Source organism: Sceloporus occidentalis, unplaced genomic scaffold, assembly GCF_023333645.1.
Source record: "Sceloporus occidentalis isolate IW3139 unplaced genomic scaffold, rSceOcc1.0.p SCAF_180, whole genome shotgun sequence".
Lineage (NCBI taxonomy): Eukaryota > Metazoa > Chordata > Lepidosauria > Squamata > Phrynosomatidae > Sceloporus > Sceloporus occidentalis.
Genome location: NW_028317160.1, coordinates 1565328 through 1784698, shown reverse-complemented (window position 1 = coordinate 1784698; position 219371 = coordinate 1565328). Strand labels below are relative to the sequence as shown.

Below are 219371 nucleotides of genomic sequence, written 5' to 3'. Positions count from 1 at the left end.
ACATCAGATCACTACATGCATTACAACGCACTGCTTCTCCTGTGCTGGAGAACAACAAAGCTGACTGATCTAATATAGTACATGACAACACGGACATTCTTTTATTAATAGGGTGATTAGGGTAAAATTATAGCATTTATAGGAGAAATGCTAAAACGTTGTGACCTTGACAGAGAAACTTCCACCAGTTTATCCTTTTTCACTCTACTGAGACATTCCTTCAAATGTTTTTATTTGTGCCACTCACTTAAAGAAGCAGAAATATTAGTTATTGTGGATCCTTGTTCTTCCTGTGTGCAGTCTAGTGATTGTGTGAGAAAGATTTAGCACAATTTATAATCCATAGAACAGTAAAGTCTTTTGACCAGGGTTCTCTTAATCTAATGTTTTCACACCTGCAAATTTTAAACTCAACGTCTCCAAGAGTGTTAGCTTATTGCCCATGTCTCGTACACGCCCCATTTCTTATATCTCAATCATTGTTAAGATATCCACAACAGCCCAACTCTGTTTTGTCACACAAGGAGTCTACTAAAATACCAATTAATTCCATGTACAAGCAGTATTTTTGCAGCTCCATACTAACTGGCCTCCCCTTCTCCCACCACTCACTACTCCAACCCATTCTGAACATGTGTGGTAGACTAAATTTCTTATCCAATCTGTTGCCCCACTGGGCCAACTCCTGACCCTTGCCTACCCTTTTCAACAATATAGCCTCTATATCTCTACCCTTACTGTCAAATATCCTCTTATCATGTACACAATACTGATTAAAATAATAAGTGTAGCATAAGAAATCAGATTGTAAGATACCCAGATACATAGTCACCAAGGAAGAGGCACAACACGTGCCCATCGCCGTTCCTAGGACCTATATTTTGTTGGTGTACAAAAGAATAACGTTTTAAATTAAGTAAAGCAGCCTGAGAATGAATGGTGTATGATTCTTGAAACTGTCTCCTCTGCTTCTAGTCATTGGTCAAGCAGAGGGATTCCACATCCAGACTGCACAGAAACCTTCTCAAAGAAGCTTGACAAGTCGCCATTTTTTGCGGGGCTTGCCTTATTATTCTGAACATAGGATGCTAATTATTTTCCTTATTTGTGCCCTGCAATGCCCCCCAAAGCCACACATCAGATCTGCTTATAAATATTCCAGCTCTGAACCCAAAGGCTTCCAAAAACTTTTAACTGGTTAGTCCTAGGACACTCACATTATCTATTTAAGGTTTAGGTATAGAAAATCTTATTCCATTGCTATTAAAGCTTTGTCTGGTTTTAGTGTTTTTAATGGTTATATATTAAGACAATCTGAAATATTACCCTGCCGGCAGCAAGACTCTGCAGTAAGTGTAGTATGCAAGAAGTACTGAATAAAATATATGTTGGGATCTCTGTTGTTAAAGGTACTTACATGAGAAGCTGTATGTAGCAAAATAAAAAAATGATGGCATTGCAATCAAAGTATGAAGATTCTTACCTCTCTCAATGGATCATTGAGCTCATTCAGAATGTTGTCCTCATCAAATATCTTCCCTTGATATCGGTGCTCATAATAGTCATGTATCTTCTGTCTCATGTCAGAAGGCAATTTGTGAAATGACATGTATTGTTCTACTTGCTTGTACTGAAAAAAAAAGATATACATATACATTAGCGTTTTATCTTGAAAAATATAATCCTCTCTTTAGTTGCAATCATCCCGTTGAAAAGCAATATCAAATAGATGAACAAAGATTTTTGTTGATCAGGCTTATACTGATACAGTAGATGCTGGGAGGGAGGATCCCCCCCCCCAAAAAAAAAGCATAAAATAGCTAACCAGAACCAAATCATTTAAAGACTAGGCTTTGGTGAGATATGGGCAATTTTAGCAATAGAATCCAACACCATCTGCTGCAAATGCTAATGATTTTTTTTTCTGATAAAGGGGTTTTTAAAGTTTTAAAACACTGAACTATAGCTTCAGATCAGACTAATCTAATTTGATGTAACTTTGGTCTAGTCAAGTTCAACTGTACTGTTAATGAACATGTTAACATGTTGATACTTGCCACAAACTGTGACAACACATAAAGACTGTACTTTGGAAGAAAATGAGAAAAAATGAAGTTGTAAATGAGACCATTACGACATTAAACCCAGCTATAAGAAAATAGTATTACATAGGGAAGACATGAATGAGAAGGACATTTTAAAGAAAGATGAGGACTGATCTGTCCTGTTTTTTTCTGTTAATATGAGGGCTAATACATATATATAAAAATCGGGAGGGACCTTTTAGAAGTAAGGAATATGTTAATTTGGAACCAACAGCAAAAAAAAAAAAAAAAGAAGGGAGCAATCCATGCAGCTTTTTGTTGCTTGGATATGTCGTTTGGAAGGAGCTTGTAGACAACCCCATACTGTTTTGCTTACTTGGGGCCTGGCGGGAGACACAAGCAACAAAACAATGAAGCAGTCTGTAGGAGTGGCCCTTCTGAAAATGTAGAGACTCATCCACCTCTTGGAGATTGAGTTTGGGAGATAGTCTGACACAAATAATATAGGTAACAACATATATGGAACTCACATAGTAATCCTCTGAAATGAATGGCTTGTAACATTCAGTACAGGGGGCAGGTGCCGCCAAGTGGCCCAGTGTTAAAGCAGCCCATAAAACTTTTGGTCGTCAACAAACTCTATGTGACCCTAAAACACATTTTCAGGAGGACTCTATACTCCAAAAAGACCACACAGATGATCTAATCATCATGTAAATGCCACCTAACGTCCATGCAACTCTAGTGGCTATGTGTGGAACTGCAGGCCAAAATGTTTTAAATCAAAGCAGCCCTGGAAGAAAATTAATCCCCTACCTACATAAAGTGAAGTTAATTTATCATATTAGGAATGCAATGTCATACATGCACTCCAATGCACAAATGTTCTTGGTAATCTGTCAATTAACTTTGTAAATGTAAATAGATGGTAAAAAAGTATAGCTGAAAAGTTAAATTGAGCATAACTATTTATCAAAGTATATAAGACTATAGCAGACACAAGCTTGGCACATTCTGCATTGTGGGTTGCTATGAATTATGACTTGCTTTATCTCACTGCTTTTAATAAATAATGGGCTTGAATCTATTCTCCTTTTAACCTTGACTGGTGTTAATAGTGGTTAAAAATGCATGTTTTACAATTTACACTCTGATAGCGATTGTGCTTGCTAGCTGAAACTAACCATCTAAAACTAATAAAAGAAAAAAGAAATTGCCCGTACATTCCAGAACATCAAACCCGTCATATAGGATTCACAAGACTTTTCTAATGAACTTCTACTCACTGTAGAAAGATACAACAATCACCTTGGACATATTTAGTGAGTGATAAAAAGTATATCATTACCAATTTTAGCCATGCAGTGTCAACAATTGCACACCCTTACTGTCAATTAGCTGTAACTGTTTGGACACATTTCATGTGAATGCCAATGCAATATTTCTTGCAACTAACAACAACATATATCTACAGGATAGGTATCCACAAATCAGCAACAACACATAACCCACCCTCCATCGTTAAAACATCTGAAAATCACAAAAAGAATTATCACATATCCTATGAGATTATTGAGACAACAAAAGAAGTTATGGCTGAGGAGACATAGGACATATCGATCTCAAATCAATTCTGAAGGTAAGCAACATCACAAAGGCTGTTAAGCATAAGTAGCCATAGTAGACAGATAAAACAATAGTATTTAATACAATTTATTATAGGTAGTATTTGGGAAGTTGCCCAAGATGTGGCTGTGGGTGGGAGTCCACACTGGGATGCAGCTGCCGTACAACCTGGGTTATGGTTAACATATGCATATCTCCATCAGCCGTACAAGGCCACATGCTTACAGTAACAAGGCCATCGGTGGACTTCAGAAGTTATTATTTGTTGTCCATTTCAAAACATCTAGCTCCGCTAATGAATGCATGCTGGGAATATCTGGTTCCCTGTGCTCCAGGGCCATGCCTAAAGTAGTCACAGCTATGACAAAGAAACGCAAGATATATATATATATATTTTCCTTCCATCCAGCAGAAGCAGGCTATGGTCAAGCTGGCCCAACATGATCAGGTCATCAACAGCACATGTCAGGATTGCCCCTTGTTAGCATGAGGGCCATACATACATTAATTGGAAGAATGTACATCCCATTAATACCCAAGTGGCCTTTAAAGTTAACATGAATACATAATGTGTTTGCTGTCTTTCCTGGAAATACACATGAAGCTCCCATTTGGGTTTAATACTCTGTTCACAGAATGGAACCTCTCAGGGTAGTCGCCTGCTAGATTTTCTGGATAACGGATGTGCTTAGCATACAACATGCGCTAAACACAGACATATCTACCTTGCAACGTTGCTGTCCCTTTTCTATAGAGAATGCAGGTCATGTACATTACTCAACACAAAGTGTAAATAGCAGTGTGACAGATCTTGATAGCAACTAGACAGCTGTACCAGAACACGTTGCGAAGGAACAGTAACCCCAAAACAGTTGTTATATTTGGACAATCACATAAATAATGGAGATCACACAAGTTTATTGACATTGAGACGTGCGTGGCACATTTATTAGATCAACCAAAAAGAGTATCCTCAATCCCATCCGTCACACAGCCAAACATTTTAGAAAGTGTAGCTGGTTTTAAAATTAAATAGCTGGTGTTAATGATTGTGGAGGCAGTGCTTGCGAGATGCGCAAAAGTGTATATTTTATGAACAAATCACTCCACCTCTACCCACTGGCAAATGCTTCCCTGTCTCTTGCTATATGTCTATCCTCTCCTCCATTAGGCCTATCGGTTGTGTAGGTGTTGACATAGGTAACTTTGGGTGGTTGTTACGAGATAATGTAAATCTGAACATTTCCTTCTATCGAATTGGAAGTGTTGTGTTCTGCGCATAGAAGCAGCAAGCGCTGGGCTTTAATGACAAGATAAACACACTTTGCTCTCTTGTATTTTGCTATTTTTGTATTTTTTCCTTTGGAGTTACCTTGTGACTGCTTTTATTTTTATTTTTTTCATGTGCTCTGTTTTTTACAAATGGGCAACAATCCAGTAATTACACAGAGCATTATCTACATTACAGCTTCATTGACTTATCCTCAGCTGCATATAATTCCCTTTCACAAAAAAATCCACCTAGTAAATTAATATTATAAAATAAGTCCCTTCTTTTCTGCATTTTTTTAAAAAAAAATTGGCACACTGTTTCTGCTTTAAAGTCTGTATTATATGATAGATTTAATCTGAACACATCTTATTTTCTATGAATACAAAGTAAAAGAACAACAATAAAAAATACCAAAATGAATAGTGTGACTTATCGAAGTTGACACAAGGCAATTTACCTACAGCGGAGCAGCAGAGAACAAATGAACCGTACACAGTGAATGAAATTCATGTTTTCACCCCCAAAAATTGAGAGGCTGTCACTCATGCTGAGAAATGATTGAAACACCTATATTATCTCACATGGATAGCTGCATACTGCTATGTAATCACTGCTATAAAATTCTTCGATCCAGAATATACCAGGTTCTTAAACTACCAGGCAAAAACAAGGTTTGCAGAGACTAATGGTACGTCCCATTTTGATTAAAAAAAACAGTGTTTTGGAGGTCAGGATGTATTGGAAGCCCGAACCACTTGCATTGTGGGTAAAGAGGGGCAAAACAAGCACTGCCATCATGTGGTGTCCTCCCTATGAGTTATAATTAGATTAGGGATGCAGGAAAGGGGCCTTAATTTTGGACAGTGTCTAGGGTCTTTGGGAACTCTACTTTTTTGTGCCAACATGTATAAATGTGCCTTTTAGAACGGGTTGCATTTACCAAAATATTAAATCGTGTTACCTATAATTAATTATCCTTAATGCCTAGACTAGAAATAGACAACATTTGGCTCTATCTGTCCCGTTGATATCCCACTTGTAATACATATACGTTGAAATTCTCTTTTTTAGACACCTGGTAAGTAACATGAAAGCCTGGACTTTGAAATATTGGTCAAAATAAAATATTTAGAAATAAGATACAATGATACATTAAAGCCCAGGACATTCTATTGCTTTCATCTAATAATGTTGACATAAAATTTTGATGGTAGATCAGTTCTTGGTCTTGTCTTAGATTCAAGATAGCTTTATGCCTATCCCATGCATATTTAAATTCCCTCAATATATTAGATTCTTTTTGATGGAAGGTTGTTCCATTTATTTTTGAAATCAGCAGAAAGGAGCGCTGTGACGGCCATTAACATTTAGTGAGTGCAACCCTTGATGTCAGTGCTACAACACCAATAACCAATACATTTTTTATCTGTCAATTTAGAAGACTTTAGAATCAGAATAGAACATTATCTGGCATGTATAGATACCAAGAAATCCATATGTATTTCGAAGAAATAATAAACATACGTAGAATTCTAATCTAATTCTCTTCAAATGCTTGGTGGCTTATTTGATTATGTCACTCTTTTCAACATCTTTCTCCCTCCTCATTCAAATAAATAAAACAGATAACCTAAATAACAGAGGTGGATGCACTTGAATCACTTTGTCCATATTATCTGTACAATCAAGCACCTACAACCATATTGATCGTTGGCAAGAAGGACTTGGCTGTAGTTAAAGACTTTTTCTCTATTAACGTCGAGCACTTATTTTAAAATTCTCGATATGCGCTTGAAGAGGCAAGGCATGCACTTTGCACATTGTCTATAATAATTTATTACATTTCATTGGCTTTTGATAAAATTGGAAACCAGTCAGAAAGCTGAAAATATGTATATGCTAAAATCCATACCTTAAATCCATATATTAAAATATTACAACCGTTTATTGAAATCACTCTTGCAAGACTATGGTTCTCCTTCTCATTAATACTTGGAGATTTAGATTTATATTTATACCTCTCAGCCAAAGCAAATAACTCAATAAATAAGAAGCTCTTGAATGTACTCCCTATGATGGCAATTAAGGTAGGAGGAGGATTTCATGAATGAACTGGATTTTTCTTTGCAAAAAACAAACAAAGAAGAAGAACATAGCAGTTCATCCAGGGATTGTTCTCCCCTTGGGCAATGAAGAAATTTTAGTATGGATTAAAGAGATTTAAGGATTTATTTTTTTCTCCAGCCTATGTAACCGTATCCATGTGGTAATCGTCAATAACTTGGAATAAAGTCATACATAGGTTGTCTTGCCAATATGGATCATGCTTGGTAATGTCCCAAGCCTGGCCTGCACTCGAGCGCTCCCTCTTCATCTACATATAGGACGGGTATTATTATTATTATTTATTGTTTTATATAGCTCCATCAAATTCCGTAGCGCTGTACAATGGGTAGACAGGATATAACAAGTAGTATATAACATAACAACTTGACTTACAGAAACAACAGGTGAGGAGGCCCTGCTCAAATGAGCTTACAATCTATACTTTGGTTAGGGATGAAGGGCTAGCCATATTTCCAAAAGAGTTGAAGTTGGCTAGGAGAAGTAGGCTCTGGACAGTAAGTGGTGGCCCCAATGCTGCTACCTCATCTGCAGATCAAACACACTGACCTGTAGGCCCGGGATTCAGTTCTGATTTCCCGAGTCTCCATGGCAAAATTTCATTCCCAGGTATAGTAGTGACATTATATTATAGATACAAAACCCATACCAAATTCCTTGCAGATATAGGCTATGTTCATTTTAGTTTAATCGTATTAGAATAAAAATCCACAATTTTACATCCAGTTATTTTGTAGACATAATACAAGGCGTCTATTATAGTTTGATGAAGACACAGATTGTTCGTTTCTAAAGGCCTATACGAGCCAGTCCCTATCTTTGTTGTGCAGGTTTTCCTGCGTGGCTCCTTATTAACATGTACCGCTGGCTCATTGTCTGGCACGGCCTCTATTTTTTGCTTGCTTGTTTTCACTTGTTTTGTTCTCATTTTCCTGATCTCTTGCGCTGCTGAGCTTATCTAAAAAAAACTGTTTATGAGGCTCTGCTGCTGTGCTTCAAAGCGCCCGTAGCCACAATCATTTTCAGCTCTCGCAACTCAAATCAATGACTACTTCTTTATAAAACAAACGTGGGGGGCATTCGGAAAGCTGTGCTTAGAACAAGCAGTCTGGAATTGAAAATCTTTACATAAATTGAGGTTATTTTATTCTCATGAAATTGTTACAGAAATCTTATTTTTTCCATCTTTTGATATTTTTTTTTATATTCATATCTATTTCCAATTTCACAATAGGTACATTTTCGCAAATGACTCTTGTCACATAGCAACCAGTTGAATGCCCCTTCTGACTGGACCCGCTGATTATATTGGTTGCTCTGCTGATAAAATTACATGTAAAAGTTTAAAAGGCATTTGAAGTGGTGGAGAAATAATCAGCCTGGATATTATGAAAGGGGGCAGTTTAGAAATAAAGAGAGGTGATAAAAGGAGCATTGAATGGCGTGGGGGGTTAATGTATGCTTGGTAGGCATGTGCTCTGTGAAACAATGTGCTGGAACTTCCGTGAAGTTTTTAATGGATGTTCTTACATCCTGGTTCCCTCCGTTGAGAAATTCTTTCTTCACAGCTCTCCAGGTCGCATTTTGCAGGCTTTTCGGCAATATGTGGCTTCTGTATGGTATAGAAGGCGCAATTTTCAGCCTCTATATTTACACGATTGTGTTGCACGCTATGTTGCCGCCTCAGGGAGGCTTCAAGGTTGCGAGGTGAAGATTGAAGAATTTAAGAGTATAAATAATAGATGACACATGAAGGTAAATAAAATAAAGTAATTATAGGGGGTTTAAGATACAATGTTAGGAATGATTTACTTAGATAAGGTAATGCGATATTTAGAAAATGTTGGGCGGGGTGGTGGAAGTTCTGTTAAAATGAGGAAAAACAGAGTTGAATGTTGGTGGTAATGGGGAGGAATGAGGAGAACCAGGGCTGGTTCTATGGTTTGCAGGGATTATTATTTAAATTTACGCAAACATAACTGTTGCCACCGGCCATGTAAAAGAGTTTTCAGTCCACTGGGGAACAAGTGCAGTGCACTCAGGGAGCAGCTAAAGGATGGTGGGCATAGAAAACCCTTGCCATTGTGCCAGAAGAGGAAACAACAGGCCTACAAAAGCACTGGCGGGGGGTAAATGCAGCGAGTGAAGCACTGCTTGGTAGAAAAAAACATGGTTTGCTTCACCGATTCCTGAAAACATTCTGTGCATTACTGCCTCTTTAATCCACAGAAAAGACAACATTTACAATTGTTGTTAATACTTTCTGTTAAAACAGCATATGGTTCATCTACAGCTCGGGCAACAACCTAATATATTACGATGTTCGTCCTTTGCTATTTTGGATTATAACCATCAGGCAATAAAACCAGGCATCCCACCGGCCCAAACAGACTTGTTATTCATCTTTTCTGATGTTCTGGAGTCTTGCCATTTTACTCTAACCTTGAAAGAGTCCCATGTTATACAAAACACAGATGGTCAGAAAATTATACGCTTTATATATTTTATTAAAAAAAGAACAACTAGATTAAGGGCATTTGCCCACTAAATATTTCAAGAATGTTTTCATAGTCTCTAAAATGGTTTCTATCTGCTATGGACTCATGGTACCTATTATGAGCCAGTTTGAATAGTCTTCCTTATAGCGTGTCTGGAAACTACCCAGGTAATCTAGCCCAGATGTATCTCTCCCCATATGGGAGCTGGATGAAGCCGAACTGGACAGGGATTAAATACAAATATCACCCCCTCTATTTTGCCAACCGCCAACTACTTGAATGAAAAAGGCTAATGGTCGGGTCTTTATGTACTATTTATTCTATAAATTTATTCCAGAGCACTGGCTTCTCCACATCACGCTTGCTACAATAGTTGAAGCCAGGGCTGGCCTTAGGGGTGTTCGACCTGTGCGACCGCACAAAAAAAAACGATGCTTTAATCTAAGTCCCGGTCAGGGGCGCCGAGCGGTTACTATTCCGGCGCTCAACATGAAATGCCAGCACCGCGGCAGAGCGAGAAGACGGATGCCTCCCGCTCTCACCGCAGGACTCCGGCAACAAGGTAAGTGGGGGGGGTGTATTTTGAAGGGGCAGAAGGGGGGGGTGTAGTTTGAAGGGGCAGGGGGTTTAGTTTGAAGGGGCAGAGGGAGGGGGGTGTAGTTTGAAGGGGCAGAGGGGGGTGTAGTTTGAAGGGGCAGAGGGGGGTGTAGTTTGAAGGGGCAGAGGGAGGGGGGTGTAGTTTGAAGGGGCAGAGGGGGGTGTAGTTTGAAGGGGCAGAGGGGGGTGTAGTTTAAAGGGACAGAGGGGGGGTGTAGTTTGAAGGGGCAGAGGGGGGGTAGTTTGAATGGGCAGGGGGGGTAGTTTGAATGGGCAGAGGGGAGGGGTAGTTTGAAGGGGCAGAGGGGAGAGGTAGTTTGTAGGGGTAGAAGGGAGGGGTAGTTTGAGGGGCGGTAGTTTGAAGGGGCAGAGAGGGGGGGTAGTTTGAAGGGGCAGAGAGGGGGGTAGTTTGAAGGGGCACAACGCCTAAGGCCGGCTCTGGTTGAAGCCCAAACAGTCCCTCTGTTTCCATCTCATTCCCCCTCAACCTCCTAATAGATCATAAGCTCACAAGAGGATGGATCGCTTCTCCTGCTGGGCCCATAAGCGTGAACATGTGTTAACCTAATCGAAAAATTATACATTGTCAATTTTGATGTTATTGTTAATTTTCAATGTCCCTCTATTGTAATAGTGCTACTGTATCTGCTGTTTGATTGAATAAGTACCTGTGAGAGACTAAAAGCTGTAGTATGATTGCAGAGCTCTTTGGTTTATACTCACCACATGTTTATGTGTTTGTGCAGGGGCACCGAAGACTCTGTATTTTGATGGTGGGGGGGTTGAATCCTTGAATAATTCTATGTGTCTGCCTTTCGGGGGAGACCCTAGAAGATCTGACCCTCCAGTGACTTTGGTCTGGGAGGGAAGGAAGGAGCTGTAGCCCCAAAAGAAGAAGATTGAGGACATGGTTTCCCTCTAGCCTTAAACCCACTTGGAGCACTTGGCACCTTTTTCACATTGACGGTGGAAGCACAGTTTGCCCTGGACTTCAAAGAATTAAAATAAACAAAACAAAAATCGTCTACACTCTATTAATAAATATATAATCTTAAAGTACAGAGATCTTATAGATAAGGGACATGACATATGTGTACAGCTAATGAAAGACCCAGAAGAATTGAAATACTGACCGTGTATTATGAATTCATAGATTTGTCCTTGTTGTCTCCTTACCACATCAAAATGTAGATAGAATTTCATTCATGGTAATTCACTACAATGTTCAAAGTTAAAATAGGGTATGACAACCCCTTGTCCAAAAATATAAATAGTAGCAATTTTGTTTTGTCATTGTTTATTTATTGAAGCATGCAAGTATAATATATATTCGAGCTTTTTTTAGAAGGGTCTTGAAAGTCTACTTTTACCAAAGGCCCAAAACAAATTATATTTTAGCTCCCTACCAGGAGCAAGTAAATCTTCTGCTAGAATTATTAAACACTCGGTTGGAGATATCTAAATGAATCAGGCCCGCCATCTGTGTTTGTTGCTCATATGTGTATAATTTTAGAATCTTTTAAAAGCAGTGTTCCTGCATAGCTCCCAACATTTCGAGGGCAAAAGAGAGGCACTTTTGTTTCAGGGAATAGGTCTTTTTATGTGTTGTGACCTATTTATGTAGGGACCTTTAGAAGCCGTATAACACATTTTTTTGAAACAATTTGATTTAGAAAGAGATTTTTTGACATTTAGTAGAACACAATGGAGCACTGTGATACACAAATGCTCAGCAAAAAGTCTCTTCTCTGGCAGCCGGTGAACGCCTGCGCGATGCGTGCAGACAACCTCCGCTGCTACCAGACACTTCCACCGGGGCTTCTATGACGGAGCACTGGCGTCACATGACCTTCCGGTGCTCAGTTCATCGGCTGCCCCCACTCGACACCAGGGAGTCTGGAGCACGGGGGACAAGTCTGGAGATGCATCGGTAAGTTGGGGGGGTATAGGGGGTATAAGGCATATCAGGGGGGCAGAGTGGCATATAGGGAGGTATAAGGCAAATCTGAAGGGCAGAGTGGCATATAGGGGGTATAAGGCATATCTGAGCGGCAAAGTAGCCCCTCAGATTTTGGGGGGTCCTCTTATAATCGAGCACATACGGTATTTATTGGCTCACTTAATTGACTGCAAGCTTTTTAACACCACTTAGGTATCTTTATTAGGCATTATACAAACAAAAACTAAAAGAGCGCTGTACAAAGATGAAAGGTTAAAATACATATTCCTAATGTCTTTTATGCTTTCTTGCAAACAACCCTAAACATGAAGCCAGCAAGTGATCCCTATAGAGGGTGACAGCGAATGGCATTCCCCTCCCCCTTCTCCAAAAGAGTTGAGAAACTTGCACACATATACACCACTACACCAATACCACTACCATCAAATCAATGGTACCTTTATCTGAAAGTCATCCAATGTGGTGTGTCTTATCATGATATATATAATATCAATATATTCCTTGTATGTGCCAAAAGTGACGGATAGATTTCTGACACCAGGGCTGCTAATTGGGGCTCTGTTACTAATATGCCATGCTAAGACTATTTTTTCCATTTTGAATTTGGCAAACTAGAACAGTCTTTGTTTGCAGTTTCTGTGGCTATTTTGAGAATGCACCTGTAAAATAATATGCTGATAGTGGAGCTTTGGAAATAATATATAACACAGCATGTTTTGTATTAGATTTCACATTTACATTTTCTGATTGTGTCTACAGGCTATATATTATTACAGGAAATTTTTCAAATAAAAATGAAGTAATATTAGGTAAAGAAAAGCATTGATACTGTAGTAGCAGTGCAGTGTTTTATGGTTAAACAACATATTGTCTCTTCATTCATTCATTCATTCCTTCTGATTTATCCTTGCCCTTCATTTTGTCTTGTTTATAAATGGGTTTATAGCCAAGGTATAGCCAAGTTCTGATGTCCTGACTAATGTGAATTGTACATTGCTGCATGTTCATCCAGTCAATGAGATAAGCATTTCACCTGTACTAATCCACAGCAGCAGCCTACATACTATATCATGATCTTTCCAAACAATGCTTACACACACGTGTAAAGAAGATCTCCCCTATGACATCAGGGGCCAAAATTAGTCCCAAGCCATCAGAGTAAATCAGCGCTGTTACATTTAAAGAGAATTTGAATGTGCACCATTGCTGAGGAATCTGCTTCATGTGGCATGGACAGTCAAGGTTATGTCTCCTGCCATAAAGAGGAGAAATGAAAGAAGAATTGAGAAGAGATAAAAGAGTATTGGAGAGAGGAGTGAGAGGGATGAAAGAGGGATCAAAGAGGAGACAGAAAGAAGAAAAAGAGAAGGGGTAAAAGCGAGAGAGAAGAAAAAGAAGAAATGAACAGATATGAGGAAAAGGTGGAGAGAGAAAAAACAAACCTAGCTTTTTAACAAGTATAATTTTCATTTATCAATGCCATTTGTTTTGAAGTACACATCAGAGTTTCTTCTTGCTCCTAGGTGCACTTGCTATCCACTAGATGAATCCAGCTACCTTGATTTGCACTATATTGAACAGAACCTTGGATTTACCAGGTACAATTACCACATCTGTTTATTACACAACAAACTACAATTATGTCATCCATACGTTAGTCATCCTATACCATATAGGATTAGGTAAAAAACTAAGAGCATTAAATGAGCTGGAATGAATATTATTGGTATGGCTTCTTTTATGCAAGGTAAATCTATTCGTTCAATCTAGCCTGACTAAGGTACCATCCAGATTGTCACAAAGGATCACCCACAGACATCAAACCGTAGAGTTCAGAAAGATTGAATCCAGTCTTGCATATAGGATTAGGTAAAAAACTAAGAGCATTAAATGAGCTGGAATGAATATTATTGGTATGGCTTCTTTTATGCAAGGTAAATCTATTCGTTCAATCTAGCCTGACTAAGGTACCATCCAGATTGTCACAAAGGATCACCCACAGACATCAAACCGTAGAGTTCAGAAAGATTGAATCCAGTCTTGCATTAAACAATACTTTAATTTCCAACAAATGTTTAATGTCCGTTCTGTGGCTTTTTTATGAAGGTAGTGCATAATTTTGAAACCACTGACATTTTCTTTCAAATCTAATATATGTACCAGGATGAATTAATTAATGAGGGGCATGCCTTGAAGCATCATGAGATCACAAAAAAGGTTGAAAAAAGATGAAAGTCCACAAAGTTCACTCTTAAGACACATTCTGATTGAGAGCATTGTTAAGAGAAGTTAAAACAATGGTATAGTGTATAATAGTGTCATGTGTCAACTGTGTCCTTTAACATCAACCTTAAGAAATACAGAGCTCCAAATTTTAACTCATGGGTTAAACAAAAATAGGTAGATTGAGAGGTTAAGATAAAAAATAGGCATATGTTATCTGCTAATGAACAATTGATTATATCCCACACCCAATTTACCACAATAAAAAAAGAAACATTTTGTTAGCCTAGGGAAACACTTTAATCTTGAAAGTTGCTAGGTAGTCAGATTTATAATGTCTCATTGTAAAATGAGCATCGCAGGCTGGTGCAATGTGACTCACATGCTGTCACATGGTGAATCAAAAGCGCTCTCTTTGTGACTTGCAAGCTCTTGAATTGTGACTTGCAAGCTACAACCATGGTGATTGGTTAACAAGAGCAGCTGAGAGCAATTTGCAACCCCCAACTTTCAAGGTCTTGCATTAAGTTGGATGAAAGACTTTTTCTAATTGCAAGCACTGGTATTGACTTGGTGACATTGTTTCAGTGAATTTAAGAACTTCAAAACAACGCAATGCCAGTTGAGTTAACCCTCAATACATGAATAAAAGAGAAAAAAATGTAAACTCACCTTTTCTTGATATTGTCGACGTGAAGAATCTAAAGACTGGATTAAGGCTGTTGCATGACCAACGAACATGGCGTAGCATGTGGCACCCACGATCATACTCAACATTGTTATCCATAAATCGGACATGCTGACTGGCGCGCGAGCCCCGTAGCCAATGCAAAGCATATGGCTCATGGCTTTGAACAGTGCATATGAATACTGTTTTCCCCAGGAGTCATTCTGAAAAATAATTTAAAAGACAATTTATATTGTTATCAACATAAAAATGTCAGGAAAAGAATTATAAAATAATAAGAAAAATTAAAATAATGTACTTGTGCAAAATACGCATTTATGTACCACCTGTACTACAACCAATGCCTTGGAGACCCTGTCCAACTTTGCTTATCAAATTGAACTAAAAAGATTAGAAGTTTTTCCTGGCTCCGCTCATCCCTGTAAATCAATTGCATTTTGCTTTAGGGGTATGACATTCTTTTACGGTCTTAAAAATCAAAGCTAGACAATTGTGTTTTGTACCGGCTGATTAAGAACAGGTACAATGATTTTGACGTTTAATTTAAATGCCCAATGTACTTTTTGAATTGCATTTAACGTATAAAGACTGGTGTTATTACTCTTTTATTTGACCTTGAGTAAGTCGATCTTTCCTTTGCACATAAAGTAGAAGATTAGTATATGAAGGATTTGATTTTTATGGCAATATACCTGCACGTTCACTTCATATTTCTACATTACAAAACCGTAAAATGAATTCACAGACTAAGCCGGGTTTTGAAGTAACTTTTGATCTTTAGAGGGATATCGTTGACGCCAAGATTAATGTGGACATGTTCTTAGCTCAGCAGTGGAAACCACGGACAAGATTTAGGAAGGGAAAACCAGAGCACAATTTTGCATCATTACCATAGACAATAGAATCCATAGTAGTATGGGGCCCCAGTGCAAATTGAAAATTACACCGTAAGTGGGTGAAAAGTAAATTGGGAGGGGAAAGAAGATGAGTGAGAAGTAAATGAGGAGTTAATAAATACATATGGGAAAAGAGATGGGGAACAAATTTCAAGAGAATTGTAGGAGAATGTCTACAAGATACCTTGCACCAGGGCCCTTAGCTCACTAGTTCAACCACTGGTTATCTGCCATCAATTTCTATGTTTCTATGGCAACCCTAGATAGATAGCAATACATTAAGGCATTATGACTATACTAGCTGATGTGCCCATCATTAAAATGATTGTAGAGGTGTCCATTACACTCCCATATCCATGCTCGATCAAATCTTCATGGAAAGGTTCTGGCACAGACACAGAGCGATATATATATATGTATTTGTAATGACCTGATTTAGTATAAATAAAACCAGTAATAGCAATTATGTTGATAAGCTACCTGATTATAATAAATTACATTATTTCAACAAGCTCATTGCTGATGGCAGGAGGAATCTCAGTTAAATTATATTATAATTATAATTTATATTATGTTTATATATTTGTTGCCAACTTTATTAGGGTAAGAAGCGCAGACAGTTTTTTGTTTTTTGTATACATTGTACAGCCAATACACTGTTTTTGCAGCATGCTTACACCTGTTTGGTAGGCCTCGTATTATACATTTGTATTATTTGAGCCTGTGACTAGCTTAGTGCACCGACATTTTTTCTTTTCCCTGTTTGCACATATTTGAGGTTGTTGGCTCCTCATTAGTCTGGTTGCAGCTTGCTGTCCAGGGGTTAATAGGGAGGAGGTTTAATTGCACCTCCCCCAACACATTAATAAGGTTTTGGTAGCAGTATAAACTGCTTTGTGTGCCCACTATGTAGGAGGTGAAAGTAGGTTCTCACCCTATTGAGAGTGTGCCTTGACGTGGCGCGTGAGCTTAATTATGCTTTGGCCAATTCATATAACCAAAACCTCTCATTTATATTATGTTTATATATTTGTTGCCAACTTTATTAGGGTAAGAAGCGCAGACAGTTTTTTGTTTTTTGTATACATTGTACAGCCAATACACTGTTTTTGCAGCATGCTTACACCTGTTTGGTAGGCCTCGTATTATACATTTGTATTATTTGAGCCTGTGACTAGCTTAGCGCACCGACATTTTTTCTTTTCCCCGGAATCTCAGTTAATCAAGCTAATTTGGCATTTCCCTTCTTCCTCGAACCAAAGAACTCTATGCAACTGTTGTGATGCCACAGGTAACACAGTACATGTTTAGCTGATTTACTTCAGCGCTGCGAAATTGGAACATTACTCACTATTCCTAAGCGGAGAAACTTCAATAACAGTAGTTTTGCTTTTACAACTCAATCAATCGCGGCCAGGAAGAGGTTGGGCATTTTCCCTTACATAAGGGTTATGCACATTTATAACAAGGAGTATAATCCTATCCAAAATTAAGGATTTTAAATTAGTTCAGATATGCAACACAAATTATTCCAAGACTCTGGAGAATACATTGTCTTTTTGTAAAAGTACCCCCTCCATGCTATACTGCTTGTTCCTTCCAAGGTGTAACCTAATACAGGGCAAATACTGGTAAATTAAGGATGACATCAGAACACTGAACACCGTTCTGCCTACATGGTACAGACGATGGATCTCCCAGTCTAGCTCTGCCCTCTGGGACAGGGAGACCTTAAAAAGTATAAAATTTCCCTAAAATTCTAGTTTAAATGCAAATGCAGATCCCTTTAGAACAGTAAATACATAGTTTCTGGGGTGATGTACTTTTACCTCTTGTGTGCAAACAGTTCATGTGCCCTAAAAATAACTTACTCGCTTTGTATAAGAGGATTGAGCTGCGTTGAACACAGAACACGGTGAATTGGATGGGGTGGCCAAGTGCCCAGGGTGATAACTCGAAACCACAGGGCCCTGGTGTGAAAATTTCCCCAAAGGCAACATGTCTTACAGTGCTGCCTTTGGCCCTAGCAGCTTATCAGTGCCATCGTAAACAGCCTGTTTGTGCCAACTTCGCCCCCACCTTCTCAGTGCCCCTAAACAGCTTATCTGTGGCATCTTTGCCTCGAACAGCTGGTCAGTGCCATCATTGACCCCAAACAACTTGTCTGTGCCTTTGTTGCCACTTCCAACACACTGGCACACATATGTATTATTATTATTATTATTATCCTTTATTTATATAGCGCCAACAGTTTACGCAGCGCTTAATACAATACATAAATTCAAGGGATATGACAAGACAAGAATTGACAGACTAAGACAAACCGATACATTTGGTGCAGAGAGCCCTGCTCGCAAGCTTACAATCTAGAGGGAAATGGGGTGACAAACATAAGGCATAGAGAAAGGGTGAGAGGTATTGTGGGGGTTGTATCGATGACAAGGAAGTTCTAGCAGCTAAGATGGTATGCTTCTATGAAGAAGTGGGTTTTTAGATGTTTCTTGAAAGTTGGGAGGGAGGGACAATGCTGAAGGTTCCTTGGGAGTAGATTCCAGAGATATGGGGCAGCTCGAGTGAAATCTTGTAGACGGGAAAAGGAAGAGGTGATGAGTGAGGAGGAGAGCCTTAGCCCATGGGAGGAACGTAGGGATCGAGTAGGAGAGTATTTGCTAATGAGGTCAGAAATGTACGGAGGAGCAGTATTATGGATGGCCTTATATGTCAGTACCAGGATCTTAAATTTAATTCTAAAGGTAATTGGGAGCCAGTGGAGGGTTTCACAGAGGGGGGAAGCAGAAGAGGAGCGACGTGCAAGGAAGATGAGCCTAGCAGCGGCATTTAGGATAGACTGTAAAGGAGAGAGTCGAGACAGTGGAGTGCCAACCAGAAGAGTGTTGCAGTAGTCAAGACGGGAAATGATAAGGGAATGAACGAGTGTTTTTGTGGATTCTTGGGTGAGGAATGGGCGGATACGAGAGATGTTTTTTAGGTGCAAGCGGCAGGATTTGGCGAGGGACTGAATGTGAGGGATGAAGGAGAGGTTTGAGTCAAGGATGACCCCAAGGCATCGGGCCTGGTTAGTAGGAGAGATAGTCGTGTTGTTAATGGTGATAGAGAATTCAGGTAGTGGAGTGGAGATGGAGGGAGGGAAGATAATGAGTTCAGTTTTAGAAAGATTAAGTTTCAGGTAGTGTTGTGACATCCATGAAGAAATAGCAGACAAGCAATTGGTAATACGGGACAGGAGAGATGGAGAGAGATCAGGAGAAGACAGGTAGATTTGGGTATCATCTGCATATAGGTGATACTGGAGGCCAAATGAGTTGATTAGTGTGCCAAGAGAGGAAGTATAAAGAGAGAACAGCAGAGGGCCAAGGACTGAACCTTGGGGGACACCAACCGAAAGTGGAAGGGGTGATGATGTCTTGCCAGAGAAGTTGACAGAGAAGGAACGGTTAGACAGATATGAGGAGATCCAGGAGAGAGCTGTATCTCGAATGCCTATAGAAGTAAGTGAGTGCAGAAGAAGGTGGTGATCAACAGTATCGAAAGCAGCAGAGAGATCCAGTAGAATTAGAATAGAGAAGTGACCTTTTGCTTTGGCAGAGAGCAAGTCATTGGAGACTTTTGTTAGAGCTGTTTCAGTAGAGTGAAGGGGTTTGAAACCAGACTGTAGAGGGTCAAGGAGGGAATTAGAGGAGAGGAAGTTAATGAGGCGGTTGTACACAATCCGTTCAAGCAGCTTAGAGATAAAAGGAAGCAGAGAGATAGGGCGGTAGTTAGTCAAACAGACGGGATCTGAGGAAGGATTCTTTAGAATTGGTGTGATTAGCGCATGCTTGAAGGCAGATGGTACAGTTCCAGATAATAGAGAAAGATTAAATAGGTGGGTAAGTGATGTACCAAGGGATGGATATAGAGACTTTGTGAGGTGTGAAGGGATGGGGTCGAGGGGACAGGTTGTTGGGTGAGAGGAAGAAAGAAGAGTGGCTATCTCTTCTTCGGTTGTAGGGGAAAAGGCAGTTAGTATAGTAGGAGTGGAGAGAGTGGTGTTGAGTGGTGTAGGAGGGAGTTGTAAGGAAGAGAGGTCTTTTCTAATAGTCTCGATCTTCTCTTTGAAGTGGGTAGCAAGATCTTGGGCAGTGAGAGAGGTTTGTGGTGTGGGTGTGGAGGGACAGAGAAGGGAGTTGAAAGTAGAAAAAAGGCGTCGTGGGTTGGAAGAAAGAGAGGATATGAGAGTGGAGAAGTAGAGCTGTTTGGTGAGAGAGAGGGCAGAGTTGTAGACACACTTACACAAATTACACACACCTACTCATACTTGCTTATACACACACATACCCTTTTTTTTTTTTAACACACATTCCATCTGACCCCACTTACACATCCATGCTCACACACAAACATGTACACATCCATGCTCATACACACAATTACACATTCTTTGCACACACACATACACACACACAATTACACATCCATGCTCACATACATACATATATACAAACATACATAGCCCTCCTGCCCACTCTGCTTACCTCTCAAGCAGTGAGGAGCTTTGGTTTCACTGTGGGTCACGTGATGTAACGTGACACCAATACATTCCTGTCTCCCTGTCCGGTTCATAGTTAAGAAAGGGCCCTTCCGGCCTGGAATAGCGCTGCCCAGGTCGGGAAGACCCTTTCTAAACAATTTTGGACTGGTACAGGGAGACAGAAATATATCGGTGTCACGGCAGGAACAAGGCATTGAAGGCCCCCTATAGGCAAGGACACCTGGCAGTTGTGACTGCTGCCCTTAAGTTACTCCACTTCAAGTGCCTAGACTGCTTTATAGGAAATTCAGCATTTTCTCATTTTTTTCACTGGAACCTAAATGTAAAGTAGTGGTTTTTGCCTATTTAATACATAATAGGGATTTAATGTGGGAATGTTAGAATAAAAGGTCATGATCTGAAACTAGAGGGTCAGTGTGATATAATGTAAAGAAGTTACATAGATAAATGAACAGGCTCCCAGCAGAAGTGGTGGAGACTAATACAGCGAAGGAATGTAAACATGCATAGGATAAGCATATGGTTACCCTGAATCTAAAAAACCCAAGAAATCTTTATATCAGTAAAAAACAGCAAACTAAATGTCACAACTCAGGTAAGCAGGTCAGGTAGGAGCCCATTTGCACCCCACGATGCATAATATCAGACAGGAAAGTACAGACAGACTAACAGAAAACACACACAAGGCTTGGTATTTAGGAAACAGTCTATACACAGCAGAACAGGATACAGGCTGTAGGTAATATGCGGGTTATATAGTCTCTCAACAGGGCGCTGTGGCTAGGAACACAGCTGAAGTTTTATGAAGAACATTGTGGGTGCCTGCCACCTCGGACTTGCATAGGGAACAGGCACTTCAGACTGAGATAGAGGACAAGCACCTCAGACTCGGATCTGTAGCTGGACTGGCAGGAGGACTGGATACCCTCAGGAAGGGCACACAGCAGGAAGCCCACAGGCAGGGCACATGGACAGAGCTCCTTATACTGCAATGCAAAGGTCCAGACTGGAGTTGAGGAACAAGGGCGAACCCACAGGGCCACGGTGGAAAGATTGTCTGGGCCCCCCCAACTTCACCAAGCAACATATGCCACCTTTGCACCCAAACATTTTGTGTGTGCCACCTTTGTGCCCAAACATATTGGGAGGGCCACATTTTCCCCAAGCAGCTTATAAATGCCATCCTAACCCCCAAACAGCTTGTCTGTGCCATTATTGTCCCTCCCCCTCCAACATACACTCTGGTACATATATGTAAACACATTAATTCTAACACACACTCCCTCTCACACAACGCATGCTAACACACACTCCATCGCACCCCTTACACATACATGTTCACACCCAAACCCTTACACATACATGCTCACAAACACTTTTACACACACATTCATGCTCTCACACACCTATACATAGACATTCATGCTCACACACATTTATACATAGACATTCATGCTCACTGCACGAGCAGCGTCGTTTTTGTTGTAGTGTCACGTGATGTAACATATGTGACCCCACTGCTTTCCTGTTTCCCCATACTGGTTCAAAATTGGAGACAGGAACATGTGGTCGCAGTGGTCTGTAGTTACGCCACTGTATTTCTAAGCAAATCCTTTCTTTACAACTATCTCTGTGTGAACTTATCATGTGTATTATTCACAGAACATTTAACTATTCCAAACTGCAGTGCAATTCCATTTATTATAAATGTCTGTGATTATAAATGCAACACTAGAAATTAACATCCTGCTAGTCATATTCTAATTGCCTTAATTACACACACAGTGTATTTGCATATACCAAAGGGACTAAATACAAAAATAACACCTCAAAATGTGTCACTCATTCAATGATTCACTGATTCACCAATGCAAATGAGGAACTGGGAAATCACATTCATCAGTAATGTTACATACAGTTATGATCAACATTATTGGCACCCTTGAATATTTTTAAATCATGTACAATATTTTCAGAAATAATCATCATATTATTTTAATTGGATGTCCAAACGTATTCAACAAAAAAGATGCCCTTTTCCACAAACACAGTGGTTTCACAGAAGAAACCTTAAATATTAAAGGCACCCTTCCCAAGGTTTCGTTGCACAACCCATGGCGACAATGACAGCCTCTTGTAGCTGTCTATAAGCTTCTTGCTACTGTCTGCTGGGAGTTTCATCAATTGCAGTTTGCTTGAGCGCTTGTTTTGCAGGACTCCTTTACCCAATGGCAGATTTTAGCTCTAAAGGTTTTCAATCAGACTAAAATCAAGACTAAATGATGGTCCGTCAAAAATGGTCCATTTTTTAATTTTCAACCATGTGCTTTTGGATGTGTGCTTTTAATCACTGTCCTATTGGAGGACCAAACATGCAGCTACCGGCTAAATACCCATGGCCACATGTTATGCTTTAATACTCTTGGAGTGTGCCGCTATGTATATCCAGCCTGTGGCCGCATTCTGCAGGACCTGATCTGCGGCAGCATCAGTAAGCATTTTGTACTTACTGCCCCAGGCGTTTACCTGGTGTGCCAGATGGCCAGTTAGAGCTTGCTTCCCAACGCTAAAGAAATCGTAAGATTCCAATTATCATGTCTCCTTGCTACATTTTTACCATAACTATATAGAAGGTGGCCCTGTTTTAAAAAAAAAATATTGCTCTCTCTCTGTTTTATGCATGTAAGTCTTCATTAGTATCCATGTGGAACATAATCTTACCTTGGGAATGTAAGTACGAATTTCGCACTAGGATATTAGCTTGAATTTCCAAAAAAAGGCAGTTCATTTTAAAGGAGAAGAGAGTTTAAGGGGTAGAATCAAATCTTTTGCCCCCAGTTGTCTTATAAAATCAATTTAGAAACATATTTTTACTTATTTTTTTGTTTGTTTAGTTCTGTCTGATGTTCTAATTTCCTTAACATTTTAAGAAATATGAATGCCTTTCTGCCGTTGTCAATGCCCCATAATTTGTTCCCTTTATCTCACTTTCACTCCGTTTTCTTTCCAACTTTGACATAAACAGCCTTGATCCTCCATCAAACATCATCAAACAGAATTGTAAGAGTGCATAAACATCCTAGCTATGATCGCCAAGCAGAGTTAGTGTTTATTTTTAAAATGGTATCGTGCAGGTGGGGAATGCCAATTCTGATAAAATTAGAACTGATTGATTTTAAAATGGAAGTTCTGCAGACAAATATCAGCTTGTGGGAATTTCAGATAACTGCTCAATGTGCCATGGGAATAAAAAACTCTAATAGTCTAATGGACTTACAGATTCCAATGGCTGTCTGATAAATATGTAACTGAAAGTAAATCATTTTTGTAGGCAAAAGGCTGAACTAGGAAACAAAGTACATGTTGAGGATTAAAATAACTTGATCATATACATAGGATTTTTTATGGTATCCCAGAAAACAAAGACAGTAATCTATTTTAAGAAAATCTACCTTAATTTATATAAAACACATCACAATATTTGTAGCGCGGACAAAAAGCGACAGCGAACGAAAGATGAATTTGTGTTGATTATGAATATATACTGTGCACTGGATATTTTGTAGTCTGGAGGTGCAGAAGTGGCCACCAGTTTGTTCAAGGACAGCCCACAGTCTCATTCCTGGACTAAGTAAGGGATGCTCATCTGTATAATTTGAATTGTGTTTGTGAATTTATGTATTCATTTCTCTGTACATGCGTGTGTGTTTTTGTATGTGTGTGTTAGGGTACCCCCATGTTGGCCTGAAGAACATCACTGACAATCAATGGTCTATGGAGTGGGAATCCGCTCCCTTTTTTTCTCTACTAAACAATGGGTGGGATTCATGCAATGGTGAGGATAGTGAAGGGCAGTGGGCCAAATAGAGAGGTCAACTGGTGGAGCGAAGGGAGTGGTGGAAGCTAGATTACAGATACCCTAATTAAACATAAATTACCTCACATGCTGTTATAATAGTCTCCACCTAAACAGAGAGCTGGGCTGTGAGAATGACAGAATGATCAAGTCAAGAAACTGTAGCTGAAACCTGACCATGTCCATAGTGGCCAGGCCTGGACTGGCTATCTGGCACACAGGGAAAACGCTCATAGAAACTTGAAGTGTGGCTGTGCATATCCAGCCGCTCGTACGTTTGGCCGCTCTTACATCATTCCCAGTCCAGCCCTGATTTGTGAAATACAGTAGGCAATTATAAAAATAGCAAGATATGGGTAACCCATGGAGCTCCAGATGTTGTGAACTCCCTCAGATGTCCACTCACTTTGGGACTTGCCAACAGCTGTTCCCGGATCATGTAATTTTATGTAGTATAATTTCCCAATTAAGTAACAAATAAGCCAGTAAATAACCCCTAGTACTATTTAAATAACACTCTGAAGATTTTAGTACCAAATCCTTATCCAGATTACACCTTTTCTTTGCAGTGTTAATTAAAAAACATGATGTCTTATCCTTTTGCAATAGAATGACAGATGGTAAACAAGTAGTAATGTTATGAGTTTATAACACGATTGGTTATTTTAAAATGTATAATGACTCTTCCAATGCAGCAGTAAAAGGATTCACTCCTGCATTGGTCAATCTTCTTATTTACTATAATTTATAGATTTATTTCCCTTCTTGTTTTTAGTAGAATCACATCTCTATAAAAATCTTGCATTACGTTTCCTGAATATTACACCAAGACTGACTTGTTGATCAGCTTGACTGGACCTGTCACTGTTCCTGTACAAATGCTACTACTCTGAGTTTCAATTACAGGAACAATATTCCCAATGAACTCAAATATCAAAAGGCATCACTCAAATATTTTCCAAATGATTAGTCTTCAGTGTCACTTTATTATTCAGTTTTGGCTGAATGGGCTTGTACTTGATATGACTTACAGAGGAGAGCAGGTAACATTTGGCCCAAGTGGCCCCGTATTATGGTGGTGCCGAAAACAGTAGTCAATCAGAGGAGCAGCTCATGACATTGCAAATCTGTTTTTTTTTTCCACAACTGTTGTTACAGCACAGGGACATGTTCTTGAAGCCCCTTTATTTGTCAAAAGCTACCCTACATAATCTTTCTGATTCTGTGAGGCAGGAATCAACCTCACATTCTTGTAATGACAGCCCAAGTATAACCTAGTACTGTTAATGACCCAGTTTAAACAATCTTGGTATAGATTATTCTGTAATTGCAACATAAAAAATAGTTTTTTTTTGCAAACATGTCAGATGTCCAACGAGGGGCATCTCTTTTGGGGCGGCATGGTTAGTGGCGGTACCAAGGCAAGGACCACCCACCAGCCTTAACCATGCGATATATTGAAGCAGAATCCCGGGATATAATGCGATATTGTGGACCCCTGCTTTAATACTTTGTAAGGCGCTCACATAGACTTCAATCAATTTCACAGCCCACTGGGCTATCAGAGGAGATCATCTGATTTCCTTTACTGACCCATGACCCTACTTCCAGATATTAATCAATGTCATAGCCCATTGAACAGGTCAGGGGAGATCCTCTGATCTCCTATACTGGTCCATATCCCCACTGCCCATGAAAGGGGGGAAGCAGGGTAGTTCAGCAGGACAGTACCTGGAACCTTTGTGTTTTGAGCAGTCATTTAGATGATCAAAACTGTGCCTGTTAGTTCAAGGAGTTTATGTATATTGATTAATTTTTGGAAACAACTGTGGCAATCATAAATTGCCTCACATGCTCTTATAATAGTTGTAAGAAGTATTTCTCAACATTAACCTATACCATCTGTTCTTCAGACATCTTTGAAATCAGGCCATCTTTCCTTGACGTCATTTAGGCTACCAGGGGATGTAGCTTACTTTGAAGTTGTAATATTTTTTCTCTGTATATACATGGTATTAGATTAGAAGATTATTAATCAAAAACGCTTTAATAAATTAGTCTGGATTCTTTTTCATAGAATCTTGAACCTAATTACCAGTTTGATTTGATTTTCCTTGGCAGACAAAATCCTTTACTGACCTACAAAATGAATCACGTCTTTTAATGTCTAATAAAAATGATAGGAACATCACAAAACATCAACAACATAGGTAATATCAAATATGATTTGCTTATTCTTAAGATGTAACTTCATAAATCGGGCTATTTAAATTATTTTCTATACAAAACCAACGGTTAGGTAGCTTGTTCCAATATGATGTACATTGGCATCACTATTAAGGTTATGCTAAATGGTAACATGACTATTTATGCTTTTGTATTTAGTGATAAAAAATGCATGCGTATAAATTGAAACAGAATAATTTACATCAGTGTCTCTAAAATATTGGTGCTTGGACCACCGTGCTAAAAATTTGTTATTTTTTAAGCATGTGCACACACGATGTGGTAAAGGGGAGCATGATGGAATAATACTTCATCTAATATTTTACTAATTATAAAAGCGTTTGACCTACAGCGTTTGACCTAAATAATGGTAAAAAATAAACTACCAATATCGACAGATTTTATACGTTGTCCTCTTATTCACGTACTGAACAACGTTCTTATCTTGTAATGGTATGTTTATGTAACTAAAAATGCATAGGGATACTTGGAACGTCCTAAAATGAGTCATATTTGAGACATTGCTTATGATTTGACAATAAATGTTTTATTATCCATGACTTAAATGACTTGAAATGTGACACATACAGAAACAATAAAAATTCTAATTATCAAAAAAAATTATAACACAACATTTCAGAAAATAAAAAATATATTACTGCTGTCACGTACAAGTAGTTTGGAGACACCGTGGTCAGGTAGGACTCCAGGACAGAACAGTTCAGACAAGCCGAGGTAGGGATTCCGGAGAACAGGATAGCCGATGTAGCCGAGGTCAGGATTGAGGAGGTCAGGATAAATGATAACAAGCCGAGGTCAGGATACAGGATAACAACGTAGTCAGGCGAGCCGAGGTCAAACACAGGAATCAGGAAGGTAAACGCTATCTGGGTGCTAGCACAAGGCATAGAAGACCATCAGAAGGCAAGGTGTAACTGGTCTGAGGGGTTTAAATGGAGAACCGCGGAGGAAGTCTGAATCTCCCATCAGCCCCCTCATGACATCACTTCCGGTGTCCGGGAATCGCGGCCATCTTGATGGTGGCGTAATCTACCTTCATAAAGTCCCGCAGTAGGTGAGTTCGCCACTAGAGGATGCGCGAACACTGAAGCTGGACGCCGTGTACCAGGAGGTCTGACTCTCCAGCGCGGCACTTCGGAGGACGGCAGCGGAAGTGATCGTGCGGTGGAGGGGGGAATCCCTCTCCTTCGTGGTGGCTGCTGCGGAGGTGACCATGCGTTGGAGGGGGGTCTCCCTCTCCTGCCCGGCACTTCGGAGGACGGCAGCGGAAGTGATCGTGCGTTGGAGGGGGGTCTCCCTCTCCTTCGTGGCGGCTGCTGCGGAGGTGGCCGTGCGTTGGAGGGGGGTCTCCCTCTCCTTCGCGGCGGCTGCTGCTGCAATGTGGGACCCGGGGAAAGGTGGGTAACAACTGCTCACTGTTTTTGATAATTCAGATGACCTTTCATATCAGCATCTCATGGGTTACGGTGAGTACATGAATATACATGGTAGGTAGGAAGGTGGTCCTTAACGTTGTACAAATTTAAAAGCAGCTGTGGACAAAAAAAGACTGGGAACTTTTGATCAAGATGTCATTCCTAGTTACGTGATTTAATAAATTAAAAATTATTATTATTATTATTATTATTATTATCCCTAAGCACCTAAGACATTAGTGCCAAGTTGGGGAACTGAGAGAGAAAGAAATGAATCAACATCTGCATTAAACACAGAGTAGTCAAAAGGGAATTTTACCACTGACATTCAGCCTTGAATTAGATGCTTTATAATCACTTCTATATTACCGTATTTGCTGGATTATAAGACGACCCTGATTATAAGACAACCCCCCAAAATCAAAATATTAATTGAGGAAAAAAACAAAAAGCCTGACCAGTAAATATTAATTCATGTAAACTATTTTTTCATATTTAATAAAAGCTATGATTGAGAAAAATATATTTTTTTAAAGTTCCTTTTATTTGCCAACCTGCCCCCTGAGTTATGCACATCTGCCCCCAGGCTTGCCACTCTGCCCCCAGAAATGCCTTATACCCCCCTATTTGCCACTCTGCCCCATGATGTGCCTTTTAACCCTCTATATGCCACTCTGCCTCCAGAAATGTCTTATACCCTCCTATATGCCACTGTGCCCCATGATATGCCTTTTAACCCTCTATATGCCCCTCTGCCCCATGATTTGCCTTATACCCCTATATGCCACTCTGGCATATAGGGGGTTAAAAGGCATATCATGGGGCTGAGTGGCATATAGGGGGTTAAAATGCATTTCTGGAGATATATATATATATACATATTCATATATATATATACATATATATATATATAACTGCTAACAGCAATCACACTCCTATCAAGCCAAGGCAGCCAGTACATGCTGGAACCTGGGGACGATAGTAGTGTGATTACAGCCTCCCTATGCCATGCTACCACCCCCACCCCCCTTACACATCCATGCTATCACACACACACTCATTCACAAACATTTAAATACTCATTCATTCCATTAATCACACATACTTCCTCAAAAACCCTCCCCCACCCCCCTACCTGAACTGCAGATCTCTCACTCGCAGACTTCTGCAGGGGCCCGTCTGTGCGAGCAACTTCTCTGGCCCCGCCCCCAGAGGAAGGAGGGGGGAGGCAGAGTTATGTGACACTCTTCTAGCTTCCTGTTCTCCTGCTGCTCGCGACCAAAGCCCGGTAAGCAGCATGGCCCCAGCAGACATTTTTTTGAGGTCTAAGTAGAAGACGACCTCGATTATAAGACGAGGGGTATTTTTCAGAGCATTTGCTCTGGAAAAAACCTCGTCTTATAATCGAGCAAATACGGTATATAGTTAGAACTTTAAGGTCAATTTAGCCAAACTATTGATGTGTGTATGTGGCTGAGAGTGGTGTGTATGGCTCACAATGGCATGGGTACACTTGATATTTTTTACCCAAAAAGGCACTGAAACATTATTGTTTATATATCCATGTCTTTACAGAGGTGAATGGTTTATATGAATGGTATTCGTCATTCATGTATACACAAAAACTAGGGACGGTTAAGATAACGCTGATATCTATTCTTATGTATTTCATATAATGTAAATATGCTGTCCGCATTATGCCCGGTTCTTACATAACTTTCCTACAATCTGTAATTGAGTAATATTATACAATAATCCTCTGTGTTAAAGTACAGTGCTATTTAAAAATAATAAACTTTTAAAAAATTGAACATAACGTGTGGCAGGGTGCGATCTAAGTGGTGAATCTCATTGAGTTTGACATGTGAGGTTGAGTATGGGTTGTGTGGCTAAGAGTGGACTCTATGGCTCAGAATAGCGTGTGGTTGAGTGTCATTTGTGTGGATAAGAGTAGTATGTATGGCTTAGAGTTAAGTGATTTTGTCGTATAGTGTATTCAGTGGGGATTATACGTAAAAAATGGATTCTGGTGCAATAAAAAGTGGTCTTATTACATGAGTAATCAATGGGATGGTCCAATGGGCCAGAACATGCCATTGATTGCTATAGTGATAAGACCACTACATAAACATTTCACCAGAATACCAAATCTACAATATCCATTCTACGTTTCATTTCAACTAAGAGCCAAAAGAAAGAAAGGGCATCTATTATTATTTTTTTTTTTTATCACCACCATATCTGGAAACTTCCCAGGCTAAGCTACCTGGAATTCTCCCTCTTGTGTGAGAATGGATTCAGGAGGGGGCAGTGCTAGCCACTCACAACCCTGCCCTTCTCGGCAGCTATTGCAGTTTGGTCATGGCAAAAAACTCTTCCACTGCCCACTGAGAAGAAGGAGAGTGACCTGAGACCAGTTTAAACAGCTCTTCACTTGGAGACTCCAGGTCGAACGTAGATTGTTCTCATGAATGGTTACCATCTATCTCCAAACCATTTACAGAGTATCAAACAAGAAGTATTTCTCCTGAAAAAGTAATTTCATTGAAGGTTATGCACAAAAAAAGTAATCCTGGCAACATTTGGAAAGTAGTTTTATCATAAAAACTAGTGGAATTATCCAATAAGCAGGACCCTTTTTTTTATTTTTTATCATGGACGGCCTGGAACCTCTTTAGTAACATCCTAACCCAAACCACATTGGACGATATCCAATCCTAAAAACCAAACCAAAAACCTAGTTAAAAATCTAGTTAAATACTGGCAATATGGCTATATAATAAACACAACATAAAAAAAGCTTCTAGTAGAGTTCCAAACCTTTCATTTGAAGTAGTACGTGGGGAAATTGTCACTGCCTCCCTGCTTTACATTGGTTATTACAGGTAATTACCATCATTAAAGTAAAAAAAAAACTGTGAAAGACCACAGAGGATGCAGACATGATATGGTGAGCAACATACAATAGGAATCAATGGAAAGCTTGTAATACAGTTTATTTTACACCTTACATCTCTAAAGGAGTCCTATTTCTTTCTGAAGTCATATAATGATCCGCGTGAGCCGTTCGCTTTATCGGAAAGGTCAAAATATTGCTAACATCAATGAAAAAAAACCACTAATTAATTCACCTGGCTGAGCAGACTTCAAGGTGGTGAGTTTAAACACCTGGTGCTTGTATGATGGGGGAGTTTTATATTTTTATATAGATAGTGTGTAGATTAACCCCTTTCTATCCAAGGGTATTGGCCGTACTATCCAAAAAAAGACAATTATTTTATATATGTTTGTTAAACAATGAACCCCCTTTTTATTTATTAATGTGTCCAAATAAATTACATACTAGTTTTCTTCAGGACACAAAAGGGCTTTGTTTAGACGCCATTGAACACTTTGGGGATTTGCTCAGGTGCTGGAAATGATCTGCAAACTGGGAAATACTTTATGGGGCCCAACAATAGAGGTTTGTCAAGAGACCCATTATAATTAACTGTGGTCTGAAGACTATAGCTATGAGATAAAGAATACACAAATATGCTTTTATGTAGGATTTATTATATATATATATATATATATATATATATATATATATGTGTGTGTATATTCAATGTGTAGTATAAGCATAAGTAAAATAAAAAGTTTTGGTAAATCTCTGCCGCCTTGACATGCCTCAAGACATACCTCCAAGAACAAAAGTGTCTGGTCATTTGCCCAGTGTGCCAGATGGCTAGTCAGGTACTGACGGAAGTAAAACTTCAAGCCTATGAGTTAGCTAAAATGTGCTTGCAGCAAATGTAATTAAGACAACTCACATTAGCAATTGCATGCAGGAGAGGCTAATGTAAGCGTGGAAATAGTAAATTTACTAACCTGTGAATTGGAACAAAGTGTCTTGTGAGTCCACTCGCGTATATACAGGTAAATAACAATAAATTAAGACCGGTGACTACCCTTGTGGCACTGCCACCCTAAGCCTAGTTGCCCTACGATACGCCACTGTATTTTTTATTTTAAAGAATACACTATCTCTGCTTAGGCCAATGATAAAATATATTTGAGTGATCCGTTGTAGTATTTGTAAAGCATTTTCAATAAAAGAAATTTCTTGCTTCGAGCGGGCTGGTTTCCATTGTAAAATTATAAGGCAACTGTAGCAATTACATCATTCTCATACACACAGTGGAATTCATGTACCCTACTGTCACCTAATGTTTACTGCCTGTCTACAATCCTGTGTAAAATGCAGAAACATGTTTTTATAATTTAAATCATTCATGAATATAGGCATGGAATAATTCACAAATGAATTCCCCAGGATGAGTCCTAGGATGGATGGAATGTAGAAATGACGAGCTCTGAAAATGTTTACACTCTTGTGTCGTAGTGAATCAACATGTCCTGGGCTCAACTTGAGAAATGAATGAGTGGTTATGAAATCAATTATAATTTTTTATACATGCATCCATTAGTTCAAAGGACTCAAAAATGTTATCAAAAATGTTCTCTAAAAAATATTGTTCTTCAACCTAAAGACAAAACTGCAGAAAAATAAGTTTATACAGTGGATATAAACAAGTTGGTCCGTATAATTTGTCCACTTGCTATAAAATATTGGAATGTGTTGGAATTAAGAAATGGAATATTGTCCTACAGTGGTTCCATGGTCAATAAATGGACAATTTGATAGAAGATTAACACACATTAAGCCATACTGGCACAGAAGGAAAAGAGGGCCCTGGTTTTGCGAGCTTACGGTCTACTTAGTCGCAGTGCTTTCCAAAACCACTAGAAATCGACTGAAGATAAAGTGAAATTGAAGACCAAATATAGGAGATACATATTGGGAAGAGAACAAGCTGACTATTATTAATGGGACATGACGCTGACTGATTACTGGTACTTTAATAGCTTAACATGGCAGGTACCAATTAAGGCAATTGTGGGTTTTCAGTGATAACAAGCAAAACATGCTCTTATCAAAGGTGAAACAGTCCTAAAACTGTGGTCATAAAGAGATGGACATGGTCAGCAACAATATTCATGTTTAAAAGATTGTCAAGGGTATGTCGGGGTTGGAGCACAGTGCAGAGAGACACCGTCTGCAACGCAGTAATGAAAGGGTAAATCGTATTATCAAAGTCCAGTAAGCCAGCCAAGGGTCAAAATCTGTGAAATCCAATATAGTAAGGTACAGCAGCAAGGGTTAATCCAATAATCAAAGTTCAGAAAGCCAGCCAAGGGTCAAAATCTGTGTAATCCAAAATAGAAACGTTCAGCAGCAAGGGTATGGGATACAGCAAGGTACTTGAACAACCAAGTACTGAATGTACAGGGTTGCAGGTTGAAATAGCCCGCCAAGCTGCAACACCTCCCAAAACCCCTCCTTCCCCCTCCAGTACTGTCACTGTCTGTCACCCCCTAACTCCGCCACTCTGGCTGCCCACAGCGGTGTTGGACTGCAGGACACGCCCCCCGTCATTCCACTTGTCGCGGTGCTTGCCAAGTGCGAAGACCTCTGCGGACGACAGGGAGAGCAGGTAGGAACCTGACAACGATGCTCAATTGGTACTAAGGGGCCCAAAGTGTGCCAAGAAAATGTCCCCTACACCATTACACCACCACCAGCAGCCTGAACCGTTGATACATGGCAGGATGGATCCATGCTTTCATGTTGTTTACGTCAAAGTCTGGCCCTGGCAACGTTCTTCCAGTCTTCCATTATCCAATTTTGGTGAGCCTGTGCGAATTGTAGCCTCAGTTTCTTGTTCTTAGCTGAAAGGAGAGGCACCCGGTGTGGTCTTCTGCTGCTGTAGCCCATCTGCTTCAAGGTTCGACGTGTTGTGCATTCAGAGATGATATTCTGCATACTTTGGTTGTACCGTACCATTTGGCCTATCTAGTCATACCTGGGAACTCTATGGGTTTCGCTCAGAGTCTCCGGTTGAAGCTCTGCTTTTCTGGGTCTCCAGGTCACTTTCCTCTTTCTCTGAGCAGGGGAGTGGTATTTGGCCATGACCACTTTTTGCCACCTCCTACTCCCTGCCCCATGCATGACCAGCCTCATCGCTATCAGAGGAAGAAGAGCTCCCCAGGGAGCATACCCTAAGAACTTCCCAGGCATTATTATTATTATTAAAGTAAGGGAATATGTTTTGTATATGTAAAATTAAGTAATTTGGGAGATCTAAAACAGAATGGACTACTTTTTCTAAAGCATTTTCTAGCACAACTGTAGTGGATATAAGTGTAATTATGAATTGTTATGACATTCTATTAGATTATACAGTGAGGCTCTCTCTCATCTGGTTTCAAAGGGTTAATCATATTTTATTTGCTGAATGAGCACTTATTCATTTAAAAAAAAAAAACTTTATCATGTCCAGCAACGTGAAAGCTGAACTGCTTTTCCATTGAGAAAATCTGTTTTAATTAGCGGTGTTGAAGTGTACAAATGTCACTTAGTTACTTCGTGCTCATATTGTATTCAATCAGGAAATAAATGAATCAAATCTTTTGTATTATGTGATTTAGAAAAGTCACTCTTATTTTAGACATTTTATTTGGTCTTTCTAGAACATTTATCCTATAATAAACCCTTTGAGCTGATAGCAAATTAGTTTTCTATGTAGTGGAGAGACACATTTATTCAATTCCATTGTAACTTCACAATCTCCCCGGAAACCATAAAAGTACCTTATTTATTGTTCTAGGTTTTCTGAAACTAAATGAATGGTTAGTACAGAGTGTAAGAACAAGAAGCACATTTTTTACATGGTAATCAGTCTTTAGGGTCCTCCTCAAGCCTTGGCCTGCGGACATGGGAAAAAGAGTTATGGAAGTAGGGATGATATGATCAGATTTGCTCTATATTTTGACTAGGGGGGGCCTGGACTAGCCATCTGGCACACTGGGCAAATGCCCAGAGGGGTACTGTCCATCAACACCACATGGTCACCTGATCACCCAAGAGATGTTGCAGCTTGCGGTCAGTGGCTGGATATGGTCAGCCATAGTGTGCCGTTGCCCACACGTCATGGCGTCACACATCAGGTGGCCGCTGGCCTTCAAGTGCAAGGGCTGCCTTGTGATCACCAATCCAGCCCTGGACTATTAAATGCCTTTTATTGAATTTAATTGTATTTTCCATTTAGACTTTATAAAGATTCAGAAATGCGTCTGAGGACTAATTATTTACTGTATTATGTAGCGTATTTGGGGTACTGTTCCCTGAAACCGGGGAAATCTTTTGTGTCGTCATTTTAGCAATGTTGGAGAAGCTGCTTATCAATTATAAATAATAAAATAGCTGAAAGGTCTCTTTAAAGTTACATACTGTTCCCCTTGCAAACTGTAATTCTACAGAATCCTATTACATGAATTTCCTCACTACCCGGCTATTTGCCATTGCCGAGATTTGTATGGACAAGGTTTCCCAACTACCAGTCAGCTAAAGGGCTGGCTCGGCGAATGTTGCACCATTCCCCTAGACCCTTTCCACCTGTGAGGTGATGAGGTATCATTCAGACAAATGATTCCTTAATCCATGTACCTCTTGTCTCTCCTGGTGAAACGGCATAAGCACTCAATGAAAATAAGCAGGCCTGCACAGAGCTCTCCTCTGATGATGATATGAGGTGGGTTTAGATCACAAAACGGATTGAACTGATTTACACAGCACTGTCTGCATTCTCCCTTAGAAGAACACAATAACACCAAGGCACTATAACACTGCACCCACGTGTCTGCCAAAGTGCAGCTTTCAACATTGGAGGAGAATGATGCCTTTGTAATATCTCAGTGACTATTAAAATGCCACAAAATGGGCTCCTTTGTACTCCTCTTATTTCAATTGAAACTATAACGATGACAACATTCTTCATGACAAAACCTGATTCTGTGTAATTCTGGAAACCACTGGAATTGCGCTTCTCATAGTTCATATTTCCAACTTTTCCTCAAAATGGCTCCGAGTTACCTTGATAAACATTAGCACAATGGGTGATGTCTATTCAAATGTATGCGTTCTGTGATGGTCAGTTACCAGGTTATTGTTACCACAACCTCTGTCTGTTTGTGTTAGTTGGACGAAATGTCATTTTGAGGTGAAGGGTGCTCGAGATAAAAGCAATATTTTGCCAACACTATCACTTTCTAACTTTCAAAACACAAAAATTAACAAACAAGAAAAACAAACATTATTCCAAGAACTATAAGTTTACCTATTAAAATTTTTTATATTGGTATGCCAGTGGCACCTGTTGTTGTATGTTCTTACATCCAATGGATCCCAGAATTCACTGTGCTTTAAATCATTTTGAATTCTCATTACCATGATTTCTAGTCATACAAAAACAGACAATGGATTTTCTACAGCACTTCCTTAATCTTGATTGTGATGTTTATAAAACGCATTGCTTGTTTTGTTTTACTCTTCATTGATCATGACACATTCAGTTAAATCAAAAACGTCCTCAGTTGCCCCATAACACGTGTCCTTGAGAACTGCTAATAAGAACATGTAATATTTAACCTTAAGTTATTTAACATGCATTTTTTCTGAATCATGAATATAGGATTAGACAAATCCAATTGATATGATTTTGGTAAACATCGTTTTAGCTATTTACTTACATATACTTTTACTAATGCATAGTACGTTTTGAAAAGGGAGGATTTTACCCATAAATTATGCTAGCCAAATTAATACTAAACATTATAATCCAATCATAAGCACTAACATTATATTTGGATGGATTCAGCTTAGTGGACACACTAAACAAAACATGTACTTCGTCCTACAAACCTCAGAAGTTTGGTTTTTGGTGAGGACAGACAGCCATAAAGAAGATGCCAATGAGGGTGCTTTTGTTTAACGAGAAATGGCTGTGGTATGTTTAAGTCGTAAGCATAGACCTTAGAATTTACAGATTATACATTTTGACATTTCAGGTAAAAAAGAAACAATGCTGAAAATAAGAACATCAGCATTACCAAAGAGGGACTTGTCTCCCAAAACAGAGCTACATGGGTAGTTTTTGTAAAAATCTTATTAAAAAAAACAATCTCAACCACATTATATTTATTTTTAAAGTGTACCTTCCATAAGTTTTTTTCAAATGAAACGTGGAGACATTTTTAGGACAAAATAGTTGAGGTTTAATTTCTTAAGTGGTGGAGTCAACCCAATCCAGTTTTATGGCTAGTTGATTCCTACCTTTACTAATTCATCTTACTGTGTGATCCTTCCCACACAATTCAAGATACTTTATACAGTATTCCATTTCATAGTTAACTATTATAGCTCAAGCTTCCAGTGACAATGAAATGAACAGTCAACCCACAGAAATGTGACCTACCTATGTAGGGAACCATGAAGGGAAAGCTGGGCACATTACTGAACTGAATAAACTACATACATAGAATTGCTTGTCACTTTATATTCTGAGATATTTAGATGAAAGTTAAATGAAATCTCACATATCCTCACCTGAAACTCCCAATAAAAATAGTAAGAATTGAAGATTTTGTTAAATTAAATGAAAGGTATGTGTGAAGGGTCCCCATATTAACTACCCCTTCCATCAGAGGGAAAGGTGCAATAAAGTAAACCTCATCCCCTGCTTTGGGGCCATACTCCTAAGCAAGACGATACTGATAATTACCAATGTCAAGTCTGTGCATTCATTCAGTGAATGATAATAAACCTAATTCTCGTGCTTACAGGTGAAAATATAGGTGAAAAAAATAATATATAATAAACTTGCACAATACTTCCCAAATGACCGCAGCAGCCCAAAAAACACTCTTCCTCAGGGTGTAGATATATAGATAGACAAATTATTGGGGCGCAGGTACATGTAAGGGAAAAACTAATAATACAATATAGTGTAAAGTGTATAAACAATACACTTGTGTGCAATCACAACACGACCTACACCAATTATTGTTTATACACTTTACACTATATTGTATTATTATTTTTTCCCTTACATGTACCTGCGCCCCAATCATTTGTCCATTCATTCAGTGACAAGAGAGAAATCAACAACTTTTTTTACTTACAGTTTTAATAGGCACATAAAAATACAGGATTACCTAAGGTTAGTAAGCTTAAATACAAATAATAGTTATAACTGTAAGAACATCAAAAAGATGATATTGTTGTAGCCTGGTAAATGCGCAGTGCCAAAAAAATTAAGTACATCCACATACCATAAAACCGATCCAAGTATATGTTTAACAGAAAAAGGTTAATCTATCTTCAAAAACTAATCTTGGTAGCTAGCTATTCAACTGCGAGTAGTGGATAAAGTAAACGCTTAATATGCCAATTCAACCCAATATACTGTATATTTATTCGGAATGTACATGCCCCTTTACTCCTGAAATATTTTGGATCACAATGTGATTTAATCAGTAAAGCTCTCTGTCTGCTGTGTCAATTAATATCTTAATAGTCTGCTTCATACAGGAAGTGCCCGCTCTATCTCACCCTTTTAATCATCAACACTCTGTCTGCTACGACAATTAATATCTTATTACACATGCCCTCTTCGTATCGTTCTTAGATTATTGAAATAGATTTCAAAGTGTCTCCATTACTTGCTTGGATTTTCATTCATCAGATGCTTCAAGATGTTATCTCTCTATGATCTTCTCATACGTTGTATAGCTATAAAGTCTATTTTGGCTCAAGATCTTGGTCACAATGTTGGTCCTTGCAAATGTCTGTGGGGACTTTTGTCTTGGGTCCAACTTGGTTCATGTATATCTTATTACTTCTAATACGGTAAGGTTTTTGAAATGATAGCTGTGTGACCCATTTATTTTTTGTTTTGACCCCATGCAAAGGTTCAGAGAAATTCTACAGAATCCCCCAATTAATTTGCCTCCTTCACTATCCCAGCTCCCAGGCTAGCAAAATATGTGTTCTACTAAATACATCTCACGCTTGACAGAACTCATGCGTCTTATACTCACTGTCCATCAGCAACAGTGCTGGCACTCATGAGATGTCCAAGGTGTCTATCTTTCCTTCCACTAATTGGCTGCTTCAAACAGCCACAAGTGGTATGAAAACACGGCCATGGATTAGGACAGTGTTCTGTAGCTCTTAAAATGAAGCTTCTGCTTAAGATAAATTCTTAATTTTTCCACCTTCAGGTTTAAGAGCACATACACGTACTAATGTACTTACAATATATTTTAATATGCATCCATAAAATGTGTCGGCAGATAGAAGCCATTTGGCTCATATAGTCTGCTTAATCCCTGGCTTAATCTTATATCTAGGATAGCCTTATGCCTATTACATGCATGCTTAAACCTTTGTCCATCTAATTTAAGACTAAATCATCTTGTTGTGGTACATGAACCATTGTAGTAGCCCTTCTCTGAACTTTCTCCCGCATATCTATATCCTTCTGGAAATACGGTCCTCAGTACTGTACACAATGCTCCAAGTGAGGTCTCACCAGTGATCTGTACAACGGCATGAGCACTTTCCTCTTTCTACTGCTAATACCTCCTACCTATCTTTAAGTCCTCTAAAATAATTACCCTTTTTTCTCTCAAACGTTGAGGTTAGGACAGTATCAAATATTGTATACTCTGCAGTTGGGTTTTTGTGCCTCAGGTGCATTATCTTGCACTTAGTCACAGCTCTGGCCATTTTTCCAGTTTACCTAAATCATTTGCCATTTGACTTATCCCTCCAGAAACATCAACCCTGTTGCAAATCTTAGTGTCATCAGCAGAAACGCATACCTTACCATCAAGACCATATGCCATATCTCTAATAAAAATATTAACGATAATGGATCCATTCTTTATAGGTTGGTCTCTTAAATATCTTTAAAAGTCACATGGAATTGGAAAGCCAATTTCTGCTTAAGTTGTCTCTGCTCCACCTACAAAGCCTCAGGTTTTAGGTGGGCACTAGTAGTTTTTGTGCCTAAGAGCTCCAGGAATGTACATCCACCCTCTGACAATAGTGACATCAAGTACATATAACCATATATATTACTAAATATGGCCCAAAATAGAATAATCAATACACGATCAACCAGCAATTAACATTTCCATTTAAATATTAAATGTTGTTGTCAGGGAATTATCTCTGCATGTTTTCTATTTATTTGGCCCGATAATTTTTACCACTTACCAAAGTATCAACTTTGAAAACTAAGCAGCACGATATCAACATAATGGAAGGAAATTATCAACCAGAAAACAGTGTTAAGACATAAAAGACTGCGTGATGCTGACAGTGACCTACTTTCATATGTGAGCTATTATATTTTCAAAGGTTGCAACTCACTTTGGCTAAAAAGCTTAAAAGAAATATCTCGACTAGTTTACTTTGTAGTTTATTTCCCTTCTCTTATTTTTTTAACCGTGTGTGTGATAGTCAACAAGTTGCCAAAATACATTTATCTGCAGTTGTATACACATTTCTGTTTGTATCCATGGACTGCAGTGTTATTGGTATAATGCTTTCCAGATTTCATTTCATATACTGTAGTTTGGAGTAGCCGTATTAGTCCAGGGTATAAGAAATGCTTTTGATTTGATAAAGGGAGGACTCCCGAAAGCCTGTCTATTACTTTAAATACTGTTAGTCCAATAAAAAAGGTATTACAAGATTCTGCAACATTCTGGGTTTTTTTGCATTTCATATAGAAATCATTTGACTCTCAATAAACCTAACTACAGCATCACTTCAGTAAATTATAGATTGGACTAACACTGTCACTCCATGATCTACACTGTTTGTCAAATTCACTCTTCATAGAACTACTACAATTTTCACTTAGTTCTCCTAATTATGTCGCCGTTGACGTCAATGGGGAATAAATTCATGATCTGAATTTCACGAGCCTGATTTTGCTTGCAAGTTGGCTCCTGATTACTGCACTTACTGGGAAAAAAAAAAGACAAAGTGTGAAAAACATTACGCCAATATCTTGTGCATGTGGAAAAAGATCCACAGATGTTGTTACTATTCCATGGAGCCTGCAAAGCAATATGAGAATGTTCCTAAAATCATATTCCAAATAATGCTAACTAGCTACTCACCTAGAATAACTTTGTAACTATATCCCATACATTTTAAAACCCATTCAATTGATTTTCGCTCATGGTTTGTGTCAGGACCCAATTTTTCACTGCCTGAACCATGGCTTTTTTATACCTGTGGCGTTTACATCTGCGACCACTAGTGGCCACCCTCCGCCCTCTGGAGCACTCAGAACTCAGGTGTGCCTTGTTACCTGGGTTGAGCCCTAGTCCATACATCCAGCTGGGCCTTGTTACCTGGATTACCCTGCCTTTATGAACCTGCCCTGCCGTTCAGTCAGGGCCTTTGTATTGAAGGCTATGGACCTTCCTGCTGTGGCGCTGCACCTGTACTGTTCCTGGTTCCCTGCTTTGTGTCCTGATCAAGTGGACTCCCTGCCTTTGTGTCCTTCCAAGTGGACTCCCTGCCTTTGTGTCCTTCCAAGTGGACTCCCTGCTTTGTGTCCTTCCAAGTGGACTCCCTGCTTTGTGTCCTTCCAAGTGGACTCCCTGCTTTGTGTCCTTCCAAGTGGACTCCCTGCTTTGTGTCCTTCCAAGTGGACTCCCTGCTTTGTGTCCTTCCAAGTGGACTCCCTGCTTTGTGTCCTTCCAAGTGGACTCCCTGCTTTGTGTCCTTCCAAGTGGACTCCCTGCTTTGTGTCCTTCCAAGTGGACTCCCTGCTTTGTGGACTCCCTGCTTTGTGTCCTTCCAAGTGGACTCCCTGCTTTGTGTCCTTCCAAGCGGGCTGTGTGCCTTTTGTACCCTTCCAAGCGGGCTGTGTGCCTTTTGTACCCTTCCAAGCGGGCTGTGTGCCTTTTGTGCCCTTCCAAGCGGGCTGTGTGCCTTTTGTGCCCTTCCAAGCGGGCTGTGTGCCTTTTGTGCCCTTCCAAGCGGGCTGTGTGCCTTTTGTGCCCTTCCAAGCGGGCTGTGTGCCTTTCGTGCCCTTCCAAGCGGGCTGTGTGCCTTTCGTGCCCTTCCAAGCGGGCTCTCTGTCTGTCGTGCCCTTCCAAGCGGGCTCTCTGTCTGTCGCGCCCTTCCAAGCGGGCTCCCTGCCAAAAGACTTATTACCTGTATTTTATTTTGCCATACGTCCGGTTACTTGCTTAGACTATATTACCCTTATTTGCTGGTCCTGTTATATACATAAAATACACTGGATTTCTGTTTGTGGTGTCCTTTGTTTGCATAATCATGCACCGTGGGTTACATACTGAACCCCAAGTATCCCCTGCGCATGGGCTCCTACCTGACCTGATCACCCGAGTCCTGACAGAATACAAAGGCCATTACAAGGAGTCAGCGGGGTTACTTTCAGTCATCAAAGTGATAGGAGAATGCTTGCTTGAACTGTGCAAATCATTAATGCAAATCTGGGACTCCAACTCCAATCACTCTCATGAAGACCATTCACCTACACCTGCTACATCACCTGAGAAATCCAACAAGCCTGTTACCAGTATTAAAAAGGAATCTCCTAGGAAATCTAGGAAACGTGAACCCCTTACCACAACAGAATTACAACAAAGGCGTGATGAGGAATCTTGCTTTTACTGTGGCAAAAAGGGACACTGGATCACCCAATGTCCTCTGAAACCTCCTAAACCCTCTGTACCGATTAAGCAGTCTACGTCACAACCACAGAGCTCTGCTAAAAGGGGAAGTAGCTTTATTCCCCAGGATAGTGAACCCATGCAGTATATACCAACCCTGGTGATTCCTGGTGCTTCTCAAACTCCGATGGATGTCCAGCTGAAGCCTGATGATGATTGTTCTGTGATGGAATGCAGCTTCTGTGATTCTACAGTCTGTGGCAGTGTGGGTTCCTCCCATATGGATGAACTTCCTATTGCTTTCTGTTCAGCTGTGATTGCAACTCCTATCACTGCTACCTCAGCAAAGTATGATACACCAGAGACTACCATAGCCCCTAATATCTCCTCTGGACTGATAGCAAAGATACATGACCCTATTCCATCTCTGAGGAGGAAGGGGCCTTCCATCAGTGCTTCCCATACCAAGTCTGCTTCTCCCGTTTTGAACCAGTGCAGTTCTGGTACTACCCCTCTGCCCCCAGTAGTGCCCTGGGTACAGGGCAGCTATGTGACCCCTGGTACATGGAAAGAGAAAGCACTGAATCATACCTTCTCATCAACTTCTTCAGCATCCAGTCCTAATTTGACCTACGATTGCACCACAGATAACCTTTCCTTCGATTGTGTTATTGCCTCTAACGGCAATATAATCAGAAAGGAAGACCTGGAGATCTGTGAACAAGCTTTACCGAAAAAGAAGAAGAAGAAGAAATCCCGTTAAGTACACCCTTCTGCTCAGTTTATTAAAGGTGTACAGATTTTGTTCAGTCTGTTTGCGTTCAGTGACCGCTCCTTGGGGAGGGGGTACTGTCAGGACCCAATTTTTCACTGCCTGAACCATGGCTTTTTTATACCTGTGGCGTTTACATCTGCGACCACTAGTGGCCACCCTCCGCCCTCTGGAGCACTCAGAACTCAGGTGTGCCTTGTTACCTGGGTTGAGCCCTAGTCCATACATCCAGCTGGGCCTTGCTATCTGGATTACCCTGCCTTTATGAACCTGCCCTGCCCTTCAGTCAGGGCCTTTGTATTGAAGTCTATGGACCTTCCTGCGGTGGCTCTGCACCTGTACTGTTCCTGGTTCCCTGCTTTGTGTCCTTCCAAGTGGACTCCCTGCCTTTGTGTCCTTCCAAGTGGACTCCCCTGCCTTTGTGTCCTTCCAAGTGGACTCCCCTGCCTTTGTGTCCTTCCAAGTGGACTCCCTGCCTTTGTGTCCTTCCAAGTGGACTCCCTGCCTTTGTGTCCTTCCAAGTGGACTCTCCCTGCCTTTGTGTCCTTCCAAGTGGACTCCCTGCCTTTGTGTCCTTCCAAGTGGACTCCCTGCCTTTGTGTCCTTCCAAGTGGACTCCCTGCCTTTGTGTCCTTCCAAGTGGACTCCCTGCTTTGTGTCCTTCCAAGTGGACTCCCTGCTTTGTGTACCCTTCCAAGCGGGCTGTGTGCCTTTTGTGCCCTTCCAAGCGGGCTGTGTGCCTTTCGTGCCCTTCCAAGCGGGCTCTCTGTCTGTCGCGCCCTTCCAAGCGGGCTCCCTGCCAAAAGACTTATTACCTGTATTTTATTTTGCCATACGTCCGGTTACTTGCTTAGACTATATTACCCTTATTTGCTGGTCCTGTTATATACATAAAATACACTGCATTACCTGGATTTCTGTTTGTGGTGTCTTTGTTTGCATAATCATGCACCGTGGGTTACATACTGAACCCCAAGTATCCCCTGCGCATGGGCTCCTACCTGACCTGATCACCCGAGTCCTGACAGTTTGCCTCATATACCCAATGCATAACGCTGTTTTGTTTATTTTAGAATAAAAAGGGCACTTTGTTCTGTTCCTAACCGTGATGTTAGTAAAGATCTACATGGTCGACATGTAATTGATGGGTCTACTTCTTTCAACCTTACTGAGAAATTGGCTCTCCAAATTCTTCTACGCTCTAGCTATTTTCTAATCTATGTGTATGAAAAAATAACGATAACTGTTGAAATCAGCTGCAATATTGTCAGTATCGTTTTTAGATAAATTAAAGGTTCAGTTCGATAAACTGTACCCAATGAGTCCAGCAAAGCCATCTGCTTATGCTGTGTTGGAAACTGGGGTAATGTTGCCCCTATTTTGTTACTCCTGTGGTCAAGGTTGATATTATAAATACTCTGTGGTTACATTCAAGTTTACTTCTGCAGACACACAGATATGACAAATCAACGTGTTACACCTTACAGTTACAAACAGATCAATACCGTATTTGCTCGATTATAAGACAAGGTTTTTTCCAAAGCAAATGCTCTGAAAAATACCCCTCGTCTTATAATCGAGGTCGTCTTCTAATCAGACCTCATTCTGCTGGGGCCAGGCTGCTTACCGGGCTTTGGTTGCGAGCAGCGTTGCTCCTACTAGCTGCAGGAGAACAGGAAGCTAGCACAGTCCTCACATAACTCTGCCTCCCCCTCCTTCCTCTGGGGCCAGCGAAGTTGCTCGCACAACCGGGCCCCTGCAGAAGTCTGCGAGTGGGAGATCTGCAGTTCAGTTAAGGGGGTGGGGGAGGGTTTTTGTGATTAATGTGTGAAGTATGTGTGATTAATGGAATGAATGAGTATTTAAATGTTTGTGAATGAGTGTGTGTGTGATAGCATGGATGTGTAAGGGGGGTGGTGGTGATAGCATGGCATAGGGAGGCTGTAATCACACTACTATCATCCCCAGGTTCCAGCATGTACTGGCTACCTTGGCTTGATAGGAGTGTGATTGCTGTTAGCAGTGTATATATATATATATATATATACCTCCAGAAATGCATTTTAACCCCCTATATGCCACTCAGCCCCATGATATGCCTTTTAACCCCCTATATGCCAGAGTGGCATATAGGGGTATAAGGCATATCATGGGGCAGAGGGGCATATAGGGGGTTAAAAGGCATATCATGGGGCACAGTGGCATATAGGAGGGTAGAAGACATTTCTGGAGGCAGAGTGGCATATAGAGGGTTAAAAGGCAGATCAAGGGGCAGAATGGCAAATAGGGGGGTATAAGGCATTTCTGGGGGCAGAGTGGCAAGCCTGGGGGCAGATGTGCATAACTGCGGGGGGGCAGGTTGGCAAATAAAAGGAAATAAAAAATATTTTTTTTTTCAATCATAGCTTTTATTAAATATGAAAAAATAGTTTACATGAATTAATATTTACTAGTAAAATGTATTTCCTATAGGGTAGTTTTATATTCAGGCTTTTTGTTTTTTTCCTAAATTAATATTTTGATTTTTGGGGGTCGTCTTATAATCGAGCAAATACGGTATGTTTCTTAGAGGAATAAGTAGCTGTTATTTTCAGTGACCCCTGTGATATGTTTGTGACGTTATAAAAGCAATGCAAATCTTGTTCTATGACAGCATGAGCTACAGATAGGTAGTTTGTACCCAGCAGTGTCATTTTTATAGATAACCCTTGATAGAAGCCAGCTGGCTCCAAAAGGTCAAATCACTTAGTAATCTGAGAAGTGGATGGAAGTGGATGGAACTTCATGATTGTATGGTAATCAATGATCATCTACTTAGGAAAGAAAAAAACCCATAAAAAAACCTACTAGAAATCATGACTGGCACTGAACACAATACCAGAAAAAAAAAATCACATAAAGCAGAAATTCATTTTTACTACTACCTGCCAGTATTATTTGTGTCTTTAATTTAACTGTTTAATTCTTCATACACATATATGAATAATGTTTGGTGACCAGAAAAAACTCATACTGAAAGAAGGGTATATTCAGATCACCACATGCGTCAGTTAATTCTTCACATCTGTTTTTTGGGTTGTATGTGCGTTGGGTATTTGTAAGGAGAAATTGCTATAAAATAAAGTATTAAAAAACTAAAATCAGGAAGGTTATTTTCAATCATTAGCATTTCCAGAAAAAATCTATGTCTTGTTCCGTGGCAGAAAGGCTGCAACATCTAAAACGAAAATATACACAATACTAAAGATAGAAGATACTGAGTATATACTCTCTAGCAAGTATAATTAAATAGTTTAATATTAAATTAATGTATTCTAAATAGGGCAGTAATACAAATAAGATGAAGGTTAATCTTAGAATGTGGAAGGTCACTTGCCCAACCAAAGCCCAAGACACTTGAACCACAGTGTTTTGGATTATTAGGGATCCAAATTATAGTTTACCCAAGGACACCTTTCCTAGTCTTTTTAAAACTAGCTAACAGACAATCAATTTTCCATAAAATAACCTTTGACAAAAATCACTTAAACAGATTTCTTCCGAATTATGTGGATGCATTTTTTCCAGGACATGTATACATTTCACATATATCTGACTAGTACATGTTATTGTTTTTACATCTCATGTATTGTAATGGTCAAAAAAACTAATGAAAAATATGGGGAAAAACAGTGTTTTGTTTTTGCATTTTGTTAGATGTGAAATGACAAATTAATATAAATATATTATACTGATTCTTTTGCGTTCACGTTTATATTGTTATCAAGAAAAGAAAACTGTTATATAAAATGTTATAATGTGATTTTTCCCATTAAACTGATTCTCAGTGTGCATAATGTTGGCTATAAATACATGCGAGAATCCCTTACAGACACAGAAGTCCGGTTTATTAAGGTATTGGAGAGAAAAGATCACCAAATTGCATTGCATAAAGAGCTAAGAAGAATGTGGTGTTAAAAAGGCAGTATTTAAAATAAAATTGAATTATATACCTATTAAACAACAGAATCGATTTAATCCAGCAGTTTCGGATGTTGGCAATAGTCATTCATTGCGTTTTTTCCCCCCCAAATCACAAGAGGCGATGTAAATGGGATCTCAGCTGGATATTTTAATATAATTTCTTCCTGCTTCCACAAGCATGCAGAGCAGTGAGTCAGCGATCCACGCATTAACGTGAGAAAGTTACTGTATTACACATCTGATCAGATTGGAAATCCTGCTACTGTAATTACAGATACTGTTTATTTTGTGAAAGCACATGTAGAACAGATTTAACTATCATGTACACCAGGGCTCAGACTGAAAGTAAGGCACCTTTTGTCTTTGCACCAATTCATGGGTAGGAAATAAGACTTGCTTTATATTATATTGATTATTTTTCCCCCCAATAAATATTAAATTGTTGCCTGCAAGTTCATTACTTTGTATCTTGGCCACCTGGAGCTCTTCTGGGTAGAGTAGCTTTGTTTGCAGGTGAAGCTAGCTTCCCTTAAAGGATGTAACTAGATATGAGCATAGGTAACTAGGTATGAGCATACCTGGGAACTCTCCGGGTTTGACCTGGAGATCTCCTGGTGAAGCACCGCTTCTCGGGTTCTCCGGATCAACACCCGAATCCTCCAGGGCGTAGAAGCGGGGTCTTGACACGCCCTGCTCCCCTCCCATTTTCCCTTTAAATGGGGGTATTTCCTGCGTCATGGGAATGCCCACCAACGTCAGTAGGCAGTTCTGGCCATGTCCCGCAAGGGAAGACTCTGGGTAGCCAGAGTGAAGAAGTTACCAGGTATGTGTATGAGAGACAGCACTATCCACACAAGGACGAAGCCAGGACACCCCTGAATTAACTAGGAGTAAGCGGTGGAAGTAGGTTACTGGAGAAAGGGGAAGAATACCCGGAGATTCTAGGTCAAACCCAGAGAGTTCTCAGGTATGCTATTCACTTATATAAAGCAGTCCATATGTGTATAAGTATTTGTACAGAACCACCATCAGGAGTTTTGAGGCCCTGTACAACTTTACAACCCCTCCCCATGTTCCCTTTTCTTTCCCAGTCCTCTAATTCCATTTTCTTGTCACATCAGTGTCATAGCCTCTTCTCCTAGTGTCTATACCCCTCTGCTGTCCTCAACCCTGGTGTCTTTACCCCACTGCCTTCCTGCCTCACCAGTGTCTGTACACCTCTGTCTGCCCCAGTGTCCATACCCACTTGCCCCCTTTTTCCCCATGGTCCATCAATATTCGCCAGCTAGTGTCCATCCCTCTATGTTAAATCCACCCTGTGCACATCCTTCCTGTGGGACCATGCTGCAGCCTACTCTGGGAACAGCTCAACTTTAAGCTTACATGAAATGTGTGTGAATACATACAAAAATATTGTTATGGGCTCTTACAGTCTCTTTAAAGCCACTTCCAATGGGCAATTTTTTAAATGGGAAGTCTTGTATATTTTTGATTAGTATCAATGTGCTTTTTTTTAAAGGAATTCTAGTTTTTGCTCAGAATAATGTTTTAAGACTATGGAATGGCTTTTGTCTTAATCAGCCAGCTGGACACTCTGACTAATGATGTCACTGGAGGAAATGACTTCATTGCCGTTGCCATGAACTAAATCAGGTTTTTGATAATATTAACCTACATTACTGTATACAACACTGGAATTTATACTCGGAAAACAAGGGCACGGAACTTTCCCTTTAACTGGCTTCTCGTATTTGAAGAAACGTGGCTAAATCTGACAGTTTCGTTTTGTAACTATTGCAAAAAAAAACTATAGCAGAGATTACATGACTCAGCTGGGAGCAGATGTCACATCAAGACCCATTCCATGTTGATATTACTCTTGGACTGCTTGTGCATGCTTATATGAATAATATGCTTTACTTTTAACAATCTTCTACTGCTCATTTAACACTCTACATACTAAAGCAGTGCTTAGTAAAAAAAATAAGATTCTTCTCATATAGGTGAAAAATGGAGACCCTTTCAAATATTATTATTTCTGCCACCCCTTGTATATAGTACTGCGCAGATGTTGTATTCATGAATGTGCTTGTTTTTTTATTTTTACTTTTTTTGTAGCATGTATTTGGAAAGATACGTTGCTATTATTCTGAAAGCCGAAGCTGTGTTTCATACCATAAATGCATGCCATGAAATTACCATGAAAAAAAGTTGTGGTGAATAACTGAATTTAAAACAGGAGATTGACTTGTTATTACTGTCTCTGAAAAAAACCCAAAATGAATGAAAGAAAGTCAGTTTTCACATTATGCGGTGCTAATCCGATGCTAATCCAGGTTTAACCAAACCATTACAGATCACATTAAAATGTTACCAATCTATGATAAATTATTTATACCAACTCTAGTCAGTAGGTGTCAGCATGGCACAAATGAAATTAAGTAGGAATATCAAAATAATATATTGAAATGTACATTTTTGTGTTACCCAACCAGTACAAAACATGTTTTAGTAAATATATTGTCAAATTTGTATCAGGGTGATGCATCACTAAACTAATACATTATTACATTTCGGTTTTATTCTATGCTAGAGTTCTGCAAATGGACCAAAAGCAATTCGGACAAATATTTTGTTTAGTTTTTGGCTATTTTGTTTTTGGACAATTAATTTAGTTTCCTGCTGTTTCGGATCATATGGAAATTGGAGGGCTTTTTACATTTGGAAATTACATTTGTTGTCACTCAATCTCATTCACGTTCTCTTACATTCTCATTCACTCTCTCATGCTCTCTCTGAATGTCTTCCTGCCTTCTCCCTGACCGATTCCTTGTTCCTGTCTCCTTACCCTGCAGCTCTGCTTCTTCTTTTCCACCTATTTGTTTTTCTGTCTTCTTTCTTCACCCGCTCCTCTGTAGACATGGTCTCCCACTAAACTTCCACCAAAAGGTGGACCCTCCTGACACATCCTCTCACTGATTTGTGGAACTAGGTATAGGCTGTGCCCTTGGCTCCACCCTTCTGTGGAAATACACACAAAAGAGGGTGGGGCTTTTGGGTGCACCATCTCCCCATTCCTAAAATCAAGAGAGAGGGTGTGCCTGGATGCTTCGCCATTTTGAGGAAGTTCAGAGGCCAGAACAATGAAGACAGGTTTACTGAGAAAAAGAAGCGTTTCTGTACCTCTTTTTCTCCGTTAATCTGTCTGCATTATTATGGTCTCTCTGTGCACCCCCGAAGGTCATGTCCACAGAGCAGCGGACGAAGAAAAAAGTCAGAAGAACAAGAAAAGAAATGGAGCTGAAAGGCAAGGAGAAATTAATGAAACATTCATAGAGAGCATGAGAGAGTGGGTAAGAGTGTGAGGGAACGTGATGAGAGTGTGAGAGAGTGGGTGAGAATGAAAGAACCAATAAAACTAAAATGAAAATTCAGAGCTTTTTGCTTAATTTTCGTTTGTTTTGTTTGGTGTCCCTTCTCGTTTTCATTGATTCGTATGAATGGACATAATTGCCAAATTTCATTAAAATTGGAATTCAGATGAATTCGAATGCACAAGTCTATTCCCCATAATCTCGATGTTAGACTGTTTCTAACTTCAGTACTATTGAATCTATGTATCTGTACATTTTTTACCTTTACTTAAACTATTCTAATGTATAAGAATAACTTGCTTGGTACAATAAGGCTCAGTAGCTGCATTCATAATGTGGAAGGAGATACAGGAGACCCATGACCTTAACCCGGATCTCAATGTCATATGTTCCCTGGATATGAATATGACAAATAGTCCACAAATGGAGCAAGACATTGATGAACAGATCTTCTGGTACATACTCAACATTCACCCTCCTTTTAATAGTCCATTTAAACAACAGTGTTTACAGTGGCACTAAGCTGTTATTAGGTCTCATTAGACCTGCCAACAAACAGAATACAGAAACAGTAATTTAAGCTTAAATTGGGTCAATTAAAGTAACTGTAGTGTAATAGGCTTGTAAGGAAAACACAATAGTTTATCTTTATTGGCATACAACAATTTCTAAATATTAAAGATTTCTGTAATAAAGCATTTTCTTACCATGGCATTTAATGTAACATGTTTAGTAATCCCATTGCAACCCCATTACAAAAAAAGTAGGAATAATAGGAATAAGCAGTGTGGTCCTTGAATCTAGCAGAAAACCCAATATTAGCACCTAACCCCAATGACTATTCAATAAAGAACAACTCTTACAAACATTCGGTTTTGTTCCTTTTCCCTGTAACCGCTTTGCGTTTTACCTTTAATTAATTCTGAGTTTCGTTTGGTGTAAAGCACTGGCAATCAGGGACACCATCAGGGGGTATGCCTGTTACTATGTATGTTTGTTAGTACATGTGTGTAAGTATGATGCTGTGTGTGTTGGTATGTTACTGTGTGTGTGCATGTTAGTATGTTACTGTGTGTGTGTGAAAATATATGTTACTATTTATGTGTAGGTACATTACTGTATGTGTGTAAGCATGTTACTGTGTGTAAGTACATATGTTAGTGTGTGTGTAAGTATGTTAGTGTATGTATATAATAGAATTGCGCGAATGGATCAAAAACGATTCAGACTAATTTTGCTTTGCGTTAAAGATCAACCCTTACAAACATATGCTTTCTTCGATTTTGTTCCATTTTCCCTGTAACCCCTTTGGATGTTACCTTCAGTTAATTCTGAGTTTCCTTTGATGTAAAGCACTTGCTATCAGGGCCACCATCAGGGGGTATACCCGGGTACTGTGTATGTATGTTAGTATATGTGTGTGTAAGTATGTTACAGTGGGTGTACAAGTATGATACTGTGTGGGTTGGTATTTTACTGTGTGTGTGAAAACATATGTTACTATATGTGTGTGGGTATATCACTGTATGTGTGCGTAAGTATGTTAGTATGTTACCGTGTATTAGTGTGTGTAAGTATGTTAGTGTATGTATATAATATAATTGTGCAAACATTTTTCATTTAGTTTTTGGTCCATTCATTTTTGTACAACAAATTTAGTTTCCTACCCTTTTGGTTCGGACGAAATTCAGAGGGCCTTTTGCATTTGGAAACCAAATTTGTTGTCACTCATCCTCATTCACTCTCTCACGCTCTGTCATGCTCTCTCACACTCTCTATTATATAGTGTGTTGTTGGATAATGTGTGCATGTTGTATGTTACTGTATGACATTAGCCTGAGTGTGTATATCATCATGTTGTGTTAGAATGCGTGTATTGGTGCATGGTGTCAGCATCCCTGTGCATCAGTGTATGGTGTTAGTGTATGGTCTGTGCATGAGTCTGTGTGTATTTGATATTAGTATGTTGTGAGTGTCAGTGTTTGGTGTTATCAAGAATGTGTGAGCGTATGGTGTTGGGATGTTAGAGTAAGCCTAAATTTAGTGGCAACTGGGAGAGGGATAGAAGGAGCAGAAAAAGGATGTGTGCATGTGTATGTAAGTGTACAGTGTTAGAGTGAGTTTGCATGTTAGTATGTATGCATATTTGTTGAGGGGGCCCTGAAAAAATACTGCACCCAGACGCCACTTATTCTAGGCTCACCCCTGCTCTCATAAAGTGTGCTTATGGCAAGATCGTAAGGCAGAGTGATTGGTGGGACAATCTGATGAGAGGGGCATGGGGGCCCAGGCATCCCCACTGCTCACAAAAGCTATACATTAACATGTACATTGGCATAAAGGAATGCTATACAAAACATCTGGCTCTGCCCGTTTGGAATGAAATAATATAGACGTGTTTAAGTACACATAACACATGCTAATAATTATGCCAAGAGCCCGAAGAGAGCCCAAACCTTTATTATCTTTGTGGAAGAGCTTCTATGCATATTTTGCATTATTTAAAGTAATTATGCAATTGTTTTTCTAATTTCATATACAGCCATTTTCACTATTCATTCATCTTTCCCTATTCACATTAAACAAGTGCATCCTTACCATGACCAAAAACATTTTATAGATACTTACAACCATGTTGTTTAAGGATACCCAACAATCTTGGGGGAATTCCTGAAGGAGAGGGACCAGAAACTGAAGACAACCATCCCAGTGGCAGAGAAGCAGCATCATCCCAATGAGATTAAATATTCTGACAACAGCACTGGCCAGGTCATAGGTCATGTGAAAAATCTGTTAATGACAAAGCACAAGAAGAGCTCATTTACATTTAGAATGCCCCTTTTTAGTCGCAAAATAAATATTTTAACTGTAATAAACAGTTTTATGATAGAGTCCAGGAACCTTTTTTAATGTATTATTCACGTGTAAACATTGGAACCACATTCCTTCACCACTATTATTATTATTTATTGATTTTTATAGTGCCATCATATCCCTCAGAGCTGTTAAGTGGGTAAACGGGACATAACAGATCAGTGCATCACATAACGATTCAGACTTACAGTCTAAGCATTAACTTCTGTCACACCATAGCTTGCCAAATAATTAGGAGTTAAGCTTTAACGAGCCATCATCTCACAATAATACATAATAAAACAACGCAAGATTTATTTAGTGATGAAATATTTGGATAGTATTTGGAGATGGTCGAAGGAAAGTAGATAAGTGATTTTTTTTTGTATGGCATCACAAGCTATAGCAGATTAGATAAATAATGATTTTGTGTTGTATGAAACAATTATGTAGTAATTTGCTCCATACTATTAATTGTACTATACCACCCATCTTGACATAAGTTGTGCTTTGTATTGGAATATCTTACATTTTAATATGAATTATAAGGACAGAATTGTAAGGACAGTTCACAGAATTATAGAATTAGGGTGAATCCATATAAAGACTCAGTTTGCTGGTAGGGAGTTATTTTCTGTGACATATCACTTTGTTTATAATAAAAAGTTGATCTTGAGAGATCCTTAAGCATTGCATCTAAGGCTGCTTGTGTTGCCAGTGTTTATGAGAGGGTAAATAATTAAAAAAAAAATGTATGTCACATATGAGTTAAGTTCACAAGTACAATAGATTAATTAAGCAGACCAAGTAAGCAGGTTAACATGATTAATTAACCAGAAAAATGTTACAGGTTAACTGGATTAACTATCCAGAATGAGTGAGATCCCGTATTAAGTTGGAGAAGCCAGAAGCAGTCAGTCTTGTAGCCAGGGAAGCCAATCTACTAAGGCATGAAAAAAATCTCAGGGGAGTCAGAGCTGTTCATTTAATGCGGTTGGATGATAGACTTCATTGGTCAACTCCAAGGAAGGCAGCAGTAAGTGTTCCTTCACCAATGACAGTGACAGTTTATGTCCACTTTTTGTGGTTCGACTGTCTGAAGTCTCAATCTACTGATCACTGAACAGATAGCAGAGAATTATCAATTTCATAGAGAATCACATTCATCACTCAGATATCCAATAGGATTTCGGACTATATATTGCCTGAGGTGCAGCAGAAGTGGTAGAAATGTATAGTGTTTAATCATGTGTAGGAAAGGGATGAAGCTATCATTGACACAAAAGATATCAATGTGTGTGAATGGTGTTAGGATGAGTTTGTGTATAAGTATTTGGTGTCAGCATGTGTGTGTGTGTGTGAAGGTGCTAGTGTATGTTAGCGTTAATGTGTGTATGGTGCTAGAGTTTGCCTAGGGTTGAGCCTAGGGTCAGTGGTACAAGGGAGAGTAGATAGGTAGATGGTGTGTGTATATCTGTAAGTGTATGATGTTAGAGTGAGTTTTAGAGCGAGTTTGTGTGTTAGTATGTACATGCTTTCTAGTTATACGGGTGGGGGCTATAAAAATATTTTACCAAAGTCACCAAAAATACCACATGAATGAACGTCAGCCTCTGGGGTTTTTTCATACTAAACTACATTACTGTATATAGTATCGTAGTTACAGCCCAAAGAAAAATATTATTAATATGAATTTAAAATCACATTAAAATGGACAATGTCAATAAGCATGAACAAACATCTCTTCTACATGTATTTACAGTACGTGAAAGTTGTGACTATAAATGGACTACAAGTGAATAAATAAAACATGATGATTCATTTGTATGTTAACGATCGGTCTTAAATTTAAATCCTTTGATCTAAATTTTGCACTAGCTCTGGTTTGTTTTCCAAGCTATTGATTTACGCTTCTTATAGTGTAGTTCATATTGATTGATGTTGCCTTCATAAAAACTACCCAAAAATAAGCTTTAATGGAGGGACTATATAACTAGTAACGATCAACCAGCATCCTAAAAGAAACATGAGAAAAAAAAGAGTCTGAATGCCGGGCTATGACATCATGAGTTTTTCACGACATTTAGGTCATGTAGGAATGTGCTAGCTCAAACAGTCTGGTAAGCATGAGTGGGATGAGATGATGTGGGAAGATGCCTTGGGCAACGGTCATAACTGGGTCAGAAGAGCCATGTGGCATGCTTGACGCCCACTTTCCATTGCTCCCCATCCAGTTTCCTACCGCTAAAAGCTCCCTGGCACAGGATACTCACCAAGAGAGGGACAGCTCCAGGTAACCTTGGAAGTTCCCAGACAGAGCAATAGGAGGAGAGTAAAGACTAAGTAGGTAATTTTGTTATGTGAGGAAAATATATTGAGGAGCAGAGTCATGGAAGCGTGAGAATGTGAGAATGTTTTAACCAACTTGTGAAAGAAGTGAAAATAACTTAAAACAACCTGTAGCTTTCTTCCTTTAACTCAGTTTAATGGATTCGACCTGGCTGCCCGTAAAATATTTTAACAGTTTTATTGTTCGTATGCATTTAACCAGGTCACACACTGTATATCCACACTATAAAAACAGCCATGAACTATAAAAAATATAAACATAGAAGTGGAGCAGCAGATAAGGAACGATGACAGAGAAAGATTACTCTAGCTGTGGCGTTGTGGATGGATTGGACAGGTGAAAGAGGGGAGATGTGGAGACCTGTTAGTAATGAGTTGCAATAATCCAGACGGGAAATCACAAATGGATTAATATTTTGGTTTGGTTTGTTGTGAGAAGAATTGGCAAATTTGGAAGATGTTTTTCTGTTGAAGGCAGCAGGATTTTGGTGAGGGACTGAATGTGAGGGACGAAGGAGAGACAGGATGGTGAGATAACATAAGCTCAGTAATAACAGAAGTATCTGATATATTATTACACAGTTTGAAATAAAGCAAAGTATGGGAAGAAATAATGTCAGACCCACTGAGTGATTTGATCACAATAACTTGTTTTGACTTTAGCTACCAAAATGTTTCCTGTTTAAATTAATATTGCATTAATTAAATGAAACATAAATACATTTATATCATAGTCACCTGATTACTAATTTTGCGCATTAAATCATTAACTAAATTATTTGGGTTTAAATAATTTATGAGTTGAATTCTATTTAACTGTATGCATAATGGATTTTTAAATGAAGGTTAGCAATACATTCACATATTTACACAACATTATTTGACATCACTGTGTATGCACACCCTCAACCTGACCAGTCAGGCTCTCTCCACTTAATCTTATGTGGCCTTTAAGTATCTGCGCCAACTGCACCATGGTTTGCCCCAATGAAGGCACTGCTGAGATAAAGCACCTGTCTCGTGCACACATTTTCATTTATTGATTCTTTATTACCGTATTTGCCTGATTATAAGACGACCCCCCAAAATCTGAATATTAATTTAGAAAAAAAAAAGAAAAAGCCTGAATATAAGACGACCATGTCAGTGAGGAGAGTTTCCCGCCCCGGTGCAACAAATTCTCTCTTACAGTCGGGGAAGGTCTGTGCGATGGACACAGACAGCCCCCGCTGCTAACCGCACCTCCTCTCGGCTGCAGCGGAAGTTGTCTATGCGAATCGCGTAGACATCTACACGCTGCCCCGACTACACACCGTGGAATCAGAAGCACCGGTAAGTTTGGGGGGGGGGGCATAAGACAGGAGGATCCAGGTCCCCTGCAGCGCTGCGGGGGATCTGGATCTTAGTCTCATAGTCAGACCTATTTGAGGTCTGATTATAAGGCGAGGGGTCTTTTTCAGAGCATTTGTAGTGAAAAGGCAGTGAAAGGATACAGTCAAGGTGTAAATGCTGTCATAAGCTGACGTTACTCCAGACACCTTGCTGGTAGTTTTGGAAGTAAGGTGTTTTAATCAGGCACCGCGCATGCATTAAAGAAGCAGAGAGTTGTGAGAGTTGTGAGAGTTGTGAGAGGTGTGACCCCATGAATTCACAACTTGAAATATTATACCAACACTTGCAGATAAAGACATAAACAGCACTGACCTAGATCCAAAACGTAATCATCTTCGTATTTTATATTGTGAAATTATTTTTAGGATCCTCATATAGAGCTGCTTATTGATAAAACACTTTCTACCTTTTTCTACCTTAAAAATATTTTTGAGAGATGGCTTTTTTCCTGAACAGTTTGTACATTGTGACCTACTTTTGCTTCAACTTTAAAAAGAGGTCTTAATAATTTCATATAAGTTTACAGGTTTTTTTTGTTTGTTTTTTAAACAGATTACATTTTTTCCTAGTATTGCATTCATTACTTGTATTTCCTTCAAAAAACCTTTTCAAGCTAACTCATAAAAATATTAGGCTTAACCCCTTCAGCACCTGCCTGTTTTTTTAATTTTTGTACCCTTTGTAACCGAGGCAGTGTTTTGTGTTTAGCTGGAATTTTCCTTCTTCATTTAGTGTACAAATTATATATTTCAGGACAAGAAAGGCTTTCTTTAGATATTTTGATCATATCATCTAATTTACTATACAAAAAAAATATGGTGAAGTTTGGAAAATATACAACTTTTTCAAACTTTTATTTGAAAAATCTTTTTAAAAAGGCAAACGAAAAAATCTGCTAAATAGATTCTAATACCGTATTTGCTCGATTATAAGACGAGGTTTTTTCCAGAGCAAATGCTCTGAAAAATACCCCTCCTCTTATAATCGAGGTCGTCTTCTAATCAGACCTCATTCTGCTGGGGCCGTGCTTACCGGGCTTTGGTCGCGAGCAGCGTCTCTGCTATTAGCAGCAGGAGAACAGGAAGCTAGCACAGTCCTCACATAACTCTACCTCCCCCCACCTTCCTCTGGGGGCGGGGCCAGAGAAGTTGCTCGCACAGCCGGGCCCCTGCAGAAGTCTGCGAGTGGGAGATCTGCAGTTCAGGTAAGGGGGTGGGGGAGGGTTTGTGTGAAGTATGTGTGATTAATGGAATGAATGAGTATTTAAATGTTTGTGAATGAGTGTGTGTGTGATAGTATGGATGTGTAAGGGGGGTGGTGGTGGTAGCATGGCATAGGGAGGCTGTAATCACACTTCTATCATCCCCAGGTTCCAGCATGTACTGGCTGCCTTGGCTTGATAGGAGTGTGATTGCTGTTAGCAGTATATATATATATATATATGTATATATATATCTCCAGAAATGCATTTTAACCCCCTATATGCCACTCAGCCCCATGATATGCCTTTGAACCCCCTATATGCCAGAGTGGCATATAGGGGTATAAGGCATATCATGGGGCAGAGGGGCATATAGGGGGGTTAAAAGGCATATCATGGGGCACAGTGGCATATAGGAGGGTATAAGACATTTCTGGAGGCAGAGTGGCAAGCCTGGGGGCAGATGTGCATAACTGGGGGGGGGAAGGTTGGCAAATGAAAGGAAATAAAAAATATATTTTTCTCAATCATAGCTTTAATTAAATATGAAAATTAGTTTACATGAATTAATATTTACTAGTAAAACTGTTTTCCTATAGGGTAGTCTTATATTCAGGCTTTTTGTTTTTTCCTAAATTAATATTTTGATTTTGGGGGGTCGTCTTATACTCGAGCAAATACGGTATTTGTCCTGAGTTTGAAATATTTTAGGTTATATGGTTATAAGTACAAGTAGTCTATTTTTATTTCAAAATATAAAATTTTCAATGGTTTTTAAAAATTAGCGATGGTGACATTGTAACGCCATCTGTCATAAACCCCTGAATCAACCCGCACATGTACATATTTTTCAAAGGTAGACAAACCATGGTATTCAACTCGGGGTATTATTTTTCATGCAGTTTTCTTCACACAAATTGGAATTCAGGTATAAAGCTAATAAGAATTTAAAGGGTTACTAAGAAACAACACCCATAATGTAACACATATGGGTTCAGCAACATCTCCTGAGTACAGTGATATCACCCATGAATACGTTTGTCAGGTTTCTTGCAGGCTAAAAAGCCATGCGCAAACAGTTTAAATTTTTACATTTGGTCATCCTGCGCCCATCGGGACATCTTTGAAGCAGGCCGATTCAATTTACCCCCCCATCAAACCATATGCTGGTGTTTTAACACGTTTCATGCACTAATTCTATAACCAGCTTCTGCCAAGGTTTGCGGTAGTAGTTTAATTACACAAAAAATTACTATCACAAACGTTAACAAAGGCTGGTAGCAGAATTAGTGAATGGAAAGTGTTAAAATACCACCATCATTGATAGCTTCCTCTTACAAACAGCAGGGTGCTGTCATATTGAAAAACAACCCTTTTTCAAAAGGGCAAATTTGATCATTTTTTTTGCGTTGCTGAATGCCTTGATGTCGAGGCACTGCAGCAACATCGCTTGAGCAAAAAAAAAACCCAAAACAATTGTTTATTGCTTTCTAAGCTCGTTTAACCCAATAACAGGCCAGGCATGTCATTGGCCTTAATTGCATGTTTTTTGGTCGTTAAGAGTTTAATCTGAAATGTTTAATGAAATTTCATTAAATATATCACATTAGTCTGTAGTTACACTACCACTGTAGTAGTATAAATGTATGGAAAGACACTAGTTTAGCTCTAGAATATATAAGTAGGTAAATGTTCCAAACGTATCACTTGCCGGTTCTGAGACATCACTGTTTTCAAGTCGTAGCCACAAAGAATGACTTGCTTAACCTTGTGAATTCTAGATCAGGCAGAGCAAGAACTACCCAGCGAACACCATAAAAAACATCTATCTAAGGATTTCGTCATATATTGCTTAGTCCACCACTACGTCAACGTACCCCAAGAGCCCTCTCTAATTTTACATGGCTATATTGCTTACCAAGGAGTTGAATCAGTGGGACCACACCGCATTTTAACCCAGTGACACTCTCAAGCAAGTTAAAGCCTTCCCTGGACACAATTAATAAGGGAACCTGTGTAGCAGGTAAGGCGCTGGGTCTAAATCAGTTCTGGGTCTAAATGGGTCTAAAATATTACATTTGCTATTAATTGTATACATGTTCCAAACTGTATCTTTACCGTTAGATTGTCAGTCGGTATCATCCGTCTAATTAACCTATTCATTTTTTTGTCCTTATTTCCAGTTTCCAATATAAATCACTAATACGAAAGGAAGTTACAGAATCACGACTGACTTCCAAATGTGTCTTGTTAATAATTGATCCACTGCTAAATATTGAACTAATAATTAAGGATGAACACTTCTGTTAAAAAATCTATATTACGTTCAGTTATAGTTAAAAACTGTGAATTAAGGGCAGCAGAAGGCAGCTATACAGTATCAAAAAATTAGTTATAGTTCCTTTAAAAATCTGGAAAACTTAATTGAAATCCAGAATGGATACGTGTGGTGGAAATGGAGAAAACCTGCCTCTGTAGAGATCGCCACGTGAGCTGTGCTAAGTGACAGCATCTGCTCAAAGTCACTCGTCTTAAGTGATTGGTGAGTTGTGTTTTCTCCCTCTCCAATGTGCTTGTCACAAACTATACTTACCCGTGCAGCGGGTAGCCGTGTACCCGCTGCTCGACCCGTCCTCCAGCAACGCGGTCTGCAGGCTTCCCGACGGGGGCTTCGCGCATGCGCGAAAGCCGGTTCTCTTAAAGGGACCGCGTCCCGGAAATTGGGCAGGTATCAGGGGGCTTCTGGGACTACTTAAACAACTGGCACCTTTCCTAAGGTGCTCAGTTGTTGTTTAGAGTTCCTGAAAGCAACTCCGCGGTTTGTTCCCTGCCTCCCTTTAAATTCCAGTTAACCCTTTCCTGCCTGATCCGATATCGACTTCAGCTACGTCTTAACCCCTGGCTTTCTGCTCGGCTGCTCTGTGTTAACCCTCAGTCTTCTGGGGGGTTCATATAACATGAACCCCCCCAGAAGACTGAGGGTTAACACAGAGCAGACTACTCCGTCTACTTACCCAGAATCTACGTTAACTCCTCGTCTGCTGCTCCTGAGTCCGCCTACTTACCCAGAGTCTACGTTAACTCCTCGTCTGCTGTTCCTGAGTCCGTCTACTTACTCAGAGTCCACGTTAACTCCTCGTCTCCTGTGAAGTCTACATCTCCCGTTCCCTGCTCAACTCACTACTAGCAGTCTGCCAACTACCTGCTATCTAGTGAGAAGTGCATGGTCCGGCCTCCCTGCACAAGGTTCCTCCTCTCCTGGGCCAGGTAGGCTTAACAGTGCTCTTGTACATTAAGTACATATTTTTTAGGCAAAACACGTGTATATAAAAATTTGACTGCAGTTAATGCAGGCATTCATTGGTTACTGGAGATAGAAATTAGACTTCTGTCTCATTTAACTCCTAAAAGGCTATTTCTGGTGAAAGCATGGAGCATACTCCAGTATGCTTCTTGCACATGCTCAGTTTTGTTATGGGAGCTGATTTTCTATTGAAATGAATGGGTGTAGAAGCAGCCAATCACATGAATGAACACAGATAAACTGATTATGCTAGCAAATATGCAATTGAGTGCTGCTTCAGTGACGTCAGTGGGAGTGCTGCTCTCTATGGGCAAGAAGTTTACATAATAATATGCCCTGGTTTCTTTAAACGTAGTCAGTGGAAGAGGAAAACGAGACAGTGTTATTTTCTATCTCCAATAACGAAACAACGCATGCTTTAAAACACATTGGAAACAATGCAAAAAGGGCGTCAACATGACATAAAAATAATTGGACTGTTTCTCACGGACAAGCTATCGGCCAGTGTGAGTGTGAAAGGGTTAACACCAACCAGATTTCTGGTTTGTTCTTTACTTTCCCCTCAGGACCCAAAGCAACCACCACTAACCCTAACCGGTCACCCCAGTGTAAAAAGCTGCTACAACCAAAATCCTTGGAAGGCTTCGGTAACCACCAACATACTATTTCCCAATTATGCCGGAAAAACTAATTTAGTAAAAGGTTTGCTACAATAATCCAATCACCCTGGTAACGTGGTATAAAGGACTATCTCCAGGCTCAATTAGAGCGCAAAGACAGAATTGATTAATTTAATATTTAATCAGGGAAAAAAGGTCACAGTGCTTTTTATACAAAAATGCATGTAAAAGGACACATAAAAATGCACGGTATGTTTGGTCTCCCTGAAACCACCACATCACAGGCATTGTAATGTATGATGGGGCCAAAAAGTTATGCCTCCATCATTTTTTGGACATTATGCCTTCCATTGATTGAGCTCTCCACCTGCCAGGGAGATATAGCCAGGATATCTGGCCATTTGCCGTTGACTGGTAACATCTTCCTTTGAAAGATAACAATCCCCAACATTGACAATCAAGTTTTATATTGGGCTCTGGCTCCAAAGGGAAAGTGGTGAACGCATTTTAGTTGATTGAGCCATGCAGTCAAATCCATTAACCCATTCTGTGCCAATTTAACTCACGACACTGTTCGTTTAAGAAAATGACAATGCAGCGTCTAGGAGTTCTGATGTATTTTAAATATCGGATTATTTTTAGAAAAGATGGTCATTGATAAAAGCCACAAAGAATGCCATTAGTGAGTATCCTGCTGACTTCCTAAAAGCATTCACTAAGCTTATCTATATTGTTTTGTATACTAAGATACTATGACAGAGACAAATGTATACCAGTATGTATGTATGTATGTATGTATGTATGTATATATATATAGATATAATATATATATATATATCTATAGTTAAAGGTCCAGCATCTCATCTTTTATGGTATTCTCACCATCTGATTTGCACTACTATTTTGTTTGACAAAGCAATATTTTACATTACCCTAGAACTAATTGAAAGCCAGAAATGTTACGCATATTAATGCTTCTGCATGAACATTTTTAATTTGGAGTGTTGAAAGAAAAGTATAGAATTAATCACAAAGCACAGAATTCTTTTGTAATAAAACACAATTTGCTAGACGTTGACTAAGCAGTAACTGCTAAAGAAGACTATTGAAAACACCATTCAAAAGAGTCCCCAAGTAATGGATAAAATTGATGGAAATAATGGAATTTTCACACTCTAGTTCTTCTTTGTTTCCAAGTACGCCAACAATCATTTATTTTTTGTTAAGAATCAGTGAAGCAAATGTGAAGGCTACCAATAGGGCAGGAACAACAACATATTTACTTTGGGCACTGCCCTAAGCCTGACCCAGTGCCCCCAGCTGAGAACTGGTATGTTACATGATATTCCAGCACTCTAATTTTATGGGGTAGGGTGATCAGAGTTCTCTCTTGTAACCAGCCTCTGAGCACTATGGAGCCTGATTGTTCAATCGGATGATTAGCCTCTGCATTTGCAGCAGAGGTGCTGCCACCTAGTCGAACACAACCTTGAATGACAAATGTATTTTGAGATGCTATATTGTTGGGACAAAGGGTCAGCCTAAGGTTAGTGGCACCTGTGTGCAGTATATCTTTGGCACCTACACCTAATAACATTAAAATGCACTCTATCACCATACACACATACTATCTCCCTCCTCTCCTTCATATCACTAAACCTAGACTCACCCCTGACACACTCTAACACCATACACTAACAACCCCCCCACCACAGCCTTTGTGTTCTGAAATTGGCTGGGGCTCCATGATAATGGAAAACCAATGATAAACTTTAGACAAAAATTATCTTTTTTTTTTAGAATGGACAGTCCCTATTGGTGGCCAAGATCTCTGTGCCTCTCTTTCTACCACCACTGTCTCTTTTTGTCTAGGAGCCCAGAATGCAAAAGAAGCAGCAGAGCTGCAGAAAAGGAGTCAGGGACACAGAAGCGGTTAGCGGTAGGGAGACATTGAACGAGAGTGTGAGAAAGTAAGTGAGAGTGAGAGTGTGAGAGCAAGGAAAGCAACAAGAATTTGGAGCTCTCAGCTTGGTTTTTGTTTGTTTCGTTGTGGTCCCTCCTCTTTTTCTGACATTCATACAAATTAACAAATTTGGCAAAGTTCGGTAAAGTTAGAATACATACAAATCTGATGTGAAAATAACATACATTATTCTACTTTACATAAATAGATATCAGTGAGATACAAAATCACAAAAAAAAGTCTTGGTAAAGTGCTGACGTCTAGCCCCCAAGTACTCTTTAGCCCTTCATTCACCCTCATAAAGTAATTCTATTTATATGCAGCAACTAAGTTACAGAGGTTTATGCAACACATAATGCATCTTATACTTCAATGGTGACTAAATGACCCATGTTCATTATTTTGCGTGTGTTCTTTTTGTGTTCTTGTGCTGTTAGCTGCCCTGCCATTAAGAGTTAAAAGAAGCAACAATTTTACTATATATTATTAACTTGATTGCATAGGTTTATATTTATTTTACTTATTTTCACATACAATACAATAATTTTGTTTGGTAGTTGTGTGGTAAAATCAGAATAGATTTCATTAAAGCAAGGTTAGGAAGTCAGTTTACAGCCGAGGAACACATGCAGATTTAAATCAGTAAAGAACTAAAGCTGGCAAATCTCTCCATGAGACAGGCATGCTTCCAGCTGCTAGAAACAGCCAGTGGGCACAACCGATCCAGCTCTGGAACAGCAGACCCGGTGAGTGTAGGGTGCTGTTGGCCACCGGACCACACCGGGGATTTGCCCCGTGTGCCAGATGGCAAGTCTGGGCTTAGGTTCAAGTAGGCTGCGTCAGGGATCAATTGATACTTGTACACTGTTATGCTTCCCCATCACAAGCAGCTACCAGGGAAATATGCAAGGGGAATTTCTAAATTGAATGCTGCTTGTTTCACAGAGAAACAGGGATCAGTGAAGCAGACAAAATTTGCTCCACTGCTCTTTTGAAAAAAGCTGCCCTTGTCTGACCCTTTAAATACTATGTGTCCTATTGCTGGAACAAGTTGGGTCAAAACCCTCTTGCCTATTTCCCTAGCATTACATACCTCCCAAATACTCCATCCAACATGCAACCAGTAACTAATTACAAAGTAGTCTCCCTTAACCAACCAACTCTACTGTAGAACAGTGGTTACAACCCAGTCCTTAAGGTACACTAATAATAAGCGGTATTATGGGCCTTTGCTAGGGAAAACCTCAATCACTACTCCCACATGGCCACCTTGCACCCTATCGAAGGGCAGCACCATCGTATGACATCCATTCCAGTGCTCCACTTCAATAGGTCATAAGGTGGCTACAGATACAAATCTCTGCCCCTACAAAGCATCTTGCTTTGATTGCCTGAAATGTTAGGAGATAAACTGGGGTGTCTAAACGTTATTTATACACACAACACACCTGAAAACTACTCCCACATTCATCACATGAAAAGCCTACATAAAACCTGCACCGAGATTTTCTGGTACAGCTGGAGCCTTCTTGATCAGAATATAATCCCAGCACCCCTTGACCCTCTTTGTGGGATGAGACAAAAGTCTTACAATGCAACAACTTTTAGACATTCCTGAAAAAGGAATTCAACAAACAGCAAATTGTCAACTAGAACAATGGGTTTTGTACACAGGGATGAATATATTTGCCCATACAGGTTGTGATTAGGTCCACTTTTTATCCCAATTAGGGATTTATAGAAAGTGTCGAGCTTTTGCCTCCCATACATGAGCTATTTTCAGCTTGCTAGCGTCTGTCGTCGCTTGCAAGCTTCTTGCTTACATGCTGACCAGCAGGCAATGTTACCAAAGAGCAACTTATTTCAAGGGACTGTCACCTCCACTGAGCTCATGGATTAAAGGGTTTACTGACATTAACCTCTGTGTCCTTTAAACGTGCAACACGTGATGTATTATTGTTCTTTGCCGATTTAAGGGGTTCACATGATAAAAGGAAAGTTACTGTTTTAACAAATGTTACAATGTTTGATAAATAAAGTATATTATTGTTAATGACCAGATCCCTCTTCACTTTCTGTCTCTGCTTATACTGTATTCAGAATGCACAGCACTGCATAATCTACAAAAATAACTAATATTACGTTATCTACTTCTCCGTAATACTATCATTTCACCTCTGTAAGTTTTTCAGCTAATTTTTACCTCTAATTCACTGACACACATTCATTACCTGATTTCAACATTCGTCAAAGCTGAATTCAGAATTCAACTATGTAATTCCTAAATCTGTGCCCGAACTGTTCGAACCCCCACTATGAAAAAACTTTGCAATTTTATTAACCTAACACAATTGTATAAGGCTAAACAGTCATGTAACTTCTATGTTTCCAAAAAATAAAAAAAAACAAACCTAATATATCAAGAGAAAATCTGAAATCACCATTGAAATTTAATGTTGCCACCTGTATTCGAAGAACCCATAAACTGTACCCAATGAATATGGCAGGATGGGTTTTGTGCCCAATATCCTGTAAACATTATTTAATGTTGTAAAATAAAATTTCTCTTTAAACTCCAGTGGGTGAACCAACTGCTCCATGGCCAAAGTTACAATCATTTTAGTTGTCCTTTTAAAGGCTTTAGATGAAATATGTATCCCATGCTGATTTTCAACAAATTGATTTAAAGCCTTTGCTTGCCTTATTGTGTTGCTTGAACTGCCAACTTGCTAAATGTTACATACCAAAGCACAAACTCTGGGAATTCACTCAAACTTAGCTTGTTTCATCATTTTGGATATATTCTTTCAATAGGCATGCGAGCAGCATTTAACTATATAGGCATTGGATACCATATGCAGCAGAATCCCCACTAGGTAACAGTGCAGTAATCTTACATAATGGATTGGCATATCAATTTCTGATGCCAAGCAAAACAGATGCTATTACATATGATTGTCAGCTTGACATATGATAAACTCACATCAGATGTTCCATTGCTGAAAATCAACATATATACACATTCATGAGTGCATATCAGTGATGGAAAAGGGAAAACCAGCAAGGTTTAAAGAGGAACGCCACCAATATTTATTTTTAGAGATTAAAAATACATTTTCAAAAATATTGTGCTATTTTCTGTTTTAAAACAGTTCTAGTGTTTGCATAAACACACTGACTCCTTATTATTCTGCCTATGGTAAACAGGGGAATGACTTGGTCTAAATCAACCAGGTGGACTCTCTGACTTATGAAAGTCTATGGAGGTATGGACTTCATTGGTATTGCCACAACAAATCAGTTTGGTGTCTGAGCAGGGAAAGTCACACGACTGACAACAATGGCAGCCTCCAGGTCTGCAGGTAAAGAAGGTTTTATGCCAATGGTATTTTATGCTCAATTTGTTTATGGGACTTCCCCTTTAAGACATTGTTTATTATTAACTTAATCTTTCGTACTGTTAATTACGCTCAGTCATAATTATTTGATCTTTATACTGTATACACTTAAGTATTAACTGTATATGATCTAGCCTTAGATTCACCATATTAAATTCCTCCACTGTATTACCAAATACAGTAAATCTTCCTTAAATGTAGGCCACTGACCCTCTGGTTTTATATTATGACCTCATGTTCTAAAACTTGCCCTCTTTTGAAATACACTTACCTCCTGTACTTTATTAAATCTCTTTATGATAGGGTTATTGCTGATGTGTTCACCTTTAACAAAGTACACATTTTATGTAGTCCCAGAATTTTATTTGTAATTTACACTGCATTATTCTTATTTTATCCAATTCCGCAACAGGTAACAAAGCTGGTAATTAAATATTATTGGCTCTTTTCTAATCTAGTAAAAATATTGATTGTGTAATATAAAAATAATTTACAGTGGAACAGGCAATTATTGAAAATATAGCAGAAAATTAAGATTCATGTTAATATATTTAAGAACTCATTTAGTTCCCTCCAGGACAAGGCGATGACGTTCTAAACATGTCTCTATATTAACCAAACTACTGGTAAATATATACATTAAAGGGACACTCCAGCCATCTAATTCATTGCATTAAATTTTGCATTTAAAGTTTCATGGGGTCGCTTTTGCAAATGCATGAATCTGCAGACTCCCTCCCCCAATGTATTTGCCCCTGCCCCCACCAAGGCCTTATTCTTATCTCTAGATTGTAAGCATGCACTCAGCGCCATCCTACAAAGTTTATCGATTTGTCTTTTTAAATATAAACATAACATAATAATAATGTTATGTGTATAACACAGAGGGTCGGGATTACTCGCATAGTGATTTGAGATGCATTCTTTTATAGTGGGAGTATGAGTATGTCCCTTTAAACCTGTTACCTGGAGATAAAGTAATAATAGTCCATTGCATACTCAACAAGGCAGGCAATCTTCAACTGTCTCTAAAAGGTGGCATGATTGCAATTACGGATTCGTGTTTATATAGCTTTACTCTAATTGTATGTTCTCATTGTGCTATAAAGATGGCAAGAAAATTACCGACTACAAATTATTGGTAATTTAACTAAAGCTATTGCTGAAACAGTACTTTGTGTTATAAGATGGTGTGCTTTGTGACAGTCTATATATGTATATGTGTGTGTGTGTGTGTGTGTGTGTGTGTGTGTGTGTGTATATATATATATATATATATATATATATACAAAAAAAGTAGAGACTGAGTGTTTAGGACTCAGGATACATCAAGAAAAAGTGTGTTCCTGGGTTTCTACCCATTAGCCTCGCCGGCAGACAATAAGAGGAGGCTGGGGCCTTTATTACATGGTATTAATGAAACCCGTTAGTTAGGGTTTTTTGTTATTTAGAAGGCATGCTTCAACCAATGTACTGAAACCTTACTACCGGTTTCCAGTTGTACTCATGAGTAAAATATACAGCAAAGTGACACAAACATGTATACACAGATCAGCCATAACATTATGAAGTGAATAACACAATATTAGGCAGTTGGTCATAATGTTATGGCTGATCGGTGTATATATACACATATATATATTTATATGTTTGTGTGTGTATTGTTGCCTAAATGGATGGAAAAACTGTTGTATTAAACTGAGCCAGTATGTGTGCATATAATTTTAGTGTGGTATAATGGATCACAAACCACTTAGCGCAGTATTATATTTATAAAACTTTGGTGTTGAGGCCTACTTACAAACTGGAATTTATTTATGATACAAGGGTGTGTTGAGTATTTCCTCACTCCCTCGAATTGTTGAAATCAGTTAAATGCAATCACTGGTGTAACTACAGTGGTCCGAGCTGCAACAGGGCCCATGCCTCTAGGGGGCCCGGTGTGACCCTGCAACCCCTTCTTCTTGTCTCCTCGTACAGTTTAAAATTGTTTATAAAGGACCCTTACGACCTGGACCACACGGATCTAGGTCGTGAAGGATCCTTTCTAAACTATTTTAAATAGGGGGTCACGTGATGTCTGCGTGGATAGCAAGCTGCAGGAGTGGTGAGAGGTAAGCAGGGACGGGAGGAAGGTGGGTTGTATGTATATGTGTTTATATGTGTATGTGTGTGTATATATATATATATATATATGCCTAACTGTCCCGATTTGGGCGGAGAAAGGGTAAGGCAAGAGCGGCACCCACCTCGTTTGCAGCTGCAAGGGGGCGCACAGCCACCCGATCAGCAGCTGCAGCCTGCAGTCTCCCTCTAGTCGGCTTAACACTAGGGAGCGTGAGATCTGTCACTTCAGACCTCAGCTTCCATGCACCCAAATAATGCAGAGCGCGGAGATATGATGTTGTACCCCTGCGCTCGATAGCCGGCACATAGTGATGAGGGAGCAGTAAGGCAAGGTCTGAAGTGACAGACCTCACGCTCCCACCACAGGATGGAGGATAGAGGAAGAAGGATGGAGGAAGAGGTAAGAGATGGGGAGAAAGGGGTGTAAGGGCAGTGTGTGTGTATGTATGTGTGTGTTTATAAGCTTGTGTGTGTGTGTATGGGCAGGTGAGTGTAAGAGCAGTATAGGTATTTGTAAGCTGGTGTGTAAGGGCAGTGTATGTGTTTATGTGTGTGTGTAAAGGCAGGTGTGTGTAAGGGCAGTGTATGTATATATGTTTGTGTGTAAAGGCAGGTGTGTGTAAGGGTAGTGTATGTGTATATGTGTGTGTAAGGGCAGTGTATGTGTATGTGTTTATAGTCAGGTGTGTGTGAAGGCAGTGTGTATGGACAGGGGTGTGTGAGGGCAGTGTGTGTGTGTATATGTGTGTTCATGTGCAGGTGTGTGTAAAGGCAATGTGTATGGGTTTTTTAATTAGATAAAAAATCTCTGCTGCTGTTGGCTACTCTTCCAATGATACTCAACCAGCATTATGGTGGACACCTGGCTGGCTGAGAATCATGGGAGCTGTAGTTCACAGCAAGCATCTGTAGCTTTACTGTTGACTGCACTTCCCACGATGCACAGCCAGCATCATGGAAGCAGTATGTCTGGCTGAGCCTTATGTGAACTATAGTTAACAGCAGATGATGTGACAGATGACAATGCCTAGTCATGGTGAACACCTGTAATTCACAGCTAACATCTGCAGCTTTATCAACTGTTAACTGCACTTCCCATGATGCTCATCCAGCATCATGGAAGTAGTATGTCTGGCTGAGCCTCATGGAAATTCAATTCAATGTGTTGGTTATCTTTGATATGCATGACTGTGCTGACAAAAATGAAGCGTGTTCTAAGTGATGATGCAAGTGCGACAATGTAAAGTGCAATTCCTTGTATTGGTGAGTTCTGCGAGAGCGATTTAAAAAAAAAAAGTGTCCCTCTTTCACATTTTGAAATTTTGAGAGGTGTGTGTGTGTGTATATATATATATATATATATATATATATTTATATTTATATATACCAGGATGAATTTTCGTATCAGGGCCCGGTGGTTTCTAGTTACGCCCCTGAATGCAATGTACCAAGCACTCACAAATGCAAGTTGAGTGAGACTCACAACTTACAGATGACTGTGTATTTCAGTCAGGATTTGAACTAGACCAGGAACTCTGGCATGTGTTCCCTGCAGGAAGTGCTAAATCACTAGTCCTTCAATATTCCTGACATAATTGTGCGATTTTGATTTTAATTGCTGAAGGTATATTAAAAACCTGTGTTATTAAAGCAAAATTACCATCAAAGCACAGTAATAGTCCATAATTCTCCTATGCACACCTAGACTTCAACAGAAGTCAAAGGCTTCCAACGACCTCTACAGGTGCGTGTAATATAGAGAAATCCAGACAGACTCTTGACCCTAAGAAATCATCAGCTATGGCTCATTGAATGTGACAAGGTCCAGAGAAGCCTAAATGCTTATGATTCATATTTACTCCTGTGGTTTTGTTTTAAACTGTAGATAGTGTCAGACTGATTAGCCGCAAGATATTTATCTGTATAAGGAGCAAGTGACCAAAAAAAAAAGGGAAAATTCCTGGAGTGAGGCGATATTGGTCTTAGCTGAACATCTGAGACCTTCTTTATTTATATGACAGTAGCCTTGGCATAGGAGATTATTTATTATTTGTAATAATACCCCAATAATATTTATTATTTATTTATATATTATCCCATGTAAAGTGTAGCTGTCGGCAGCCTGGAGTAGCAAGCTTTGAGATAATTAATGGTTGAATCCTTTACTGTCAATGTGCGCTTCTGGCCATAACTTAGCTAATACACACTATAAAACAGTACACAGGAGATCTTTCTCACGTTTTAAAATGCATTTTATGGATATTATTTCATATGCCTCATCCTGAATATATTGCAGCAGGTTTACTCATATACGGTACATGCTGTCAAACAGCCATTGTTGCTGGCCATGTTCTACACACTGCAGTCTTTTTTGCCAGAACAAACACAGGGAAATGTTCTTGCTCATCTCTGTGTCAGTCCCGCTCACATCAACTATGGCACCTTCCAAGGACCGTGAGAAAACCATTGGTTGATGCCAGACGAACCCCCTGCTGGCAACCAATAGAGTTGCTCATACGGACATTTAAACTCCTGGCGCCAGAGCTGCTGCGTAGTCCGTACCACATTAACCCCGTATTAACCCCTTATAAAAAAAACGGAAAAAACGAAGAATGTCCACGAATATTCGCCCAAAGAGAAGACAAGAACGGACATGAAGACCTCCCTGGTGCCCAACTCTAATAAAAGCCCAAGGGCAGAGTATAGAATATTTGATACTGTCCTCACCTCAACATCTGAGAAAAGGGATTTAGGGGTAATTATTTCAGAGGCAATGCAACGAAGCAGCAGGAAATGCTGGCAGAATGCTTGGTTGTATAGGGAGAGGTATTAGCAGTAGAAAGAGGGAAGAGCTCATGCCGTTGTACAGATCACTGGTGAGACCTCACTTGGAGTATTGCGTTCAGTACTGGAGACCGGATCTCCAGAAGGCTATAGAAATGTTGGAGAAAGTGCAAAGAAGGGCTACTAAAATAGTTCTTGATTTGCAGGAAAGGTTAAAGAATCTTAACATGTATAGCCTGGAAGAAAGAATTGACAGGGGGATATGATGGAAACATTTAAGCTTAAAGGGAATCAACATAATAAAGGAAGAAGGTATTACTTTACTGAAAGGGTAGTGGATGCATGGAATAGCCTTCCAGCAGAAGTGGTAGAGATTAATACAGTGAAGGAATTTAAGCAAGCATGGGATAGGCATAAGACTAAGTTAGGTATAAGATAAGTCCAGGACCTAAAGAAAATATACAGAGGTTGGGCAGACTAGATAGGTCTATGTTTCTACTATACATTATTGTACACATAATGTATCCTAATGAAGTTATATTACTTACATTACTTTAAGCAAAATGTGATCACTTTGTGCAATTATAGCATCTTCTATTAGGAGGGGCCAAAATGCTGAAAACATCCTGCATCCAAGCATCAATGGTCTTAGGTGACGCTCTATATATTGTTTTGTTGTTGTGTACAAAATGCTAAGCACGTGTCCCCATGCCTCGTATACAAATATTTTATATCTGAATTTGGACATAGCACTGTTAGCCAAAATAATAACTGATAAGCAGCCTAATACGCTTCCAGGAATATACTATATGGGTCAGCTGGGATTTTGATAAAGGCAGAAGTTTACTGGATTTCCTTGATGAACATCATTTCAAAGGTCAATAAGATCACCACATGCTTGTGGCAATCAGTGTGGGAACGGCTTTATTATAACTTAATCTGTGCTGCAAATACCTAATTGGGGCGTTTAGCTGTCTTGGGTAAGTGTATCAGTGTTGGTTAAAGGTCCCATTCAGCCCTTAAAATCATTTATTTCATGCATGGACTCCATGCATTTTACGTCATGCAAGTCAGTGCACGCGTTCCTAACGTATTGCATAAAGAATGAATACTTCATTAAAATGCTTCATTGTTATAGCTTTTAAATTATATTGTTCTCAAGGAACCCATCAAAGCTGTCATGGAACTTATTATTATAACTGAGAATTTGGGATTTATACACTAAAAGAACACATGACCAGAAAGTGTGGGGGAGAGTTGTGGTTTTCGTTTTCATACTTCAATGTTTAATATTGAACAACCCCCACTCAGATTCCTTCGGCTCAAGCCTTGACTCTGAACGGTCATTGTGGGCAATATATAAATTAAAATGAAAATCCCATGGAACAATATTTCTCCCTTGGGATAAAATACAGCACTATATACAGTCATTTAGGTCAGCACTGACAAAAGCCCTTTTTATCCCTTTAAACTTCCTTTATCTGCAGACCTGGAGGCAGCCATTGTTGTCAGTCATGTGATATTTTGGTCAACTTTCCCTGCTCATACACCACAGTGAGCTGATTCTTTACGACAATGAAGTCTGTTCCTCCATTAGTCAGATTGTCTAGCTGGGTGATTAAGACTGAGTCTTTTTATTGCTTACCACAGTGAATATGATAAGTGAGGGTGTTTCTCTAGTAGATTGAGTTACGATAACAGAGCTAAAACATACACAGACGGCTAATATACAGCAGCTAAAAACCTTATATTATGCAAAAACAGCACAATATATTAGGAACACATTTTAATAACTAGTATTAGCTTTTCGTAACATTCTCCCTTTAAACGCATAACAGAAGTAGAGAACCTCCCACACTTTTTAAAAATGGACTTCCAGGTACATTCAGCAACATAAAATTATGTAGAATTCACTCTTACATCAATACAGGCTCATGCAAAATAGTGTCTTAATTGACATTACATTGCTTATTATATTAAAAGAAGCCAAAGGGGAAGAAACAAAGTAACAAGCTGCCTCGTACATTTCTAGCATCCAGGTGCTTAATCATAGGCTTATCAGCAAGAAACTGGATGTGCGAAACGCATAAGGCAGGTTTTTATTTTGTTTCTTCCCCCTGCCTCTTAATGTGGGAAGGTTACCTGCTCTGATTGCAGGGTAGAGGTTGGGGGCAGCTATCATGGTTAATGGTGGACAGAGCAGACAACTCGCAGCCCATGAAGAGGTAGACAAGCTGAAGAGTTATAGACTACTTATTTCATATTCTGTTATATCATACAGTGCATAATTAGGCACCTGGTGAACACACCGACCCCTAGTATATGCCCCTAATCTCAACCATTGTGCAGATGGGAAATTCACTATGTATTGTATTTAGTGCCTATGGAAAAGCTGAGTGTATGTGCGTTAAATTATATGTCGCAACTGAAGAGCTACATGTCGACTTTCCACATCTTAGAGGAGTCCAGCACATTATATTTCGTCACTCAAGAAACCAAAGACAGGCCATGAGGGTATAACGCCTCCTCTGAATTCTTAATCACATCAGCTTTTGTGCCACATAACAATTAAGTGTTCACTGCAAAATATATAAAAAAAGGCACCATTTTTATTAAATATTCTGGGAAGGTTTTGGACATTCAACATTGCTAGAAATCGTGATTCTAATGCCGTATGTTACATTTAGCAGAGGAGGTAGAAAAGAACCTTTACGCTCTCAATGAGTGCTCACCAAGTTCCATCCAATATCTGACCTTACCCCAGCCAACATTTGAGAACAAATTTGCCCTCAACAAGGAGGAGAAACTTTGCCAATCTCAATGACTAAGGAAAATAGGAGTCATTTATAATTTATCAATGTGTAGGTAGGAAGACAGTTATAAATTTAGTATATGAGCAGGTGGCATGAGGATTCTGCATCAGGCTAGCGCACAAATCGATCTGACAAGAGGACAGCCAGGTCATGGTTGGCAAGTTTTTCAAAGTGCATTTCAGAAGGTAAAGCTGTATATAGCATGACGTATTAATTAAAACTTGTCTGGGTCCTTTGCTCTGTGCAGATTCACTTACGGTTATTAATACGTGTAGACTAACAGCCTTATATAACAAAAATATATACACAGTTATCAGTAATTGGAGACAGACGGCTTAACCTCCCCTTTATGATCTTTGATAATTCCAAATTATATCGGATTTCTCATTTCCTGCATTTACTGTGAAATAAATAACTTGGCACTTTTGTAAGTAAATAAACCTTTAGAGACATTGTTCCGTGTGACACAGAATCAGGCGCTAATAGTCAATGTGGGCTCAGATGGCAAGCTACACATCTCCTATTTAGTATAAACTCTTTGCCCCCTAGTAAGCAATTGTTTTCAGCTATCACTCAAATCACTTTAGCATACTGGGGCTTAACAGCAGACAGGCAGCCGTCTCCTGCTTCCCCCTCCGGTTGGAGTCTCTAAAAGACAGATGCCTCATTTTTACTCCTAAATGCGAGGCTCCGTCTGAGGAAAAGCAAAGCCTGCTGACCAATCGTCAGCTTCTCTATATGCATTACGTTTTTTGTTTGTTTTTCATAAATGGGTCCATAGATCAGTCGGCCAATATGGCTACTTGCTATCATGATGACCAATGTTGCTACCAAGAGTACGATCTGCTGACTGCTAGAAAAACCTGGTCCATGTTGACATGTGAGGTCACACATCCCTCCACCATAAAACACCACATATTTTGATGTGACCTAACCTATGGTTTTTAGGTGATTATGGCTTCTGACAGATGTACTAAGGTTTATTTCTTGGTGTTACTGGGTGCCCAAGAAGAGCAACAGCAACCAACCCAAAACAGCCCTAAGCCTGTGATCACTCAGAGATCAAATCACAGGCACGTTGTCAAGAGATTGCCTGTATCATTTGCGATACAATCTATTCCAAAGTGGTTAAATATTATTTTGCAGTAAAAAATAGTTTTTTTTAAAATTTTATTTAGTTTAAGTGTACCTGCACCTAGGGGCTGATTTTCTTTGGTAGGAACTTTGAGTGATTTGGGATCCAGGTCAGTTAGTCTTAATACATTCTCATAAGTTTTAGTTTGTTTTTTGTTGTTTGGAAGAGATTGGCTATAAAATAGCCGCTTTGTGTTATCAAAAAATATACACTTTTGTTGGGCAGATTTGGATTATGTGATTATCTCTTAGATGTAGTCTATTAGCTCTAGCCGAGCAAACACATTTTTATACCTTCTAGTTTGGGAGCAGCGACAATCGTCTTTAATTTGTGCTTTAAAGTTAACAAACTATGTTTAACTCCTATGCATACGAAATTTTTTGTATGATTACATTTTCAGGGGTTTTCCAATTTACATTAGGTGTTTACAGTGCGCAACTGGTAAAACCGTAAAAAAAAAGATTTTTCATAATATCACCCACTTTTTTTAGCTGTATTTTTTATGTATAGGACTATGGTTTCAAAAGAAAGCCCCATGTGTCCCAAAAAAACAGTGTCCAATAATAAGGAAAATACAAATATATTTTTCGACAAACTCACACATAACTAGCTTAAACTACCATCTGATATATTGTGTAAGTAAATATGCTAAGTCGGTAGTATGTTTATTTGTAAGCCATAGAGGTTGATTTTATAGCTCATTTTTTACTTAGTAGAAGTCCCCCGAGCTTTTAAACCATTACATCCCCGGAATCAAATTGTGTGCGTAATTAGACATTCAAACTGTCTCAAAAGCCAAGATATAGATAGAAAATAAAGTTATTCCAGGCTTGACAGCCATATGGTTGGTCTTGCTTCAACCAGTTTCTGCCTCGTGCTGATTCTTAGTTATGCCCTATAAAACAGAGTAGAGCTGACTTAGGAGTGAAGCAGAAGGTGTGCAGCCAAACAGTAGCTTCCAACAAAACATGGCAATATATATATATATATATATATATATATATATATATATATATATATATATATAGAAACTGACACATTATTCATAATTCACATTTCGAGAAGAGACATCACTTGCCGTCTTACCCAGAGATAATAGGGTTGGTATCATTAACAGTACCTAAAGGATCATGGGAAGTAATGAAAGATTTGTATGACATGGATTGTAGGGGTGAGAGCTGAAAAAAATTAATCTAAATAATTCAAGAGCAGAAATATTAAAGAAAAATAACACTTTGTAAATAGTTGGTTTGGTGCAAGATTCATTTAATATATTTAATGTTCTATCTTATATATGACACTAATGTAAACTTAAAAGTTCTATATTACAAGTAGCTCCAATAAAAGAGTTGTTAATACAAAGGACTGGTAAATACTGAAAACACTGTATCTTGCTTTAAAAAAAAAATCATAAAAAAGGCATCCAATATAATGCATTTCTAAATCTTACTTTGTGTTTTAATTTTAATTATCGGTACCCTTCTTAATTATTTCTGCTTACTTTTCTGTGTTGTGTTAATTATAATCTGAGTGCTATCATTTTTTTTTCATTATTTTTCAGGCGTGCCAAAACACTGTATTTGTTTCATTTTTCACAGTCCGTGAAATATATACACACATATTTCATTAACCTCCCTCTGGTTTTTCCTTTTTTTTCTTTTTCCATCTGCTGTAGTTCAAAAGTCACCATTTGTATAGGTATTTTTTTTTTCTAATAATACAGATTTGCTATATTCAGTGACTCAACAGTAGACTGTGATTAAGTGGAAATGAATGGTTGTGTTCTACTCATTATTTCCATAAACAGGAAAAAACAGGAAATGCAATATGATGAACAAGAATATTATTTAGCAAATTACATGCAAATATATTTTGATTTGCTGGAATTTTTTTTTTGAGAACACTGTTATTGTATAATCAAAGTGGATACCTCCCAACATATGAAAATTGTCAAATAAAAGAACATTTTTGTTCTGATGGCAGATAACAGCCATTGGGCCCATCTGAGTTGTTACATACCCTCGATGTGGACACCTGTTTTGGGGGTGGCAAGAGGTGAGGAAGGATGGGACCAGCCTCACCTTCCCACCTTACAGTTTGAGATACCAGGTGGCAACTTGGTAGCTGCAATGGATGTCTGTGGAGTAACAGAATAGACCTCCATTCATTTGTTTAACCTCCTTGGGCCCCCAATGAGGAATGGAGGTGTTACCCAGAACAGGAGCACAGTACACCAAAATTGGGGCAGTTGGGAGGTATGTATACCTGGGAACTCTCTGGGTTTTTTTGCGACTTTGTGACCTATTAATAGCTATTTACATAATTTAACAGAAACAATCATGTACTGTATTCACATAATTTAGTTTATAGACAGGTTTGATGTTAAAATGCATATTATTGATTGTTAAAGCCAAAGAGGACTGTAATATCTAAAACATTAGTGTTCCTGGGAAAGAAGAACATCACAGAGGGAGCAAGGGTCACCAGTACCTAAAAAAAAAAAAGGACACATGTATGTTCTCAAGCGATAACTGTGTGGACAAGGACTGACCGTTTATCTAGTTTCTAAAACAACAGAACAGTGTATGACCTACAATATCACTCGCGTTCTAATGATGATAATGATTATTGCAGACCAGAGATTTTAACTGACAGACTAATGTAGATTTAGGAGATGTACTGACTAGGGCTAACTAGATCATGTAAAATAAGCTATGCTAAAAACACTACTAAACTGGAAACAAAATATTATAACTTTTGCACATGAACCTTTATTACCAATCAACTTTAGAAGAGGATGAGGAGAGCCTACATTAGATTATAGATTATTTTAACCATTTGGATACTCAATTACTGCAGTAAGCCTTTTCTAGAAACATGCCACTTTCTAGATTTTTTTCTACTTGTAACACTTTTGTACTGTAATGGTAAAGGCAAAAATGAATACAGGAATCCCCTGCTTTTCGAAAGTTTGCTTTATGCCACCTCATTTCTTTTTAAAGAGCTACATTAGCACCTGTTTTTGGTCACCGAAAGAAATTAGAAGAGGAAAAAAGTTGTAAAGCGAAAATAGCGCTCAGTGCTTATTCGCTTTACGCCACTTTGGCTTGCGAAATGTTTCAAAGGAACGCTCCACTTTCGAATAGCAGGGTAAGCCTGCAAAACCATTACAGTTAAACCTATGAGAACAAAAGGGTCATGGAACATCAAAGAACAATGACAAAAGTGGAAACTGTCCATGTATTAGTTTAACATTTCAGAAGCAATCATGCGTGTTTGGTAACTCTATCTAGCTATCTATCTGATCTACTCATTTAGAGTAACTGGCTATGCATGTCACGTTCTGAAGGGCTGGACAGGAACCTCATGCTACTTTGAACAAATTCAATAGGGTAATAAGGTTAACCAAGACAAGAAGGTACCTCTAGAAGACAGGTGACAGCGTAGTAAATGGATCTGAGTTAAGATAAGTTATATATTATCCTTCAGGGATCAGTGCTGGGGTCAACTCTACTGAAACAATTGTATATTGAGAATGTAACATTTATTTAATTGCTGGTGACACAGCATATTATACTGCTAGGTTGACTAATTAATGGACCTGAATGTGGCCACAATTTTACCATCACCCGGCTGAGCAATTAGCATACTAGAACACTGGATCAGCTGCATGATCTGCATTTATGGCATAATGGGCGCTAGCCCACGTGACCTTTGGCCAGTCTGGGCATGTGTTGATCTATAGGAACGGTGTTTTTTGAAATTTTCTCTATGTAGTGAGCATACACTAGATTGAAGCAGACATTTTTAATGGTGGTTTTAAGACATTCAAAGAAGGAATTATTATTATTCATATTTTCTGCAGTGTTGTACAATCGAAATATGGGTTAATGGGTTAATAAGTACATTAGAATACAGGCATTAAAGTTCACATGCTTTTTGCTCTTGCAGTTGCAAATATTTAGTGCATGAAAGAAAGTTGTTGTTTTTGGTACATTTGCCTCTCGGTCATCATAGACCTGCACATACCCCCAACATTTCAGGTGCCCAAATTGGAACACCTTTGTCGGGGAGTGCAACAAGAGGAGCTGTGGGGCCAGCCCGGGAAGTGGAGAGGTGGCCACCTGCCTGCCTTACTCAAATAGCAACCTCGCCCCCTTGCTGTTGGGAGAAGACGGAGTGGGAGCTGCAACGGGTCTGGGCTGCGGTAACATAGACCTCCATTGATCTCTTACCCGCCTGGGCCAGTCAAAGGAGATGAGAGAATCTCTCCAACCAGGCCGTGCTCCCCACAAAAGTGAGACACCTACCGAGGACAGCAAGACCGTGCCCACAAATCAGGCCTGTCCCATGAAACCTTGGACTGTTGGGATGTATGCTTATAGCCCAAATTATGGATCTGTTCTAGCTTGAAATTTGTTTTGTTTTTTTTAAATATTTAGTACCCTTCTCTCTCTAGTGTTTTTATTTGTTTAATCTCTGATCATGGCAGCAACATTTATCTGTATATTTAAATGGCATATCCAACTTTCTTTCAACACCTTACACAGCCCTTGAGATTATTTATATATATAAGTGCTGCGTAAATTGTTGGCGCTATATAAATAAAAGATAATAATAATAAGTACATAACAAAATACACCTTTTAATACAGATATAACAGGAGTTGAAGACCATGCATGTAAGCTTGTGATCAAGCCCTGCCATCTAGCCTTATGGCACATTCATACAAAGTTCCCAGCAAGTATGGTGGGCTTATGAGAGCCCCACTCGCTAGGTATCATCATTGTAAAAGATAACTGCCCTTGTTAATAAATTTGATAATGTGAGACATACCGTATTTGCTCAATTATAAGACGACCCCCCAAAATCAAAATATTAATTTAGGAAAAAAACCTGAATATAAGACGACCCTATAGGAAAAAAGTTTTACCAGTAAATATTAATTCATGTAAACTAATTTTCATATTTAATAAAAGCTATGATTGAGAAAAATATATATTTTTTATTTCCTTTAATTTGCCAACCTGCCCCCCCCAGTTATGCACATCTGCCCCCAGGCTTGCCACTCTGCCCCCAGAAATGCCTTATACCCTCCTATATGCCACTGTGCCCCATGATATGCCTTTTAACCCCCTATATGCCCCTCTGCCCCATGATATGCCTTATACCCCTATATGCCACTCTGGCATATAGGGGGTTAAAAGGCATATCATGGGGCTGAGTGGCATATAGGGGGTTAAAATGCATTTCTGGAGGTGTATATATATATAACTGCTAACAGCAATCACACTCCTATCAAGCCAAGGTAGCCAGTACATGCTGGAACCTGTGGATGATAGTAGTGTGATTACAGCCTCCCTATGCCATGCTACCACCCCCACCCCCCTTACACATCCATGCTATCTCACACACACACTCATTCACAAACATTTAAATACTCATTCATTCCATACTTGTGCAAAAACCCTCCCCCACCCCCTTACCTGAACTGCAGATCTCCCACTCGCAGACTTCTGCAGGGGTCCGGCTGTGCGAGCAACTTCTCTGGCCCCGCCCCCATAGGAAGGAGGGGGAGGCAGAGTTATGTGAGGACTGTGCTAGCTTCCTGTTTTCCTGGACGCTGCTCGCGACCAAAGCCCGGTAAGCAGCCTGGCCCCAGCAGAATGAGGTCTGATTATAAGACGACCTCGATTATAAGACGAGGGGGATTTTTCAGAGCATTTGCTCTGGAAAAAACCTCGTCTTATAATCGAGCAAATACGGTATGTCTAGCAACCTACTGATAATTCGATTTTTCGTCACCCATTTTTCATCTGAAACAGAAACAATTGAATGTTCCATGTGCTATGTTTACTAATTCATCCAACTGGTGGGTGAACTGTGTCTTCTTGGAAGAAAGAAATTGTGCAATTCTACAATTATGATTAGCCAGCAGCATGGATGTCCACTAAGGTTGGCATGACCAGTGAGTAGCAGATTTAAATAAGCATAAGTGGCAATACTTTTAAACCCACATATACAAGATTTGTATAAAAAATAAATCAATCCCATGTACGCAAGGGGTGGCAAATATATTTTTTAATTTTTAGAATAAAATAGAAACATAAAATTTGACGTCAGATTAGAACCATTTCCCATCTAGATTCAGGAGCTGTATAGCTAACCCTTGCATGTTGAAATTACGTCATGTTATTTGCGTCTATCACGTCTGCTTGGAATATACTAAAAGCAGTAAGAAGAAATTTAATTATATTATTATTATATTTACCTTTAAATGTAAAGGGATTATGATTAAAGAAAATACCTTTTGGGCAAATTTGGAAGCTGCGTTTCCCCAAGAAGGTTAATTACTGTAATGTGTTTAGCTAGTTCTCTACCAATAATTCCCTCCGTCACATGGCAATACCTCTTAAAAATAGGCCAGATTAAACAAATCTCTTTACTTAGATTATAAAAATAACTGTTGTGTTTAAATGCTATATACGTGCAAAAAATGCACGTCAGTGATGACATAAGGTAGGAGGGAATGATTGAAATGTATAGCATTGAGTACTAACCCTAGTGCCTTAGAGACGATGAGCATGTGGTGTTCTATATTTTCTCTTGTCCATAGTTAAAAGGGTTGATCCACGGTTAACAAGGAAATAACGGGCTTTCCATTCATTAAACCTAATATGTAATCAACTGGTACACACATACTGAAACAAACAGCTTATAGGAGAGGATTTATTGGGCAGAAATAAAATTTCATAACTTTCAAACCACAAGGTTTCCCATTTGAGATATATATAATGTGACCAAAATGGTGATATTTTGTCATAATAAATGTAAGCATTGGCAGATTTGTTAAAATATTGTAATTGTTTTTTTTTACATTCCAGTTATATGTCATGAAGAGAGCTTTGACATTAAATATAAATATATATATATATATATATATATATATATATTTATTTATTTTTTTAAATCCCAGAGATAGAGAAGTGGTGCTTCACCCGGAGACTCCAGGCAAAGCCCACAGAGTTCCTAGTTATGCGTTTAACCATTTCAGTCTCTTTATAATCCATCATATATTAATTATAAGTATCCAGATAGTTTTTTTCAATCGGCATTGTCTACGCAACCTTAAATTACATATATCCCCACTAAACATATTTCCCATAAACCCTTGCTTTCCTCCAGTTGACTAATACTTACAATTGACTCATTTTCAAATCCCTTTGAATCTGTTTCTTTTTTTTGCCACCAAACTCAACTGCCTTTAACTGTATTACTGCAGCTCATACAAATACATGTAATAAATAAACTCTAATTGCGTATAAAAGGTAGTGCCTTTCTATTATATCTTTATTATTCAATATAATTATCGGAAAGACAGGTTATAATCTAAACGTTAAATATTCTGTTAGAACTGAGTAAAACACGCTGGTAGGTCTATTGTACCACAAAATACACAATACCACTGGGGTAATTATTTTAATTGAAAGCTTAAACTTTAAAGCTCTGAACATTGAGAAACAGCTTTTTTTTTAAATTTCTGGAAAAAAAATTCTGACTGTTAAATAAATGGAAAAAAAAAAAACTACACATTTTTCCAGATTTGATACATTCCACCAAGCACTTCACATCATTATGAGAACTTAAGTTTGAAAAAAGAGTGCATGTCTGTGGAATCCTAAAGAGATAACCTTTACCCACTTGAAGTACTGTAAGTTTTTCACAAGTCAAAGCTTGACATCCAGCCTTCATAATCAATAGACGAGATAAGGAAGTATTCCAACATCTGCACAGGTCAGGAATGGAAATCCAAGAGTCTCTACACTAATCTTAAAATACTTTGTAGCAATCTTAAAGCCTAGGAGGTGTTACGGGAATACAGAACACCTAAAAGGCATTTAGAACTGATATCTAAAAATGGCTCAAACAAGAGAAAATAAACATGTACAACCATATAAACAATCTAAAATAGTAAATATATTTACCTTCATAAACTAAAACTAACACCACCAATCATGAGCATCTACACCTGAAAAAAAAAAGTTGGGATATGTCCAAGGATTAGGTGCAGATAAAATTCCGCAATAATGCCAATATAGAGTAAAACAGTAAAATGGGCAAAGTGATAAGCAAAAATATTTGTAACTGAGGCATACATAGAGACAAAACTACAATCCAGTACGGTCAGGTCCAATTTGGACCTGATCTCAAGTTACATAGTAGTAGGCTCAGAGTTAGAACATACTGTCCTGCCCCATGTTTTATTCAATTTAAATTCCCTCACCACACTGTGCCAGCATGGATATGAAAATTATCCACTTCGGCTTAACTGTTTTAGAGCAGCATGCCTTAAATCTGCACCAGTCAGTGTACTGTGTATCCTTTATGCCATGAACATAAGCCCATTTATAAAATGTATTTCTGTGCAAGCATCAGAAAAAATTGCATAATTTCAGGTTACATTATCCTTTCTGGGAAGCTACCATGATGCAAGCAAGACAGGCCCTTGGTCCTTGGTCACAAGGAAAAAAATCTCTGGCACCCCTTTCCATTTTATTTTGCCTGGCACCCAACCGTTTCACATGCACTTGCTCTGAGTGCATCCTGTAGGCCATGCTTGTAAATGTAAGGAAACCCTTTATTGCTGTAGTAAGCCTTCTACTGCATGTTCTTGGTGAATGGCTTGAACATGGTTTCACCCCATGGTAGTTTCAATGCTTGAAGCATGCAAAACCTATGCAGCCAGGGCCATCCTTTACATAGGTCAAAATTGGACCTGTTCTCAGAAGTGTCCCATGCATGGGGAATTAAGAGGACAGAAGCCACGGGTGTTTGCCTTGGCAGCCCTAAATCTTTGGTGATTTCATGAGACTTGCAGCTTCTTTTGACGTTAAATGCCAGTTATAGTTCACAGATGGATTACCTCGTGTGGCTTTTCCCTGTTCTACCGCTTGTAGCCGTGGGTCCAATGGCCTTGTGTTCCATGACCCTGCAAGGTCATGTAACCTAGTATCAAGTGACCCCCGCAATAGTCAAGTCATCCTGAACACATATCACATTAGACACAGCCCAGTGTTCAGCATATTGATCACTCATTTCAGAATATTATTATTTATTGTTTCATATAGCACCATCATATTCTACAGCGCTGTACAATTGCTAAATATTTTAAACCGTGACTCTCAGGGCAGTCTAGAAAGATGTTTCTATGTGACGATGGTAAATATTTTTTTCTACGTAAGTTTTTAAACAACTGTCAATTATCTCAGTTACAGTAAAGCAAGCCGTACATATTGTTGGTGTCACAAATACTAGACTTGGGCACCAGGGGGCTCTTCGTGTTCGTCTTCGTGCTCGTCTTCGGGGAAAAAAAAATCTTCGTATTCCGCGAATATTCGCCCGTTCCTGTCTTCTCTTCGGGCGAATATTCGCGGACATTCTTCGTGCTCGTTTAATCTTCGTTTTCCTCCTGGTTGCCTAGCAGGGGTTAATACGGGGTTAATAACACATCACAGCAGCAGCAGCTGCCGTGAAGGTACGTGTGTGCAGCTCTATTGGTCGTTTCGGCAGGGGGCTGGTCTGGCATCAACGAGTGAATTGCAGAACTGCAGAATGCACTTCATTCGTTGATGGCAGGCGAGCCCCCTGCCGAAACGACCAATAGAGTTGCACACACATACCGAGGTGTACTGTCCATAGATGTTTAATAAAAGAATAGGGAATATTTTACATTTTTAAATTGATTTTGGACCACTTTACATGCCTAACATTTGCTACCTATTTACAATGGCATACTTTGCAACAACCCAACTTACTTATTGGACAGGACTGGAAAATAGCAGGACTGTCCACCAAAATCTTGGGTGTGTTGGCAGGTATGCTGATGGAAAAATGTTGGACAAGAACTAAAAAATAGCTTAGGGTTAATGTACGGTTATGTTTAAGATTAGTAGCAGTGCACTGGTTTGGTTAAAGATGGATTATGTCTAAATAATAATAATTTAATTTTAATGTTTTTTTTAAAAAAAAAATAGGGGTTTATTTAAATGTATTTTAAAGTTAGATTTATTATTTAGTACTTGATTATATTTATTAAATGTTTATAGTAGCGTTACCTACCGAGCTATAACTACCTATGTGTATTTGCATTTTGCATACCTAGTTTAGCTAAATTAGATGGGACAGGACTGGAAAAAAGCAGGACTGTCCCTGAAAAAGTTGGGTCTGTTGGCAGGTATGTGGATGGAAAAATGTTATAGGGTGAAGTGTGAGTTATAGTGTTAATGTAATGCTATTAGTGAGTGAAGGCCAGGGCAAATAACAAGGAAAAGGTCCTTGTGTTTTGTGCATTGTAAGTGTGTGTGTATGTGTGTTATGTGTGATGTCACTGTGTGTTATATGTGTTATATGTGTTATTGTGTGTGTTATGTTTGGTTGGTTGTGTATCAGAAGGAAAATAATGAAATGGAAAAGGAAATGGGAAAGGCAAATGAGTGGGCAATTGGCGACCCGCTCACCTGTTTCACCCCAGGGCAAAGCACCCAAACACTGTCAGTCTTAGACGTTTGGCAGCAGACTTCCAGAGCTCAGACACAAGGCCCTAGCGTAAGCTGGCCACTCCGGCGGAGGTAGCAGGCGTTGCCACACCGCAAACAGAGGCAGCCAGGGGGGAGAAACTGCCCTTACCATTAGGGACATTTTGGGCATGACTCTAGCCAGGAAGCGAACTGGCAGAGAAGAGATGCTGGCACCACCACCAGCAGCAGCATTGAAAAGGCGAATGAGTGGGCAATTGGCGACCCACTCACCTGTTTCACCCCAGGGCAAAGCACCCAAACACTGTCAGTCTTAGACGTTTGGCAGCAGACTTCCAGAGCTCAGACACAAGGCCCTAGCGTAAGCTGGCCACTCCGGCGGAGGTAGCAGGCGTTGCCACACCGCAGACAGAGGCAGCCAGGGGGGAGAAACTGCCCTTACAATTAGGGACATTTTGGGCATGACTCTAGCCAGGAAGCGAACTGGCAGAGAAGAGATGCTGGCACCACCACCACCACCACCACCACCAGCAGCATTGAAAAATTGGAAAGGCGAATGAGAGGGCAATTGGCGACCCGCTCACCTGTTTCACCCCAGGGCAAAGCACCCAAACACTGTCAGTCTTAGACGTTTGGCAGCAGACTTCCAGAGCTCAGACACAAGGCCCTAGCGTAAGCTGGCCACTCCGGCGGAGGTAGCAGGCGTTGCCACACCGCAGACAGAGGCAGCCAGGGGGGAGAAACTGCCCTTACAATTAGGGACATTTGAGGCATGACACTAGCCAGGAAGCGAACTGGCAGAGAAGAGATGCTGGCACCACCACCAGCAGCAGCATTGAAAAGGCGAATGAGTGGGCAATTGGCGACCCACTCACCTGTTTCACCCCAGGGCAAAGCACCCAAACACTGTCAGTCTTAGACGTTTGGCAGCAGACTTCCAGAGCTCAGACACAAGGCCCTAGCGTAAGCTGGCCACTCCGGCGGAGGTAGCAGGCCTTGCCACACCGCAAACAGACGCAGCCAGAGGGGAGAAACTGCCCTTACCACTAGGGACATTTTGGGCATGACTCTAGCCAGGAAGCGAACTGGCAGAGAAGAGATGCTGGCACCACCACCACCACCAGCAGCAGCATTGAAAAATGGGAAAGGCGAATGAGTGGGCAATTGGCGACCCACTCACCTGTTTCACCCCAGGGCAAAGCACCCAAACACTGTCAGTCTTAGACGTTTGGCAGCAGACTTCCAGAGCTCAGACACTAGGCCCTAGCGTAAGCTGGCCACTCCGGCGGAGGTAGCAGGCGTTGCCACACCGCAGACAGAGGCAGCCAGGGGGGAGAAACTGCCCTTACCATTAGGGACATTTGATTCATGACACTAGCCAGGAAGCGAACTGGCATCGAAGAGACACTGGCACCACCACCAGCAGCAGCAGCAGCAGAATTGGAAAGGCGAATGAGTGGGCAATTGGCGACCCACTCACCTGTTTCACCCCAGAGCAAAGCATCCAAACACTGTCAGTCCTTGGCGTTTGGGAGCGGACTTCCAGAGCTCAGACACAAGGCCCTAGCGTAAGCTGGCTACATTGGCGGAGGTAGCAGGCGTTGCCACACCGCAGCAAGTGCAACCAGGGGGGAGAAACTGCCCTTACCATAAGGGACATTTGAGGCATGACACTAGCCAGGAAGCGAACTGGCAGAGAAGAGACACTGGCACCACCACCAGCAGCAGCAGCAGCAGCAGCAGCAGCATTGGAAAAGGCGAATGAGTGGGCAATTGACGACCCGCTCACCTGTTTCACCCCAGGGCAAAGCATCCAAAAACTGTCAGTCCTTGGCGTTTGGGAGCGGACTTCCAGAACTCAGACACAAGGCCCTAGCGTAAGCTGGCTACACCGGCGGAGGTAGCAGGCGTTGCCACACCGCAACAAGTGCAACCAGGGGGGAGAAACTACCCTTACCATCAGGGACATTCGAGGCATGACACTAGCCAGGAAGCGAACTGGCATTGAAGAGAGACACTGGCACCACCACCAGCAGCAGCAGAATTGGGAAAGGCGAATGAGTGGGCAATTGACGACCCGCTCACCTGTTTCACCCCAGGGCAAAGCATCCAAGCACTGTCAGTCCTTGGCGTTTGGGAGCAGACCTACAGAACTCAGACACAAGGCCCTAGCGTAAGCTGGCTACACCGGCGGAGGTAGCAGGCGTTGCCACACCGCAGCAAGTGCAACCAGGGGGGAGAAACTACCCTTACCATCAGGGACATTCGAGGCATGACACTAGCCAGGAAGCGAACTGGCATTGAAGAGAGACACTGGCACCACCACCAGCAGCAGCAGAATTGGGAAAGGCGAATGAGTGGGCAATTGACGACCCGCTCACCTGTTTCACCCCAGGGCAAAGCATCCAAGCACTGTCAGTCCTTGGCGTTTGGGAGCAGACCTACAGAACTCAGACACAAGGCCCTAGCATAAGCTAGCTACACCGGCGGAGGTAGCAGGCGTTGCCACACCGCAGCAAGTGCAACCAGGGGGGAGAAACTACCCTTTCCATTAGGGACATCTGAGGCATGATTTCAGCCAGGAAGCGAACTGGCAAAAGATACTGGCACCACCACCAGCAGCAGCGTTGGAAACGGAAAAAGGTGAATGAGTGGGCAATTGACGACCCACTCACCTGTTTCACCCCAGGGCAAAGCATCCAAAGACTGTCAGTCCTAGGCGTTTGGGAGTGGACTTACAGAGCTCAGACACTAGGCCCTAGCGTAAATTGGCTACACCAGCGGAGGTAGCAGGCATTGCCACACCGCAGCAAGTGCAACCAGGGGGAGAAACTACCTTAAACATTAGAGAGAAAAAATTTAACTTTCCAAGCTAAGAGCTGGGTAAACCAATTTGGGCAGATTGAATTTAAGAAAGGCAATCTGCTCCATCAGATGAGGTGCCATGCGTGAGCGCTGTGGACTCAGTATGTTTCCAGTCATAGAAAACACGCGCTCACTTTGAACAGTGGTTGGCGGACATGATAGAAGCTGCTGCGCAACCCATGAGAGTGCAGGCCACACACTCTTCTTTTCATCCCAGTAGCTAAGAGGATCAACATTAGGAGCAGAAGGAACTTCACAGAGGTAAAGTTTGACCATTTCAGCAGCACTACTCTCCTTTCTGCTGCTAGCTCTGTCAGATGGTCCAACTATACTGCCAAGTGCCTCTTCCCAAAACGCAGCTGCTCCACTCAGCTGTGTTGTGCTGCTTGTGGCACTGCTGCTGATGCTGCTGCTAGGGGTAGCAGACCACATCATCTCTTCCTCCTCCTGCACCTCACCCTCCTCGGACAGCATTCCCATTTTACGCTGCCAGTCACGCACCTTGTTGACCAATTGCTCCCGGTAGCTACTGAGAACATTGAATTTCAAAGCTAGCTTTCCCTTAATTCTTGGATCACAAAGGCACGCTAGCATCATTTCGGGACTCTCTTCCATTCGCTTGCGAAGGTGTACTTTTAGCAGATCCTTCAGCTTCCTGACTATGGCTGCTACGTCAGGATGTAGAGTGCCACCTTGAACAGCCTCACGGTTTCCAAGGAACACATCCATCTTGCTGCCTAGATGGGAGAACACTGGGATTACCTGGGCCAGACTGGCAGTGTTTGAGCTTAAATTTTCTGTGGCATCCCTGAATGGTTTAAGGACTGCCACTAGCTGGGCGATCACTGTCCAATCCTCCCTATTCAATGGAGAGGTAATCCCAATATTGTGCTCTGAGGCAAGATTATGGATTGCCCTCTGCTGCTCCAAAATCCTCTCTAGCATGTCTAACGTGGAGTTCCACCGTGTACTGACATCCTGACGTAGGCAGTGTACGGGAAGACCTGACCTCTCTTGCTCTTCCCTCAAAAGTTGGCTAGCCTTAACACTATGGTGAAAGTGCCCAGCGATCTTTCTGCAGCGGGACAGAACTACTGCTGCCACATTAGTTCCTTCTGACATTGCTGCCTTCACTACAAGATGGATGATGTGGGCTGCACAGCGCACACCAACAATATGACCATCTCGCAGCGCTTTCACCATATTGGCACCTCCGTCAGTTACCACAAAACCAACTTCAACATTGGTGCCCGCCTCTGCTCCCACCCAAAGGCTAAACATTTTCCTAATCGCATGCAGAATATTTTGGGAAGTGTGCTTTTCATCCATCACTTCTGCATGGAGAAGGAATGATCGGTAGCCTGCTGCAGCAACTTCCTTAGACACACCGGGCTGCCACCAGTGTGCTGTCAAAGAAAGAAAGGCATGCTGGGCGCTAGGTGCACTCCACAAATCTGTAGTGAAATGAACACACTGACCAGCAGCCTTGGAAAGCTCCTCTTTCACTGCTGCAACACAGGACCGATACAGCGAGGGGACAATGTTCCTGCTGAAAGTGGAACGTGACGGAACTGTGTATTGTGGAGCCACAGCCGCCATCAATTGTTTGAAAGGCTCCCCTTCAATCATGGAGAAGGATGCCCCTCCAACAGCAATGAACTGACCAATAAGTCGCGTTACTTTATTGGCCTGCTGTTTGGGCATCGTTCTCTTGGAGTGGAATGCCCCAAATTCTTCCAGGGTGGGCTGGGCATGCAGTGCTCCAACCTGCCTTGGTCTCTGGCTGCCAGCACTAGTTGCTGCTGCTGCTGCTGCTGCTGCTATTGGCTCAGAAGAAGAAGCTGTTGGGGTTTTTCCACGGCCACCAGCTATGCTGCCTGCACTAAGTTTTACCTCTGCATCTTTCCCCAATAGCACAGCGTTGTGTTGAGTGCTGAGGTGATGCTTCATGCTAGCACTGGTAAAATGGCCAGACACTTTCCCTCTGCTTATTAGCTTCCCACAATGTTTGCACTTTCCATAGCGCCCTTCTTCAACATTTTCAAAGTGCTCCCAAATTGGGGCGCGCATAGCCTTGGAGTGTGCCTTGGGTGCTGCTCTTACTGCTCGGGGTGGATGAACAGAGGCAGAACTAGTGGTGGTGGGACTGGTGGTAACAGTACTGGCCATAGTGGGACTGCTAATTGCTTTAGATTTGCTAGGTTTTGCTGCTGCTGCTGGTGGTGGTGATGGTGATGATCGTAGCGGAGAAGGTGGAGGCTCAGGGGAAAATTGTGCACTAGTCATTTGGACACTGCTCCCTGAGGAATCTGATTCCTGACCACTCATCTCCTCTACTTCCTCTGGCTCATAGTCTAGCTCTTCATTAGCCAGATCGAATGGAATTCCTGCTAGGCTGGAGCTAAGACTGATATCGTCGTGAGACTCGTGACTAGTAGTAGTGCGAGCAGGAAGAATAGACTCTGCACTTGGCCTCTCAGTCTCAGGCTCCTCTGCTACCTCGCTAGGTGGAGTTCCACTATGTGTAGCCCTCTCTCTAACTGTCTTTACAAAAATTTTGTAAGGACTTGGTGGCTTGCTAGAGGTACTAGGAGGACATGGCGTGGCGGTACCAGTGGGAACAGTAGGCGCAGCACTAGTGGTGGTAGAGGCGGGGGTGGTGGTGGTGGTGGTTTTCCCTACAAAGGAATGAGATCGCTTTGGTTTGGGACCCCTCTGAGTCTTGCTGCTAATTTGGCTCTGCTTGGTACCTTGCATGCTGCTGGTGGATGGGGAAGATGCTGCTTGGGGCAAAAGGCACTTCTTTTTAGTCACTGGGCTGGTACTACTTGTGCTACCCTTTAACTTTGAACGTGCTTCTGGTGCTTTAGGCTTTCCGTAAAAAACCATAGAGCTTGTGGGCCTAGCCGCACTACTACTGCCTGCTTTTGGTGCCTTTCCTTTACTTGATGATCCTTCAAGCAATGCTTCCCCAAATGATAAGCGAGAGCTTGGCCTACTTGGCCGACTAGACTGACGCAAAGGCTGCATCTTAGAGCTGGTGGTGGTGCTGGTGGTGGTGGTGGTGGTGGTAGATGGAGCTTGTCCCTCCTTAGTCCCAAAAGGAGGATCCATTTCAAATTTTGTGTTGTGTGTGTAGTGTAGTGTAGTGTAGTGTAGTGTAGTGTTTAAAAAACTATAAAAAAAAAAATAAAAAAATAAAAATAAAAAAAAGGAAAAACGAATTAAAGACAAAAAAATTAGAGGAAGTTCTCTTCAGTGCTACTGCTTAAAAAGTAAAACTATGCACTACTGCACTGTGCTGTGTGCAATCTGCCAAAATCCTAAAGTTATTGAAATTATTAACTCAAGATTAACTATTTAATAACTAGCAGTATTTTATTTTTAATTTGAATTTACACGGGCCTAAGAGCTTAGCCTACCACTATGCTAGCCTAAAGCTATATTTCCTTACTATAAGTCTACCTCTAGGCAGACGCTCTCAAACCCACTAAGCTAAAGTGAGGTTAAATCAGATTCAGTATATGATTTATTAATTAATATTAAGTTATATAATATTAATAGATTAGAACTAATTTACTTATATATTATGTATTATAGATAGAAGAATATAGATTATGAATTAGAATTTAGAATTAGAATTACTTATATTATAGATTATGAATTAGAATATTATTATTTATAATATATTATAGATTAAGATTAAAGAAGATTAGAATTATTTTAGTACTACAGCTAGTAGCTTGAAGCTTTGCTTAGTACAGCTCGTCACAGTCAATTTTTCTTGAAAAGAATTAGAAATAAAATAAAATGTCACAGCCAAACAGTTATCTTCACTGCTTGCTGCACTCACTAGCCCAACAAGTTCACTTCACTGATGGACTGAGGTGAGCAAAACACTAAGGGTACTTTTAATAAAATTGAAATAAAATGTAAAATAAATGAGAAAATCTTTGCAAAACAGTTAACGTCACTGCTTGCTGATCAAAAAAAAACACAGCACTTATGCGGCTGCACTCACTAGCCCAACAAGTTCACTTCACTGATGGACTGAGGTGAGCAAAACAAATGAAATAAAATGAAAGATTAATTAAGAAAAATTGACTTGGTCTCTTACTGTTGCTAAAACAAAGCACAAACTATAGAGCTGCAGCACCAGTACTAATAAGATTAGCTGAACTATACGCTAGTAGTAATTAATTAATATTATTACTTTTATTTATAGCTAATTTAATTAACTATTAAGATAAGAAAGAATTAGAGAATTATTGATATTACTGATTTTAGATTAGACACTAGTAGATGTTCTGAATGTCTACAGTACACTCTACACTAGTATACTATTACTAACTATAACTGACAAATATATATATAATTTTATAATGAATTCAATTATTAATTATATTAATTAATATTACTGATTTTAAATTAGACACTAGTAGATGAATGTCTACAGTACACTCTACACTAGTATACTATAGTATATATATATATATGACTGACAAATATATATATATATATATAATATTATAATGAACTATTAAATTATAGATTCTATTAAATTGTAATTTATAAATTCTATTTAATTTATTTAAGCAGGACAGGCAATAGGCACTAGTGCCAGCCCAGGGCAAGGGCACCCCAGTGCCACTGAGGCACTGGGTGCACTGTCAACTCAACAGCACTTACACTAAAGTTGATGACAAATTAATTTAAAAAAAATTAAATTAATCAAATTATTATTATTAAATATATTAATTAAGTAGCACTGAAGTGAGGATGAAGTACACAGTGAGAAATGGCAGGCTAAGGCTTACCAGTCTCACACAGAACAGAACAATCTCTCTCTGTAACGCTCGGATGCAGCACAGCAGTGTTGCCAAAGCAGTCACAGCGAAAAATGAATGGATCTCTCAGGCAAGCTCTGGTCTTATAAAGGCGCCTTCAGAATTCAAAAAACAGCAGCACAGGCATTGGACGAGACCCTTAGCGTTACGTCACAAGAGTGAGCTGATTGGACAGACGAGGATCAGCTCACTCCTGTTTGAAATTTTGGCGGTTGCGCGGCAAAAACGAAGACGATCACGAAGAATCTTCGATTCTTCGTGATTGTGAGTCTTCGTCTTCGCCTACGGTTTGCCGGCACTGTATTCTGTTCTACGTTCCTTCGGAAAGAACAAAAAAACGGCCTCTTCGTGCTCGTTTTCATGTTCGCCCGAAGACGAATGCACAAGTCTAACAAATACCCAATTTTGAAATGTCCCATTAAATAACTACAACCACCATGTTTCTGACGTTTGTTTTCACATCAGTACTACACAATTCAAACATCCTACAGCATTTGTGTTCTAGAATTCTCAGAAAACTGTTCTATAAAATAACATTTTTGCCGACTAAAACTCTTTAGTGGTGGAACATGTTCACTGACCTGTAAAGAATAGAACTGACACGACCTTTTGAAAACACGAGTTGAGCACTAAGAGAAGTTGCATGCTGCTTTTATTGAACCAAATACACCTTTACCTTACATTTGTGAAGTGCGGGACAACTAATGGAAAACTGAAATTATTGCAGCTGCAGAACAAAAGCAGGGTACAGAAGGTGGGACAAAAAGGTATAAAAATAGACTATGAATTTCCCCAATGTCTGAATATTATTTAAAAGAAACCATTGAAAGAAAGGTTATAATTTACGTAGAGAGAGATTGCAGTTGGAACTATCATTAGAAATGGATTTAGCGCTTTTCTAGATTTTACATTTCACAGTTTGGAATTCTAAATTTTTTTGGGGGTATTGGTGGGAAGAAGAGAAGGGAGATTGAAAAAATACTGCGCCTTATTAAAATAAAATAGACGATATTTCTTCATTTATTTATTTTAACCTTAACAAAAATGAAGTGTGGCATTTATTTTTCTATAAATACTTGGAGAATTCTAGAATCATAAAATGAAAGAAAATGATTTGTATTTGTGCATGGTTCTCAATATAAAGACACACAAAAAAAATGCGGATGTCAAGGAAATATAATTGCTAGCATTTTAGCATCAATTATCTGCACACACAGATGAAACGCAGTTTGATTCTCACAGCAGTAGTCCTTATAGTGCTCTCCGGAGCTGGTGAAAAGAGAAGTGGATTTCTGAATGTCACTTATGTAGTACAACATACTTATCAAACATGCAACGTAAAAAATGTTCAATCGCGTTGGAGCCAGCGTTTAATCCAACAGAGATAAAACAAATCTAGAGCATCTATGGACTTGTATAGATAGATAAAGATAGTCTTCAAAATGGTGAATATATAGAACAAGAAGTTATAGTACAGATTATGAAATAAGAATTGAAATGGGTTTGTCCCATATGATAACCCAAGGCTTACACTGTTAAAGGGCCCCATCAACAAAGAATACATGTTAAAGTATTTTGTATGTATGTGAATATTCTTCCAGAAAAAGGATAATAGCTCTACTGTCCCATCACACACCCTCTGAAACCAATGGGACCACTTTTTGGGCATGTGCATGGTGGTCTTGTTAGAACACCTGGAAGCTACTGCACACGAGAAGTGTACACATCTCCTGCATTCTGATGAATCCCTCAATGTGCCTGCAAACAAGAAGCTCATTTAAAGGTGACACATATCATATGCATTAAAGCGGATATGATGACCGGGTTTCCCTTTTAAAGTGGTTGATGCTTATGTAGCATTCAATTGGAAAAACACCAATTATGAGGCAGGGGACTACATACTCTGGGTATCTACCACCCATTCCTTAAAAAACAGGGCACAACTATGGATAATTGGCACGATCTACTGAAAAGATGGATTCAGTAGCAGCCATTTCTTGAACACAATACATCATTTTGCAACTCGCATATATGATCTTATTAGTCTTAATATTGCTCTTGAATATATGGGAGCTGGGTTTGTTTTTAGGACTAAAAAACCTGAAAATAAATAGTATCTGTTTCTTAACAGCTTAATTATCCGATTCTGTATATTTATAATACATTACAGTTTAGCCTGCTTTACTGATGTCCGTTCAAACACCTTACAGTCTATTGGTAAAATATCAGAGAGCGCTTACTATGATTTACGTCTCCAGTGTAATCGCCTTTTTCATAATGAATCAGTAATTAGTCCTACAGGGTGTGGAAATTGTTATACGTATTGAGTAAAAGCTCCCAAGTGTCGTAGGTCATCATATCTTCGCATAAAATATCTGTACTTTACGAAATCTAGACGAGCAAGTGATTGCATTTGTTCAACAAATTATGTTAAACATACAGTTTTTTAAAAAAAAATAAAGAAAAAAAATGGCTGTATTGTGAGATTTGCCTGAATCAGCTATAAACTGTAAACTGCAATTTTTAAAGGTGCAGGTCCTCCTGAACATAAGTGACTGATTTTTTAAACCTTTTTTAGCTTTAGCAAATGCATGACAAAGTATTTCAGAGTACATTAATATGCATTCTTCGTTGATGATCCTGTCTGGGACGCTGGAGTGTGGTTTAGCATGCTAAAAATACCAGTATCACTTTTTTTCTGGTCAAGCTTTTTAATATTTCAGGGGAAGCAAGATAATTTATGAAGTGCTCTTTTTTTTTTTTTTCTCCCATTAGCATGTTGAGTAATGTTTCCAGCAACAATCTCCATAACAGCAACGTACTGCTACAGTCTGACTTAATGAAAAGCAACGCGGTGCTTAAAATGGGCATTTAAGATGATTACAGCAAATACATGTAGTAGTCATTCTGGAAGTATGAAGGCATATTCTAACCTTTTTTTTTTTTAAACAAATGCATTAGTCCTTAAGTGAATTATAGGAAATAAGTAAAAAAAAGACATTATGGTATATATATATATATATATATATATATATATATATATAAATATATATATGATTGCAAGTTGCCAGCCAAGTCAAGTTTCTAAGGCAAACTCAAGTAAAGTTTGCAAATTCTCAACTTGACGGCGAGCTCAGAAGGATTCGCAAGGACTGAGCCTCAAGTCGATGAGCGTTTTAATGCAGGGTATAGCAACTCACTAATTAAAATTGGGTTACCATGTTTTTCAAATTTCCATTGAACAAAAATAAGTATATTGGAAGGGTGAGTTAAACAAAAAAATCGGGATGTTACTAAAAAATATACGTGATGCTTGCTAATGATTAATTAATGAACTATGCCTCACACTGAACTAACACCAATGAAAAGGAAGGAGAATGCCACAATAGCTATATTAAGATATAATTTATTAATTGTCTAGCAATCAGCTCTCTTGCACCCGCAAATCAAGCTCTCTTGACACGCCAGGACTTGCATGATGGCTCACACGCTTTCGTATGGTCATGGCAACAAGTCAATTCAACAAGACAACTCAATGGGAACCTTTTTCTGTGATTTTATTGCACAAAAATGGATTTCATGATTGCGACAAATGACATAACTCAACCTTCAACTTCTTAGTGAATCAAACCAAAGGAATATTGTCATTATTACAAATATTTATAGAGGGCATGGTACACAAGCCAACCAAACTCACCTTGGTGTTAGTTCAAATGGAGACACTTGGACCTACCAGTCTGTGAAACACTTGTGAAGAATCATTTTATAAAAAATACACCTATCAAAAAAGTTCTTCCCTATGAGAAGTTTTGATCCACTGCCGAGGGGTTCTCCTATTCCTCCCCGTAATTCAAATAAGAAACAATAGAGACAGTTGGATTTTAACAGAGGATAAATGGGACTCCGTGCATTCAAGAAAAATGCAAAAAAGAAACAGTGCAACACTGTTAAAACATATATCATTTTTTAAAACTTCACTCACAAGGTCAATCGCAGTAATAAAGATTCACCCAAAACGGGCTGGGGATGAGATGTAAAAAGATACTAGCCCTATGCATTTTGTCTAAGAGGGGGGCTAAAGATTTTTAGTGAAATAGATGTTGTGCTATTGTATGTAATTTATTTTCTTTTATGCTTTGAGTCCCCTTTATCCTGTTAAAATCCCACTGTCTCTATCAGAGAATAATGTTATATGGTTCAATGAACCCACTGGACAATGTTCATAGAGTGCATACATTTTTTCTATATATATATATATATATATAATATATAAACATTTTTTTCTACCGTTACCTATTTTGGTCACTAGGATCCTCTATGGAACAAAGAAATATTGTCACTTATGGTATTATGTTAGAGGTGGAGGGTTTCTTACATGGCTATAGATGCTTAATATGGAAACAGTACACACTTTAGGTGAATTGCGATTAGTATCCCAAGTTGTAATTGAGGCTTATGATGTGAATGATATGGACGGGGCAAAAGTAACAAATCAAAAGAGCAACTTCAGAAAACAATGTGTCTTTATGTTGTTGCAGGAACAGAGAATATACTAGACTCAGGATTCTGTTATCCACTTCAGAAGGTCAACTCAAAAATAACATCCGCCATGGCATAAAGCTTTTTAAGGTGCAATGCTATAATCTTTAAGCAACTAAATCTTTGAGATAAGATTTCAATCTTTCCGATGTATTAGTGAGTTACATAACTGGCTTGGAAAGACTTGACTCTACTTCCAGTGTTGCCAAGCTTACCCTGGAAAAATAGAATATTCTGTACATATGGCGTATGTTCAGCTGTCGAACCTAATATAATATGTTCTGATTTAAATGATCTTTTACAATTATATCTTAGGCAGTGTTTGGTAGAATATATATGCATTCAAGGAACTCATTATAAGCTGTAGAATGCAAAGTCAAAGTGTTTGGCAGATCTGTAGGCAGAGCACTCGTTGGGATGCCGTGTTTTTTTCCTGACGCATGTCTCTGCTCATGAGCTGTGGTAACTTAAAAAGCTGTGGAGAAGTTTCATTAGTACATTAGTAGTTTGTAGCACAAAAAAATTGAATAAAATATATATATTTCGAGGTCGGTAGATCTTTCAAATTCAAAATTTCCAATCTATCTCAAATGCGACTGAGCCAGATAAAGCCAAAAACCCAGCCTTTAAGCACATGCCCCTTTCCGTTTCTAAGGTAGGAAAAAAATATTTTGGGTAGTAGCAATAAACTCTCTTTAAAATACCATGTGTACTTTTGAATACTCTTCTTCAAAAAACCTATCTAGTTTATTTTTAAAAGCATTCTCAGTATTTGTTTTCACCACTTATACTGTTGGTGAATTCTGGAGCTTTTTGGTCCTTACCTAGAAGAACATCCTTTTTTTTTTTTTTCTTTTGAGATGGACTTGTGGCTCCACTAATTGGACTAAGTGGACTCATGTTATCTGCTCCATCCGCTGTGTGAACATTTCCCCTGCAAGTGCCTCATATGGACCTCCAAAGCTCTGTTCTAGAGTAAATAAATGAAATGTAGCTAAACCTGTGTAGATATTGATGTCCTTTTAATGCAAGTTAGTAATGTGTTAGCTTTAGCAGGTGCTACTTAACACTACCCATTGTCCCCGAGTTTGGAGTTAAGAGTCCTCCTTTCTGACCCCATCTAGTGTTGTATAGTTTAGAACTGTGAGAGCTGGCCAAAATGGCTTTTCCCATGTGGTATTTGGTGGATGGGTCTGGCACGTCCGACTTGTGCCTTGCCACATTGTGCTGTTATTTCCTCTGAATAGACTTTGAATTTACAACATTCTCAAGATGGGATCTCAAGACTTCTCTTTTGGTAAAGGTGTTTAGAAAAATAGTAATGCACACACATGGCCAAAATTATTTTCACTGGTGTAATATCTCATGTATAATACACAAGTAAAACATAACTTGACATGTACAAATCTTCCTTTCAACCCAGTTTTAAATTTAGCATGTGTGTTATAACCAAGATATTCCTTTTTTTTAATCCAATAGATTAATTTTTACTTGACTGGTGAATTCCTCAATTACTTACGTATTTATCATTTTCTCTACCATATATTCTTCACTACAACAATCACTTATTCCTTCTAACCCGCTGGGATTACCATTATCTGTTTGCTATATCCCTGCATGACAAATGCACATTTAAGTGAATAAAGAAATGTTTTTAAGTGGCTTAGCTGCCAATCCAGTCTCCCAATTTGCAGAAGGTTAAAACATCTTAATAATTATGCTGCTGTTAAATTTCAAATGTAACAATTATGTTTAATTTAAGACACTCATCCATCTCAGAACTAGACATAGAAAAAGAGACATAGAATTTGACGGCAGATGGGAACCATTCATCCCTTTTAGTCTGTTTTCCTGCTATAAAAACTAAAACCTTAATCAGTCCTTATATTCAGTGTAGACATATACACCCCATCTTCCAAACTCCCTACTTGGTTACATAAATACCTATCGATAAGTCAAACATTCATGTAAAGAGCCCTGCTTCAGCCATACCTCTAATCACACCCCCTAAAACAAAAGTGCCTATCTTTGGCCATTTTAAAGGATTGGATGTATGTGAGATATTATCTAATTAAATGGTTTGCGGTAAATATATTTGAAGTTACTCCTGACCTTATGACATTACATTTGTAGAGTACCGGCCAGGGGCTGAAGCAGCCCTGGCTGTTAAATGTCAGTGGCCGCCAAATAATGCATGGCTAGATACACACGGCTGCATGTTACATTTTTAAGCATCTGTTCATATGTAGCCACACTGGAGTGGTAGATTGGGTAAGTATGGGGACCTATTGGCCAGAGGCCCACTGGGCATTTACTCTATATGCCAGACAGCTGTCCCAGTCTGTATGTCACAACATGTGAATTCCTCTTTACGCAAACCCTTATTGATAAAAACCATGCATTTTGTAGAGACATGAAATGGTCATTTCTACTTTATTCCTATTGACCTTGAATGCAGGGCCGGCCCTACAATGGAGCCGACTGGGGCAATTGCCCCAGGCGGCACTTCAGAAGGGGCGGCACTTTGCCGCCCCAAGCGGTTTTTTTTTGGTTTTTTTGAAGCGGAGAAGAGAGAGAGGGGCACCGAGTGGTTTTCGCTTACCCGCTCGGCGCCCCTCTCTCTCTCCTCTGCGGCGAGTTTACCTGTTCGGTCTCGGTGCCGGCTTGTAATGCAGAGCGCCGGAAGTGACATGAATTTCCGGCGCTCAGCATTACAAGCCGGCACCGTGGCAGCACAGGGAGACTCGCCGCAGGACTGTTTAAGGGTAAGTACCGGTGGGGGGTGGGGTAGATAATGCCGCCCCCCCCCCGGCGTCGGCGGGGGGCGGCATTTTAAACTTCGCCCCAGGCGGCGTTAAGTCTTCGGCCGGCCCTGCTTGAATGTACTTGTATGAAGTGCAATCCAGCCATATACATTTTGTATTTAGCATGTTGTGACATGATGGGAATTAGGCCTAATATAGCAAAGAAAAATAAACGTTGCAAAATTCTATACAAGTACATTTACAAAAAAAGCATTTTGTAAAGTTTTTATTTTTGAAACCGGCAGTTGCTTCATGTTGATAAAATCCTTTTACGAGAGGAAAAATCATGCATGATGTATTAGGCTTCCCATAGTTATTGGACATATTCCACCAGGTACAAGATCAAAAGGAACAGCGGTAAGTGCAACCGAGGGTACACAACATCAGCCCCGACACCCACACACAAGCCTAGAGTGACTGGACACTTTCAGTGTTTGTGGACACGCTGCAGGATTTTAATGTTTATTTGGGTTCATCTCTGCTTGATTTCTCTTTCTATCCTCTCAATGCGGTTAGTAAAAATCAATCAATCTAAGGCTCTTAATAAATGTTGAAAGTCTATAACCAGAATTAACGGGTGGCCATATCATCAGCACAGCATGAAGCTGTAGATACAGAGACTAGTTGTGAGTTCTCTGATTTATAATATACTTTATTCAGCTTTTGCTTTTTCATTTATTTAAATGAAATTTGCTTTAACCAGACAGTCCAAAACAGTCCAAACATTAAAGTAGATCTTCCACCTTCCAAAATCCTTAACACTATCCTATACACTAAAATCTACCATAAGTGCTCTGAAAAATATCCCTCGTCTTATATTCAAGGTCATCTTATAATCAGACCTCAATTAGAGGTCTGACTACAAGACTAAGAACCAGATCCCCTGCAGCACTGCAGGGGACCTGCATCCTCCTCTCTGGCAGCTACTGCTGGCACTTCCTCTGGGGCTTCTATGACGGAGCGACAGTATCACATGACCTTCCTGTGCTCCACCATAGAAGCCCTGGCGGAAGTGCCGCCAGCAGAGGCGGTTCTCTGTGCCCATCCCGCAGCCGGTGAACGTTTGTGGGATGCCCACAGAAAATCTCCGCTGCTGCCAGCTTCTATGACAGAGCACCGGCGTGACATGACCTTCTGGTGCTCAGTCATAGAAGCCCAGGCGGAAGTACCGGCCAGCAACAGCGGAGGTTGTCTGCGCACAGACCTCCACCGGCTGCCCCCACTAGACACCAGGGAGTCTAAAGCATGGGGGACAAGTCTAGGGATGCATTGGTAAGTCGGGGCATGTGGGGGGTAAGTAAGAGTGGCATCAGGGGGTATAATGGTTTTCTGGAGGCGGAGTGGCATATAGGTGGTTAACAGGCATGTCATGGAGGCAGAGTGGCACATAGGGGGTTAAAAGGCATATCTGGGCACAGAGTGGCAAATAGCGGTTGTGTAAGGCATATCTGGGGGACAGATGTGCATAACTGGGGGCAGAGTAGCAAATAAAAGGAAATTTAAAAAAATTCAGTTTTCTCAATCATAGTTTTTATTAAATATGAAATAATAGTTTACATGTGAGTTAATATTTACTAGTAAAACATTTTTCCTATCGGGTAGTCTTATATTCTGGCTTTTTCTTTTTTTCCTAAATTAATATTCAGATATTGGGTGGGTCATCTTATAATCAAGCAAATACTGTATTTAGTGTCAGGTCTTCTGACTTAATAGTGTTTACGGATTACAATACGCACCTTTATATAACACCATCGGAGGAATTGGACTATCTCAGGATCTGCATGTGGGAATATCACCATACTTGGGATGTCTCCAGTTTAGTCAGAGGCTCAGAAGGGCCCTTTCTAAATATTTGTGAACCAACACAGGGAGACAGGAATGCAGCAGGGTCACCTAGTGTTACGCACATGACCCTGAGGTGAAACCAAAGCTGCTCGCACGGTGTGTATGCATGTGTTTCATGAATGTGTAAACTTTAGTGTGTTGGCATAGATATGTATGTGTAAGTGTGTTAGCATAGATGTGTATGTGTAATATATTGCAGAGTGTGTGGTGTTCGGCAAGGGGAAAATACAAGCTGTTTGTGGGCAGTGATGGCACAGACCAGCTGTTTGAGTGTAATGATGGTGCACAGATAAGCTGTTTGGGCACTGACACGCTAGGGCAAAGATGGCACAGTCATTCTGTTTGGGTGTTAGAATGGCAATTATAAGCTGCTTGGAGCAAAGGTGGAACTTACAAGCTGTTTGAGGGTAAAGGTGGCACTGTGGGACATTCTGCTTGGTGATGTGGGAGCCCCGGGGTAATTTTCACACCAGGGCCCTGTGGTTTATAGCTATACACCTGCTCTTAGAACAATGAATGAATAATTTCCTGGTATCCCGGTAGGCCAGCTCCATATGGTATGATTTCCCAGGTATAAAGTTCCCCATTATGATTATTCTTCCTCATTGTGTTCTCTCTTCTAATGTTAAGTTGATCATAGTGTATTGTGTCATGTTTGCCTCTATATGTCTGAAAACACAAGAAATCCTAAGACTCTTAGTTGTAACCTTCTTGTTGGCGCTATGTACTGACACTATGTGCCTTCTTTGTGTTTGTCTTATCTCTCTCCTGGTTCTATTGTGTGTATACTTGACTTTGTCATTCTGTCTCTCTTTTTTCTGTTTTGGTTCCTGAGTCTTCTTTTTTTCTGCGTATGTCTTGTTCTCTAAATAAAGTGTTTTTTCTCTTCCTGTGTTTCCTGCTGGGTTTGTATCACTATTCCAGTTGGCAACAATATACTGTGATATCATCAAAATTCAGCAGCACAGACAGGATTAACTGTCGAGTTATATAAAATCTGCAACATTTTTACTGTTCAAAATAACAAATAAGTTATATGGTAAGATGTCATATACTTGATTTCTCTGTTTAAGTTAAAGTGGATGGAATAGTATTATGGCAGAAAAATGCTATTTTGTGTCAAGCTGTATTATATATTAATAATTCATTAATTTTAAAACAGATTATAAACTTGATATTAATAATGTATTATTTTGAAGACAGAGATTAAAAAATTGATACGATTTTAGACATTGAACAAATGTTTCCACAAGAAAATAAAAAAAATTACTACAAAATACATCCCTCCATCCCATAAATGTCATTTTACATATTTATGAAAAAAACTGTAAATTAGATTTACTGAAATAATACTAGCTTATTGGACTCTCCAGCAAAAGGAATTTCCCCTGCAGCACTATAAATATTGAGGTCATTTTGGGTGATTTCTCATATGTTTCATATTTAGAATTGGTTTTGCTTTGTTGGTTTGACAAATAAAATATGTATTAAATATAGTATAATACACAAGAATGACTTTTGCAATTTTGCTTAGGTTGCAATAATTGTTTTTTTTAATGCACATCGCCAACCTTGCAGAAAATATGTATTCACACTCTGTTAATGTATAAAAGTTAAAGTATAAAAATATGCTGAGGGACATTAGAATAATTATTTATAAAATTAAAGAAAAAATCCTGAGGGATAATAGAGACTTTATGTCTGCAAATAACTGATAAAGGGGGTAAAACCGATTATCTTTTAGCAGCTTAAATAACTCTTATGGCATTTTATTAGACATGTGCCTAACAATCAGAGGAGGGGCATCAGGCAATTACCCCCCACCCCAAGAGCTGGGACAAAGTAGTAAGTCCAGAGGGCCAGAATTATCACTTTATGTTCTAAATTTTCATTGAGGAGACTGGGTTCAGCAGGGCCATTTAACATTGCATTGTGTGACCCCATGACATGAGTAGATTGAAACAGGCTGAGTAGATGCAGGGTAAGTGAGCTGCATGAGGGTTTGTGGATGGGTATATTAGTGTGTGTATTGGTGTGCTTGTGTGTCTGGGTTTATTTGTGTGTTGGTATGTTAGTGTATTTGTTTCTCACTTATGTTAGTGTGTCTCTGGGTATGTTAGTTTTTGTTAGTATGCAGCAAAGCATAATGCCGCCTGGGGTGAAGTTTAAAGTGCCCCCCCCATAATCTACCCTTGCTCTGCCGCCCCCCAATTATCTACCCTTCCTCTCCCTACCTCCCTCCCTATTATCTACCCTTCCTCTCCCTCCCTATTATCTACCCTATCCCCCCCCTTTGTACTTACCTTTCAGCAGTCCTGCGGCGAGTCTCCCAGTTCGGTCTCGGTGCCGGCTTGTAATGATGAGCGCCAGAAATGACGCCATCTTCCGGTGCTCAGCATTACAAGCCGGCACCGAGACCGAGCTAGAGGCCTCGCAGAGGAGAGAGAGGGGCGCCGAGCGGGTAAGCGAAAACCACTCGGCACCCCTCTCTCTCCTCCGCTTAAAAAAAAAAAAAAAAAAAAAAAAAAAAAAAAGGGCTTGGGGCGGCAAAGTGCTGCCTCTGTGAAAGTGCTGCCTGAAGCAATTGCCCCACTCTGCTCCATGGTAGGGCCGGCCCTGTTAGTATGTGCCCCTGGGTATGTTAGTGTGAGTGTCTGGTTGTGGTAGTTTGAATGTTTGGGGAAATTGTCATATGATTACAATATACATATCGATTCAAGGTCAAAGCAAATAACTTTCTTTAAAGAACTCCAGCTGACAAAGTGAGATCCCATGAGGTTGAAAATAACATAAAAAATTGCTTTTTATTTACAGCAGAAATGTAAATTCTGATACTTTGATGAGTTTGTTTTTCAGTGACATAGATACACATATAATTAAAAATTAGGAATAGTCATGTCATTTGTTTGCCTTTTTGCTCAAGTTTGCCTTATTTAGCAGTGCTCTTCCAAGACTCATTGCTTTCATGCAGAGTGTTTCTATATGAAATCCTCTGCAAGGAGCATACTTCTCCGTCTGATGACCTGTGAGCGCTAGCATGTTAGATGCGTGTTAGCTGAGTTCAATCCTAAACCTTGCAACCAGGGAAAAATAATTTGGGAGCTTGGAAATAAGCACTCCTACCGATGAATGGGCATTAGACCCGCGTGAGCAGTATTTCTAAATGCAATGTTTCTTGTTTGGCATTCGGATAGCGATCAATGACGCAAATGTAGACTTATTTTACAGGCACATGCTAATAATTTTAGGCATTACTGCCCCTTTAAGTCAATTAATTCTCTAATAAAGCAACTTTTCTTTCAAAATGTATTCCTGCTTTATAAATTCTTAAACAAATGAAATCAGTATTTCGTCATATAATTCACTTTGCTTCAAAAATCCAATAGTGAATTTATAATGTTGCACATTTAGCATAAAGCCATGTGAAATTAATAAAGCCATGCTCCCAAATGTACCTAGATGTAGATAGATTATCTATTTATCTTAAAATTATTTCCTTAACAGTAAATTCAGTTAATTTATAGATCTGACTCATGTGCAAGAGGTAATAAAAGCATAACCTCGGCAATTAGGAAATAGTCATTATAAATCACATAAAAATGAGTCATTAGAAAACTGACACAGTCCGTGTTTTTGGTAGGTGCAGCGGGCACGATATCCAAAGAAGAAGTACTCAGAATTAACCGATATTTGGGGTTTTTTATTTGAAAGGTATTGTGTAAGCTAGATATCAATTACATTTCTGTAGTCCTTTTACCATCTCCAACTGATTTAATTATGAACCCTTATTATTGTTGACATTGAGATGGTTCCAAGGACTGTTGACAAATTATATCTGTCATTGTGGAATGAATTTACACCGTTAATATTAAAAATGGATATATAGCCGTATTGGCACAAGTGTCTAATATACACCTCTGAGGTCACTATAACTCTTTTCCTATGTTGGCCCAATAAAGGTATCGACTTTGACTACAGACTCCATCAATTGGTTGAAACATATTAAAATGTGGTGATATATATCAGCTGATACACTTCCTCCTACTCAATCAATGTGAGTGTCAGACGTCACCCTGACAGAGGTTAATAAAGTATGTAGCTTGGTAAGGTTCATGGTACCTTAGGCATTGTCCTTAGTCCTTCATCGAAATGCGTCCGGTGATTTTGCCTACCCAAGCAAGCACCCTAACACCTACTTGCATTCCACAAAAAAACCAAAAACAATAACTACTTTGGCTTAAGATATAATGATATTTAGAATGCAGCAAACCGTCCATACACATAAGGTTCTAGCTTTATGAAAAAAAATGATTTTCCTCTGTTTATTCTTTATTCAATGAAAATTGGAGTTATGTAGTTTTACGTATGAGCTTTCTAAATCCATCCGCTACAAAACATCTGTTTCCTTCTTCATTGGTGATTCCACATTTTCCACCCAATTTACTATTTCAAGGATATATGAAATTCTAACAAGCACTTCCCTAAGCAGGTATAAAAATATTTTTTTTTAAAATCAAATTTTCACAGGTCCATCAAACTGATCTACAGGTTTGTAAATAGTGTTAAGTAGGTTATGCCTCTATATTGGAACAGTTGTGATATGGGTCTAAAGAAGAAGCAAAAAGTCTTAAATTCATAGGAAAAATCAGGTGGCTAAAGAATACTTTAAAAGATGTTCTAGGTAGATAGAGTGAATTAGGTTGCGTTAAAATAGTTGTTAACTGTCTTTTTTTGAACATAATAGTCTGTGAGACACATGTCCCAACCAACGATTAGTCGGCGGTTTCGACAATTTGCATAAACAAAGCATTGCGCATGCACAATATAGGCTTTAATTTGGGAGCAACCTGGTGGAGCATGAAACAACAAAACTTCCCATAATCCATATTACAATCACAAGCTATCCCAACAGCGCAGGACAGAATGTTGGCAACTTTAATGAATGAATACTGATTTATTGGTCTTACCTCTTCCCACTGATGAATGTATCGAATTAATCTTGAAAGTCTTAGGAGACGCAGTAAACTGAGGATTTTTGTAAATCTCACAATGCGTAGAGCTCGTGCAGTCTTGTATACCTCTGAATCCATCCCTTTCTCTACAATGAGAAAGATATAATCCACTGGAATTGATGAGATAAAGTCAACTACAAACCAGCTCTTTAAATAACTCATTTTTATGACTTTTGGATCAAGTATTATTTCAGAATTGTCTTCAATGACAATCCCAGTTCTAAAATTCATGAATAAGTCAAATAAAAAAACAGTGTCAGACGCAACGTTGAAGATAATCCACGGCGTTGTTGTTTGTTCTGTGAAGAATGTTATTCCGACCGGAATTATGACAAGATTTCCGACCATCATAATGAGCATTATCAGGTCCCAATAAAACCTGTGGGGGGGGGGAAAGAGTGAAATATTCAAACTCAGAACTTTACATCATGTGTATTTATTTTTTTTTATTACATTTGCATGATAATAAAAGCAACTACTGTATTTTGTATGAATGCACTTTAATGAATCATTGTCCTAGGCAATCAAAAGCTGAGAGCAGCATAATTTGAGACATTCACATACACTGTCATTTAGCAAAATGAGAAAACATGAATAGTATGAATCTTGTGTCTCCAGCCCCTCAAGCATCAATTCTGAAGTAAAATTGAGATTTCACTAAGCACCAGGCTGCCAAGCTAGGTCCATGATGTTATCTTCATAGATTTAATACATCACAGTAACACTGCATAATATATATACATATAAATATATATATACATACATATATATATATATATATATATACATATACACAATATATATACACACACACACAGTGTTACACTGCAATGCAAAAGCTTGGGGTAACGTAAAAAGCTATTTTGGTCCAAAAAATGTAGACGTTGTTAATATTGTAAATTACTATTGTAACTGGAAATGGCTGTTTTTTATTGGAATATCTTCATAGGTGTACAGAGGCCCTTTCACTCCCATCACTCCTGTGTTTAAATGGCATGTTGTGTGTAATGGCATAATGTAATGTATGAGTATGTGTAGGAGTGTGTGCGTGGCCTCAGGGCTCGAGAGGGTCTTATGAGTATAACGGCATCCACCCCAAACAAGCTATCATATAATTCTTTTATGATATTTTTTATTTCTTTGAGGCATACTTGTGAATTGTTTCTGTTTTGTTTATGGGGACATAGGGGAAGCAAAAACAGGCAACTGTGGAGGAAGAAATCGTAACCTCATATAGAACAGAAAGGGGAGGCAGGAATCATATGGGCCTGAAAAGTGAAACAGTGGGAGAAAGAAACAAGAAATAAGACAGCTTTTAACAGCTATCAGGACACACATTACAATGATGACCACCTCATTAATCATTTTTGCCACAAAATACATGGAGAATGGGACACATGCACACTGCTGCAGAATATATAAAGCAAGTATAATATAACAGCAGTTGGGATTTATTGCTGTCCAAAACATGTTGGAGTATAACTTCTGTGTGTTTGTGTGGTGGGAGGTCATACTTTGGGGTTAGAACCAGGTCAGGACACTTGGCTGATAATCATGATCATCATGGATGTTACAGTTCGATAACGACGCAGAAAGCTGGGCCTGACTTTGAAATGGAAGATGAAAGTAGGTGCCTGTTTTGGTCATTTTTACAGCTTTTTACATTTTGGCGAACCTATTTGAGGAAGTAAAATGAAGTTGGATCTGAATACTACACACATTAAACTAACACTACACCAGGAAAACACTGCCTGCTGAATAATGTATAGCTTTCTTAAGTGTACATGTTTGTTGGTGACTTGTAAAAACACGTTAGTCATACAAAATGAAATGCATATTGCTAAAAAAAAAATTCCATAACAACCCCGCAAGTACTACAATGAAAAAAGAAAAAAGTGGAATGAATAAAGGTTTGAGGTTTAAATTCTTTCCCAGTTTCTGTGAGCTTTACTTGTAGGTGAGTGTGTATAATAATATTTTACACTCACACTCGTAATCACACTTATACTTTTCTGTTTGACAGACACTGATTTGAATAATCAGCTTGGAAAACACTTTGAAGTGCGTATGGGCCGCAGGAGAACATCAGTCAGACCATCTTACTTGGGTTTATCTTGGATAGGCTAGATTGTAAGCTTTGCGAGTGTTGTCTTTACATAATGTGTCAGTGTGTTTAAGAAGTCAGTTCTAGTTTTGTCATATTCTTTGAATGTACGTACTATAAAAAGTGCCGCGTCGTGTTGGTGCTATATAAATTAAATAATGAATATTCAGGCTATTATTATTATTATTATTATTATTATTATTATCTTTTATAAAGCACTGACAATTTACGCAGCGCTTCTTACAATACATATATTGAAGCGGTATGACTAGAGTGGACAGTCTAAGACAAACCGATTGAGTAGGGGAGTATCTGTTTATGAGAGCAGAAATGTATGGAGGAGCAGTGTTATTGGGGGGTCAGTGTTATGGAGGGCCTTATTTGTTAGTACAAGGATTTTAAATTTTATTCTATAGGTTTCACAGAGTCTGGAAGCAGAAAAAGAGCTGCGTGCAAGGAAGATAAGCCTAGTGGAAGCATTTAGGACAGACTGCAGAGGAGAGAGTCGAGACAGTGGAGTGCCAACCAGAAGAGTGTTGCAGTAGTCAAGACGGGAAATGATAAGTGAGTGAACCAGAGTTTTTGTGGATTCTTGTGTGAGGAATGGGTGGATGCGAGAGATGTTTACAGTTCATCATTTACCCCCGATTTCACTATTCTTATATACTCTACATCAGAATTTAAATATATAACTTAAAACTTAATTGAAAAGCAGAAGTTTGCATACTGACTTGTGTCGTTTCTTAGAATGTGACATTAAACAACTTTTTGTCATGAGTGGTCCTGAGTTCTGCTTTTTTTTGTTTTTTAGCATGGCATACTTGTCCTTTTATTAGTTTACATAATTGTGCAATTACAGCTCCACTGGGAAACGTTCATTAAAATATACTGTTTAATGGTGTGTGACGAGACAATGTGTGATACACTGGTTTTGGGATTTCAGATGAAACTTTCAGATTTCATTAACCTTTTTTAAGAACAAACAGCAACTTCTAAGGGAGCACATGGATTCATGTACATGGCTTGATTATGATCACATTATTTCAATAAGTGATAGTATTGAGAAACCAATTAAGAATAGCTCTCAGAACTATCTCTTTGAAATCACATAACAGATGTGTACAAATACACACATTACTTAAGCAACCATTATAGAAAGTATTTATGGGATGTAGGCATACTTCTGTTTGGTAACGTATTCAGTATTGGGGCGCATTTAAAAGTCAATTTGCGTGTATCCATATTGCTTCCATATACCACCATTACAGTTAAAGGTTTAGCGCGTTGGTATGTGAAATTTCCATGTCTGCCAAGTTGCTTTTTTTTAAAGTTTGTAAGCAACCTTGAGAAAATTGCACTATTTTAAGTGCATCTTTTTTAGAAAAAAAAGGTTTATTTGTCATGAACCTATGATTGCACTTCCATTTCTAAAAAGTTGCAGAACTAAGAATTCATTTTAGTTTACAATTTGAATCAGCTGACAAGTGTCCCAATATAATTTTCACTTAATGTCGACAACACCTATACCAAGCTGGCCTTGAGTTCTCTACCTTCTTTTTCATGTGCTCCATGAGCCATGGTCTTGGGCAGAACCGGCCTTAGGTGTTCTGGCGCCCTGTGCGGACTACTCCTCTGGCGCCCCCCATCCCCAAAAAAAGAAAGGAGAAAGATCTTGTAACAAAACTCCCCTTTCTCACTATCTATCCCCTCTCCCCCTTTATCACTATCTACCACCTCTGCCCCTTCTCACTGCCTTCCACCCTCTGCCCCTTCTCACTGCCTTTCCCCCCTCTCACTATCTACCACCTCTGCCCCTTCTCACTGCCCCCCCTGCCCCTTCTCACTGCCCCCCTCTGCCCCTTCTCACTGCCTCCCCCCCCTCTGCCCTTCTCACTGCCCCCCCCTCTGCCCCTTCTCACTATCTACCCCCTATCCCTACTTCTCATTATCCTTACTTACCTTGTTGAGTCCTGCGGTGGGAGCGGAAGGCGTCCATCTTCCCGCTCTCCCGCAGTGCGCTCTTCACATCTGAGCTCCAGAATATGACATCATATTTCGGTGCTCAGCATGAAACGCCGAGCGGTTGCTGAAAACTTCACAAGCGACCGCTCGGCGCCCCTGCCCGGGACTTAAATTAAAACATTGTTGTTTTTTTTGTTGCTTTAACTTTATTTAACATCCTCCATGTTAAATAAGTAAAAAAAAACGTTATTTAACATGGAGGATGTTAAATAAAGTAACAAAAAAACCCCTGATGTTTTAATTTAAGTCCCGGGCAGGCGCCTCTGTTGCCATGGCGCCCTATGCGGCCGCACAGATCGCACACCCCTAAGACCGGTCCTGGTCTTGGGATATGGATTGTGAGGTTGGCCACATGAAAGATAAAGGTGGGTGTGAAAAGCAGGAATCACAAAATGAATAAAATGTTGCGCTGCGTAAACTGTTGGCGCTATATAAATAAAGGATAATAATAATAATAATAATAATAATAATAAAATGGAAGATCAGTGGACTGAGCTTTACTCCACTTCCATTAAATGAAGAATAAGAGCACTATTCTACAAGCCTGTTCTTTGCAACTAGTTAACAACCATTCACTACTATAGGAAGAGGACATTTATTGGAAGGTTGGCCATTTGTTATTTAATCACACAAGTCGATAGAAGGGATAATAAGAAAAAACGAATTGTGTTTAGAAGGATTTGGGGTTACTGACTGAACAGGACCTCTTGTATGTAGAAGGAATATGTTCTCATTTGAATAATGCAAAAGAGCTCTGCCAATTAAAATGCTTTCAGCAAGATATGCAGTGGCAATTAGAATGATTATTTTTTTTATTCATGCACTATTAAGTGATTTGAGTCTCCCAAGAAAATCTTATTTTGATTGCATTTAACAATTAACATGATTACCACGCTGTAAGATGTATATTTGATTTGCAAAAAATTGTGCACAAAAAGTGGAAAATATAAATTAAGGGGAAAAAGAAGACAAAATGAAATATAACTATTGGAAGAGTAGTGATATATATCAATTAAACTGTATTTCACCATAGGTTGGTTCTGTCATTAAAAATGCAGACAGAATACATCCATTCTTTTGCAGCCAAGATCATATCTTGTATCACACCAAGATGTTCAAACTCTAAGTCAAGCTCTTATCAGAAACTGATCTTTAGAGGGTTCCCTCTACTTAGAAGGTGATTCCCTAGAGGAGGTTTGTCACGGAACTGAATAGTCTGTACAGGTTTTCCAAAAGGAAAACCTGTATGTCCCGTTACCGGGCTTGGAGGCGTGGACGGCAGAGGGACAGCTTCTGGGTCGGGGCAATATGAAAAAGGGGTATAACATAAAAACTGGGTACATAGGGGGTCCACAGACAACAGATGGTTCCAACACTTGGGAAAACTACACCGAATGTATATGAGAAATGTTCAGTAATATTTTCCTTCTCAACTTAGTTCACCGGTATTAGCTTCCTAGTTAGGCCGAAATGGGTTGCAGGCGAACAAGTGGTTGGGCCGGTATAATATCCACAGCGGTGTACCTGAAGGGACGAGTCTGTCACAAGGTTCTAACAAAAATATTCCATTCTTAACTACTTATTTGTATAATAGAAAATATCAATAAAATAGTCACAAAAATACTTTAATGGCTAAGTCTCTCATGACCAATGATGTAGGAATATACTCAATATGGCAATAATGCCAGAACACATTGGAATGTCTACCTAGACATCCAGAATTGTCACGGACCCAAACTCAAATGAGAGCTGCATGCTCAGCTGAAACTACTAGGTTTGCTTCCAGGTTCCCACCAAACGGAAAAATCCTGCAGAGCAGATCATTGAACAACTTGGCAAACACAAAAAACATGGGTAATTGAATTGCTACAGATGGGTACAGTGAGGGATGAGACACACTGAAGCAGACTCAATGGACTTGGTACTTAGTGAATAGAAGACATGTTCTGTGGTGATCAGTGATAGAAATCATTGAAAATAATTGATCCGTGCATTTCGAGAAAAAATAAAGATTGACAAGAGAATTAGTGTAATGTGTATGAACATATCTTTTATGGTATGAAGAGTACTGCGGATTGATGGTATACTGATTAAATTAGCACACAGAACTTAATGAGTACTCAGTTTTTCAAGAAAAATATATTTCATGTCGTATAGATGCCCTGATGCCATGTATCAATAAACTATGGATATTCTGGAACACATGCAACAGCATCTACTACAGCTCCAAAGCGCCATTGTGAATTGTTTTATGGCTTAGCATAGCTTTTGTGGCTCAAAATAGGCCTATTTTTTTATTAAAAAGTATAATTTTGAGCATGAAAATCTCTCTTAATCCGGTAATATGTCATTCCGCGTGATTTGATTTAAAAAGCAGAGGTCTTTTCAGGATTTGACATAGGATTAAGGATTTTCTCACTTGAGACAAAACGTTTACCACGTGATTAATCTAGGCCACGATATCTAACAAAACTGTGAATCACACAGATAGGAGTGAATAGCAGTATTCCGTACTACCTGGAATCACTGAGACCTAAAGTCTCAGAAGCTTCAGTAACACGTGCGATGCCTATATGATTGAAATCATAACCAGCAGTGTGTTGTAAAATATAGATAAATCTCACATTTTGCCCAAATGAGTCATTAAGTAAATATTACATTCTTGCAGAAAATGTAGGCTTGAATGCGCCATTGTATATATGTATGCATATACATAAAAAAAACCCAGTTTTCATATAGGAGGGGTAAGGGGGTCGAGCCCCGCTTGGGTGGTGGGGCATGCCATGCATTTTGGGTCTGGATTGACCTGACGGGTGGGACCAGTCTGATATGCTAATAGAGAGTTCTCCTCTGTAATGGTTCACGTGAGCAAAAAATGATGGTGCCGCTCCCGAGTAGGTATCTTTTTATAGAACCGGTTATTTTAACACTGTCTGTTCTCGGTCTGAGATGAGGCTCCCATGTTGTTTTTCTTCACAGTGGGTGGTGGGGCTAGCCATGGAAGGGGTAGGGTGAGGGCTTGCAGAACTAAATGGGAAGTAGGTAGCTACAAGTTAAAAGGCTGCCGGAGAGTCCCAGATATCAGCTATGATACCCTGATGCCCCAACGTTTATTTGAAAGCTCCCAGTTATGCCAGCAGCAATCTCAGGCCCGTGAAAGAACACTGTTACCAAAATCTGTTGCTAATCTCATGCATTGTCTTGGGGTTCAGGACCTAGCCAACTTCAACAGATCTTTAATACGTCTTATCACACGTACACGCTGCAGATGTTATTACGAGTAATAAAAGGTGCAATGTTGGCTAGTCTCCTTTTTATCCTATAGATACATTTAGAAAAACAACATTTATATTTACACATTTTAACATAAAGGCTTTCGTTGTATCATCTGTCTCTCTATGTCTTTATACTGATGGGCACATAATAAATTATGCCTTGGTAAAATGTTGAATTCGATATTCAATTCAAAAGCTTCTGATTATGAGAGGTGCAAAATAGACTTTTTCCAGTCATTCCACCCAGAAATTAAAAAGAGAGGATGGGCAAACAGCTGCTAGAAGTGAAGCCCATAGCTGCCAGCGGTCTAAAATTTCCCAGGACAGTCTCAATAACATCGCTACAATTTCAGTCATATCATTTCCAATATTGCTATAATGTTATAATAATTACATTTTTTATGTGATATAGGAAATAAGAATGCAGCATTATTCAAAACTAGTGAAATTTAAGTCAAACCTGGCTCAGCGTTAAAACAATTTAGAGAAAACCAAGACAATAACATTAAACAGAAGGCTGGCTGGTGTCAACTGAAAAATACCAAACCTGTTTCTAACATATGCTTCACTTAATGTATAAATTCCATACCTAGCAATAATGTCAATAGATACTGCATGACCCTGATCGGATCCCAAGCAATTATGTTTGTTTGTTTATTTAAAAAAAAATAACTAATACAATTTATTTTGCTATGACCCAATCCTCCTTTATCATTCTTTAATATATACTACAATTCTTAAAATAACATGGTGATTGCATTTGGAATTATTTCAAACCCATGCCTAAAAAAATGAAAAAAGCAATGCAAAATGCAAAAACGTTGGGGTTTTTTTGCCGTAGCAGTGCACAAAACGGAAGGTGGAGGATTTTTCTTTAAGAAAAGGTAAATGAAAACAGAGGTAGATCCCTTGTGGGGTATTGTATGTAAAGATCGATTGCAGCTTGCAATTTTAGGAAGAGATATATAATTTTTGGTGTCTTTAGACACAGAACATAGATCTTACACCCCAACTATAGGCAAAGAAAAAGAAAGAAAACAGATAATATTGCTTTTTTGGAAGCGTGAAACACCATGAGAGATTGAATTAGCAGTAATTAGTTGCAACAAAGTAAGTTTCTGAACGTAAAATGGACTTCGATATTCATCTGAACCGAAAGATCAGGAAACTAAATTTGTTGTTGGAAAACAAGTGGACCAAGAGCAAAATGAAACATTTGTCCAAGTCGTTTTTGGTCCAATTGCACAAATTTGTCTAATTTTTAGAATTCTTTAGGGCAAATTTAAATTTAGAAAACATAGATATATGTGATTCTTTTTTTTGGTTCAAAAGTGGATATTTATATAAACAAGTTAGCAAGGGCATTTTTGAGCCTATTACAGTGTAACCTAACTGACCAGACTCAGGTAATGCCATTCACACTAAAATGCTTACACTTGCAAAGAAACTCATCTATTCATTACTTTTTAAGTTGCTTGAGGGCACATACAAGTGCAGCCGATCTTAAAATGAAAACTCGAATGTCCTCACCTGCAACTCTAAAAAAAGAAAATAAGCATTTAAAAAAAATTAACTCCATTTAACACTTACAAATCCCCCCCCCCCCGCTGTCATCCTGTGCCTCTCTCAATGCCTTCACCCAATGCCAGGTGGTATAGGTGATTAAAGTACAGTTAACCCTTTATAGAGGCATGGGGCCCAGCAATGCCTCTTCCATTAAACTGTCCGGCCTGTAGGATGCAGAGGGTTATCAGTTACTTGGTTTTCATTTTGGTGTCCAATTTAGTTTACCCCTTGCCTACAGACCTAGGTTTTTATCTCACCCTTCTTCTATCTCACTCTTGCTAGGCTTCTGGTGAACTAACAACAAGACCTAATTGGCAAACAGAAATTAATTGCAGATTTTTGATGGTTTGCTATGGCACACCAAGCCTCATCATTACAAACCATGTTATTATCTTAGAAACTTTCAAGGGGAGAAAACATACCAGCACCAAATAAGTGCGTTAATTACTCCCCGGCTTCCCTTGTGTTGTTGCTGGCAGAACATTACCCTCAATGCTATATTTTGCCATTTGTATTTTTATGTCTTGAGTGCATTATTTTACATTTATCAACATTAAACAGAAATTGCCACAGTCTCAGCCATTTTTCTAATTTATTTATATCATTAACAATGTGGTGTATTCCACCAAGAATGTCTATCTACTAGACTTGTACAAATGGACCAAAAAAGATTCAGACACATTTTTCATTTAGTTTTTTTGCTCCATTCATTTCCAGACAATGAATTTAGTTTCTTGCCCTTTCAGAGAAAATTCCGAGGGCTTTTTCCATTTGGAAATGCTCTCTCACACTCACGCTCTCTGACACTGTAACTCCATCTCCAACCAGGCTCTGCATTTTTGCAGAAATTCACTGGGAGGTCAGGTTCACAGAGAAGCGGATGAAGAAAGTAGACACATAGAGCAGTGAACGAAGAAAGATGACAAGTAGGGTCAAGGGTGGAAGCAAAGCTGCGGGGGAAAAAAGACAGGGACACGGAAGCAGTCGGCCTGGAAGATTGGGAACATTTGTTGCTCTATGCTTAGTTTTCGTTTGTTTTGTTGGGGGGTCCCTACTTATTTCCTGAGCATTTTCAGAGAATCAGAATGCACAAGTCCACTATCTTCCCTGATGCAGACAGACCTTAGCTGTGAAACCTTTGTAATAGTTTTCGATCAGGCACCCCACTAGTAACAAGACCTTCCTCTGGATAAATACCATTAAATACAACCTTCTGCTTCCTGTCATTCAACCTTTGCCTTATCCATTAAACTACTTTAACATCCAAGCTGCAATTTTTAATTTGTCAGATGTTTTACTGAAAATTACATAGGCTATATCTAGTGCCTCTCCTATGTCATAACATTAATTAGGTTAGTTTGACAAGATCTCCCTGCAATAAACTCATTTGGGTATCTTTATAGATCCCCTGGAACTCTCACGCAAGTCAGCAATGCAGCTGAATAACTTAGTAACGGAACATTAACACAAATAATAGCAACTAGACCTCTAATTTGCTTTATCACCAGTTCCTAAGGAGCAACTTTATTTTGCTAAGGTCTTAACTCTACATTCTATATTTTGTCTATGGTGGATCTGACTTCATTGTTACCTTATTTTCCCTTTATCAGCACATATTGTGATTGTTTCCTCTAATGATTCTTATGATTATGATTAAAATTTTTGGGTTGCATTTTTAAAATTAGCCTTGTTGAACCCATAATCTGCCTTTTCCCTTAAACCTTTTTTGTCCTAAAGTTGATCCAGTACAGTATATACACAGATGTGGAATGCAGAGAAGTTTCAATTTTAACTCATTTGATAAAACGTTCACGCTTTCTTGATGGTGGCCATGATGTGGGCTGGATGACCTTCAAAAAAATGCAAAATGTGAGATTTTTGCAGTGGAAGCCATGACACATGTACAATGAGTTTCAGTATTTCAAAAAGGAATCTTGGTATATCACATTCTCTGGAAAGAAATTCCACACATTCTGGACAATAACTAAACCAGCGTTGCCTTATTCATACCCAGCAAACTGAAATTTAGGGGAATGAATAGTAACTCAATACTGTGACATTTTGCATTTGAAAGTATGGATTTTGCATTTGAAAGGTAAGCCCTTTTTATCCTTTGGAGTCATTAAGCTGCATGTTTAATACATGGGACTCCTTATTTTAGTGCTAATAGCTGGTTTCTCCAGGGTCTCATATTACTAAATTATAGACTTGTGCATTCGGATTTATATCAGTTCTTACGAATCTCTGTAAACGAGGAGGGATCCCTAACAAACCAAATGAAAATGCAGCAAAGAGCTCTGTATTTTCATTAGAATTTTTTTTTTTTACTCACATTCTCTCGCACTATCTCTGAATGTCTCCCTACCTTCCCCGCGACTGCTTCCGTGTCCCTGTCTCATTGCCACGCAGCTCCACTTCCTTTCATTTTTGTTCTTCTGTCTTCTGTTTTCTTTGTCCGCTGCTCCAAAAAGTCTTCTTTCTTTGTCCACTTGTCTGTAGACAACTGGACATGGCCTCCTGGTGAATTTTCCCAAAAGGGCCATAGATGCTTGTGTTTTTCAGTAAATCTGTCTTTATTATTCTGGCCTCCCAGTGAACTTCGGGAAAAGGGCAGAGCCTCCAGACACACCCGCTCCCCTATTCCTCCAATCAGGAGGATACTATATTAGGGAAACCAGGCAATCGCTCAAAAAGAAGATGAACCTTCTGCATCAGTGCTTCACAAATATCAATAAAAGTCCAGTAGACCATCACTTTAACTGAAAATCACATAATCACAGACATTCTTTTTTACACATAAAGGAAACAGGTTCATGTCTCATTGTGATAAATAACAAATTGTGTGGCGCCTTTTTACACATCAGAGATTCCTCTGAGTTAATTACCATTTCCTTGCTCTTCCTGCATTGATGTAATATCACTAAGATCATATTACATAAAATACAAACCTTTGGTCCCTTAAGGGATTTCTCCATCTACTTTTCACCTATATGTTCCTGTTTTGAAGAAGTGTCCTCAGTGACCTCAAAGCTTGTGTTAAATACTATAGTTATCCAGTAAAAGAATCATTTGTACAAAATTTTTGGGTTTCTTTGTTGCAAGAGTACCATGACTCCTGTCTATTCTGCCGGCTAACTCTGGTACCTCCTCAGACAGAAACAAATCTAAAATCACTGTAAGATCCCACATTTTTCACATTTAAAAAAAGCATAAAATCCCCTGTAATTCTAATTTAAATGTTTCACTTTTAGTTTAAAAGCACAATCACTATAACATGTTATGGTTTATGTTAATATTTTTGTCTTTTTACTTAAAACCTTGTAGAATCTTATAACCAAATTACCTGTTTAGATCTCTTATTCTCGTATTAAAAACATATTTTTTTTAATGTTTAAAAAAAATATTTGTAGTTATCATGGTTCAAATAAAACTTCATGGAAATGTTGATATTAAACAGAAAATATCACTTGCTAATGTTGGGAAAACACAACTTATAGTAGTACAGTATCTGTCTCACATTTCCTATCAAGCACCTTCCGCCTCTTAACATTCAGCCTACCTATTTACAGTGGTGTCGGCATGGGGGCAGAGGGGACCATGGCCCCCTACGTCATGCTGTGCCCCACCGTGTGCCCCCTAATTGAAACGCCCACTCAGGAATACGTTTTCAGAAACTGCTTGGCGCCCCTCGCTCTCCCTTGCGAGGCCTCTGTTTTACACTTCTGTAAGGTAAGTGAACTACAAAGGGGGGAGAGGGTAGATAGTGAGATAGGAGGGGAGAGGGGGTAGATAGTGAAAAAAGAGGGTAGTAAGAATATTTAAATAAAGAGTGAGGATGAGTATGGATTAAAGTATATGAAGTGTGTGAATGAGTGAGGGTATGAATTAATGTGTGTGTGAATGAGTGAGGGTATGAATTAATGTGTATATGGAGTGTGTGAATGAGTGAGAGTATGAATTAACGTGTGGATGAATTGTCTGAATGAGTGAGTATATAAATTAATGTGTGGATGTATTGTCTGAATGAGTGAGAGTATGAATTAACATGTGGATGAATTGTCTGAATGAGTGAGAGTATGAATTAATGTGTGGATGAATTGTCTGAATGAGTGAGAGTATAAATTGATGTGTGGATGAATTGTCTGAATGAGTAAGAGTATGAATTAACGTGTGGATGAATTGTCTGAATGAGTGAGAGTATAAATTAATGTGTGGATGAGTTGTCTGAATGAGTGAGAGTATAAATTAATGTGTGGATTAATTGTCTGAATGAGTTAGTGTATGAATTAGTGTGTGGAAGAATTGTGTGAATGAGAGAGAATCAATGAATTAAGGAAAATACATTAATGAATATGTATAAATGATTTGTGTGAAAGAGTGAGAGAATAAATTATTGTGTGAATTAATTATGTGAATGAAAGTGTGAATTAGTGAGTGACTGTAAATGTGTGTAACAAAGATGGCACAGGTAGCATGTTTATGGGGAAAAGATGTCATACGCTGGGCTGTTTGGAGACAAAGTTGACTCATGCTGGACTGTTTGGGGACAAAGATAGCACGTCCTATGTGTGTTATCTGAGTGCTGGTCAGGTTCTATATGGGCAGTGTGGATGCAAGGGCTGGCCTTTGTGGTGTGAAACCTGTGATCTGTGCCTCTAAATTAGGGGGTTTTAGCTATTCCTTTAATGCAGAGTTTTTATGTGAATTCCAATTGATCTATACCTGCAAAGCTGGGTTTTTGTGTTATTCTGTTTCCATACATTATTTATATATACCTGCAAATACAAGGTTTGTATGTCTTATTGAGTTGATCAATACCTGCAGTGCTGTTTCCATGTGTTGTTTATTTGATCTATTCCTTCAGTGCTGAGTTTACATGTCATTTGTAATTGATCTATACCTGCAGTGCTGGGATTGTGTGTTCTGTTGATCTATACCTGCTATGCTATGTTTCCATACATTATTATTGTATACCTGCAAATACAGTGTTATTCAGTTGATCTATAATTGCAACTACAGAGAGTAAGTAAAAGAGAGGTATGGTTTAGAGAATAAGGGGACTCTGGGGATGATTATGGGGAAGAGGACCTCTCCATGTCACGGTAGGGTCAGAAAGAGGGAAGACTGCACTGACTTTGGTCACTGTCCCCCATGTGCCCCCCCAAAAAAAATATGAAAGCTGGAGACGCCACTGCCTATTTATTTTTAAACCTTTTTGAAAATGTGTAACTTTTTAACATATTGCTCTTATAACTGGTACAGGACTTAGGAACGGGTTACCATAACACTCTGTCCTTTCTGGGAAGGCTTAATGAATGTCAATGCAGGTTAGCTCATATTCATAATATATGGACAACACTGCAAATGCCCCATTTTTAAAAGAAAATCTTTGCAGTGCCCAATTTTGAGCAGTGAAAAGTCCCAGTAAACGTGACTGGGGTTGGCAGTTGAGCCTTAAGCCCATCTGTTACATAGTTACATATAGTTACATAGTTCATAAGGTTGAAAAAAGACCTAAGTCCATCAAGTTCAACCCTTGTACCTATTCAGGACTGTTGGTAATATAAGTTAAGTGTCTGCCTGTTGGTGTCTTATTAGAGTAAGTACCAGATTAGTTTTGTTGAATTAAACTGCTTAAAATATGGTAATTCTCTATTATGCTCTAAATGTTGATAAAACACGCTCATATGAGCTTGTCTTTAATGATTAGGCCAACAGTAGCATAAAGTGCAGTGCCAAGAAAAAAGTTTAATTCTAGTAAATGACTCTAAAGTTTTCTTTAATATTCAATGCTGTGCATCCGGTTTTGACAGTGAGTAGCATTACCGTAAATAATTTATGCCTTTATTGATGACATTTTTCTTTCATTAAAAATAACTGTTATGAAAACCTACGCAAGGTAAGTGTGCTCACTGAGAATTCCACTGTTGAAGATACATTATTAGATGTATTTAATAAAAATACTTTCTTATAACATTGTTTCCATCTGACCTCACTAGCGAATAAAGCGTAAAGTGTAACGTGGCTGAAAAAATGTAGTGTATTGACTGATTGTTGAATATTTCAACCACCTCTGTATTCTTTTATTGAGCCAAGAAGCTGAAGTAACTAGACCAAACTGTATAGATACTCTCAGATTATATACTTTACTGAGAAGGAACTTCCACAGCTCCTATCTTGCTAAAATATGCCTGTATTATATACAATGATCAGCCCTAACATTATGACCACCTGTCTAATATTGTGTAGGTCCCTCTTTTGCCACCAAAACATCCCTGACCCGTTGAGTCATGGACTCCACAGGACTTCTAAAGGTGTGCTTTTGTATCTGGAACCAAGACGTTAGAAGCAGATCCCTTCACTCCTGAAAGCTGCGAGGTGGGGGCTCCATGAATCAGACTTGTTTCTTCAGCACATCCCACAGATGCTCAATTGGATTGAGATCTGGGGAATTTGGAGGCCAAGTTAAAACCTTGAACTCGTTGTTGTGTTCCTGAAACCGTTTTTGCTTTGTGGCAGAGCGCATTTTCCTGCTGAAAGAGGCCAATACCATCAGAGAATTTCGTGTCTATAAAAGGGTGTACATGGTTTGCAACAATGCTTAGGTAGGTGGTACATGTCAAAGTGATATTCACATGAATGGCAGGACCCAAGTTTTCCAGCAGAACATTGCCCAAAGAATCATACTGCCTCTGCCGGCTTGCCTTCTTCTCATAGTGCATCCTAGACGCATGTACCCAGCCATCCACGTGATGTAAAAGAAAACGTGTTTCATCAGACCAGGCTACCTTCTTCCATTGCTCCGTGGTTGAATTCTTATACTCACATGCCCATTGTAGGTGCTTTTGGTAGTGGGCAGGAGTCAGCATAGGCACCCTGACTGGTCTGTGACTACGCAGCCACATACGCAACAAACTGCAATGCACTGTGTATTCATTTTCAGCAATTTGAGCTACAATAGCTTGCCTTCGTCCCTCACGTGCACCAATGAGCCTTGGTATATAGTTAGTAAGGATTAGCCCTGGTGTGTCTCAGTTTTTCAACCAGTTTATGGTTGGGAGTGCTGGGCTATTGCTGGGTCCCCTTTCCTACTCAACGCTTCCAGAAAGGAGATCTGCCTCTTCAACAGGAAATATCTCAATTCTCCTGTTTTGTTGGGTTATGATATCCTAAAGGTTTCATATAATCCTGTCAACACAGAGGGTGCAAGACAAGAGTGATCTGTGTAGATGGAGGCACCTATCTCACTGCAAGACACTGGGCCGCTTGATCTGTGCCTTAGACATGAAACATTTAGATTCTCCTGCTCCTCAAGTGCTCAGGTGCTGGGTTATGGCAACATGATCAAATGTTTCCTATAATCCCAGCAACACATAGGGTTGAAGACATCTGTGCAGATGGAGACACCTATCTCCCTTCTGGAACCTGGACCACTAGGGATAAGGTTCACAAGAATGCAGTACAACTAGCCTTCTTGGGCATTGTCCATGTGTGGGGTAAGTCAGGATAAAGTAGGGAGAGAGTCACTCCGGAAAGTCACACTACTTAGACCTGGGCAAGTATAGACCATCATAAAATGGCATATTCTTTCTCAGGTTCAGTTGCTTGGGTCTAGATGATCAACTTCATGTAATATCTGGATAATTACATCAAATTAATGTATCACCAGTATATTTTTATACATACTGTTAAAGAAAAACTTTAATATTATAGCTGCTATACTGTACAGGAGGAATAGGTTGGAATAGGAATGCATTGGAATAGGTTGTGATTCTTAACACCTGAAGAATCCTTTTAATTCGCATTTTAAATTGTAGTGCAAAATAGGATTCAGAACATATCTGCTGTTATGAGTGGTCTTATTTTATTGATTTGCACATGTTAGAATAACCTGCAGAATCAATTAAACCACAGATATCATTAGACAGCATCTATAGTAACTGAGGCATTAAGGAAAGGAAGAAAGGCAGCTCTTATGGAAACAGAAACAGGACCAATACACACAGGATTTCATGATCAATACAATGAATAAAGCTGACAATTAAAGTTAACCTCTTGTACAAAGATCATCTGATTCACCACGGTATAGGACAATGTTTGATTTTAACTTTGTACAAGACAAGCATCTAATACGTGTATGGATCAAAGCATGTTTAATGCCTGTGAGTAGATCATGTTGCAGTTGATGGAGTATTGTAGGGAGTTTTACATAAATTAAGTCTGAAAAGCGACTACACATATCAGAGTAAAAATGTAGTAATGTAAAATATTGCATTTTACTGTAATACCTTTTTTTTTTATCAGATTAACATTTGGGTTTTAGGATGAGCTTTCAAGAGTATCAACCTCTTTTTTTATTAAATATTAAAGGAGTATGATACTCTTGAAAGCTTGTCCTTAAAAGTAAATGTTAATCCAATATTAAGACAAACTGACATACTAAATTGTTGCATTTATATCACTGGATAGCCATCTACAACTAAATGATTCTCTGGTCTTTCAACAGAAAATATAGCATGAAAAAAAAATAATTTAATAGATATAAAATCCCTTTCCCCACATGAAATAGATGCTATTTTATTCTAATATATGATATAGATAGATTGCTTGTTTCTCATGGGTTAAAGGGACTGTGGAAATAGCAGTCCAATATGAATTAGTTCTAAAGGATCCATACATTATGGAATGAATTATTTTTCCAACTTATTAGGTAGCAATGGGTAAAGGCTGTTTGTAGAACAGTATTTCTATTCTGAATCAAGACAAGTCCAAAGACTCAGCCTTTACAGCAAGAACAACAGAATTGTTCTTATCTGCCATAAAATTCTGTTTCTATGTCCAGTCACAGTCTGGCAGGAGCTAAAAGGCGAGTTGTGAGTTGAAGCATGTCAATACAATGTAATATGTATATTTCAACACACTGTTACACTGTATATATAATATATGTACTGTATGCATGTGTATCCATTACTTTTATATAAAATGTATCCTTTTATTTCTTTCTAATACCATTTCCTAACCACGATTGGCGTCAGAGGGAGTATGGTCCTAAGTTAGGTTTTCAAGGACATTGAATACACCAGTGCATAGCGTCAAGATGTCATGTGCACAGTTAGATCAATCACTAGGTCAGTCAGTTTGACATATCCACATGCTCCTGTGAAACATCTTTACTGAAAAGCTAAACCTTTGGGAGAACACTAGTACCAGCCTGAAAACCTATGATTTGCAGAAATCAATGCCACATGTGGTTACAAACAGAATATTTCAGGTATACTCTTGATATAGATTGTATGCTGAAAAGGGAGATACCTCTATGCCGTTCTGTAATTTTTTTCTGTTCTTTCACATTTTTATTGTCCTCCATACCGTAATAAAGGTCAAGATTGACAAAAGTCTTGTTTTATCAAATTTTGTTCCAATAAAAATCCTTTATCTGCAGACCTGGAGGCTGTCATTGTTGTCATAAGATGTTTTGATTGACTTTCCCTGCCCATGCACTAAACTGATTCTTTAGGGCATTGCTAGTGATCTTGCTAGTACTAGCCTGTAACCCTCCAGCTCTAGGACAGGAGGTCATAATTTAAAATGATTATCATGGTTTAGAAGGAAGTTGTACTTTACTGACAGGATGGTCGATAAGTGGAACAGCATCCCAGTAGAAGTAGTAAAGGTCATCAAATTCTATATTTCTTTGTTTCTTTAACTGCAAGGTCTACTGTACATCCCTATTGTGGTTAGTAACACTTGCCCTTTTTCAGTGCCATCCAGCACATTTCTATTTTAGCTCTTTCCATTAGCTGTTCATTGGCATCTCTCTGTTTTCCCCTTTCATGATTATGACATTTCTTTTTAGTGTTACAGACTACAAAAGAGTTCATTAACCTGAAACCATTTGTGACAGTGCAATGATCCACGGAATAAAAGCATCAGCAAAAGGAATTATCTCCAGTACTAATCTACTGCAAGAAGTCATTCATGACTTGGGTATCTTTAAATATGCAAGATCAGGGCTGGACTGGGGATGACGAGGTGGCCCTGGCACTACATGGCCAGTAAAGTCCAAATGCCATAAATGCAGCCACGGCTAGATATGTGCAGCTGCAGCACCGCAGCACCTGATCTGCTGATGGAGTATAAACCGTCAACCAGCAGCCCACCGGGCCTTTGCCCACTGTGCCAGGTGACCAGTCCATGTCTGTGCAACACATTGTACTCTACAAACTGTACTGTAATGAAAGAAATATAAAAGGAAAAAGAATAATATAATTCTGTCTACAACCACCACCCATCCTGATATGCACAGCTGTAATTTGATACATACATGCGCAAAGTGGCGTGATGTGAACAATATTCAGTGACAGTATCCAGAACAATGAGAAAAACACTTCTATAAGAAACATTATTACAATCGTTAACTTGTGGCAATTGTTAAAAATGGCAAGACAGTTGCTTCTATGGCTACATTTTGGCAATTTACTATTATACTGTATGTATATAATAATGTGACTGACATTGATTTAGACTGTACTATTTTGTGTATAAAATGAGCCACACTAGGCATATTTTAACTAGTTTGCCAACCAAGATTTAGCATTTTACATGATTTAAGGATAATGTGAATTAAATGTGTTTCCAGTAAAAATGGCCAGAATAGTCCCCTAAAACTAATGCAATAATCCAATAAGCAGCAACGCTAATAAGACTCATTTTCAACTTTGCAAAATAATCCATTTCTATATACAAGCATATATATATATATATATATATATATATATAGAGAGAGAGAGAACAGTTTATTTATTAAAATACTGAAGCTGCCATTGAAGCTGCCATTATGGTTGTTTTAGTTCCCAGTGTTTCTAACAGGAAGGTACAGGGCCTTCAATAGTGCAATACTTTCAGATTTCTGCTGGTGTAAAACTTTCTTTTTCTTTTTTTCTTCCTCTCGTTCCTACCTGAGGCAGTAAAAGGATTAATTCGACTACAGCCTCTATGCATGAATAGGTCATTCAATTAAACTGGGGAGTGGCGTTACTGGAGCTTTATCACTGACCTCGTTACTAAAGGTTTCGATTCAGATCAAGTAATGGACAAAAAAAGACACATGATCTTCCAACAGGGACATGACTGGTCCACCCCTGCTATGAACACGTTAGAAGATACATTGTAAAAGGTGGAAAGGTCTAAATTCATTAAAGGGAGATTATTATTAAAGTTCAATATATTTTTCTACTATGGGGTTAAGCTAGTAAACCTTCCGATGGTTAATTCTCACTGTAGCAGCCAACATGATGTTTCTGGTCCTAACAGCAGCCCTAGGCTTGACACGTGGCAAAGCCCCAAGCTGTTCCCTCCACAGCTGCCCTCCTCACTCCAGAACGTCAGGATATGATGTAATATCCTAGTGCTGTGTGACTTCAAACATATGCATTACCTTTTCAAGCTGTCTATGGTATCTGTGCTGGACCAACACAGCCTCCATAGTGTAAATGGGATAGTTAGAGAGATCATCTTCCCTTGAGCAGCAGCACACTGTGAAGGCCGGACCACCCAAGACAGAGATCTGCCTTTTGGTTTTGCAGCCACCAACTTATGCCTAGTTGACTAGGTCAAAATATGTCGCTAACAGGCCTTTAAATGTGTCATTTTGCTACTAAATGGGAATTGCGCTTGTACAGCCACTGGAATTTTTTTGGAGCAGTTAGCTTTCGGGAAGCATCTTAGTACCTCCAATCCAGTGACCATACCTGAGAACTCTCCAGATTTAGCCGGGAGAACTCCAGGAGAAGCTCCTCCAGTTCTCCGGATCAACACCCGAATCCTCCGGGTCGCCCAACTCCCGCATTGTCGCCCAGCAACATCAGCAGGACCGCCCACCAACATCAAGTTCCCAGGTATGCCAGTGACATATTATCTCTTCTGTAGTGGAATAAAACATGAACGTGTACTACCATGATAAAGCTAGCAAGAGGAACAACTGCGCCCCTTATATTTAGATTCATGTAATGCTATAAAAATAGATTCTAACACATATAATATAGCAACTAAAGGCAGCCTGCAGGATCCCATTATAGTTTCTGATAAACCCCACACTGAGATCTGGAAAGCTACGACTCAAGAGATTATCATACAGAAACAGACAGACCAATTACTCATTCATTTAGCATATCCCATGCCATAATCTTTCTTGGAAGACGCACTGCTAAGTAGCTGGGAATGAACGATTTGTATGTTTTTGTCTGTGTTACCAGAGAAACAACTGCAAGCATGTGGCGCATGAGAGGAATTTCAACTACGCTGAATTATAATGGCTATGATGCTTTTCACGTATGGAAACATCAATGCAGGTTCAAGGTCACAACTACACTAAGTAAGAAGCGTGTTTGACGTATACGCCAGAAATGAGATTGCTCGCCCAGTAGATCGGGATGATTTTCAGTAATTGCTGAGGGTGTCTTTTTCTCATCACTTCATTTAAAGTTATTTTCTTGTTAGAATTATGTAATTTTATCTGTAATGGACACCTTTAATACACATAAAAGATCAGAATTATACCCCAAGCAAAAAAAATATGCTGCACTCCATGGTTAACAACAAAAAAATACTTTTTTAATCCATAAGAAGAGGCAGAGGGGTTTATGTATAAAATCAGTGGACCTGGTTCTGTTGGTTTCTACGGTGATAAGACCCCTTTGATGCTTGGTGTTCCTTTTGCAAATGATTGGGAAGATTCTGTGGAATTTCTCCATATGCATTTGCCCATTCCTCATACCTCTTCTCTATGCATGGTAAGGGCTCTCCTCGTACCTTCCTGCCACTGATAGGCTGCTTCAAGAAGCCAATCAGGGGTAAGAAATGTCTGACCAAGGAGGGGAGGGCAGCTGCCGCAACAAGGCTGCAACTTCTAGCCCAGATAAGTATTTTTATTTACAAAAATGTATATTAAAGTACTTACAGAGAACTTTAATATATATAAGGGTTGGAATGGACATTAAACTGTCTCTTTAAAAATGAATTAGATAAGTAAAGCAAAAGCGAGAGTAGGAGGGCTTCATTGCTGTTTACAACGCCACAAACCTAAAAAGTCCCTGGTCTTATGGGAAATATTTAGTTCACATAGTGTATTTTCTAAAATACAAACCATCAATACAAAACTATTGAAAAAAAGCAGTATATTAAGCAGTTCTTTTTTTTACACGCGGAAAAAATGTTTTTTTTTCTTTGCAATTCAAATTTCTTAATTAAACATAAAAAAGTATTATTGTCTAAAAAGCGGAATTTTTGCAGGTTATTTTCAGGCTCTGTGTACAAAGCCTGATTTCCCATCACCACATGTATTTGAAGGCATACTTCACCTGTGTCACCTGACACCCGTACATGCTGTGAATCACAGTGGTTAATTCGATGCCATCTCTGTGTCTCACGTTCTTCTGTGCCCAGATGGTACTCATTATTGGGATGGAAATAAGCTTATTCATGGTGATGAACAGTTGGCAGGAACTGACTTGGGGAACTCTAGTTTAATTAACAAGTCAGTTTTTTGTAACCTTAAGGGAAGCATCTTCATCATGTTGCACTGAAAATAATAGATAACCATTTACTGGATTCATGATGGAAAAATAAGATATCACATTTTATCCTTACTAACCCCAGCGTTTGTTTTGTACTTCTTAACTGGTGGTATAGAAGCCCTAGAGGCTAATGCTACAGGGGGAGCCAAGATCTGAGTCTCTTAAGTTTATATCTCTTCCTTGTGAAACTGATTATGTCTCACTTTAAATGACTTAAATCAAAATAAATCCAAAACATATTAACCGTGGAAATAATTTCAGATCTATGAAAAATAGCATATGGGTATATACTAATAACAGATCAAGATCATAACTCAACTTATTCTCTATATTGTAAGAAATCCCATAACCAACTCATTTTTTTTTTTTAATTTTGATCAAATGAGAGCTGGTGAATATTTGCTCAGTTTCATAAAATTGTGATCTATGGATAGTAGACTAAACAAAAATATTGTATATGTGTTATCATAAAGTATTATATTATTATGAAATCCAATATGGAAATGGTATCAAATGTATATGCTAAGAAATAATTAAAGAATATATGAAATTATGAAAGAAATGAATAATACATTTATACATTAATACATTTGGTATATTCCTACTGGGTAAACAACCATTGCTGCCTCTTGCTGGATGAGGATAATGGTAGTTGTAGAAGAACAGCTAAATGGTCAATTTAATCTTAACGGAAAACCAGTAAAAAAAAGCAGGCACACTTACATTATTTAGATCATCTATATCAGGGGCGTCCAACATGCGGCCCGCGGGCCAAATGCGGCCCGTGTGACCTCGAGGTGCGGCCCGCGTGAGATCGGCAGCCAAGATCACAAGCCCTGCCGCTTACTTGTGGGAGGGTCTATTCTCTGCTCCAGTCCTGCCTCCTCTGTGAGGAGAACAAGGGAGGCCGCGCCCCCTGCTGAAGTCTGTGAGCGGCATCGAGAGCTGTAGTAGGTAAGGGGGTGGGGGAGGTTGTTTGAATGAGTATGCCTGTGAGGGAATGAATGTGTGAATGAATGAGTATATGAATGAATGAGTGTGTGTGTGTGATAGCATGGATGTGTAAGTGCTGGAACCTAGGCATGATGGGACTGTGATTGCTGTTAGCAATCACACTCCTATCATGCTAAGTCAGCCAGTACATGCTGAAACCTTGTCAGCCAGTACATGCCACCCTTGTGTATTGATGCTGCCAGCAGTATGGGGTCTGCACTTACAGCCACCCTGTACCAGCATGTACTGGCTGACTTGGCATGATAGGAGTGTGATTGCTAACAGCAATCTGCTAACAGCAATCACAGTCCCATCATGCCTAGGTTCCAGCATTTACTGGTTGTCTGGGTATGATGCCAAGTCATATTGTTGATTTTGTTGTTGTCCAATTGTGGTGTGTTACTTTTAATAAAAGTGTGGTTACACACTAAAATTGGACAAAAATTACTGGTACAGCCAACCAGTACATACTGGAATCTGGGTATGCCTGAGATTGCTGTTAACAATCATAATATATAATTTTTTTGTACAATTTTGGTGTGTAACTTACTTTTATTAAAAGTATGTGGGGGGGTCATTTTCCGTTTTGGTCCAAAATTTTCATTTCGGTGCATCCCTAAAATAAATAGAACTATTTCATTTTAACTTATCCAGAATCCTGAATTTGTAGTCACAAAACTTTCAAGGCCCAGAAATCAGTGAGAGGAAGAGTAAAGGTTTTGTGTCATTTTACTTTATTTTAATCTGCATATCTTATTAAAGGCCATATTTTCACGCAGTGAAAAATGAGTCCGGCCCGCGCACGTATACAATTCTGATGAAGTGGCCCACTGTTGAAAAAACTTGGACACCCCTGTTCTATATGGTTTCTAAAAACCCTTATTAAAATGTTTTGACTATCCAGGTCCCTGCCTCCTGTAATGATATTACAGTGTGAGAAACAAGCCAAGATGCAAAGGACTTTACAATGTCATTCTTTGTCTTTTGACCTTGAAAATCCATTGTCTTGAGGTTTCTTGTGTTCTATATAAGTAACAATGTCAAAAACAGTCCCTGGGGACTCTGGATACGTTGTACCAGTTGTCCAGTTACAAAAGGAAAGAAAGTGAATTGGATTTATCCTTGTAATGCAATTTGATTCTGCAAGACTTAAATCTAAAAAAAAAAAAGCCCCGCAGAAATGGTTCTAGCTCACACTTCAGCGTGGCTTGATGAAAAACCCCATTATGAATCAGTACATTTAAATAGTAGTATTTATGCTGTGTGATAAAAGAAAACAATGAAAAATAAATATTTGAAATAAGTTTTTTTTTAAATGTAAAAAAAGCATTTATTTTAACCAAAGCCATCTGCAGTTATGAATTTATAAATAATTACTGCCATGTGAGTACATTGTACCATGCTCGTGATATTTCAAGAGATGAAGTAACAGGAGAAGTACAGTACCATGCTTTGATATCGCATAAAAGGCAACAGGATTTTTGAAGTTACAGTTTAACTATAAGGCACATTTGTATGCTATATCTCTTTTAAACCAATGTGAATATATAATGTGGTATAAAATGTATGTTATCTATAAGCTTAAATAGCTATAGGATGGAATGATGGGGAATGCAGAGATACTGACCACTTAAGTTTTGTAGAGTTGTTGCTATAGTACCATTGGTGTATTCTAGGGCAACAGATCTCAGGAGGCTTCCGGGTACACCTCTTACTTAATCGCTGGTTGTATAACTGGCCCAGTTACACTATAGAGGGCATGTATAGCTGGCACAGTATTCATAGCACAGGTATTCATGCTACGTGGCGCGCCATGGTATGACATCATATGCTGATGCTCAGCAGAGAGAACGGTGGCATGAAGGTAAGTCACAGAGGTTCTTTCCTGTTCTGGTCTAGGGCAACTCCTAGTCTAAATACACCACTGTACCATACTATTTCACGGTGGATTTCATTTTTAGGTAAAAAATTAATTCTGCACATGTAATACTGTTAAAAAATACTGTATTTTATTGTTATTACAGGTTGTGCTGTACTTGCTTTAAGCAAACCAATAATAAGAAATGGGCTGAACATTAAACCATTGGTAGTTAACGGCAAGGATCAAACCACATGTTTTAGAATTGTAGCCTTTGTCCATGTTTTGTAGGGAGAAAGAACAAACCCACACAGTTAAAGTACACAGGGATAAGAATACGTAATATCAAAACATGTATATGTTTATCGTTTTTAACCATAAATGATCTCTCTCTGACCTATATGCAGATCAGTATACACTTAAAATATAATGTTTACTTTACTTTTTGATTAATTCTATTTATATCACTATTACTAGAAATGATAAGAACGACATTATCAGCAGGTTTTGATTTCAAGCCACTCTGTGAGTTTACTCTAAAATGTTTTGGCAACCAAGCGACACCAGACAGCCCCGCACAACCTCGGCCAAATCATTTACAAACTGAATAGAAGCCAAAAAGCCTCTCCTCTGCTCTTTGTCCTACAACATCCCACTGACATCCAATTGTAGGCTCGAGTTATAAGTACCAATTAAAACGTAATGTTTAAGCATTTTGAGGACTACAGTGTATGAAAGATGAGCTGCAGTAGGCCAGCAGCTGTGTGTCCTCTTCCTTTAAGGTGGCATTTCAAAGAGTGATCACATAGTAACATAGTAATTTAGGTTGAAAAATGACTTAAGTCCATCAAGTTCAACCCTTCTATCTATCCTATCTGCTTTTGATCCAAAAGAAATGGGAAAAGAAACCCCAATTAAGCTATTTTTCAAATTGTGCCACATATCTTTTTTAATCCAAAAGGCAATTAGATTTCTCCTTTGGTCAATGAGCTCTAAAATATGAGTGTTTATCATATCGTTTATAGTCCGGTATGTTCCCCTTTTCTAAAAAATATCAAGACCCTTTTTGAAGACATATATTCTATTTGGTAGCACCACCTCTCTTGGCAGTGCATTCAATACCTTTATTGCCCTTACTGTAAAGAATCCCTTCCTTTATTGTCTATGAAATCTCTGCTCTTCCAGTCTCAGAGGATGACTTCTTGTTTTGTTCAATTCAATTGCTTAAGAATTGTTGTGTCAGCCAATCCCATGTTTGTTGGTTACAATTCCGTAAAATCAGCCAGCAGGGCCTCAGCCATCATTTCTTCCTTGGCGTCAACAGAAGAAAAAAAGTATTTCAAATATGCTTTCTCTGCCTGTCCTCACTAACCAAGTTTTCCACTTAAGATGGCAAATAATCAACATTTTCAGTTTTTAGCTTTTTCCCATTAACACATGCTTATTGCTTCTACTTTTTTCTTTTTCCACTATTTCTTCCTTTTTTCGAGAAGCTCTGGGTGTTTTGTTGGTATGATGTTCTACAGCTCCAAAAGTCGAAGTAATTGGTATATTAACAGCAGGATGTTTATAGTAATTAAACTGTCTACTATTAATTTTTCTAAGTACCCCAATCATTGACATACAGGTAAATAGCGATCAACAGGTTACAAAGTCATATAAAAATTCTGCCCTTTAACTAGGCCTTCAGCCACACAATCTGATCCAAAAGTAATTTAAAATGTGGGAGGCATAGAGTGCAAAGGGAATTGATTTAATTGATTTGAAGACCTGTCTTCATGGAGTTGAAGCAGTAAAATATTGTATATTAAACATCAGCATATTTAATGTGGAAATCATTAAACTTTTGGCCTTAATGTAAAACATATACCTTGGCCTTGGGGTGGAATAACATGGAATGCTGTGTTGGATGTGCCAAGGCAATGAAATGCCTTTTAATTGGCTTCTGAAAGGATGTGAAGTATTGAGGACGAGAAGTACACAATCTATAGCTGTCAGGGAGACCAGAATTACAATCTGATGAAATGATGTGCGACCTTGGAAGGGGAATAGTGTAATGTGCTGCTTGCTGGGTCTGTCAAGATGTGAAATGATCTGTAGCCTTGACATTATGACTTGAAATTGGGGTCTGCATTATCGGGTGGGGGGGTTAAAGGGGTCTGCAGCACTTTTGGAGAAAGAGGGATATCATGCAGAACTGTGAGGGACATCATTTGAAGGAATGTTGGTGGGATAACAAACCTGCAAGAGTGCAGCGTGGGGTGTAGCAGTCGGTGGATAATGACAAGTTCCGCTGTGTTTTGGGGGTCTATGTCATGATGTCTCTGGAGGTGGGGAAATAATCTCTTTTGCCTGTGGAAGATGTATGTAAAGCTCTGCAGATCTGATTATGGAATCACGTAGGTGGCATGTTCCACAGCCATGGAATAGTATAGAATAAGCTTGCTTATGTGGGTGTGAATGTTTGTTCCAGGGGTAGCACATAAAGCCCGACGAAAAATAATACATTCTAACTAGACACACAGGGGGAAGAAATATGATATCAAGCATCCTGCAGACCTAGGAACATTAATGGCAATCCCATGTAGATGGAAATTGAGGGTATGATGTTGCATGCTGCAGTGCTGTATGAGCAACAGCAAAACTAGAGGTATTCTAGGTTTTGATGAAGAAGAATATACATTCCGTGGGAGAGGTAACTACAGAAGTGCAAGCATCCTCAACAAACAGGTTGATGCAAGGACAGATTTTAGAAATGTGCAGCAGGTTGGTGAATATATTCTCCTGTACCAAACCTTAACTGAAGGATTAACTAGTCTGTAGTAAGGGAGAAACAGAGGAATATAACTGTTACATAATTGTTTGCGCTTAAAAAATAAAAGATAATAATAATAATAACAATATAACAATAGATAAATGACTGGCCTTTGTGGATGTACACTCTCCAATAGTAATACATTTGTACAGCTTGATACAGGTAATATATTCACTATCCTGGTAAGTAGAGAGCGGTACAGTGAGCTGGGATATGCATCTCCTTGAAGGTTGTATAAATCTTCCTTCCAAGGATAGGCAGAGCTACTGTAGTGTGTAGATTCTGGGCTTTTCAGCCAAGACAGGGTTACCTTACCTAGGCTTGCCAGCAGGAGACACTTTTGTCTTATGTATTGATTTGTACATGTCTGTCAAACTGAGTCTAGCTTGAAAAAGGCCCTGTTTGGCCAAAACGTTGCTTTTTTTTGCTTTCTCTTAATAAAGTATCCTTAAGATTGGAAGCTGTTTGGAGTGCTGGGATTACTTTTCTTTGTTTGTGTCAAACTGAGTTTGTCATACCCCATGTACTATATTAACCTCTGAATAATATATTGGGCTGATAATAATAATAATAATAACCCTTATTATTATAGCCTCAACAGTTGTTACATAACAACACACCTTTTGTAAAGCCTTGCAAGCTCATGCATTTTAAATGCACTTCTCCACAATCATTTATTCATCTTCAAATCACCAAATGTTTAATATAACTATATATATATATATATATATATATATATATATATATATATATATATATATATATTAAACACTTAAAAAGAGTATGCTACTTAATGTGTTTAGAATGTATACTACTTTACCATTATGTGATGAAGACTAAATATATATATATATATATATATATATATATATATATATATATATATATTCAGTCCTCTCTGGAAGCAAAAGGGTTGCCATGTAGCTATTTCAATACCAGCATCCATAAAAAAATACTACTACACTGGTTGCTATTGAACTGTGAAAGCAAGAGTTCATTCCAATGCTTAGTTCTGCAAGGATCTCCCTCCAGCACCAGGGACAGCTGCTCATTCTCACTCCACACACAAACACACACAATCTAGTTTATGCATTTAAGATGAGAAGCTTTCATTTTGCCATCAAAACCATCTAATCACTTACTTAAACCTCCTATACACAAATACTAGTTGATTGCATTGGTATCAACACAGCTCTCAGATCTGGCCATTTTGAATTAAAGATGCACAACTAGAAATATTGGTAATTCTGCTGTATGCTGAAAACACACACTGAGTGCAAAGCAGAACTAAGTGCATGTATGTAATTACACACTTATCAGTAACCCAGTACTATCCCCAGTTCCCAGAAACACACATGTACTGTAACATACAAGTACACATGATTAATGCTGTTCTATTGAACATGGCCTTTTAATATTAATAATATTCTAATACTGGTGAAACAAGGCATTTACATGGGTATATGAGTGATATTTGTTGATCTATAAGACAAATGTTTATTGTAGGAATAATCAACATTATTAATATGGATGGATAACTTGAAATCTCTAGCAGACACTGTGTACTTTCAAGGTCATTGTTACAATTCATATTGCACTGTAGATATGGTGTCATATATTTAAATAGTGAGGAATAATACTGTGCTGCTATTCTGGATACAATTTATTGGGTAACAAAGACTTTCAATTATCTATAATGTATACCATTCACATAGATTCAAATCTACTATTAATTTAATAAAATAAAATATAATTATTAATTTAATAAATATAAATTTTCCTGCATACACATTATATGAAATTATTGAAAAAAACTGTAATCATATATTTAAATGTGTTCACATTTTTTTGCAGTATGATCTTCCAGGTATGTCTTTGGTTGAGCTAAACTTTCCCAGCAGTCCAATCCTCACTTTGTATTTTAGTTCCCTATCTATATAGAAAAACTAGAAATCAGAAACAGAGACACACAGACACACAAGCAGCACTCAACAGATTGACAATTATACAGTTAAGGAGTAATTGTACACTACTTGTGGCATCTGCCACTCAGAGGAAACCTTTTTTTTGAGCTGGGATTACCCAGGCTAGATTTACAGCAGATTAACCGTTTACCTGAAATCACTATACGGATGTATGATCCAAACGCCTGCAGTTTTAACCCTTTCTTGCTCTTTTTCCACTGCCTTTTGACTTCCAAACATTCGAAGGGAGAATTTATTGACTCCAGGCTGCAGCAAGGAGCTGAATTGCCTCTGCATGAATCCATACTGCCTGGTGCCCCCCTCTCCATCTTCAAAGCCAACCACAGGATCCTCGCCATCCCCTTTGAAGCACACTGAGTTTCCATGATCTTTCACACTGGAACTGCTGGCAGTCAGACTTTTCTCAGCTTTTCCCTGGAAAACGTTATTGCCTTCATCCCTGCTATTAGATGATGAATTTAATTTGCTTTCCATGCTCGGGAGAGCGGGGTGTATCTCAGAGATGTCGGGGGCAATGGGAGAGAAGCAGACTGGGCTCAGTGAGCTCCTTGTCTATACCTCTCCTGCTCTCATCTGATGCCCTTCAAGAGCTCAGCCCTTCTCCTCTGCAGCTGGTGTGAGCCCAGACGCTTAGCGCTGCGTCGGCCTCTCTCTGCCGCCATCTGCTGGCACAGCGCGGTAATGCTGTCCCCTTTCTCTGCATACCTGGTGACATTGAACTCAGTCCTTGAAAAAATATTTGCATTTTATGGTGCCTGGTTCCTAAATGTTTAGCAAACATCTGTATTGATTTATAAAATAATTAAATAAAAATACACATTCATTGCAAGGGAAGAGGGGTTAATGTGACTATCTTGACTTTGACGTCCTTCACAGTAAAGATGTGTATTGTGTATTATGCAGACCTCTGATCAATATTTTCAGAACTTGCCTGTTGTCTATTTTGCAACATGTGCAGTGAGAGAACAGTCCTTAAAAAAACTGAAACCCAATAATAAGACTATTTATGTTTTCAGAAATGGACAGAAGTAACTGCAAATCTCTTTCAACTATCTGGTTAAACATTTTAATAAACATTAAATATAGATTTCATTTAATGGGATAATAATAATAATTATTATTATTATTATTGTTATTATTAATATTACTACTCAGATTGCTAGTGAACTGTGTTATTGTTATTATTAGTATTATTATTTAAAATAATCTCATCAAATAAATAATAAAATAAATAAATAATAATTTGTTGTGTGTTTTGTGGATCACAGCAGCATTGACCGACCTCCACTATATACAAATGTGGTTATTGACATGTACAATAAAAAATGAATATACAATATTAATAAAATGTAAAACAAATTACCCATTTAAGAAACACTAAGATTCATTTGCCATTAATAGAATCCTGTGTGTGCTGTAATGGTTGGCTTTATTCTTCTGAACCCTCACTCTGCGCAATGCAGATACTGTGTCTAATGTCTCCTCTGCACTGACACTTCCAACACATGTGAATATCTGAGTCATTTTAGGATTTGTAAGGGAGGTGTGTGGACTCGACCCATCCCCCCCCTTCCATGATAGCTGAATTTATCAGTAGCTGCCTGCTATCTCGGCACTCTATGTGTTCCATTTGCATTGCAACATGAGGCTGCTTCAGATGTACAGATGCAAATGATACTTGTGATTCCAGCAACAACAACAGATCTGCATGTGTTCGCCATGCAGAAGGCACTGGTAGTCTTTCCAGCACACAGTAATTATTGTCAGGTGAAAGCCTAAGACTAACAGATTATTATTTCTGTTACATGACGCCTAATTCCTAAAGCGCTCCTTCTGCATGTGCTTCCGACAGCTCTAATGTAGCAACAACAGGAAGCAGAGGCATGGCAGGGCATGTTGCATCAGCAGATTTCACAGTGACATGTCCTTTTATTGGCTACAGGTTTATTAGCTGGTGTGGGTAGCTGCTGTGTGACAGGGGCTGGATTAGGAGGGTTTTTACAGATCAGAGCTGAGAGCTTCGTAAAGCGCCCTCTGTGATGTATTTCTGCATTCGGCTTTTCTATTTCCAGAGATTAAGGCAGCAGACGCAAGACTTGCTTGTAATATGGCTTTTTTATTTACGGGCATTCCCAGTTTACAAATAACTTTCGAATTTGGCTGTAATTTTAACTGATCCCAGCAAGTACAGATCAGTACGTGAATAAATGTGTGAGTGTATGACCGTGATCAGTGTATGTGCGTTTGTGTGGTTGCATGCGTGTGTGAATGATAAGGGAATGCATGTAAGAAGTCACATACATTACCATACAGAACACTCTACTTGTGATGACACGCACATGTTATTAGGATAATTTCCGACGGCTTGCAAGGCCTGCCTGGTAGAAGAACTCAATTTATTGTATTAATGCTGTATTTCATTTGGATAGTCATTTGTTTCCTACACATTCATTGCTGATCAGTTTATCAAGTATCAGTCCTAGTGCAGCTTTTAATGGCCTCCTGGAAGATGCAATACATTCATTACGGGGATAAAGCTAACAAGTCATGTTCTAAATCACAGCAATGAGAATGCATCAGAAAATGAGGACAACTGCCTTCTATAGCCAAATACAAACCAGAGCAGGAAATCAGCACGTACCAAACAAATACCATTCAAAACACATATCTAAGGCATAAATATTGGGGATTCCATCACATTATATGGTCATATATTGGCTAGCCCGCCACTACGTCAAAGTACCCCCAGTGGGTTAATATATAGTGCAGTCCAACTGATTCAGTTCATTGGTAAGCAGGGCCGGCCCGACAATGGAGCGGAGTGGGGCAACCGCTCCAGGCGGCACTTTTGAAGGGGCGGCACTTTGCCGCCCCAAGCCCTTTTTTTTTTAAAAGCGAAAGAGAGAGAAAGGGGCGCCGAGTGGTTTTCTCTTACCAAGCTGTCAGTACCCGCTCGGCGCCCCTCTCTCTCCTCTGCAGCGAGTCTTCCTGTTCGGTCTCGGTGCCGGCTTGTAATGCTGAGTGCCGGAAGATTTCCGGCGCTCAGCATTACAAGCCGGCACCGAGACCGAACAGGGAGACTCGCCGCAGGACTGCTGAAAGGTAAGTACAAGGGGGGGGGGCGGGGGAGAGGAAGGGTAGATAATGGGGGGGGCGACAGGGACGGAGGGAGAGGAAGGGTAGATAATGGGGGGGGCGGCATTTTAAAATTCGCCCCAGGCGGCATTTTGCCTTGGGCCGGCCCTGTTGGTAAGCAATATAGAAATGTAAAATTAGATTGCCGAAATTGGGATACTTTGACGTAGTGGCATGCTAAGAAATATACGGCCATATAGTTTGACAGAATTCCCAATATTTATGCCTTACATGTTTTTTTGAATGGTCCCTCAGAGCACCCCCTTGTGTAGGGCTTCTTGTTATGGAGCAGTGCCTAGTTGCAAGTGGGAAGGCAAACACTACATGTCAACCAGCGGATGAAAACACTGACCCATAGGGCCGATATATTAGTCTCCATGGCAGAGTCAGATAGTTCCATGTGTGGTTATGAAGATTAAAAGGAGAGCTGACATCAGAGGTGTGCTTTCAACTGCTTGGTTTCACTATACGTTATGAAGGTCCATCCTCAGTGAGATTCTGCTGCAGAAAAGGCTTGGTCGGCCCCATATAATGTAAAGTTAAATCAGTGAGATTTCCAGTGTTGGCCTGTCATAATGATCCATGAAATCAAAGAGTTTAAGCCACAACTCCTGTCTACTCCCCTTTTAATAAATAAACCCCAATGTCAGCCTCATTTTTAGGAGAAAATCCCTGGGGTTTACAAATTGGTTTTCAGGTAATAGAGATTTATTAAAAGCAACTAAAAAATTCCTAGCATTTGTGTATTCTTGGGTTTCCCATTTTATCACCCATGTCCAATGCACACAAAGGTCTGATGCATGCCTATGGGCACACACGGGAAAGACGGGACATTCTAAACCTGCATCGCTGTTACTTAGTATCTCCTTCCCGCATATTCATGATGAACCTCCAAAACTATCCAACATCACATCTAAAATCCTAGAGCCTTGGCTGCTGCAGTGGGATTTAGATTATGAAGCTGGCAGCAAATCATTACAGGATGGAGAAAAATGTTTTCAGTTATGAATGAGACACTTTGTAGAATGCCACCAGCTTCACAACCAAGCCAACCTCGGATGCCTTGAGTGTAGATTATGAAGTGCTTTCTAGAAATACATTGTCATATCATTAATCTCCCGAGCAGAGGTTTACAAATGTTCCGCTGAGCAAAGAAATTCGGTGTGAAAATGAAATATGACATCTGTTTTATTTCAAATAGCATTCAACATCTTGTAATTATATTTTAGGAAGAGGACAGCATAAGTTGAAGGTATGTTGGCAGAACTAAATCCTAAAATGATTCATTTGAATGCAACCTTACATGGAATTATGGTTTAGAAACCTTAGTTTCTTAACATGTGTATGTGTCTAAATGTAACATTTATGTTACATTTATATATGGTAAATTAATTCACCAAAAGTCAGAATATCAGTCAAGTTAGAAGGTAAATCTACTAACAAACCTGGACCTGGCTTGTCTATCATTTGTCCTGACACAACAGAGCCCCCAGTGCTAAAATCCCAAGGGAGAACATAGCTATCCTGAATCAAAGACAAGTCCAAGGACTGATTAAGGTCTGAGTCTCTACATCAGGAATAATGGACAGACTAGGTGCGCCGAACGGGTTCTTATCTGCCGCCAAATTCTGAATGATTGTCAATGCAAACTAAAGAGACAACTCAAATGCACTCAACATATTAACACATCATTGGTTGATCAAAAGCACTGCTTATATGAAATTTGAACGTCAGTTTGTATTACGATTTTACAGAACTGAGGGAACTTGATAAATAAATGCTTACTAACAATAACAACTGCACCAGAACTCCACAAGTTAAAAAGTGGTGAGACATTGAAAAAGGTTTCAATCAAAAAATATAATTTGTGTAGATGTAATCCATCTTTCCGTTTGCTTGATTATTTGAATTATGAGACTTTTTATCACAGCTTTACAGTATTGCCTCTACTCAGTGCTGCTCAACTTCAAGGCGTGAAGAATTTCCCATTGGTGGGCTTTGGGAAACATACGGATGGCAGCTGGCAGCAGCCTCGTGGACGACTCTTGGCTATTGGCGGATGAAAATGATTGCCGTGCATTTGGCTCTGGAGTCGTTTATTCACTGTTGATTTTATTTTAATTAACAGTTTCATCACACAGCCTTTACCCAGATGTACACGGTGCCTTCATCTTTTTTAGATTGTGTGAGATGTGGATTTCTATAAGCCAAAGCTGACATATACGGTATCTCTTATTCTTGATGTTGTCTTTAGTTTTTACTTATAGTAAATTGAAGGAAAGTCAGCTTTAAAGTAGAACCCTTTGAAATACATCAAAAGTGCTAGAGGCTAACCAGTGAGAGAGTTAACATCAATGTGATAAATACAAAGTTATCCTGAATCTAAGACACGATCAAGGACTGATTTGGGTCTACATCTCTACACCAGTAAAAATGGGCAGTCTAGACGGGCTGAATTGTTCTTAACTGTCATCAAATTCTGTGTTTCTATGTATCTAGCTGCCATCAATGGGGATCGATAGGTACAGACCATCTTGATGGATTCTGTCATTTTGACCTAGATTATTGATAGTCACACCTCTTATATGTGGATCAATCTTTACTTGGTATCAATTGCCACTGTAAGCATTACTGAATCAGCATATACAGCTGTTATATGGCTGAAAAAAAAAAAGGCCAGTAGGGCCCTTATACGGCTACTTTATCCACGGGTTAATCAGAAGCGTCTAAAAAAAAAGATATGGCTTTTTCATACTGGTTTTAATGCAAAAAATAAAAAATAAATGGACAAGAATTGCCAGCAAAAGTTCAGCGTGAACCTCCCTCCTTATAATTTAAAACCGTTCCTTCGTAAAAATCGAGTGTGAAAGCAGCATAGCATGCAAACTGCTATGTAGGCCAATATGCTCTCTGGACATTTTCCCAGACACCATGTATCCAGATGTCTACAGTCACAGACACGAAAAAAATCATTGTTGCTGCGTAGAGTTCCTTGCAAACAGAGTCTATAATTGAGTCTTGGACTACGAAAATTATTTTTTTTACTGGTTACATAAACAGTGAACATATAAAGGGCTCCTTTGTAAATATCTATACAGTATATCTATGTATAGTATATCTAATAGAGTAAGTATTTTTTTTTTTTATTCGCTAAGCTTTTTTATATCACTGTCACCCTGTTATCTGCATTTTCTTGTCATGTCCTTTTATAGATGGCCGTGGCTGCTGGCCAGACTGTTGTATGCAGACCTCGTTCTTCTTATTGTCTAAGCTACATGTCAAAGGTGAAAAGAGTGATTAAGTGCTTCTCTTATGCTTCTATGAGTGATATCTCTGGCACAAGTGGAGTGGCTGCGTTCTTGCCAAATAACTCAAACATAAACATTTTTCTCCCATTTGTATGCAAGCCATGCCTATAGGAAGCACCATTTATAAGACTGCTAGTATATTACTCGTATTTTTATATTAGGATTCTAAACATTTCGATATCATTTTATCAATTGTGTCTTGTGAGCTAGATCGTCACTTATAGTACGTTCCAGATTTCATATAGGACATGCGGGGGCCATTGTAGATAAGGTATGCCGGACAGATATAACTGTTACATTTTAATAAGCTATATTACTCTTTATTTGTGGAACAGATTCTGTAGTATACAAAATTACCTATAACATTAAATTGGCCATAAAAAAATAACAATAACATGAATGCGTGTTAACATACTGGTACAGGCACAGAAGACCGCTTTGCTCTTGAGAGCTTACAATTAGGAGGTTGATGGAAAATAAGACAGAAGTTAAGGGACTGCTTGGATCACTGTGATTTGATTGTAGTAAAGGTCATGCGGAGAAGTCAGTGGCCTGGGGCTCTGAAAGGTGGAGAGAACAGATGGAACAGCACAAGTGAAATGGGAGAGATGTGAGCAGGAAGATGTAGAAAGGTGTGGAGAAGGACAAGTCGTGGACAGAGATAAGAGCCTAGCTATAGGGGATGTTTAATATTTGGTAGGTCATTCGTTTAAATGTATTCTGGAGGATATAGGAAGCCATTGAAACAATTGGGAGACAGATGAAAAGTGAAGGTGTCCAAAATGCAGTCCAGTTTTATGAAACTAAAACTAATCTTCTACAAATGCTAGTTTAACAGAGGTGTATGTGTTTCCTGAATATAAACCGATAAATATAAACTGACCTCAGCATTAGTCTTTACATTGTTGAGGTAAACAGCAATATAATATTCATCAAACTTTAGTTTCCAAAAGTCAGCAGGTTATTTGCTAATTTTCTAGGAAATCAAATTTTTTTTTATCCAATAACTCATTAGACTTGGGCACCAGGAAGCTCTTCGTGTTCGTCTTCGGGGGAAAAAAAATCTTCGTATTCCGCGAATATTCGCCCGTTCCTGTCTTCTCTTCGGGCGAATATTCGTGGGCATTCTTTGTGCTCGTTTGATCTTCGTTTCCCTCCCGGTTGCCTAGCAGGGGTTAATACGGGGTTAACAACAGATCGGAGCAGCAGCAGCTGCCGTGAAGGTACGTGTGTGCAACTCTATTGGTCGTTTCGGCAGGGGGCTGGTATGGCATCAACAAGTAAATTGCAGAACGCACTTCATTCGTTGATGGCAGGCGAGCCCCCTGCCGAAACGACCAATAGAGTTGCACACACGTACCGAGGTGTACTGTACACAAAATGACCTAGAGACAAAGGCTCCAAGGAACTTGGCCTCCGTTTATCATACACAAGATCATCATCCATAGATGTTTAATAAAAGAATAGGGATTATTTTACATTTTTAAATTGATTTTGGACCACTTGTAATACATGCCTAACATTTGCTACCTATTCACAATGGCATACTTTGCAACAACCCAACTTTTACTGGACAGGACTGGAAAAAAGCAGGACTGCCCACCAAAATCTTGGGTGTGTTGGCAGGTATGCGGATGGAAAAATGAACTAAAAAATAGCTTAGGGTTAATGTAGGACAAATAACAAGAGGAAAGGTCCTTGTGATTTGTGCATTGTACGTGTATGTGTTATGTGTGTTATGTGTTATGTCACTGTGTTATGTGTGTTATGTGTTATGTCACTGTGTTATTTGTGTTAATGTGTGTTATGTATTATGTCACTGTGTTATTTGTGTTATTGTGTGTGTTATGTTTGGTTGGTTGTGTATCAGAAGGAAAATAATGAAATGGAAATGGAAAAGGAAATGGAAAAGGCGAATGAGTGGGCAATTGGCGACCCACTCACCTGTTTCACCCCAGAGCAAAGCATCCAAACACTGTCAGTCTTAGATGTTTGGCAGCGGACTTTCAGAGCTCAGACACTAGGCCCTAGCGTAAGCTAGCTACTCCGGCGGAGGTAGCAGGCGTTGCCACACCGCAAACAGAGGCAGCCAGGGGGGAGAAACTACCCTTACCATTAGGGACATTTGAGGCATGACACTAGCCAGGAAGCGAACTGGCAGAGAAGAGACGCTGGCACCACCACCAGCAGCAGCAGCATTGGGAAAGGCGAATGAGTGGGCAATTGGTGACCCGCTCACCTGTTTCACCCCAGGGCAAAGCACCCAAACACTGTCAGTCCTAGATGTTTGGCAGCAGACTTCCAGAGCTCAGACACTAGGCCCTAGCGTAAGCTGGCCACTCCGGAGGAGGTAGCAGGCGTTGCCACACCGCAGACAGAAGCAGCCAGGGGGGAGAAACTGCCCTTACAATTAGGGACATTTGAGGCATGACACTAGCCAGGAAGCGAACTGGCAGAGAAGAGACGCTGGCACCACCAGCAGCAGAATTGGGAAAGGCGAATGAGTGGGCAATTAGCGACCCGCTCACCTGTTTCACCCCAGAGCAAAGCATCTAAACACTGTCAGCCCTTGGCGTTTGGGAGTGGACTTGCAGAGCTCAGACACAAGGCCCTAGCGTAAGCTGGCTACACCGGCGGAGGTAGCAGGCATTGCCACACCGCAAACAGAGGCAGCCAGGGGGGAGAAACTGCCCTTACAGTCAATTAGGGACATTTGAGGCATGACACTAGCCAGGAAGGGAACTGGCAGAGAAGAGACGCTGGCACCACCAGCAGCAGCAGCAGAATTGGGAAAGGCGAATGAGTGGGCAATTGGCGACCCGCTCACCTGTTTCACCCCGGAGCAAAGCATCTAAACACTGTCAGCCCTTGGCGTTTGGGAGCGGACTTACAGAACTCAGACACTAGGCCCTAACGTAAATTGGCTACACCGGCGGAGGTAGCAGACGTTGTCACACCACAAACATAACCAGTGACTACTATAGAATACTTGTGATTGACTATTAAATGACTAATATTAGGACAGGATCAGCTCATTTAGAATGTTCCCAAGTATGATTAATTTAGAAATGTGCCTTTTGTATCGTGGTTTTAAAAGCAGCTGTACTAGTTGAAAATTAAGACACTTGGGGCCCTGAAGCACTTATACAAAAAGGCCCCCTCTTTCCTTGACCCAACTATTTTTCCATGTTGACACAAAATAATACAATAATAATAATGTAATATGTTCAAAAAAAACAAACAGAAAAAATGACTGTAGGTCACAAGGGTAAAATATATGTTATGGATCTGAAATAATAGAGTGCAGAGTATAAATTGGCATTTACTTCAAATATGAAATGCAATAAACAGAAATATTTTAAGGGTTTCTGTATTAAAAAGGAAGAAAAATCTGGCATACTGAGGCATACATATATAAATAAGAGAACCATAGTGGTTTACTTTGGTTTACTTTCCTGTTATGCAGAGCCAATATGTTTTTTTGAACATGTGATTCTGTTATTTTTAATCTGTTTTTTTTTTGAATATGTGTAAATACTTGATTTTTTGTACCTTTATCTGAATATGTGTTTTGGCATTTGTTTTTTGTTTTAAATTTATGTAAATCGTTTTTTTTAATATAATGAGAAAGAACATCTTCACTCTACCTCGTACCGAAGAAGAAGCAGTGGCGTTTTTTCAAGAGAAAGGTGTACTGACAGCTGGGCTGCTGTGTCAAAATGATCAGGAAATGAAGCTCTACTTTGGTCCGAGTATTTTATGGGATTGTAGAAAGTCTACTCTGTGGAAAGAAGATCAACATCAGCTCCAGAAATTGGTTCATGGATCTTCTACCCTTTGTGACAACTGTTAGTTTCTTCTATTGCTGGACCAAGGAATTGACGTGGATCAAGTGGTGCGAGGATGAATTGGGCATAAAACAGAACACAACCGTCGACTGGAACAACTACGTGTGCGCTAATTACCTCATTGTATTACCAAAACAGAAGATTTGAGGCGAAGGATTAATCGTTGAAATCGACGAGAGCTTGAAAGTAAGAAAGCTCAATTATATTGTGTCTCTATTGTTGCATAGATAAATTGTTTTGAACAATAGGTTTTTTTGAATGGCTCCGGACAACAGTAAAATACTGTTTACTTTCAAATGACGATCCATATCCAGTTCCTAGCTATTGTAATGGCAGAACCAAATAATACAGTTGTATTATCGGTACCTTTTAAGCATGGAGGAGGCTGATATGAGGGATGCAATTCAACAATGTTATCTATTGGTATTTTTTGAGATAAAAGTTGAATAACATAGACATACATCTTAAATACACATAGACTCAACTTAAGCATCTGTACCAACCATAAGCAGGTATGAACAATTGCTGCCCATGGTCACGCATAGACAGCACTCCTATTGAATGCCTCCTCCCATAGGCCGATGAGGAGCAAATCATCAGACCATCGAGGAGTTTCTCCTGAAGATAAATACTTTATTTTTTTACACTTTAAAGAATGCATATTAAACTACTCACAAACCACTTCCAAATGCATTCTTGACTGGCGAGACTCCCAGGGACATTAGACTGTGCATTTCATAACACAGTAATAACTAGTAACGCATCTAATGTGGAAAAGCATACAAATTGTGAAGCTATAACTGAGAATGTCCTCATTTGCATAAATAGACATAATTTTATTACCATCTTTATTAGTATTATGGTCAACAGTATAAACCATATAAAAGTTTTACACTGTAAATCAATATTACTTAAATTGAGAACCTGAATGACCTCTGCCATAAAAACCTGTGTATGGTGATTTGTTGGCTGGCATTTGTGATATGCTGATATAGATAATAAGGGTGGAAATATGATCATTTCCTGAAATTGATATGTGTAGATTTATTTATATGCTTTCAAAAGTAGGACATTTTAAAAAAAATGTTTAAATATTATCCCTTTGTTCTGCTTCGTCCTTGGAAATGCAAAATAAAGGTATTTCAATAAATTCTGCAATGATATAATGTAGCTAGTTTTGGGTGATTTGGTCTTGCATTTATTTATTGTTTTGAGTGTATGTTCATAATTTAGAAAGATCTGTTTGGTCACGGCATTGATTTGAAAAACAAGGAAAATGTAAAAAAATAAAAAGCCTGCTCTGTTTACATTGTGACAAGACTTAAAAGGTTAATGATGGGAATTGGAATTGCCCTTATATTGCCAATATATATCATTGTAACAATGATAGAAAAACGTATGCAGATACTGGGTAGATACTGAGACTATATATATATATATATATATATATATATATATATATATATTGTCAATGTAGGAGCCCATCTTTAATCTTTGCACGAAAGACATTGATGTGCATTATTGGTTAAGATACTTAAATTGCCAGGATAATAGTAAGGGGTCTACCACTCTCCACTTGGAGATGAAACACATGAGGCTTCTGCACATTATATTATTTGGGATTTTTGGAGCCAATGCTGGAGTTGACAAGCAGGGAGTATAACATATGGTTGCAGGGAGCAAGTGATCTTCGGTAAGCCAAGGTTCTTGGAGCAGAAAAGAGGCAAATGCATATGCAAGGATTCTAGAGAATACACCCATGCATTTGCAAGGGGGACTACATGAAAATGTAAAGGGATGACATATGCATTAAAGTGCATATGGTGGCTAGAGCATGCCCCCAAACTGTCCCGATTTAGGCGTTAAAAGGCATATCATGGGACAGAAATTCTGCCCGGTATCCAGATGGGCCAGTCCGGCCCTTCGCCCTTCCTCTGCCCCTGCAGAGTGGCATATAGGGGGTATAAGGCATTTCTGGGGGGCAGAGTGGCAAGCCTGGCAGCAGATATGCATAACTGGGGTGGCAGGTTGGCAAATAAAAAGAAATAAAAAACAAAAAATTCTCAATCATAGCTTTTATTAAATATGAAAAAATAGTTTACATGAATTAATAAAGAAATAAATGTTTCTTACAAGAATATTGTGAAGAATAATGTGATCACTGTTTTGTTTCACTGAATAAAATGGAACTTTGTCATTTAAACATTTTTGCAGTAGCAAATGTTTTGATTCCAAAATCAAAGGGCAGTGTACATGTATATGTGTGTGTGTGTGTGTCTAAGGGCAGTGTATATATGTGTGTGTAAGGGCAGTGTACATGTATCTTTGTGTGTATAAGGGCTGTGTACATGTATGTTTGTGTGTAGAAGGGCTGTGTACATGTATGTGTGTGTGTAAGGGCAGTGTCTGTGTATATGTGTGTGTAAGAGCAGTGTACATGTCTATATTTTTCTTTAAGGGCAGTGTACGTGTATATGTGTGTGTAAGGGCAGTGTACGTGTATATGTGTGTGTAAGGGCAGTGTATGTGTATATGTGTGTTTATGGGCAGGTGTGTGTATAGGCAGTGTGTAGGGGTCCTGGGAGGAAGGCGAACATTAGCCTTTTTTAATAATAAAAAAAATCTGCTGCTGTGGACTACTCTTCCAATGATGCTCAGCCAGCATTATGGTGGACACCTCGCTGAGAATCATAGGAATTTTAGTTCACAGCTAGCATCTGCAGCTTTACTGTTGCTGCACTTCCCATGACGCTCAGCCAGCATCATGGAAGTAGTATGTCTGGCTGAGGCTTATGGGAATTCAATTTAATGTGTTGGTTATTTTTAATATGTGTGACTGTGCTGACAAAAATGAAGCATGTTTTAAGTGGCGATGCAAGCGCGACATTTTAAAGTGCAATTGCTTGTATTGGTTCAGCAAATTTTTTTTTTTAAAAAGGTGTCCCTCTTTCACATTTTGAAATGTTGGGAGGTATGCTAGAGTGTCCCTTAACTATCAACTCATCATCCATTCCAAGTTACAACAAACCAGTTCTATTAGCACTGATCAGCTGTAATTTAAAAGCCTCTCGCCACTGCCCATCTATATTTAACTCTCACTCCTTTAGATCCCCTATGGTTTGTGATTCAACCATACCATTCTAAAAATGTGTAATAATAGCATGTGCTAGGGAGGCAGATTGCTAAATCTGTATAAATTTCCAGACATAATGACCAGTATTCAGTTTTGCTGACTTAGCTCACAGACACTGAACTTTACTGGTGTTTTGCATAAATAGTTTCTTCTAGTTTTTGTTAAGGCACATCTTGAGGGAAAATGCGGTCTTAACACCCTATTATCCCCTTAAGTTTGGTTTGATGAATTGCATGTGCTACATTTATGTTTAATGGTCATATAGACATGTTCTATGAAAATGTATTTAATAAACTTAGACATTAAGCAGAAAAACACAATAGGTCAAACATTTATTATCACAATGACCAGATAACATTTTAATATCAAAATATATAAATGAACAACCCATATATGAACAAACGAGGGGATGTCTGTTCAGCTGTTGGTTATGGCATACTGACATTCCACCAAGCACAGTAGCGTTCGACCAGGCCGCCCCTCAGGGACACCAACCCACACGACAAGCCCATTACCAAGCCCCCATTTAGGCTGGTGAATCCAGGCTGTCTGCCCAAAGACAACCAGCCCCTGCATAGGCTCCTCCACAACCAGGCTGCCTGATCCAGGCCATCTTGAATGCCGAACAACCAGATATATAAGCATACAGAATTCAGCTGTCAGAACTTCTCACATATTTAACTTTTCATTAGACAGGACCACGTAAGTCATTCTTGTAGGAAAGTTCATTAAAGATAATCCATATGTGTCTGTATTAGATGTATAGCTAAAAACATTAAAAGGTCAGAACAATACAGATTTGATAAGCAATAGGGGAGTAAGGATCTCTGTCTCTGTAAACCAAAGCATTTCAGTCAGAAATACCGCGCAGTTACTTACCTGACACCAACCTGTTAGTAAGACAGGAGTCATGTGTCTGCACATGTGTTCTCAATACTTTTCTCCCATGATATGCCTTTTAACCCCTATATGCCAGAGTGGCATATAGGGGTATAAGGCATTTCTGGAGGCAGAGTGGCATATAGGGGGTTAAAAGGCATTTCTGGAGGCAGAGTGGCATAAAGGGGGTTAAAAGGCATATCATGGGGCAGAATGGCATATAGGGGGTTAAAAGGCATATCATGGAGCAGAGTGGCGTATAGGAGGGTATAAGGCATATCAGGGAGGCAGAGTGGCATATAGGGGGGTTAAAAGGCATATCATGGCTTTTCTTAAATATGAAAAAATAGTTTACATGAATTAATAAAGAAATAAAAGTTTCTTACAAGAATATCGTGAAGAATAATGTGATCGCTGTTTTGTTCCACTGAATAAAATGGAACTTTTTCATCTAAAAATGTTTGCAGTAGCAAATGTTTTGATTCCATTATGTCTAATGTATCTTATTTATTAGGGCCTTTTAATACTTGTGCTTTCTGGCATCGTAATACAAATAATGTGCTAAAAAGAATGTTTTATGGTTACTTGTATGGCAAATAGTGTGACTCGGGTATGTATAAGGGGTGCGTGTGGGTATCAGCGCTCGAGATAAACTATATGGGGCTGCTCTCCAAATGTTTCCAGGGCTGCTTTTCATTCCCAGTCCGGCCCTGATGATAGATTCAGCGTTGGACCAAAAAAGTTGCTTGTTGGTGGCATCATGTCAACTAGACTGGTTGGCCGGGTACGCTTGTTGCATTGGCAACTCAACACTTTGCAGAAGGAGAAGGTCACTTTGTTCTCCCCTCATAATGCAGAGGTAAGTCAGAGATGGACATTTTTTATCTCACGACAACCAGTAGCAGACAACATGCTTCCTACAATTAGAAAACATTGGCCCAGTGGCTCACAACCATATCATATGATTAGTTCAAGCTTTCCCCCAAATCATTGTTTAGTTCAAAAACCACTTAACAATGGTACATTCATTATTTTGAGCAAGCAAGCACAAAATCACAATTGGACAGGAGATTTCCTTGTAAGAAATATAGGACGTGTCAAGAATTCTTAATTATAAGAGATTTTAAATTTTAATCTTGTTTTTTTTTTCCTCCACAATTTAGAAGCCTTGCAAATCAAGATTCAGTTGATCAAACAACAACAACAAAGTATCTTTCTAAAATTCCTTTTGATGTGAAAAGTTTGCATCAAAGATGTTTACTTAATGACAGGAAGGAAGGAAACAACATGTAAAAGCAGGTTTAATGATCAGACAGACCTATCCACATATTTGGTGGATACCAACCAACCATCCTTGTACTTGGTATAAATTGCTTTACTTGCATACACCTCCAAAATGTATCTTGTGTGTTCAGATGTATGGGAAAGTATATACACAAAATAGCCTGAGCTTGTGTAATCTAACACACAGTACATTCTAATTATTCTTCAACCCAAGACTGGAAAAATATAACCTATCAACATACACATTTGTATGTTGCCCTAGCAGACAACAATTTATTACAGCAATGGACATTTGGCAAAATGAAGAGATTGCCATTGTTCCTGTTGCTTTTACCATACATAATTTGTTCAGAATGCTGTTTATAAATATGTTTAATAAGATATTATATATAAATAGCAGTTCAGGCTCAAATCTACCTAAAGTCCAGGTAGAGAGCAATGTGGTCAGTCATTCAGCCAGAGCCGAAGGAGGAGGCAGAAAAAGCCTCAGGAAATTATGGAAGTAAGCCATACAAACAGGGGGTCTTTCATGTGGACTCCTGCACCGTGTTGTTTCAGGCAAATTTTGTGATTAGAAGGGGGTCAGAACGGTCGTCTTTGTGTTTGTTGATGAACATCCATAGGTACTGCTCCAGATGTTGGCTGGCCTGTTGGATTAGGGATAATAAGCCGAAGAAAAGGCCAGCATGATCCTCATCCCCTTGGTGAACACGTGTCTGATGTGTGCCACGAACTGTGTTCCCCTGTCTGAGGCGATCTCGGTTGGAAGCCCATGCAGACAGACTACCTCTCTGATGAAGACGTCAGCCAAGGGGGATGCTTCTTGATGGCTGAGGGAGAGGATGCAGAAGCCCTGCCTGTGTGTCTTGTTTGCTGCACACAACACAAAGGCCTGTACATAAGCTACAGTGTCCTGTCGCCATTCTGGCCACCAGAAGTTGTGAGAGATGAGGTCTTTGGTGCGCATGACACCTGGGTGTCCTGCAGTTTTAGAACTGTGGGACAAAAGTAGGACCTTCTTCCTTTGTTCTACTTGAATGTACAGCTTGCCACAGTATAAGGAGGATGGAACCTGTGTCTGCAGTCAAACCAGGCGATCAAGGAGGGGAGAACGACCCCTAAACTGCATGGCTGCACTACTTGCCTTGAGGGGACAATGGGTCCCCCGATCGGAGGGTTGGGGAGAGGATGTCAGCGCGAACTCCATTGTTTTCATGTAAGTTCCTGTCGTGTTATGTCTGTGAAGATGTGGATGAAGATTGAAGAAAAACGAGACAAAAAGGTAGAAGACAGGAGATGGCGAAGATTGAGAATGTAAGAGAGCGAAAGTGTGAGAGAGTGTAAGTGAATATAGGCCCATTTCGAAGGAAAATTTGGTGCTTTTTGCTTGGTCTTTGTCTGGTCAGTGGGGAGGGTCTGGCCTCACTTTCGGGGCTTTATAACACCATCAAAATTCTGTAAATGTACAAGTCTAATATATATATATATATATATATATATACATATACACACATATACACACATATATATATAATACTTTAATACTATAATACTAGTGTAGGTTTTTCTGGTTCTTGGAACTGCTGCACTTATCTCTTGATTCCACAACCCCAGTAAATGATGGATCAAGATAACTTCTTTCAATAATGAAATCACAATATAATTAGCAAAGTGGAAAAAGACACAAAATGATTTGTGCTCAAAAAAGACACAAGATAATCTATTACTTGAAAGAATCTATGAATCATTGATCTCATCATTTGCATTTTTTTAAATTCACTCCCTAAACCAGAACCTATTATGTTTGTGTAATAATCTATTACCTCGCATTCACTAAATGTATGAGATCAATGCTTTTTCTATTTATATCATATTAAAGCAAATTGAATCTTGATGTAGATATGTTATGCACACTGCCAACATGTGGCAACTTTAGTGACATTGGAACATCAATGGCCTACAGGTGGATGTCACAGTGGACCCACCATCCACAACAAGAAAATAAACTACAATCAACTACAGTTTGGTATAACACTTTACTGGTGAACCCCCAATTTTAACACTTGACTGGTGAAACCCCCAATATGATTATGATAAACAACTATACCATCAACAAATTGGGGGAGATCTGGCTTTAACTTTAGTCATTAGCAAACATTTGCCAGCACCATTATAGCTTTAATAAAAAAATAATAATTTCTTCATTATGTTCCACAATACTCTCCCCTGTTATATTCAACATTACTATCCTCCCCTACAATAATTTTAACAATTTCCCACCACAATCGGAGGGGAACCAGCTGCTGGTCTGCCCATATTTTCGGACCGACAGCAGCAGTGGTCCTCCCTCCAATAATGGCAATTTCTCGCCACAATTGCAGAAGGTAGAAGAAAACATAAAATGATGTCCTCTGATTCCCTCAACAATCGAGGAAAATTCCTTCCGCCATCGGAATCTGCCCGCAGACCAGCTACAATCAGGCAGAACCCCCCTCGCGAGCCTTTTATCACTTCTATGGAATGGGTAACATAGGCTTAACCCTTCGAATTTAGGTTTCCAGCTATTGCGTCCCATTGGCAGCTTTAGGGATTTCAGTAATGGTGTCTTCAATCCTCACGTGCAGCATTAACCCCTGAAAAACGTGTTTCTATACCGTACCTAACACTAGGTAAGGAGTGTGCTTCTAAATACAAATGAAGAATGGTTTCCATACTTGCACATGCCCAGGGAAAGAAACTTATTGGAATATTGCAATGTATATGTAAAAAAATGAAAAAAAAATCAAAATTGTACTGCAACATTTGGCACAGATTGGCTGTAAAGTGGTTGAATAAAAAAGTGTCTAATAAAACACTTTGGGTTTTCAAATTTAAAAGGGTATACACAATTTGGGGCTCAACTCCCAGCATATAACATTTAAAAAATGTAAAAAGTCATTTGAAAACAGCAATGCACATGTTTCATATTTAGCGCTGTAACTACCAAAAAAATATAGGACATATAAGGTATTTCCAAAATCAGGAAAAATATTTAAATATATGTTGTTTTGTTTTTCCCATTTGCACTAGCTATGTGTAGTTTTTATAGGTGAAACTGTGAAAATGTTTTTAGACTTTTCCCCATTTTTTTTAGTTGTATTTGATAATAAATGATGTTTCATATATTTATGTATGGCTTCAAAAGAAAGGCCTACTTGTCCTGGAAAAAAACCCCAATATATATAATAAGTGTGGTTAAACTAAATGAGAGGGGAGGAAATTCTGATTTAATAGTAGAAAAAAAAAACTTAAATCCTTAAGTGTACAAATAGAAAAAACAGCCTTAGTTGTTAAGGGGCTAAGCATCATTATTCCTTTAGGAATTAAGCATCATGTTCTTCCAGGGTGTTTTTTTGACCTTGGCTATCTTCTAGATTCCTGACGGCTTGTCCAGACAGCCACACAAACCCAAAGAGTCAACCTAATGGGGCCATGGCTTTATTGGTGAAGACCAGTACCTATAAGTGTTGTTTACCACTTCATTGAATATCCAGTCTTAAAACCTATTTGTTTCGCTACCAAGTCAGATAGATTTGTATAAACCTTTATTCAGGATCCAGCCCTTGAACCCATATTTTTTCACTAGAACAGGTCATACCAATGGATGCCAAAGAGGTTTTGTGCCTGTTTCTACTCCAGGACAACGCAGACCGCATCCACACTTTCTATTGAGATGCAGTCCATATATATCCAATTAGAGAGTCATGGAGGCATGTATTTGGTTTATTACTACAGGGCCTGCTAGGACATACTTCTAGTTCTCTCTCTGTAGCTACGGGAGTCTGTAGAACATACTTGTGCTACCAAATTAATGCTACCATTTATGCAAAAAGCAGAGCAGCCCGGCACAGACGCTGGGATACAGAATCGGTTAATGGAGAAGGTCTGGAGACATTCCCAAGATAGCATGAGAGAGAATAAATAAGAGTGTGAGAGAATGTAAAAGAGCATGACAGAGTGAATGAGGCTGAATGACAAAAGCCCCCCCCCCTCGATTTTGGTTCAAAATGAAAGGGCAGGAAACAGAATTGCTGTCCGAAAAAGAAGGGTTCAAAAACAAAACAAAAACTCTGTCTGAATTATTTTTGGTCCATTCGCACAAGTCTGATGTCTGATGAGTTGGTGAAGAAAGTCTGACTATTTCTTCAGTGCTTAATAAACTGCTTTCTTTATTTTATTTTTGTTGCTAGAGCAGAGTTTCAGTGAAATTCAAATCTTTTCACTCAGTAGCGTCTCTGGGCTCCTGGTAAAAGAGATGATTAAAGGACCCCCTAAGGGTTATGCTATTACAATACATACCTTTGATCTTGTATGTTAGTAATTAAAGGCGGAATTCTATTACCTGTGATAAGTAGATCAATTCTTTTATCCCTAAATCCCCCTATAGATTGTAATAAAAAAGAGATCACACTAACAAAATTCTACCCTGGGGCTCATTTTCATTAAAGCCTCTTGGTGAAAAAATTGGATAAGGTCAATAAGATTAAAACACTGTATTTATCATGGGAAGTACGTTATGTGTATAACATTGTAATTATACACTCTGGAAATGAAGTTGGTGTTGCCATTTTTTTTTGAGAAGTATTTTATTATATTTTATATTGTAAGTACAGAGGGTGATTTCCAAAGACAGGTGGACACGATACAGAGGCATAGTGACAACATAAAATTAGCCATAGACAATGTATCTGGAAACAGAAGAGATAATGTCGTCAGGACCGTGGTCCATTAGGTATGAGGACCAACCAAGCTCGAAACCTGGTAGAGCCAGGGATAAAACCCGATACAGGCAATGGAAAAAAAAAAAAAAAAAAAAAGGGGGAAAGGGAGAGCTGTAGAGAAAGGAATAAGGGGTAGCAGCACCATCCGGCCATGGTCAACAGAACAGAGTGGAACCACCCAGTAGCGTACCTAGCGGGGGGCGGGGGGGCGGTCCGAACCGGGTGCCGCTCATCAGGGGGTGCCAACTTGCCGGCACCCGGCACCCCTCCAGAGACGGACAGTAATGTCCGCCGCTGGAGGAGCAGGCTCGCAAGGGAGCGGTATCGGAGGTCTTTAACAGACCCCCGGCTCCCTTGAGTGATTTTAAACCGGGTTCAACCCTTGAACCCGGCTTAAAATCACTCAAGGGAGCCGGAGGTCTGTTAAAGACCTCCGATATCGCTCCCATGTGATCCGCACGGCAACAGATGCCGCGCCCACTGAACCGGAAGAAGAGGAGCGAAGAGGAGGAAAAGAAGCTGTAAGGAGAAAAGAGGAAAGGTAGGAAAGCATTCAGTGATTGAGAGTGGATTGGTATATGTGTGGATTGGTATGTGTGGATTAGTATGTGTGGATTGGTATATGAGTGGATTGGTATGTGTGTGGATTGCTATGTGTGGATTGGTATAGGTGTGGATTGGTATATGTGTGGATTGGTGTATGTGTGGATTGGTATGTGTGGATTGGTATATGTGTGGGTTGGTATGTGTGGATTGGTATATATGTGGATTGGTATGTGTGGATTGGTATGTGTGGATTAGTATATGTCTGGATTGGTTTATGTGTGGATTGGTATATGTGGGGATTGGTATATGTGGGGATTGGTATATGTGGGGATTGGTATATGTGTGGATTAGTATATGTCTGGATTGGTATATGTGTGGATTGGTATATGTGTGGATTGGTGTATGTGTGGATTGGTGTATGTGTGGATTGGTATATGTGTGGATTGGTATGTGTGTGGATTGGTATATGTGTGGATTGGTATATGTGTGGATTGGTGTATGTGTGGGTTGGTATGCGTGTGGATTGGTATATGTGTGGATTGGTATGTGTGTGGATTGGTATATGTGTGGATTGGTATATGTGTGGATTGGTGTATGTCTGGATTGGTGTGTGTGTGGATTGGTATGTGTGTGGATTGGTATATGTGCGGATTGGTAAGTGTGTGAGAGTGATGGGTGTTATGCTGTACCATTTCCAATGTATTTTTCATTATATAATTATGCTCTAGTACATCATAACTCCCATCACTCTATACTGTTCCATACAGTGGCAGAGCTGGCAGACAGAGGCCTTGCACCCCCACCGCAGGACTCCTGAAAGAGTGAACTTCAAAGGGGGAGAGGGTAGATAGTTAGGAGGGGGTAGATAGGGAGAAGGGAGTGAGACGGGGGGGTAGGGGGTAGATAGGGAGAAGGGAGTGAGAAGGGGTAGGTAGGACAAAAGGGAGTGAGAAGGGGTAGATAGGGCAATCATACTCCTATCATGCCAAGTCTGCAAGTACATCCTGGAATCTGGGTATGCCTTGGCATGATAGGAATGTGATTGCTGTTAACAATCATATATATATATTAATATTGTTATTTAAATGTGTTGTCCTACTTTGGTGTGTTACTTACTTTAAATAAAAGTGTTAGATTTTTTTTTATGGTGTGGGGGGGTCATATTCGGTTTCGGCCAGGTAAATGCTGCATTTTCGGTTTTAGTCCAGAATTCGTTTTGGTGCATCCCTACTACTAATGAAGTGGTAGGCCTACACCACATCAATGTTTGGCTTAGTACATAGTGATAGGAGTTATGCTGCACTATTGTCAATGTCTGGCTCAATGTATAGTGATAGGGATTACGCTGTTCCACCGTCATCGTCTGCCTCAGTATATAGTGGTAGGTGTTATGCTGTACAACCGTCAATGTCTGCCTCAGTATATAGTGATAGGTGTTATGCTGTACCACCGTCAATTTCTGCCTCAGTATATAATGATAACAGTAAGTATTATGCTGTACCACCTTCAGTGTCTGCGCCGGTATATAACGGTAGAAGCTATGCAGTTTTAAAGGGTGTGTGGGGGGGTGCCACATACAGGATCCGCCCCAGGTGCCAAATACTCTAGGTACGCCCCTGGAACCACCCACGGCCAGCTCACTCAAATCCACGAGATAGGTGCACGTGACGATGCGAACCTCTCCAGCCAAGGGCCCCAGGTGGCAAGGAATAGATAGGATGTGTCATGCAGGTACGCGGTGATCTTCTCCAGGGTGTTGCCATTTCTAGGAGTTGATTTTAGGATTAAGTTAACCAAAGGATTTCAGATAAGAATGAACCAAACCAGGAATGTTTAGCACAGTTCAATTCACCTTGTAGGTATGATAACCATTTTTGATGGCTCATACTTTTGCTGATATTATGGATGGATAAAACATAAAATAAGGGTATACACAAAATAGGGGAGCGTTCAACCTAAAAAGCATAAAAGGCATACACATTTGGATTGCCAGGTTGTTGCTAGAATAATAATGACCAATAAATACAGAAAACAGAGCAAGAATTCTGTGCCTACCCAGCGGATTGACGTAGTGGTGGGCTATATGATATATAGCTTTACAATGTGATGGAATCCCTAATATTTATATCTTAGATGGGTATTTTTTGAATGGTATTCACTGGTTATGCTCTGAAATTTTGCTTTTTGTGTATTATTGTGTATTATTATTCTAGCAGCAACCCGGTAATCTGACTGTAGATGCTTTCTATGCCTCTTATTCTTATCTTTTATTTATATAGCGCTTACAATTTACGCAGCGCTTAATACAATCCATATATTCAAGGGGTATGACAGGACTAGAATTGACAGAGACAATAAGACAAACCAATATATTAGGTGGAGAGAGCCCTGCTCGCAAGCTTACAATGTTTAGGGAATGATACGTGAGGAAAAACATAAGGAACAGAGAGAGGTTTGGGGGTTGTATGATTGACAGGGAAGTTCTAGCAACTAAAATGGCGCGGCTTCTCTGAAAAAGTGGGTTTTAAGATTTTTCTTGAATGTTGGGAGGGAGAAAGCTGAAGGATGTGCGTTCCCCTTTCTAAGATGCCTCATTAATGGTGTCCAGAGAAGGCTTTAAATTCCTCGACAGTTTCTTTTGAGCTAAAGTGCAGTCCCACAGATTCTGCTCCTAGGTAAGCAATATAGCCATGTCAAATTAGATAGGACTCTCTAAACTTGGCGTAGTAAGCGATATCTGGCCATATAGTGTGTAGGAATCTGTAATATTTCTGCCTTAGATAAGTGTTGTATGAAATTATTGCGTTGAATAAAATAAGGGTAGACCGTTGTCCGTAAAGCTGCCTTTATACATACAGGTCTGAGTTGCAGTTCACCGAGCTGCCTTTATACGTGGATTGCTGTAATTGTATTCAAAGAAATACATTTCAATGTATTTGTCCTGCTAGAAAGTGTTTAATGTTCTAGCACACATTCACTCCACTGTACCGGATACCCAACAAAGAGTTTATTGTTGCATGTTATGTCCCTGTAAATTTAAATGAGAGCACAAAATTAATTAAGATGCCATAACATACACAAACAAAAGCTAAGTCAGTGAAAGAGATGTTAGGCGCTTCTTTTCTGAACTATAAATACAATCTGACTTAATAATTTATTGATGGGTTTAGCGTCTATCGTTACAGTCCTTAACCACATAGCTATGTCCGTCAGACTCACTGATGAAATGGCACTCTTGTGTTATAGAAAAGGGTGGGTGGTCAGTATTCTGTGCTAATTGAATGCAATTGTAGAGTGTAAGCGATCTATCCCATTACCTGTGAACGTTATCAGTTTTTTGTTTATTTTATAATGTGCGTTTATGGTTAACCCAACAACCTATAGGCAAACCTGGTGATATACCTTTAACACATTAACCTAGTATATATGTATCACCCTTTATAGAAGGATTTTGGATAATTCCCATTTTTTTATATTAATTTATAATTTAATGACTTTTTAAATTGTTGCATTTTCTGTATTAGATGTCATTTAATGTCATTTTCTGTATTACAGAAGAACATGTGTTTCTTTCAGAAAATAGACAAGGCTAATGCAAGAACTGTGCACTCTAGGGAGGCAAAGGGAGAATATCAAATTAGTGGAGTAAATTGATTAAAAATTATGACTGCCTTTGCATGTGAGGCATTCAATAAGCTATAATGTTTAATCTATCTCTAAATAAAACCATATTTGCAGCTCCCCTCTGAAGTCTCTTCAGTCAATATGCTTCAGAAGATGGGGTCTCTAGAACTGTATGTAGCAATCTAGATGAGCAATCTAGATCTAGTATAGTTGTCACACTGGGATTTAATTTGCATGTGGAATGGCAGTTGTGCATAGTAGTGATATATTGAAGAACTCAGTGGCTTTGAACATTGAAGAATAGGATGACATTTTTCCCACAAGTCAGTTTGTGAAATGTCTGCCCTGGTAGATCTGCCCCGGTCCACTTTAAGTGCCTCCACTGTGAAGTGGAAGTGTCTAGGAGGAACAACAGCTCAGCTACAAAGCAGTAGATCATGCGCACCCACAGAGCAGGGCCGAAACACGTAGCATGTACACATCGTCTGCTTTTTTGCAGCATCCATCACTACAGATTTTCAAACTGCCTCTGGCAGCAACATCAACACAAGCGCTGTGTGTCCGAATCTTCATCAAATGGGTTTCCATGGCTGAGAAGCGCTTCTCTATCTGAAAGTCTGATGGATTCATCTGGGTTTGGCGGATGCCAGGAGCACACTACCTACAGGAATGTATATACTTACTCTAACGTTTGGTGTTGGAAGGTCAATGGTCTGTGGCTGTTGTTCAGGGTTTTGGCCTATTACTTCCAGTGAAGGGTAACGTTCATGCTACTGTATACAAAGTAAACATTTTAGACGATTGTATGTTTCCAACGTTGTAGCACCAGTTCGCACAAAGCAAGGTCCATAAAGACGTGGTTTCACAAGTTTGGTGTGGAGGTACTTGAGTGGGCGATTGGAATGCCAATTTGTGAGCCAGTCCCTCAATCTACTCTACTGGATGAGTGGTCACAAAATCCCGCAGACATACTCCACAGTCTTGTGGAAAGCTTTCCCAGAAGAGTGGTGCCTATGATAGCCAGGAAGTGGTGGGGTGGCCAGCTCCATAATAATGCCCATGGTTTTGGAATGGTATGTTCAACAAACTCATATAGATGTGATGGTCAAATGTCTACATAGGTTTGGTCATATACTGTATATTGCATTTCAGTTTACAATACAGTTCCTTCTTCTACGATGCTGTTTTAAAAGAAAATTACTTTCAATAATACCGCTTCAAATAAATATTTTGCAGACTTTTCCAAAGTGCAGTACAGGCATCAACAGGAACTTATGCTGTAGGTCAAAGAACCTGGATTTACTAGATTAGAGAAGGCCAAGATTGTGTTGAAATGACCCTATTAGATGTTTTCTATCAGTTCAATTTATGTAACTTTTTAAATTCTGCCCAGGGATCATAATCTATTGCCAGAGATAAATTTACTCATAGCCTCCTTCCTTTTGAACGTACGTATGTATGTAGTGTATCCAATAATATATCATGTTATTAAATGTTTATACATTATGGTGTTATTTTTGTCTCATGTCTCTTCCCCATCATAAAATCTGGAAGAAATCAAATAAAAAGTATTTAGATGGAAAATATTGGATTGTAGATAGCGGTAACTTGATAATCCCATAGCAGGAGATGGGTATCTATTGCATGTAAGTGTTGGAGAAGTACAGAGAAGGAGTAATTAATTCTGTAGTCTTCTCCAAATCAGATACCACAACAGAGTAAATTCTGCTAATTGTGTTACCAGTGTCTGAGTTGGCATGGAAAACGCAACCTGAAGTTCTATTCAAGGAATTTAAGAGATAAAATCACAGGACAGGTTGATGATGATGTCATATTATGGATCAGTCTTTGTCTCTTTGATCTGTTACCTAATGGATGCATTTATATAACTAATCAGTCTTGGAAGGTGTTAACAACAAACATACTGTAAATATTACTTAAAGTCCTTAAAAATGTGTGTGGCACTGGAAAGGGTTAAATTTGGCTTCCAAAAAAAACTAATGGTATAGTGTGTCTCTGGGAATTACGATGCTGTTTCACCTTCTTTAGTGTGTTTATCCCAAAAGAGTGTGTTCATTAACACTTCTGTAGCTAAATGCAGAATTAGAAATATCGCTCCTAATACTACTGACTGTCCAAACCCTTCATAAAAATATGTTTCCCTTTATTATATAAACATGTTATTTAATCATATAAAAATTGGCTAATTTATAATTTCTACTGGAAACACAATTATCATGTGACACAAAAACAGGCCCTGATAGGTTGTTGCCATAGATGGCAAATGCTGTTTCATCGATTAATGTATCCATCTTATCTCTGCATTCCTCAACTTAATGATACGGATCACAAAACATTGTTTTCCTCTTGAATGGATGTATTCTCTCATTTATACAGCTTCAAAGAAGGAAAAAAATATTTACAAAGTACACACCTCTACCGCTAACAGAGACACCATATAATCTAGCTTTCCAAGTGTCACTGAATCACTGACAAGGTTTCAATTAACGTGAGTGGACTGGTGACATAAGAAGACAGGAAAACATTACAAACCTCTTAGGTTTCTGCCATTTGAGATACCAAGAATTTTACACTTGTTCCTTTTTTTCATTCTGTGAATATTTTATTGGTACAATGTAGCAGCCTACTATAGTGTGTATATTAAATATACCACACACACAACTCGTTAAGCCAAGTATGCTAATTAAAATACCGTACAGGAATTGTATCATAAAATGAAAGAGAGTTGCTAGTCATATGTTTATAATAGGCCATTATGATCCATTATTCTGGTCTGGTATAGTAGTTCCGCCACAGTGCGGATCCTCGATGCACACCATGGTGACAGCCTCTCCCCTCATTACTCCAATTGGAGTTTGTGCACTGAGGCTCTGTCCTGATGCTGAAGTACATGGAAGAGACCAGGATAATGCAGGGAAAAGCCTAGAGGAGTGTAGAAATGGAGAAGACAAAGAGAGAAGCTGCAGAGATGGAGAAGCAGAGACGCAGCAGTAGAACTCAGGGAGACATTGAGGGAGAGGCTATTACAGTGTGAGAGAATGTGAACGAGAGTAAATGAAAGTGAGTGCCAACAAAATGTTTTCCTGAATCAAAAAAGCCCTCCAAATTTCATCCAAACTGAAAAGGCAGGAGATGAAATTTGTTATCTGAACACAAATGGACCAAAAACAAAACAAAGAAAATGTGTCTAAATCATTGGTCCATTTGCACAAGTCTAGAAGTCAGCCAGTCTAAGAAACACGGGTAGCTAGGACACAGATGAAGCCAGGACAAGGAGCCATAGAAGCTGTCCAAGCAGAAGCACCAAAGGTGCCACACACAGGAAGCAGGGTCTGAGGTGAATCCTAGGTCAGAGGCCACCATAACAATCCACCAAGCAGAAGCACTGGAGGGCAGTGCCAAAGCTGGGTCTGAGATGTAGCCAAGGTAAAATCCAAGTATGGGTCTGGAGGGATCGAGCAAGCCGGAAGGAAAAGGTAGCCGGCTGGGAATAGGCAGTAGGCACAGGGCTAGGAAAAGGTAAATGCAAGTTGCAGCCAGGGTAGCCAAACAAACTGAGCACCCTGCAGGAGGCTACTACCCTAAGAAGACATTTAAGCACGCCCCATATGCAATTGAAATAAAACCCTTAAACAAGCTGAGCAAGTAACACTCAGCGCTACGGGTGGTAAAAGAACACATCACTACCTGAGAATAAGACGAAGCGCCGGTATATGACATTAGCAGAGAGGATGGCAGGGTGTAGGGGGGTGCTGGCATTGGCTGGGGTTGCTGCCCTGGATTAGACTTGGACAGCCCTCAGCCTAAAAGCCTAATTCAGACCAGTTATATTTTATGTCACAGTACACATTTTCTCTGCAGAATAGAATTATCTATTAACAAGCATATCTTATTTTGCAGACTACCTTTCATTGCTCATCAGTTTTATTACTAATTCAAAGGGAGATTGCAGTTTTGAAAGCTACTTCTATAAGCCTCTAAACTGTTCTTTCACAAATATGACCTTTTATATTCTTGTTATTTCTTTGATTTGGTCTTCCTAAACAATCTGAAATTCTAAGAAGTGAACTGCGCTGATTTAAAGTTAAGGATTCCTAGGTTCTTTCTTCATCTTTCTCCCCCGGAATCAATTACAGTGTATACATTTTTACCTATTTCTCTTTCTCTGCTGTCAGTGGAAAGTTTTCTCTGAACTCCTAAGAAATTGACATGCAATGTTTCCCGGGGCACTTTTTTTAATCTTCTTACCTTATTTTATCACGTTTGTCATTTTCACATAGTGCGTACATTAATAATCTATTTCATGCATCAGAGACATCCTACACAATGATCCTCAGTTAGGCTACATCAACACTGACAGTCAGTACTTCTTTTTTTAAAAAAAGAATCATATCACCAGGTATTGTATCATTAAAGTATGACAAGCTATTATCACATCCCTTGTCAGCAATCAAAGCTCCTTTTCTGTTAAAAAATATGTTCTCTTCTTGTTATTTTATTGAATGAAAGAGCTTCTAAAGCTACCTTCTAATTAATAGGATAGTTTAATGTCCCTGGCACTCCCATTATAGAAGAATGCATATTAAAGTACTCTGAGTTTTGTGAACTCAAAATGATAGCTTGCCATGCATGTGCACAGGAGTCTGAACAGAGCTCAGCCACAATATACCGTAAGAGGGATTGCTGAAAAGTGGCACATATTTAATATATTTATATGTCTTTGTTTTGGGCTTAATAAATCATGTGTTATACTCATGAATATAGTTTGAATTAAAAATCTTATTTAAACAGGTCAAGGGATGTGGCTTCACGGGATGTTTTCAGCTATTCCTAAAAATCTGGAAAGATGTTGTTATTAATATTAAACAATAGACCCTTAGTCATACCTTCCGAGTGTCCCATTTGGAGGGTGATCATTCGCCGATTGAGGTGATCTTCTAATCTGAGATGTAAAATCGATGGAGGTATGTGCTGTTGCATCTGTTTGAAAATCAGTCTGTATGATGATTATAAATGGTAAATTTTCAAGCTGGTCAAAAGTGGTGAGTGGTGTCCCTCAGGGTTCTGTTCTGGGACCAATTTTATTCAACATATTTATAAATGACCTGGCAGTAGGCGTTGAAAGTCATGTTTCTGTGTTTGCAGATGACACTAAACTAGGTAAAGTAATACAGGATGAGCAGGATATTACAGTGCTGCAGAGAGATCTAGATAGACTGGGGGACTGGGCACACAAATGGCAGATGAAATTCAATGTAGATAAATGTAAAGTTGTGCACTTCAGGGTAGCGAATGTACAAGCAACCTACACCCTAAACGGTAGTGAATTAGGGGTAACGACAAATGAGAAGGATTTGGGAATTGTTATAGACAACAAACTAGGCAACAATGTGCAATGTCAGTCTGCGGTTGCTAAGACCAGTAAGGTATTGTCGTGTATAAAAAGGGGCATCAAGTCGTGGGATAAAGATATAATGTTGCCTCTGTATAAATCAATAGTAAGGCCGCACCTTGAATATGCTGTGCAATTTTGGGCACCTATTCTAAAGAAGGATATCATAGCACTAGAAAGGGTGCAGAGGCGGGCTACAAAATTAATAAAAGGAATGGAGCACTATAGTTATGAAGAAAGGTTAACTAATTTAAATCTGTTTAGTTTAGAGAAACGGCGCCTCAGAGGGGATATGATAGCTTTATATAAATATATTCGGGGCCAATACAAACCATTGTGTAGAAATTTGTTCATAAACAGGACTATGCATAGGACACGTGGTCATGCGTTCAGATTGGAAGAAAGGAGATTTAGACTAAAGCAGAGGAAAGGGTTTTATACAGTAAGGACAATAAGGATGTGGTATTCTCTGCCTGCAGAGGTAGTTTTATCTGAGTCTGTACAGACGTTTAAACTGCAACTGGATGGATACCTGGAAAAACATAATATTCAGGGATATAATCTTTAATTATGGGGAAACAGCTTATTGATCCAAGGAGAAATCTGACTGCCATTTTGGGGTCAAGAAGGAATTTTTTTCCCTGGTAGTGCAAAATTGGAAAGAGCGAAACCGGGGGGTTTTTGCCTTCTTTTGGATCAACAGCAACAAATTAACAGATATAGGAAAGGCTGAACTTGATGAACGCATGTCTTTTTTCAGCCTATGTAACTATGTATATGTAACTATGTAACTATGATGGTACGGAGATCTGTGTACCAGCACATGGCTAGAAGCTCCGTTTACCTGTATGTAATTGTTTTCATATGTTTTAATAAAATGTGGGTGGTGTATAAGATATATGACAAATGCTATTTACTTATTTACTTACTTATTGTTTTAATTTGAAAGAGTTTCTCAACGACTGACATGCCAACAGATTGTCTATCTGGATCTCCTTCATTCAGCACAGATGCTCGTTTATGAGGTGTCCCTCGTGTAAGTGGGTTTCTAGGATTGCTTTACATTTTTTAGCCATGGCAGCTTCCAATTTACACTTAACTCATGGGATCTGAAGTAAAAATGCATAAGGGGCAACAGTGTCATACCCCATGATATTTCAAAGAAAACCACTAGCAGTGCTATCAATATCAGGTCTTCTTTAGATTATGAGATGAAGGACAATGTTTATCCCCGTAAGAATATCAGGTTTCCACACACATGCCTGTAAGTAACTCAACGTCTGGCCATGTTTGATCTTTACATATATACATATTTATTTCCTTCTGTGGCATATGATGTGTTGTACATTGACCATCTTGAATTTCTTGCAAAGCTTAAAGTGATGCCAACATTCTAAAGGAAAGTCATGGTTTGTACTGCTTACATTTGAACATTTTTCTTTATACATTTATGTGTAAAAAGCGTACAGTCAGAACTGGTGGTGCCAGTGTGATGCTAAGGTTAACCAAAAGAGGTCACATGAGTTTAGACTACATACCTAAAGCTCAAAAATAGTCCAACCACCAAGAAATACAGGATCAAATAAGGGGCACAGCAGCTATTTATACTTCAAGTAAAGAAAGAGCTGCATCTAATAAGACATTATGAAACGTGAAACCATCAAGGGAAACATCTAGCAGTCGCCCATTACAATATTTGAATCAATACCCGTAGAGAATATCACAAAGTAATTTGACATTGAAAGCTTTGTAAATGTGTGATGGGCACCCATCTGAAAAGTAACAAGCTGATCAGTAAATGTGGAGTTCTCATACGTCTTAAATGGACACATAGTCATTGATCACTTGGGGATTATGTCACCAAGTGCTGAATAATGAAATTTTGTGGTTTTACATGGGAAATAAACCCACAAACACAGCTCACTTCCTGGCTTCAAACAAAACTTTGACAAAGACGGCTCATTACTGTCAGCAATTTGTTCTGATGTTTCATTCTGTAATCATAAAGAATTGTTGGTCAGGTGGACCATGAAGTGTTTGTTCCATGCGAGTATTTCAAAACTGGAGGTATAATGGTATGTATTTCCTTGATTTAAGGAAATTATGGTTGTTTTGCAAGTGGCCACATTTTTTATTGTAAAATTTACAGCTCTCAGGAACTCTGTAAAGCTTCCACAATCTCTATATTGGAGTTGTTAGGAAAGGAGCTTACCTGGTCAGCAGGTCACAATTTATCAGCAGCACATCGGATCCCACAGCGATGGGCTCTGGTTTCTCCGTTATGGGGAGTATCTGCCTGGCAGCATTTGGTAGCTTACTGGTATGGCAGATGGAGGCCCTGTTCCAGGTGGCTTGTATGAGTATGAGCATGCACGAGTAGAACCTTTTCTCCAAGGCTCCGCAACCTAACTTGAAGAGCATGGCTATTTAAAGGCTTGGTCCCCTTTTCAAAATTGCTCAGTGATTGTTCATTTGTTCTGTGTTGTAACTTAGCACCTTGTTCCCCGGCTTTTTTCCCTAGCTCTTGTTACCAGTATATATTGTTCACTGCCTATTTATGACCCTGGCTTGTTGAAACCAAGCTTCTGCCTGTCTAGTTCCCTCTTGCTAACGACTTCAGTTGCCATGACCTTTTGGCTACTGACCTTGACTTGTTTAAACATCTTTCCTGTCTCCCCAATCCATCTACTTAACATCTCCAGCTACTGTGACCTCCTGGGTATTGACTTTGGCTATCCCTTACCTACCATCTCTGTGTCTCTGTACCATGTTCTGCCGACTGTGAGAGATGCAAGTGTCACAGCCTACCTGCAGGTGATTCCAGCTACATTTCGGAGCAGGTAGGATCTAACTGGAGCACATGATGTTATTTGCACTTGCAGTCTTGATACATACATTCATAGTACTTATAACACGAGGGATTATTGGCATTCATATGTCTGAGCTCCTACTTTTATCCTGGCAAGATATTGATCGATATTGCATTTTATTCAATAACTGGTTTGTGGAAAAAGAAAGCTCTTATGTGGATTCAATAGACTTGTGCACAGTAACCAAAATTGAGTTAGGCGGAATTTAGTTTATGCTGCGTTCATTTTCGGGCAATGAACTTTAATTTACCACTCTTCGGTTAGGATAAAATACCTAGGCCTTTTTTCATTTGTAAACAACATTCAGGAGAGGGATGTTTCCAAAGAGGGAGGTCCTGACATCTTCTGGACTGGAAGAGGACTGGAAAACTCAACCGCAGAACCACCACCAGCAGAAATACACCAATGTACACACACATCCAGCAGTATGCTATTTTTCTCCAAAAATTACACCATTTTGCGATGGTTGCCATAGTGGAGGTGCCAGTGAACCCAGGAGAACCCATGACATAGCTACACTGCTGTGGCTGTTTCTGCAGAGTAGAAGGAGCATCACATCTAACAGTAAAAGTATTACTGGAACATGCGTCACTTGACTCCTCCAAATCTGGTTTATAACCTAAATCCAGGTCAACGTCATCATTAATAACATTGTTGATGGCCATATCCTTTTCTACCAAGGCACAAGAAGGGGGGAGTTCCTTTATCAGTAATAAAATATAAATTGCCTGACTAGAGCCGTTGAACAATCACATACTCAAACGTCTCATAATGTTGCAGCACCCTAAGGTTGATTTTCTAGAAGAGAGATAGCGGTCAGTTCCCATTGAGAATGCCAAAGTGTAACATGAACTGAAGGAATGAATGGAAGATTAACTGGTTAACTGAAATAACTCAGATAGCTTGGAGCAGCATGAGCTATTGAGTTTGATAAAGCAATAATACATCATACAAAATTACTCTACTTACCTTGTCCGTTTCACTATTTTTGAATCTGTATTTACATCTGTAAACGCTGCATGGGTTGGTTCTTGATCCAGTTATGCTACTGCATAGAGACTGAAACCTTTTATATTTCTTCATTATATTTCTTGATTTGCAATGAGTTTTTTCTTTTTTTTTCAATTATCATGGAAATAATACAGAAAAAATAACCTAAGAATGTCTCCTATTTCTTTTCCCCTTGTTCACTCCTTCTCTGTCGCTCTCCCTCCCCTCCTTTTCTCTCACTTCCCTCTTTCAGTATGTACATTCTAATTGGACCTTACTTTAAGTCCGGCGCACCATGACAGACAATGCCCATGGTGATAAGGCAAATATATATATATATATATATGATAACTTACATTCTTTTGTAACATACTTTGGAAGGAATAAAATGTATTACAGTTGTACAAAGGGACCAAAAATGATTAGAACAGATTTTTTATTTTGTCTTTGGACAAAACATTTTGATACCTGCAGTTTTGGCTCAGAGGGCTTTTTCCATTCAGAAACAAAATTTGTTGTCACTCATGCTTTCCTAAACTCTCTCACACTCACCCTCTTTCACACTTTCATTCACTCTCTCTCATGTTCTCTCTTAATTTATCCCATCCTTCTCTGCTGACTGCTTTAGGATCACTGTCTCCTTTTCAAGAGCTCCTTCTCTTGCCTCTTCTTGTTCTTCTTTCTTCATCTACTTTTTCTCCAGTACCAGCTCTGTTAACCAGGCCTCCCGTAAAGCTTTTTAAAAACGGTGGAGCCTCCGCGCACACCCTCTCACTCGATTGGAGGAATAGGGAAGAGGCTGTCCCTGTGGTGTGCACTCTTCTACCCGTTTGTAGAATTACTCCAAGAGGCCAGAATAATACAGACAGATCCGCAGAGAAAGAGAATCATTTTTGCACCTCTTTGTCTGCACAAATCTGTTTCCATTATTCTGATGCAAAAAACAGAGCCAGGGACAGCCTCTCCCCCGTTTCTCCAAAGGGGAGGAGTGTGTTCAATGAGGCTCCGCCCTTTTGCAAAAGCTTTCCAAGAGGCTGAGTTAAGAGAGCTGCTGCTGGAGAGAAGCAGACGAAGACTGAAGAACAAGAAGAGGCAAGAAAAGAACCAGAGCTGCTGAAAAGGGGGACAAAGACTCTAAAGCAGTGCTCTGAAAGGCCTGGTTAACACAGCTGATACCACTGAGAAGCAGACGAAGAAAGAAGTCAGAAGAAGGAAGATGAGCTTGCAGATAGGAGAGGAGATAAAGATGAAGTGCTGCAAAACAACGAGAAGGGTCAAGAAACAACACGTGATATAAAAGAGTAATTTCTTCTTCATAGCTTCTAGTATATATTAACTCCTTAAGGACAATGGGCGGTTCCTAAACCCATTGAAAACAATGGGGGTTAATTTACTGAAACTTCATGGAAGCTGTAATCTGTGTTAAAATGCGGTAGAAACGTTATATGAATCAATTTCCTGTCTTAATGTTATCCCTCCTCCTACGCTTATGAAGACATCCACCATCAGTCAGCCACCACCAGAAGGTTATTATTAATTTAATGTACTCAGCTGCAAAATGTAAGATTTGGAAAAGTGACAGATTTGCTTCAAGGTGAATTAGATCTTCTATCCAAAGCTCTGTTATATTTTGTAAATGACACATAAAATCAGCATATATGGGAGGAATCTTGATTTACCAACTCAGCATCAACTATCGTAGCGTCAGAACACAGTAGTGGTCAGTATTTTATCTCCTTTAGATGATTAGTCGCTTGTAAGAAGTGAGGATTTAAAGAAAAATCTACAGCAACTCTTTTGATTTTGAGAACCACGATTTCCGTCTTCTGTGACTGTCCTTTAACTCTGATTGGTTGAAACGTCCCATTTCTAGGAATTATTTAATCAGTAATTTTCTAGTCTTGTTCAATAAATCAGTACTGCTGTACTTCAGTTTTGACGATGTGCCAAATCAAGACACATACATTTCATGTTACTTGCGTTTCCATTAGTGTATCACATTTGATTCATTATGCAAGTGACCCAGGTTTATATAGTCTATCAAACAATGCTAAACTATATATTTTTGGTTTAGAGGTGTAAAATCATTAAGTGCAATCACAAATCTCAGATCTGAGTGTAATTTAGCATACTATTTATAGATGATTAACAAAAGCCACTTAGAAGGAGGAGCACCTAGATGTGTAGTGAAGTGATGACAATCCCAATTTCAGTTTGTGATTTCAGCTATTGGGAGCCCCAAATTGGCAACAAGTTTCCCTACTGAAATTAAGAACCTTCTAACACACATAGTAACATAGTTTGTAAGGTTGAAAAAAGACCTAAATCTATCAAGTTCAACCCTTCTACCTAACCTTCCTATTCTTGATCCAAAAGAAGGCAAAAAACCCCTAATTAAGCTACTTCGAATTCTGCCATCAGGGGGAAAAATTCCTTCTTGACTCCAAGAGGCAATCGGATTTCTCCTTGGATCAAGAAGCTCTTAAATATTAATGTTATTCTATTTATATCCCTGTATGTCATGCCTTTTTAAGAAAATATCGAGGCCCCTTTAGAAGGTATGTAATGTATTGGATAACACCACCTCCCTTGGAAGTGAATTCCATACGTTTATTGTCCTCACTGTAAAGAATCCCTTGATTTGTTGTCTATGAAAACTGCGCTCTTCCAGTCTCAGAGGGGGACCTCTTGTTCTTTGTATATTTCTGTTAATGAACAGGTCACTGAAGAGCTCTTTATATTGGCCCTGCATATATTTATATAATGTGATCATATCCCCTCTGAGATGCCATTTTTCTAGTGTATATAATTTTAACTTTTTTAGTCTCTCACACAAAAGAATCTTAAAAACACTACTGGAAGAACCTGATTGGCAGATGGTGCCAAGCAAAGTGCTGGGTTCAATTTTAAAAACCCTTTCAGGCATCCATATGAACATTCATGAGTACAAAAAAGAGAAGTAGTTTGAGCTGTCTAGGTTCTGGGTTATGCTTCTTCTCTCTTAACGTGGTAGGTAGGGCCAAGCAAGGCATTGGGCTTGAGTCAGCACCAGCTCACTCGGCAGTACTACTTGTGTAGAATGTGTAAATTACCAACAACTGATCTCCCTAGAGTTTTGGTAAAAAGTCTCAATTTAAAAGTATTGTCATTTCCTGCACTTTATATGGACAGAACATGAAAATCATCCATGCATTTTGTTTAGTCCTTCAATAAGTAGTAAATGTACTTTCATTAAGAACCTCACCAACTTTGTTTGTTGAAAAGAACAGAATCAAAGCCATAGTTAAATGTGAAACAATCATGCAGATCTTCTGGTGTATATAATGCATTGGATAAGTTTGTCATGGAAAAAAATGCAGTAAGACGAAAAAGAAATATAAAACAAAAGTAAAAACCCAAGAGAAGTCAAGCTAAGTTCAAAGCTATATTGTATATCTTGTGTGATGTTAATGAGTGTGTCACTGTTACTTGATATTGTTCCTACTATTTCAGTGATCTGGTTTAATTACAAATGACTTTGATACTTGATATTCTTCTTCGCTTTAATCTCGGAAGTTGTTATATCGAACAGGTAAATTGTATAGTTCAAATTTAGACATGTATCATTGTAAACACAGATAACATACAATGTGTTGCCATTTAAGAACCCTCCAGTCTGCCCCATTTTTGAATACTTTCATTAGTCTCTGGCCTTATATTTAGGATAGCCTTATGTATATATTTCTTCAGTGTATTAACCTCTAGCACTTCTGTTGTAAGGCTATCCATGCAACATGCATCCACTACCCTCTAAGTAAAGTGATTTCCTGATATTAATTTGAAACCTGTAACCCTCTAGTTGTGGTAGTTTTTTTTTTCTTTTACATATACTCTCCCCCTTTGTCGTGTTGATTCTCTTAAAGTATTTAAATGTTTCTATTATACCCCCGCTGTCACATCCTTTTTCCAGTCTATATATATAGGTTAAGATCCTTTAACCTTTCCTGGTAAGTTTTATCCTGCAATCCATGAACCATTTTAGTAGCCCTTCCCTGAACTTTCTCCAAAGTATCTATATCCTTCTGGAGATCCAGTCTCCAGTAGACTTGTGCATTCGTATTCAGGAGAACATAAAAACGAACACGAATGGTGCGTTTTCGTTGTTCAAACCGAATACCGAATAAACTAATATGGCGGTGGGTAAAGGTACACGAAGATGAAGAAGCACAACACGAAGAATGTTCGTCTTTGTTAATATCTCCAAGCTAATCCCCCTGGACCTTTCCCACTGCCTCTAGCCTACCTTGTCTATGTAGCATCGCAGGGGTTAACGGTAACGGGAATCCGTAGGATCGTGCCAGGAGTTAAAGGTCCACAAGAGCGACTCTATTGACCAATAGAGTCGCTCTTACGGACCTTTAAAATACTGGCGCCAAAGCTGCTGCATACTGTTACTGTGTTAACCTCGTATAAGCCCCTGCTAGAAAACCCGGCAGAAAACGAACACGAAGAACATACACAAATATTTGCCTGCAAAGAACACGGAAACGGGCGAATATTGGTGGAATACGAAGATTTTTTTTTTCAGGAAGACGAACATGAAGTCTAGTCGCCACTACTGTACACAATACTCCAAATGAGGTCTCACCAGTGCTCTGTACAACGGCGTGAACTCTTCCCTACTGCTAATATCTATCCCTATACAACCAAGCATTCTGTTAGCATTACCTGCTGCTCTACTGCATTGTCCTCCTTCCTTTATGTCCACTGAAATAATTACCCCTTAATCCCGTTGCTCACGTGCTAAGGTTAGGACAGTATCAAATATTAAATACTCTGCCCTAGGTGCATTATCTTGGCACAGAGCCAAAGCTTTTACCATTTTTCCAGTTTTCCTAAATCATATGCCATTTGACTTATCCCTCCAGAATCATCAAACATGTGGCAAACGTCATGAGCAAAAAAACCTTCTGCAATTTCACTAATAAACATATTAAAGAGGATGGGTCCAAGTACAGATTTCTGTAATTACCGTATTTGCTCTATTATAAGACGACCCCCCAAAATCTGAATATTAATTTAGGAAAAAAAGAAAAAGCCTGAATATAAGACAGGAAAAAAGTTTTACCAGTAAATGTTAATTCATGCAAAATATGTAAACTATTTTTTTAATAAAAGCTATGATTGAGAAAAATATTTTGTTTTTAATTCCTTTTATTTTCCAACCTGCCCCCCAGTTATGCACATCTGCCCCAGAAATGCCTTATATCCCCTATATGCCACTGTGCCCCATGATATGCCTTTTAACCCTCTATATGCCACTGTGCCCCATGATATGCCTTTTGACCCCCTATATGCCACTGTGCCTCCAGAAATGCCTTATACCCCTATACGCCACTCTGGCATTTAGGGGGTTAAAAGGCATATTATGGGGCAGAGTGGCATATAGGGAGGTATAAGGCATTTCAGGAGGCAGAGTGGCATTAAGGGGGTTAAAAGACATTTCATAGAGCACTCTGTCTACAGAAATGGCTTATGCCCCCCATTTAACACCCCCCCCCAAAAAAACCAAAAAACCTTACCAGTGCTTCTGACTCCCGGTGTCTTGTCCGGGCAGCGGGTAGACGTCTACGCGATTCGCGTAGGCAACTTCCGCTGCAGCCGGAAGGAGGTGCGGTTAGCAGCAGGGGTTGTCTGCGTCCATCGCGCAGACCTTCTCCGGCTGTCAGAGAGAATTCCCCGGTGGATCTTAGTCTCATAGTCAGACCTATTTGAGATCTGATTATAAGACGACCCTGATTATAAGACGAGGGGTATTTTTCAGAGCATTTGCTCTGAAAAAAACCTTGTCTTATAATCGAGCAAATACGGTACTACTGATTACCTCCATACTGCTTTTCTTGTGAATGGGTACAACATGCGCTAATTTCCAATCTTCTGGGACTACTCTTGTTAACAATTAATGGTTCAATGAAAACAGCTTTGCTAGTGTAACTCTAAGCACTTTTAATAACTTCAGATGTATCCCATCAGTCCCCCATCAACTTATTTGTCTTTAGACAGCTGCAGTAGAACCTCTTCCTCAATAAACGTATATCTATCAAATGACCCTAATCCTAACTGAGGTCCCGTTCCTTTATTTTCATCTGTAAAATCTGAACAAAAATATTCACTGAGGCAGTCAGCTATCCTCTTCTATATACCTCACTTCTTGCTTTTAATCAAACGAATCCTAGTTTTACTTTCCTTTTCTTAATTATATATCTAAAATATATTTTATCTCCCTTTTCTACTGACTGGGCTATTCTCTCTTCTGTATGTGCTTTGGAATCTCTTACAACTTACTTTGCCTCTTTCTGCTAAGTTTACTATTCTGGTCACTTCTGGAGAGTACCCCCGTGGTTTGGGTTTGCTCTTACTGACCCCGACCCATGTCTGATGGCACTGGATCCTAAAATGGCTGCTGTGCAACAGTGACCCCAAGTGGATGGACAATGTATTACATGCTCTATTGACTTGAATAGTAGACTACTATTTATTGGTTAATAAGGCACCCTCTTATTCTGCAGTGCTGTACAATGGGTAAACAGGACATAAAAAGTAATGCATAACATAACAATTTCACTTACAGAAACAAAAGGTAAGGAGGGTTCCAACTCACATTTGCAATTTGCAAACAACAACAGGATTAATGCATCTGCTACTTGTTCAACTCAACTCTTATGTAGGCAACCGTATACAAGTCAAATGTTCTGCACCTGGAAATGTGAGTTTTGCCATAGCGGATTCACAAGTTGGATTTATAGTTTTATTCATGTGAACTTGCTGCTCATAATTTCTGTCAATCTCCAAACTGGATTGAAAACATGAAATCTCACCTGAGTATATTCCTATAAACAAAAGAAAGCCTGATGCATTCTGTCAAAGATCTCACATGAACTGAGGGCAATATGGCGGCGCCTGAAGTGACGTCCTCACTGCAAGTGCCACCATCTTGCCCTTAGTTCAACTGAGGGTAAAATGATGGCGTTTGTAGTGGTGACATCACCACAAGCGCCGCCATATTGTCCTCAGTTGGCACTTTCAGTGACGTCCTCTGCTCCAACTGGAGGATAGGGGTGGACGTCAACACAGCGCCGCCATTTTGGTGGAAGTTGCTGGGTAATGTCCGTGGAGATGCGGGGGAAGAAAGGAGATACTAGATTAAGCATTGAAGATAGAATGGAGAAGAGAAGGGAGAAGATGGAAGAAGATGAAGAAGAAGATTCGGAAGTGGTCGGCAGAAAATGTAGGTAAAAATTCAGAGAGTGTGAGAGAGAGAACGAGAATGGTTGTGTGAGAGAGTGTGAGTAAATGTGGACCCACAAATTTTGGATGAAAATTCAGAGCTCTTTGCTTAGTTTTCATCCAATTTGTGGGGGGTCTGGCCAAGTTTTCAGGGCTTCGTACGAATCAACGAATTTCAGATGAATCCAAATGCAAGTGGAAAACCAAGACTTACAATGGTTACACTTCTAGAACGCTTAATTAAATAATGTTAAAGTCACAATTTTAACTAATCATAAAACCCAGAATTCTATTAAGACACCATATGCTAACCATAAAAATATGTTTTATAATTTATAATTATAGCATGCAATAAAAAAGTCTACTTTTTATCTAGGTCATAGGATCTGGCCAATGTTTCCATTGCCGCATTTAGCAATAATTAAACTTTACTTACATAATCCTTTAAAAAAAACATCTCCAAAACAGTTACATTGATGGACAGACAAAATTCACAAGCTATAGGCAGGCTGGATAAATGACCTCAATTATAATAAAACATTGTACATGTCATGTTTATATATAGTAACCTACAGTTTGCACAGTACATAAAATTAATATAAAAAATGTTTCACATAGAAGTAAATCTGTACTGTTTTTAGTGCTGATTTTTCTTAGATATTAGATAGGAATTCTTATATTACCCTTATCCCTGTTATTCCTCCAGTGAGAACATCTTAGGGCATAACAAAAGGCAACAATAGGTATTGAACTTTAACAGCTTAAACACATGAATCATTCTTGTATACTACATAAATTTCTTAGGCTAAGTTTAAGAGCCACCATAATTCTTAGTAATCTCTATCCTAGGTCTGTGGACCAGAAAGAACTTTGCAACTATTGATCTCCATTTACTTATTTGAGCCTAAACAGCAAAAATAAAGAGTGCACATAAAAATTCACAGTCACATAGCAAATGTAACAATTCCGGCAAAGTTTCCCAAACAAGATTGCTGACGGTAACTGGAGTGCCCAAAAGGCACATCATGCTGCAATTAAGGAGAGGCAGCACTTTCAGCAGGTGGTTTGTTTGGAGTTGAGCAGATGACTCAGTCTCTATCATGCTAAAAATAATCTAAAGGCTTAACTCCATAAAAAGAGGGTTCTATACACTAGAGTGCATGTGAATTGGCAAAAAATAATATAAATACAGATAACATACTAAAGATAATGAGAATAGACAGGATAGGCTGACACTCGTGAGATCCCCCAACGTTTCGGCAAAATGCCTTTGCCAAGGGTCCTACTTACATAGTGCTTGGAGGGCACTTTTTGGGCTCTAGCACAATTACTACTATTGGCTTGGTTACCTTGTGTTTAACCTTTGAGCTGCTGAGTGCATTTCTGATTTTTGATATTGTACTTTTTATAATTACATTTTTGACTAAGAAAAACCCCATTATATCTATCTTAAAAACTTGATCTGGCTTTCCCTCAATCATTGTTATCTAAAATAAGTTTATTCATAGTAACCATTTATCTTTACATCGTAATTGTAATTTATCTTGATGTACAGTTTAGGTGAACCTTTGTAATGAAATATATAACCTAGAACTGACAATGTCAGTTTCAACTATGTCCACTAGATGGGGGTATATTCCTTTGTGTAAAATATGTTGCTATTGAACACACCAGGATATTTTGTCATATGTAGAGAGACAGCATCCAGAGACTTCAGATAGCAAGGAATAAAGACACGGTGCATCAGTAAAAGTCAGTGAATGGGAAAACCTTTTAAACGATTAAGTTTAAATGAACAGTCTATTCCTCGGAATCAGTTTAGTCGTTGAAAGCAAGATATCATTCTATCTTAGATTTTGTTTTAGAAAGTGTGATTTGAAATTGTTACATCAAGATCCAGGCAAATTATTAAAAGTAGCAAATAACAATGTAGTCAATGCTATTGCTTTACTGTATCCTTTTATTTTATACATTAAGGCTACTTCTATAATTCAGAATGTCTTAATTGGAACATTGAAAATCATACTTTATTATGTGGGGGTATAGATATATACATAATTCAATATGATTTTCAATATCCTGAAATATTGAGCATTGAGAATCATATTGTGGTATGTTTCCGTGCTTATTTATATAGCACCAATGGTGTACAATTTACAACAGATATTAAAGTAAAGAAGAGTGCAGCAGATACAGTAAGTTAACAAACGTAATATTAGGAACTGGAGGTATCTGGACATTGGAGCTCCTTGCCCCAAAAGCTTACAATTTAAATATATTACAAATATGCTTTTAATTAACATACAGCCCACCCTACAGGTTTTTATTATAGCCTCAAGGAACATCATATATATTTTTTTCTGAAATGCAGTGTACCTTTTAGGAATAAAGGTCATCGACAATGAAATACATTGTAACATCACATTTTGCATTCAACTTAGATATAGCTTTCATCACCAATATTGTATGTCATAACTATACACATTATTGTCTTCCAGTGCTTAATATATGGAATATAATTATGTTATAATATCTAATAAGACTAATCCTTAAGTGAATATATAAATATCAGAAAATACCTGGCGCAAGCGGGGATGATATATTTAAAGGGAAAGTCAAGTTTTTTGTTAAAACTATGAAATTAAAAGTAAAAGTAAATGGTAAATATTGTGTTGTTTTCTTTTTTAAAAACCTTTCTAGTTTTTTCAGAATTTATTTTTTAGACAGCTGCATATTAGCCATTTTAATGTGTTATAGCTATGTTATCTGAACCCAATCTTCTAGGCACATTTTCACCTCATTAATATTCTTCCTTGGGGTAAACAATAGAATGGCTTAGTCTTAATCACACTCTGACTAATAAGGAACATATTTCATTAGCACTGATAAAGGAATAAGCTCAGGGTTGCGTTTGACCAGGGAGAGTCACCTAAAATATCACACGACTGACAACCGCACTGTACTATATGCTCAAAAAAGAAAATATTTTCTCCATGGGACTTCCCTTTTAGTATATTGAAAAGAGCGAGTGAATTTGGTCACCCAAGAACATACCAGTACTTAATGGACAACGTTTTGAAGGTAGAACTTGATATTGCTTTGTGCACATTGAAGTTGAGTTGGGTTCAGCTGTAGACGTTATGAGCTCACTGTAGGGGAAAGTGGAACAGAGAAAATGAAAATGTTAAAATAAAAAATATAAAACAAATTGTCACAGTTACATACGATCTGAATATAATTTATAAATGTTTAAAAATGGCACGAATAATGGTGGCAACAATAATTTTTTGAAAAAATCATGTTAGTGATTGGTAGACTATGGAAACTTCAAACACCATTTTTCATTAAATGCTAATACTGTGTATTTTACAACCAAAATGTACAACTCAATTATATATAATATATTCAGTATGATAAAAAAAAAATATATCAACTTGCAAGTGCTATTAATCATCAGTGTACTTTATTTGGTTGCACAGCATCATAGTATAATAATTTAGCTCTCAAACCTTGCGTTGCCTTGTAGTGCTTGCTTCTAGAGTACTACTGGTTTCAGACTTCCTGCGATGAAAAAGAAATTATGTTGGCAAGATTACCATAAGTATAATGAAACAAATGGGCAAGTTTAAAAATGGGCACTTACAGCTGAGTCGTTTGCTCTGTGTCACTGTTACCATCTATAGGAAAATACAGATATTGCATTTAGTTATTTCACACTCTAGAAGCATTAATAACATTTAGAGAAAGTTAGAAGTGATCATCATCCATCCCTGTATGAAAAGTCCCACATAGGTCTGATTTCAAAATAAAGGATACATGTTAGCATATAATGTGAAAAAATTTCCTACTCCTTCTCACTCTTATCTCCCTTTTTTTACAGCCCTCTATAGCTTGTGTTTTTGTTTGTCAAATATATCTAATTGCTTTGAAATGTTACCCCATGGATGCTGACATTTGTGACAGAACCAAGATTATCTTAACAGTTTTATGTCTTGAAGGCCTTTCCCCCTTTCTTCTCCCCATCCGTACGAAGGCTGCCTCAACCAGTTAACAACAATCAGCAACTTAACAATACAGCAATGAAAGCTAAGTAGATATGAATAATCATCCAGATCCTGACGAAAGAAAATTACACATTAAGTGTTTTCAACATTTCTAAGAAAACTTTTGGTATTTGACAATACCGGGAATGATGTCTCTAGTGCTGTATTTACTTAGACCACCACCGGACCCACCCTTGCCCTGCTTTTGAATAGCCTTCCATGGTTCATTGATTAAAGAGGGGCTCGGGGGGGTTCTAATTATAATTAGATATGTCTACTGATATGTCTATCATAGTTATTCTTTTCAGCTCTCTCCATTTATATCATTTAAAAAAATAACCTTTTTAATAAAATGAAAATCAAGTTAAAAATGCACTTACCTGCTTGGCATGGCCTCTTTTTAGTTTTCACCTCACAGATGAAAATAACAGATACTAAGATAACAACTTCTGCAGCTATTGCAAGAAAAACTTTAAGGGGCACCATGTAGCTGAGAATATTTAGCTGAATTTCTCCATGCTGTTCTCCTATTTTAAAAACGGCTTTGCAGATGTAAATTCCGTCATCTTCTTCAGATAAGTCTGATATGTGTAGCTTGGTTTCGTTGGGTTTCTTTTGACAAATCTCATACTTATTTGGTGCAGAAGAGGAATTTAGCTGTACCTACAAGAAAACAGAACATGGATGGAATAATTACAAAAATAAAGTTGGTAATTAGGAATTCAAGAAACCCTGGGATGCACATAAATCTTTCTAACATGATAAATATGTGAAAAAAAATCATTCAATGGGGCAATTTCTTTTACTTCTATTGCCACTGTGCAAGAAACTGAAGTGAAAGAAAGCTAAATGAGTAACTGGTTGGGATAAACATATGTAGAATGATTTATTAGAACATTGGAGAAGCTTCATGAAAATGTGAAAGCTACATACATTTTAAGACACACTGGTTATAGTTGTTTTTAGGCGACAACTCCACTTTTGATTCCAACTTTAGCATTCATTATACAATCGGAGGATACATAACCTAGTAATCTACCATGATCAGATATAGTACAGCACTCCTTTGTAGTTTTGGGATTTCCCCCAGAAGCTCCAGGTAGGGGTGAAAATAGTTGCCATCACCAAAGGGGCTTAGGTTTTTTTTAGGGGGGGGTTGAGGGATCCCAATTTCATTTTTAAACTAGGCTTTAAAATTGTTCCATCCAATGATAAATTACAGCATTCATTGTCTTCTGAAACCTACAGTTTATAATGGATTTTGGAATATATATATATATATTTATACATGTAATGTAAGTTAAAATGTCGTATCTTACCTGATCACTTCCATTAATATGATACCAGATCCATTCCACAGGCGTATACTTTGCACTGTCACATTTCATGACAATAGAATCCTTCTTATAGCTGACAAGAGGCTTGTTTTCACTCCTAACATTGGGTACTATAAAAAAATGCAAATATACAATGTACTTTACATGCACATGCTTAAGACGATCATTTTTAGAAGAACGTACAGGCCATCAATTTTTAATGTAACGGTCGGAATTAATGACTTTTAGCAACATAGTCGTAATTTGCAACTGATTTGATGACTGAATATTAGTCTCCGCCTCTTCTCCCAACGCACTGAAAACAAGTATAGTTATGTTGCTTTTATTATTAAAACAATCAAATAGTCCATATTTCTTGACTCTTCCATATTACTCTTCAAATGCACCCTAAAATATTAATTCTGATCCATTTACTTACCATTTATATGAAATGCTGCTCTAACTTCTGCAGTAGAGTTGAAAATGCAGGTATAGGTTCCAATCTTGCTGTTGTCTGTTACAATGAATCTACATATCAAATAACATCACATTGTGTAATCATACGTACAAAAAAGGGTATATTATGAACAACTAATGCATTAGTGCTCTTGAGAATCATCCAGTATACTTAGTTGGGCAAACTGTGGAAATAAATTACTACAACATATGTGCATTTAGCCTTTACATTGGAGACTGAGGGTCTTACTTGCCAAGAAACAGGAGAGGAAGGAATACTGGATCTGGGAGGGTTCATCTAATTCATATTAGGATTTAAGATTAGATAATTAAAACAAGCAATACCAGCAGTATCTCTTATATACCCACTCATAAGAAGTGTGCCATGTATTCTCAGTGTTGTTATAAGTATAACTGTTTCTGCTCAGTGTTCCATTTCCATGCTTCCAGGTCACATCACCCATCTGGAAATCTTTCAAGTCAACAAGCAAATAACAATCAAGACTCAAACGTACTGGATTGTCAATAGTTATATTTTTCTTTAAGGCTTTCGAAGTCAGATCTGGGGAAAAAAGGTAAATAACAAAGGCAAAAGATGACAAGGATGATAAATAACCTGAATAAAATACTAAAGAAGCACAAAAATGGTCATAGCGTTTGTTCTTCTTTATTATTTTTTGTTGTTAAATGGCTCAATTTGAAAAATATTTTATGATAATACAGAGTTTCTGCTTATCCATGGATAAAGGGACAGGGACATGAACTCTTGGTGAACTTCCGCAGAGCTTCCGTGTACATCCTCTCCCCTGATTGGAGGAACGGGGAAGTGTGTGAACCCGGAGGCTCTGCCCTTTAGCCTGAGGTAACTTCCCTGTGAACTTCTGCTAAATGGAAGAGCTTCCAGGCACACACTCTCCCCCCTACTCTAATTCCAAGAAAGTGTGGGTGAAAGAGTGTGATAAAGCATGAATGAGAGTGAATGAGGGTGAATGATGACAAATTTCATTTCTGAATGTAAAAAGCCCCCAATTTAGGTCCAAAAAGAAATGGCCAGGAAATGGAATTTGTTGTCCGAAAACAAATCCTGCTATCAACAAAAAAACAATATAGACTAGTTCTAACCGATGACTGATTGCCACCAATAGCATCGATGGATGTATATTCAATTTACCAGGTATCAATATACTGTGTTTCTCTTCTATGATGTTTGAAACGTGTTCAATGTTGTTCTGTGAAGCATGTATATCTAAATCCGGACCTAAGAAGTAAGATACATAAATTATTAATTTGAACTTTTTTTTGAAACCATGTTTTTATTACAATTGCTTAGACAAGATCACAACACATCTCAGGAGCTCGCAGATGCACAAACTGAATTTTTTTTTTACATTAGTCTCAAAACATAATCCAATATTTGTGATTGAAACCAATAAACACATTTTGAAACTTTATTAATAGTTACACTTCATAAATCTATTAAAAATATATCAAAGCAGACATGTGTGCCCTATTTGTTCTAACAAACCTAATTGCTATTACAACCCACTTAATAAGACTTTTCACTAATAAGAACACACATATACATATAGATATACATTGTGACAGCAATTTGTATACACCCTAAAGGCTTAATCATTTTTATTCAATAAGATTGTAATCTCTGTTTCATTGGTAATATCCGTTCATTCATTTCAACAGTCTATAGTCTTGTTCTGTTATGACTGAAATGGTTGCCCTTGTACCTAAATCTATACATAGCTTCTTGTTATTTGTTATTTGTTGTTTCTTGAACCCCTTTGTGACAATGGCTGTTCTGCTGTGCTCATGTTTAGCTGTAATTTTCTTCTTTCTCATTTACTGATCCTACAAAAGTTTATATATATATATATATATATATATTTGCCATATCCTGAGTACAGTGATACCACCCATGCATAGGTTTGTCAGGTTGTTTGGGGGCTAAAAGGCCACATTTTGGAAGTGTGCATTTTTCAAATTGGAATTTTGACATGTGGTCATCCTTCCGCCATGCGTTATTTGGGACATCTTTGAAGCTGGCCAATTCAACTTACAACATAAAACCATATATACACCCAGGGTGTTCCAAATCCTGTGGGTTTTTTTTTCCACACACATTGTACTTCAGGTATGAATTTACCTCTCCTGTAATATGTCACTGTCAAACAACACCCTAGTATTTGTTCAGCAACATCTCTTCAGTACAGTGATACATGAATTTGTCGGGTTATTTGGGAGGTAAATGGTTAGGTGTGCATTTTTGGGGGAACTTGGACATCTGGTCAGTCCAAAGACATCCCATGGGCATTCAAAATGCCAGTATTTGAACTCTGTCCATGCAAGAATTTTTGTGAAGATATAGCATAATTTTTACGACTTGCTCATAAAAATACACTTTTTATATACCGTATTTGCTCGATTATAAGACGACCCTGATTATAAGACGACCCCCCAAAATCTAAATATTAATTTAGGAAAAAAACAAAAAGCCTGAATATAAGACTACCCTATAGGAAAAAAAGTTTTACTAGTAAATATTAATTCATGTAAACAATTTTTTCATATTTAATAAAAGCTATGATTGAGAAAAATATATATATTTTTTTATTTCCTTTTATTTGCCAACCTGCCCCCCCCCGTTATGCACATCTGCCCCCAGGGTTGCCACTCTGCCCCCAGAAATGCCTTATACCCCCTATGTATATGTATAGTGGCATATAGGGGGTTAAAAGGCATATCATGGGGCAGAGTGGCATATAGGGGGTTAAAAGGCATTTCTGGAGGTATATATATATATAACTGCTAACAGCAATCACACTCCTATCAAGCCAAGGCAGCCAGTACATGCTGGAACCTGGGGATGAAAGGAATGTGAGTACAGCCTCCCTATGCCATGCTACCACCACCACCCCCCTTACACATCCATGCTATCATACACACACTCATTCACAAACATTTAAATACTCATTTACTACATTTATCACACATACTTGCTCAAAAACCCTCCCCCACCCCCTTACCTGAACTGCAGATCTCCCACTCTAAGACTTCTGCAGAGGCCCGGCTGTGCGAGCAACTTCTCTGGCCCCGCCCCCAGAGGAAGGAGGGGGGAGGCAGAGTTATGTGACACTTTTCTAGCTTCCTGTTCTCATGCCGCTGGTAGAAGAGAAGCTGCTCGTGACCAAAGCACCGGTAAGCAGCCTGGCCCCAGCGGAGGTCTGATTAGAAGACGACCTCAATTATAAGACGAGGGGTATTTTTCAGAGCATTTGCTCTGAAAAAAACCTCGTCTTATAATCGAGCAAATACGGTATATACGCTATATATATCTTTTTTTACTTCTTTTTACATTTTGTTGGAACTGGATGGTTCTCCTGATGGTGAGATCAGTGGGAAATTAGTTTTACATGTTACCATTTTAAAAAAAAAACAATTTAAAAAAAAATAAATTATTTTACTAATCACATTGTTATTAGAAAGCTGGGCTCCATTGACTTGCATGGTTGAATGCAGTACCTGTATTCAATCTGAAGGAGGAGCCCAGAGTTCTTAGGAGGGTCTGGAGAGACCCTCTTGGAAACCGGTTTATTTTTTTAAAAGACCCCTCCATCTTGCGAGAGGCAAAATGTCTTGTGGTGGTGCTTGTGACCCCTCCAGGAGCAGTCACAGTGCGTCCTGGGGTGGGTTTTTGGTGTCGCTGTATGCAAGACATTTCAGCGACACCGTTGATCGCCTCCTAATATCTTTTAAATCAGACATCCACTGCCAACAATATATGCCAGATGTTGACATTTGGGGGAGGGGCCACACAGGGCCCCTGCTTCCGATCTCGTTGTTGCTGAATCCCTTGACATCTAGGGATTACAGCAACACCATTTGGGTAAAGAAAGTGATCGTAGTTCGCTTTCTACACCCGTCTAAAGTCATGACGTGCCACGTCAATTGTCGCCAACAGGATGTTTTTCCATGATGTGGCTGGCATGTCAATTGTCGTGAAGGGGTTAAGTTATTTTTAATGTCTGACTGATAGGCCTTCTTAACATTATCATGTTTGCAACACTTCTAATATTTTGCTTCATTAAAATGACATGTAGCAAAATTGTGAAACCACCTAGACAGAAACGCTGCTCATATTGCGTTATAACACTGCTGCTTTTGTAATATCTTGTTTAAAAAATAAATAAAATCACAAATTAAAAAAACAAATAATAGAGATAAAAAATACTCTATACAATCATATTTTATAAATATATATATACAGTATATAAAAGGCTAACACTCTGGATTATTAACAGTAATGGGACTTGTGGTCTACAAACTCAGGTGCACCACAAAAGCAAAAGGCATATTTGTGAAAATATATCTTTTTTTCTTTTATCTAAACAGTGTTTCTATAGTGTATTATCATTTAACCCATTATTTTCTGTGAGCTTACCCTGCCCTTTTCTGCGCGCTGTTGCTGAAAAAAGCAACAAAAATTAACATTAACGGCTCCCTTTACAAGGGATTGGTGACCAAATAGTTGCATGATAAGCGTCTAAATGCTGCTAGTGAAAGTGGCTTGTCTTTTATCACAAAATTTGTAAATTTCAAGTTTCAAAAAGAGAATGGGCTTGAAGTGCCCTGTGACTTCCAAAAAAACTTCAACATGCTTACAATAATATATTTTGTAGTATTTTTGCCTACTGAACTGGTTTGAGGTCAATTATCATAGGAACATAGTACAATATGTACTATGTAATATGGACTATACATCTATTCCTGAAAAAACAATATATGAAACTTAGGGCATGGGAAGTCACCTTGTAATGACCTTAGTGGTGGATTTATGTGGGGAGGTCTCCTAGGCACGTGAAGTGGGGTCTATATCACGGCAAATCCTCATGTCATCACACCCCAGCAGTCCATCTTACAAGGACGAACTAGGGAAGAGATACTTTGGAGGCTGTGCTAGCTAAGGCAGATTACGAGAGAGATATCTGATCACCCCAGCCTGCCCATTCCACAGTTGTGCATAATGGAGCCCAATTGCCACCTTATAGTACTGCTCTGGGCCTATTGAACCTTCACTAGAATAAACTGATTCATCGCTTATATTGTTAATAATCCAAGGTGTGCCCAATGAAAGCCCACAAGATTAACCCATTTTTTTAAATGACTGTCTGCTTCCTCATGGTGTGCAACTTTTAACAATGGCCACTGATATTTCTTCAGAGCCCCAGTTCCCCCTTATGAGTGTGGCATGAATGTGAGAATACACCAGTGTGAGATTTATGGCTTTATGGCTACTCTAAAAGATGGACCCTGTACATCTGTATTGGCTGCATCCAATTTCCATTCTTCTGAAAATGTGGATGGCTACCAAATGCCTGAGTAGGGAGTCATAACTTTTCAGTTACGAACAAATATGAAATTCACATATTTATATTTTAGGGTACATTGCTCTTTATGCGTGTAAACATCTTCCCTTAAAATACTAACGTTCTACAAACATTTTACAAGTCAAGTCCTACAAAGGTGTTCTCAAAGGCACTCTAGCTTTAGTGTGTTCTCAAAGGCACTCTCTACCTATAGTGTGTTCTCAAAAGCACTCTAGCGTTAGTGTGTTCTCAAAGGCACTCTGTACCTGTAGTGTGCTCTCAAAGGCACAACAATACATTATAGGTACTCTTTTTTATTTGATTTTTAGAGATTAGCATACCGGGACGCACACCCAGAGACTATGAAATAGGGAGGAATGTTTAATCATGCCAAATCTCCACTCTATAAATTTCCAGCTATCAAATACGAACTTGAAAATTTACCACACCCACTGCCCCATCGCTCCACCCACTCTGCCCAGCCCAGATAATTAGCATAATTTAGCACCACCTAGTTATTATGGTGCAGATTATATTACCAAATCACTTACCAGTTACTTGCCATTGAACTCGAAGGCCTTGCCTCTGCACACCCACAAGACTTGCCATGGCACCCACGGGATTTGCCATTGCCATGTCTGTGCTCAACAGGCTAATGTGCCATCAGGGGCAGGCCCAGGTCAAGAGACTCTTTTAATTAAATTTAATGGTCCTCGGCCAAGTGGCACCCCAGGCAAGAATTTTCTCTTGCACCCCCCATTTTTTTACATAGAAGGCAATATTTTTTAAGCCTAGCAGGATTGAGAAGCTGTATAGAGTAGGGTGCAGAGCAATGATTTTTTTTGTAGGGCCAGCTGTGCCAGGTACACAGGGTGTATCACACCCTAGCACAGGATATCTGCCCCCTACTATGTACAGCTTCTTCACGGCTCAGTACACTAAACCCCCCCCACACACACATACTCATTCTAACACTCCACACAGTCTAGCATTGTACACCAACACACATAAACTTATTGTAGCACCCTACACTGACACTCCCCTCACACACACTATATGCTGACACACACAAACACTGTACACTGGCACATACTGTACACTGTTTAATTTGTACACCTTTGCCACCCCCACCCCCCCACACTTATTCTAACCCAGTATACGGCACACATATTTTAACCCTATACACTGACATCCACAGTCACACACTCATCTTGCGCACCCTTAATTTTGGGTTGTTTAGAGGGAGATCCGTAATCTCCCCAAACAGTCCTACGTCTGCAACTGACGATTTCCCGTACCTGAACAAGCTCCCAATTCCTGGGAATGTCCCAGAACAAATGTAGACAGTTGGCAAGTATGTTTAAGGATCTCTCAATCAACTATCATATGCATTAAGGTGCAAATGATGGCTGGAGAGAAGCAACATCCATATGCCCTTAATCAGGGGAAAGATTATCCAGAATACAAACTGCAAGGAGGCTCCATTCTCCAGGCACATTGAAGGGAGGACATCCTACATAATGTAGGTCACTGGGTGCATGAATGAAACACATATCCCCTGCAATATGTATAACAGATAACTGTTATCATGATGCATACAATGCATGATAAACACATCCATCTGTGACACGCACACCACATACATGTCATGTTACCTGCATGTTTCATTGAAAGTTAAAGTATTTTTTCTTAGTAAAATCACCGTCTCCTATATAATTCATATGCATAGTACACGTTCCGCTGCATCATCCGACTTCCAGACGCATTTCAAGGGCAGAGCAGGACGGGCGATCAGGGAGGGAGCTTGCGGGACAGCAAGGGGATCACTTACCGGGTTTACTGCCTCTCGTTCCTGGGGAAGCCATAGACCAAAGCCCGCAGAATAAGGATACCATAACGGGGCGCACGGGAGACGGCACCATGTTCAGAGTCCTAAGAACGACAGCGGCAAAAAGAGTCCGCACCGTGCAGCAGCGAGGGGCCGCAGTGTGACTCCCCACTGCAATGGATGCGCACAGAGCGATCCACAAACCACGAAACCTCGGTGACTCATCTCTGACGTCACACGCTTCCTTATTGCAAAACGCACCATGTTTTATTGGGTCACTTTTGCCCTGTACAGCAGTTCGTTTTAATAGCTATTTATTACATGTTTGTTCTTCATGCATTGGTCAAATTCAAAAGAATGAATGGGGATTTTTATTTGTCAGGTTACAGATCAGGCTTGATCTTGGCCAAAAGTGTATATGAACAACAGGGAATATGTTGAATTGTGGAATGAATTGTGTGATAAAATATGTAGATTATTATGCATCTAAATCTCTTAGACAATGAGATAAATAGCCATGAAGGGGTCCAAATTTAAATGAAATATTATGCTAAAGCCCTGCCCCCTAGCCTCTTGACCCCCATGTCCCCTTTTGGTCATTTTGGAAAGTATGCACATTATAGAGAAGTAATCTGTCACTCTAGTGCCCCGTGCACCCTCGCCAATGAAAACTGCATATTAAGGTACTTTGTGAGTACTGCAATATATATTTTTCAAAATATTAAATATTAAGCATTTACCTTTAGGAGAAGTTGCAGCTCCCGAAGCAGCCAATCAGTGCAAGGGAATCGCCTAAAAGCTTTTTTTAGGGAATCGCCTAAAAGCTTTCTGCACAAGCATTCAAGGGGGATCTTGGCAACTACCGCAGAGCCAGTGTTGGAAGCTATATATCAGTGAGTATAGCAAGTGGTCAATAGTGTATTAAAGGGTGGGGGATGAGGCAAATGCATATGGTGGGATTTAAATTTTTTTTTAACTCACATTAACTATTCACTTCTCGGTGAAAAAAATTACGCTTACAATGTATATATGCACCAATGGAAAAATACACATGTTGAATTTCACAGCCCCTGCAATCTAAGAAGCATGCCTACAGTCCAAGCTAATACTTGATTTAGTTGTTTTACAGTTTTTAAAAAAAAGAATTTAGATAACATGTATTGACGTTCATGATAAAGCTGTGGACACCCAAGAGGAAAAACACAATGTTTTCAATCACCTTACTGACCTTTCCAAGCAATTATTCATGGGCAGTCATACATAATTCATGCACCCTTGTTGGTGTGACAATAAAGGTTATACGGGACATCTCATACAGTGGCGTCTCCAGCTTTCATATTTAGGGGGGCACATGGGGGGCCAGGGACCAAAGTAGGGGGGCCAATTATAAAACTGTACACATACACTATATACATATATATATACATATATATAAACACACATATATATATATATATATATATATATACATACACACGTTAGACGTGCATTTTTAACTACATAATATGCACTTATCTCTTTGAAGTAAAGACCGTGATTGAAACATGATTTCAAAATAACAGCTAAACTGGCAGTTATTTTTCATTCTTTAATATTAGCCCCTGCTGACAATATATATAAATATTAGACCCTGCTGCCGATATATAGAAATATTACACCCTGCTTCCGATATATATTAATATTAACCCCTGCTGCGGATATATATTGATTTTAACCCCCTCTGCGGATATATACTTATATTATACCCTGCTGCCGATATATATTAATATTTGACCCTGCTGCCAATATATATTAATATTAGCCCAGACTGCCAATATATATAATTAGTAGACTTGTGCATTCGTCTTCGGGCGAACATGAAAACGAACACGAAGAGTGCGTTTTCGTGTTCGTTCCGAAGACATGAAGAAGAGAAGACAGTGCAGGTAAAACGTAGGCGAAGACGAAGACTCACACACGAAGAATCTTCGCCTTCGTCTACTAATCTACCCGGTCCCTCCCCCATCTAATTTACCTTATCTTCACAGCATCGCGGGAGTTGACTGAAGTGGAAATCAGAAGGTTCGTCGTCAGGGGTTACAGGGCAGTGTGAGTGAGCCTATTGGTCACCTGCAGGGTCTTCCTCTGGCATCAAACAATTGGTTGATGCCAGAGGAAGACCCTGCAGGTGACCAATAGGCTCACTTGCACAGCCTTTTTAATTCCTGATTTCCGCTCCCGTTAACCCCTGCAATGCTGCGTTGGATAATGGGAGCAGAAATCTGTAGGGTAAAGGGCTGTGCAAGCGACCAATAGGCTCACTCGCACGGCCCCTTACCACTAGTTGCTAGGCAGAAAAAAAAAGCAACCTGGGACCCTGCTGCACCAGTTAACTTAAAAGTCCGTGCCAGTGACCAACAAAGTCACTGGTACGGACATTTAACTGACACAGCAGGGACACCAGTGGTCTCCCCACTGTGTCAGTTAAATGTCAGTGCCAGCGACCAACAAAGTCGCCGGTACGGACATTTAACTTAGTATAAATAGCTTACTATAACTTCGGACAGAATGCTGCCCTCTGTTGGTTTTACATTAAGTAGCATATGCTTGAAATCCAAAGTTATTCTACTACTCAACGTAAAACCAACAGAGGGCAGCATTCTGTCCGAAGATATATTAGCCATATGTGGCAGTGTGTTCATTTTCATTTATTAATTATTTAAATAAAATATATTTCCATGATCCGCTGGTCTCCCCGCTGCAACAGTTAAATGTCCGCACTCGCGGACATTAATTTTGTCGAACTTCCAAACTCTTTTTTTCTATTTATTTTGGGTTTTTTTTGTATTAAACTGTTAGACGAAAGGATCATGGGAATAAATGCAAATGAGCACACGGCCCCATATGGCTTATATATCTTTGGACAGAATGCTGCCCTCTGTTGGTTTTACATTAAGTAGCATATGTTTGAAATCCAAAGTTATTCTGCTACTCGACGTAAAACCAACAGAGGGCAGCATTCTGTCCAAAGATATATTAGCCATAGTCTAACAGTTTAATACAAAAAAACCCCTAAATAAATAGAAAAAAAGAGTTTGGAAGTTCGACAAAATTAATGTCCGCGAGTGCGGACATTTAACTGTTGCAGCGGGGAGACCAGCGGATCATGGAAATATATTTTATTTAAATAATTAATAAATGAAAATGAACACATTGCCACATATGGCTAATATATCTTCGGACAGAATGCTGCCCTCTGTTGGTTTTACGTTGAGTAGCAGAATAACTTTGGATTTCAAACATATGCTACTTAATGTAAAACCAACAGAGGGCAGCATTCTGTCCAAAGATATATAAGCCATATGGGGCCGTGTGCTCATTTGCATTTATTCCCATGATCCTTTCGTCTAACAGTTTAATACAAAAAAAACCAAAATAAATAGAAAAAAAGAGTTTGTAAATTCGACAAAATTAATGTCCGTGAGTGCGGACATTTAACTGTTGCAGTGGGGAGACCAGCGGATCATGGAAATATATTTTATTTAAATAATTAATAAATGAAAATTAACACACTGCCACATATGGCTAATATATCATCGGACAGAATGCTGCCCTCTGTTGGTTTTACACTGAGTAGCAGAATATTCTGCCCGAGAATATATTAGCTATATATGGTACTGTGATCATTGGTCGACAGCAGGAGGCCCCCTGCTGGCGACCAATGGAGTTGCTGATACACACATTTAAAGTACTGGCGCCAGAGCTGCGTTAACCCCGTATTAACCCCTTAACCGGAAAAAACGAAGAAAAAACGAATATTCGCCCGAAGAGAAGACAGGAACGGGCGAATATTCGCGGAATACGAAGATTTTTTTTTCCCCGAAGACGAGCACGAAGACGAACACGAAGAGCCCCCTGGTGCCCAAGTCTAATAATTAGCCCCTGCAGCCAATATATATTAATATTAGCCCCTGCTGCCGATATATATATAAATAATAGACCCTGCTGCCAATATGAATATAAATACTAGACCCTGCTGCCAATAAATATTAATATTAGCCCTTGCTGCCAATATATGGTAATATTAGCTCCTGCTGCCAATATATATTAGCCCCTGCTGCCGATATATATTAATATTAGCCCCTGCTGCCGATATATATTAATATTAGACCCTGCTGCTGATATATAGTATTAGTCCCTGCTTCCTATATATATATTAATATTAGCCCCTGCAGCCAATATATATTAATATTAGATGTTGCTGCCAATATATATAAATATTAAACACTGCTGTCAATATATAAATAAATATTAGACCCTGCTGCCAATATATAAATAAATATTAGCCCCTGCTGCCAGAAACATATATAAATATTTGCCCCTGCTGCCAATATATATATAAATATTAGAACCTGCTGCCAATATTTTTTATAGTGAAAAAATTGGACCCTACCCAAGAGTCCCTTTGTCCCCTAATTCACTAAACCATACCACTCTTTTACTTACACCCTGTAGTTCAGGTATAGATCAAATAAGCAACACATGGAAACAGCACTCCAGGTATTGATCAACTGAATAAGACATACAAATCCTATATTTGGAGGTAAACATAAATAATGTATGGAAATATAGCCGATACAGATCAACAGAATAACACAAAACCCAGCTTTGCAGGTATATATCAATTGGAAATTACATATAAACTCTGCATTAAATGTATAGATAAACCCCCTTAATTACAGGCATAGATCACTGGTCACACACGCCAAAGCCAACCCTGGCGTCCACACTGCCCACATAGAACCTGACCAGCACCCAAATTACACATACATAGGACTTTGTCGCCAAACAGTCCCAGCATGAGTCAACTTTGTCCCCAAACAGCTGAACGAACGCCATGTTTGTCCCATAAACACACTATCTGTGCTATCTTTGTCCCCATTGCCTAAACACCCTGCTTATACCATCTTTGCTTTTTTGACAAATCAATAATACACCTATGATTCACAAACACTTTTACAGTCACTCACTAATTCACACAATCATTTATTGTCTATATTGCCTATCTACCCTATCTAACCCCTCTCTGTCCCTACTCTATCTAACCCCTCTCCATCCCTCCCTCCCTATTCCCTCTCCCTATTTCCCTACCACCTCTCCCTCCTTATCTACCCTATCTACCCCCTCTCCCTCCCAATCTATCCTGTCTACCCCCTCTCCCTTCTTATCTACCACCTCTCCCTCCCTATATACCCCCTCTCCTCCCAATCTATCCTATATACCCTATCTAACCCCTCTCTGTCCCTACTCTATCTAACCCCTCAACCACCTCTCCCTCCCTCCCTCCCTACCACCTCTCCCTCCTTATCTATCTTATCTACCACCCCTCCCTATCCTATCTACCCCCTCTCCCTCCCAATCTATCCTATCTACCCCTCTCCCTCCCAATCTATCCTATCTACCTCCTCTCCCTTCCTATCTACCACCTCTCCCTCCCAATCTATCCTATATACCCTATCTAACCCCTCTCTGTCCCTACTCTATCTAACCCCTCTCCCTCCCTCCCTACCACCTCTCCCTCCCTCCCTACCACCTCTCCCTCCTTATCTATCTTATCTACCACCCCTCCCTATCCTATCTACCCCCTCTCCCTCCCAATCTATCCTATCTACCCCCCCTCCCTCCCAATCTATCCTGTCTACCCCCTCTCCCTTCTTATCTACCACCTCTCCCTCCCTATATACCCCCTCTCCCTCCCAATCTATCCTATATACCCTATCTAACCCCTCTCTGTCCCTACTCTATCTAACCCCTCTCCCTCCCTCCCTCCCTCCCTACCACCTCTCCCTCCCTCCCTACCACCTCTCCCTCCTTATCTATCTTATCTACCACCCCTCCCTATCCTATCTACCCCCTCTCCCTCCCAATCTATCCTATCTAACCCCTCTCCCTCCCAATCTATCCTGTCTACCCCCTCTCCCTTCTTATCTACCACCTCTCCCTCCCTATATACCCCCTCTCCCTCCCAATCTATCCTATATACCCTATCTAACCCCTCTCTGTCCCTACTCTATCTAACCCCTCTCCCTCCCTCCCTCCCTACCACCTCTCCCTCCCTCCCTACCACCTCTCCCTCCTTATCTATCTTATCTACCACCCCTCCCTATCCTATCTACCCCCTCTCCCTCCCAATCTATCCTATCTACCCCCTCTCCCTCCCAATCTATCCTGTCTACCCCCTCTCCCTTCTTATCTACCACCTCTCCCTCCCTATATACCCCCTCTCCCTCCCAATCTATCCTATATACCCTATCTAACCCCTCTCTGTCCCTACTCTATCTAACCCCTCTCCCTCCCTCCCTCCCTCCCTACCACCTCTCCCTCCCTCCCTACCACCTCTCCCTCCTTATCTATCTTATCTACCACCCCTCCCTATCCTATCTACCCCCTCTCCTCCCAATCTATTCCTATCTACCCCCTCTCCCTCCCAATCTATCCTGTCTACCCCTCTCCCTTCTTATCTACCACCTCTCCCTCCCTATATACCCCCTCTCCCTCCCAATCTATCCTATATACCCTATCTAACCCCTCTCTGTCCCTACTCTATCTAACCCCTCTCCCTCCTCCCTCCCTCCCTACCACCTCTCCTCCCTCCCTACCACCTCTCCCTCCTTATCTATCTTATCTACCACCCCTCCCTATCCTATCTACCCCCTCTCCCTCCCAATCTATCCTATCTACCCCTCTCCCTCCCAATCTATCCTATCTACCTCCTCTCCCTTCCTATCTACCACCTCTCCCTCCCTATATACCCCCTCTCCCTCCCAATCTATCCTATCTACCCTATCTAACCCCTCTCCCTCCCTCCCTCCCACCACTCCCTCCCTCCATCCCTCCCTACCACCTCTCCTCCTTATCTATCTTATCTACCCCCTCTCCCTATCCTATCTACCCCCTCTCCCTCCCAATCTATCCTATCTACCCCCCTCTCCCTCCCAATCTATCCTATCTATCCCCTCTCCCTCCCAATCAATCCTATCTACCCCCTCTCCCTCCCAATCAATCCTATCTACCCCTCTCCCTCCCAATCAATCCTATCTATCCCTCTCCCTCCCAATCTATCCTATCTGCCCTATCTAACCCCTCTCTGTCCCTACCCTATCTAACCCCTCTCCCTCCCTCCCTCCCTACACCTCTCCTCCTTATCTATCTTATCTACCACCCCTCCCTATCCTATCTACCCACTCTCCCTCCCAATCTATCCTATCTACCCCTCTCCCTCCCAATCTATCCTATCTACCCCCTCTCCCTTCCTATCTACCACCTCTCCCTCCTATATACCCCCCTCTCCCTCCCAATCTAACCTATCTACCCTGTCTAACCCCTCTCTGTCCCTACCCTATCTAATCCCTCTGCTCCCTCCCTCCCTACCACCACTCCCTCCCTCCCTACCCACCTCTCCCTCCTTATCTATCTTATCTACCACCTCTCCCTATCCTATCTACCCCCTCTCCCTCCCAATCTATCCTATCTACCCCTCTCCCCTCCAATCAATCCTATCTACCCCCTCTCCCTCCCAATCAATCCTATCTACCCCATCTCCTCCCAATCAATCCTATCTATCCCCTCTCCCTCCCAATCTATCCTATCTATCCCTCTCCCTCTCAATCTATCCTGTCTATCCCCTCTCCCTCCCAATCTATCTATCTATCCCCTCTCCTTCCCTATCTACATCTTCTCACTCTCTAACCCCTCCTAACTTTCTACCCTCTCCCCCTTTGAAGTTCACATACCTTGGGTTTGTTGAAGTCCAGCGTGGGATCGCGAGGTCCCTGTCTCCCAGGTTCTGCCTCAGTGTGCGCGGCTTCACTGTTGAGCGCCGGATATGACATCATATACCGGCGTTCAACTTGAAATGCCGGCACTGCGACCAAGGCAGAGGCCTCGCGGAGAAGAGTGAGAGGCGCCAAACGGTTTCTGAAAACTTATTCCTCAGCAACAGTTCGGTGCCTCTCTCTCTCCTCCACAAAAAAAAAAAAGACGGCGTTTCAATTGGGGGGGCACATCATGATGTAGGGGGTCCATGGCCCCCTCTGGCCCCCCCTGCTGATGCCACTGATCTCATATATATGTTACAATGACCTAAAAAACACTTTCTAGAAAGATTATATAATATATATAATGTTATTTATACAGTGCCTTGCAAAATTATTCACCCCTATTCATCCCTGGCATTTTTCCTATTTTGTATCATTTCATTTAGACAACATGCACTTTGAGAATGCTAAATATTTTTAATTGTGAAACAAACAAGAATTTGATGGCGCTATATAAAACAATAAATAATAATAAATAAGAAAAAAACAACAGAAAACCTGAGCATGTATGACTATTCACCCCCCCCCCAAGTCAATATTTCGCAGAGGCACCTTTTGCAGCAATTACAGCTGCAATTCTATTGGGGTATATCTCTATAAGCTCGGCAATCTAACCACTGGGATTTATGCCCATTCTTCAAGGCAAAAGTTCTCCAGCTCCTTCAAGTTGGATGGGCTCCACTGCTGTACAGCAATCTTAAAGCCATACCACAGATTCTCAATTGGATTGAGGTCTGGGCTAAGCCATTCCATAGCATTTTAAACCACTCGAGTGTTTTAGCAGTATGCTTAGTATGTATGCATTGTCCTGCTGCAAGGTGAACCTCCGTCACAGTCTCAAATCTCTGGAAGACTGAAACAGGTTTCCCTGAAGACTTTCCTGTATTTAGTGCCATCCATCATTCCTTCAATAAAGACTCATGGAAGGGAACCAATTTGTTAGATATACATCCCACATACTGCCGGACAGCATTTTATCTGGGTTGGTCCGCAATATGTAAAAAATTATATGTGGTCACCCTTTTGGTGGGCTGGTGGCCAATAGCGACACACTCTTAACTTTACTGCCGCTCCAGCATGAGTGTAGCTCATCACTAGATTTTACTTTAAGTAGATTCATTTTTTATAATACCCATATATCCTGTGTTTTGTTTGTTATTCTTTGTAGTTTAAATGTGCATCTCGAGGTAGCAGAGTTCAATGTCAGTCTGTTGTAGATCCGGCATTATCTAATCTAATGTCCTGTCCTGAAGCTCCCCCCTTCTTCTCCTTTCACCCTTGCAAAGGCTACCTGGACCAATCAACAACAATTAGCAATTTAACAGCAGGCTAATATAAGGCAACGGGGAGGAACAATTCGGTAGCTCTTGTAAAAAATAAGTAAATATAACCCCCATGGTATACATATAAGGTGTAATTTTAAGGTATGTACTGCTTTATTGTGTAAATATCATTACATAGGATTACTTAATTTACCCAGAGATGTATTTACAGTACCTCTAGCCGCCCACTCCACATTCTCCATTATCTAACGAAGACCTGGGATATAATACAGTCTATGGAGCGTAAATAGGCTGATCAGGGAGGTCTGTCCTGTATCTGTCCCCATTGAGCAGTGGCACACCAGGGGCCCTGTTTGCCCAAGAGGACAATCTACCCCAAGTTGCTGCTGTAGTCCTAGGCATTGTCAGCCTAGGCCAGAATACGTCACTGAGTGTACCTAACTGTAAAATGTAAAGTTTTGGCAAAAGAGACAGGCTCACTTTAACCCCTTCACTTTCCAAACCACTCTCAGTCTAGGTTGACTTATCCCCACACACAGAACACTCTGTGGCAACACAATTTGTGTCGCCTGACTACTCTTTTATTTCTACATTATTGCATTACACAGATGGCTACCATTCTTCATATGTCTGATCTTGTTAAGAACAATATTGTCTTATGCATCTTATCAGTGTCATGGCCTAAAACTGGAGAAATGCTCCATCCACCATATCTCTAATATTTACTAATGACACAGTTGGTAGAATGAACAATTTCACCTTCCAGGTAATATTTTTTCAAGAGATCCTTTAATTTCATTGAATGAGCTACATGTGAACAGAAAGGAAATGTATTTTTGTGCTTATTGAATGAAATCAAATTGATTTAAAGAATAAGACAATAAACTGCCAAGCTGGACTTGCAGACAATTCAATTGAACAAACGTAACACTGTTTTTTGGTAAATGTTCCCCTGATAAAAGGGTAACTCACACTCTGGGTAAAGAAAGGGAAATGCAGTTTAAGATTTAAAGGAAAACCAACAGGTTTTTTTAATGTGAAAAGGTTTTAAAACATTCAGGTAAACCCTGTTCATCTTGAAATGGAATGGTTGTTCTTAAGTATAGTATAGTATAGCATGTGACTTTAAATTCCAAAGTTTTCATTTTAAAGTTGAATGCTTGAATGTCATCTCCTGAAACACACAAAATTATTACCCCTCCAGCCCTTAATATACATTAAAAAATATGTAAATAAAAATAAAAAAAAGTATTTCGCCTGTCGGAGACACAGAACTCTCCTTGTGCCAGCCTCCTTTTCTCCTGCCTCCATTCCTGTCGCGTTGGGTGAAGTTGGTAGTGTATGAATGGAACCCCACCTACTTCCTAAATCTAATGTCCAAGAGAAAAGAGAAGAGGGGGTGCAACCTATATGAGAAAAACAATTACTTACCTCTTAGAGGCCATCCATCGTAGTCAAGTGATGTCCTCAAGTTCTCTTCTTTGGCCTAGGGAACAGGGCCACTCAAACAATAAAAAAGATAAAAAGGTTTAAAAAGAACCAACACGAAAAAAAATTCTGTGAACGACTTGCATTTAATGATTACACAAGATGTTTTGCGAGAGCTAGCATGCAAGAGCACGAAACCTCAGTCAAGTCTGGTCAGTTTACTGTTTACGCAACTTACTGCTCAACTTCTTAGTCAATAGAGCCAATAGCCTTTCAATATGTGTGCAATTCATAATATGACATTTAACTGTTACTGGTTTGCAGTGCAAGGAGTCAGGGTGGCAAGGTGGTCTTTAAAGTCATTTATATTAATCACCAGTTTTCCCTTTGATTGTATATATAAATTTTTTTTCTGAATAAGGCCCTGATTTCAGTTGAATGCATGAATTAGGCACTTGTGGCACCCCATTCCCGTTTGGTGACTTTATTCAACTTTATTCGACTTGCGGTCAAGTTCATGATTAGACTGGTATAGGATATTTGCTGTTTACTCAGTCCTCATATGCACAATGTTTCTCCCAAATGCATAGATGGATTCATTGATATCCTCTCAATACATTTGGGATATTTCGCTTGCTCCCCTTTGTCTTGCTGAAGATGTGTTTCACTGAAAGCATTTCCTATTTAGCAGGGCACCACGGTGCGCTAATTATCTCTGGATGACTCTAGTGCTGGCTTGCGTGAGATCTCCAGGGGATCTAATGAGCTCTCTGATGCACATGTTTGATTGAATACTGTCAGCCATCAAAAACAATCGCCAGGATTGGGGTGAAAGTGGAGGGTGGTGTTTATGTGCCAGAGCTGCAGTGTTTTTTTTTGTTTTTTTTTGTTTTTTTTTATAAAGAAATATATTAAAATTGTTACTAAGTACTTTAATGTCTACTCGTGTTAGTGATACTGTTGAGCAGAAAAGCCTTAAGTTATCCGGACTAGTCGCTTATTACGTTTAAAAACGTGTTGCTCTATCTCAGGCATCACTGTATATCTTGTGTGTGTGTGTGTGTGTGTGAATGATCCCAATGCCGGGGTACAATTATATTTAAGTGTGTAGCCAGACATGGCCAACCTACATGTTGTGGACTGACTGTTGTAGCTTCGATCTTCCGGGCTAGGCATACTCCCCCCTTAAAACCCCAATAATGACACCACACCATAGAATATGGATAAGAAAAGGCCACAGCCAATTTTATTTATTAGAGTCATTGTCACGCCAAAACCTGGAACAATAAACATAGGTGCGTTAACAAGGACAATGACTCAAACACCAACATGTAAATATTTACAATAAACACTCAAGCTTGCCAAGTAATCCAGGTAGCATAACCAAATACCACTTAAGGAAGGGACATACCGAGATGCCCCCACCCTGACCTGAGGTTCCCAGCACTGACAGCCAAGAACCTACCACCAGATGTTACCAACCATTCACTTACCACCACATTAACCCCCTGGATACCTGGCAAGCTGCCGCCAAGAGCCCATCCCTTGAGACCTTAAGCCGGATGGGCTCCCCCCCAAGAAAAAACAAGGCCTTTTCTATCCCCTCCGCGATAGCCAAAGTAAAGAAATCGAGCCCTAAATCAGACAGGTGCACCCCATCGCCACTAAACAAACTGGGGCAAAATTCCTCCAACGCAACATGGCGAACCACCACCCCGCGATGCCGGCGCACAAAACTCGCCATCAACTTATTAACTTTACCGCGGCTACGCTCCATAGCCGCCCTATCCCTCGCATGACGCCAATTGCATCTCGGAATCATTTCCGACCACACCAACAACAAGCCAGGCACCAACTCCAACAAGCGCTCAACATCACGCTTCATCTTCCACACGAGCTCGCGCTGAGGTGTAGCCCCCATATCATTACCCCCAGCGTGGATAACCACCACCGAGGGCCGGAAACCCAACCTCAAATACTTCACCACCTCCAACAACACTCCATCCCACACCATGCCTCGTATCCCAAACCACCTCACATGCACCAAGTCCATGGGGAAGCCCAGCTGCACGCCGTTGCGCCTAACTGCGGCTCTCCGTCGGGCCCAGTACACAAAGGAGTGGCCGATGATCCACACGATGAAACGAGGCCCTGCAAAGCAAAACAGAAAAAACATAACGAGCAGAGGAAAGGAACAACCAAACCCACCAAACAAGCCACAATCAACTCACCAACCGCAACGGCCTGATATACCTCCGAAAACAAGTCGACTCCCACCGACCAATCCTCCGGATGACTCCATCATCCAACCCCAAACGTGCCGCCTCCGTAGCAGCCCCGATCCGGAACGAATGTGTGCCAAATTCAGCCGACGCCAACCCAAGCTTACCAAGCCCCATCACACGCAAGAACTGAAATCGAGACACCGGTGATAAATCCCGATGAACCAAAAACGACACCCCACCAGCAGGCCGAACATCCCAATAATGCCGCACACACTGCACAGGGCAAATGACATCCCCAGGCAGAGCATACAACCGTACCTGCTTGCCTCGCCCCAACACATCCGTCTTAGAAGACCTCAACCAGACAACCACAGAATCACCCTCACACGTGACATCCCGCGAAGCCAAACCACCCTGCACAGACTTACTGGGACTCACCAATTCCGACACCCGAAAAGCACCGAAAAAGGCCAAAGCAAAAGCAGCCTGAAACAAAAGCACTTCAAAACCGTCAAAACAAACCCCTTGCAGCACCCCAAACAACCGACGAAGCAGCCCCGCAGACAACGGACGCCTAGCATCAGGAACCCGCCACCCCCTCTTAATCCCCTTCAAGACCTGTCGAACCACAAAATGCTTCGTCACATCAGCCCAACCCTGCAGCTTAAACAAAAAGGCCAAAGCTGCCAAAACCTTATCCACCTTAGAGGGAGAAGCACCCTCCAAAGCCAACCCGGTCAGATACCATAACAAAACATCCAAACGAGCGCCATCCCCCTCCACCAAACCCACACAACTCACCAACCGGTCCCACTCCTGCCAAACCTTATCATAAGCCGCCCACGTCGCAGGCGCCAATGACGACTTCACCCATCCCGCAAGCAAGCGGTCCCGAGCTGCCACATCACCTCCGGGCACTGGAAGCCCACGGCGTCCGCCCCAGGAGCTTCCCGCCGAAACCGATCCCACTGAAAGCGAGAAAGAGAGTCAGCAATGACATTCAGATACCCAGGAACATGCTCAGCCTTAAACAACACATTCAATTCCATACACAACAAAACAAACCAACGCAGCAACTTAACCACCGGAACTGAAGCAGCCGACAATCTGTTAACTGAATGAACAACCGCCAAATTATCAGAATAAAACACAACTCTGCGATTACGCATCCGCCACCCCCAAAGCGTCAGAGCCACCACCAACGGAAACAACTCCAGAAAAGCCAGATTCCTAATGAGCGGACTAGCAAGCCAAGCCGCAGGCCACCGCTCAGCACACCACTGACCCCCAAAATAAGCCCCAAAACCCACACTGCCCGAGGAATCCGTGTACAACTCCAAGGAATCCGCCGACACCATAGCAGACTGAAAAAACACCGTCCCATTAAACCGGGCCAAAAACACTTCCCACACAGCCAAATCAGCCCGCATCGCCTGAGACACTCGAATCCTATGATGAGCGGCCCGAACCCCAGCCGTAGCCCTGGATAACGAACGAGAAAACACCCGACCAACCGGAATAACCCGACAAGCAAAATTAAGGCGCCCCAACAACGATTGCAGTACCCGCAACGTAACCTTCTGAGCAGACCGCACCTCCCGCACAACCGCCGACAGCGCAGCTAACTTATCAGCCGGAAGCCGGCACACAGCAAGGACCGAATCGATTTCCAGCCCCAGGAAACACAAACAAGAAGATGGGCCCTCAGTCTTATCGGGGGCCAAGGGAATGCCAAAAGACGCAGCCACCACCTGTAACGTGCGCAACAAGCGCAAACACCCATCCGAATCCCCTGGCCCCACACACAGGAAGTCATCCAAATAATGAACTAAAGAACGACAACCTGCCTCCTCACTCACGACCCACTCCACAAAAGAACTGAATTTCTCAAAATAGGCGCAGGAAATGGAACAGCCCATTGGAAGGCACAGATCAACATAAAACGCCCCGTCAAACCAACAACCCAACAGATGATGGCACTCCCGATGAATCGGCAGTAGCCGGAAAGCGGACTCAATGTCCGCCTTTGCCATCAGCCCCCCGGGCCCCGCTTCCAGCACCAAATCCACCGCCCTATCGAACGAAGTGTACGAAACCGAGCACAGCTCCCTATCAATGTCGTCATTAACAGAGGAACCCTTCGGGTACGACAGATGGTGAATAAGGCGAAACTTGCCCACCTCCCGCTTCGGGACAACCCCCAAGGGGACACACGAAAACCAAGCAACGGCGGGTCCCCGAACGGACCCGCCATACGGCCCAACCGGACCTCCTTGCCCAATTTCTCCCGCACCACCTCAGGATACGCCGACACAGACTTCAAATTACGCCGCAATATCCGTGAAGCCTGCGGTACAAAAGGGATACGAAACCCCTGTGCGAACCCAGCGTCCAGAAACGCTGCATCCGCCCGCCTACCGTAACGGCTTAGCCACGGCAGCATCGCGTCGCGGTTCACCGGCGATCTCCCCTTTTGACCCAGACTGACCCGAGCCTGCACCTGCCTTAGCGCGCTTAAAGCACTTGGACAGGCTGTGATTACCCCCACATCCGGAGCACTCATGTTTAAACCTGCACGAGGCACCCCACTTGCACTGGCTGTCGTTAAACAGCCAGCATATGCCTTTTTTATGCGCGGCCGACGAAGCTCCCTGGGAACCCCCGCCGCCCCCCCCCAGGAAAGGGCGACGCCTTCTGCGCCATCATCAACTTTAACCACAGCGGGAGGTCCATCTGGTCCCACCGCATCCCCGGATTGGCCGCCAAGCGCTGACGAAACTGCTCGTCATAACGCCACCACGCCCAACCCCCGTACACCCTGTAAGCCTCCCATATGCCATCGACATAACAAAATAAAGAAGAGCACTTATCAGGGGATTTCTCCCCGATAACGCTCGCCAAAATACAAAAGGCCCGCAGCCAATTTCCGAAGGTTTTAGGAATTTTCCTCCACTTCTTTCTCTTTTTCTCCTCCTCATCCTCCTTCTTACTATCCTTCTTTTCATCCTCCTTCGTGTCCAGAGACTCCTCCAGAGGAAGTAAAGAAAATAACTCCACATACTCCCCCTTCCAAATCTTCTCTTTTACCTCCGCCTTCAAATGCACCCCTAAAGGACCCGCGAAAGAGACATACGCCGTCTGCCGCGCCGAATCCGGCACTGCCCCGGCCAAGGACCCCTTATCAACCACAACCTCACTGACCGCAACCTCAGCAGACGCCCCCGCAACCTCCACAACGGGCCCTACTGGCGAGGGAACCTCCCCCGCCAAACGCTCCCCAGCACCACCTGCCACCGGAGAACCTGGCACCCACGCACCCTGAACCCCCGAGGCCAAATTGGCCCCTTGCCCACATGCCTCCACCAAAAACTGCAGCCCTTGCAACAAACCCCGAACCGACCCACTACCCACAGGCGCCCCGGGCAACGCACTTATCAATTGCAAAAGACACTCACCAACCGATCCCCCGGCTGCACCGAACCGCTGGGCCGTAGAATCCTGAGTGGACGTCGAGGGAACCTGTGGAGTGGCTGCTACCGAAGCCGCAGTCCCAGGCTGCAAATCCGGCATCTGTTGAACCCCAGCATCCCGCTGACTCCTGGAAGCAGAAAAACACCGGGAATGTGCAGCCAAAGACCGCGAACCAGACGACCTAACCCGCCGCCCCGACGAAACAACCCCCGAAGCCTGCACACCGGAAGCCCCATCACGAGAAACCCGACGACCCCCATCCGACCCCCCCCTACGAACAGGAGAACGGCCCCGCACCACCCGACCAGAACACCGAGAACCCCCCCTAACGAGAGAAGAACCACGAGCAGACCGACTACGACGCGACGGAGAACGAGAACGCCTAACCCGCCTAGAACGGCCAGATACGCCGCTCGACCGACTACGGGAGCGACGGCGAACCCCAACCCCCGACGCCTCACCAGACCGCACAGACCCCCGACCGCTGGCTATGGACCCAGGAGAACCCCCCGCCGGCCCAACACCCCTGGCCCCCACCGAACCAGAGGGAGAACCCGACGCACCGCGAAGCTGCCAAGGCCCAACTACACTACCCACAGGGGAAACAGACCTGCCCGCCGACCCCCTAACGGAACCCACCCACCCTAACGACCCCTGAGAAAAGGGGGACCCCGCACGGGACCCCCCCTGCAACAGCACCCGGGCCCCCCCAACAGCGGAGCACGGTCCAGCACCCCCTGCTGCCCCGGGTACTTGCCTGACAGCTGATCCACTCCTCCCAGCACGTGTAGGCCGCGAAGCAGGCCGCACCCGGCCGTCCATCCTGCTCCTCTTCCTCCCTGCCTCCTGATCGGGGGACTCTGCACCGGACGACACCTGGTCCGGGCCTCCGCTAGGACCCGGAGGCCCAGCACGGCTGCACCACCTCCCGCCGCTCCGGCCGCTGGATCCTCCGTCCGGGGAGCGAGCTGGCTCCCTGCCCGGGCTCCGGCTGGGGTCCTCACCACCTCCTGAACGTCCCTCAGCCGTCTGCCGTCCGGATTCTGCCTTCCGCGGCGGACGCCGCCTCCTCCGCTCCGAATCCCGGCCGCCGTCCCGGGAAACTCCAGTGCTCCGGCCTGGTCCGGCACCGGAGGCCGCACCACGAACGTCGCCGGGCCTCTCCTCCTCACCAGGGCTCAAACGACGAGGCGGACGGGTCCTCCTCACCGGCCTTCCAGACCCTCGAACCGGCTCCAGCGCAGATCCCTCAGCCCTCATATCGGTCATCATCAAGTGATGTCACACTAGTGATAATCATGAATATTCCAGTACACGGTTCAGTTTGTCAATCCAACGGAATTTACAATGAGACTGCTTGGTAGGATTCCATGAAAGAAATGATCTCAGAAAGCAGTTGTATTAAGTAAAACTCACACTTGACTGCTTTAAGTGTATAATCAGTTTCTCCTTCCTGAAAAAAACCATACTTTAACATGTCCGTGACATCTTTAGATAAAGTAACAAAGTGATGGATCCGTCTACAGACCCAGAGTGTTTAAGTGGAACAGCACTTTTAAACGGTCTCTTCTTTCAGGAAGCAGAGGCGAAGATGTATAAATATGGATGCCGTTCTCCATGTCTCTGTGGATTTTTTGCCACTGGGATTGTATGCTTTGTTTAAAGCTATTTGATAAACTCTACACATTGAAACACTCTGTTGTAACATAAAATATATTTTAAAAATATTAACGAAACAATTAATACAAAAAACTCTAAAATATATTAAAAAAAACATTAGTCGCTCAACTGAAATACATTTTCTCATGACTTTCCCATTACATGTAAATAATTATATATACACCCAGTAACTGTAATTAATGCAAAGCCGCAGAAACCTTGCAGGTTGGTATTTTGGAATACGATCGGTCTTATGCTGCCACCTTGTGACAACAGACAAAACCTGCATCATAATTTTCTTTAGTAATACAAAGCCCAGGTGTGGACTGGCTATCAGGTAAAATGGGCAAATGCAACATTCCTGTGATTTATTGGCCATTGCCCTAAAGTGCCAGGCCCAGTTTTTAATCTCAGTCCAGATCCTGGCGAGACTGGTCTGGAGAGAGCCCTGACCTCAACCCTATCTGAACACCTTTGGGATAAACTGGAACTGAAAACGAGCCAGGCCTTCTAGTCCAACATCAGTGCCAGACCTCACAAACGCTCTACTGGATGAATAGGCAAACAACTGCTAAGATGTTCTGCAAACAGAACTGCAAAATCGTTAATTTCTAACGATAATTTGTTTTCCCTTAGTCCTAACGGCAGCACGAGAGGGGTATTACTGCCCCTGTGAACAATTAGGACAGGTGGAAAATTAATGATTTACACAATTAACTAAGCAATTAACCCCCTTTACCCCACCTATAAAGGGAATTCCACCCCTAACCACAGTGTGCTATAACAAGAATAATAAAAAAATATAAGAGGGAGGGATATTAGTATGCTGCCGTTAGGACTAAGGGAAAACAAATTATCGTTAGAAATTAACGATTCCCTTACGTCCTAACTGGCAGCACAAGAGGGGAAGTAGCTAGATCACCTATGAACGACGTTCAGAACAGACCGCCCAAAAGCAGTGTCTTCCGAACGTCTTAAATTTAGCCTATAATGGCTTATTAAAGTGGAGTTAGAACTCCAGGAGGCTGCAGCACAAATATGTTGAAGAGGGATGAGGCCCCTTTCAGCAGCCGAGGAAGCTACCGCTATGGTAGAGTGAGCGTGGACAAAGGCGGGAGGAGGCAAGCCTTGAGCTGAGAAGGATTCTCTGATGGCTTCCTTCATCCACCTGCACAGGGATGGTTTAGAAGCTTTAGATCCTTTGTTCCTGCCAAAAAACTGTAGAAAGATTTTCATCTTTCCTGAAGATACCGGATCTTTGCAGATAGATCTGCAGACATCTGGCGATGTCAAGAGTATGTAGAAGAGCTTCTTCTGTTGAAGGATCCGGGTGAAAAACAGGTAGAGAAATGACCTGATTAATGTTCTGAAACGAAGCTTCGGTAAAAAAGCTGGCAGGAACCTTAGGAGAACCCTATCAGGCAGGAATAGGGTGTAAGGCTCAAAGGCACACAGAGCTTGCAACTCACCAAGTCTCTTGGCAGAGGTGATCGCCACTAGGAAGGCAGCCTTCCAGGAAAGGTACTTCATGTCCACGCTTTCCAATGGCTCGAAGGGGGGGAGAGCATAACCCCCTGAGCACGACAGTAAGGTCCCATTGAGGGAATGGTCTCAGGATCTTAGGTTTTAACCTTTCAGCTCCTTTAAGGAACCTCCTGATAAGGGGTTCTTGGGACAGAGCTTTCCCTAAAAAAAAAGCCAATATGGCTGAGGTGTGTAGAGGGAGTCAGGTCTTTTTCCAGTCCATCTGGAGGAACTGTAATATGGAAGAAATGGAGGGATCTGAGAAACCCACTTAGTTCTTCGCACAACATAATGAAAAAGAGCGTCTAATCTGGTTGTAAGCTCTATTAGTAGACTCCACTCTCGAATGAGACAAAGTCCTCAAGACCCCAGAAGAAAGTCCACTATCCTTCAATAGGGAGCTGTCAATCTCCAGGCTGTCAGATGGAGAATTCTCAGATCTAGGCGAGAACCTGTTCCCAGAAACACAGGGTTCTCTGATATTGGAAGCTTCCAGTACAGACCCTGACTCATCCCAATGAGCTGGGTGAACCACAACCTCTTTGGCCAGAATGGAATTATCGCAATAATCGAGGTCTGGTCCTGTCTGATCTTCATCAATACCCTTGGTATCATGGAAATTGGAGGGAAGATGTAAGCCAGCCCGAACCTCCAAGGGATGGACAGAGCATCTATCGCCCAAGGATTGTCCTCCCTGTATAGGGAGCAGAAGATCTTCACCTTGGCGTTTAACCTCGTACCCATTAAGTTGATTTCAGGCATTCCCCACCGAAGAGTAATTTGATGAAATACTTTCTGGTTTAGTGACCATTCGCCTGGAACACTGAGACCCCGACTCAGACGGTCCGCTACCACATTGAGAGATCCCCGAATGTGGACTGCAGAGAGGTGGGAGAGGTTCTGCTCTCCCCATGATAGGATCATTCCCACTTCCTTGAGAAGAGGTTGAGATCTCGTGCCACCCTGTTTGTTGATGTTATAAACCGCCGTCATGTTGTCTGAATGAACTCTCAACGCTTTGCCGCGGATTTGAGGAGCAAAGTGAAGGAGCGCCAATCTGATTGCTCTGAGCTCTCTGAAGTTCGAAGACATAAGGCTCTCTGGACGGGACCAAGTACCTTGTACTGGAATGTCATCTAGATGGGCTGCGTCCATGGTCAACAGAATCCAGGCTGGCTGAATCAAGGACCTCCCATCTTCAGATGCTCCCGCTAACTGAGGGAGCGATGGACTTGAGGAGACAGGGTGCACATTTTGTTCAACCCTAATGGGTTGCGATTCCAAATGCCCAAAACTTCTGATTGGAGAGAGCGTAGGTGCCAAAGGGCCCAAGGGACCGCATCCGCAGTCGCTGACATGTGCCCTAACATCTACATAAGCGTTCTGATGGACACCGACTAAGGGGTCCTTAGAGAACTGGCGGCTCTGACAACCCGATTGTGTCTGTCGAGAGACATAGAGAGAGTCATCTGGGACGAGTCAATTATGAACCCCAGAAACTTCCTGGAAGTGGATGGAACCAACTCGGACCTTTGGTAGTTTACTATCCACCCTAACTGTTGGAGAAAAGCCAGAGCCTGCTGAAGATGAGAATACAGAATTTCTGTAGAAGTGGCTTTTAGAAGCCAATCGTCTAAATACGGGACAATTTCTAGGCCTTCTAGACTCAAGATTGCTACCACGGCAACTACAACCTTGGTAAAGGTGTGAGGAGCAGAGGAGATTCCGAAGGGAAGGGCAGCAAACTGAAGGTGTTTCACTTCGCCACAAAGGGATACAGCCACACGCAGATACTTCCTGTGGGCTTGGCAAACAGGAGCATGAAGGTAAGCGTCCTTCAAGTCTATAGAGACCATCACGTCTCCTGGCAGTAAGATATTTATTACAGAGCGGATGGACTCCATGCGGAATTTCTTTCTCGCTATGAACTTATTCAAATAGCGAAGATCTATGATCTACCGCCAGTCTCCTGTGATCTTGGGCACTAGGAAGACTGACGAAAAGACGCCGGATCCACGCTCTTCTGGAGGAACTTCCTCCAACGCCTTCTTCTGTATATAGGCGTGGATAGATGCCTCTAGGACTCTGTGACTCTCACGCGAGAGAATCCTTGTCAGAACAAAATTCAGAGGAGGTAGAGAAACTAAATGTATTTTGTAGCCTGACCAGACTACATCTAACACCCAGAGGTCTGGTATGGACCTCTCCCAAGCCTCCAGAAAAAAAGATAAACGACCTCCCACCAGGGGGTCTAGCACTGGAGGAGGGGTTACCTCCGGACTCTCTGGCGCCAGACGTCCTATCTCTTCTCATAGGACCCGCGAGCGCGACCTGCTCCTCTCTTCTGAGTCCCCTGACGCCATTGGGATCTAGAAGGTCCCTGGGACCTGAATCCTCTGGACTGTCTGCCCCTTCCTGTCAGAAAGGCCCTCCATGATCCTGTCCAGCTCACTGCCAAACAGCTTGCCAGGTTCGTAAGGCAACCCACAAAGCGAAAATTTGGAGGCGTTGTCCGCTTTCCAGGGTTTTAACCATAGGGGTCTCCATGCAGCAGCAGATAGCACAAAAGATTTGGAGGCTAGCTTCAGATGTTGAGGCGCAGCATCCGAAAGGAATTCCACAGCCAGTTGAGCCGTTTTAAACTGCTTCAAGATATCGTCTCTTTGAACACCTGCATCAATATCCGACTGGATTTGAGACATTCTGGTGCGCAGAAAATGAGTAACCTCACTAGAGGCTATAGCCACAGAAGCCGAGGCAGAAGCAGCCGCATAATTGCGGCGCAGGGAACACTCTGCGCGCCTATCCATGGCATCCTGTAAAGAAGATCCATCATCCGCCGGTACCACGGTCCTCTTGGACATCTTGGCGATGGCCATATCAACTTTAGGGGGAGGACCCCATGGGCGCTGCTGGTCTACATTAAGCGGAAACATAGATTTGAACCGCTTGGTGATAACCAGACCTTTTTTCGGGAATTTCCATTCAGTCTCCATTAACTCCACTTTGAAGGCCCTTTGCCCTCTAGAGGTGGTTTCTGGAGCTTCCTTAGGGTCAACATCCTGGTCCCCTGACTGGATGGACTTTAGTAACCGTTGGGTTTTCTCAATGGGAAACCAGAATGATGAAGCAGGTTCTTCTTCAGAAGAAGAGTCACGCTCATCTACAGTGAGATAAGCGTCTTCAGACATAGGGACCACCCTAGGAGGGGACTGGGCCCTAGGTCTCTTTATCTGGAGTGTATCCTCAAATCTCTTGATAGAGGATCCAACAAAATCTTTAACCCAATCATCATATCACGTATATTGGGTTCTGCTTCAGGGGGATCTCTGCAACTTGAGCAGCGACTATAAGGGTAAGCATCCTCTAGAGGTGTATCACACCCGCGGCAGGTAAAATGCCTGCGCTTGGCAGTGGACTTGCGCCCCTCAGGAGCAGGATCCTCTGGTGTAAGGGATGACATCTGTAAAAGAGATGACCAAAATAATATAAAGAGTTTTATTAAACATAAAAATCTTCTTAGTTATACCTACCCTGAGATTGAATATGCAAGGGAAGGATAACACACAAAGCCAAAGATAGACAGGAGACTCTAGGAAGGCTAACTAATAGCTGTACCAAGAGACAGCCTAAAGGACACTAACAGGTTAATATACACTGGCAGAGAGCCAAAACGAGAAGCCACGCCCCCGGAAGAATTAAACTTTCTATGGGATTATTACTGCTGCTGAGGGAAAAGAAATGGATTCCCCCCACCTCAGCAGCTAAAACGAGTACAGGGAGGCATAGAGAAACTCCAGAACATCACAGCCTAGATCAGCAGACATGAAGATAAGCAGCTGGGAGGAGACATCCAAACCAGTGAGGTATAGATCCAGCACAAACACACAGATAACGCTGAGTGAAATGAGGCCGACCTGCAGCACAGCAGGGCAGCAGATAAAAATAGGATACACAATCCAACAGGAGGGCACCTGAAAAAAAGTAAAATAAAGTAAAAAAAAGGTCTCACACAGAGACCACCACCTGTCCCAGTTTGTCCAAAGGACAGAAAAAAGCACACTGTGGTTAGGGGTGGAGTTCCCTTTATAGGTGGGGTAAAGGCGGTTAATTGCTTATTTAATTGTGTAAATCATTAATTTTCCACCTGTCCTAATTGTTCACAGGGGCAGTAATACCCCTCTTGAGCTGACAGTTAGGACGTAAGGGAATGCAATTTCTAAGGGGAGTGGATTGTTAACTCATAACAATACCGTATTTGCTCGATTATAAGACGACCCTGATTATAAGATGACCCCCCAAAATCTGAATATTAATTTATGAAAAAAAAGAAAAAGTCTGAATATAAGACGACCCTATAGGAAAAAGGTTTTACAGTAAATGTTAATTCATGTAAACTATGTGAACAATTTTTTTTTAATAAAAGCTATGATTGAGAAAAATATTTTGGTTTTATTTCCTTTTTTTTTCAACCTGCCCCCCCAGTTATGCACATCTGCCCCCTGGCTTGCCACTCTGCTCCAGAAATGCCTTATGCCCCCTAAATGCCACTGTGCCCCATGATATGCCTTTTGACCCCCTATGTGCCACTCTGCCTCCAGAATTGCCTTATACCCTTATATGCCACTCTGGCATTTAGGGGGTTAAAAGGCATATTATGGGGCAGAGTGGCATATAGGGAGGTATAAAGCATTTCAGGAGGCAGAGTGGCGTATAGAAGGTTAAAAGGCATTTCTGGAGGCAGAGTGGCATTAAGGGGGTTAAAAGGCATTTCACAGAGCACTCTGCCTCAAGAAATGCCTTATGCCCCCATTTAACACTCCCTCCCCTTCCCTCCTCCAAACTTACCAGAGCTTCTGAGTCCCTGGTGCGTAGACCGGGCAGCGTGTAGAGCTCTACGCGATTCGCGTACACAACTTCCGCTGCAGCCGGGAGTAGGTGCGGTTAGCAGCGGGGGTTGTCTGCGTCCATCGCGCAGACCTTCCCCGGCTGTCAGAGATCACGGGGAACTCGTGTCGATGGACGCAGACAGCTCCCGCGGCTAACCTCACCTCCTCCCGGCTGCAGCATAAGTTGTGTACGCGAATCGCGTAGAGCTCTACACGCTGCCCGGACTAAGCACCGGGGACTCAGAAGTACCGGTAAGTGTGTGTGAGGGGGGGAGACAGGAGGATCCAGGTCCTCTGCATTGCTGCGGATCTTAGTCTCATAGTCAGACCTAGTTGAGGTCTGATTATAAGACGACCCCGATTATAATACAAGGGGTATTTTTCAGAGAATTTGCTCTGGAAAAAACCTTGTCTTATAATCGAGCAAATACGGTACTTTGTGGCTGGCACCACCTAGTGATAACTTGGGAAAGATACTACCTAAAAACTTCAACATACAACCGTAGAATTTAAAGACAGATAAGAATTATTTGGTGCGTTTAGTCTGCTCATTATTTCTGCTTTAAACGTTATTCGGTCCTGGCTTTATGCCTATCCCATGCATGTCTAAATTCCCTCATTGTATTAAACTCTTCTGACAGCAACTGGTTATGTGCATTATGAGCAGTCGTGTATTCTTGTCTAGGCCTAGGGTAGCAGTTCTAGTGGGGTGGATCTTCCTTGTAACTGGCACAAATACACTATAGAGTCCTATGCGTAACCCGCATAGGATCCATAGTGATCTTACTCCGCGCCTCACATGCATCGCTCTGGGATATGACTTCATAACCATAGCATGGTAGATGGTGGCCACGGAGGAAAAAGTCAACATATATACTGTATGGTAAAACTCATCAGATTTAACAACATGTTATACTGTGGAAATTTATGCGTCTTACCTGAGAAATGTGTTTTATTTGGTCCTTCATGATGGTGGGATTAATGATGCATTACGCAGGATGCTTTTATTCTTTATCATATAATAAACTTGCCTTGTTTGTCCCAGGGCCATCTTTATCTAATGGGGCTAGGGTAAGCTCCCCATGCCCCCAGTCTAATTATGCACCTTTGCATTTTGTGTACTTCTATTGTGGGGTTTCAGGATATGATGTCCACGAGGAGGCGTTGATTTTTGCAGAGACCTTCACTTTCACACTACAGTGATTGTTGAGGGGGGCCCAAGGGACAGCTGCTTTGGGCCCCCAAGATATGCTTGCCAACCGTTAAGGACACGTAAATTTGGCCCTTATTGATGCATACTCAATCAATGAAATCAGCAAAATTCACAAGTCAATATTTAGTGAATAACTGCATTTGGAGTGAATTTTATGAAATTGCATATATATTTATTTAAAGATGTCTAATAACTCAGTAATGCAAAAACCTGTTACCTTTATACAGTTATCTACTGCTTGAGTAGTACAGAGCATAAATAAAAACTTTCACATAGGAGCAAATTGTCTCAAAGAAAGGCCTTTTTTGCATCAAAGACGAGTATGTTTTTTCGTTTGCTATGAGCTGTTAGTGAATCCTGTGTGTAGAAATATGTAATGACACAAAACAAAAGCATGAACAATCCTTGTATATACACCATAAAATCTTAGGTTTAACATGCACGATTTTAAC

The 219371-nt window shown here is 40.0% G+C and overlaps 1 protein-coding gene across 1 annotated transcript; it reads right to left on the bottom strand.

Annotated features, from left to right (window-relative positions):
* Positions 1–1483: 1483 nt before the first annotated feature.
* Positions 1484–139768, bottom strand: LOC149278801 (potassium/sodium hyperpolarization-activated cyclic nucleotide-gated channel 1-like; the record flags this gene model as incomplete). Its single annotated transcript, XM_089501728.1, has 5 exons — positions 139425–139768; positions 109058–109481; positions 53345–53506; positions 15019–15237; positions 1484–1630 (listed from the first exon to the last, which is right to left on the bottom strand). Coding segments are annotated over exons 1-5 (1296 nt in total), but the record flags the coding sequence as incomplete, so codon positions are not given.
* Between the last annotated feature and the right edge of the window lie 79603 nt (positions 139769–219371).